At 40.9% G+C, this 248046-nt stretch overlaps 1 protein-coding gene and 1 long non-coding RNA gene across 3 annotated transcripts; one reads left to right on the forward strand and one right to left on the reverse strand.

Moving 5' to 3' along the window:
- The first annotated feature begins 2296 nt into the window (after positions 1–2296).
- On the forward strand, positions 2297–239742 carry thsd7aa (thrombospondin, type I, domain containing 7Aa). 2 transcript variants are annotated; one of them, XR_013969369.1, is made up of 28 exons: positions 2297–2741; positions 48219–49344; positions 51177–51425; positions 64600–64781; positions 83968–84123; positions 86956–87159; positions 93167–93361; positions 123081–123321; positions 125382–125497; positions 126657–126789; positions 135858–135961; positions 144416–144610; positions 144763–145029; positions 147527–147705; positions 148008–148141; positions 154751–154904; positions 158532–158673; positions 159468–159583; positions 159670–159787; positions 160624–160769; positions 162706–162880; positions 164702–164875; positions 165123–165218; positions 167711–167793; positions 173031–173244; positions 235401–235488; positions 236480–236853; positions 237610–239742. XR_013969369.1 is itself a non-coding variant. In XM_080863183.1 (27 exons), the coding sequence occupies exons 1-27, from the start codon at positions 2588–2590 to the stop codon at positions 237695–237697; spliced, it is 5229 nt and encodes a 1742-aa protein (XP_080719309.1). In that variant the 5' UTR covers positions 2298–2587; the 3' UTR covers positions 237698–239742. The 2 variants fall into 2 exon arrangements, 1 of the variants encoding a protein (XP_080719309.1); XM_080863183.1 differs by lacking the exon at positions 236480–236853 and having other exon boundaries at positions 2298–2741.
- On the reverse strand, positions 72835–74133 carry LOC308384651. The gene is made up of 3 exons (XR_013969370.1): positions 74119–74133; positions 73669–73789; positions 72835–73092 (listed from the first exon to the last, which is right to left on the reverse strand). It is a non-coding gene; the product is annotated as an uncharacterized lncRNA (long non-coding RNA).
- Positions 239743–248046: the final 8304 nt, after the last annotated feature.

Raw genomic sequence — 248046 nt, forward strand, 5'->3', positions numbered from 1 at the left:
ATTATGTGACTGTGTGTTGGCAAGCAAAAGAACCGGGAATGCCAATTTGTAGGGGATAGCCTTTGGCTTAGGTTGGAGTCCCCTTCCCTTCCCCCTTTTTTCTGTGTCTCTGCTGTCGACACAGACAGCCGGGACTCCTGGACTTTCTGCTACATCAAATGATGCAACTATGGTGTTGAAGTAAGCCACTTAGCCTCTTTTATGACATTAGGCTTGAAGACCCACTTATGGTTCAGCCTGGAGGAGGTTTGTTGAGTTGGTGGAAGAAAGTGTTGATCCACTTCTAAGACAAAAAATCGATCTATACAACGGTAAATCTAAATTAAAGGAAATTTATACTGTGGTGTGCTTCATAGCATCTGCTTTCTCCTTGGTAGGAGAAACCTGTCAGCACCACAGGTCCAGTTGGGCACTCAATATTTCTGAATAATCTTCCTGTAGCATCTTTGTATATAACTGTTGGATCAGACATGTGGGAATGCTAATGAAACAGGCAAAAATTAACATTCCCTTTTGGGAATGTTAAGTCCCAAATTAACATTGTTAATGTTGTTTTGGGAATTCCCAAAAGGAAAATGCTAATTGTTCAAGGAACTGTCCTTCACCTCCCTTATTTATGCAAATTCAGTAAACTCCAGGCTCAGATCAGATTTTTACAACAGAAAAACAAAGTGCTGTTTTTCATCAATATGAGCTTGTAAACTGTTATTAAGCAGGTATTGTGAAAACTAGAAACAGTTTGCTGAGCTTCTTAACTTAAATGATCATAGAAGGCAGCTAATCAATCATCTGTACAAATTACTTCTTCAGTCCTGGAAACAAACAATGCTGAAACATTCTTTGTAGTTGTGTCGTTGTGCGTACAGCAGCTCACAGCAGAGTCTTTTCAGCTAAATCAGACATTTCTTAGGACGTTTCCTGCTCAGCCATCTCTAATTTGCATAAAAACACATTATAGTCCAGATTTCACATATAATGATTGCTGTGAAATTTTTAATTCATATACTTATGCATATATGTTACAAAAGAAGCATGTGGAATCCTTTTAACATGCCATTTATTTTTCATGCTGGATTAAGCAAATATGATCGGTCCTCCTTGGTGTGTGCTTGGCTCCTGCGAACACTGTCCCCAATCTCTAAAGTTCTGTTGGTGATGGGCCTACAGCAGGGTGGGCCCTTTTTTCCTTTACTTTAGTTTTTTAAAATGTGCGTATGTGTCCTTAACCTTTCTTTCAACACCTATTTACCTGTAAAATAAGCTGGTGCAAGATGTTCATTATTAATATTTGCTTTATTTAATCAAAAAGTAGAAAATCAGGGATGAAATTACAGATTGTTCCTCAGTCTTTTTAGTTTTTAGTATCAACTCAACAAAAGAAGCAGATTAAATACTAACCATCAGTCGATATTACACCTTGAGTTTCAGTCTGAAATGACCACAGTCTTGATACTTTTGGTTTCTGGTGAAGAACGTCCAACACATACCATGGAAACGTTGATCCTCCAAACAGAGCAAGGCACCTGTGCAAACAAAATCCATATCACTGCAGAAGCTGCATGTCAGTTATCAAAGCTGAATAGAAGTCATAAAAAGTACTCTGATGATCAGCCATCCTGGAGCTTATATATCCCTATCCTGCACCACAGCACTGGAATTGCCATTCAGATTTTCCCAGATCCCAATCCACTAGATGTGCCAGGACAAGCCCACCTGGAAATCTGCAATGCTTCAAGAGTTATGAGCTGGTTTGCCAGTTAGTGGGGAATTTGACCAAAACTGGACAGGTGGTTTGAATATTTTGGCTGACTGGTGTATATAACAATATTATCTACATACCTGTCAGTCTGCCCCAGGGCAGCTGTGGCTACAACCCTAGCTGCCTCCACCAGTGTGTGAATGGGTGGATGACTGGGTGTGTAAAGCGCTTTGGGGTCCCTAGGCGGGACTAGTAACAGCGCTATACAAATACAGGCCATTTACCATTTACCATTTACATACCCTTCTTTTGACACATCCATCCATGGTCATTTTTATTGTAATAAAAAGTTAAAATACAATAATGCTTTAATAGGAAAACTGCTGCTGCTTACTTGTTTATTTCACCAACAAACACATCTCCACATTCTTGATTCAGCTACCTAGAACTTCTCTCAGGTCTTTGTAAAACAGCATGAGAGATGAGTGAGCAGGGCGGGTGGACAGGATGTGTGTGTAAATGTGTGCATAAACTGCTTGTGTGTGTAAGAGAGAATGAGACAGGCAGAGAAAGAGCCGAGAGAAAGGGAGGCGCTACATTACCCGGCATACAGCAGCAGGAGCAGGCTGGGCTTAGGGATCTATTGTTCCCTGTTTTATTACTGCAAGAGCTCATTCGCACTCATTAAGTAGCCAGGGGAATAAGAGAAACCCAGAGGGAGAGGAGAGCGTGAGGAAACCTCACCCTCGCTTGCTCAGGATTACTTCTTGGATGCGGTGGCGTGGACAAAGCAGAAAATTCACTTGAGTGCCGCTCTCTACCTTGTGGCCAGGCTCACATTTTCCTCTCGATTGCATTGGGAACAGCAGTATTTGCCGTGCGGTGGCCATGGGGACGGCCGGCAGAGGTATCAGGATCCAAGAGGTCTTGAAAGGAGCCCCACTCCTCTCTCTCTGGACGTTAGCGCTGCTGTTTTTATCCATGTGGGAACTGGATGCACAAACTGCAGTGGAAACTCGACCCATGTACATCTGGCGAACAGGTACAGTCCATCCTCTCTGCTCGTTCAGTCCTGGTCCCTGAGACACTGAGTGACTGGATGGATGTTCTAACCTTACACTCTCGCTGAAATATTCATATGCAAATGTTTGTGTACATAACACAGTACATAAGGGGAAATGAAAAGGGTGAACATGCTCTTTTTTGTTTCTTTCACTTTTTATGATTGGATCAATATATCTCATAAATTAATATTTTTTTTAAACCAAAAGTTTATTTTCTCATGGTCTTTTTGTGGTTAATGCACTGGAGCCATCTTGCTACACTAGAGTTTGATAACATATTTGCTGCAGTCCCTGAAGTGAATGGGGGTTTTGCCCCCGTTTGGGGGGTGGAGATGTGCATTGTGCTCCAGTCTTTTTGGCAGAGCACTCCCCCAGACAGAGACAGCTGGAACACTTTGATTGCCTTATGCTGCTATTGGACTCATTTATCACATTTTGAGATGTGTGCAATTGATAAGAAATTGTGTGTGTAGCAAAGCTGCATATGTTGCTATGTTTCTGAGTGGGGAAAAATGGAAGCTAGCTGCGAAGGAAGCGACACAAACACAAATAGTAATTGACTATTGATGCAGGTGTTTTTGGTATCTGCTGATGACTTGTGAGTACAGCAGCTTTACAGTCTAAACACAATACAAGGATCCTCACTGCTGCTGTTTAGGGTGGTGCCTCTCACCATCCAAGGTTCATTCACTCTGTGAGAGCAGCACATGGCCAGAAGGACACAAGGGAGAAAGAGGGGAGGAGGATAGAGGAGGAGTGATGAAAGCAGAAATTGGGGGTGGAACTGTGTTGACCCATTGAGACAAAGGTGCCCTTTAGGGGCAGCTGGAGATGAATGTTCTCTTTCTCTACTGTCTAATTTCTCTTTCTCTGGATCAATGTCCTGGTTTCACTGGGATTCTGCAACCGCTGTACCACCAGTGACTGATCAATGAACATAACCCGGCAGTAAAGCTCAGCCTGCATGAGATCAACTATGGCTTTTGATGAAGTCTAAAATATGATCTGCAATCATTTGTTTATGAAGAATAGCATGTGCAGCGTAGTAATCATCCATGGGGTTGAAATAAAAATATTTCCGAAAAAATCTTTTAAAGAATGTTCTGCAATGTTTGCGTCCCCTAATTGGTTAAGATTCCCAGATGTGTATTCGGGACACCAGGAAAAACATTCACAATAAATTATTCCTTTTTTCTTTATACCAGCATCTGTGTAACATCTATTGCTGTAAAGTTTCTTTTCATTTTTATGTGGAAAATGATGGTAGCAGGTTGATGGTACATGTGCTTTCACCTGTTTTGTTTACTTTTTCTTTTGTTTGGTGAGTTTCCTCCTTAGTAGAAGTGAGACACCAGTATTGCTTAATGGTTTTTCTTTTAGAGCTGGTTTTATGCTATTTCACACTTGGACTACTTTCATTTAACGATTACCCTCATTTTACTTTCTGATTAGTTGGATTTATGCATCGAAATCGTCGTCTCTTTAATGGAAAAGCTTCTTTTGTTGCTCCTGACCTGCTCAGGTAATTTTGCTCTCAGACTGGCCTCTATTTATAATAATTTAGAATACTGATTTTGTTGTGAACATTATCCGTTTTTTAACACAGTATAGGATATAAAATAATTTTAACCAGGTCTGACTTCACAAGATAACACTAGACGTGATTGTGTGCACTTTAAAAAATTATTTCCTTCAAACTGAGACTTTGTTTCCTTTCCCCTTCAATCTTCGGGCAGCGGTTTACTCCAGTATAAAAACACAACAAGATAACACACAAATAGGTCACACTCACTATACGTTCTCATCAAAGATCATTTATTTATTCCTGTCATAGCTGTTGTTTACAAGCTTCATTGTTCACACCATGTGCAAAGGAATGGAAATCCTTTTGTATTATGTGCTGTACCTCCCACTGTGTTAAAGCAGCGGATGAGATTAAGGGCAGAGAAACCAGAGCAGATTGGCCAGACAAAGTTAACCTAGATACGGTATAGACATGTTTGTGTGGCGTCTCTCTTCTTGGCCTAAGTGTGTCTGTGCTTGGCACTTGGGTGCAGCTCTTGTCACCCTGACAGAACAATGGCAGCAGTGTAGAAAAAAACAGTCAGTGTTTTTGTGCATGCTGGGGTGTTACTGCCTAATCGGGTTCTTGTATGATATTAATAAATTCTCATTTCATCATTTTATTATTTTTACATTTATTCCATGTTGTCAGATTAGGAAGTATCAAAACCCTTGGCAGTCCTGATCCTTTCCCACAATAAATAAAGCTGCCTGCTGAGATCTCAGGAAAAGAGTTATTTTGAGTGTCAAATTCTGTATGAACAAATGTCCTGGTCACTTATAGGCAGGGTTTTAATAGTTTTGCAATTTTCATTAGTATTTATTTTTATTTAGTTTTGACTTCAGATTTTCAATTTTGTATCAGGTTTTTATTAGTTTTTACCTTTTGTTTGCTAGTTTAGTTTTTATTTTTTTTAAACCCTTAGTTTCAGTTATAGTTTTCGTCGTGTTTGCAACAATGAAGTGTAACAAAATCCCAGTTTCATCATATCAGTCATGCTCTTCTGCTTATCCTTGGGTATGTTGCTCTTCCAGCTACCATACCCTGCACCCTGGACAGGTCTCCAGTCTGTCGCAGGGCTAACACGCAGAGACAGACAACTCACATCCCCACCTATGGGAATAAATAAATAAATGAGGGCAGATGAACAACCATTGATAGCAGGCAACTATAAGATATATATCTTGGCCCCAATGAGACTATTACCTCTTGCAGCTCCGGGTGAATTGCTAAACTTTTTGAAGGCAAAAAGTTGTGTAGATATCCCAGTCTCAATAAACATATTCACCAACGCTTCCTCTCGCTTGTGATGTTCCTGCGAACGGACCAACCAGCAGCCATCGGCTCGCTGTTGGAAGCACTGCATTAATGGTTTTTGTGGAGTTGTCTCGGGATGCATCACACGGGTTAGCTTCTGTTTCTGGGGATGAGGCTTGGGCGTGCTCCCTTACCTTCTCAAGCTAAACTAGGTTAGCCTTCTTGTGTGAGCTTTTCAAAGGTTCCCTTTAGAAATGTTCCGCATAATTTGTCTCTTTCCACTACAAGACACTTGCTTTATCTAAAACGCAATCATATTCAGAGTAATATGAAATTGGACTCTGGCGATTTCTCCCGACTTTTGCTGACGTGATTCTGCGCATGGACGGAGCAGCGACACAGACGACTCGACTAACGTACTGCCCCCTGCTGGCACAATGAGACACAGCAAGAAAAAACCTGGAAACTACACTTCACTTTCACCCGACGCTATTGAAAACTAAACACATTTTCGCTATAAATCCAGTTAATTTTAGTTAGTTTTGTGAACGCTCATTACAGTTTTAGTTAGTTTTCCTTTTCCTTTTTTTTGCAAAGTCTTGTTTTTATTTTTATTTCCGTTAACGAAAATGTTTTTTCACTTCTAGTTTTCGTTAACGATAATAACCTTGGTGATAGGGAAAGGAATCGATCCCTCTTCTGCTACAATCAGCTGATTTCAATGTGTGCCAGAGGAGGAGGTTACAGTCTACAGCATGGATATTATTTTACAATGGATGGGTACTATTTTATATAATTTTATATTGCTTTCTCCTGGGAGTAATTAAGTAACATACACGTCTAATGCATGAGGTTTTTTTTTTTTACAAGCTAACATTTATTAGAAGAGCTTGTTTTTGACAGACTTCACCTAACCATGCAGCCTGCCTTAAGTCTGAACTGAAAAATGAAGAGATTCAATTCAATTCAATTCAATTTTATTTATATAGCGCCAAATCACAACATAAGTCGCCTCAAGGCGCTTCATAGATACAGAGAAAAACCCAACAATCATATGACCCCCTATGAGCAAGCACTTTGGCAACAGTGGGAAGGAAAAACTCCCTTTTAACAGGAAGAAACCTCCGGCAGAACCAGGCTCAGGGAGGGGCGGCCATCTGCTGCGACCGGTTGGGGTGAGAGAAGGAAGACAGGATAAAAGACATGCTGTGGAAGAGAGACAGAGGTTAATAACAGATATGATTCAATGCAGAGAGGTCTGTTAATACATAGTGAGTGAGAAAGGTGACTGGAAAGGAAAAACTCAATGCATCATGGGAATCCCCTGGCAGCCTACGTCTATTGCAGCATAACTAAGGGAGGATTCAGGATCACCTGGTCCAGCCCTAACTATATGCTTTAGCAAAAAGGAAAGTTTTAAGCGTAATCTTGAAAGTAGAGATAGTGTCTGTCTCCTAAATCCAAACTGGAAGCTGGTTCCACAGAAGAGGGGCCTGAAAACTGAAGGCTCTGCCTCCCATTCTACTTTTAAATACTCTAGGAACAACAAGTAGGCCTGCAGAGCGAGAGCGAAGTGCTCTAATAGGGTGATATGGTACTACAAGGTCATTAAGATAAGATGGGGCCTGATTATTTAAGACCTTGTATGTGAGGAGCAGGATTTTGAATTCTGGATTTAACAGGAAGCCAAAACAGGAGAAATCTGCTCTCTCTTTCTAGTCCCTGTCAGGACTCTTGCTGCAGCATTTTGGATTAGCTGAAGGCTTTTCAGGGAGTTTTTAGGACTTCCTGATAATAATGAATTACAGTCGTCCAGCCTGGAAGTAATAAATGCATGAACTAGTTTTTCAGCGTCACTCTGAGACAGGATATTTCTAACTTTAGAGATGTTGCGCAAATGGAAGAAAGCAGTCTTACATATTTGTTTAATATGTGCATTGAAGGACATGTCCTGGTCAAAAATGACTCCAAGGTTCCTCACAGTGTTACTGGAGGCCAAGGTAATGCCATCCAGAGTAAGAATCTGGTTAGATACCATATTTCTAAGCTTTTCAGGGCCGAGTACAATAACCTCATTTTTATCTGAATTAAGAAGCAGAAAGTTAGCGGCCATCCAGGTCTTTATGTCTTTAAGACATTCCTGCAGTTTAACTAATTGGTGTGTGTTATCTGGCTTCATGGACAAATAGAGCTGGGTGTCATCTGCATAGCAGTGTAAATGTATGCTATGTCTTCTAATGATGCTGCCTAAGGGAAGCATGTATAATGTAAACAGAATTGGTCCTAGCACTGAACCCTGTGGAACTCCATAATTAACCTCAGTGTGTGAAGAGGACTCTCCATTTACATGCACAAACTGGAGTCTATTAGATAGATATGATACAAACCACTGCAGTGCAGTACCTGTAATACCTACAGCATGTTCTAATCGCTCTAATAGGATATTATGGTCGACAGTATCGAACGCTGCACTGAGGTCTAGCAGGACAAGCACAGAGATGAGTCCACTGTCAGAGGCCATAAGAAGATCATTTGTAACCTTCACTAAAGCTGTTTCTGTGCTGTGATGAGCTCTGAAACCTGACTGAAACTCTTCAAATAAACCATTCCTCTGCAGATGATCTGTTAGCTGTTTGACAACTACTCTTTCAAGGATGTTTGATATGAAAGGAAGGTTGGAGATTGGCCTATAATTAGCTAAGACTGCTGGGTCTAGAGATGGCTTTTTGAGTAAAGGTTTAACTACAGCCAGCTTGAAGGCCTGTGGTACATAGCTGATTATTAGAGATAGGTTGATCATATTTAAGATCGAAGCATTAATTAATGGCAGGACTTCTTTGAGCCGTTTTGTAGGAATGGGGTCTAAAAGACACGTTGATGGTTTGGAGGAAGTAATTATTGAAGTTAACTCAGAAAGATCAATTGGAGAAAAAGAGTCTAACTTAACATCAATGGTACTAAGAGTAGCTGTAGATAATATTACATCTGTGGGATGATTACTGGTAATTTTTTCTCTAATGATAAAAATTTTATTTGTGAAGAAGTTCATGAAGTCATTACTAGTTAACGTTAAAGGGATGGTTGGCTCAAAAGAGCTCTGACTTTTTGTCAGCCTGGCTACAGAGCTGAAGAGAAACCTGGGGTTGTTCAAGATGCAGCCCACTATTTTTGTCCATTGTGCAGATGGGTGGCTGAAATTTGCGACAGTACTAACGTGAAAGACATGGGTTCTCTGGCGACTGCAGCAATATGTTCAGAAGTGAACATGGAAATATTAATAAAGAATCTGTTAAATCATTCCCTGCAGGCCATTTTAAACCAGACCAAAAATGGACCATGAAACCAACAGATGAGTCATCAGCCTCCACATTACACCCATATGTATGGAATTTGGTGACAATGTGTAATTTGGCACAGTGTGGTGTCTTTTGGCAGATGACTAGATTTGTGTCTGGGCGTGTCTGGAGTATAGAATCCACAGACAGAAGGTTTGGGATCAGCTGGTCTTCCTCTTTAAATGTTATCTCCCTGTTTCCTCTCCAGTCAGTCACACAGCTAAAGACTTTCATTCATGACCACTGAGTGTCATCTTTTGTAGTTTTGAACAAGAAAAACATCTGACACTGTTTTGAAGTTGTTACATGGCACAAATAACTTCTAAACAAATTTCAGAGATTCACAGTTTATTTTCTATTTTGGGGGGAAATTATATAATCATATTGCTAAACCTTTCTGTTACCTTTGGAAAACAATAAGAAACCTAAAACAACACATTTAAGTACGGCCTTTCACATAGTTAAGTCTTACAAATACAAAAACAAACATAGTGGTCTGTACAAAGCATCTATGTTTAATCATTTTGATAAATTTTCAGACACTGCAGCAGCTCCTGGCAGTCCTGAAAACCAGTTACTGGTGCTTTATATGTCTGCGCTGCACTTACTCATCTGTTTAAAGCAACCTTTGAGGCATAAACACAACTGCCAGTGTAAGTGATGCAGTTGTGTGCTGCTTGGTCCACTGTGGAACAACAAAGGTTTCTGTAGAGCTGCACAAATCAGAGCAATGAATGATGGAATTTGATGGGGCAGGTCATCTTGTCCAGACTCAGTAAGCTTCAGAAAGAAGCAATAAATGAAGGTTATTTAATGCTGTAAAGGTCACACACAGAGAATAACACTGTGTTGTGGCATCGTTCGCATGCAGCTCTGTTCAAGCTCTTTGCTGCAGATGCTCATCTCTATGTGGCACACAAAAGAGAGAAGAGGCTTCACCTCGAGTCACATGGCTTGCTTATTGTTCTTCTTCACCCCCACAAAATCAATCCCCCAACCTCAGCCCTCACCCTCTCTCAAGGTGACCTTTAACCTACAAGCTGAGAGGAGTCTTGAGAGCATAAACATTAAAAATGAGGCAGGAGTTGAAGCTGAAGCTGCTTCTACAGATCAAGTGTTTCTCTGGGTCAAGTGCTTCATTCAGCTATTTAGACTGGCCAGTTTCATGAAGCAGTTAAAAGATGACATAATTAATTATAATTAAGGAAGACGTACTAAAAATATTTTGAATGTCAGGGTACCAGTACTGGCATCATCATCATTAATATTATTGTTTAAAAAGATCAAAAAGATTTCAGTTTCCTGAGGAAATATAGCCTATTTATCCCTTTGTTATGTACAGTCTCTGTATTGGTCTTCCAGCTCAGTCTGATTTCAGTGTGGATGCTCAGGTATATATACTCCTCCACCAACACTGTGTCCCAGTACAGACTGGTTGTGTAGCTGTCCTGTTCCTTCAGATGTTGATCTCCATCTGTCTGATCGTCACCATCACATCGCGAAGCAGACAGTTTCTCACAGAACAATCCAGGAGCACTTCATCCTCTTTCTCCTACCTGTCACTTATGCATCCAATAATTGGACATAATTTACAGTAGTTTGAAAAACAGTTTGCCCTCTTCCTGGTTTCCTAGTGTTTTGCATATTTGTCACACATGTTTCAGATCATCACATTTTTTTAATGTTAGACAAAGATAGAGTTTTTAAATCCATTAGGGGAGAAATGCAATGCAAACCTACCTGGTCGTGTGGAAAAGTCATTGCTCCTCCTGTTAAATCATGAATTAACTGTGATTAACCACAGTTTTCGAAAAACTGACTTCAGTTTCACTAATCACACTCAGGCCTGATTACTGGAAGGCCTGTCAGGAAGTCAGGAAATCACTTAAATAGCACCTGTCTGACAAAGGGGAGCAGATCTCAAAAAGCAACACCTCATGCCACGACCTGAAGAAACACCTGAAAACAAAGTCATTGGAAAGGGTTACAAAGCCATTCTAAGGCTTTGGGACTCCAGTGAACCACAGTGAGAGCCATTATACACAGATGGAGAAAACTTGGAGTAATTTTGGTAGGTTGGTCACTCCTAGGAAGCTTCACCAGAGCTCCACGAGCACATCGAAGACTCAGGAGGTCACAAAATAACCATTAAAGAAGGAGGAAACCACTGCAGACCAAAAAGAACACAAAGGCTTGTCTCAGATTTCCAAAAACATCTTGATCAAGACTTTTGGGAAAATATTCTGTAGACCAAAGCTGAACTTTTTGCAAAGCGTGAGTCCTATTACTTCTGTCATAAAACAAACACAGCATTTCAGAAAACGAACATCATACCAACAGTACATAACGGTGGTGTGATGGCCTGGGGCTATTTTGCTGTCACAGGACCTTATAGGACTTGCTGTGGTAAATGGAACCATGACATTCTGAAGGATGTCGGTCCATCACTACGTGACCGCAAGCTGAAGCACACTTGGGTTATGAAGCTGGATGATGATCCAAAACACAGCAGTCTACCTCTGAATGGCTTAAGAAAAACAGAATGAAGATTGGAGTGGCCTAGTCTGAATCTGGGCATCACCTTGAAAAGGTGGTTCATGCTCAAAAACCCTCCAGTGTGTCTAAATTATAGCAATTCTGCAAAGAAGAGTGGCTCCAGTGTTAGGTTTTTCCCTTTAATAATAAACACTTTCATTTAGAAACTGCATGTTGTGTTTTCTCATGTTATCGTTGTTTAATATTAACATTTGTTTGTTGATGTGAATCATTTAAGTGTGACAAACATACAAGAAAATAGGAAATCAGGAACAGGACCACACAACACAACTTTGTAGTTTATGCCTTTGTGCAGTGCTGAAAAGAAACCTGAGGGCATTCCTGCTTTCCTCTTTCTTTAACAAATAGGAAAATGTTCCAGCTTTAAAGACCTTTTTCTTCCAGGAAAGACAAAGGGTTTCTAAATATGGAAACATTTCCTCTCCAGCAAATGTGTTATCTGCTTTAAGACGTGTTTGTGAGTAATACCAGAAAGTCACTCTTTGATTTGTTGCTTTCTTTTTCAGAGGAGCTACAGTAGCCATAGTCATACAGCTCAAGTTATGATAATGCACTCTGTGCGAGTAGATGACTGAAGAAAAACGTAGTGGAATCATCCAAGCTTAGTTACAGCACTTTTTAAAAGACTTTTGCATTTATAGATGTACTGCAATAGTTTTTCCCAAGGCTGTGTATTCCATGACTGTAATCTGAACTGGACGATTTCCAGGAAATATTATTAATTGTCAAGTTTTTGTTTTATGTCAGGACAAGACCAAGACTGAAATACTGAGATGGCTTTACATTTACATTTCAACAAATGCAAAAACACTCAGTCTGCTCATTGCCCAGATGTATCTGGGGTGAGAGCAACTAAAGTAAATACAGGACGAAGGTCATTTATGTTCATTTCACAGCCAGTTGCCAGCCTGTACAGACCTTTGCACATCTATAGTACCTTGCTGCATTGAGAATACAGCAGAAATTTGTAGCTCAAACTTGTAACGCACACCTGGTAGTTGGTGGGATCACAGTCGGATCATGTTCCGACTGTGTCGGAACATGGTGTCGGAGAGGCGGATGCTGTCCAAGATAAAGACAATGTTGGATAACACCTCCCACCCACTCCATGACATGTTGGTCAGTCACAGGAGCTCGTTCAGTGAGAGACTGAGATTACCGAAAAGCACCACTGAACGACACAGGAAATCATTCCTGCCTGTGGCCATCTCCCTGTACAACGCATCCACTTAACACACTGTTTGCTGCTACAGCTACACATGTTTCTTTTCCAAATATTTATTTATAAGTGACTTATGTATGTATGTATGTATATATATGTATATATTGTACTATTCTTAGTTAGCGTATTGTCTGTCTTGTCTTAATGTTGGTTTAAAATGGAGCACTGTAACAAAAAATAATTTCCCCCAGGGATCAATAAAGTATTCTGATTCTGATTCTGATTCACACCATAAACAAACCAGTCTGGAGTTCATTTTGAACCGTACCTCGACCATGTCCTCCAAAGGGTCTCGGGGTCACACCCCAGTGTGTTTACCCTGTTCGTACCTGCAACAAGGAGGAAAATGAACCAGAGTTCAATTTAAACGGACTAAAAACTGCAGATGTGAGAACATCCTTAAAAATCACCCAATATATCAACTTAATCTGAAGTGAACTCAGAGTCAGATAAATATTCTGTATTTTTCAGTGACAATGTAAAAGGCGTTCTGTCCTCCTTGGTCTCTGACTAAGCTTATAATCAGGGGTGTGTTAGGTGAAGCCTTCCTTAGTTCTGGTGCAACAGGCTTAGGCTGCTGTACGTTACACTGATCAAAAATGGTTTAATAACTCAAGACAAACTTGAGTTAACAGTAACATGAATGCCATCTCTCCCAATATGATCAGTTTGTTCCCAGAAAATTTGTAGTACTATAATGTAGTACTATAATTACAATACAGTTACAGTTTTGTTGTTACTTGTATAACAAAGGTTGTTCTGTTATCTGCACGCTGGGTGAATTGAAAAGGAACAAAACACATAAACATGCTTTCTCAAGTGTGCTACAATCAGCTGATTTCATTCATGTGCTAAAGGAGAAAAATGGTGGCGTAGTCCACGGCTTTTCATGAGAGGAGATATGAACAATAAACCAGGCAACTGCCACCAGGACACAAACAAGCATCTCTACAGAGAATATGCTAACACAAAGCTGCCTGCGAACCCAGAGTGTTGTTCAAACTGAGTGTATAAGATAAGATAAGATAAGATAAGATAACCTTTATTAGTCCCACACGTGGGAAATTTGTTTTGTCACAGCAGGAAGTGGACAGTGCAAAAGTTATGACGCAAAAATTAGAATACAATAAGAATAAATACAGTACACAGCTGTACAGAATAGAATAAAATAATATACTATATACAGTAGAATAAAATAGAATAAAAATATACAATAAGATAAAAATAGAATACGAATGCTATATACAACTGAGTAAAAATACAACGATGCCAGAAAAGATTATTGCACTTAGTGTTATTGCACATGTGTGGATGTGTGTGTTTGTTCAGTTAAAGTCTTTGTTGTGGAGTCTGACAGCAGTGGGGAGGAAAGACCTCTCCGTCCCACACCGTGGGTGCCGCAGTCTCCCACTGAAGGAGCTGCTCAGTGCTGTCACAGTCTGCTGCATGGGGTGGGAGACGTTGTCCAACAGGGATGACAGCTTAGCCGCCATTCTCCTGTCACTCACCACCTCCACTGGGTCCAGAGGGCATCCTAGAACAGAGCTGGCCCTTCGGATCACCCTGTTCAGTCTCTTCCTGTCCCCAGCAGAGATGCTGCCGCCCCAGCAGACCACACCATAAAAGATAGCAGAAGCCACCACAGAGTCATAGAAGGTCTTCAGGAGTGGGCCCTCCACTCCAAACGACCTGAGTCTCCGCAGCAGGTACAGCCTGCTCTGCCCTTTCCTGTAGAGGGCGTCTGAGTTATGAGTCCAGTCCAGTCTGTTGTTCAGATGAACACCAAGGTACCTGTAGCTGTCCACAGCCTCAATGTCCATACCCTGGATGTTCAGTGGTTGCAGTGGAGAATGTATAAAGACCCCAGCAGCCACAGTTTGGTCTTGAACATGTAGCAAACTCAGTGAAAAGCAGTCAGGCTTGTAGCGTTGCATCCTCCATTCGTACAGTGCTGTGAAAAAGTGATTTATTAGGTTTTTGCACATTTGTCACAGAGAAACACCTACCCAAACCTGCCTGGCCCTATTTAAAAATTATAATTGCCTTCTACACTTAATAACTGATTTGTTTCAGCACAACTACAGTCAACTGTCTCCAATACCTGGCAGTGAGTCTTTCACATCACTGTGTAGCAATTTTATCAACTCTTCTTTGCAGAATTGTGTCTACATGTGTTTCTATTGTATATGTAAACGTTTCTGGGCTTGCTTTCAGCCTTGCTTTGTGTTGTCGGCTTTGTGTTCACTAGTTGTTGTTTGACTGTGTTTCAGGACATTTATTAAGTGATGCAAAAGTAGCAAGTAATCTGTAATACATACCCAATGCAGTTTATGAAGCTCAGGAGGAAGGAATGATGCCATGCAGCTGTGTATGTTATCACAGCTAAGAAAAAAAAACTAGTGTGTTACCAAATTGGGATAATCCATTAGATGATTTACCACATGCTTGTTTGTCGGGCTATGCTTCCTCCCTAAAGTCACCAAGTGTGGCGTCCCAGCTTCTTGAGAAAACCTCTACCTGGTTAGTGGCAGCTGAACACTGCAAAAACTCAAAACTGTGCAATCTTGAACCAAGTATATTTGTGTTATTTGTCAAAATAATCTCATCACTCTTAAAATAAGACAAAATCAGCTACAGAGTAACATTTCAGTAAGATATAGGAACTTGTTTTTAGACTGATCATTTCCACTTTCCATTTTTTCATTTAATACAAGATAGTTTTGGTTGGAATAAGTGAAAAAAAAATCTGCCAATGGAACAAAAGAGTGTGTGTCTCTGGCTTTTAGTGTTTCTAAAAAAATAAAATAACAAGAGGTCACTTGGTGGTCTCCACTTGTGTTTGTATCTTAGGAACTCATTTAGTAGGTATGCCTGGGTCCCAGTGACGTCCCCAAGACACTGAGCATAAGAGTCATTTGTAAAAAAGATATTGGTATCATCCACAAATCATATGAATCTCAGTATGTCTAAGACTACATATGGTGTTTATATATCATTTGAATAACTTTGGACCGAGCAAAGTTTTTAGATCTTGTGTCAGCAGAGTGTCAGCTGAAGGTGAATACTAATAGAGGTGGGCCTTTAGAAGATGCCAGGTGATGAAAAGCTCTTTACGCTTCTTAGGCCAATCTGCTGGCATGCTCCCATTGCTTACCAGGAGGTAACAGGTTTAGCTGCGAGCAGGAACACATTGCTAATCTCTAGGATGTGCAAGTTTGCCTTCAGTGCTTTGTGTCAGAGAAGCTCCATGAGACAGGCAGTTTTGTGTATTTGAATTCAAACCATTACCTCTTCCCAACCCAATATTGCAATTTCATTAGCTAAAAATTATCTAACTAGTATTTCTCTACAAGTATTTGTTTGTTTCAGTACTTCAGTGTTTTTTTCTGTCAATGCTGTTTGTAAACAGGAACTGAGTTTTGGCTTCAGCAGGTCCTGTATGTCTGCTGCAGTGAATCCATCCATTCTTTGTTTAAAGAAAGATTTGACCACGACCGCTGATTAGATTTAGGGTATGTTCACAGTCACCAGAAGGAGCCACGTCTGCTGCTGGGAAGCCTAACAAGTCTTATATGGCTCAACATTTTCAGCATTTACTACATTTTCATTTAGAATTGATGGTTAAGAAAGCACAAGAATTATAAGAGCATCCGTTAAATAAATTTGCTGACTTTATGACCCACACAGATGATTTTTAGATTTTGATGTTGCTGATTGTGAATTTGATGAACCCTGTGGTCTCATCATCCAGTCTTTCTAAAGACACCCATGAGAAAATCAGTTAGTTACTCCGTACACTGTAATCCATTCATCAGCCAAACTCACATGTATATTTTGTCCTCTTTTCTGTCTGTTAAAGAAGAAAATTGTAATTGCAATTGTATCTCCAAATATCTGATGCATCAGTTCACTAATTGTTCCCCAGAACACATTTAGTCTTTGTCATTTCCAGAACACGTGTGTGGCCAGCGTTATGGAGCCCACACTCTCTCCAGCATTTCCGTGTTTCTTTATCCGTTTGCTTTTAAATCTTTATGTGATCATGTATCGCACCACGTTTTTCCAGGTAAACTCCTGGATTCTCCAAGTGGTGGTTGTATGACGTGCTATGCACATATTTTATCCCAGGTTTTATTCTCTAATTCAGGGTTGTCCAAACTACGGCTCGCGAGCCAACTGCAGCCCGCCAACCGTTTTTAATTGGCCCGTTCTAAAAATATAACAGACTGTAGTTCACACACAACATTTGTGCTTAACTGTATTGTACTTCTTAGCTGTCAAGCAAGCAATCAAAGAAAACACTGGCTCATGCCCACCAGAAATAACAGAATCAAAGAGATGCAAGATTGCAAGTGATCGCAGAATTGCAGAAAATTTTAAAGTAGGTGGAAAATGAATATTTTTTCATGGAAACCCAGAGAAAGTGTTTGTTTGATTTGCCATTATGCAAATCACAGCCTGCTAACCCAGCAAACAATTTTTTTCCAAAGAGCAGCCAAAGCTGTATGTGTGCATGAAAGCAGTCCAGGCAAAGCTGCGTCTCTTCAAGTCACAACTGTGCACCTTCAGTGGCGCGCATGTCTCCATGCTGACCAAAATCAAATGTGAATTCCTGAATATCAAGCTCTTTGTCATCCTGTAGGGTCCACCTGGATTTCCTTCCTGTAGTAGTCTCTTGACTGTATAGGATATGTACAGGAGTCATAACTTTCCCTTAATATCTTTATTTTTGCAATGAATCCAAATTTTTTCAATGTTTTGAAATTGACAAGTTACCCAATCAAATGCCTTTTAAGCATCAATGCTCAGGTTTTCTCTTTGGCACAGTAATGTTACCATGAGCTTGGTGGCCTTTTATATAGCCCGTCTGGTCTTCATCTATTTCTGATACCAGTGTGTTTATTTTTTTCAGAAATGATCAACGTATATATTTTATAGTTTATATTTAACATGGAGATTGCACAAACTACAAGCCAATCTTCCTTTTTTGGTTTTGGTATTCCTGTGATTATCGCTTCTTACCATGATGGTGACATCTTATTTTTTTGAGTCCAATTGAAAGTGGCGTGAAGTACTGATATGAATTCTTCATTAAATAATTTGTACTATTGTTTACTATTCACTACCAATTGATTTTTCTGTTTTAAATTTTATAGCTTTGTTAATTTCTGATGTATTTCATCTTAGGAAGTTCCACTGATGGCAGAGCCAGTTGCTCTAAAAAGCCATTCATTGTATTATCTTTCTCCGCTGGTGGTTGTCTATAGAGGTGGTTATAGTAATGATGAAATGTCTTTTTTCTGTTTATTTGAGTGTGGGTCTTTAATTTTCTGTGCAGTGTTTCTCTCCTGCTTTTTCTTTATTCATCTTGGTAGATGTTTTGTTTATTCTGGGCCCATTTCATAGGAACGCCTCTTTAGAAATAGATGCTTCTTTTCCACCTCTTCAAGTAGAATATCTTTTTTTTTTCTTTTCAGTTTCTTTAACCTGGCTGTGGTCTGTCTGATCGTTGATGTTTTTAATTTTGTCCATCTATAAATTGATTTTATTTGCCAATTTTATTTATTTGTTTAATATCTTGTTGTTGTTTTTTCAGGAGTCATTGTTTTCAGTTTTCCATGATTAACTGCCCTCAGCACATTATCATTAACTGTGAAACATTTGTGCCTGCTGGAATCAACTCGCTGAAACTAGCTGAAAATTGAAGTATTACATGTAAATCTTTTAAGCCCCAAGATGTTTTACAAGTATTATATGGACATAAATTACAGTTACTGCTCTTAGTTAAGAGTGATGTGCAAGGATGTAAGACTTCTATAACTTCTCAGCATCCTTAGAGAGAAGACAGAAAAGAAATTTTACAAATCTTAAAATGAGGTTCTTGCTTATCACAACTGTGCAAAAAGTAAGAACCTAAAGCTTTTTTAAATGAAGAACAATATAAATGATTAAACAAAGACACTTGTACACATGTTTGCACATTAACAAAGCACACACCACTTATTCTCATGTTGACTCATACATGGTGATCCCCAACCTTACGGTCACAAAACCTCGGAGCTCTTAAAAGGTTCTGCTTCTAAGATGTGTTACTGCCACAGTTCCTTAAAGCAGCTGTTATTCCCTCCTCATAATCTTCATGCTGTCACATTCCTACCTTGTGTCAGGTTATTTGTTCTTGAACTAGGGAGAGCATTGTGTCTGCAGGTCTGCTAGGAACCCCCAGCCTATTGACTCGACTGCATTCTGTGTGTGTTTATGTGTCTGGATAATAGCTAATATATTTATTCCACAAAACAATCTGGTCTGCATGCTGCGCTGTCGTGCTGAGACACACACACAAACACACATGTTCACATTGTTGTCTCCGTGATTCAGTCTGGCTCTACATACTGTCTGAAAAAATTGTTTAACACTCTGCCAGTGCGGAAAGTGGAAAGAACATAAATGTCACAGGTTGCTCCACCTACTTATTATCTATGATTTTTTTCTCAGGCTTGTATGCCGAATAACAAGAAGGCCCTGATCACATGACCTCAGGGACTGCTAGGGACATAGGACTGTAAAAGTTCAATCATGTAGGCTGGTGCTTGTCCATGAAGAGCTCTAAAGGTCAGAACCAGAATCTTAAAATGGACTCGATGGGGAGCCAAAGCAGCTGAATTAGCAACAGTGTCACATGAGAGTACTTAGATGATTACTGAAAGATTTTAAGATGGATTTTAAAAGCTACAGGGGGCACACAAGAGACTGAAACTGGGAACTCTTTGGGAAACTGTTTTGATTCCCTACAAACAAACTGTCTCATGGGATCTTAATGAAGACTGAACTTTAACTTTAACTGTGCTTTGTTCTAAAAGAACAACCCTGAGCTACCCTTTATCACTGTGCTTTTACAATAAATGTTTAGGAAAGACTCTAATCTATCGTATTAAGCATTATAGCATTGTTAAGAGTTATACAGCATGCTGGTATGTGGTGTCCACACGGCAGCTTTTTTTTGTTGCAAAGTTGTATTTTTTGAAATTGCTGTTTCGTTAAGTTTCGGCACCAAAGCACTAAAATAATGTTAACTGTGTATATTAGGACACATATTAGAAAAGGTTGTTTTTGAGGATAATTGAAAATAAAAACCTCCCTAATGCAGGGATGAAAGTTTCTTGGTTATGAGCCAAGATCATGTTTGTGTGTGTGTGTGTGTGTGTGTGTGTGTTTGACTCCTCCCACCAGATGTTGTGGGTGTGGCCTTTTCTTTTTCTTCCCTGCCTGGGGTTAGCAGACACCTGTCTCTATGAAGACACACCCATGCAGAGTGCTTGGCTTGAATTGATTGCTGCTCCCGTTTGAATAATTGGATGGACAGCAGCCTTTTAACCACCAGAGTTGAAAAGTTTATTAGTGAGTAGTGTGAGTAAATTTGTGTGTCTGTGATTATGAGATCTGGTCAAGATCATTGTAAATATTTTTGTAAATTAGAGAGCTCGTATTCTTTCACTGCAGCAGCCTTGTAGGAGTGACAGGGTTAGAAAAAAATGTGTTTTGTTTTAATGTGTATTTTGTGCAGGGCAGATTAGGGACCTTTAGAGATCTTGTGTTTGTTATTTTGGCATAGCCCAGACTTTTTTGGCTCTTTCTTGGGTGGAGGTAGAGTGGGGAGGTGCATTTCTTGTTATGCTGAGGTTACATCCAGGCCTGGGGGTTTCAAATCTTGCCATGATCTGTACAAACCCAACCCCCTTTTTTGTTGCTACACAGTGAGCACACTTCATTTCCATTCGTAATGTCCATCATGTGCTGCAGAATATTTCAGTATACAGACAGGTTTTAGAGAATCATGCTGCTGAGAGAGCAGAAAGTTTTCCATTGTGAGCGCATCATGATTATTAAAACCTAACAGCCATTCGACCTTGTTGCTACTTGCAATGAGCTATTACACAGTACAACAAACAACAAAAAGGGAGGCGGCTAAAGGAACTTGTAGGAGCTGCTTTAATCCCCTGTTCAGACAGAGTTTTTCTCCCAGAGGTCCAGTACAATGGAAACAAACAGCAGCGGCTCTGAAGATGTCCTTACAGGACATTCACTGAATAACAGCTGTTGTTAATGTTCATGGACAAACAGAACTGCACTGATGCAGCTATTATTGCACAGATATTACCCACAGCTGTTCCTGATCTGGTTCCTTTTGTTTTATTTTCACTGATAACTTCACAAATTCCCTAAATGTCAGACATGGATACAATGTGAAAAATTGAAAAGATCAATGTTATTGCCATGATTGCTCAGTCGCTTTCTTATTGAAGAATCATGAACGTTGACCTTAACTGAGTTGTTAAATGTTGTTCTGGGTACTTCTGTGATGAGTCATCGATGAGTAACATGAAAAATTCTGGTAGGCCAGCTAATCCTTGGCAGGCGCACCATTATTCGGGTTTTTCTCCGTTTGTAAAAAACGTCTCAGTATGTTAGCTGGAGTCCTGAATTTTAGAAATGATGATTGAGTTCCTTTAGATCACAGCATATGTTGAATGAAGAGGACTGGCAGTCATCAGGTCTGGGTGTAGCTATAGAAATGAAACTCAACGTTCCAGAAAATCACAGTTAATTCATGATTTAACAAGGGGGGCAATTACTTTTTCACATAGGGCCAGGTAGGTTTGGATAGCTTTTTAAAACTTTTTCACTTTCAATCAATGAAATAATCACATTTTGCATTTACTCGTGTTATCATTGTCTAAGATTAAAACTTGGAATTGTGACAAATTTGCAAATAAAACTAAGAAATCAGGAAGGAGAAAATACCTTTTCACAGCACTGCAGTACCTCATATAGATATAAACACAGTGATTTAGTTTAACATGTTGCAAAGCTACCCCTTCTCTAAGTGAATACTGCTGCATAACAGTTTAATGTTAAAAGGTAAAAGAAGGTAGTTTTTCAAAATATAACATCTGAAGCTCTGCGTCGTCATGTTTTAACACATCCCGACACATCTGAACGTTCCTCTGAGGCTGTATCATTAAGGCTGATTCTCCACAGCAGAAATTGGCAGACCTGCTTCACATGGCGCCCCTAACATTTGTTAGGAATAGAAAAGGATAAATGTAGAAATGATGACAGTCCATAAACCTTAAAATTTCAAACACACGCTGTTACATGATGAGATAAGAGATGGAAATAAAAACAACCCAGTAAATTACGTGCTTAAGTTTTTAAGCTACGTTCACGTTGGCTTCATTTCTCAGACCTTTTCTGTAGAGTCTGTCGCATCATAAGCAGCATTTGTCCATCCTACATATCCTATGCATATTGTGTTTTCCTCTGTCCTGCTTAGAATGTCCCATGCTTCCACCCCCAAACTCCATTGGGAGCACTTATGGGCATTGCGGGTAATTTCAAGCCACCGGTATAATTAAATTCAGTGCTGAAAATCGAGTTGGGGTTGTGGTGATGAAATAAATGTGCAGTCTCAGGGTACTAACCACAGGGAGAGCCTACTGTGTGACTACAGAATGCTGGGTTTCCTCCAGCCAAGTTAATATCCAAGCTACTCAGGCATGAAAAGCAATATTAGCCAATTAACTATTGTTCTTTATTGCTGCTTCCACAATGGGGTATGAAATAAATGGCGTATCAAAGGCTGAACCATGGAGCAAGTTGTTGTAGTATTTTTTAAATATTGGTGTTAACAAATAGCAAAAATTAATTAAAATAATTAAAATGGTGGTTCTGAGGCAGTCTTTGTGGTTATTTTACACCATTTATTTTAAACTTTAAACCCCTGGACTGTCTGCTGAAGTCCATCGAGCAGGTTGGGGAGGAGAGGATGTTTTCTAAGCTAACATCCAACATCCATCTGTCTTCGTTTCATATTTTATTTTCCCTTGCTGTAAGAGCTCCGTAACACCGAAGTTTCTCATCCATGGGATAATAAAGGTTTATTCTATTCTATTCTATTCTATTCATTGAAAAATAAAAGCTGCACTTCAGCTTTAAAATAAAGTGCTTATGTTACGTAAAAAACAAGCAAATCAAGAAATGTGTTTAACTATTTGATACATAAAAAAATTATTTAATTGTTGATAAATTCATTCATACATGAGCATCTTTTTTAACAGACAAAATTGTTTCCCTATTTAATGTATTTAGACAAAGCTATAGATAAAACAGTGTTGTATCATATGCTCGGCCTGCTCTCTGGTTGTGCCTTTGACATGGAAAATGTGCATGATCTTTGCTAATGTTTGGATATGTGTTTATCACCCATCTAAACATTGTAAATGCTATGTTTTCATTCAGATCATTGTAAGGGGACGATATGAGATGATGCATCATTCATGTTCATCATGTTTTGAGGAGTCTTTGGAAACTGGCCTATCCTGTCATCATAGCATGAGGATGTGCTGCATGTGTTACAGGACGGCAGCAGACTGGAGAAAACCTTTGTTCAATCATGTAATTCAGCGGCCCCAACAATGTTGGTCAAGTTACTTGAAAAAAGTCATTTTTTACTAATTACTGATTACTTCTCCAAGAATGTAATTGTGATGCTTTACTGATTACTTATTTTCAAAAGTAATTAGTTACTTTATTACTTAGTATCTTAGTTACTTTCAAAAACATGATAAACAACCTGAATAAGTAATAAAGCAGCAGACCTTTCAGCCCAGTTCTGTTTTTTCTGCATAATCCATCATATAAAATTTAATTAAATGAAAAAGTCTCTTTTTAAAACGTGCTTGATTAGTTTTAATATTTCAACTTTATGCACATTGCATCAAGCAAAAATTAAATTGTTTGCAACAATTATATGCAAGTTGTCTTCCCACGCAGAGTGTACAGCAGACGCTAATGTTTTTGTCACTTTTTATGGATTAAAACCTAAAGTAATATAAGTACGTCTACGCTTTAAACACTGCACGGTCCTACTCTCTGCCACACTCCATATTATACATTGTTGACCTTCACACGTCTGTTGCTGCCACGGACGTTGCGTGTGCTTACATCATTGTCATGAGACACTCACAAAATCACAGTTTAGTAATGCAGTAACGCAGCATGCTTATGGAAAAGTAACAGTAATCTAATTACTTTTTTGCAATAGTAATCCCTTACATTACTTGTTAATAATAATAATGTATATTGTATTGATCCCCGTGGGGAAATTACTCTCTCTGCATTTGACCCATTCACTCAGTGAAGCAGCGGGCAGCCACTAAGCAGGTGCACTGGGGAGTAGTTTCTAGGGATGGTACCTTGCTCAGTGGTACCTCAGGGGAACCGTTCAGTCGATTCGAACCCTGACCTTCCGGTCATGGGGCGCCCACTCTACCTACTGCCCTAAAAACACAAATCAAAGTTTGTCTTTGTTCAGGTCATATAATGGTCCATTCCAGTGATGATGGTGCAGTAAAAGCAGTAATAGTGGTATAAGTAATACTATGTAAAAATGTTTTTTTTGATTATCAGAGTGTGATAATCAATATCACACTTTTTTATTTTGAAAAAACACTTATCTTAGTCACGTGATATGGTATTTTAAAAATGATCCCCACAAGCTTCCAAAAATGAGTAAAAGAACAAAGATCTTTGAAGAACTTCTCTGGAAAGGGCAAAAGGCCCAATGAGAAGGCAGAACTAGAGCCTACGGCTTTCAAGAAGAAGAGTCCTACTTGAATTGTGCCAAAAAAGTGGATTCTGTTCATCTGGACGTTGCAATTTCAGTAGGAGAAATGTTTCATCACTCATCCAAGTGACTTCTTCAGTGACTATAGAAGTCACATGCATCAAGATACTTTATGCATGGGTTTATCACTGCATGTGATTGTCACACACCATGCGCGCTATGCATAATATGTGCCAACAGGCTAGTAAATTGGCCTGTGATGCCTCCAAAACTGCTTCGGCACATGGAGACCAAGCACCCTGGATTACAAGACAAGTCTTTGGAGTTTTCTGAAAAGAGAAAATGTGAAAATGAATTAGTTACAGCCACCACATCAAGAAAATGAGCATCATACCTAGTGGCTAACTTCATGACTAAGGTGAAGAAACCTTTCAGTACCAGTGAGGAACCGATCCTGCTTGCCGGTAGGGACATTTGCTGTGAACTGTAACTGATGTTACAGTTAAAAAGTTAGCACAGTTTCCTATTTTAACTGACACTGACACTAATAGAGGATCTAGAGGACACAGAGGATTAACAAGTCATCGTTGCACACAATTCAGGTAGATACTGATACTGACAACAAGGCAATACTGCTTGTTTCTGTGCTGTATCAGGAGGATGTGCACGAAGAAAAGATATGTGCACTGTCACTGCAAGTAACACCACAGTCTCCAAATCATTACATATCAGGAAAACAGAATTGGTCTTTTGTGTCCGCATATGCACCAAGGGAGCTGATTGGACAGATTTCTGTTGTTTGGGTTTGCAGAGAAATGATCTAAACTTGCATGTGCTCATGCAATTTTGTGAGGAGATGGACGCCGAGCAAAACTGCCTTCTCTGACATGCAGAAGTAAGATGGCTATCTAAAGGCAGATTATCAGCCAGGAGTGTTGACTTATGACAGCATATTTGCATATTTCAGTGACTCGAAATGGGTCACAAAACTCACTTACTTGTGCAACATATTGAGTCTGCTTATTGAACACAATGTACCACTTCAGAAGAAAATGACAACTGTCTTCAAGTTGGCAGATAAAGTAACTGGATTCAAAGCCAAACTAGAGTTATGGGGACACTGAGTGAAGAGATATTTGGCATGTTTCAAATATTAGCAGGAGTTTGGGAAGAAATTGTGCCTGTCAAAATGATCCGGGCTTGTGCATTATCACTTGTCTCTACTTTTAAGAGTTTGAGTGGTACTTCCCAATCACAGAAGACCCCCGAACGTGAAAAGTGAACAACCTGACCATGCTCCAAGAAAGGCAACAGCTGGAGATGGAAAATGATGGTAGTCTTTAAAGTGTGTTTCAGACACCAACTCTGCTGGTGTTTGGATCAAGATCAAGCAGAATATCCAGAAATTGCCAAAAAAAGCCCAGAATACCTTGCTTCCATTTCCAACATCCTGTCTTTGTGAACTGGGATTTTCTGCCAGCGACCATAACCAAATTATAGAGTACACTGGACATGAGTAACGCACTTCAGGTGTCATTGTCAGATGGGAGCGGCTCATTGCAGGGAAACAAGATCGTGTGGTAGTTAGAAAGTGAAACGCTAAAAGTTTTATGCTGTCCCAACAATGTGTTTTTGTAAATAATTATTATTATTTTAAATATATGTGTTCAGTCCGAGTCACACACAGGCCTCAAAATAAGAAGATTTCACGATCCGTGTATTTATAACATTGCACTGCAGTTTTCACTGTGGAGACAATGCTGTAAATGTTTTAATTGGTTTTCCTCGAGCTGTTTAGACAAAACAGTTCAGTTATACAGCTGCAGCGAGTAGAATCATTTCCTCTTTGTTAAGACGCGAGGTTCACATATGGCAACATTGTAAATAAATAAATAAATAAAAGGGTAACAAAACAGAGAGCAACACATTCTTGGTGTGACTTGACTTAGCCTGATTTTAGTGACACGACTATTTCTCCAAATATTTATTTATCTTGTAAACTGTACAGATTCTAATCACTGGTGATTACACTGCAGTGAGCTTATCTGGGAGTAGCACGATCAGTATGGATTAAGATGAGCACTTCTCCATCCTTGGCTTTTTACACCAGTTCTTTGGGAGTCCCTGGGTGAGGTTGCTATACGTATTTCCAACATGTTACCTAGAACTATTATTAGCATATTAGCACATGTGTATATATGAGTGTGTGTGTGTGTGTGTATTTGCACTTAGTGAACTAAACTGATTTAAATATAAAGGAATACACACTGTCAATAACTACCCAGCTACACAAGGTTCAAAATAAATGCAATAAAAAGAACCTTGTGTGCTTGGTACTCTCAAAACAACATGTAGGTGTCCACAGGAATGAAAAAACATTTATAACTTCATCGATCACTGTTTACCATGGGCTAAGCTCAACCATTCATATCATCTCACATCTCTCCATAAACTGCAGTTAGTTCAAAATACAGCTGCTCGTATAAAATTAGAACACGTGTTCTTAAACAGCTCGCTTTCACTTCACCTCAGTGTCAGTTTCAAGATCCTGCTTCTTGCTTTCAAAGTGTTTCATAACCTCGCTCCTCCATATTTATCTGATCTTCTCCAAACATACTCACCCCCTCGTACACTCCTCTCTTCTTCAGCTTCCCAAGTACCGTGGGACTCAGAGCCGTTAGTTGTTCTGCCTCGAGACTTTAGAATGCACTTCCACCAGATCTACAAACTCTGGCTCTACTTTTATATCGCATCTTAAAACCCATAATTGCAAACCCTTCGTCATGAAAGTTTTTATACTTTCATACATGTTTTTTATTTTTCATTTACTTTATGCTTTTATTTTGCTGTACTAATGTAAGGTGACCCTGAAGGTCTTTAAAGGCACCTATAAATAAATGTATTGTTAACAGAACAGTAGTCAACTACATTTATTATTATTGGCTGATTGTCTACCACAATGGAACATGTTTAGTCCTAATAAATTTTAAATGGAGTTTAGTGTGTGATCATTTTGAATTGGAACCATTCTGAGTGGGTGCTGGCATATGCTCTGTAAAACTGCTCCAAATCCATCTGGACCTGGGGCTTTGTTATTTGGAAAATGCTGTAGGACTTCATGGAATTCACACATTGAAACAGATGAATGGAGAGGACGACAACTTTTTACATTTTAGTAGATTTAAATTGTTAATACATCCCTTAATAGCAGCATCAGATGGATGAATCTGTGACGACTATAAAACTTCATAAAAGTCTTTCAAAGATTTAATATTTGTTGTGGATTACGAGAAATGTTCCCAGTCAAATCTTTAGTAGACTAAATAGTTTTTCTTTCTTTATACAGCAATGAATTTTCTAGATTTATTTCCACATTCAGAGTTCTCCAAACACAGCCAATACAAGATTGTGTCTTCTTAATTTAAGTCCAATTTTAGTTTTCTGAGGATGGTAATTATACGTTCTTGTTGCGAGGCAGCAAAGGCAGCATCTAATTATTAATTTTTTTTGTTGTACTAAGTGATTTTTCTTTATCTTTCAGTAAGATATATTGTTCTCCTAATTGATTGTGTGACTTTTTGTCAGAGAAATAACAACTGGTGCATGATCACATAACCATCATGATGTGAATGTGAGTGCTGTACTGGCAAAAACAAAATGCCTGAGAGCATCGCAAAGACAAGAAACTTTCAGGTTTGTTAAAAGATGTCTGTAGACTGCAAATGTTGTCATATGCATGTAATATTCATAAATCCACATTTTGAATAGATAAAAAAATAATAGATAAATTATAGTGTTGTGTGTGTGTACAGATGGTTTGAACATATATATGAGTCTGACAGATAATACCTGCCTATAACTAATTTAACTGATTAGCAAATTTTAGCCTAATTTCTCTGGAACAAAGTTTCCATGTGACAAATCTCAGTGTGGTCATGTTTAGCTAACTGGTGGAGTGCTGTTAGATGTGCACATGTATGTGTCTGTGCTGTATGTTTGTGTAGTAAATCCCAGCATTGAAGGTAGAACAAGCATAATTCTGAGTGCAAAGACAAGAGAAAAGAGGTGAAAAGTGACATAAGTGAAACAAAACAGTGCAGCCATCAAAGAATAACTTAAAATCATAACAACAGCGAGGCAAAAAAACAAACAAAAAAAACACCAAACATAATATGCTTTTAAATCAGTGAAAAAGGAAAATAAAAAGGAAAGCGTCACAAAGGGCTTTGTGTGGATATAGATAACCTGACACAAGATCAGGACAGCCATGGAGTCATGATAGAGCTGTTGATGTACAAATTATCAGCTGTGAAGTAACGAGTAAAGTAAGGGATTACTATTGCAAAATCGGTAATTAGATTACCGTTACTTTCCCGTAGGAACGCTGCGTTACTGCGTTACTAAAACCGTGATTTTTTGCGAGAATGTCTCATGACAGTGACGTAAGCGAGTGCGCCGTTGGTGACAACAGCTGTGTGCAGATCAACAATGGATCACATATCGAGTGGGAGAGAGTATGAGCGTGCAGCGTTTAAAGCGTGGAAGTACTGACCTTACTTTGAGTTTGATTCCATAAAAAGTGACAAAAACATTAGTGTCCACTGTGCGTGGGAAGAAAACTTCTTTTTACAGAGAAAAAAACCCCTAAACTTCCGATCAAGTGCCGAGTAGCTACGACGTAATGGGAAACTCACAGAGAAACTCGTGGATTCTTCCACTGACCGCAGCACACCTGCACCAGGGTAAACCTCTGCCTACCCTGCTCCTGCTTTACAGGTGAAAATAGCACATAAAATATTTTATTTTATGTGCTGGAATGTGTAGAAAATAGGTTTAAATGTTAAACTAATTTCTTCCAGTCAGAGAATGTTGCATATAATTAAATTTTTGCTTGATGCATAAAGTTAAAAGATTAAAACTAATAAAACAAGTTTTAAAAAGAGACTTTTCCATTTGATTACATTTTGTATGATGGATTATGCAGAAAAAGTAGAATTGGGCTGAAAGATCTATCACTTTATCACCTCTTCAGGTTGTAAATCGTGTTTTTAAAAAGTAACTAAGTAACTAAGTAATTAATTACTTTTGAAAATAAGTAATCACTAAAGTAACAGGATTACTTTTTGGGGGAAGTAATCAGTAATTAGTTACTGATTACTTTTTTCAAGTAACTAACCAACACTGGTGATGACAGCTCGGGAGTCTCCTTGGATGAAATTCTTCTGGATCAGAAACAAGACTTTCTGTTGCTCCAGGAAAATTGAATTTTCACGCTGAAGTAGACTTGCAGCCAAGACCGCCTAATCCGAGACCGAGACCAAGTCGAGACAAGACCAAGTCGAGACAAAAAAAGTCTTTAAACTGCAGCCAGATGCTGCTTCATTTGCGGGTCTCAGGCATATTCATGTGTTTACTGTCTCACTCACTCACTGAGAGGACAGACGCACGCTCCACTTGACTGTCGCGTCTCTCACCCTCTCTGTTTTTCACATAAATATATTATCCTATATCCTCACATGTGATTGGCCACAATATGGAGGGATTGAAGCATAGCTGAGCCACTGAGAGCTGAGCAGCCAAAGGAAATTAAGTGAAAGATTAATAGGCTCTGTTTTGAGTTTTGTTCAAAAAAGAATGACTTCATATAGGAAAAAAACATATATCACATATGCAGGACACCTTAAACTATTTTTTTAATTAAGCAGCAAGGCAGAACAAAGTCAAGGCTGTATCAAGACACAGGGACTAAACCCAGATTCAACCAGACCCAGAACTGATCCGGAATTAAAACAGGACTACAACAGTTCAAAATCAGGACTATTTAGGACTTAACCAAAACAGAACCACAATCAGAACTAAATGATAGCAGCACTAAAAATCATCATAGACCTGCACTACACTTATTTTTTAATTCTACCAAAGTACAATATTTAGATTCAGAAACATTTATATAATTATTTTGCCTTGTTGTGCAAACAAGCCTGCAGAACTTAATAAATACAGAATTTGAAAAGTAACAAATGGTATCTAAAAGATACACTATAGGTAATAGATACATGTTCTGATGAGTTTTGGCAAACAACCATTTGACTAACATGTGTGTCTCACCTGCTCTTCTTCATCTCTGTTCTGTCCTCATTCTCTCTCTCCCTCTCTCTCGCCCTCTCTCTCTCTCTCTGTGCTGACAATCAAGCCAAACACCAACATCATCAAATATACAGTTGAAACCACATATTTACTCTTCAGATAAAAACACAAACACTTTTTTAATTGTAACATCAAATCAGACTAAATGTTTATTTTTTTAGATTGATAAATATAAAAACATATTTGTTAACTTTAAGAGTAAAGAGAGAAACTATCTGTATTTCTTAATTGCAAATGGCACCAAATTGTATTCAAACTGAGCCACACTTATGGAGCTCCACAGTTCTTTTCCTGGTGTTTTGGTTGACATCTCTTGATGTTCCCATGTCACAGAAACAGGCTCTGTGTTTTGCCTTATATGCATCCACAGCTGTGCCACCAGTTTACTCACATGGACTCTACTAACCTATCAGAAGCTTCTTCAGCTCAGAATGGAATCGTCTGGAGTTTTCTTATTAATTAACAATAAACTTAGTGTATATGTACTCCTACATTTGATGAAAGTGATTAAAATAGACAGCTCCCTCTTTTTATTCTGACATTTAATTAATTCAAAAGATATTTCAATATTTATTTATCTAAAATAAAACAAGTTTACTCTAAACTGATGTTTAACAGTAAAAAAAAAAGTTTTTATGTTTTCTCCATAAAGTGTAAATATCTGGTTTCAGCTGTGAATATCCTGCTGTGTACTGAAATCCCTCTTGTTTTGCATAGAAATATACTGAACAATATACAAAGCATAATATATAAAATAACATCTACCTGAGTTTTTTCTTTGTAAGAAGCCCATTACGTCCATTGTTGTGTTCATCAGTACACAACTGAAACTGGTTTAGAGAGTTTGTTTAGCCGTGGAGGGAAACAACTGAAAATATGAAATGTAAGCTAAGAATCAGCATTGCTGTTCGGCTTTTTATTTATCCATTTGTTGATTCACTCGAAGAGCAAGTAACGCAACCAAGTGATCAGTTTGATATCAATCTTTTGTGATTCACCGTCATATTTACATTATTAGTTCAGTACGAATGATTTGCTTTGGTACCTGGTCAAACTTAAGCTCTCCTCTGTCTGCAGGAAACTCGCAGGCAGCAGCTTCTCGCTCACATGGGTGCTGTGCTCAGTCGCCCAGTGCCTGAGCTCGGATCATACCAAAATTAGGGGGAATTTACGACGGTGCACTCTGTGCTTCGTGTGTTGTTTTTGTTTTATACAGTTGTCAGTTAGGCATCTAACTAACAAATTACACTCCAAAAGACCCCGGACTTCTGAAAAAAGGACCTGGGCTTAAGCCCAGTAAGCCACCCCCCCCACCCCCCACCCCCACTCCCGAACACTATGTCAATTTGACAATTTGACCAAGACCGAGACCAAGACCGAGACCAAGACCACGTAAAAGTGGTCTCCTCGAGACCAAGACCGGTCTCGAGACATCCAACTCTACGCTGAGGTCCATTCACTCGTCATCAGTTCTTTTTTCTAATGCATTAAATAAATATTACAAGCAGTTAGCAGTTAGGAAATAATCCTGAAGTGTTCTGTACATCCAAATTCCTGCTCATATGGAGAAATAGCTCATATCATATCAAATCTGCAGCTCAGTTCAAATAAATCCACAATATTGCATCCAAGCTATAAGATGAAATCTGTGTGTTCCTGAAAGCTTTTCAGTGTGGTAACTCTTTGCATGAAGGCCAGTGGAAAATAGATTTGCACTCTGTGACTTAATATAGTTCTTCAAATGGAAGAAAACCAGATCAATCATCAGAGAGGGTGACGGTAGCCAAGTTAATGTGTTAAAGCAGCTGAGCCTAGAAATCATCTGTGGGGTGCACATATCAACCCTCCTGGCATACTGAGCTCCTCACTGGCAACATGAAGCTAAATATATCACAGCGAGTCTGTGGTGGGCTAATCAACACCTCCTCCACTCGTCCATCAACCTCCACACCCCTCCATCTTCCTACCCTCATTTCTTCATTGCTCCCTTGCATGCCACTGGACCCCATCTGTTCTACTTACTGCCTGAGCAGGAGGTGGTGGAGAAGAGGCCAGGGGTCCCTGGTTTACTTCCTCAGACCACCTTTGGTATTTCTTTTGCACTATCTTTTACATACCTCACAGCAATAGTTAACTAATGGATTTTAAATATCACATTAATATATTAATATACATATTTGACAATGTGTCACATTTACACTAAAATGAACCAAATTAATGACAGCATCTTTGTATATTTACGAGTTGGATGATATGGCACAGAAACACACGGTGAGGCGAGCTTAAATATTACTTGGTTTGGTCTTTATTTCTTTCAGCTGCATTCACATCAAACTCTTCAGTGCTTCACTCTAAGAAATAAAATGTTGTATTTACTTAATCAAGTTATGGCAACCAGTACCACAAAACTCAGTTGTTTCAATGGGGAAAGTAATTAATTGCAATTATATGCAATTAATTGTTTGATATTTTAAGTAAATCTAACTAAGCTTTGTTAATTAAATGCTGAAGAAAAGAGTTAAATTACATTAACTTTACATCTACTGACAACAGATTCAATTAACTTGACATGATTAAGTTTAGCTTGCTAAAGCTAAATGATGATTATTGATAGTCAAAGGTTATGTTAACTGTAGACTGTAGCTGAACTGTTTAAGTCACTTTAATACATCTGACTTTATTAAACTTTAGAAAATTGACAAAACAAAGCATTTGACAAATTCTTCATTGTGCATTGAACTGGGACTATCATGAATTTATGATAAAAACATGCACAAAAATATACTGGTAGTTAATACATACAGTGGGGCAAAAAAGTATTTAGTCAGCCACCGATTGTGCAAGTTCCCCCACTTAAAATGATGACAGAGGTCAGTAATTTGCACCAGAGGTACACTTCAACTGTGAGAGACAGAATGTGAAAAAAAAATCCATGAATTCACATGGTAGGATTTGTAAAGAATTTATTGGTAAATCAGGGTGGAAAATAAGTATTTGGTCACCTCAAACAAGGAAAATCTCTGGCTCTCACAGACCTGTAACGTCTTCTGTAAGAAGCTTTTCTGTCCCCCACTCGTTATCTGTATGAATGGCACCTGTTTGAACTCATCATCTGTATAAAAGACACCTGTCCACAGCCTCAAACAGTCAGACTGCAAACTCCGCCATGGCCAAGACCAAAGAGCTTTCGAAGGACACCAGGAAAAGTATTGTAGACCTGCACCAGACTGGGAAGAGTGAATCTACAATAGGCAAGCAGCTTGGTGTGAAAAAATCAACTGTGGGAGCAATCATCAGAAAATGGAAGACATACAAGACCACTGATAATCTCCCACGCAAGATCTCATCCCGTGGGGTCAAAATGATCATGAGAACGGTGAGCAAAGATCCCAGAACCACACGGGGGGACCTGGTGAATGACCTGCAGAGAGCTGGGACCAAAGTAACAAAGGTCACCATCAGTAACACACTACAACGGCAGGGAATCAAATCCCGCAGTGCCAGACGTGTTCCGCTGCTGAAGCCAGTGCATGTCCAGGCCCGTCTGAAGTTTGCCAGAGAGCACATGGATGATACAGCAGAGGATTGGGAGAATGTCATGTGGTCAGATGAAACCAAAGTAGAACTTTTTGGTATAAACTCAACTCGTCGTGTTTGGAGGAAGAAGAATACTGAGTTGCATCCCAAGAACACCATACCTACTGTGAAGCATGGGGGTGGAAACATCATGCTATGGGGCTGTTTTTCTGCCAAGGGGACAGGACGACTGATCCGTGTTAAGGACAGAATGAATGGGGCCATGTATCGTGAGATTTTGAGCCAAAACCTCCTTCCATCAGTGAGAACTTTGAAGATGAAACGAGGCTGGGTCTTCCAACATGACAATGATCCAAAACACACCGCCCGGGCAACAAATTACTGACCTCTGTCATCATATTAAGTGGGGGAACTTGCACAATCGGTGGCTGACTAAATACTTTTTTGCCTCACTGTACAATGTGTACTGATTAAAATAAGAAAAAAGTATATATTTACAAAAACTGAATATGTAGCCCAAAATATTGCAAGTGAAGAAAAATAAAGATGAATAAAAATTAAAAGGTTTTTTATTAGTAAATGTCTCACTTTACTATTTTTTATCTGGTAATCAAGTTTTATCATTTTTAAAGGTTTTAGTCAAAAACCTAAATCAGTTTAAACCAGCACAACTGGTTTAGACATTTAATCTTCCTGTAAAAGAAAGATACTTAAGTTGTCATGAAATGTAAATATTTATCAAGAGGAAAAGCACAAAGTGGAGAGAATAAAGGTTTACGTAGTAAAGGTTTATGTACACACTGATTTTCAAGACAGATTTCATCTTGACTTGTCTGTGACATTAAATGAAAACCATATACAACGATTACAAAGAGGAACACATTTCTGACAAAACAATGTATTTATGACATTCTAATATGAATGAATGAATTAAATGGCACAAACTAACATTGTTATTTTACTTATCAAAAGGCTAATATGCAACTAAAACTATCAGGTTGTATTCTGCACAGTTGTTTCTGAGTTGCTTGCTTGTCTATTAAAGAAAGGATGCATGGTTTGACATGACATGTCTTAATAAAGCAGTCCCAGCCACCCCCCATCTCCTCCTTTGTCTAATCCCACCTCACCCCTCTGACATTTAAGAAATCTATCCAACCATATCCTACCCAACCCCCACAGCACCGCCACCATTGCTGCCACTGCTTTGTTCCCTGGCAGTAGGCAGAAGGACTGTTTTAGTATTGGACATCTGTCTACCCATCACCTATTTTTATGCAGCTTTAAAACATCCTCTATTATTTCCCCCACTTGGGTATTAAAAACTGTTTTAGTAATCTAGCACTTTCATATGTTATATGGTCAATATAATCCTTTTAATAGTATTTCATTATGTAAAAAGAGAACTGGTTTCACCCCGACATGAAAATTTTAGTAGCCTTGCCTCCACTTATGATTTGTAGTGACCATCTCATAACAAAGACAACTTCTCGTCACAGACATTTGGGAGCCTCTGCCTCCAGAAAACAAAGAGCAGCAGGGTAATGGCTCAAGGTGCTGATGACATTTCCCCTCTTGCCAAGTAGAGTGTCATAATCAGATAAGAAGAAGTGGATTGGTCTCTATGCTGAGTGCAAAGTTGATGATTCCAGCCTCTGTAGGTCTTGAACCACTCTCATCCTATTATTTTTCCTTTCACCACCCTATCCTTTCACCCCCAACCTCAGGGAGTGCATTTCCCATGTTACCCAGCCTAATTCAATCTTGTTTGCTTCTCCACTTTATAGCCCAGATTGAATAATGACTAATGGACAGATTTCACAAAAAGAGTCACCTGGCTATCTCCTCTATGCCATTTTTCTTCTCTCTCCACCCAGTCATCACATGTCTCTTGTACTTCCTCAGGACTACTTTTCTGACTCAGATGCCTTCTCAGATAATCTTCAGTGCCACCAGTTCCTCAGGAGTCTTGATAAGGCCATCTGCCACTGAGAACATCATTGTTGCTCAAATTTCCTGCTTAACCCTGAGATCAATCATCAAAACTGCTCTAGCAATTCCAGTCTCTCCCTTTTGTTCCAGATATACCTTTGTGAAACAATGTAAAGAACAGTAGTAGAAAAGTAGAAATTCTTAAAATGTTAAGGCTTGACAAGTTGTGTGATGGAGGAGGGCGAGGTTCTGGTGTTTGCTATCAGTGTGGTACACCAAACAGAAAGTGATTGTTTTCAGACAAGCTCACTTTCACAACAGTCATGGTTAGTTGGTATGTTAAGGGCAAGAAGGCTTACAGAGTTATGTTGCATTCCTGAATAAGGCTTCTAAGTTTCCACTCAGAATTTAAATATGGAACCCCCAACTCCAATTTCCCAGTTGAAAACTTGTGAACCCAGAGGTGGCACTGTAAAGAAACAGTAGTAAAAACTGTAAAACCTTTCATCTGTGCTGTTGTGTATTTGTGACTCATGTGTGTGTGTATGTTCACAGTCATCCAGGTCATGGTATTCTAAAGCCTCTTTTCCATTTGTACCTACTCAGAACAATTCGCCACGGCTCATTACGACTTGACTGGATTCGACTGATTTTCCATTACAATTGAGAACCAACTAATGTGCATGGTTTTCACGATAACAACGCATCCAAGTGTCCCGTGAAATACAATACAATATAATACAACTTTATTTATATAGCACATTTAAAAACCAACGGTATACCAAAGTGCTTCACAATAAAACAGCAAGTTAAAACATGAATAATATAAGACCATTAACAAAGTACTGAACAGGTCAATGGCACTAATTACACAAGAATAAAAGTGAATATCAAATCAAACTTGCTAAAAACACACAGGTTTAAAGTAGAAGAAGATATATATAGAAAGATAAAATTGGAATTGATTATAATATACCGGCGTTTACTAACTGGGAAAGAAAGATTAAATAAGTGAGTTTTTAATCGTGATTTAAATAATTGGATGGAGTCAGACGTGCAAAAACGGCAATGATGATCGACCCAGAAGGCAGACCGAAGAAATGGTGGATGGACAAAATTAAGGAGGACATTAAGACCATCAACGCATCACCTGAGGACGCCTTGGACAGAACCAAATGGAGAAACCTTTGCCGAAGAGCGGACCCTGCACCAGCGGGAACAACGCCAGGATGAAGAGAAGTCAGACGTGTGAATAGCAATGGGAATGTTGTTCCACAGGTTAGGTGCAACCAGGGCAAACGCACGGTCACCTCTGGTCTTGAGCCAAGATCTAGGCTGTACCAAGAGTAATTGGTTGGATAATCTGAGGGCTCTCCCAGGGGTGTATGGCAAGATAGCTAGGTGCTGTATTATTTATAATTTTGAAGGTAAGCAGCAATATTTTAAATTCGATGCGGTATTTGATGGGGAGCCAGTGCAAATCAGAAAGGACAGGGGTGATAGAGGCAAACCATCCGGTACCAGTCAAAAGGCGTGCCGCAGCATTTTGGACATGCTGTAATCTATGGAGAAGAACAGCATGGAGACCAAAGTAAAAGGAATTACAGTAATCTAATCTAGAGGTCACAAAGGCATGAATAAGCTTTTCAAGATCCTTATGTGGTACGCAATACTTAGCCTTCGAAATACGACGCAGTTAGTAGAAGCTAGATTTGACTACAGAGGTCACTTGTTTGTCAAATTTGAAGGAGCTGTCCAGCAGCACACCTAGATTACTAACAGTGTCAGAGAGAAAAGTGGCGAGGGATCCAAAGGTATCAACTAGTTGGCCCCGGGGGAAATGACTGTCAAACACCACAATTTCCAAAAGCACAGCACACACACACACACACACACACACACACACACACACACACACACACACACACACACACACACACACACACACACACACACACACACACACACACACACATATAAATACACAGACATATATAAATAAAATATACGAAGGGGATAGAGTAAATAGGAATAAAAATAAAAATACAAGTGAATTGCACATTTCAAGTATTGAGGTCTATTGCACCATTGACTATTTACAAAAGTATTGCACAAAGGTATTGCACTGTGAGGTGAAGAGGCACTACAGCTTAGTTGTCCCCCCTCCTTTCTCCTCCTGTTTCCCCTCCCTCTCCCCCACAGAGAGGAGTTAAACAGTTTGATGGCGTGTGGGACAAAGGAGTTTTTAAGTCTGTTAGTTCTTGTCTTGGGGAGAAGCAACCTGCCCAAAGTCTTTGACTTCTCTCATGCACTCTAGGAAGCAGTGCAGTGACAGAGCAACATTGTCAGTTAGCTGAAAGTAAATTTGGATATCATCAGCATAGCAATGGAATGAAATGTTGTATTTTTCAAAGATTAGGCCTAGAGGTAGCATATAGAGAGAGAACAACATTGGGCCCAACACAGAGCCTTGAGGCACGCCACAGCAGAAGGCTGCAGCAGAGGAAGAATAGGCACCCAGAATGACAGAGGAGGACCTGCTCGAAAGATAGGATTCAAACCAGTTAAGGGTGTCACCTCTAATGCATGTATGTTCTAACCTCGTTAGTAGAATATTATGGTCCACCATATCAAAGGCTGAGGACAAGTCCAGTAAGACTAAGACCGCAGAACTACCTGAATCGGCAATTAGGAGAAGATCATTAACGACTCTCAGCAGAGCTGTTTCAGTGCTTTGACGTGGTTTAAAGCCAGGCTGAAATGAATCCATCGTATCCAGATAGGCCTGGAGTTGTGAGAAAACTATCTCTCCAAGATTTTGGACAGGAATGGGATTTTGGAAATCGGCCTGTAGTTCACAAAGTCATTATGATCGAGGCTCCTTCTTTGAGAACAGGCTGCACTACAGCGTGTTTAAAGGCTGACGGAACATGGCCGGAAAGCAATTAAGAATTCATTAGAGTTAAGATACTAGGCCCAATTGCATCAAAACCATCCTTGATAATGCGTGATGGGAGAATATCATGTACAGAATTTGTATTTTTCAGTTGTTCAACTATTTGCTTAAGGGCAGTGAGTGACACCGGCTAGAACTAGGGATGGGTATTGATACGATTTTCACGATTCCGATTCCATTTTCGATTCTGTTTAACGATTCCATTCTTTATCGATTCTCTTATCGATTCTTATTTTTAAAAAAGGAGAACACTAAGGTCGATTAGCTTAGAACTTTGTTTTATATCTTCTCTTTGAACAAGATAGAAATTTAGGAGTAACATGGCCTTACAAACCCAACAGTGAGATCTTAAGAGATCCAGCCTACGGCTCTTCAATGGGGTGTCACAGGGTCCCCGGGAAAAAAATTGTAAATGTAAAATAATAAAATAAATATTCTTCTGTAGCAATAACAAAGTATAACATAAATTATTCAGTAGCAATTATACAAGAATATCCAGTAATGTCCCTGCCTACAATTAAACACATTCACTTACCGAAAATCATCTGCTGTGGCAAATGGGTTCAAGCCTTTGACCACAAACTGAGTCACTGCTCGGTGACATTCGTCTATCCTGGCCTGAAAGGAGATGCTACCGGCAGACTGCAGCGAGAACTGCCAGCATCTGAGCCAGACTCTGTCTCATCATGGTCACCTAAGTGCACAGGCAGGTTTTGTAATAAGGCAGATCGCGCTAACATAATATGCACTGTTAGTTGATTATTTACCTGCTGCATTACCGCTGCTGCTGGGTTGAGATTCACGAGTCTGGAGCGGAATTAAAAACACGACATTCCTTTAAGGTTATCGTGTGTTTTGTGAGCAAATGCTTTTGCATATTCGTAGTGTTTCCTCCCTTAAATGAAATATCTACTTTGCAAGTATTGCAAGTTGCCCTGTTGTCATCCGTTCTCGTAAAGTGTAACCAAACTTTTGAGCGTTTGAGCCGCTTAGGCGCCGTGTTTCCTGCCAGGTAAATGACGCTCCGCAATGTGGTGACGTCATTCGGATAGAGGAGCATGTAGATAGCAAAGAATCAGCAAAGTCATCAACTGTATGAGGTATGGGACAATCAGTAATAGTGGGTGCAGAATTAAGGAACACCACAGAAAAGTTAGCCACAGTTTCAGAATTAATTATGCACATAGGGCGTCGGAGGCTCTCAGGGTGCAGTTCTGTATTGCATAGATCAACATCAAAAACAACTGGGAAGTGATCAGAGATCCCAACATTGTCAATGTCTTAAATACAAATGTCCAGGCCATATGAAAAAAACAGATCAAGGGTATGGACTTTAAAGTGGGCTGGTTCATTTACCCACTGAACAAGGTTAAGAAAGTCAGTTAGAGCAAGAAAGTCTTTGGCTAATGGATCATCCTTACAACAGATATGAATATTAAAATCACCAGTCATATTTAAAAAGAACAGATCCTAATAGATCAGCAAAGTCCTGAATAAAAGCCTTGTTGTATTTCGGCAGTCGGTAGACCACAACACACAGAGCTTTAGAAGAATTGGCCAACTCCATTAATTGGACTTCAAAGCCAGGGTAGGTAGTGTAGGGGAGCTGCCGAATTTTATGGTTATTTTTTAAAAACGAGTCTAAGCCACCACCTCTGCCCGTAAGCCTAGGTGAGCTGAAGAAAGCACAGTCTGGCGGGACAAGCTCAGAGAAGGAGAAGGACTCACCAGGGTGAATACAAGTCTCCATCAGGAACAAAACGTCCAGCCCCGAGGCAAGGAAAAAGTCATTTAAAACAAAAGTCTTATTCACTAGCAACCTTACATTTAGTAGAGCCATCCGTGTCATGGGCGCCATGTCCCTACTCGTAGCGCGTCGCAAACGGCTTAGGTTGCTATGATGAACGCCACCTCTGGAAGACGTTATCCAGGTATGAATAGGCAGGCATGCCACTGGGAGGGCTGGGTAGACTTGCTGTCCGACGGAGCAGATCCACCGAAGGCTAAGCGATCTGGCAAGGAGGCAGTCATGGGAGGAAGAGGGAGGATGTAGAATATCCATGCTAGCATGTGGATTAGCCATAGCCTGTGCTTTAAGGTAACCATTAAGACAGATGCGAAAGCCACTCTGTTTGCCCCGCTTCCTATAGTGTTTCTTGTACACGATATGCTGGTGGAGGAGTCCGATCGTGACAGGGTGGCGTCTCCCAGAGTCCAGCATGGATCCGAACCATAGGAGTGAGAGAATCGAAGATTTGAAAGTGTTTGGTGGTCATAAGTAATTAGTGCATTGCCACCTAATGACCATATTACCAAAAGAATGAGGAGTACAATGCAAAAGTCAGAAAAGAGGAGTCGAAAGGAGAGGCGAAGACAGCTGAGCACAAAGGCGTCATCTTTGAATTTGACAGATGCGTCCCTGTTGACTTGAAATCATTAGTATGTGACACAAATGCTACAACAAAGGCAGATGTCGAGGCGACGATATACCTGCTGCGTGGTCTGTGGCTTTTCGTCAGACGCAGCTCCGGCGGCCTGCCACGCGTCCAATAGCGGCGACGCTGCTGCTCCGGCGGGCAGCCATGGGTCCGACAGCCACGGTGGGCGGTCACGTGTCCAGTGGCGGGGGCGTGGCGGCGGCGGCGTGGCAGCTGTGGCGGGCGACAATCAGGGGCGGATCTAGAGAAATTTTCTTAGGGTGCCAAAGAAATCAAATGGGATGGCAAAATCAAAGCCTTTTTTTTCCCAAACACATATGCAGGTGGTTACATATGGTTAAAATAATTCAAATGCAGTAAGTATACACTTTTTCATAGAAATATAGTCTATAACTTAATTATTGTCTGTAGCCCACATAATTACACACTTTAGTTACATAAAACATGTGAGTTTTGATCTAATGTACTGTATAGTCTGCATAATAAATAAATATGCAGCCCAATAAGTATAAAATCCAGAAAGCTACACAACATGGGGCGCTTCATTTACAAACACAAGTCTAACTTAAGTTTCACTGTTTTTTGTTAGAAAACAGTCACATTGTTACAGCTGAAATTACACAAAATGTCAGAAATCTGCACTGTCATGAACAAAAATTTAAACCTAGTTTTTCATGATTTGTTGGATTAACCCACTGAGGTCTGAAATACAACTGGCCATTTTTGACTCCTTTTAGTTGTATTTGTATGTGTTTATTTGTATTTCACCCTCAAATTGTTTCATTTTTTTTCCCCGTTGCCTTGTTTGGTATCTTTTCAGCTCAACTGAATTTAGTTGTTTTTTTTCACTCACATACTGCTTTAGTATTACTGATCTGAAATCACACAAATAACTTAAAATCCTATTAGTATTTCTTTACTGAAAAAAAAAACAGACATGTTGAGTAAATTTTTATAACTTGAAATGCAAATATAAAATGTACATTTTGTAAACATAAACAGCTATTTATCTAAAAATGCAGCCAATACACCTGACATTTTTTTTCATTTTCTACAACCATTTAAAAATATTACTAAAACTAAAATGAGAGAACAATCAGGTTTCGCAATAAGATGCCCCACAAATGATGCGTGCCAGTAAAAAAAAGTTTGTCCACCAAAAGACAGAGGAGAACAGCACAGGGACAAACCTGCAGGCCTGACAACAGGAGGTGTATCACTCTGCTGGTTTTCTACTTAGTGACAGTGTTTACATTGCAAATGTGCCTTTGTGGCATTCATTAGTGCCCTCACTGACACACAAAACAAAACAACAACTACACAACAGAACAACTACACAAGACAACACAACACACTAAACGTTACAAATCTCCCACAGCTAAAAACTCTCTCGCTCTCTCTCACTCGCTCGCTCGCTCTGTCTCGCTGCCGTTACCGTCACTCCCAAAACTCTCCCCTCTTCCTAAACAACCAAATCCCACGTGTTGAATTTTTTTTAATTGGTGGACATGGTACATTTTTCCACCGAAAGGAAACGTGGCTTTATTTCTTTCTTTACTGTTTTCACGCTGTCCTTAGAAAACGCTTAAAACACACACACACAAAAACGTGACGACAGTTTTTAGAAAAAAGCATGGCCAGTGTTGGGAAGGTTACTTTTAAAATGTATTCCATTACAGATTACATGCCCCAAAATGTATTCTGTAACGTATTCCGTTACGTTACTCAATGACAGTGAAGTATTCTGAATACTTTGGATTACTTAATATATTATCATGCTTTTTACAACAACGTGAATGTACTATTGCTGTGTGATTTATTACTGTTACTGAAGGTCCGCGACTCCGAACTGTAGTAAAGGGACCTCTGGCTAATACGGCGGGGTCCCTGTCGGCTCGTAGCCGAAAAATAGCTTTACTTTGTTGTGTTGGTCAACTTTTCTTGCGACAGACAGAGAGAGGCGTTGAAAGGCTGCTCCAATGGAACTTATTGTTTCGGAGGAAAACACGAACACGGTGTACAGTCGAGTCTTAATAGCTTACTTACAACTGGGCTCGTCAGGCACTCTTCTTGGCTGCAGTGGTTATTATTATATTTACATGCTTCCAGCTCCCGTTTTTCCTCGATGACAACTCGTACCTTTCCACTCCCCTTTTTCTCCCTCCTCGCGCTCACAGACCCATAACGTGTATGGCAGTCCATTCTCCCTGCAGCACTGACTACACTGCCCATGATGCTACATTCTTTAGAGCTATGCTTGTAGCATTCTGCCTGTTAGCTTAGCACAACAACAACAACAACAACAACAACAACGAAAAGGCGCTCTCTCACCCAGGAAACACACAGTCGCAGAGAGAGAGAGCGTCGCCCTGTAACCATGGAAACCGTAACGCTGCCGCCTGGAACAACAGAACGTAGCTGTCAAACAAACCCAAACAGTCCTGACCCGCGACAATATGAAACAGGAAAGTACCGCAGTGTAATCCATTTATTTCAACAAAGTAACTGTATTCTGAATACCACCTTTTTAAACGGTAACTGTAACGGAATACAGTTACTCATATTTTGTATTTTAAATACGTAACGGCGGTACATGTATTCCGTTACTCCCCAACACTGAGCATGGCTTATATATATTATCATAACTCTGGATTTACTGGCCTGTACTTAAAATGTAAAAACTTTGAAGTCCGAACTTTCAATGTGGGCTGAAATAGAGACTCAGCTGGCTGCAGCTTGTTGCTATGTCAGCTTACATCAGTCGTGTGATTTGGAGGTGCAGCGTGTCCGTGGACCACGGAGGGTTAATAACACTCACCTTCCTTCCATTTCCACAATGTCACATCCAACCACCTGTGTAAAAAGCGAAATTCCCATGGTGTTTTATATAGCATTTATATTCACTGTTGACTGTAACTGCGCTCAAACTGTTAATGCTATCTTATTTTAATAAACAACACAGTCATATGCAAAACTGGGGTGGCACTTGGGGTGGCAAGGGATCATTTTAGGGTGGCACTTGCCACCCATGCCACCCTTCTAGATCTGCCCCTGGCGACAATGTAGCACAACACACGATCCACCATGTGCTGGCCATGCAAGTTGTAGACATGGTGCCTGTGCTGCTGGACGTGGGCGGCGTGGAGGGCGCGCTGGACGTGAGTGGTGTGGAGGGCGCGCTGGATGTGGAGGTCCCTCCGGCACGCCGACCTCCAGCTCTGGCTGAGTGGGTCCCTCCAGTTCGCTGAGCTCCTCCGGCTGCGGCGCGGGGCTCCTCCGGCTCGCTGAGCTCATCCACGTGTGGTGCGGGCTCCTTCGGCTCACTGAGTTCATCCGGCTGCGGCGCGGGGCTCCTCCGGCTCGCTGAGCTCATCCACGTGTGGCGCGGACTCCTCCGGCTCGCTGAGCTCCTCCGGCTCGCTGAGCCCTTCCACTGGCGGCGCAGGCTGTGGCGGCGCAGGCTGTGGCGCAGGCTGTGGCGCAGGCTGTGGCGCAGGCTGTGGCGCAGGCTGTGGCGCAGGCTGTGGCGCAGGCTGTGGCTGATCCTGATCCAATACCAATACTCTGTACAAAAACGTAATGTTTAATTGTATTTTATAAAACAATATATAGTTGTATTATGTAATTGTAATAATATAGCTTCATAATGATTACAGGACATCACACTACTTGTTCTTGTTGCTTAATAATGCAGAATTATCATATAGAAATAAAAAAAACCCTGAAGTTGTGCGCTATTTGAGCATGTTGCCTGCCTGCAGCACTAAAGGACTCTGCGAGAGACGTCTGTCTCGCCCTAGCAGCACCTGTCCCTCTCCTCCTCTTCAGTTCGCCTCAACATAAGCTTATCATATTCTGTAATATGATTTACTCTGAGGTGTTCAACTCCTCACTGTCTTGCCACATGTATCGCAAACCGCATCTTGGCTGTTTGTGGAGGTAAAATACGTCCACACATGATTCAGTTTACGCTCAGTCATTGTCGTCAGTGCACACGCCAGGGACTGCGACACATTTATACAGCCGTATGACTATGAAAGGCGTAAGAGGAAGCAATTCCTTCCAATTTAGATGATCTGAATGATATAGTTTCTTTCCACTGTGTTCCTGTTAATGAAAAACTACAAATTCACCCCAAAATACTAAAATGTCGATATTTTAATATGAGAATCGATTCTAGAACATAAATTACCGGTATCAGAAGAATCGATATTTCAATATCGATCCGCACGCTGCTAACAATTAGAACTGTGTGTATTTGTCAGTGCATTATACCAGGGAGCACTTAGCTTTTAGATTGCTAATGTGGTTCTCCATAATGCTAACATTGATAATGAATGTTATTTTGATGGGCGCTTTTACAGTCAGCTCTTAAGGACTGGAATTGAATTGCCTCTACTGGAAAGGGTTATGAAAGGCTGACTGTGAAATGTCAAGTTCTTGGTTTTATGTTTATCTATTCTCTATAATCTATTCAATAGAAAAATAAAAAATATATATTATCTTTTTCAGAGAGTAGTTCTTACAAAGTAATCACAGCAAAAATATTTTTGTGGTCTAATTGTGCTCCATGCACAATTGTGCTCAACAAGATGTCATAAGCTTAATACACTAAGTGAATATGGGAGTAAAAACTCCAAAATTAGCTGATGAACAAAGTACAGAGGCTACGCTACCAAAATATCTACTGCTACTGTAAACTGAAATTAGTTTATGAGAAAGTCAAAGACAAAAAGTCAAAGGTATTAAACATCCATGTACCTGTTATCATTATATAGATTATTACCCACTTCCATGCTGCTCTTTACACTGAGGAGAATAAACAGTACATCAGTTTGGTCTTTCGCTGAATGCATGAAGCTGCATACAGAGTACATGATATTTTCTCTGACAGCAAAAACCCGATGGAAGATCAAAAGTCTCATATATATATATGGTAAATGGCCTGCATTTGTATAGCGCTTTTCTAGTCCCTAAGGACCCCAAAGCACTTTACATATCCAGTCATCCACCCATTCACACACACACACACTGGTGATGGCAGCTACATTGTAGCCACAGCCACCCTGGGGCGCACTGACAGAGGCGAGGCTGCCGGACACTGGCGCCACCGAGCCCTATGACCACCACCAGTAGGCAACAGGTGAAGTGTCTTGCCCAAGGACACAACGACCAAGACTGTCCAAGCCGGGGGTCGAACCGGCAACCTTCTGATTACAAGACAAACTCCAAACGAGTTGAGCCACGATCGCCCTATATGTATATATTTGTAATGTGTAACCTTCTTCGTGACTGAACATCATTATGTAAAAGTCCAGACTTTGAGCTTCATCTGGTGATAATGTGCAGTATTTGTACATAACAAAAAGCAAAGCTTGCTGTCACACTGTTCATGAAGTTCTAGTTTTGTCTGTTTTCTGAGTGGGCCTATAGTGGAGGTCTGAAGAGGATTTTCCTTCTGAGGAAGCTGATGGTGAAAATAAGAGTTCTGCTTGATCCCTGCGATGACCTTCAGTCCTCCTGATATTTCTGAAAGAACGTATGCCTTGGTGAACATATGCAACAGACACAAGACAGCTATGATGAAAGAAAGAGAAGAAGTCTGTCTTCTGGACCCATGAATCCAGCTTGTTGTTTCCCCCCAAAGTAAATGCAGCTGATCATAGAATTGTTGTTAAGTAAAAACAACAAATTAAACCTCTAGAAAAACTTCAACTGCTGTGTTTTTAAATTTAACATGCAGTTGAAAGTTTTTAGTTGAATGTTGAATGTTTTAGTTGTTTTTAGTTGAATGTCAAAGGCCTCCCTCTCTGTTTAAAACGAGGGTAACAAAAACTAAGGAATGACAAATTACTTAATTATTGGCAGCAACACAGGTGTGTAGGATGGCTAACAACAACACTATAACATAGTGCGTATGCTAGCGCCTAGCGCCTAGCGCCTAGCCTAGCTAACTCATCAACAATAGGAATTCAGAATGATGCTACATGTTGTATAGAGCAGCGGTTCCCCCCCCCCGGGCCGCGGGTCGTTTGGTCCCGGGCCGTGAGAGTTGAGCCTCGGGTGTGGAATTGATGGTTTTCAGGGTTTTTTATCATTAACTCGGTTTCCCTGGGTCTTTCCCGTGTTGTAGTTGTGTCTTATTTTAAAAGAAATATTCACGCGTTACCATAGTGACCAGAAAGCATTAAGGAGCAGAGAGGAGGGCGTTACTCTCAATATTGTTGGCGCATTTCAGGAGGACGCTGCTAATAAAGTTACACAATTACACACTGAATTTGCGTTTATTGTTATATCTACAAAATACCAGTTTTTGTCGTATCTTTTATTTTGTTGTATTTACCCGCCACACCTTAAACGCCGGTCTGTGAAAATACTGTCTGACATGAAACCGTCTGTGGAACAAAAAAGGTTGGGGACCGCTGGTATATATCTATAAGATGTTAACATGTATTCCTTTTGCAATGTATCATTGTGGTTGTATTTACCTTAGTTTAACAAGCCATTAGACACAGTAAAACCACCAGCAGAGATCGTTAAAAACAACCAGAGCAGTGAAGCTGTGTAAAAAGTGCAGGGGGAAGTTTGTGTGATCACATCCAGTGGGTGAGTGGGTGGCAGTATCTCATTTCAAAAATGTGACATGGTAGCCCCTATAACTGGAAAATTTTGAGGAAATGGAGCCATGTTGTGCGTTTTTATACAGTTGTTGCTCAGACCTAACTTATTAAAATGATTAGTATAGTGTTAGAACAAGAAAAACAAGGTTAAAATATGAAACTAAATGTATTAAGATACATGGCTAATGAAAACTGTGACTTTCCCTTTGCAAAAAGCACGACTGCTGATTCTTCTCTGACCTCTCTGTTTATGTACATTTCACAGGTCCATGGGGTCGTTGTATGGGAAGTGAATGTGGTCCTGGAGGCAGCCAGAGTAGAGCGGTATGGTGTGCTCATTCTGAAGGTTGGACCACCCTGCATACCAACTGTGACCAAGCAGAACGACCAGACAACCAGCAGAGCTGCTTCAGGGTGTGTGACTGGCACAAAGAGCTATATGACTGGCAGCTGGGTGCCTGGAACCAGTGTGTCCCAGTGATGCGCAGTGCAAGGGTGCAGCGTCCAACTACGTGCACTCAGGGAGAGGAAGGAATTCAGACCCGTGAGGTGGGATGTGTTCAAAAAGCAAAGGGGGAACCTGCAGAAGATGCAATCTGTGAATACTTTGAGCCCAAACCACGCCTAGAGCAGGCCTGTCTCATCCCATGTCCTCAGGACTGTGTGGTGTCTGAGTTTAGCCCATGGACTCCCTGTTCTAAAACCTGCGGGATAGGGTTACAGAACCGCATTCGCTTTGTCCTGGCTCCACCATTGTTTGGTGGGGCAGCCTGCCCAAATCTGACTGAATTTCAGACATGCCAGCTAGGTCCCTGTCAGGGAGAAGAGAGCCTTTACAGTCTCAGGGTGGGTCCCTGGGGCCCATGCACTGTTCCACTGCCAAGGCAAACCCGACAGGCAGACAAACCACCAAGAGAGAGTGAAAAACAACCCCGGGAAAGTGATAAACTTTCTAATGAGGGAGACAAACTCACCAAAGAGGGTGAAAAACCACCCAGAGGAGATGGCAAACAGACCAGAGAGGGTGAAAAACAGTTAAAAGAAAGAGACAAACAGCCCAAAGACGGCGAAAATCCACTTAAATCCAAAAGAAAACTGGGCAGGGGAAACAGGAATAGGAAATCAGACAGGCCATCGCTACTGGCTGATCGGCCGAAACGACAGAAAAAAGCGAAAAACAAAGAAAAAAGAGAGAAATTAAGAGAGAAAGTCCAAGAGAGGTTAAGGGAGAGGGGCAAAGCAAAAGATGCTGAGACCAGAGAACTCATCAAAAAGAAGAGAAACAAGAATCGTCAGAATCGCCCGGGAGGAAAGTTCTGGGACCTACAAACTGGTTTTCAGACCAGAGAAGTGACCTGTGTGCATAAGAGCGGGGCTGTCGAAGCTCTAAGGTAACCATGACTGAAATACAATAAAGAAAATAAACTGTTATCTGTGATGTCATGGTTCTATCCTTCATAGAGTATTGATATCATTTTCTTTGTCAGCATGTTAGCTTGTCTTCTTTTTTTAAAAATCATTTACAGACTGACAGCTATAGTTAAATCTTTGAGATCTGATATTTGAGCTTGTCTTAGAGTTGACAATTGTTATTCTATTCATTACTGGTTTTAAATTAAACTCAATGATAATTTCATTTTTTTAATAAAGATGAAAAATCACCCAAAAATGTGTTTTATAAATATTTTATCATGCCCCCATTAACAAGATTACTATCAGTTTTAATTGATGAAAACGTAACATAATTAATATACACAGCTTCCAAGCTCAATCAGTGTTTTTGTATTCATTCATTTTTTTTCTTTTAAAAACACAACTTGCATCCATCAAAAGCTGAGGCAGGAATAGGCTGATGTGGTTATAGCACACCATAAACCACAACCTGATTCACTGGCTGGCTGCAGGGATATCAGAGACACAGCTGACAAAGTTGTTGCTGTCAATGTTTAAGCAACTCAAAGATCATATAAGTTAAGTAGTACACACAACTGGTTAGTTTGTAGCTGCCTTGATAGGTTACTGTAGGTCGGTGCTGATGTTTTGGTATTTGAGAATGTTAACTCTGAATTAAACTAAGTGGTATTAAACGTATGAGCCACCCAATAACTGCCACATTTACCAAAATACAGTTGCTGATTTGTTTGTTTGTTGTTTTTAACTTAAAATATACAGTAAATAATTAAAAAGGCTAATAAGCCCAGGGTTTAAAATACTCAATGTCAGTCAATGTGGCAAACATAATTGTTAGCTTTGAGCATCTAACCACAGACTAGAGGACTGGGGGATATATACAGTGTTAACTTTGGATCTGAAATCTAAAATTTAGTAAATTCAGTAACTTTACACTTTACACATGAGCCATATAAACCTTAATAAGAAACAGGCCATTTAACATCTAAAGCCTCATATGGTCATAACCAAAACATGATGCAGAGGCTTGCAGGTCAATTGAGGCAAAATGAGAGTAAAATAAAACAATTAACACAGAAAAGCAAAGAAAGTGTGCGTGTTAAAATCTAAAACATACAGAAAAGAAGAAAAATGGAAGTGTTAGAGAACCTGAAAAAAGAGAAGCATCACATCATTATCGCAAATAATTTTCTTTTGAAAAAAGTAAAGCAAACGCAGTGATAAAAACAACAAGAGCAAAGCCATGGCCTGTGGAAGCAGCCACAGAAAATATAAATAAATGACTTGGATTCTTGGAACTTCAATATGCCGATTATCACATTAGCTGCCTCAGACAGAGAAAAGCCTTGGAGTGAACGAACGGTAACAACAGAAATGGCCACTGAAATGCAGCTCGGAGTTCTGATTCTGATTCGCACTGACTTCCTCTTTTCTTCTTTTCTTTATCTGCCAGCTTTCTGTGAACCCGAGGATATTGTGTTTATACTATAAATATGATCAGTGATGTTTCAGTGATGCAACTGTCATACTTAAATGTTGTGCTTTTGCTGCAGTCATTTTGCACACAGATAAAATATTGCATAATTATAAAGCATTCAAATATTTTTTCTTTACATCAAACCAAATTTTAGCACGTCATACAGCCTGTTCTTTTTAATAACTCTTATATTATGTCAGTTACAGTATTTCTGTTTTTCCTACAAAATATAAAAAATGTGGATCGATTGTGACTTTTGCACAGTTCTAAACATGTTTTATTACATTTAAGTGGTTACATCGAGTACATTGCTGTCTTTGTTTTCATGTTCTACAGCCTATGCTCTCAGGAGACTTTGCCAGTGACCTTCCAGGCTTGTGTGATAACCAAAGACTGTGATGTGACTGAATGGTCCAAATGGTCTGCTTGCACCAAGGAGTGCTATGACCCCACCAGTCCCAAGGCGGTGTGGACTCGCACTAGAAAAGTGACCCAGTTCCCTGTGGGTGGAGGAATAGATTGTCCAGAGTTGGAGGAGAAGGAGCCCTGCACCCCCCAGAGTGACGTGGTACCACCCTGCATTACGTAAGTACATGTGCTTAACTTAATGTACGATTTTCTTAAAGCAGCAGAAAATGACTCGTTATTATGAACTTCTAGACCATACCTCCCTGTGGTAGACAGAGAACAAGGCCAGGTTGTACCTCACGTCTTTCCCACCTCTTTTTCTGGGGTGGTACAGGGCGGAGTAATCTTCGTCCATCTCAGGCTTCAAAACACAAAACTCTATTTTTTTTTCTGTGTTATTGCTGAAAGAAAACACTTTCTGCATACTGACTCAGAAAAACAAAATCTGTCTTTACATGAGAAAGATCTAACACAATTAACTTGTGTCGTGTTCAGAATTTTTGGAAGGAACCTCAGGAGAAAGGTCTGTCTTTTAAAAAAGGATTTACCTTTCTTTTGGCAGTTGAAATTACAAGTTTACACAGCGCTGTGGACCTCCAGCATGTCTCACAACAAGGATGAACTTAAAGTGGGCTGTACAACATTATATAGTGAGACAAAAACATAGATTATAGCAGCTATCTTCCTCCTGCATGGACGTGGCAGTCTTGGTGTCTGCTGCGAAGCATCCTCGTATTTCCATGACCTCGTCTGGTATCTGCTCCATCGCCTGTAAGAGACAGAAAAGCCTTGATAATCTGATGTTATTATCCATTGTTCTTCTAGTGATTCAAAATTGGTTTAAAATATCATGTTCGGGACTCTCGGACCCAGAGACGTATTCTAATCATAATCTATGTGTGTAAGCGTGTTTGCAGTCATTTCCTACAATATATCAGTCCGGACATCACGCCGAACGAAGCTTTTGACCTTCAAAAGACTGAGTGCCAACTCTCATGAGCACATTTGCAATGTGTGTATGAAAATAATTATAACCGCTTATTTCAGTAAGAGAAATCAAACATCTTCAATCCCAACACTTGGTAGAGACATTGCCAGAGTCTGAAACACCAAACTCAGTTTTCATATGGACTGACTCAGAAACTGAGATCTCAGTGACAACTTTCATTATATCTGCCTGCTCAAAATCTTAAAAACCAGACAGAGAAACGGGTATTACTGCTAGAAAAAGACAGAAAATTCACAATTAACCAGCGCAGAAACAAAAAGCGTAAACATGAAACTCACTGGCTCAAAAACAGAAAACTCATGTTTATTTTTAGTGCCTGCGTCAGGACAAAACACAGGAATTAATTAGTTTTACTCACTGTGGTGGTGATGCCTCAAAACTGATAGCTGATGCAGGCAGAACAGCGGACCCTGGCTGGGGCCCACCGTCAGCAGATGCAGGTGGTGAAGTGGGCTCTAGGAGCATTGAGCGACTACAATGGGAACCTTGCTTCCTCCTGGAAGAAGGTGCTTGTGGGAAAAAGGTTAGGAACTAGGTCCAAGAGGTCAGACGATAGCTCATCTGAGATGATGATGGTCACTGGCAGTTGGTCTCAGTTCCGCCACCGAGAGCCAAGCTTCCTCAAACAGGAAGCAGGTTGTTGTGGCAGCAAAGAATTGGCATGTGGTGGTCGTCTGGTGAGTGGGTGGCTGGGGACAAGATTTGCCAGACCACCCTCATGACCAGATCCTCAGGCAGAGGAGGGGCAGCTGTTGAGCGAGACAGCTGGAGTGATGTGATCTGAGTGCAGGGCTACAACTGCAGCAATGAGGATGTGGAACTAGAGGTGAGACACTGGGGGTGTTGTTGTTATTGTTGTCGTGGGAGGATGGATTGTCGACAACAACAAATCCTTGAGCCAGCCAGGTACAATGTCTATTACAACGGTCCCCAACCCCCGGGCCTCGGACCGGTACCGGTCCGTGAGTCGTTTGGTACCGGGCCACGAGAGTTGAGGCTCAGGTGTGAAATGTCTGGTTTTCAGGGTTTTTATCGGTTTTCAGCGTTATTTCGTTATCGTTTTTATCGTTAACTCGGTTTTCCTGGGTCTTTTCACGTGTGTTATGAATAAATTTTCTTTTTTTCGGTACCGGTACTAGTTTTATTTTGTTGTATTCATCCGTGACACCTTAAAGGCCGGTCCATGAAAATATTGTCGGGCATAAACCGGTCCGTGGCGCAAAAAAAGGTTGGGGACCGCTGCTCTATTAGACTGAAGTTCTCTGTGGGTGTTTTCCAAATCCTCTTAACAACCACTGCCTCAAAGTATTTTGGGCTGAAGTCCACAAATATGCTCCTCAATTTCCAAATCTGCACGCTCCATGACTGGTCGCATCATTCATTCATAGTTAATGGTGAATGAGGACTGTGAAACAGTTTGCCCCCCCCCCCACACACACACACACACACGCACACACACAACAGCAGCCCCTCTCGCAATGTGTTGCTCGCGCTCTCAACATTTCTGCCTGTGCGCGCTCAACTCTTTCTCTACACCGTTATATTTGTGCCACAAAACCAGCCAATCACAGACTTGGATGCGAAAAAATCTGATTGGCTGTTCTGGTCTCCAATCAGCTCGAAATGACGAAATGCAATATCCCAGAATGCATTTTGTCCAAAGCTCAAACGAGGCAGTGGCGGAGGAACACAGAGTGACGGAGTTTGAAATATTACTCTGTCTGGGTCACAAAATAAACTTTTAAGATATTTTCATGCAAGAATGTTTCTGTGTAAACTTCAAATATCTGCTCGATTCATCAAGACATCACATATTTGCATAAGTGCTCTAGTGTTTTCGGAGATGCCTGTTACCCACCAGCTGACCGGGTGGTCACTCGGGTTAAACATAATATAAAAGGCTGAACTGACAAAAAATCACTGACTTCACCAGCAGGTATTATAGGAAAAACCATAAAGCCTTTGAACTAAAACAAACGCTGTTGTGACAGTGATGTACACTGTGTTGTTGGTATATATGTATGATTTGTATCACCTTCATGTTTCCCTCTCACCACATATCCAAACCGATATCATGAGCAGCAGCTTTTACAGCTGTGGCTCCAGCAAACATCAGCTGATCCTAGAAAGTAATATTAAATAAATTCTAGCAACAGCTTATCAAGCTTAAACGTGCTGCTGTTGTTTAGCGTGACATCCGCTGGTTTCCTGTTTCTGGCGCAAAGTGGGAGCTAAACAAACGAGAGAGACGATCAGCTGATCATTGATCAGTTTCATGATTGAAGTAGCAACAGGAGAGGGAGGGGGAGAGAATGAGAGAAGAAGAGGCAGCTGTGCAGCAAAGACAGAATAACTTCAGCTTTGTGTCTTTTTTTCATTCTCCGGGACGAATCGCGTTCCTTTTCCCCTCAATACAGATGTGTTGTAATTGGTCCAGCCCAGAGTTGATCATGACCAATTGGCTAATCCACCACCTTTCATTGTTTATACCGTTACAAAAACAAACAAACAAACAGAAAAATGAAAAATCACATCAGCCCACCGGGAAAATGTGCGGGATGCTCAATGGCCAGTCCAGCTGTGCGGTCAGCTGGTGGGTAACAGGCATCTCCGAAAACGTCAGAGCACTCATGCAAATATGTGATGTCTTGATAAATCGACCAGATATTTGAAGTTTACACAGAAACATTCTCACATGAAAAAATCTTAAAAGTTTATTTTGTGACCCAGACAGAGTAATATTTCAAACTCCGCCACTCTGTGTTCCTCTGCCACTGCCTCGTTTGAGTTTTGGACAAAATGCATTCTGGGATATTGCATTTCGTCACTTCGAGCTGATTGGAGACCAGAACAGCCAATCAGATTTTTACACATCCAAGTCTGTGATTGGCTGGTTTTGTGGCACAAATATAACGGTGTAGAGAAAGAGTTGAGCGCGCACAGGCAGAAATGTTGAGAGCGCGAGCAACACATTGCGAGCGAGCGCAAATGCAAAAACTGAGTGAGAGGGGCTGCTGTTGTGTGTGTGTGTGTGTGTGTGTGTGTGTGTGTGTGTGTGTGTGTGTGTATAATAGCAAACACTGAAATACAGTTTTTGCACGCAGGAATTAATTTTGTTCACTTAAATTTAGCTTTTCTTCACTCAAAATAAATTTCTCCTCAAAATGCAACACTTGCACCTGCAAAATTTTTTTTGCGTGCGCTCAGAATAGTGGCATAAAAATAACGCCATAGCTGGCCCCGCCTACTTTCTGTTTCCATCATGGCCATGTTGTGTGTTTAGCTGTGTATTGTGTGACCAAGTTTCTGCATCTAGAAGAGCTAGTTAGTTTTTTTCTGTATATACTGTAAATATTATAAAAACATTATGAATAATATTTTTATAATAGTTACAGTATATATTATAAAGTATACAGTAATATTTATAAAGCAAATAGACCTGGTAGCTGTAGGGGTGGGAAACCTTTTTCTTCAAAACCATTTCTCCCGTGTAGGGAGGGAGGTTACACGCCTGTATTTAATTTTCGGATTTTCAGTCTAGTAGGTTAGTTGTGTTTTCATTCTTGATTGTTCTGTTTGTTTTCTTGGCTGTGCCCACACTGATGATTTCTGCATCAAATGAAAAATAAACTATTCTGTTTTTGAGACTGCAAATCTCACTGTAGCACTAATCCTTCCATTTTCAAGCTGTGCTTGTTCCTCGCTACAGTGGTCCCTCGCTATAATGCGGTTCACCTTTCGCGGCCTCGCTGTTTTTTTGTGCCATTTTGCATGCTTTTTTTTTTTCAGCGCATCGTGGTCTGCGTCCTGATCAGCTGTAGACCACTGTCAATCAATCTCCTCCGTGCCGTGCCTCCTGTACAGTACAGCATGTGTTCAACTTGTAAAATTCACATAAATCTTCGATCCTAGCAGTCTGACTCTGAAGTGCTGCACTGTATGTTTGTAAGTTTTCTCCCCAACAAACACAACAATATCGATGAAATTTTTGCAGCGTCAAAGGCGCCTGCAGTAGCACCCAAAAGGCAGAGGAAGATGCTAACCATCGCACAAAAAGTTAGACTTCTGGACATGCTAAAGGAAGGTAGAAGTTAGCGTATTTTTTGGATTATAAGGCGCATTAAGTGAAACAAAACAGTCAGATAAATCAAACTTTATTCAACTGATTCTTCTTGCTTCCTCCACTTCCGTATCATTGATTCATTAATGTTGAATTCTCTGGCAGCTGCTCTGTTCTCATGTTCTGGACCTGAAAACAGGGTTTGATCTTTGGTTTTGTTCTATAATTCTGGACTTTTTTTTCTAACAAGGTTTGAACTTTGAGAGTTTAAACAAAACAGAAAAGTGTGAAAATGTTCATGCCTGTCTGAGAAAAGTGTATAAAGTGTGTAGTGAGGGGTTTCACAGCCTTAAAACATCTATAATAATTGTAAAAAATAAAGCTGGCTACGTCGCAGATTTCACTTATCGCAGGTTATTGTTAGAACATAACTCCCGCAATAAACGAGGGACCGCTGTATAGGATTGTCAGGGTGGCACAGGTTTTCAGGGGACTCCCTATCTGACTTGGTCCTGTTTAGATCACTCAGCTTTAGACACTGTCGATAGGAGTAGGATTAGTAACCCCACCACCAATTTGACTTTCTTGTACCACTCTACTGAAATGAACATAAATGATTAACTACTCTCAAAACAGTATTTCAGGGGGAATAACTCTGGGAGTTAGCCCTGTAAGACCCAACCCATCAAAAAATAGCCGGAAAATTCAGATTTTTTTGGAACTGAGATGTTTATTAACGCTTATGACAAAATCCACAAAATGTTTTTGCTATATCATGTTCGTCATGATATATTTGTTATATATTTTTTGTATTGCACTTGATACATTGGCCATTTTTGGCAACTTTTTGTTAACAACAATGTTAATTTTAGACAAAAAAGAATTTTGTCCATAACATTTTGAAATTATGGCAAGTATTCATCATGTTGATGAGATAGATGTCTCAGTATCAAATATGGTACAAAGGGTATTATAGGGTTAATATTAATTAACAGAGCACGCAAAAGTTACTATTCTTCTGCATGGCCTGGTGTGATCAAACAATCTTGAGCTACTTTAAAAATATCTAAATAGCTAAAAATTTCCATAAAGACATAATAAGATGAGGCATCTGGAATCTCATAAAGTTTGTTGCTGGTTAGTTGATTTGTCCTGTTAATATGACTGGTGCACATATGTCTGTCCAGTTAGGTGGTAATACTGAATTTATGTATTTATCTTTATCACAAAACCAAAAAACGACATCTAACAGCCATGTGCCATTGCCTACATCATAAACTTGCAAGCATTGTGCATGAGGTTTATTGTAGCACATTATAAATCTAAAGAGTCTTCCTCTTCTGCTCCATACAGGCTGACACAGTATTCTTGCGTCAGTGTGTTGACCCAGAAAAATACCACTGTTACATGTCTTAAAGATTCCACTCATGTTTGGGTTTTGGATGATATCAGCATCATCTTACTCTTATCACGGGTGTCATTTTTTTGTGATATTCTCAAGTTACTCCCCCTGGACCATGCAAAAAGGGAAAATTGTGTTTTTATCATGTAGACCACAGGTGGTATGGATTTTTTTATGTCATAGGACAAGTCTGTCCTTTAGAGAAGTAGGGGTTGCTAAGGTAACTGTGAAGTGATCTGATACATGTGGAAGATAGATTGTTGCATGGAGAAATGACGATAGTAGCACAACATGTCTGTGACTTCTCAGTAAGACCAACATCAGGTGGTTGAATGGTTCTGAGTGCACCTCACTGTATCCAGGGATGGTTTTTTTGCTCGTTAGCCTTTTCCTGAGCAACTATAAGCGAATTCAGACTGACCAAGGGTGAGCAGCTGCATCTGTTAACACAGGTGCCATCATGGCACTGCTGCCTGTTTTGCTACTTCATCTGCTTCACTGTTGCCTTTAGCTACCATGGTGTCAGTTTTCTGATATGCCGGGCATTTAATTGCTAGTACAACAGAGGGGAGTTGTGGAGCTTCTATTAATTGTGAGACAGCTTCCCCATGTGCTATTGGTGTTCCATCTGCGCGATGGAAGCCTCTCTGCTTTCAGTTGTTAGCGCTGACATGGCACATGGCACAAGCAAATTGGAGTAAACATTTAATCTTTTACCTGTAGCTATTTTACAGGCAGCTGTCAGGTTGTGGAGAGCACAGCTGATCAACCATTCATGCTTGTATGGTTGTGAAAGTCTCAACAGCAGAGTTTAGTTGAACAGCGGCATAACCAGCATAGTCAACCTTTTCATCCTGAAAACAGGAGTTGTCCACAAATAAAGTAAGATCAACAACTATTGTTTTTATTGTGCAAATCCTCATGTGCTTAAGCTTCTCAGTATGCTCTAACAATCATGTGAGTTGCTATCAGTTGGCAACATCATCCTGGTTGCAGGGTGCGCAGTGTTGCACCAGTGGTTCAGTTCTGGAACTTTGAGAATTGCCTTCATAGCCCGTACACCTTGGTTGGGTAGAAACAAATCTGGAGTAGTAAACTGGTGTGATGTATGAAGTATCACTGGGTAGCCAATTGTCAATAAAGATGCCTTTTTAAAAGCTGCAGCTGCAGCTGCCTGGTCCTGATAACTGGGTGGCAGGCCAGCTTCTATGTTGTCAAGTTTAGTGCAGTAATAAGCTCGAGGCTTCATACATGGGGGTGTCTCGCATGAGTACAGCATTTCAATTTCATTCAGTTTCATTTATATATTGGTTTAAAGTAATCAGTAGCCATTGCCCAGTGATGGGGTAGACTATATATCTTTCTTCAGTGCCTCAAAGACTCCTTCTGCACCTTCTGTCCATTGCAGCTTGGCTTTATTGTTGCTTCGACTTATTGTCCATATTATAGCTGATCTCGACTTATTGTCCATATTATAGCTGATCCACAGGCGGCTATATTCTGCCATTCACAGGAAAGAAAACACCTGGCCCATGGTTAACTGTTTGGGCGCTTTGGTCACAGCTTCTGTTTGGGAAGGAGCAATTAGCCTCCTTTCCAATCCAATCCAGTTTGATCTATATAGCACTTTAAAATGGCCAGCACAGGACCAAAGTGCTGTACAGAAAATAAGTCAAAACAGTAGAATAAAAGAAAACACCAAAAATAAATAAACAAACACATAATACATAAAAATTAAAACAGCCCTATATTAAAAAAGAAAACAAGATAAAACAGCAAAGAATAAACTAAAAACAACTAAAATAAAACTAAAAGCCCACATCTCACGTGGTGTCAAAGGCCAGGGTAAAGAAACAGGCAGGGAAGTGGCCTGTCTAATCTCTAAAGGGAGATTGGGAGCTGCTACAGCAAAAGCACGATCTCCTCTAAGTTTACGCCCAGTCCTGGGTACATTCAGGAGCAGCTGATCAGCTGACCTGAGAGAGCGGGTGGGTGTATAAGGCTGTAGCAGCTCAGAGAGATAAGATGGGCCTAGGCCACGGAGAGCTTTAAAAGCAAATAAAAGAATTTTAAATTGAATCCTAAAAGAAATGGGCAGCCAGTGAAGTGAAGCTAAAATAGGGGAAATGTGTCCTAATGGCTTTTTTTTGCCAGCTGCCTGAGCTGAAATAAGCTAGCTTTTTATCACTGCCTTAATCTGATTTTCAAACTTCAGATCACAGTCCACTTTGACCCCCAGGGTTGTGACAGCTAGTTTAACATACTGTGCCAAGGTATCTAAATACACATCGGGGGTCTCGGTGGGGCTACCAAAAACCATCGCCTCTGTTTTTCTATCATTGAATTTTAAAAAGTTAAGAGACATCCAAGCCTCAATGTCATCGAGACACTAAAGTAATGGCTGTGTAGAGTATGTGCCTTTTTTCTTTAAAGGGACATAGATCTGACAGTCATCAGCATCCTTTCCCCACAAAGTTGTCTACCAAGACACTTCTGTGTGTTTTTGTTGGCTGAATTGCAATTCAAACCTAGGTCAGGTGGTATAGGTGTACTACTGTCCAAAGAGAATTTGTGAATCAAGGTGCATGTTAGGGTGCCTGGGTCGTCGACCCAGTGTTTTGTGTTTTTGGGCTTTTGTTACGTTTTGTCATCCAGCAATCAATGCTGAGTTTTGGAGTGCACTTTTGCCTGCCGTGAGTCTGCACTTTGGGTCCTTTTCCTGCCTGCACACAGCCTTCACACGGCAGTGCAAGGGTAAATGAAAAAAGCTGAACACAAATCAATCACAGTATACAGCTGAGCATCAGAAACAACAGTGTGAAGCAGTGATTCATGATGCATTGATTGCTCTGAGGCAACGGACCAAACAATAGTCTTGGAGTCAGGATGTTGAATTGCTAAAAATTGTTGTATTGCAGAAACTTATGATTTATTAACACTTCAATAGAGGGCGGATACCTATTGCTTGCTGTAGAGTAATTTCCATGGTTGTCTTACTCACCAGGCTCTTGGCTGCCATCACAAACATTTATCAATATTCTAATGGTACCAATCACTGCTGCTGAAACATGAATTTGTTTATTTTCAGGTAGAATCCACTCAAGTACTTTCAGAGCAGATTCCCACATGGGACCTAGTTTATGTGACTCATTCAAGCACGGTATCACCAATGCATGATGGGTCTTCATCTAGTATTGATAATAGTAAGTTCAATTCATGTCATACCAGAGTCGATCTATTGTTTAACGGGATAGTCTCTCCTTCAATGACAATGCTAATTGTAACCCCAACATACATTATTTGCACTAAAATAGAATAGCCCTTTATTGTCATTGTATGTGTACAACAAAATTATGGGTGCTCCACGCCAAATGTTCAGGAATAAAATATAAATAGTAAGACACCAGGAATAAATAACAATGAGTTCTTCACTCTGTTGAAGTGTGGGATGAGAATGATTATACAGTTGGTGTTGTCCAGACTGCCTTAGTCCTGGTTGTTGGTCATGTTAACTCATACCTCATCTGCCTCAAGGACCTGTTGGATTAATGATGTGCTGAAGGTTGCAGCATTGCTACAGCTAGAGCTGGTGCTTGTGGTTTGCTTCTGGATCAGTGGTCACCAACAGCACCTTTCATCTTGTCTTTCTTTTGTTTGGTTAGTTTTCCCAGCTTTAGTTGTCTCAGTTTATTTGTCAAACATTTGTTCATTTTATTTGCTTGGTGTTTTTCCTAATCGTTAACATGATGGACAATATGATCTACAACCAACAGCCATGCCAGCTTATTCAGGCCTACCACATTTCCACTCACTTTTGCACTTCATGTAGCATGGCCTCCACTGTCATTACCTTAAACAGGGTTTCTGTTCCAAATACTGCCTGTTTCACCTTTGAATCTGCTTTGAAAGTTGTGAAGAAATTTGGAAAGATATTAATCATCTGTAATTTTTTCTCCCTTCACTCTGGAGGGGTCTACTCTTTCTGGATAAAATGTTCTCAGTACCTCCTACATGTCTGTGTGATGTCCTCCAAACCCTTCACTGTCTTTCCTTTGGCATAACTGTGGGAGCTTAGCCTTGGTAAACACATCTCCAGTAACGCGTTTACCTACCACATGCATTAACAGAACTTTGATGTCTCCAGCATTACTCCAGCACTGCTCTCCTCTAAAGCACTGATAAATTAATTTGCACCCTCAGTGAGGTCTGCCAGCTTATCTGCCAACCCTAGATTGCAGTAGGATCTTCTTTTGGGCCAGAAGAGTGATCAAAAGGACTTCCTTCTGGCACCAATGATTATTATTTTGATTCATTAATGGATCTTTAAAAGGATTCACTCTGTGATGAGAAAAGTCATTGGGAAAGTGAAGGATGTGTTTATGTAGTTGCTTTTCTTTTCGGAGAGAGTTTTCTTTCATGTTCCACTCAATGAGCCTTTGGACCCCCAGATCTGGTGAGGGATGCCACAGGGGCTGAATTTTGCTCCAGCTCTCTCATTTTGTATCCCCTCGACCACACTTTTTACATGTGCCAGAAATTTCTTCCAACATCTCTGGTTTATTAATTTCTCTAGCAAATAGGGTGTGTATGGTACACGTGCAGATCTATTCTATCTGGTTGTTTCTCAGCTTCCATTGTTTCTCTGATTTCATTTTCCAGTTGGTCAGCTCTGCCTGCTATTTGGTCAGCATTAATTTTTTCGCTCCTTGTGTACTCCATCCAGTCCTTCAATGCCGACAGCTCTTCAGCCACTCTGCTGTCACAAGATGCTTCTGTGCTCTTAACCAGGCTTTCCTCTCCTGTGACCAAGGAGCCAAACTTCCTGGAACATTTAGAATTATGGGGTCATTCACCTCTCTGACTATCAGAGGCTGTGTTAGTGTAGGAAAAGCTGTTCACATGCTGCTATTTACATCTTCATTCCAAAAACCTCTGGAATTCCCAAAAATGGATTTAACTCTAGGGCTGCTGTGAGTGTGGCTGATTACACAATCTGCTCGATTACTGCAGCTTGGCTTTGGTAAACACGTCTGCAGTGATGTGTTTACCAAAGCATCATCTTGATACTTCAATACTAAACCCAAAAATGTTCTCATTCCTTGAGTTTCTGTTTGTTTTGAGTTTATATTCAGGCAATGATTTCATCTTTACTGCTACTTCCCTTTTTTCTTTATAGATATCCCATTATTGTTTAATATGAGTTTACATAGTACAGTATTTAGCCTGTCTATTTTTTATTGCATTTATACCATATCCTGTTTAATTTGCCTTATTTATTTATTTATTTATTTATTTATTTATTTATTTATTTATTCATAACTTTATTATCAGTTTTGTCCTGATTACATTGTATCACCAATATATTATTCACCACTGCCCGTAGATTATAGATTGTTAATTTCAGCAATCACAGTCAGTGCTCCTATATAAACATTACTATCCCTAACAATGTCCACATTCAAGCATGCTCGGTCACATCTAATTTCTTGTTTTGCTTATACATGTGTGGTCTTAAGGTTTTTGCTTCTAGTTATACTTATTATTAACTCATGAATCACTTATAGTCGATTAGTCCACTGGAGGGCACCCTCATTGGTGCTTAGCAAGATTTTCTCTTTTACATTTTCTGTTTCTAGTCACACTTACTGGATCATTAATTGCTTAAGGCCTACATCTGTACTGCCATATGGGGTGGAGCATCATTTGATCCAAATGATCTCAGAATCAGCTCACTGTCACAAGCGATGGCGGGGACTCAAGCGCAGAGCAGAGTTCAGTTTTATTTACACAATCATCAGGTGCAGAATATATACAGTGGGGGAAATTCGGAGTTACTAGGGTCCAGGGGGAAAATCCGAGAAGGGGAAGCTCTCTCACACATGCTCTCTTCTTCACACATGTCCACACAGCGGGTAGGTTACGGGTCCAGGAAAACTACTCACAAGAGAGATCGGTTACGCAGAATCACAGATTTACACACGGAAACTTCACTGAGGCTAGAGGCTCACTAATGTGTCTCACACAATCATCCAGCGTTGAGACTGCGTCTCGGCCTTAAATGGCAGACACATAATGGCAGCCTGACGGGCAACAGGTGTGAGGGCCAAGGGCGGGAGCCCGCAGTGAGCTCCGCCCAGGCGGAGAGGCAAGAGAAAGGGAGAGTAAACAAAAACACATGTAGCCTTGCGGGGCCGGCTGCACAGGCACGGGGACCATGACACTCACTCCACTTTAGTTACAGTCATTCTCTTCCTTTCTGTCATTTTCAAAAATGTTTTCCTTTTTCTAATTACTTTTAAATCTCTCTGCTAGCACCTTTTTCTTTTCTTCTTTCCTTATTTAAAGGATTACCTTCACATAATACTCTAATCAACTCACACACCTATATAAATAATATACAGCAATTTTACTCTTATTGTACACTTCATTGAAAACTGTTGTGGTCTCTATGAGCCCCTTCATGATGCATGTTTACACATTTTTTTATAAACCATATATTTACTCGAAGTCATGTGCTAGTTTGATTTGATTCTATTCTGACCGTTGTTTCATGGTCAGAAACACTAAATTAATATGTCAGCAGTCGCTGCAGGAAGACAAGCAGCAACTTGTCAATGGCACAGAAGACCTGCTCAGCTCCTTAAAGCTGAAAGTATGTGTGATAGTCAGAAAATTAAGCCTATTATCAAGTAGGCTGTGCGACTCGCTGATTAATGGTCTCAATAGCTGTACTTCACCTTCACAGTTTGATAGTTTTTGCTTGTATCTGCATCTTTCTTAGAAAATAATGAGCAAAAATGTTGTTCCATGTTATCAGTTTATTTATTGATTCACAAAGGAGCTATACCTATATATTCTTCTTGTTGTCACACATCCGCAGGTACAGCTGGAAGACCACAGAATGGACAGAGTGCAAGGTGGACATGCTACTGAGCCAGCAGGACCGCCGACGTGGAAACCATACAGGAATGTGTGGAGGTGGTACTCAGACTCGGGAGGTGTACTGTGTGCAAGCCAGCACTGACACACCATCAAACCTTAGTCCTCTCAGGAGCAAAGAAGGTAATTTTTCTGTTTTATTAAACAAAAACACTCCTGAGAAGGTAAATGTTGTCATTGCATTGGTCTTTTTCAAAATTAACCTCCATCCGGTTTCATTGTCTGATTAAGGCTTGTTTCATTATATCTTAAAACCACTATCATCCTTACAAGAACTGATTTCAAAGGTAAGACAAGCAAACAGCAAAGGAACAGAATGAATGGAAAATATCTGTCTGAATGACAACACTGTGTATTACTTGAAGTGTTGCTTAGATTGAGAAAGCATTTTGTGTTGTAATTCTCATACTAATTTTTTATATATGCATGCTATTTCAACAGAGGTGGCATGCATAGTACAGACATTGTATAGTGCAGATACTTGTGTTAAGAAATACTCCAGTAAATCTTGAAGTACTGAATCAACTTCTTTACTCAAGTAAAAGTGAATACCATAGACATAAAGCAAGAAAGTAAAAAGTAGCTCAGTGAAGACAATTCTATCATCTATTTTCGTGCACAGGTAACTGGACCTTCTGCAAATATAATATTAGTGCATGACTAAATACTAGTTTTATTCAAACCTAAATTCTAATGGATGTACTTGAATCTGTTACCTAGGACACAAGCAGTAAAAGAGAATTAAAAAAAAAAAATACTATTTTCTGTTGCCTACATGGTAGAGTGGGACACACACCTGAACAGAACAATGAGGGGTTAAAGTGAGAGTCTGCAAGTGAGGGAACACAAAGATCTGCTGTAGTGGCTCAGCATGGGGAAAATATCAACAACTCACAATGATTTCTGACATGAACTCTGACAGATTTTCTTAGTGGACAAGCTGTGATCAACTGACCCGCTGCTCTTTGTGGATTTACACATCTGAACTCAACAAGATGGAATTAGATGCTTCTAAGCTTCTAATCTTGGCTGAGTTTCATTTCATACACTAATAGTATACTGTATATGTTCTTTATAATAAACAGTATAAAGGTAGGATAATGATTGAATTCACTGAATGAATCTAAGCATCATCATCTTAAATGTAAATTAATCTGTGCTACACTTGATGTAACCCAACAGTAGCCATAAGTACCACAGCCACAGTGTATCAGTGCACAACACAGTGCTTTACAGTAAAAAATCACCACATGTAAGCTAACCTGTTTATCCTGCAAAAAACTACCCAGAATGTAATACAACATTTGAATAACACAAAATTAGTATACTTACTTTTTGCAGGATGCTTCACATGACATTACATATAATTTTTAAATCTGCAGTGTTAGTAAGCAGCCCTTAAATTTAAATGTAACCTCTCTTCTTCCTGTCCTGTTTTGCCTTTTCTTAGATCTTTCACTATTTCTGAGTGAAGTTAGCTCTCCTTTGTTTTTGTCCCTGGAACTAAGTCAGGAACTTTAGCTAGTTTGTTTGTTTGCTGATGTTTGTTGAGCTAATTAGACATGTTGTAGAAAGGTTATTTAATGTAAAAACAATATTCCCTTTATGCTTATCCCTCTTAACCCTCTGGTTTGTTCAAAATCACTTTCAGCTTGTTCGTGGCCAAAAGTGGCCAACAGATTAGGTCTGTAATTTTTTATTATTTTTATGTTTTGTTTTGTTTTTGCCATTTTTTCTGCATAAGGCTTTTAAGTAACTTCAGTTCTTTTCATAAATATAAGATAATTATTACTTTTTAAATTTATAACCCTTTAAACACCAGTTTGTTTGTCCACTGCACTAGCCGGAAGACAACCTCAAATCTCGCAATTGTATATAATTGCATTGCTACTGAAATTTCTTGTATTATTTTTTTTGACTTGGTTTTTAAGATTAGCATCAGTGCTGTTCATCAAGACCAAAATTTCAATCAAATCCATAATTTTAACCCTTTAAATACCAGTTAAATCACATAATTTTAATGATTTACATAGGGATAAAAGCATAAAATCCCCATTTTTTTCTAAATAATACATGCAAACTGATTTCTTTTCTAACCATGGTGGAGGTTAGATGCATAGCAATAATTAAAAGTATCAATGAGTTTTATGCATCTTTGGGTTTTTTTTGCAGTGACAGAAAAACAAGAAAAATCCCTCTCAGCTTGTTCGTGGCCACCCCCTGTTTATGTTTACCAAATACTATAAAATTAATATATATTAAAACATTTTTCTACTTTCGTTGACTTGATTTTTTTAATTAGCACCACTCCTAGTCATGAAAACCAAACTATAATTCATATTCATATATTATACCCTTTGAATACCAGTCAGATTATGTATTATTACTACGCTTTTGCACCTTTTGCACCTTCTTCTCATTTTGATGGTGGGGTGTGGGTCACACTCTGGTTCAGACTACTGTATCTTGAGATCATTGGCAGAAGTGGCTGGGAATTAGGGACAAGGGTGTCTTGCAGTTGTTGAGGTCACAAGCATGTGTCCCAGCTCTCCCAGGATCACTCTTCATTTGTAGGTTGTAGAGCACTCCCCCACTTCAGTGAAGTTGTTTCCGGTGGGACAAAGACATCGTATCCCAAGACATCCAGGAGATTGGAGGAAAGAGCCATCAGCCATCAGTTAGTTTTCCTTCTACAACTCGAGGTGCCAGCATCCTCTCTAAGTTTAAGATAATAGTTTAAGATAAGTTATCCAAGCTGTATTTGTGCCTATTGTAGTCCAGGATTGCTTCTTGCTTCCAGGCTTCCTCTATTACCCATCACTAACTGCTGGTTCCCTGTGTGTTGTGGTCAAAAGAAGCGCATTCCTCTGTTGCTTTGGCATGTGGGATATCGCCGTGGTAGTTTTGGTGAAGCGAAAGACAGACAACAAAATCTTTCACTGTTGCAACTGGAGCTGGGGAGGAAGCTCTGGTTTGTTCCCCTGTGCCAGTTTTCATCTGAGGCAAGGCTGGACTGGGACAAAAAATCGGCCCGGGCATTTTGACTAGAGACCGGCCCACCAGGATAAAGATTGAAAATGTGACGTCATTCAGGGGTAAAACCGCAAAGGATTCTGGGAACTTGTGGCAAGAGGTACTAGCGCACGCAGGCTTTCAATTGAACTCAGTTACACAGCGATAAAAAGAAACCCAAAAAATGTCAAGAAGCTGTTGTATTATTAACTGCAATAGCCGGTCGCATGACAGCCACGGGAAGCCGACGGGTAAAGAGATCGCTTTTTTTATCGGATTACGTCGTTGAAGAGAAATTTTGTAAGCCATGTTTCCGAAGTAAGAGCCGACGGATGGTCTGGATATACCAAATATAACGTCTCAGAACACTCCAGCTCACATGTTAGTCTGCTCCAAGCATTCCCACAAAGGTCAGAGTTTTGCAGTAGTTAATGCATCATTTTTCTTAACATAATTGGTGATATAGGTTACAAGCAAGTCTGGCGCTGAACAGAAATTGTCGCGCTATGCTCCTTTGTTTACTGTGCATAAATAGTGAATTGTCCTGACACAATATTGCGTTTCGCTTCTGTTATTACCATGGTACACTGACAAAAACGATTTGTGAGACTGGTAAACTTACCTTTGTTCGTACCATGGTCTTTCGTTCCACACGGTGCATTTCAAGGTCCTGTACCCATCCGTCGGTAAACTGTACCTGGGCTTGTTGCAGTGACCTGAAGTTACTAAACTTCATGAGTGTATGCACTCACTCCAAGAACCGTATAATTATAAATCTGAGCGTGGTGAAAGTTGGGCAGCACGCTAATGTATTTTGTCCCTCTGTGTGCTCGTAAGGGTCTGACCCTCCTTTGATTTTTTCCTCGTATCTTTTCTTTGTCTTTTCGTCGAGTCTGTCTTTGTACGGACCGGCATTGTTCTCCTTTTGTTTTGTACATTCCTTTTTTGTGCAGCAAAGAAAAAACAAGAAGGTATTGGAACCGGAGAATGAACGTTTTGCGGTGCTGCAAATGCTTGCATTTGATGCGGTACTTGGATTGTTTTGCCACGAGTTCCCAGCATGCAATGCGCGAAAATCACGTGATTGCTAAACAAGGGGGAGGGTGCATCCGGCCTCCTCGGCTGTAATTGGTCCAGCCCAGAGTCGATCATGACCAATTGGCCAATCCAACACCTTTCATTATATATACACTTCCTAAAAAACAAAAAAAATCCATCGGCCCATAAAACAAAAAATCGCCAGCGGCCCACCGGACAAATGCCCGATGGCCAGTCCAGCTATGATCTGAGGAGTTCCTCTGCCAATGTGACTGAAGTAAAGACGTTGTCCTCGGAGCTCCTCCGTCAGTTGGAGTCTGAACCCCATCCCTTTTTTACTTCCTGGGAACTTCCAGTGTTGTCATCCAACATGCTATACATTGCTTTATTCTGGTGTAGGCTTACATCTCCACTTCATCTACAATCCTCACACCTTCGCCTCCTGTGCAGGTTCGTAAGGGTGCACAGCAGCTAAAAGATCTCCTTTGTTTTAAAAAAGTCAAAAGTAGATCTCTGGCTGCTAATGCAGGAAACTGCATACAGGGTGAGCCCTGGTTTGATACCAGTGGGTACTGGATTGTAGAGCAGTCTCTCTTCAGTGGTGGGACCCACATGGTTTTCCTTTCATGAGGGATCCACTCAGTCACCGGCTCCTCGGTCTCAGAAAATGCTCCTATGTTCTTTTCCATCAGTTGCTCAGCCTCCACCTCCATGCCCCCCAACCCCAATCCTCCCCCAAAGAAGAGGATTCAGGCACTGGCTAGTACTCATCATCAGTGGTAATGTGGTCAGCAGGCACGTGCAGAGGGGGGGGGGGGGGCGGCTAGAGGGGCTTGAGCACCCGCCCCTTTCCTGATGTGTGCCCAAAGTGCCCTTTTGTTGAGGCAACTTTTTTTTTTAAAAAGAAAAAATTTTAATGTGTGTGTGTGGGTGCGGAGTCCTGTCTGTGCCCCTCAACAATAATATTTAACTATTAATCATAGTTTTGCTAAATAAAAGGATCTGGCTTGCATCAGTCAAATGATCACATTTAACCAATGATCGCCCTTGACGGCAGAACGCGCTGGTTACGAGCCGGGAACGAGCTCACAAAGAGCACGCGCATTTTTTGCCGTCCGGAGCTGCAGGAGAAACACAAGTTAACTCAGAGACACAGACTGATGCGACACAACCAGTAAGTAGGTGCACAGCGTACACTGAAGTGTGTAGCACACAGGAGTATTAGCTTATTACGTACACGTTGGTAAGCTGTCTTGTTGCAACTGACGAACTGAAACAAACGAGCGTGCTGTGTGTGCAACAGCGCGACAAACATTACCTGTCCTTTTATTAACTGCACAAGTAGTGCTGGTCATAGCTGCTGGCTACCTGTGTAAGGCTGTCATGGGTCTGTAGCTCTGTCACCGTTTTAGTGAACATATTTAGTTTTAAAGTATTTAGAAACATATTTAGTTTTAAAGTATTTAGAAACATATTTAGCCTTAAAGTAAGTTTCCGGGCTTTTCCTGCCTTTCTGGAAGGATTATATTTCACTAAAAAACGATCTAATATGCATGTTCACAATTATGCATTATTATAATTATAATATATTAAAAACACACGCTGTATTTTAAAGAACATACATTAAGAAGCAGATTATATTAGATTTATATTTTGAATAAGACAAAATTTGGATTTTACAGCAGTAAAATGATTGTATCTCTAGTTTAAAAATGTAATAAGCTTTGCCCTGCACAGAGTGGATAGTGAAACAAATGGAATCATCATAAATACATTATTTCATATTTATTACTTCCCCCTCCTCATTGCTTTATTATTGTAGCTCTAGTAATAAATAATAATGTAAGGATTCTGGATCAGCACCATGATGCCCATAGTATATACAGTATTCTGAAGAAGGTCTAAAATGTCACTGTGTGTGCGTGCATGTGTGTGTTTTATTTAGATGGATTTTTTTTTTAAAGTATTACTCATGATATAACATTGTCCAGACGTGCCTGGTAAGGACATGAGGAGGAAACAGCAGGAGCTGTGTGAGGCTACTAAAGGCAGGGCTATAACATTTTTCTGTCATCATTTTATTATAGATTAAGTGCAAGAGTTGTTAGGTGTGGATAATTAGATTATAGTTTATTGCAATAGCAAGTTGTGCCTTGTTCTCAGATGGACAGCAAGTGGAGAGTGATATATGAAATGATGGGATGGAAGGAAGAAGAGAAGCAAAGAGTGATTCACAGGCAGAGCCTAAATTATTTCTCACAGTTTTTTGTTGCCTTATGGTTCCAAGCGCTGTCACCAATCTTTGCATTTTGTTATTATCTCATGACACTTGTTTAATCAGCTACCATCTCTCTGGACTTTTTAATGTCTACAGTCTCAGATCAACACAGCCCTGCCCTCCAGCACTATCAGCAGCAACCCCTCAACAGCTAAAACATTGGTTACGTTTGCTTTGCCTTGTTGCCCATATTAGATTCTTGATGAATGTGTGTTGTTGTTATTCAGCCTGGTTCAATGTGCCCCTTTTTAACTTTGAGCACCCGCCCCTTTAAACCTCTCTGCACGGCCCTGGTGGTCAGCTTCTTTGGAAATTGTCCTCTCATCTTCTGGAGAAGAAGTTTCTTCATCTTGGGCAGATGTGTTTTCTTCAAGGTCAGAGGACTGCTTGAAGAATAAATGATCTGGAAGCTGTTAGGCTTACTTACAGCAGTAGCACTGTCTGCACCTGCATAAACTCCAGGACACGTTTATAAACAGTTTTTGTTGTTGTTTGTGCTGCAGCTGCAGCTTTGAACTCTGCAAAATGTCCTGTGATCGGGTTTTGTTTTGTTTTGTTGAGTTAATATTTTGAGTATGGTATCTTTTTATGAAAAATACAAGAGTAAAAGTGCTTTTAACATGTGCTTCAAAGCTGAGTTTGACTGGGAACATCAAAGCTCAGCAGCCTGCATCCACAGAAATTCACTGCAGCCTATGTGTGTGAATGTGAGAGTGACTGACTAGTGGCATTGTAAAGCGCTTTGGGTGCCTTGAAAAGCGCTATATAAATCCAATCCATTATTATGTAATGTTTGATGTGTCATAATTTATTCCAGTCTATCTTGAAAATACATGTTTCAGAATCAGAATCAGAATACTTTATTAATCCCGAAGGAAATTAAGGATGTCATGCACAAACACAAACTATTAGATCCTTAAGATCAAACCTATGTCAAAATTGTTTCATTATTTTGGTCCATTGGAGTGTGGTAAGCCATCAAAGGCCGCTACTAGAAACGAGAATTATTACATGAAATCGCTTGCTTGGCCAAAAATGGGTAAATTATGTAATTTGGTAAAAAACATTAAAAAATACAATTTTCATGTGTTGAGTTTAGAATGAAAGCAATTTACCCTAAATTGTATGATTTAGTACTGTCAATAACAAGGAATCAAAAAAGGTGGTTATAATGGGTTTCAATTGGCCAAAAATGGCCACGATAGAGCCAAGAGGAACAATTTGGTGTATAGTGAATATTATTGACATTATTAAGGAGCTGATGTTGAAAATTAAAAAATCTGAAAAAAATACACACCTTTGGGAAGTTTCATTCCATTTGCATTAACAGAATGAAAATGGTCGAAAAAAGAAAAGTGAAGTGGCCACAAATGGCCAGGATAGAGCTGGTTAAGCTAGATGCTCACTACAACATACAGACACCTGCACCCATTCCCGGCCCACTTAAACTACTGAGTATAACGCTATAAATTATACCTTTGAACCTAAAGTAATGAGCCTGATTTGAAAATGTCAGGAGTACACAGCAAATCCAGCATGTCCAAATTAACACTGTCGGATTTGATTTCAACACTATTAAAGTGTCTATATGGGTCCACACCAGAGAGTGTTAATTTAACTGTTTTTGGAGAGTTGGTACGTTAACTCTGATTTAGTGTTAAACACCAAATCTGTCTGGAGTTGATAATTTAACACTTGGTGTTAAGAGTTTATATATTAACTCTCAAAGAGTATTTTAGTTTAACTACGTAAGAGTTATCTTCTAATTCATTCTAAAAAGCGGGAATTTTACTGTTCTGAACTTCTAGAAATTTCTTTTGGAAATAAACATTTACTAAAAAGACGCAATGGTTTTTGAAAAACATTTATTCTGAACTGTGCACCACAATTTCAAAACATTTTCTGAAAGATGTAACAGTATACATGTTCTCACTTTCATTAGAATTTTGTTTATCAAAAGGTCTGACATAGGTGAGCTGGTAAATGCAAATAACAGCATTCTCATCACTTATTTCTTCAATACAATATGCATGTCCTTCATTCATCCCTTTGTGGAACTTCAACGCACTTCTGCTCTCCCCCATATTCCATCTTCACAAGCATATCCTGTGTGGAGATTGAATAAAAATTAGTTGACACTAATTAATGGCACAAATAATCCAGTAAACAATTGTAGCACAGTAAAAAAAAGGAATCCTTTTTGAGCCATTACTTGTGTAAAGTATTTTCCCAAAAGACAAAGACACAGACAACAGGTAATACTGAACTAAATGTAAAACCTCAACCTTTTTCATTTTTACCTAAACTGTGTGCACAAAACTCTGGAGGGATCTATGCTAACGTAGAACCCAGTCAGGACGTCTGCTACTGCTGTTTGCTCGCTTTTTTATGGGCGATCGTTTTCAGGCTCCAAGTAGCACCATTATACCAACATTTCACATTCTAGACATTGTTTTAGGTGTATTTGACCAAAAGTTTGACTGAAAATTCACATGCAAGCTTTTTTTCAAGGCTGTGGTATTTGCCCGCAAACAATACCTTTCAGCTAGCTAAAACAGAATATTATGCTATCAGCGAGCAACATGGCTAATGCCTTTCACACAGCTTTGTCTCAACTCCAAAGAGCCACAGAAGTAAAAGCTCATAATAATAATTGAAACAATCTTTGAAAACATGACTTACCAAGCATGGCAAACAACTCAAATATGTAGAGCAAAATGTTCTGAAACGGCTTCACTTCAGCTTCGATTGGAGCCGTGCTGGGGGCGGAGTCTGTGAATTTACTCTGTTGGTGTCATAGCCCCTGTAGGAGTTCAGAGTTAAGAGGTCAAGAGTTAATGTTTCCATTGTAACACCTCCAGATTTGACAGAGAAACACTCATTTTTAACACTCGATTTTAACTACTATCATTTTACACCTCAGAGTTACATTAAAAGAATGTGACTCTGCTTAGAGTAAAATTAACTCTACTTTTGCAAGAAGACTATTAACACCAAAACATTTAACACTTTTGAATTTGCTGTATAGAAATACAGATATTTGTGTTGAAATGTGGGGGGTAAAAGTAAAAAGTAAAAAACAAGAAAAATAACTACTGAGATAAAGTACAGATAGCTGAATATTCTACTTACCTACAGTAACAAAGTATTTATACTTTGTCACTTTCCACCTCTGCAACGTATGTTGTTTTGAAACCAAGTTGTTGTTGGTCAAAGGCACGTGCCAGGTTTTCTGTACTCTGGTTTTAAGTAGTGGTCGGCGGATCGATCCAAATATTGATTGTATCGATACCAAGTCGTCATCACTATCGGATCGAGATAGCCTGATGAGATCGATTCTTTACTTTAAGTTCCGCTCTTGTTTGCAGTGCTGCAGATGAAAGACGAAACAGCCAGACTCACCGCTCCTGTGTCAGCGCAGAGCAGGCACACTTTGCCCCCCCCCTCCCCCCTCTTGTGTTCAGATGTTGCGCTGTCACGTGACGTGACGCTTTGGGGGCTTCTCAACAGGACTTGTTTGTTTTAATTTGTTTACCGGTTTACGTGCACTTTTTAATTTAAGATTTTTCTAAAAAATTGATAATACAGCATTTTCTATTTAATTATAAACTTTGTCCTAATTATGTCCTGGGATTTAACTATTTAATAATAAAAAAGGAAACATCACAAAAGACACTTAAGGTCATGAAAATTAATTGAGATTTAGCAATTCAATGACGCATCCACCTTATTTATAGAAAAGTATTGGTATCGGCGATGCAGTATCGCACACCACTAGTTTTAAGCATTTAATGGTGGCATTGTGGTTAGTGCTGTCACTTCTTATTAAGAGGGTTCCTGGTTCAAGCCCTGCTGTGTTCAGAGCACTCTGGCTTATTCCTCACAGTCCAAAAATATCAATGTTGGTTGTAAATAAGCCACGTATGTCAGGTGCTGTTTAAATGTTATAGTCTAAAGTGCTTTAAGAGGTCAGGAAGACTATAAAAGGGATTTCTAAATGTGTTTACAGTAAAACAAATTATCCATTAAAAGTCTAGTATTTGTTAATAATTCCTCAGCTTGTTTTCACGCAAATTCAAATTTCCAAAATTTCCAAATTCAGTCTGTAACAGCTACACAATGATAAGTAAGTAAAAGTAATTTTTTATTGATATAGCATCTTCCAAGATAAATATAAAAAGTGCTTCATAACAAAAACGCTAAAATGATTTTTAGCTGAGTGAGAGAGTTGCAGAGTTTCTGTCTAATATAGTTTTCAGCTTTGCATGCTGCACAGTGAGCAGGCTTTGAGCAGCCCTCAGGGACCTGCTTGCGACGTATGGATTAAAAGTACGTCTGTAAAAGTTCTTGATGCTTGGCTATGTTGAGCTCTAAAAGTAAAAAAAAGATTCTAAAGTGGACTTTGACGTTGACGGAAAGCTGGTGTAATTGAATTAGCAAGAGTGTAATGTGAAGACCTAGTGAGGGAGGTTTTTCTAATACAAATAAATAATGCATGTAGACATGATGAAGTAAATTCATCAATAACAATTTACAGTTCAGAATGTGACACAGTATTTGTGATAAATGCCAGATATTTAACACAAGTTTCTAAAGTGAAAGCTGCGCTAAAAGTTGCTAAGCTTTGTGTAGTGAATATGGCAAGACCGAGAGTTTGCATTACCTTAACTTTAGGTTCAAACAAGGACTTGTGTTTTCTCTCCATTAAACTGGAAAAATGGTTAGCCATCCAATGTTTAATAGAGTCCAATCACCTTTGCAAAATCTGTAGTTTAGATACATCTTGGGGCTTAGAAGAGATATACAAGTGGATATAATTTGCATGGCAGTTATTGCCTTCATATTCCACATCTTCCCGAGCTCCTCTCTCAGTCCTTGGTATTTCTCAAGCTTCTTGTGTTCCCTCTTCCTGATGTTGCTATCACTTGGTATAGCTACAGCTATCGTTATAGGCCTCTTCCTCTGCTTGTCCAGTTTCTTTGCATGTGTGTCCTGCCTGCTAGCATCTTGTACCCTGCTGGTATGTGCTGGAATCTTTCAGGGCATCTTCACACATCCTGCACCTCGAGTCTTGCCTGGTGTGGTAGATGGCAGCCTCTATCGATGTCGCATGCTCCTGTGCTGCCATATGCAGTGCACTGTGTTCAGCTTTGTCAAGCTATTGGTAGGAATTTTGATATGAGTCACTTCTGCTGTCTTCCAGTGGTATATGCCATACAGGGGCCTGTTCTTCCATGACCTCCTTGTCCCACTTCTTCCTTGGGTTTCTGCTGTCTGAGGTATTCACTAAGCACCTGATCAGTTGTGGCCATTTTCCTGATGTACTCATAGATGTTTGCTTTTTAATCCTGGACAGTGGTTCTGTCAATCACTAGTCCACAGTCTCCTTCCAACTTGGGGTTGTGGCGTTTCTAGCAGCCTCTTTCGTTGTACATGTACAATAAGTAAAGACAGTAAAGAGCTGTTCTGTTCATGGTTCCCATTTGCCTGTGCGATTCCAAGGTACTTGTATCTGTTCTCAGTGTTTGCCTCAGTTGCCTTCTCCCCTCAGTTCTGATTACCTTCCCTCTCTTTGTTACCATCCCTACTACAATGCTCCTGTCGGAATGAAATTCTGATGTCATTGCTGTAGATCCTAGTAGTGTGGATCAGTAAATCGATGTCTTGGTCACTACAGAGCACTGTTTTTAAAGAAAAAGGGCAGTACGGTGGTGCGGTGGTTAGCACTGTTGCCTCACAGCAAGAAGTTCCTGGGTTTGACTCCACCATTTGGCCGGGGCTTTTCTGTGTGCATGTTCATGTTCGTCTGGGTTTGGTCCGGTTACTCTGGCTTCCCACAGTAGAAAGGCTTGCAATTAGTTAAATAACATGCCTTAATGATTCTAAATTGCCCGTGAATGTGAGTGCGAATGGGTGTCTGTCTCTATGTGTCTGCGACAGAATGGTGATCTGTCCAGGGTCTGTCGCCCTATGACAGCTGGGATAGGCTCCAGCCCTGTTATGGATGTTATAAAACCAATCCTCTTCTTTGTATGCTCCTAACATTTAGGAACATGTTAAAATTAGGAATTTTTGCTTGTCTCATTTTAGTCCTTGTCATTCAAATCAATTACATTGAAACTATTGTCACTTCTTAAGGATTCGATGTGAAATAAGAGCTTTCCTTCCACAGACAACCCCCATCTCTGCCTTTTTGTAAAACTTTCTAACTGAATGCATTTGATGTGTTTTGTTCTTTGATTAAAATAATTATAGAACTTTCATCTGATTTTTAAATTACTGTTATAATCCCAGTCCTAAAAAGTAGAGAGTCCAGAGTACATTAATAAACCTGATGTTAAGACATCCAAAACTTTGTGACATCATGTTGAATTTATAATAAAGTGTAATTTAAAAATATGCAGAAGTCATTTTCACATGATGGCATGATCTAACAACTCAAAATAGGGCTGTTTAGTTTATCTGGTCTACAAAATTCAGCCCAAATAGTTGATAGGAGTTTCACACTTGATCCTATACAGTTTCATTTGCATGGTTGCAAGGTTGAAACTGGGTTTGGAAAACAACCCCCTGCAGGTACGAGCATTGGACTGAAAGTGTCTTTAAAACCAGCAAAGAACAACTCTGAAACACCTCCATCAAGCCTGGAGAGCAAATCGAAAAAGAAACAGCTTAAAACAAAAATATAGAATTAATAAAACTAAACTTTATTGAAAACCAAAAAAAACACATATTATGATTTAGTATTTCTATTAATTAGATCATGTACTGACCTGAGTATACTGATTAGTGCCAGTTGCACTCAGCCATTCATTAATATTGCTGGAAACATCAATGTACTTTTACAAATGGGATGAGAGGAGGGTCAAAAAAAAGAAAGGTGTGGCTCTACAGACACCCTTGTGAACTACAGACACCCATTACACAACATCCTCATGACCAGAGCCAGGGACACAGACGGGAAGAGAAATGTGCTAAACTTGACTTGGCTCAGTCCGGTGTTGCCTCGCCATGCAGGTTAAGACGAGGAGATCGAGAATATTCCAAAATTAACTGGGTTGGACAGAAGTGGGATACTGACAGTCAGTGAAACTGACCCTGAGGGGGAAGTGGATTAGAGTAAATGCAGTTTTGGTTGCTTGAACTAGACCACTGGCCTGGGAATAAAAAGCTTACTTTTAGTTCATTGAATTATGAATTATTTATTTTAAAAGTACCTGTTCTATTTTATTGTGTCTATTAATGTTCTATTAATTTCTTATTTATTTTACTCTTTCTGTGCACTTTGCAACTGTTTCTCTGTCAGAAGCCCTTAATAAATAATTTTTGATTATTAAGGTCCTGATCTGGTTAACTTAAGACATTTCCATCTCCAGGCATATGATTTATCAGAAGACCCTTCGATTCTTCTATTTCACAATGCTTATATAATTTTGTAATTTACACTTTAAAAATGGCAACAGTAAGGGCTACATTGGAACCTTGCAGTTCGACAGATAACAAGTCACTTAGAACGCAGCATTGTGGAGACAACAGGATGTGGCAAACCAACAGGGAAGATGCTGTAGCTGATCAGTGTCTTGACTGGGCTGCACTGCCAGGTTGCATTTAGGTGTTACATGTGTTTTCGGAATAGTGTATGCATCTAAAATCCCATTTGATACATTTTTATATTGAGTTTTTCCTTCTGTTGTGTGCTTAATTAATATTTTTATAATGCAGAAATTATACATTTGTATTTTTATAAAATATCATCTGCATAAAAAATGGCTTCATGGTCTATGGTGGCTGTTTGAATACATTTTTGATATTTTCATTTTGTCTGATTAAATCCTCTACTGGCTCTATGAAAAATGTAAAGAGCGAAGCAAAGAGAAGACATCCTTATCTAGTAACATTGTGGAGCGTGAGGATAAGATTAAAATGTGAGATTTATTGATAAGTAAAAGTTGTTTACCTTTAATAACATCAGTCTGGTCAGGATGAATTAGAATTGGTATGATTTTGTCTTGTCTAGATGCCTGAGCCTCATTTATAATTTTAATGTCTGTATTGATTTGAGAAAGCAGCTGACAGTCAGAGAGGCTGGCGTAATCTTTATTTGGTTTGGAAAGCAGGGTGATCATTGCTGTGTTCAAACTTGGTGAGACTGGTTTTAAAATCTGAGGTCATTCTTATGAGTAGTGGAGATGGAAATGAGCAGAAATGTTCGTAGAACTTCGCAGTGAAGCCATCAGGTAAAAATACTTTCATGTGTTTTTCTTTCTTTATTCATGTTTTCTCAGTTTGCATACAGTTTTTATTATTGCATTAAAACTTATGTTGTATTAGCAACTCAGTGACTCATTGAATGCTGTAAATTAGTGACTTTATCCATCTTAAGGTTTTGATTGGTTTAGTGGCTCCTTTTTAGAGATTTCTCTCAAAGAAAGAGAGGACCATATTACTGACTGGAATGTCTTAGGCTACGTTCACACTGCAGGCGAAAGCGCATCAAAATCAAATCCGATTTTTTTTGACCCCCTGCGACCCATCTATCCCATCATGGTCTGACAGTGTGAACGACACAAATCCGATATTTTCAAATCCGATCTGGGTCACTTTCGTATGTGGTGCTGAATCCGATACATATCTGGTGTTTTAGAAAGCGACTGCTGTTTGATGGTCAGGTCGCATTAAATCCGTCTTTTACGTCACCGACACAAGACAGACGCCAATTATCAGCGCCGGAGAAGCGCCGGAGAAGACATTGCGAACACTTCCTGGCCATCCAGTGTAGATGTCAGTGAAACTGTTGGGAAGACAACGTTACATTTTATTTGTACTGTACAATCTGTAGATTCTGACAGAAATCTGCAGCTATCCTTTGAAGCACCGCTCCTCTAAAACAGCAACAAGGATCATTATTAGGTTATTTACATTATTATGTAAATAACAAAATAACTTCAAGCAAAAATTGGGAAACGTAAAGTCCGAAGTCTTTATATTAAGGGCCATCTATCAAACAATGCTGTTTGTGCTGGGTCTAAACAGAGCGCGTTGTGTGTGACGCCTTCTTTTGCGCATGCGGGCCGCTTTGGGCATTCACACTAGAGCGCGTTTGCTGTCGCATTTTATTTGTAGTGTGAACAAGCAGACAAAAAAATCGGATTTGATCAAAAAATTGGAATTGAGCATTAAGACCTGCAGTGTGAACGTAGCCTCAGAGTCACTTTGTGTATCCTGATCCCACTTAATCCAGCTCCACCTGTCTATTTTGCTTAGCCTAATTTTTTCTGGTATGATTATTAGTATTTTGTTGCCAGAACACCCCAGTAAGACAAAAGAATCTGAAACCTTGCGATATTTTAAGATGGGTAAGTGAGCTCTATTGAGCACATGTTACACTGGTGGCCTCACACACCTCTCAACAGATGCTTAATTAAACTATGCTCTAATATTTGTTCCAAACTCTACCAAAACATTAAAAACAAACAGATTTTGTTGCTGACTAGTAAATTGCTTTTGACCACAGCAGTGATATAATTTCTTAGAGCTACTGTCATTGCAGAACTTGTGATTTTTAATTCGGATCTAATTGGCTGATAATTTAGCTGTTGTAATGTAAGAATTTGCTCTCTAAAGATGATCAGCAAACCCCAGTGGGACTGAGACCTTAATATCTCAGAATACTGAACATTATGATCAATGCAACACCTACAGGGCATGAAACTGTGGCATGCTATATATAATAGCTGTGTAACTCTGATGCAATGAATCCTCATCTGGAAAGGAACTGGCAATAAGGTTATTAGTCAGCTGGTGCATAGCAGCACAGAGCAGTGCCCTCTGGTGTTGGGAAGCACAGCACAAAGAAGAATGAGTCACAAAGAGTCAGAGCTCTGTTGTGCTTTTAACCTTCACTGGTAACGACTTCATCAGTTTCTTCACAAATAGAATTTTAACTGTTAGAAAAAACAATACTCATAACGGTCTCACAGAAATTACATTATGTACAGCTATTTTCAGTGTCATTGATACTGGGAGGTCTCCTTCCAAGTCTAGAGCGGGGCATCACTGAGCTGCTGGACAATCTAAGGTGCAACCTAGCAGTGTTGGGGTGGACCAAAAGATAATATCCCAGAAGGGTTTAGGTCAGAAGAGCATGGTGGCCTGTCAATGGTATTAATTCCTTATCCTCCAGGAACTGCCTGCATAGAGGCATTTGAGGTATTGTCATGCACCAGGAGGAATCTAGAACTGACTCCACTGGTGGAGCTCTGAGATTGCCCATCCTGTTCTTCCTTGCACAGAGAATCTCCTCCATGCTCTTGAGACTGTGCTGGCAGACATGGAGGGGCTGAACTTCCTGTGCAACCTTTGTAGAGTCCATGTATTGCCTGTGTCAGTATTGCCAAAAAAAAAAGAAGGAAAAAATAGAATAGAATAGAATAGAATAGAATAGAATAGCCATGTTATTGCACACGTACAGCAAAATTGTGGATTCACCTCACAAACTGTGGATGGAATACAAATATAAATAGTTGAACAGCAAGAATAAATTTCAGAGAAGAGTAGTATGTACAACAAGTGGAATACATACATCAGGAAGACGTCTATCCCAGGAGCCTATCCCAGCTAATAGGGCGAGAGGCAGGTCGCCGATCTGTAGCAGGGCCAACACAGACAACCCACATTCACACCTATGAACCTCTTTCTAAAAAAAATATTAATGTAGGGCAGATGAACATCCATTGATATCAGGTAACTATAAAAGATATATGGCAGAGTAACTTTGTAATTAAGATGAATTTAGTAGACACAATTACGATATCAGCCAATAAATGAGTGTAGGTAGATTTCTTCTACATATTCGTATGCATCAGACAAGTGGACTGGACTGGTTCTTATACAGCGCTTTTCTACTCTTCTGAGCACTCAAAGCGCCTTACACAACTTGTGCATTCACCCATTCGCACATTTTTCTAGGTGCTTTCTAGGTAACATTCACACACTCATACTCCGATGGATACATCAGAGAGCAATTTGGGGTTAGTATCTTGCTCAAGGATATTTGGCATGCAGACTGGAGGAAGCCAGGAATTGAACCACCAGCCTTCCGATCAGTAGATGACCCGCTCTACCACCTGAGCTACAGCCACCCCAACAAGTCAATATGCAACTCAAATGCTGCTGATTAATGCAATGGTTCAAATAAGTAAAAAGAAAACTGGGGCACCATCGGGAAAGGGGTCGGTGTTCAAGCCCCTTCCACCCCCACCCTCTGCACGTGTCTGGACAAATGTATGACAGACACACACATCATCGAAAACTAAACACATTTTCTATATAAATTCAGTTAATTTTGGTTAGTTTTGTGAAAGCTCATTCTAGTTTTAGTTAGTTTTCCTTTTTTTTTTTTTTTTTTACAAAGTCTCTTTTTTTTTTTCTACATCCATCATCCATCCAACAAAAATGCTTTTTTACTTCTAGTGTTTGTTATTTGGTTAGTTTTTGTTAACGATAACAACCTTGCATTGGACTAGGTCTAAGTAGAGTCCTTCTGTGAGTGGCCTGATCCAGGAGCAGGTGGAAGGGGGGATTTGAAGGAGGCCCAGTTTGGTGATGAGGATGTTTGGGATTGTGTTGCTGAACGCTAAGCTGTAGTCCACAGAGAGCATCCTCATCTCAAGATGGCTCAGTGCTCTGTGAAGGGTGATAGTAATGGCATCCTCTGTGGACTGATTTGCTTGTTCAGCAAACTGGTGGGGGTTGAACGAGGAGGGAGGCAGGCAGTCTCTGGTGTGCTGAGAAACACTTCATGACTACAGACATGAGAGCTATAGGTCTGTAGTCACTGAGGCTGTCTATTCCAGTATTTGGGGGATGGGAATGATGGTGCAGGCCCTCAGACAAGTAGGAACAGTGGCACGAGTCAGGGAGAGGTTGGACAGCCTGATGATGAAAACCCATGTCAGTGATCTCCTCCTGTAAAACAGGTGTAATCAGGAGGAATACGATTAGAAATGAGTATATCAGAGGTAAAGTTCAAACTGAGCAGTTTGGAGACAAAGAGAGGCAAAGATGGAATATCTTGGAATGAGAACAAAAAGATCCAAGAGGGAAAATTGTAGATTTACACAAGATGAGGAGGTTCGCCTTGACCTATTTCCAAACAGCTGCAGATTGCAAACTTAAAAAATCTTTTTGTTGATGTTGAATAACTGTTGAATGGCAGTCTATAAATCACATCAATAACTTAAGCCAGCCTAGATCTCAGCTTGAAGTACTTTTTGAACTTTCTAGCAAGAAAGAAAATTAGATGTGACAGGAGTGACTCAAACGGACAAACTCTTGCTCTGGGGCCCAGCTCTGTTTCACTCACCCAGAGCATCACAGGGCAGTGGTGGTTGTAACACTATGAGAAAGAAAATGACTGCTTTCTATCTTACCCGCTATTCCCAAAATATTAACAATAGAACCACCAGTAGTCCATGATAAAGTGACTGGATTGCTCATCCGCCAGCTTTTGCCACATTAGCACTCAAGGGCATGTCGTCTACTGCCTACCGAGCAACGCTATTAAAGGACACACCTTTGGCTAAGCAATTTGTATGTGCATGAGTTCTGCTGTGACACAACTATGATGACTCATCAGCCTGACGACCTTGCAGACAGCCATCTGCAGCTGATGGAGCAGAGGTCAACTGACAATCAGGACTCACTATGCCGTCTGTCATGTGTTGTAGAAGTCACATGACTGTGGGTATATGCGAAAATACATGGATTATCACCCTCAGCACCACTTACTGAACAGATAGCTGAGTACTTTCTAATCACTTTACAAGGCTTTGAGTGCTCAGGTAGAGTAGAAAAGCCTTATATAAGAACTATATAAGTCCATTTACCATTTTAATGAGCTAGTTTGTTTTTAAACTATGTCTTAAAGCCTTTTTGGCATAGATTAACACTGTGTCTTTGTGCTTGTCTGTGTCTCTATAGCACTGCGGCCAGTGGACAGTAAGCTTTGTCTGGGTATTCCTCCAAACACCACCCAACTCTGCCACATAAGCTGTCCTGTTGATTGTGAGGTATCTTCGTGGCGCACGTGGGGACCCTGCACGTATGAAAATTGTCAAGACCAGGTAGCCAAGAAAGGTAAGAGATACTGTTAGGGTTACAATAGTATATTGTGTCATAAAGTGACTAATCAAAGGAGTTCTGTAGGGTTTACTTTCCTGAAATCTCCCTTTAAAAATTGCATACCCCTTCATCTGCCCTACGGTTGTTATTGTGCCCCAATAAAACAAATAAGCCAACAAAATTTGCAGTGCATTGACTTTTACCCAGATTTACAATGTACAAAACATTCTACCTTCATATTCTGTAGTATTTTACTGTGTTTTTGATTGTGTATTGCAAATGTTAAACTTGATGTTGACAATAAAGTCAAAATCAATTACAGAAGCCATACAGTTGGAATGGGTCTCTGACTGCTGTCGTGGGGATGTTAGTCCATCAGTAGAGTTGACACAGTCACTGCTTCATCTCTAGTTATCCCTGGAACAGCAGTGTCCACCATGACTCTGCCTTAATGAAGAACATCAAATTAAAAGGATGACTAGAAATTGTTGAAATGGATCCTTCTGGCTTTGTTTACTTTTATCGTGTGTCACTGTCAGTCCATTCCCTCCCTTGAGATACTTTGTCAGACCTTTTTTGCAGCTGTCGTCCTGAGTATAACCTGTGCACTTCAGAAATTATCTGGCAACTTCAATTTGCAGTCAAGTCATCAATAAACATTAGTGAGTTGGTTTCACATGTCCATGCCATGTGGTAATTTTTGAATCATGAGGCGTTCCTTTCCTTATCTTTGCTTTTCTCTTCCTTCTTGTGATTCAATTTAATCTTGTTTTCATATGTTTTTATTTTTGTTTGGTTTGTTTGTTTTCAGAACTATTTTTTTCAGAACTGTTTTCTCTTAACATCTAATCTTGTGTTCTTGTTGTTGGGTTTTACCAGGGGTGCGAAATTTTACTGTAAAGCCAATGATTTTCCTTCATGAAGGCATTTCATTCAGAAAGGTGTGTCTTGATTGTAGATTTGAAAAATGACCTCATTAAGAGTGTTCTTAACCAAGGAAAGTATTTTGTGATCAGCCACTTTATTCGTCTCCTGTGTCCTTCCAATGTCACTGAGCTGGATAAAGAATACATCAAATTGCTGACTTGGCCACTCCTAAAGTATTTTCTATCTCTCTCATAGGTTTATTTCAATTTTTCATAAATGACTTGCATCAAGATCTCTTTGGACCTCATGTTGACATTTCCAGTGAACAGCCACTAAATAGTTCAACACTTGAATTGAACTTCAGGTCATTTGTGACTGACTAAATGACTGAATAAAGAAACTGCTTTTCAGTCAGTTTTGAATGTTGGACGTCTGAAAATATGGGACTATGTATAAAAGTGCATCTAAGGAATTTTGTTAAACCTTTTAAAACTGAAAGTCTTCACTGCACACACATCTTTTCCCAGTAAAATCTACCGGGGTACAGTACAGTGTCAAAACAGTAAAAAAAAAAGTGTCAGATTTATATCAAAGTAAGTGTTCAACAGCAAACTGAGCACTTGTTTTCTATGTCACATTTCACTTTCTGAATTCCACAAGAGGGAGGTTGCCATCATGTTTTACTATATAGACAGCCTATGACATCCTTGACCAAGTCCCAAGCTATGTGTCCTCAATTTATGCAGTCAGCAGTGTTCAAGAATAAGACATGTGACCTGGATAAAACTGCAGTGCTATCATCTTAATTAATGTTAATTAGCCACAGCTGACTGAATTTAGTAGATGACAGTTGCCTTTTCAAAATGTGAAATGGTTTTAGGACACAATGAATAATGCAAAATTAAAAATAAACAGAGCCAAAATCTTCATGTCAAAACAAAGATTCATAACCTATCACATAGCCTTCACTCCTGCCTTTCAGTTATTGCATCCATGATACACTCTGCAGATAGCAAGTCAGTGATGACTGAGAGTATAGCATTCAGTCCTCATCTTCGTTTATACAACCCTAATCCCCACCTCAACTCTTGCCGATCAAAAAATTTCCCAAATTAATTTTTCTCTTCAGGCATTAGTCATGTGCAACATATAACAGACAATCAATGCAGGACTACATAAACTGCAAGTGTGCAAAAATTGCAAAAGAAACAGAACAATACAGGCACAAGACAGCGCAGACACAAACATGCAATAGAAAAGCGCAACAATGACAGTAGGTTGTGCAGAAAGTAACTTGATATATGAAGGTGTGTGTGTGTGTGTTAGTCCAGTGTGTTCAGGAGTCTGGCGGCTTGGGCGAAGAAACTGTTTCGCGGTCTGGCAGTGAGCGCCTGGTACCTGCCAGAAGGCAGCAGATTGAAGCTTGTGTGTGAGGGGTTTTCCACAATGCTGGTGGCTTTGTGGAAGTAGCGGGTGTGATGGATATATGCATTGCATTATTCATCATGCAAAGTTCTTTGAATCTTTGTTAATTTAACTCCTAATCCATCCAATTTTATTTATAAAACACTTTAAAATACCAGGCACAGGACAAAAGTGCCGTACAGAGAATAGGTCAAAAACAATAGAATAACAGAAAACAGCAAATATAAATAAATAAAACACACAATACATAAAAATTAAAACAGCCCTATATTAAAAAAACAAGATAAAACCGCATAGAATCAACTAAAAACAACGAAAATAAAACTAAAAATCTCTAAAGGGAGACCGTTCCACAGTTTTGGAGCTGCTCCAGCAAAAGCATGATCTCAGTCACTTGTGCTACATGTAACAATGGACTGTTAAAAGCAATATTTCAATAAAAAACATCTGGTGAAAAAATATGCTACAGTTGTACACAAGCTTACACACAGGGGTAGCCATGGTTTATTAGTTTGAGATCATGTAGCTCATTAGATTTCTGTTGTTCCCCCAAAGGCTTTAAATTGAGGAAGAGGAGAATCATCAATGAACCAACAGGTGGGACAGGAAACTGCCCCCACCTGGTGGAGGCCATACCATGTGAAGACCCGAGCTGCTACGACTGGCTGGTGGTTAAACTGGAGGACTGTATCCCAGATAATGAGGAGAAGTGTGGACCAGGAATCCAGATCCCTCAGGTCCAGTGTGTCAATAGTGACGGTGAGTATATGTGAACATATTTATCCTAGTCCGAGGTTTAGGAGTAGCTGGTCTCTGAAGTGCTTGGAGATTGCCTTTAAGTTTTGGTTCCAAGCAAAAGCTACTGTGGTGTTTTGACACTTTCCATAAATTATCTATCACTCTGCTAGCAAAACATCCCCAGGGTACTATCTTCATACTGTAGAAAACTCAAAACACTGATGATTTTCTGTAGTCAGGTCTCTCTGAGTAGACAGAAGATAATGTTTACAGAAGGTGTAATTCACACAGAGTCACGTGACAATTATGCTTAAAATTGTCTACTTTAAAAATACTTTATGTAATTTTGGCACACTATGTGCCATCACCACAGAAACAGTGCCAGTGGAAAGTCAGGGGCATTTCTCCACTGTCACTGAGTTTTCCTGTTGCCCTCTGTGCAGGTATGGATGACAGGTGACCTGCGGTCCCACTCGCACTGGCTTTATCACACAGTTGTCTTTCAGTTGGCACTGACATTTCACACTAGGCATGTCACACAGATAGAAGCACAATAAGGAGTAAGATGTGAGCATGAGTGAATTTTATCTTGATAATGGAAAATTGGACAGTGGCTTATAAATTTGTTGATAGACATCCACTCATCATGATGCACGTGCCTTTAAAGCTGCTGTGAAAGCTCGCCTAAGGGTGGGTGATAATGTGTTATGTACATCATACTTTAGGAGGCTGTGTGGCACCTGTGCTGGGATGTTTCTTACACCTTTTAGGATGATTATTTATTTCTAAGTAGTCCATCGATGATTTTATCGTAGTCTGCCGTCCCATTCACATCTCTGTGTGTTTTTCACAATCAAAAGATAGCATCATTTTAGAAATGCATATGTTTAAAGTAAAAGTCTCAGTGGTTTAGAATTGTTTGGCAATGAGACACACTACATCGATGATGTAAATGAATCATTTTTTTAGGTTGTAGTCAGTGTGATGTAGGTCAGTCTTTTCACTTTGACTGATGCAGAGATTCTTGTCCTCTATCCTGGTTAATCTCAATATGCTCCTTGCCCAACACTGTATTTACTGTATTTAATGTAGATTTCCCTATTGTTTGTGCTGTTATGACCAATTTCATCATGTTCTAGTGTGAGTGTATAGCTACTTTGCCTCAGGGATTTTCCTCTCACTTACACAGACATAAGGATTCAATGATTCAAGGAGCTTTCTTGTCATTTGCATCACATGTTTACATGAGGTGAACAAAATTATGTACACACGGTCCCGGAGCGAAAAGAAAAAAGAAAGAGAATAACGAAGAAACAGAATTATTTTTTCAAAAGTAATAAATAAATAGTTTGGGGGGGGGGGGGTTAAGAAAACAGAATAACAAGTAATAAAATAATACGATAAATAGAGTGCAACAACCTGAGTACCAGTATGGAGTCTGGATATAGAATGTAGGTATAACTACTTTAGCAGCAAAAGGCCTTGATGACCAGCAGTGATAAAGTGATGGTGTCAGTAAGTGTCAGTAGTGGTTAAGGTGCTGCAATATCAGTTTTTCTCCATTTATGCATTGAGAAGTCTCACAGCTTCTGGAATTAAGCTGCTTCTCAGTCTGGTAGTTTTGCAGTTTTGCATTTTATGCTCGTCAGCTTCTTGCCTGAGGAGGCAGAATCTTGGGATTCTGAGTTTGTGGTCTATTGTTGTTGTAGTCGAACTGTGTCATGGTCCTGGGTTGTTAGACCCAGTGTTTTGTGTTTATTATCGGTGGCATCTTATGTTTCGGGTTAATTCTTGTTTTCTTAGTTCTTCGGGTTTTGGTTCTGGTGTTTAGTGTTTTATTGTTCCTACCTGTGTTCTTCTCCCCTGTGCTCTGTTCATGTCCCGGAGTTTGTGGTGCAAAACAGTTTGTGAGTTTCCTGTTTTACTTTGAAGGTCTGTGTCTCGTTATGCCATTAGTTTCAGCTGTCTCCACCCCTGCGTGTCATTTCCTCATTACCTGGTGTGTATTTATAGTGTGTGTTTGCCTCTGTTTGTCCTTGCACTGTCTGTGTAACTTGGTGAATATCTGTGTCTCTCTGCGCTTCATTCTCCACTCCTCATCCCCTATGTCACCTCCTTATGTTTTTTCCTGCATGTTGTTCTGTGAGTTATGGTTTCGGGTTTTGTTTGTTACTAGTTAAATACAAAATGCTGTTTCTAAAAGAAGGTGTTTATTATTAAGGGGATGACATGACCCTGTGTGAAAAAGGGATTGCCCCTAAATCTAATTTCATTACCTGGGCCCATGTCCTGTATGTTTTAGGTTTGACAGTGTTTTTAGTAGATAAAGGTGAATGGCTTAAACATGAATTGAGCTCTGGTTTGGGGAAGGCCTCGGAGGGGACTGATAGCAGCTCCTACAGATAAGAACCAGAAGGGGTGTGTTTGTAGGCATGGTCCCGAACCTGAAATACAGATATTTTATCTCCAAAACTGGTTTGGCCACCCTTAGCAGCAACAACTCCAGTCAAGATTTGCAATAACTGGCAATGAATCTTTTACAGCGCTGTGGATGAATTCTGTCCCACTCGTCTTTGCAGAATTGGTGTAATTCAGCCATGTTGGAGGGTTGAGCATGAATCGCTCATCCCAGAGCATCTCAGTCAGATTCAGGTCAGGACTTTGACTAAGTCACTCCTGAGTCTTCATTTTGTTTTTCTTTAGCCATTCAGAGGTGGACTTGCAGGTGTGTTTTGGATCAGAACCCAAGTGTGCTTCAGCTTGTAGTCACAAACACATGGCTGGACATTCTCTTTCCATAGACAGTAGAAGTTATGGTTCCATTACCACAGAAAGTGTACCAGGCAGTGAAACAGCCTCAGACCATCACATTATCACCACCATATTTTACTGTTGGTATGATGCTCCGTTTCTGAAATGCTGTGTTGCTTTTACACCAGATGTAACGGGACACGAACCTTTCAAAAAGTTTGATTTTTGTCTCATCAGTCCAAAGAGTATTTTCCCAAAAGACTTAGGGATTGTCAAGATCTTTTCTAGCAAAACTGAGACGAGCCTTTTTGTTCTTTTTACTCAGCAGTGTTTTTCGTCTTGGAACTCGCCATGCAGGCTGTTGATGCCCAGTCTCTTTCTTATGGTGGAGTTATGAACACTGACCTTAACTGAGGCAAGTGAGGCTTGCAGTCCTTTGGATGTTGTTCTGTGGTCTTTTGTGACCTCTTGAATGAGTCATCGCTACTCTCTTGGGCTAAATTTGATCGGCCGGCAATTCCAGGGAAAGTTCGCCACTTTTGCCATGACTCTCCTCTGTGGTTCTCTGGAGTCTTACAGCTTTAGAACATAGCATTACAATCTTTTAAACACACACATAGAGAAAGAGATAGTATAAACAGAGCAAGTTGCTGTAGAACAAAACAAATTTAAAAGTCAAAACTGTAGAATTAAAGGGTGGATGGACAAGCAGAAGAAGAAGGCCTTCGTGTCCTGCACAGCCAATACTGGCTAACTCTGGAGGCTGTGGCTGGGGCCTGACCGCCCTCAGCCTTGAAACTGGAATGGATGTAGTGTGCTTAGTCTCTGCTCATGTTCAATCTCTAGTGGATAGGGAATCACTCTCTGGCTTGGGCCCAGTGTTGGCTTATCCAGGCAGCCCTTGTCCTAGCCATAGGAATTGGGTGCGGTCCCGATGTTGACTGATCCAGGTGGAAAGACTGATGATGTGCTGGGTGGTGACTGCTGCTGTTGCAGTGTCAAGGCATTTGTGCCGAGCTGCTGCAGCGACAAGGCTTGGGTGTAGGACTGCCAGTGCTGCAACAATGACGATGGGCATCGACAAGGCCCACACTTCCACTTTAAGGACAGCACAGTCTCAGGCAGGTAGCTAGCAATCGCTGTGACAAGTGGGTGGCTTGCTGCCTGTGTGCTAAACCCACCAACTCTAATTATAGGTGAGGAGTGGTGATGTGCACCAGGCAGTTGGGAGACATGGCGTACCCCACCACCACACTTTCCATTGGGGGACTTATGGTCAGGCGAGTCCCTCCGCAGAAACACTCATGCTATGTGATGAACTATTTGCCGCTCGTAAAATTCCTTGTCTGCTCGGTCCTTTATCTGGTTGTGTTATTCTGTTATGGCAGGGGTCCCCAATCCCAGTCCACGAGGGCCGGTGTCCCTGCAGGTCTTATGTGCACCCCTGATTATACACAGGCTGGAGATGAACCAGGGGAGGGAGAGGTGATGAGCTGTATGCCTCCTTGGTGTTGGCATACAATAAGTCCAATGTTTTATTGTCTCTGGTGTGGCAGGTGACGTACTGGGTGAAGGTGGGGAGAGTGGACGACAGGGAGATGTGATTTAAGCCTCCAGAGAGCAGGAAAAGGGCCTAAGGGTGCTGTGTTTGGAGTCTGCTGGTTACAGTGTGCAGGACCTCACAGGCTGCTGCAGCGTTAGCAGAGGGCGGGGCATGCACAGCTATCATAATGACGTGTGGAAACTCTCGCGGTAGATAGTACGATCTCATGCTAACCGCTAGCAGCTTAATAATAATAAATCATAATAATACATTTTATTTGGTCACCTTACAAAGAACAAAATTAATAAAAGGAGCAATAGTCATAAAATATATAAAATAAGTTAAAATGGCAAAACAGAGCTTGACAACAGATAAAATCAGCATTAAAGCGAATAAGCCAGTTTAAACAGATGTGTTTTGAGCTGTGTCTTAAATATGGAAAGGGAGTCAATATTTCTTATGGCTGGAGGAAGAGAGTTCCAGAGCCGAGGAGCAGAGCGACTGAAAGCTCTGTTCCCCATAGCAACAAGGCGTGAGGATGGAACAGTAAGATGAATAGCAGATGATGATCTGAGAGGGCGGGAAACAGTGAGCAGGTCACACAAATATGAAGGAGCAGATTTATGGATACACAAGTAAGATTTTAAAATTTATCCTGGCTTCTACGGGCAACCAGTGAAGCTGCTGAAGAACTGGGGTAATATGAGCTCTTAACGGAGTGCAAGTTATGACTTGAGCTGCAGAATTTTGAAGAAGTTGGAGTTTATGAAGGGACCTTTTAGGGAGACCAAATAGGAGGTCAGCTTAGCATCTCTTTGATAGATAAATGCCCAGCGTTACACCATCTATCGTTCACAAACACAGCCAGGCCCCCTCCTCTCTTCATACCACTCTCCGTTGTTCTGTTGGCCCGGATCAGATGGAATGTTTACGTGTGAGTCCGGAGTTAGCGCGGTTAGTCACGACTCTGTGAAGCACATCACGCTGCACTCCCTGTAGCTCCTCTGATGTCGGGTTAGAGCCGGCAGTTCATCCACTTTATTGGGGAGAGATCTCACTTTCCCCATAATACCCGATGGAATCACTGGCCGGTACCTCCTAACCTTACTGCGATGCTTGATCCCCGCCCGAGTGCCGCGTCTCTTCCTCCTCACCTCGCGGGGGATGTTGGCTCGCTCGGCGGTAGGCAGAACAGTGGAGACCCCGAGGGCTAACACCTCCACGCACTCTCCGGACACAGATGCCGTAAAAAATATGATAAAAAACACAATTGTCCATAAAATTCGGAGGTCGAATGTGGAGTAGTACAGTCCACAATATAAAAACAAGAACACGAAACAACAAAGAAAGAGAAAAAAGGACTCGGTCAGGCCGGAGCTACTAATACTGGCTGCCAGCTCGGAGTGGCGCCAGAAATTATCTATTGTTGCTGTTTATTTCAGTTTTTTAATTTAAGGCAATAAAACTGTGATGCAAAAGAATTTACAATGTTGGTCATTAGTTACATTAGTTACCACATTAGAAAGTGCAATTTTCCCTTTAGTCATTTTGGCAGTCCCACCAAGAAAAGCAACATTTCACACTCACAGCCTTTATTTTAAAGTGACTTTTTGAAGGAAATTTGATGTTGCTTTCTTAGCCCTGTTTAATTTAATGAATGTTATTATTATCTTTTAACTTTATAACACATTTTAAATTTGGCACAGTACCTTAATTCTCTTTGTATTCACCCAGGTGAACATGTGGATCGACAACTCTGCCAGGATGCCATCCTTCCTATGCCATTTATCTGCGAGGTGCCTTGCCCTAAGGACTGTGCCTTGAGCCCCTGGAGCTCCTGGTCTCTCTGCTCCCACACCTGCTCTGGAAAGAACACAGAGGGCAAACAGACCAGAACTCGTTCCATCCTCGCCTATAATGCAGGAGAAGGTAGGAACTGTATAAGGAGAGCAAAGCAGCATTGCAGCACTCATGAAGTTACAGTATAGGTAAAGGTAATTCTATTAAAAATGAATATGTGCCTCTCACCTGAGCTCCTCTGTGTACGCTGGGTCTTTCAGCAATGACATCAGCATATTTAATCAATGCAAATGTTTAACTTAATAGTACAGAAGTCCAATTTACACCTTTAAGAATACAGGGGTAGGTTGAAATTGGATGCTTAATGATAAGTCTTATTTTTACAGCATGTTTTTCATTTTCCATTAAGGACAAGAGAAAGCAATGTGAAATTTAACATTTGAACATAATTGAACGACATTTGAAAACGTTTAACCAAATCAACTTTAAACATAATCTAAATGTCAATCTAAATATCGCATCAAGTGAAAATCTTGATGGAGGCTTTTATTTTCAACATCAAGGATTATTGATGTAAAGTTGTAAAGGGTTATTCAGCAAATTTATTCACATATGCTTTTACCATTGTTTCTACAATAAGTTGTCTTATGGCACATATGCTTTGTGATCATAAATTTCTCAAGTATTCAGATCCATCATGTTTTGGGTTTATCAAGACTACGTATTCTGCCCACAACATCAGCAACAAGTCCAAGTTAAACTTGCAAACCACGTCTTTGTACAGACTGTATACACATAAAGTGCTCACTTACCTAGCATTATCATTATCATTATCATTAGCACATACGCACTATGTGTATATACACATACAGTGATGAAATATTGCGCAAATGTCATAGACGTACACATCTTTTGAAAACTATAAACCAGATTATGGTGCAGTTTGTTTCGTTAAAGTGACTGTATTTTAAATTTGTGTCTTTGCACGTACTTCCGTTTGGATAACAATTTTTCATTGACCATTAATCATCCCAAATCTCAGCTGCATGTCACTGGATATGGATGACATATGCATGGGCCAGATGCTGACTGGTTGACAAGTGGGTCAGAATAGGGAACGAAGCAACTGTGGAGTTTACCAGGAACAGAAGAAGAGAGAAAAAATACAGCATGAAAACCACGGATCACTTTTCATTGTTTTAAACACTCAGTTTTGTTGGTTAGCCCACTACCTTCCATCATATTCTGGGCACCTTCTGCTGGCTTTGTCTTGGCCGGTGATTGTTTTCAGACCCCTCCAGAATGTCCTTGCATTATTCCCTTAAGCCACTCCTCCAATTTTCTCTTGTAGGTGTCACTTCCTTTCTCTTTGTCTAGCACATTCACTGTTTTTGGCAGCTTGGGGATGGCCTGCCTGCCTCCATAGAGCCGTATTGCCACAGTGAGGCAGTGTTCAAAATATTTGGTACAGCGAGTCTGTGGGCCACTCTTTCGTGTGCTGCTGTTGGCCCATCGCCAGCTGCAGATAAGAGCGTTATAACTTACAAAGACCTGAAGTGAAAAAGAGTGTTAAAAACAATGAAAGTATCAACTGTCACTTCCTTCACTTTCCTTATTGCTGCCCACCTGTCAACCAGTCAGCATCTTCCAAGATGAAAATCTGACCCGAGGTGGCATTCCAGTAGAAATTCCTTCCTTTTGCCAGTCTCCTTTGCTTTTTGAGTCCAGAACGAATTAATTCACCCACTTCTCTGAGAAGCACAACACAGCAAAATCTCCAGTGTTAAATTAACACTAGAGAGTGTCTATATTGGTCCACACCTCTGAGTGTTAAATACAACACTGTTGAGTGTTAAAAATGGCTAACACTGAGCAGTGCTGATTTTCTAACACTGGAATATTTCTAACATTTTGAGTTATTTTCCAGTGTTAGAAAATCAGCACTGCTCAGTGTTAGCCATTGTTAATCTTCAAAACTGACTAGGTTACTTTTAAACATATAACACTGTCAAAAGTGTTAATTTAACACTCAACAGTGTTGTATTTAACACTCAGAGGTGTGGACCCATATAGACACTCTCCAGTGTTAATTTAACACTGGAGATTTTGCTGTGACGATGCGAAATACGTCTTGTGCGGACTGGTTAATGTTAGCTCTTCCATCTTATCGGACAGAGATCTTAGATTTCGCGTAATGACATATGATATGGAAGGTTTTCCCAAGACTTCACTCTAGCTCTGCAGCCTGTCTTTCTTCTCCTTACTTTCATGTGGAGCTCCAGAATATAAAACAGTAGTTACTGTGTCAATGGAGCCATTGCTGAATGGCTCCTTCCATAATCAGATTTGGGTAAGTGGAAATATAGCAAGTAAGCTACTGAAGCTTAAATGTTTTAATACATCAACTGCTGGAGATAAAAGGTTTTTAAGAATTCTCCTCAACCTCTGATGCTTGATATGGAAGGACCACATCAGTGCTGATCAGTTCAGCACTGGAGCACCAGATGTTAAAGTATGGTTCAGGATTCAGTTTAGGGATTTTGCAGCCTGCAGATGCAGCCTCTGCGAAGATTGAATCTGCAGTGTACCGTATTTCCTTTTTACAATGTGTTCCTCCACTACATGCTTCACTCTGATGGACTGAGATCACGTGTATTGCTGGAGCGATCTGAACTTCACCAAGTGATTTAAGTGGTACTTTCTGGGAGTCAACTCTAACACGGGATTTAGTGGGGTGGGTCTCAGTTAAATCAGGTAGTAACTTGGCTGTGGAAGGCAAAAGATTTGTGGATGACTCACTGATTTGGGCCATAATGTCCTTGAGAACATAATCCCTGCCAATTACCTTAGCTAGGTTTTTAAGTTTAGGGAGGATGGAATGGGTACTACTATATCAACTGCCTGTCTATGCAGTTTAGAGGTTTGCTCATCTACTAATATGATCCTATTAGTGGAGCGAAACCTTTTAAGAAAATCTGTAATTTCTCCCACTTTCTTATCATCTATAGCAATACCATTGATCATCACAGCATTAGAGATTTTAAATGGAGAGTTGTTGTTTTTTTTTCAACAATATCCAACTTTTCTTGAGACTAATCTTCATCAGAGGGTGCAGTTTAGAACTGTAACAAATGTAACTCCCCCAGACCCTTTATTTGGTTACAAAACTTTGGACCTGTGTTTAGCTTTGTTTAGGTGATAAAGCGTGTGAGATTGCAGGGAAATAGCTTGAGGCTATGTGTTTTAAACACTCACTTTGTCTGACAATACAGGAGTACAATGAACAAAAGGTTGCAGTTACTATGTTAGCAGAAAATGAAATCCACAGAGAAGTCTGACATGAATAATAGACTGCACCAACGATAAGTAGGGACGAATAAACAGACATCAGCCTTTGGCCATTTTGGATGATGAACCAAGAGAGAGCAACTTAAGTGTGTTTTAATCTCATGATTCATATAATACTGATTTTTAGGCTAATAGTTGGGCTAACACACTAGTGATGTGTCGGTCGCGAACGAAACGGCTCTTAGAGCCGGGTCTTTGACGTGAATGACGCGAAACAGCTCCTTATCGCTAGCTGTGTTTTTTTCCCCCCTTCTCTCACCCTCTCCCTCACACTTTTTTTCTGCATGCCAGCCTTGTGCTTTGCGCTGGGAAGAAGGGGGAGGGGCGGTAGTTAGATTTGCACAGGAACAGAGCGGGGAGGGAGTATGGGCAGAAATCTGTGCCATCAGAAACTGAATTTGAATAAGTTCAATTTGAATTTGAATTGCTCAGATTGAATCTGAATTGTAACTTGAATAAATGCTTTTGAAAACTGAATTTGAATTAGTCTAATTTGAAATTGAATTTATGGTTTGAAAATGATCATCACTAAATTGAAATTGAATTTTATATTTTGAAAATGAATTGATTTGCTTTGAAACTGCATTTTATCCTTTAAAAATTCAGCTCTCGAATAATTTCAGTTTCACTTCTCACCATTCAGTTTCAGTTCTAACATAGTAATGGAGCAGTATGTTTTTAAAAAAAAAAAAAAAATCTAATTAAGCATGCACTCAGTACCCTAAGAATTATTATGGTAGTTAAACACAGTGGTAGTTGTATATCATATTATATCATATATATATCATATTATATCACTTCAAACAGAGATGATCCAGTAATGCTGCACTAATGAATTAGACTAACTATTCACTTTAGCTAAAGTTATTAAGTTAGCTAAAGAGTTGGGATGCTGTGTAAGACATAAATAAAGCTAAAATACAAAGGTTTGGGCACCGTTTTGCATGTTTCCCTACTGTAGGGGTCTCTGCAAGCATACAGAGGGGGTACTCTGAGAGGGTACAAGATGACAACTTTGGAATTCTACTAGAAACAGTCGATCATATTTGTTTGTCAAAGCTGAATTCAGGGCAAACTACGCTAAATTAGCGTTTTTAGCTAGCAGCTACAATAAGCATAAAAGTTACCGTACGGCTATCATTAGTTAACATGACGCTTGTTCTTATACATGTAATACATTTATTACCAACCTGAGAGTTTATCCGCTGGTCATTCGACATGACGAATGACTTCTGAAGTCTTAATTCAGCTCAAGACGCTGTAGATTCCCGTCGGTAACACTTTCGGTCCGCTAGTAAAATGTAGTTCTATTAATCTGCGCTTGAACCGGAACCGGATGTAAGTTCCAAAAAACTGGATTTTGGAACTGAAATTGAATTGTAGAACTGAAACTGAATGGTGAGAAGTGAAACTGAAATTATTCGAGAGCTGAATTTTTAAAGGATAAAATGCAGTTTCAAAGCAAATCAATTCATTTTCAAAATATAAAATTCAATTTCAATTTAGTAATGATCATTTTCAAACCATAAATTCAATTTCAAATTAGACTAATTCAAATTCAGTTTTCAAAATCATTTATTCAAGTTACAATTCAGATTCAACCTGAGCGATTCAAATTCAAATTTAACTTATTCAAATTCAGTTTCTGATGGCACAGATTTCTGCCCATAAGGGAGAGACAGAGAAAGAGAGCCAGGGACAACAACGTCACATTAGAAAGGTATAGTAATCATGCACAACTATTTTCAGTTGCAGATGATAAAGGATTCAGAAAGTTTATTCATGCAGGCCCATATGACAGAGAATATGCATGTTCTTTTTGTTTTCATATTTTAATTTATATTTAATTGTGTTGTGATTTGCAGTGTTTTGTGTTGTTTCACTTTAAATGTGTTTCAAAGGAAAAAGCTGAAAATTTAAATAGTTAAAAGTTGAACCGTGAATAGTTGGTTTTTGTATTATATGATTTATTTATTACATTTTATGTGGAGTGAATAAATAAAAGTATATTTACGGTGGCCCCTAGAGACAAAGCATGTACAAACTCCAAAGCACGTAAAAACTGCAAAACACGTAAAAACTCCAAAACACGTAAAAACTCAGAAGCACATAAAAACTCAAAACACGTACAAAATACAACAGAAGTGCTCTAGGATGCTGGGTGCAGTGTTGAGCTTTGTTACCTAGTGGCTACACAAGCCAGGAAGTACCAACGACCGGATTTGGTGTGTGGTAGTAACAGGTAAATGAACATTTTTTTTAATTATTTGAATATAACAATCAGAATACTTTATTCATCCCGAGGGAAATTAGGGTTACAGCAGGCAGCACGCTAATGGCGCATGCGCACTTACAAAGGAACCTTCTGACCAACTTTACACAAACATCACATTGGGCAGACATGTCAGAAAGGTAGGCTGATAGGAAAAAACAACGAAAATACACTACATGAGGTAAGAGGAGGAGAAAAAAAACTCCACTCAGACTGAGCTCCTAGTGGGAGAACAGTTTGATAACAGAAAAAACACCTCAGCACAAAAGCACATGACTATCAATACACCATAGAAACACAAGACAAGCAACAGGGGCGGGTAAAGGGTAAGAGAGAGCCGGTGTAGACAGCGCATCCAGTCCTGCAGCATCTGTGCTGGTCCAGTTGACTGCTATCTTCCCCGGTAGGGCACAAGCATCGAAGGCGTTGGAAAGGGAGGGGGGATGAGTGAGTGCTTATCAGTGTAAGTGTGTGTGTCCATAGTTTAGCTGAGACAGTGTCCTTCGGCCTATCAGGCTAAGTAAACAGTCCTCCAGCCAATCCAGGTGTCCTTGCATGGGATGGGAAGAATAGCCGTAACACAGTCATTATCAGGGAGTGATTGTTCGGCTCCAGCCTTGGGCCTGCAGCTGGCGCCGTGATGGGGATCCGCAATGTTTATGTTGCTTTTGTTAATTTCCATGCGAGCAGCCCAGGAGAATTTTTCAGGCTGCTCTTTAACACTCGATCTCCCGTTGGAGAGTCACGAGCCTCTCCATGATGGTATCAAACTTCTGTTCCATGGTGTTATTGTTCTTTTGATTCTGAGACCTCACAACTGCAGTGATCCGTTCCACGATGTTTTCCAACTGTCGCTCAAAGGTCTCATTTTGAGCAGGCCTCTCTCTGATGTTTCCCCTCATACGCTCAATGGTGTTGTTTTGAGCCTTCACAGCAGCTGCAAGCGTCTCCAAGGTGTTGACCATATTACGTTCGTTGTGAGAGGTCGCGCCTCGTTCCATTTCGATTCCAGCGGGCAGCCTTGGGGGGGTTTGAACAGCCGGTTCCGCTCTCTTATTTCTCCGATAAACCAGGGCTAAGCCAACTCCGATCAGCATGAACCCTGTTATCATGGTTCCGAATAGATAGATATCTTCAGCGTCCTCGATCGACAGTCCCGCCAGGCACATGATCCTCCAGTTCTGCCACCCGTCCATCGTGTATCCGGCAGGGAAAGTCCCTCCAGGGCACTCAAACTCTCCCGAGCCCAGATTTCTCGTTGAGAAAAGGGTGTCAATAGCATTCAGAGACCAGTTGATCAAATCCATAATTCTCTTTTAGGTTTTAGAGAACGACAGTGGGAGGCTATTCCAGGGAAAGTAATGCACACAAGACAAGACAAGGACATAGAGGCTAAGCAGGGAAGATAAGGGTGAGGAGGAGAGGAGAAAAGTGCGACCGCCTTCGCTGAGAGCTAAAGAAGAAGAATATATATGAGTGCTTGTGTATAAATACACAAACAATACACATATGCTTTCAATTGTGTCATTTAAGTGATCTAGGTAGCTCTGTTTTGGAAGTTCAGTTCATGCTAGAAATGTGTTTTGGAGTTTGTACATGCTTTGTCTCTAGGGGCCACCGCATATATTTATATTAGAGATGGCACGATACCACTTTTTTATGTCCGATACCGATATCATAAATTTGGATATCTGCCGATACCGATATGAATCCGATATAGTGTTTTTTAATCAACAAAACTGTTTTTTAAATATCTTGCTGCATTTTGTATAAGTTCATACTCAAGTTTAAAACAACAACGACACTAAAGCTATTCTGTTATACCTGTATGCAAAAAAAAATATTTCATAGTTCAGCAATACTGATCAATCTAATAAACTTAAACCTACACCATCCTCCCTATTCTGGTATTTTAAAGAGTACTTAGCATAAATATTAAGCAACCTAACTAATAGGGTTCCAACTCCCAGCAACAACAAAAATAAATGAATAAAAAATAGGGAACCACCCCTCACGCTCCACCTCATGATGCTTAATCAACGTAATCAACCTTAATTTGATGCAGTGTGAAAAAAAATGCACAGAAATCAATTATTTTTCAAGAAATATTAAATAGATTCAACATCTTTCTTCAACAAAATTGCAGACTGCACAGATGGTACCTTCCCAAAGGAAAAAGTACTATAGCTTACTAGGGTATATATATTAGACTTAATAGTTACTATATACAGTAATTGACTTCTATTCATTTTACATCAAATTAAAACTTTGGGTGTCAGATAATTATTTATTAAAAGCTCGACATTTGAAATGAGAATAAGAAAGAAAAGTATGTCTTTGTGCCCCCTTTTCCCTGTTAATGCCCTATCGGCCCCCCTGGCTAAACTTTGCTACATCCGCCCCTGCACAGTTACCAGCGTCAGCTGTAGAAAAAGATCCACGAGTAGAAAGTAATATTAAATACATTCTAACAACAGCTGATCAAGCTTAAACGTGCTGCTGTTGTTCAGCCGCTGGTTTCCTCTTTCTGGTGCAAAGTGGGCCAAAAGCAAACTAGAGACACGGACTCGCGACAGAAAAGCCGATCAGCTGATCGTTAAGCAGTTTCATGATTGAAGTAGCAGCAGGAGAGGCAGTCGCTTGTTAAGCTTAAGGCAGGAATGCTTTACAAACATTCAGAGATGGACTTACACACTTGCTTTACTTCTCTCGGGATAACTTTGTCGGAGATGAAATGCCGGGTTGCTAGCGAAGCTCCACATGCTATCCAGACCACCGACAGGTCCCGCATGCCACAGCCGCTCTATCACGTGATGCATACTGCTCCGACGTGCTAACGTTCTGAGGTGAGTTACGGCGTGTTGCAAGTTTTGTGAGGTGCTTTCGTGATATTTAATGGATCGGATTACATTTTTTATTTTTCTCCGATATCCGATCCAGTAATTTAGGTCAGTATCGGACCGATACGTAATATCGGATCGGTCCATCTCTAATTTATATATAAACATATATAAATAAAACAACTTCTTTTTTTTACATTAGTAACTCCTTTATATTATTGTTAATAATAAATTAATTAAAGCAACAAAACAACCTGAAGAGCTGGTTCGGAGCCGAAAGAGCCGGTTCTCTAAAAAGAGCCGGAAATCCCATCACTACTGTGGGCCACATGTTTAGGAAGGCTTCTGATTTAATTAATGATTTAATTAATCTACGTAGTTTCTTCCAACTGAAGAAATGGCTTACGAAAGCAAAAGATGTTGGACAATTCTAGTAGAAACAAGAATTTTCCACTACTAGGGAGGGCCCCTATAGGCACGACACAGCCTGCCCTTCTCCCACCAACAGGGAATGCAAAGGATGGCAAATCCCAGCCTTCTCTTTGGAAGTCTATGGTACACGGGTGAAAAAATAACTGTCCACATGTAAACGCCAAAAATGAAGTCAAACGCTGTCAAGAACATGCCAAAGCAACAGGTGGCGATATAATCCACAATCTTTTTTTTAGAGCAGAAATGTCACAAGAATTTCCTCATTGCAAGGAGGACATAACCAAAGGCCATCATCACCACCAAGCTGAAGGCAAAAAGGGGGGAAATATAGGGCAAGCGGTGGACTGTCGTCGGAAAAGCGGTCATGGCAGATTGGTCCTACTGTACTGACCTGCCACCATACCATGGTGGGCACATCTCCACCCAACAGCATCATAACTGAGCCGCCAAGCAGCACACCTAACCCAGTCTCACCTTTGCAGGGAACAGGGCAGTTTTCCTTCACACGAGGACTTTTGGAGGATGATATTTGAAATAATCTGCATTATGCTGGGCAATAAATAAGTTATGTTGGAGGCTGTATTGGCTGCATCTGTACGTTTTATTTATCATTTGAATTTATTTTCATTATGCTTTATGTTAAAACGTTGAAAATATGTTTTGGTTTTTTGCTGAACTGTTGACGTGTTAAATGTTTTCCATTAGCTGTTACGCAGCTCCAATGTTTTATGTTTAAAACGGCAGTTAAGTGTAAGAGATCTTCCTTGTGACCTCACAAAACCTTCTTTTACCTACTTCTGAGAAGTTTTTGTGTTTTTTTAGAAAGGCAGTGTCAGGGGCTGGGTCTGTGACTCAGCATTTTGAGTTTATTTTGTATTTTGATTTCTTATTATGTTGGGAATATGTTAAGTTTTTGTGTTTATGTTATTGGTGAGTATTTAGTTGAGTTTCTTTCTAGGTTTTTGTTTCTTCTATAATTCCTGATTTATAAGTCTTTTCTTACCTTTTGTGTTAATATGTCATGTGTTTCTTGTCATGCTTGCGTGTCATGTCTACGGTTCTCAGTGTTTCCTATTTTATTTTGAAGAGCCGGATGTCTCCATGTTCAATGTGTTTTGTTTTACTTCCCCTGTGGCATCATTACCTTCATTTGTCTCAGCTGTGTCTCCCCAGGTGTTTCCACTTCCCTCATTACCCTTCTGTGTATTTAGTCTGTGTGGTTTCATTCAGTCTTGGTCAGGTTGTCTGTGTTACCTCCCACTATGTTACGTGAAGTCCCATGTAGTTCATAATTCCACTCAGGTTGTGTTCATGTTTCTTGTTCTCATTTTTCTTCATCACAGTTTCTCACACGTTCCTGGGCAGAATCATGTTCATGTCTGTTTTCATAGTTACCAAAGTTTTGTCTCAGTTATCATAGTTTAGTTTTCCCAGTTTAGGTTTTCTGCTAGTTTTCGCTCCTGTTTGCTTTGCCTTGTTTTTGTACTCTTGTGAAGGACTCTCTTTTTATTTAACCCAAGTTACATCTCCTTCAGTGTCTGCGATTGGGTCCTCCTTCTCACTCCCACACGGACAGGAAGCTAATTTTGTGTTACTTTTCAAGTGCCTTCATCATTGAAAATGCTAACAACTAAAAACAGCATTTTGGATTGTGTCTCACTTGCCTCTCTTGGAGTTTATTCAGTAAAGAAAGAAACAGAAAATTTTACATTAGTCTGAGTGACATGTTCAGGATCACGGTGCACAGATCGTGAAGTGTGTGTTACACAACTAACATGTAACATACATGCCCTGACACACAATTTCTGTAGTTAAGACAGTGTCCTACAATAGAACAGAAATCCTTTTTTATGGATCAAGGAATTTAGTAAGGAATCTCCTGGCCCTCCTACATACACCTTTTTTCAGGGTCAAATTCAAGCCCTTTTTAAGCATTTTCAAGGGCCATGTTCAAGCTTTTCCAGCACATTGCCACTGTCATAAATTACATATATATTAGGGGTGCAATGATACTTGTATCGGTATTGAACCGTTCGATACAGTGCTTTCGGTTCGGTACGCATATGTATCAAACAATACAAAATTTTTAATTTATTTTATCAACTTTTCTTCTGACGATGCTGTCTGTGTTGAGCGCTCAGTGGATCTGCGTTCGACTACTCCGCCTAGGCTGCACTGTCGAGCGCAGAGCCACTGAGTGCCGCGCAAGCTAGCGAGACAGACGTTAAGCTCGTTGCAACATGGCAAATTGAACCTCCCCCACCCTCATTCAGATCTGGCCTTTGGAACTATTTTGGTCTTCATGTGAATTATGACCCTGAAGGTAAGCGCGTCATGGACAAAAGTAAAACAGTATGTCGGATGTGCCACGCAATGCTCAATAACATTGGTGGGAACTAGTGCGTTAGAGCAGTTAGCTCGTTAACATGTTGACGCCATCCAGCCCCACGCACAGGGCGATCCGCGGTAACTCATTAACGGAGATTTGCCGTGTTGTGGCGTTAACGTCATTTCAGATTAACGCTGACAGCACTAGTGGGAACACAACGAATATGACTGAACATTTACTCCGACATCATTCTAGTGCAAAGACAAGTGGAAGCAGACAAAAACAACAAGCAAGCATGCTACAAACTTTATCCGAGTCATTTAGACAGCCGTTAGCACAGGATTCTCCTTATGGGGACCTGACATGTGTCATGGATCGGCTGTGTGGCAGGCGGGAGGAGGACCCAATCGCAAGATTCACAAACACGGGGATGAACTCAAAAGCAGCTTTATTGCTGACAGGCAGAACATAGGAAATACAGAACTCAACTAAACTGGGAATCAATAAACTAACACTTGTAGGGAGACACAGGGAATCCACACAGCAATGAGGGAGAACGCGACGCCGAACAGAGGGAGACGCAGACAGAAATACACAGAGGGTTAACGAGGAAAGTGGGAACACACGGGGAACACAGCTGACACAGATAACCATAACGAGACAGGGTGGGGTGAACATAACACTGACGGGAGACGGGCAGAGTCAAACAGGAAGTACACAGAGGTTCAGACAGGAGGAGAGAGCACGGTGAGAACACAGACATAACAGGCTGGGGAAAACATGGAATAAAACACGAAAGGGGACAAGGGCTCATGAATACATAGAGGGGCACACAGGGGGTGAGAGTCACAAAGGGAAAGCACACAGGGAACAACATAACAGGGCAACTCAGGAAACAGAACCTAAACAGGGAACTGAATACAAAAATACGAGAACTAAGAATACTGGGCCAACACGGCCCAGGACCATGACAACATGTTTAATATGCTGCTGAGAATATAGCCCAGAAGAAGCGTATAGTATAGCTTTTATTTTGGAAAGAGCCATTTCTCTGTAATAAACTCTCTTTTCCAAAGATGAGTGATTCCTCAATCAGATATATTTCTTTCTTTTTTTATTACTTTGTTGTTTCAGCAACATTATTTTAAAAACTGTACTTTTGAGTTAAAATATATATTTATAATTTTAATAAATGACAAATTAAAAAGGCATGAACATTTTTTTTGTATCTAAAAAATATCAAACCAAAGTATCGAACTGAACTGAACCGTGAATTGTGTGTATCATTGCACCCCTAATATTTATACAAAAACATACATACGCAGAATGATTTCACTTTTTTTGTAATCGCACAAAAAGACGGTATTATGCTAAATGTCATTTGGCAAATAACTTAACAATAAAAATGAGAAATATAATAGAATTTGTCTTTCAGGTAGGCATTGAATTAAAGTATAAAAAAAAATAAAAAAAAGTTAATACAAAACAACCCAGAACAGTGCAAAAACAGATGGGGGAACTCTGGTAGGGGTAAAACTGCATCATATATAAATGCATATTTGCTTCACATTACCTCAGTAAGACCATGTGCAAAATCATCTTAGACTGACTTAAATGTCCCCCCCCCCTTTTTTTTTGTTGTTGCTAAAAACAGAAAAAAGTACCACACAAAATACTACAAAAGCAAAATGATGCATTATATGCATATAGTGTATAAACTGAGAAAAGGCATAGAAGCACATTTCACCAACAAATCTAAATGTGCAAATGAATGAATCAACCTGTCAGATCTGTTGAGAAAAATAACCCACAAAACAAGAAAACTGCACCAAATCCATCAAAATAATAAGGCCAAATAGGACAGGGCCTATGAAGGAGTGTCTTTCAGTTCCTTGAGTTTGTCAGTTGACTGTTTCTCCAGAACCTCCAGACTTTTTTCCTTTTCTTTTGCAGCTCTTTGAAGCCCATTGGACTTTCAGATAAAGCACAATTTTCCCTCTGACTCAGCTTTTTCTGCATTCTGATCAGCAGGCTTTAGGAGAACCCACACATCCTTCTCCATTCTCTTCTTTTTGGCTTTTATCTCTGTTATCTCCTCCATTAGTCCTTTGGTCTGCTTTGCTTTCTGTTCATGTTACCTTAGAAATCGTTGGTCCTCAAGATACATGGGATACTTCTGCCTGGCTGCAGCTGCAGAGAGCAGTAGCTCTTTTGTGTAGACTACATTGCGCAAACCTCCAACATGGTCAATAACGATCTGCTGAGCAATCAGTGAATGCTCTTTAAGGTTCTTAACCATTCCCTCGTTAGTCAGTCAGTCAGGGTGCTTGCTAATCAGTGCTTTTGCAGTTTTAGAGATGCTAAAAGTCAAAGTCATTAAATCATTTTCACTAATGTGTTCCAGCTGTTTCTCAAAGTCTCAAATTCTGTTAATTGAAAGTCAGCGTCAGCAGCATCAGAATCACTGTCCTCAGGCGGAACAGCCACAACGTCCTCATGCTGAATAAACCGATTAGTCTGAAGTTCCTCAAATATATTGTAATGACCTGGCTGGGGTCTTTAGCCAGATGCATTCTGCGTATTGTGTTGTCTGTGTTTTCTATCGTTCTGCTAGTTCCTATGTGTTTGATTCGCATGTTGTGTTAGTGTTATGTTAATGTAAGCCATAGTGAAGTTGATGTGTGTTCTGTGGAGTGGGTTGAATTGGCATGGTTGGCTGACACCGCGACTCTATGTGGTGGGAGCGGGATAGGGGTTCGGTGTCAGCAGCGTTACGTTGTTGTAGAAAAAGATGGTAAATAAACGACTGGTGTGAACCACTACTGTCTCCTGCTGGATCATTTGGGGATTATCAGTCTGCTGCTGAGACGCTCGGGGTCGTGCGGTGTATGAGGCATGAGCGCTCTCCATCCGTTGCGAAGTTTAGCGATAGCCGCTAGCGCCCCGCTAGCCGTTTAGCTAATGAGCAGTTTAGCCAGTTTAGCTCCACTAACACACGATCGTTACAATTGGTGTCAGAAGTGGGATTCATGAGTGTCTAGCAGACACTATGGAGCCGACCATAGGCGAATTAGAGCGTATAATCCGAGACAACTGCTCGCTTCTGGAAAGCATGGCTGCCGAGACCCAGCGGAGAAGACCCAAGCTGGGGCGGCCAGAGGGCCACAGCGCGCCCCGGAACAGCCACCCCCTGCTCTCCCAGCGACGGGAGAGGATTCCTGGGGCCGCATCACAGCTTCCTGGCAGGACGGCTGCTAAGCTACAGCACTACACTGGGGCGACGCAGCTGGAGCCGTACCTGGCCCAAGTCACGCTGGCTGCCACTCACAACGGATGGGGTTCTGCTGGACCTGCCCCCAGAGGAGCAGCGCGACCTCCACGGCGCTCGGCAGACGGTTTGGACAGAGATCATCAGCCGAACAGAGCAGGGAGGAGCTGGCTTGCCGACGCGAGGGAGAGAGCCTGGGGTCCTTTGCTGCGGACGTCCGCCTCTATGCCCGACGGGGCTATCCGACATTCCCAGGAGCGGCACGGGAGGAGCTGGGTCTCCACGCCTTCCTGAGGGGCCTCACACCGGAGAGGCTGCGACAGCATGTCCGGCTGTCATCCCCCCGAGACCTGGAGGAGGCATTGAGGGAGGCTGAGCGGGCTGAGGAGGTGCTGCGGGGCGAGCCAGTGACCCGACGATCGGCCAGGATGGTCGAGCAAGAGATGAGCGTCCCAGTCGGATGAGGAGGAGGAGGCCAGACGAGCCCAATCAGAGGCAGTTCCCCGTCGGAGGCGCCAGACAGACTGCTGTTATCGGTGCAGGGAACCCGGTCACCTTGCCCGGAGCTGTCCCGCACCTAGTCCTCGGAACCAAGTGACATCACCAATGGGAAATGGCCACGGGGTGGGACAGTGAGGGAACCCTCACCCAAATCAGTAAACCCTCTCCGTGACACTCATCCCGTGGTGGGCCGCTGTGGGTCCGCCCGTGGACTGTACCTGGACTGTATAATTGATGGACGGTCTTGCCGGGCCCTGGTGGACACGGGGTCCACCATCTGCTTGCTGCGGAGGGGGGTGCTTCCGGAGACGGGCGGCTCATTGCCAAAAGACTGGACCCCTACTCACACAGCGTTGCACACTGTCACAGGAGAATAGACTGTGATGCCGGGGAAAAAGACTCTGCAGGTGGTGGTGGGAACGAACAGTGTGAACCACGAGTTCTGGCTTGCCGACATAACAGACGAGTGCATTGTTGGACTGGACTTGCTGGCCCACTGGGGGGCACGGGTCGATGTGCCGGGAGTTGCCATCCACCTTGGTTCTGAGACCGTGCAGCTCCAAGTGGGCCGCGGTAGCCAGGGACAGACCCCCACCCCACCAGCACCCCCAAAGCCCTCGCGCCCCATAGCCCCATGCCATAGCCAGGGGCCGAGGGCGGCCAGGGTGCGGAAGAGGACCCAGGGGGTGAACGTAAGCAGGGCCAACATCCCGCAGCCAGAGTCGCCGCCTAGCTCGGCAGTCTCCCCGTCACCTGAGACTGTCGCGGCAGTAGAGGAGCTTGGGCGGCGGAGTGGGGTGCACCTCAGTGCGACACAGCAGCGGCAGCTGCAGAGCCACTTGGCAGAGTTTATGGACACTTTTGCCGCCAGGGAAGAGGACTGCACAAGGACGGGCCTGGTGCAGCACACTATAGACACTGGAGCAGCTGTTCCAATCCGGCTGCGGCCCCACCACCTGCCCCTCGCCAAACGCCAAGCTGCCGAGGGACTGATAAAAGAGATGGCAGCTAATGGCGTCATTGAACCCTCGGATAGTCCATGGGCCGCACCTGTGGTTATGATGCGGAAGAAAACAGGGGGGTGGCGCCCTTGTGTGGACTACAGGCGTTTGAACGCGGTCACCCGCAAGGACTCTTACCCGTTACCTCGCATCGATGACGCACTGGATTACATCGCTGGGTCCAGTTGGTTCAGCTTGCTAGACCTCCGCAGTGGGTACTGGCAGGTGGAGCTCGCTGCCGAGGCACGGCCCAAGACTGCATTCACCATAGGGCAAGGACTGTGGCAGTTTAAGGTGATGCCTTTTGGACTATGCAATGAACCAGCCACGTTTGAAAGGTTAATGGAAAGGGTCCTCAAAGACATTCCCCGTGCCCGCTGCATGGTCTATTTGGATGACTTGCTGACTCATGCTAAGGACTTTGAACAGGCCGTGGCTAACCTACGAGAGGTTCTGACTGCCATCCGCGGGGCCGGACTAAAGCTGAAACCGGCCAAGTGCAACCTTCTTGCTCGCCAGGTGAAGTTCCTGGGACATGTGGTGAGCGAAAAGGGGGTGGCTACTGACCCCGAGAAGGTGGTTGCTGTGGGGGACTGGCCCCCCCCATCGAACGTCGCTGAGCTACGAAGCTTCCTGGAGCTGGCCTCCTATTATAGGAGGTTTGTAAAAGACTTTGCCACCGTCGCCAGCCCCCTGCATCAGTTGACAAACAAGGGTCAGCGGTTTGCTTGGACGGAGGACTGTGCAACGGCTTTTGAGCAGCTGAAAACTGCCCTTGTGACTGCCCCGGTCTTGGCGTATCCTGACCCCAGCCAGCCTTTCCTTTTGGACACTGACGCCAGCAACGTGGGGGTTGGAGCGGTGCTCTCCCAGAGGGGAGAGGCTGAGGAGCGAGTGGTGGCATACTACAGCTGCAGCCTCAGCCGGGCCAAGAGGAATTACTGTGTTACCCGGCGTGAGCTGTTGGCTGTGGTCCTGGCGGTTCGTTATTTCCGACCTTACCTCCTGGGCACTAAGTTCCTGCTCAGGACGGACCACGCCAGCCTAACCTGGATGCTGAACTTTCGCCAGCCGGAGGGTCAGGTGGCCCGGTGGCTGGAAATACTACAAGAGTACGACTTTGAGGCCCAGCACCGACCAGGACGGCAGCACGCCAACGCTGACGCCCTGTCCAGGCGTCCCTGTTCTGCGGATGAGTGCCGGTACTGCAGGCGCCTGGAGGAGCTGGACCGGGGTCCGACATCGGCAGCAGCGGAACCTGAGGGTGTGGATGAGGGGCAGGAACCTTTCACCGCAGCGGAGCTACAGCAGCACCAGGTGAGCGATCCAGCGCTGGGGATGGTGAAGGACTGGATGGAGGCAGGGACACGGCCAGACTGGTCCGCCGCGTCTTCGCAGGGGCCCGAGACCAAGTCGCTGTACTCCCAGTGGAACAGCCTGGAGCTCCATGGCGGTGTAATCTACCGGCGGTGGCGAGCGCCAGACGGGGGAGGCAACATACTCCAGCTCCTGGTTCCCCGGGCCTTGCGGCCTGAGGTCTTCCGCTGGGTTCATGGGGCTGCAGGTACCGGCCATTTTGGGAATGGCAAGCCGGTGCGACGGCTGAGACCGAGGTTCTACTGGCCGGGTTGTCGTCAGGACGTGGAGATCCATGTCCACTGCTGTGACGACTGCACGGCGCAGAAAGGTCCCAGCCAGCGCTCCCATGCCCCATTGCAGCAATACCTAGTTGGGGCGCCAATGGAGCGGATCGGAGTGGACATCCTCGGTCCCTTCCCTGTTACTGATGCCGGCAACCGGTATGTCCTGGTCGCGATGGATTATTTCTCAAAGTGGCCAGAGGCGTATGCGGTGCCGGATCAGAGTGCGGTGACGACGGCGCGGACTCTGGTGGATGAGATGTTCACGCGGTTTGGTGTACCGGAGGAGCTCCATAGCGACCAAGGGAGGAATTTTGAGAGCCAGGTGCTGGGAGAAGTGTGTCGGAGGCTGGGGGTGAGAAAAACGAGGACCACCCCCCTCCATCCTCAGAGCGATGGTCTGGTTGAGCGGTTCAACCGCACGCTGGCCACCCAGCTGGCCATCCTGACCAGCCAACATCAGAGGGACTGGGACCAACACCTGCCCCTTGTTTTGTGGGCGTATCGAACAGCAGTGCAGGAGTCAAGTCAGTGTACTTCTTCAGCGTTGATGTTCGGAAGGGAGCTCCGAACCCCGGTGGACTTGGTTTTCGGGGCGCCCCCTGAGCCGGAGATTGCTGGTGGACCAGAGATGGACTACTTCCGGCGGCTCAGGGAGCGGTTGCACACGGTGCATCAACTGGCAAGACGGACGTTGGAGGGAGCCGGGGCCCGCCAGAAACGGGCGTATGATACCCGTGCGCACGGTCCTATGCTGGGGGCCGGAGATCGGGTCTGGGTGTTCTGCCCCCAGAGGAAGCGGGGGCTGACCCCCAAGCTCATGAGCCACTGGCAAGGCCCGGGCGAGATCCTGGAACAGCTATCGGAGGTGGTCTTCAGAGTCCGGATGCCGGGACGGGGAAGGCGGGTGGTGCTACACAAGGACCGGCTGGCGCCATACCATCCGCTTGCCCCCAACCCACAGGCTGGTGTGCAGCCTGGGGACTCCTTGCCCCCTACGCCCGGCCCGAATGGGGGCGCCATGGATTCCCAGTCAAGGCCGAAGCGTACTCGACGCCGGCCCGGACATTTGCAGGACTACAGAGTGGACAGTTAAGGTTGTGGGGACACTAAACCTTTTTGGGAGGGGGCTGTGTAATGACCTGGCTGGGGTTGTTAGCCAGATGCATTCTGGGTATTGTGTTGTCTGTGTTTTCTATCGTTCTGCTAGTTCCTATGTGTTTGATTCGCATGTTGTGTTAGTGTTATGTTAATGTAAGCCACAGTGAAGTTGGTGTGTTCTGTGGAGTGGGTTGAATTGGCATGGTTGGCTGACACCGCGACTCTATGTGGTGGGAGCGGGATAGGGGTTCGGTGTCAGCAGCGTTACGTTGTTGTAGAAAAAGATGGTAAATAAACGACTGGTGTGAACCACTACTGCCTCCTGCTGGATCATTTGGGGATTATCAGTCTGCTGCTGAGACGCTCGGGGTCGTGCGGTGTATGAGGCACGAGCGCTCTCCATCCATTGCGAAGTTTAGCGATAGCCGCTAGCGCCCCGCTAGCCGTTTAGCTAGTGAGCAGTTTAGCCAGTTTAGCTCCACTAACCCACGGTCGTTACAAAATATTTTCTGAAACAATCTCAGGTTTGAATTTCATCTTATTGTCAAGCTGATGCTCTTTGTTTTCGTGTGCATTAAAGGTTAGTATCTCTACTAGTGAAGATTGTGTCGTTTCCACAACACTGCTCTCCTCCCACGGTCCCTAGAGATGTTGAAAGGAATGACTTAGTCGAAGGCTCTAGAGGTCCCTATATACGCACGTAAACTTGTGTCAAAAAGTTCACCAAACTGATACGCACAGAATGTTTGCCTTCATCATGCAGTTGAAATTAGTGCATGCTGTTGGCTTCGTTTGTGCTGTAGTGATGGGATTTCCAGATCTTTTTAGAGAGCCGGCTCTTTCAGCTCCCAACCGGCTCTTCAGGTTGTTTTGTTGCTTTAACTAATTTATTATCAACAACAATATAAAATTATGCACAAAAAGAATGACTAATGTCAAAAAAACGTGGTTTTATTTATATATTTTTAAATATAAATATATGCGGTGGCCCCTAGAGACAAAGCACGTACAAACTCCAAAACACATTTCTAGCGTTAACTGAACTTCCAAAACAGAGCTACCTAGATCACTTAAATTACACAATTGAAAGCATATGTGTATTGTTTGTGTATGTATACACAAGCACTTATATATATATATAAACACCCAGCACGCCCCTGCGGGCGGTTTTTATCCTTCAAGCTCGGGTCCTCTACCAGAGGCCTGGGAGCTTGAGGGTCCTGCACAGTATCTTAGCTGTTCCCAGGACTGCGCTCTTCTGGACAGAGATCTCCGATGTTGTTCCCGGGATCTGCTGGAGCCACTCGCCTAGCTTGGGAGTCACCGCACCTAGTGCTCCGATTACCACGAGGACCACTGTTACCTTCACCCTCCACATCCTCTCGAGCTCTTCTCTGAGCCCTTGGTATTTCTCCAGCTTCTCATGTTCCTTCTTCCTGATATGGCTGTCATTCGGAACCGCTACATCGATCACTACGGCCGTCTTCTTCTGTTTGTCAACCACCACTATGTCCGGTTGGTTAGCCACCACCATTTTGTCTGTCTGTATCTGGAAGTCCCACAGGATCTTAGCTCGGTCATTCTCCACCACCCTTGGGGGCATCTCCCATTTTGACCTTGGGACTTCCAGGTTATACTCGGCACAGATGTTCCTGTACACTATGCCGGCCACTTGGTTATGGCGTTCCATGTATGCCTTGCCTGCTAGCATCTTGCACCCTGCTGTTATGTGCTGGATTGTCTCTGGGGCATCTTTACACAGCCTGCACCTGGGGTCTTGCCTGGTGTGATAGACCCCAGCCTCTATGGATCTTGTACTCAGAGCTTGTTCTTGTGCTGCCATGATTAGTGCCTCTGTGCTGTCTTTCAGTCCAGCTTTGTCCAGCCACTGGTAGGATTTCTGGATATCAGCCACCTCCTCTATCTGCCGGTGGTACATACCATGCAGGGGCCTGTCCTTCCATGATGGTTCCTCGTCTCCCTCCTCTTTCTTGGGTTTCTGCTGCCTGAGGTATTCACTGAGCACTCGGTCAGTTGGGGCCATCTTCCCAATGTATTCTTGGATGTTCGTTGTCTCATCCTGGACTGTGGTGCTGACACTCACCAGTACCCGGCCCTCTTCCTTCCGCTTAGCGTACAGCCTCAGGATGCTGGACTTGGGGTGAAACCCTCCATGCATGGTAAGGAGCTTTCTTGTCTTTATGTCAGTGGCTTCTATCTCCTCCTTTGGCCAGCCTATTACCCCAGCAGGGTACCTGATCACGGGCAGGGCGTACGTGTTGATGGCCCGGATCTTGTTCTTACCATTCAGGTGACTCCTCAGGACTTGCCTGACCCTCTGCAGGTACTTGGTGGTTGCAGCTTTTCTACCGGCCTCTTCATGGTTCCCATTCGCCTGCGGGATCCCCAGGTACTTGTAACTGTCCTCTATGTCTGCAATGTTGCCTTCTGGTAGTTCAATCCCCTCAGTTCTGACTACCTTCCCTCTCTTTGTTACCATCTGACTACACTTCTCCAGTCCGAACGACATTCCAATGTCATTGCTGTATAGCCTGGTAGTGTGGATCAGTGAATCGATGTCTCGTTCACTCTTGGCATACAGCTTGATGTCATCCATGTACAGGAGGTGGCTGACAACTGCTCCGTTCCGTGGTCGGTATCCGTAGCCAGTCTTGTTAATGATCTCACTGAGGGGGTTCAGGCCTATGCAGAACAGCAGTGGGGACAGAGCATCTCCTTGGTAGATCCTGCACTTGATGGTGACTTGTGCTATGGGCTTGGAGTTGGCCTCTCGTGTTGTACGCCACATCCCCATTGAGTTCCTGATGAAGGCTCTTAGGGTCCCATTGATCTTGTACAATTCTAGGCATTCCAGTATCCAGCTGTGGGGCATTGAGTCATAGGCCTTCTTGTAATCAATCCAGGCAGTGCACAGGTTGGTCAGTCTGGTCTTGCAGTCTCGGCTGACTGTTCTGTCTACCAGTAGCTGGTGTTTGCGCCTCTGGTATTCTTGCCAATTCCTTTCTGTGTCCCGCTCATGTATTGACCCATGTGCCTGTTCATCTTAGCCGATATGATGCCTGACAGGAGCTTCCATGTAGTACTGAGGCAGGTTATTGGTCGGTAGTTGGAGGGGACCGGTCCCTTCTTGCGGTCCTTGGGGATCAGGACCGTCCGACCTTCGGTTAGCCATTCCGGGTGTTTCTCGTTAACTAAATGAACCAGCTGCTGTGAACCATATATATACAGTGTGTGTGTGTATATATATATATATATCTATATATATATATATATATATCTATATATAGCAGCTGGATAGCGTAGTGGTTAAACTACACGCCTTTGGAACAGAGGATCGCAAGTTCGATTCCTGCCTGGGGCGTCTGTATCCAGTAAGGGTCCTAAGGCTAGACCCCCTATGCTAAGCAAGCCTACCGCAGACATGAGCGAGACAGATAAATATGAAGGCATGCCGGCTCGGACGTCGCCCGGATCAACAAGGTCCGCGTCAGGTGTTGAGGAACCAGGGCACCCTGACGAAAAGTGGGCTACTGGAACAAGAAGGCATCGGTGGGCAAGGGACGAAAACAGGGCGTTGTTGGAATGCTACTACGCAAGTAACCCCGGCGGAAGGGGCTACATGAATAGGATGAGGGACCTATGGATTCTTCGATACCCAACATCCACAATGACGGCGAAACAACGAATACCAACGGCTCAGAGAAGAGCTCGAGAGGATGTGGAGGGTGAAGGTAACGGTGGTCCCCGTGGTAATCGGAGCACTAGGTGCGGTGACTCCCAAGCTAGGCGAGTGGCTCCAGCAGATCCCGGGAATAACATCGGAGATCTCTGTCCAGAAGAGCGCAGTCCTGGGAACAGCTAAGATACTGCGCAGGACCCTCAAGCTCCCAGGCCTCTGGTAGAGGACCCGAGCTTGAAGGATAAACCGCCCGCAGGGGCGTGCTGGGTGTTTTTTTTTTATATATATATATATACACATATATATTAGGGATGCAACGATACACAAAATTCACGGTTCGGTTCGGTTCGATACTTTGGTGTCACGGTTCGATATTTTTTCGATACAAAAAAAATGTTCATGCCTTTTTAATTTGTCATTTATTAAAATTATAAATATATATTTTAACTCAAAAGTACAGTTTTTAAATTTAACCCTAACCCTTGTGCGTGTTTTTTATTTTGACAGCGAATGCGCACCTGCGGACCACTTATGTGCAGCCCTGGTTATTTAGCTCGTCATATTGCAGCCACAGAAATTATTTTGTCCATGAAACCATAAAGCTGCACTTTCTTTTTGCCTTATAGTTTGGAAAAGAGAGTTTATTACAGAGAAATGTCTCTTTCCAAAATAAAAGCTATACTATCCGCTTCTTCTGGGCTATATTCTCAGCAGCATATTAAACATATAAGGAGAATCATGTGCTAACAGCTGTCTAAATGACTCGGCTAAAGTTAGTAGCATGCTTGCTTGTTTTTTTTCTGCTTCCACTTGTCTTTGCACTAGGATGATGTCGGCGTAAATGTGCAGTCATATTCGTTGTGTTCCCACTAGTGCTTTCAGGTTAATCTCGTTGAAATGACCTTAACGCCACAACACGGCAAATCTCCGTTAACGAGCTATCGCCGATCGCCCCGTGCATGGGGCTAGACGGCCAACACGTTAACGAGCTAACTGTGCTAACACACTAGTTCCCACCCATGTAATTGAGCATTGCATGGCACATCCAACATACTGTTTTACTTTAGTGCATGACTCGCTTACCTTCAGGGTCATACGTCACATGAAAACCAAAATAATTCCAAACGCCAGATCTGAATGAGGGTGTGGGAGGTCCATGTTGCAAGGAGAGCTTAACTTCTGTCTCGCTAGCTTGCCCTGCGCTCTTCCTTCTGACGATGCTGTCTGTGTTGAGCGCTTAGTGAATCTGCGTTCGACTACTCCGCCTAGGCTGCACTGTCGAGCCTAGGCGGAGTAGTCGAACGCAGATTCACTGAGCTCTCAACACAGACAGCATCGTCAGAAGGAAAGTTGATAAAATAAATTAAAAATTTTGTATTGTTCGATACATATGCGTACCGAACCGAAAGCACTGTATCGAACGGTTCAATATCGATACGAATATCGTTGCACCCCTAATATATATATATATATTAGTGCTGTCAATAGATTAAAAAAAATTAACTAACTAATCTCACAATTTTCTGTTATTAATTGCGATTAATCTCAATTACTTTATTAATAGCCTGGCTCCAATTACATTTTTTTATTCTTTATATTTTAAGTAATTATCGTTGTTCACCGAAGTCCAGTGGTCTCCGGTGAGAGCGACATTCCTTACTTGCACAAGCTTGCTGGACTGCTGAGCCCTCTGGTCCCCATACAAAGTGTGCAGTCTCGACACAATGGTTCCTCTCGAGGGCAGATTGTAACACTCATCTCCTGATGCAGCACGAATGACTTCTCTCAGTCCATCATCTTCTACTATGCTAACTGGTTGGCAGTTTTTAGCTATCCAAACAACCAAGGAATTGGTTACCTTTTCTCTCACATTTTTTGTTATTCGTCCACAAGCACCATACTCCTGAAGCGTAATAATAATAATAATAATAATAATAATACATTTTATTTAAATAGCGCCTTTCAAAGCACCCAAGGACACTGTACAACAGATAAAAACTGGAAATATACACAATGATAAAAATAGAAGATAAAAGTTAAAACATACAGAAATTTAAGAATAGGCAATTTTAAACAGATGAGTTTTGAGGGTGGACTTAAAAAGAGAGTAGACTGGCGAGGTCCCGTAGAGGTGGATTCAGTTGGGTGTTTTGCTCTCAGGTGATACGCCAGTGATGAACTGCTTCTGTGGTACTTGAATTCAGCGTTGCAAATTGTGCATCTTACTCTCGTTTTGTCCAACAAGCCATCAGGCAACTTCTTAAAGAGAAACTTTCCACCCAAAAGTCCGCCCTCGTCCATGCTTGCGTGTGTTAGCTAGTGTTAGCTAGATAGTAGCATGGTGTCACTTCTTCTTCTTCTTCTAATCATTTCTGTCAGGCCAAACGCCAGCATAGCACACTGTTGCCCCCTCCTCCAGAGGTGCTCATGAATTTAAAGGTCTTAGATTACAGGAAATTAATAAAAAAACAAAATCAGCGTTAAATTTTTTTAATGCATTAAACATTTTGCGTTGATCTTAACAATTAACGCGATAATTTTGACAGCACTAATATATATATATATATATATATATATATATATATATATATATATATATATATATATATAAACACCCAGCACGCCCCTGCGGGCGGTTTATCCTTCAAGCTCGGGTCCTCTACCAGAGGCCTGGGAGCTTGAGGGTCCTGCGCAGTATCTTAGCTGTTCCCAGGACTGCGCTCTTCTGGACAGAGATCTCCGATGTTGTTCCCGGGATCTGCTGGAGCCACTCGCCTAGCTTGGGAGTCACCGCACCTAGTGCTCCGATTACCACGGGGACCACCGTTACCTTCACCCTCCACATCCTCTCGAGCTCTTCTCTGAGCCCTTGGTATTTCTCCAGCTTCTCGTGTTCCTTCTTCCTGATATTGCTGACATTTGGAACCGCTACATCGATCACTACGGCCGTCTTCTTCTGTTTATCTACCACCACTATGTCCGGTTGGTTAGCCACCACCATTTTGTCCGTCTGTATCTGGAAGTCCCACAGGATCTTAGCTCGGTCATTCTCCACCACCCTTGGGGGCATCTCCCATTTTGACCTCGGGACTTCCAGGTTATACTCGGCACAGATGTTCCTGTACACTATGCCGGCCACATATATATATATAGCTGGAGAAATACCAAGGGCTCAGAGAAGAGCTCGAGAGGATGTGGAGGGTGAAGGTAATGGTGGTCCCCGTGGTAATCGGAGCACTAGGTGCGGTGACTCCCAAGCTAGGCGAGTGGCTCCAGCAGATCCCGGGAACAACATCAGAGATCTCTGTCCAGAAGAGCGCAGTCCTGGGAACAGCTAAGATAGCTAAGATACTGCGCAGGACCCTCAAGCTCCCAGGCCTCTGGTAGAGGACCCGAGCTTGAAGGATAAACCGCCCGCAGGGGCGTGCTGGGTGTTTTTTTTTTTTCTTTTTTTTATATATATATATTCAGATAATTTAAAAAAATGTTCATTTACCTGTTACTACCACACACCAAATCCGATCATTGGTACTTCCTGGCTTGTGTAGCCACGAGGTAACAAAAGCTCTGCGCCCTAGCATCCTGGTGTCACGGTCCCCCAGTTCAAACGTCCAACCACTGCCATGGTGGGAACAACAGTTCTTGCGGCCGACCCAGTGGACCGCAAGCAGGCAAAACCCGCTACGGGTCAGGCAGTGGTGGGAAAACAGTTCGGGCGGCCTACCTCCAACCCCATGATGGAAGCGGAACGCTTCAGGCGGCATGCCACGGATCCGGTGGCGGCGGCGCTGCTCCTCCGGCGGCCTGCCACGGGTCCGGTGGCGGCGGAACGGTTCTGGTGGCCTGCCACGGGTCCGATGGCAACGTCGCTGCTCCGGTGAGCAACAGCGAGGCGTGGCACATGGTCGCTGACGTGGACGCACTGGACGTGGATGGCGTGGAGGCCGCGCTAGACGTGGAGGTCCCTCTGGTTCGCTGACCTCCGGCTGAGCGGGCCCCTCCTCGGCTGGCAGCGAGAGCCCCTCCTCGGCTGGCAGCGCCGGTTGTTCCTTCCGCTCGCCGAGCTCCTCTGCTGGTGGTTCGCTGAGCTCCTCCGGCTCGCTGAGCTCCTCCGGCTCGGGCATGCTGAGCTCCTCCGGCTCGCTGAGCTCCACAGCTGGCGACGCGGGCTCCTCCCGCTCGCTGAGCTCCTGCTCGGGCATGCTGAGCTCCTGCTCGGGCATGCTGAGCTCCTGCTCGGGCATGCTGAGCTCCTCCGGCTCGCTGAGCTCCTCCGGCTCGCTGAGCTCCTCCGGCTCGCTGAGCTCCTCCGGCTCGCTGAGCTCCTCCGGCTCGGGCATGCTGAGCTCCACAGCTGGCGACGCGGGCTCCTCCCGCTCGCTGAGCTCCCGCTCGGGCATGCTGAGCTCCTCCGGCTCGCTGAGCTCCACAGCTGGCGACGCGGGCTCCTCCCGCTCGCTGAGCTCCCGCTCGGGCATGCTGAGCTCCTCCGGCTCGCTGAGCTCCACAGCTGGCGACGCGGGTATAGATGGTCGTTGATCCGGAGGTGAAGATGGCGATGCGGAAGGTGCAGGTGGCGAAGATGACGGTCGAGCGGGTGATGTGGATGGTGAAGTCGAGAGTTCTGCGGTCGCTGCAGTCTGATGGGACGCTGGTGGAGAAGTAGCTGCAAAGGGCGGAGGTGATAATGGTGCGGCAGCTACTCGTGGTAGACTGGACAGCGATGTAGAAACAACAGGCAGGTGACATAATGGCAGGGTAGTTCCAGCAGGCATATCAGCCTCCAACTGAGGATGAAGACGAGAGGCTGACTGGACTGGCTGTGCTACGGCTACAGGCTGGGCAGCTGGCTGTGCTACGGCTACAGGCTGGGCAGCTGGCTGTGCTACGAGGTTAGCTTTCACACAGTCCCGTGAATAAACAGATGAGGTGAATGAAGATGAATTGTCCATATGACTCACCACAGCCGGTTGTTGGAAAGTTTTAGAGTCTGACTGCGGTGAGGCACGCCGGCGGTGCAAGCGTCGCTTCTTTAACGATGCCGGGGCCAGCGTATCAGGCTGAGGTTCCACCAGCCGGCCGGACAGGAGAGCAGCTGTGTGATTTTGAGCTGCCGGTCCTTGGTCTGCTGACTCAGCAGGTGCCGCAGAGGTGAGTGGAGATGTGGTGAGGTGCAGAGGGCGTGTGAAACGTTTCCCCCGCAATGGAGGGTCCAACAAGCGAGCTGCAAGCTATCAGCCTATGAAAAAAGAAATAGGCAGCAAGGGCTCCCAGGGAGGTTGCCATATCCTCCTCGCCCGGACAGCCCAAACCAAACAGCTCAAAACAGGAACTTTCCCTCAGCGTGGTTATAATCGAAATTAGTCTCTTAATGTCCAAAAAGCTCACAGATGAGGTGATTGATGATAAGAAGGAATCAAAAAATACGACCTGTAAGTGTCTCTGATGTGGATCTGCCGCCTGGATAATGCTCCGACAGTATTTCCAGAGCTGGGCGAGCAATTCCTCCTGTGAGACGGTCCTTGAGTCCGCTGGGCCCATAATGGCTGGATCGTTCTGTCACGGTCTCGCTGGCAGACCGTGGGGATGTGGGGAAAGGAGGACCCAAAATGCAGGACTCTACAGTGCAACAGTGTTTATTTACAGTGGTGACAATCCGAACAACAATAAATCCCCCCGTGCGATCCCAACTCCCGTTCCGTGTCTTCTCCTTTATCCCGTGCTCCGTGCTCTGTCTCCGTTCCCTGTGTACTCTCCGTGTGCTGCCTCCTGGTCGCCACAATTCCTCCTGAGGAAACACGTATACCAAAGGCAGCCGTGAGTACAAAACCTAACAGTAGACTTGCACTAACCTTGCACAATACACTTAAGACTGACGGGAAGTCACTCAACGATCCAGCGTCGAGGAGCTCTCAGCCACACTGTTTTGAAGCTCCTCTGACGAGGCTTGATCGGCGCCAGGTGTGTGTGGATTCCTGGGTGGGACCGGTCAGCTGGCAGGGCCACACCCACCAGGCCTAAAAGTGCCTGCCACGACCGCACCCTCACATACACAAGCACACACCCCTAAACACCTGACAGTACACCAACACGGAAAAACAGGACAGCAGACACAACCATAATAACAACAACCACAATAATGATAATAATAATAATAATAATAATAATAATAATAATAATAATAATAATAATAATAATAATAATAATAACTACAATAGTAGTCCACACTGCTCACGGACCCCGAATCCCTGGAACTGGGTCCGTGACACCTGGAGCACTTCTGTTTTGTTTTGGAGTTTGTACTGTGCCTCAGCAGAGCAACAAATATCATCATAGACAGTTCCCATCCTGTTTTTAACTTGTTCAGCCTGCTTCCATCAGGGAAGTGCTACAGGTGCCCCCAAAGCCATAACCACCCTTAACTCGTACACACACACCAATAACACAGTCCCACACAGCCATTTTCCCATTTCCCTTTATAAACCACCACTGTGCAATAATAAATTCTATGCGCAATAACCCAAACTGTATATACAAAACAAACTATTTATTTACCTATTTACTTTTTTCTTCTTACACCAGATTGTATATTTGTACATTTTTATACATTTTATATATGTAGCGCAGCAGAACTGTGCCCCCCCAACCCTCCCCCCCTACATGTTTGCACTGAGTTGGAGATGCTCTGTATCTTATTTAACAAATGTCTATTCTAAATAATAAAGGTTGAGTTTAAGGATAAAGTGACTGAAATGAACCCAGAACTGAACTGTGTATTTTTGCATTGTATTATATCCTAGGAGGCATTGTGTAACTCAATACTAAAAAATAACATGGTAGTTGATGTTGTCACTAAGTAGCTCTACAGTATAGTGGATTACACATTTGCCTAAGTAGTGAACAAACCTTGGTGGCTGTGTCAGGAAGCTGTAAACCTGCCGTAGTGACCACTTGTGAGCAAGGAAGTAGTTTGTTAATGTTGTGAATAGTTCCCTTCATCAGGGCAAGAGCACTGAATCACAAACAGTTTGTTGCACTTTTGGAGGAGCGTAAGACTGAACATGCTAACACAGGATGCTACACAGGTGTCAGGTGCTCAGCTGGGACAAAGTGCTGAAAAGAGTGTCACTGCAGTTTGTTTGTTAGTCCTTTTTGACTTGACCTTCATAAGTGAACAAACATAAACAAAAACTAGTTAGAGATCCTCTCTCACAATTGGTCCACTGTCCTTTGCATTTCCACCTCAGACACTGAATTTGAATGTTGATAAATAGTAATAACATTTTTGCATTTTTATTACAATTCCAATTTCATTTTGTTTTCAATTTCATAACCCTCACTCCTGTGTCCTGGTCATTTGTTAGCACTAATACTACCCCACTGACAACTGTGCTACAATTTTCGATTGCTTCTCAGGTGGAGTCCAGTGTCCAAACATCAGTGCTCTGCAGGAGGTGAGAAGGTGCAATGACCATCCCTGTACTGTCTACCACTGGCAAACTGGTCCATGGGGACAATGCATCGAGGACTCTTTCATTCCATCAACCAACACATCTGTGGGCCGTACTCGTGGAGATGATGTCTCCTGTTCTGTGGGGATGCAAACCCGCAAAGTCATTTGTGTCCGGGTGAATGTGGGCCAGGTTCCTCCCAAAAAGTAAGAAAACCTAATCAGCATATTTTGGCATATGACCGAATACTCTATTGCACGTCTTGTGAAGTTGAAAGGGCATGAAATTGTCCCAGTTCATTACCAGTACAAAAACTGAACAAAAATATCTATCCATGTAAAATTATTCTGGGACTTTTTCACCTTCTCTCTTATTTTTATGTTTTGACTGTCTGTTCTGTCACTTGTGATAACATTGTATGCACACATCAATGCAACTGGATTGTGTGAACTGATATTTTAAATAAATATGCTTTTCTGATTTATCTCCAGATGAAATGGATAGATGAGTCTGGCTAAATTGTTCAACATGTAAAACAAACAATGTCAGACAATGTTTAAAGATAGATGTGAGGGCGGGGTTCGCCGGTGTGTTTGTGAACAGGACCCAAAAGCAGACGCTGAGAGAGGAACTGCACGTTTTCAACAAAAAATGAGCCTTTATTATGGCTGATTGTCATGAACAAAAACTAGGAAAGGCGAACAGGGCAAGTGCGAACTGAAAAACATAAACTGGAAAACTACAAAAACTGTGACGAGACTGATGACTGACGAGACTTGGAGGAAAACCAGATGACGTGACAACGAACAAAGGAAGACAGGACTTAAATACACAGGAGGTGATCAGGGGAAGCTCAATGCAGTGGTGATGGGATTCATAATTAACTCGTTTGGTGCTCACAAACGTCTTTTGACGAAATGTCAGGGAACTTGACAAGAATTGGAAGCACCTAAAAATAATGTGACCCTTCTTATTATAATATTGCGCCAATCTGATTGCACTTGATGCAGTTTTTATTGCATCATCCTGGTAGTCAGTGGAGCTTGAAAAGAACAGGACTTCAAGTTTCCTGAAGACATTTTACCTCTCAATTTGCAAAAAATAAATAATAAAGACTCAACAGCACTAAGTCCTGTTGCTTTTAAATCTGTTTTCACCTGTTTAGCAGGAGTGGAGCAGGTGGAGGTTTGCCTGGTGCCGCAGCAGTCATGTCAGTGGGCGGGATCCGGGGGTTTCTCTGTGAATGTCACGTTCCCGTGGCAGCGTGCTTGGTGCTCGCTCAGATTTGAAATTTAATTTTTCACTGTAGAAAGAGGTTTTCTTCCCACACAGAGTGTACAGCCAACGCTAATGTTTTTGTCACTTTTTAAAACTCAAAGTAGTGTGAGTACTTCCAAGCTTTAAACGCTGCATGGTCGTACTCTCTCCTGCACTCCATATTATCCATTGTTGATCTGTTGCTGCCACGAACGTCGCACACTTGTATGTCATTGTCATGAGACACTCTCACAAACAAAAACACCGTTTAGTAACGTGGCAACGAGGCATGCTTATGGGAAAGTAAATAATCTAACTACTTTTTTCAATAGCAATCCCTTACTTTACTCGTTACTTGCAAAAAGTAATCGGATCACGCGTTACTGCCCAGTTTGCAATAAGAAATATTTCTGTTCTATCTTCCAATGTACACATACACAAAAAACTCAGCAAGGCTTTAGCTGTCATTTGAGAAAGCATCACGCCAAAAACATCAGTTTAGACTTGAGAAACAGAAGTTTTGATTCTTAGAGAGCACAGTGGAGTAAGAAGTATCATCAGAATAAGACTGGTAGAGGTAAGAAGCAAAAGATTTTAAGCACTGCCTCCATAAGACTAAAGTGAACTTTACTGATGAGGCCCAAAGTCATGATTTCATCCTGTTGAATGTTTGTGAACTGAAGACCGAGGTCCGTGCCGAAGACGATCAAATCTGGAGGAGATTCGTCAAAGAAGAATGAGCTGGGATTGCTCTGGAGACATGTGTGAGACTTCTGCAGGATGTTATCCAGCAAAAAACGATACGCAATTAACTGTTATCATCAAGGGGGAAATTTTTACATTTGTCATGTTATTCCACAAATTTTATTAATATTTTAAGTAGACATTTTAGAAACATGTTATAAAACGTCATGGAATTTGTTTTTACAGTGCAGTGTGTTCACTGCGGCTCTATCAGATTTTCAAGGGTACTCTGTGTGTGTGTGACATGTCAGTGATGTACTTTCAGGTGTCCGGAGAGTGTTCGTCCAGACACTGTCAGGCCATGTTTGCTGCCATGCAAGAGAGACTGTATTGTCACCCCATACAGTGATTGGAGCCCCTGTCCATCAACATGTCAGACAGGTAGACTCAATGCACACATTAATGCTTCTAACAATGTTAGAAAGGCCACAAACAGCTAGAATGTGCGTGTGTAAAGCAGGCACCCCAATAATAAAGCAGAAAATATGCAAATCATTATTTTAGCTGTAGCAGATAAATAATAGCAGCAGCCTCTTCACTGAAAAGGAATATCAGATATCCCAGTTCTCTTGTGAATGTTGTGACATGTTTAATAAATGCCATGGAAATGCAGTGTTTCCAACAAAGGTTCCCAGGGTTAGATCCCCAAGGATGTTACCTAGTGGAGATGGCAAGCAATGTGGGAGAAGACGTTTGACGGTCCAGTTATTGTTGTTTTTGTTCTTTTTAAGCTAAGGTATGATGAAAAAGGATTATATAGCAATAGTGAGGGCTATTTCGGTGAAGGCTGACACTTCTGATGTAGCAGCTGCTTGAATTCAATTCAGTTCAGTTTTATTTATAAAGCATCAAATCACAACATCAGTCCCCTCAAGGTGCTTTATATTGAAGAGTCTTTACTTTATATTGCAAGGTAAAGACTCTACAATATAAAGGAACACGTTTCCATGTAAATATGGAAAACCAGAAGCCAAACAAATGAGTCACTCTATTTCATTCAATCTGCACACAATTACAATTTCATCTCTCTTATACAAGCTTTAATAGAGTGAATGTTCCAGAGACATCTTTGTTGTTTGTTACATTCTCAGATCCTTTGGTCACGTTGAAGTGTGCATTAGGCTTATAAGATGCTTACTTTTAGAAGTAATAGTCCAGCTGCAATGCATCCCCAAACCATTTTCATCCTTAATAAATTATCCAAACTCAATCACTGGAAGCTTTAACCTGATATAGTAATCCTGATAGAAGTGGACTTCCTGTAAAGTCAATTATCTCTAACTGTCAGGTTGTATTGGATACCATAGAGCAGATAATGGAGATGACATTTGAGATTTCACTCAATTATATTAGCCTCTCCTTGAAATGCTGTCTTCTTGTACAGGGTGAGGAATTACATAAGTATGCTAGGTAGGCTAATAATATATATTCTCAGAGGACACCAAATACATCCTATCTTTAAAAAACAGCTTTAAAGATTCAGGGCATATTGGTAACTTCAGTTTAAAGGATCAGTGTGTTCTCTTGTGGCTTCCCCTAGGCGGTAACACTAAAAAGAAGCAATACAGGAAACGGCTCATCATCCAGTTGCCAGCTAACGGAGGACAGGACTGCCCTGAGGTACTGACCCAGGAAAGAGATTGTGAGACTCCCTCTGTCTGTGAGGGATACAGGTATGGGTCCTGTTCAATAAATACGCATTCATGCATGAATTTAAATGCTATTAATATAGTTTAAATCATTGTACACCACTCAGACACAAAAATATAAGGAATACTTTTTAGATCAGAGAATAGCATCAAGTCAGTTAAACATCTGGGATGTTGATTTGGTAACTGCATTAAAGGGGCAACAATGAGAAACCCCCAAACAGGAATGGTTTTACACGTGGAGGACATTGACATTTTTTCCATCCTCATCATTTCTGTGTTTTTTCACTCAGTGTCAGAAGAGAACCACTTTTGTATCAGTACTAATGTTGTGTTGAAATGTGTGTGAAAAAGCCATTCTTAACATGAACAACCAAAATGAACATGGCTCAGGAAAAGGCAGACGACTACTGTGTCTGGTTGGGGGTGAGCGGAGGGAGACGAGACAAAGGACTCATTGTGAAAATCCAGACTACATATTACAAATATTTATTAATTAAAGAAAAGGGTTTGCAAAGAAGAAATGCATCTTGAGCTGGTTCTACGGTAAGCTGAAGGCTCTGCCTCCTGTTTTGCTTTTAAATATCCCAGGAACCACAAGCGAGCCTGTGGGCTGCGAGAAAAGTGCTCTATTGGGGTGATATGGTACTATGAGTTCATAAAGATAGGATGGGGCCTGATTATTTGAGACCTTTAGTCCCCGTCAGCACACTCGCTGCATCGTTTTGGATCAACTGAAGGCTTTCCAGGGAGTTTTGTCACGGTCTGGCTGGCAGACCGTGGGGATGTGGGGAAAGGAGGACCCAAAACGCAGACTCTGCGATGCAAACAGTGCTCTTTATTTACAGTGAAAAACTGTAAACACAATAACTCCCCGTTGCTCCCTTGAACCCCGTGTGCGTGCTTCCCTCCGACGTCTGTGCTCGTGCTCGTGCTCCCCGCTGTTGTGTTTCCGCACACCCCGTGCGTGCTGCCTTTCTGGACCACTCTTCCTCCTGCAGGGAAACCATAGAGGCAGCCGTCAACACTAACCCTCGGCGGGCATATACGAACAACACAGACATATGCTGACACACTAACTTGGTACGATAACTCAATGATCCCGCGTCGGTGGGAGCTCCAAGACTCTCCTAAGTAGCTCCCCCGACGAGCCCTGATCAGCGGCAGGTGTGTGGCTTCGGGTGTGGCCAGTCCCTCCGCAGGGCCACACCCCTCAGGCCTGCAGGTGGCCGAGCTCCATCCTCCAGGCACACCCGCAGACATACACACCCATACCTCGCCTAAACATATGAGTGGGACACAGACTAACACAGCACAGAGAAACACACATATGTACACGCACAGAGAAGGAGAAACGACACCAAAAATACATAATAATAATAATACGCAGGTCCATGACTGCCCAGGGATCCTGGGTCGCCCAGTCCCAGGACCCTGACAGTACCCCCCCTCTAAGGGTCGGCTCCCGACGACCCAAAAACACAAACCAAAAACAGTACAACCAACCCAGGGCGGGCGGCGGGAGGTCCAGGACGGAGGGCAGAACCAAAACAAGCAAAAACCCCCAAAGAAAACAACCCCCCCAAGGTCACAGTCCCAGAGTCCGACCGCGCATCCCGCAGCAGAGCAACAAAAAGAAAAAACGCCACAAAACAGTCTCAGGCGGCCCATCAACATAACAAAAGAGTTCAGGGGGCCTACCTCGAGCCCAACGGCGGCGACGTAGCAGCTCCGGCGGACGGCCCCGGGTCCGGCAGCAGCAGCAAAACAGTTCAGGGGGCCTGCCACGGGTCCGGTGGCAGCGGCGCTGCTCCTCCGGCGGCCTGCCACGGGTCCGGTGGCGGCGGAACGGTTCTGGTGGCCTGCCACGGGTCCGGTGGCAGCGGCGCTGCTCCTCCGGCGGCCTGCCACGGGTCCGGTGGCGGCGGAACGGTTCTGGCGGCCTGCCACGGGTCCGGTGGCGACGACGCTGCTCCTCCGGCGGCCTGCCACGGGTCCGGTGGCGGCGGAACGGTTCTGGTGGCCTGCCACGGGTCCGGTGGCGGCGGCGCTGCTCCTCCGGCGGCCAGGCCCATGACGCGCCGATCGCTGACGTGGACGCACCGGACGTAGATGGCGAGGAGGCCGCGCTAGACGTGGAGGTCCCTCCGGTCCGCTGATCTCCGGCTGCTGGCAGCGAGAGCTCCTCCTCGGCTGCTGGCAGCGAGAGCTCCTCCTCGGCTGCTGGCAGCGCCGGTTGTTCCTTCCGCTCGCCGAGCTCCTCTGCTGGTGGTTCGCTGAGCAGCTCCGGCTCGCTGAGCTGCTCCGGCTCGCTGAGCTGCTCCTGCTCCGGCTCGCTGAGCTCCTGCTCGGGCATGCTGAGCTCCTGCTCGGGCATGCTGAGCTCCTCCGGCTCGCTGAGCTCCTCCGGCTCACTGAGCTCCTCCGGCTCGCTGAGCTCCGGCTCCCGCTCGAGCGCGAGCTCCTCCGGCTCGCCGGGCTTCTCGGCTGGCAGCGCGAGCTCCTCCTTGGCTGGCAGCGCGAGCTCCTCCCGTTCGCTGAGCACCCACTGGGGCCCGCAGAGCTCCCACTCGGGCAAGGCAGGTGCGGGTGGTGAGGTAGCGGCCAGTGAAGCAGACGGCTGAGGGGCGACTGCAGGCGGATGAGTCGACGGCTGCGCTTCAGCCACAGATGGATGATCCGGAGGCGACGATGGTGTGGCAGCCACTCCCGGTAGACTGGACAGCGATGCAGGGACAGATGGGTGAAATGATGGCAGAGGTGGTCCGGCCGGCATATCGACCTCCAACTGAGGATGAAGGTGAGAGGCTGACAGGACTGAAGACTGAGCCACCAGCTGGGCAGCAGGCTGAGGTGAGGGTGAAATGGCTACTATGAAGGGTGGAGAGGATGAAAATGTTACAGCTGGCCCAACAAATTCCAGGGGTCCAGAGGCAACTGAGACCTCCAGTTCGGTCTCTGGGGAAGCCCTGGGGAGAACCTCCGTCTCCATGCGGCCAGACTGAGCCAAAAAGTCATTTGGGTCTGTAGGCTCGGAACTCCCTAGCTCCCAGCTTACAGTCTCAGAGGGAATATTTGCTGGGTCTTTGGAGGTACAGCAAACAGTTTCTATTTTTATGTTTACAGAAAGGGAATTTATAACACCGGCAGAGTCCATTTTACTCACTGTGGCATCCAGAGCCGCTGGTCCTGAGTCTTCGACCAGCACAGGAGTGAGTGTGGATGTGGTTGAACGCTGCTTGCGAGGACGCCTTCTCCTCCGTGAAGGCGGGGCCGGGTGTACGGAAACAGTCCTCTGCTGTTCATCTGGGTTGTGATTTTCAATGACATGATTAATAGACACAAACGAGTCTGGTTTACTCACTGCGGTGATGAGCGCTGTTGGTCCGTTGCCAGCTGACTGGGCTGAAACCGCAGGAGTGGGTTGAGGCGTAATGGGATGATGGTAGAGAGTGCAGCATGCCTTCCGTAACGGCGGATCAAACGATTGTGCCGCGAGCACCGACGGGAAAGCCCTCCGCCGACGCGTGAAAAACCAAGCGGCTAGAGTCTCTAGGAGAGCAGCCGAACTGTCCATGCTCGGACCACCCAAGCCAAATAGTTCAAAACTCGAGCTCTCCCTTAAACTAGCGACCAGGTGCCTAAGTTTGTTAATGTCCAGAATGTTCGTGGTGAAGGTAGTGGATGAGAGATAATTGTCAAAGAACACTACCTGTATATGTCTCTTGGTTGGGTCTACAGCCTGGATTACGCTCCGGCAGTAATCCCATAGCTGCGTGAGCGATCTCTCCTCCGTGGCAACTCCTGAGTTTGCTGGGTCCATGGTGGTTGGCGGGATCATTCTGTCACGGTCTGGCTGGCAGACCGTGGGGATGTGGGGAAAGGAGGACCCAAAACGCAGACTCTGCGATGCAAACAGTGCTCTTTATTTACAGTGAAAAACTGTAAACACAATAACTCCCCGTTGCTCCCTTGAACCCCGTGTGCGTGCTTCCCTCCGACGTCTGTGCTCGTGCTCGTGCTCCCCGCTGTTGTGTTTCCGCACACCCCGTGCGTGCTGCCTTTCTGGACCACTCTTCCTCCTGCAGGGAAACCATAGAGGCAGCCGTCAACACTAACCCTCGGCGGGCATATACGAACAACACAGACATATGCTGACACACTAACTTGGTACGATAACTCAATGATCCCGCATCGGTGGGAGCTCCAAGACTCTCCTAAGTAGCTCCCCCGACGAGCCCTGATCAGCGGCAGGTGTGTGGCTTCGGGTGTGGCCAGTCCCTCCGCAGGGCCACACCCCTCAGGCCTGCAGGTGGCCGAGCTCCATCCTCCAGGCACACCCGCAGACATACACACCCATACCTCGCCTAAACATATGAGTGGGACACAGACTAACACAGCACAGAGAAACACACATATGTACACGCACAGAGAAGGAGAAACGACACCAAAAATACATAATAATAATACGCAGGTCCATGACTGCCCAGGGATCCTGGGTCGCCCAGTCCCAGGACCCTGACAAGTTTTTAGGAAATCCTGATAATAATAATAAAACGATAAATGCATGAACTATTTTTTCAGTATAACTCTGAGAAAAGATGATTCTAATTTTACAGATACTCTGCAACGACGAGTGCAATATCTCCAAAATTAGAATCTAAAATTAGAAACACTCCAGCATAAGATAAGCATTTTTATTGTCAGTGTTGCAGAAGCAATGAATAATAGTGTAGCAGCATAAAGCCAAAATATTATTTACATTATATAAATATAATGTCAGAATCGACTCCAGCATCCCTTACAGTGCTGCAGAAGGTCAAGGTAATGCCAGCAAGTGTCTGTCATTTTTATGATCCAGTGCAAAAACCTAGAGGCCATCCAGGTCTTTATATCTTTAAGACATTCCTACAGTTTAACTATATTATGAACACAGGGATAACACACACATATTAATTAAAATGTCTCACACATGTCTCAGCCTCCACCACTCTCAGCACTGGAGCCCCCCAGGGGTGTGTTCTGAGCCCCCTGCTGTACTCTCTGTACACATATGACTGTGTGGCCACTACCAGCTCCACCACCATCATTAAGTTTGCTGACGACACCGTCGTGATGGGCCTGATCTCTGACAACAACGAGACGGCCTACCTGAAGGAGATTAGGAATCTGGAGAACTGGTGCCAGAGGAACAACCTCCTTCTAAACGTCAGTAAGACAAAGGAGCTGATAGTGGACTTCAGCACTAAGCAGGAGAGGAACTACCAGACCCCCGTCATCAACGAGTGCCCAGTGGAGAGAGTGGACAGCTTCAAATACCTCGGAGTTCACATCACGACCAGGAAGGCTAGGCAGCGCCTGTATCACCTACGACAACTGAGGAAGTTCAGGGTCTCTCCAAAGATCCTCAGGATTTTCTATACAGGTGCTGTGGAGATCGTGGTTTGGGAACAGCTGTGTGAAGGACCAAAAAGCTCTCCAGAGAGTGATCCGTACAGCAGAACGCTGCTGCAGGATTGCTCTCCCCCCGCTTCAGGACACCTACACCAGGAGATGCCGGACTAGAGCAGCGCAGATACTGAAGGACCCGTCCCATCCTGGCAACAAACTGTTCCAACTTCTGCAATCTGGTAGAAGGTTCAGCATCATCCGGGCAAGGACAGAGAGACTCAAGAGGAGCTTCTATCCCCAAGCCATCCGTGCCCTAAACACACACACCCGCCCTCTCACATCATCTATAATTGACTGAGTCAGGACTTCCAGACACTAAACCAAGGCACAATGTACATTTCAATTCCTTTAATTTTAAATATGTTTATATTGTCTATCCTGTAAAATAGTCAGATGTCTATTCATATTAATGTACAGAATTCACCTGCTTGCTGCTACTACTGCACATTCACCCAATGTATATACTAGAGATGGCACGATACCACTTTTTTATGTCCGATACCGATACCGATATCATAAATTTGGATATCTGCCGATACCGATATGAATCCGATATAGTGTTTTTTTAATCAACAAAACTGTTTTTTTTAAATATCTTGCTGCATTTTGTATAAGTTCATACTCAAGTTTAAAACAACAACTACACTAAAGCTATTCTGTTACACCTGTATGCAAAAAAAAATATTTCATAGTTCAGCAATACTGATCAATCTAATAAACTTAAACCTACACCATCCTCCCTATTCTGGTATTTTAAAGAGTACTTAGCGTAAATATTAAGCAACCCAACTAATAGGGTTCCAACTCCCAGCAACAACAAAAATAAATAAATAAAAAATAGGGAACCACCCCTCACGCTCCACCTCATGATGCTTAATCGACGTAATCAACCTTAATTTGATGCAGTGTGAAAAAAAAATGCACAGAAATCAATTATTTTTCAAGAAATATTAAATAGATTCAACATCTTTCTTCAACAAAATTGCAGACTGCACAGATGGTACCTTCCCAAAGGAAAAAGTACTATAGCTTACTAGGGTATATATATTAGACTTAATAGTCACTATATACAGTAATTGACTTCTATTCATTTTACATCAAATTAAAACTTTGGGTGTCAGATAATTATTTATTAAAAGCTTGACATTTTAAATGAGAATAAGAAAGAAAAGTATGTCTTTGTGCCCCCTTTTCCCTGTTAATGCCCTATCGGCCCCCCTGGCTAAACTTTGCTACATCCGCCCCTGCACAGTTACCAGCGTCAGCTACATAGAAAAAGATCCTCGAGTAGAAAGTAATATTAAATAAATTCTAACAACAGCTGATCAAGCTTAAACGTGCTGCTGTTGTTCAGCCGCTGGTTTCCTCTTTCTGGTGCAAAGTGGGCCAAAAGCAAACAAGAGAGACGGACTCGCAACAGAAAAGCCGATCAGCTGATCATTAAGCAGTTTCATGATTGAAGTAGCAGCAAGAGGAGGCAGTCGCTCCATATATCGCTCGTTAAGCTTAAGGCAGGAATGCTTTACAAACATTCAGAGATGGACTTACACACTTGCTTTACTTCTCTCGGGGATAACTTTGTCGGAGATGAAATGCCGGGTTGCTAGGGAAGCTCCACATGCTATCCAGACCACCGACAGGTCCCGCATGCCACAGCCGCTCTATCACGTGATGCATACTGCTCCGACGTGCTAACGTTCTGAGGCGAGTTACGGCGTGTTGCAAGTTTTGTGAGGTGCTTTCGTGATATTTAATGGATCGGATTACATGTTTTATTTTTCTCCGATATCCGATCCAGTAATTTAGGTCAGTATCGGACCGATACCGATACGTAATATCGGATCGGTCCATCTCTAGTATATACTACATATATATATATATATATATATAATGTTTTTCCTCTACACCCCCCCCCCCCAAGTTTTTTGCACATGTCGAGGAGCGTGTCAGGCTACATTTCACTGTGTGTTATACTTGTATAACTATGCATGTGACAAATAAAGAACCTTGACCTTGACCACGCAGGACCTGTCATGGTCCTGTCACATCAACACCGTGGTGAAAAAGGCTCGTCAGCGTCTCTACCACCTCAGACGCTTGAGAGACTTCCGACTGCCCTCCAAGGTGCTCAGGAACTTTTACTCGTGCACCATAGAGAGCATCCTGACGGGAAACATCTTAACCTGGTTCGGAAACAGCACCATGCAGGACAGACGAGCTCTACAGAGGGTTGTGCGGTCAGCTGAGCGCACCATCCGCTCCGAGCTCCCTGACCTGCACTCAATCTACAGCAGGCAGTGCTGGACCAAGGCCAGGAAGATCGCGAAGGACCTCAGCCATCCCAACAACAGACTGTTCTCTCTGTTGAGGTCAGGAAAGCGATTCCGCTCCCTGAAGACCAACACAGAGAGACTGAGGAGGAGCTTCTTCCCGCAGGCGATACGGTCTCTCAATCACACCACCACACAGTACTGACCCACACATACAGTTCTTACACACACACTGGACATTCTGGACATTGTTTTCACTTCATCACTTAAATCACTTTAAGCATATTTGCACTGCACAAGACATAATGTGGATTGCACAACACTGGTCACTATATTCTTCATTTCCAGTTAATACTTGTACAGCTGCTGTTATTGTGTGTATATTTATTTATATTTATATTTCTTCATACATTCTTATATAGTTTTATACTGTGTATTGTGTATTTTGTTGTACAGTTATTTTATTTTCAACTTTAATTTATATATTTTATCTTATTCTTTCCCAGTTAAATTTACCCTTCATTCTAATTTGTGTTGTACAGTTGTTTCATTTTTAACCTTAATTTTTTATATTTTATTCCTTCCTAGTTAAATTTACACTGTATAATTTTTCATATTTATTTTCTATCTTATTCATAGCCTTTTCCTTTTGTTTTCTTTAGGTCACGAGCAGTTGTCTAAGCATTTCACTGCATATCGTACTGTGTATGACTGTGTACCTGACAAATAAAATTTGAATTTGAATTTGATTTGATTTAAAAGGTGATTATCGTCTGCAAAGCAATGAAAATATATGCTGTGCCTTTGAATGATATTGCACAATCACAGAAATTAATCCACTGTCAGAGGCTACAAGAAGATGATTTGACCTTCACTAAAGCTGTTTCTGTACAGTTATGAATTCTGAATGAAACGCTTCAAATAAACTGTTCCTCTGCAGGTGAGCAGTTAACTGGTTTCATACTATTCTTTTATGAAAGTTTGAGATGAAAGGAAAGTTGGAGATTGGTGCAGCTAAGCCACCCGATGGCTTTTTAAGTCATGGATTAATTACTGCCACCGTAAAGGCTCGTGGTATGTAGCACATTAATATAGAAAGATTAATCATATTAATCTGATAACATGTATTATCTGATAATACAATATATTTAAAGCCAGTCTAATAAAGTTTGTTAATCCTAACTTCATGGTTATAATAAACAAGCTCCTTCACAAGTTAAAAAAAAAGTGGGGGGACTTTTTTCACTCAGTACCTGCCAAAAACTAATATGCAGTGCTGAATATGATGTTTTCTTGTGATGGCCAAATATGAACAAAGTAGACCAGTTCAATTTTCATTCAAGACTTCTCTTATAATGTGTTTTTTGACAGATGGAAAACTCATAAGTGGCGAAGATGTCAATTGGTTCCATGGTCTGTTCGTGAGGGCAGTCCTGGGAATCAAGAGCTCTGTGGGCTAGGTCTCCAGGTTCGAGGTGAGGACAATCTCACACACACACACACACACACACACACACACACACACACACACACACACACACACACACACACACACACACACACACACAGAGTAACGCGGTAAGGGACCAGAGTGCCTGACTGCAGCTTCACAGATAATGAGCTAATCAGGAGTGTTTAGACTATGGAGCCTGAGTGTGTGAATAAAACACAGGAAAAAGAAATAGAGCTCGATATATACATTTATATATACATATATATATACTATATATATTACTAAGTGTTTTATCCTATTGTAAAGTGTCCTTGGGTGACTTGAAAGGCGCTCATAAATAAAATTTATTATTATTATTATTATTAAACACCCAGCACGCCCCTGCGGGCGGTTTATCCTTCAAGCTCGGGTCCTCTACCAGAGGCCTGGGAGCTTGAGGGTCCTGCAGTATCTTAGCTGTTCCCAGGACTGCGCTCTTCTGGACAGAGATCTCCGACGTTGTTCCTGGGATCTGCTGGAGCCACTCGCCTAGCTTGGGAGTCACCGCACCTAGTGCTCCGATTACCACGGGGACCACCGTTACCTTCACCCTCCACATCCTCTCGAGCTCTTCTCTGAGCCCTTGGTATTTCTCCAGCTTCTCGTGTTCCTTCTTCCTGATATTGCTGTCATTCGGAACCGCTACATCGATCACTACGGCCGTCTTCTTCTGTTTGTCTACCACCACTATGTCCGGTTGGTTAGCCACCACCATTTTGTCCGTCTGTATCTGGAAGTCCCACAGGATCTTAGCTCGGTCATTCTCCACCACCCTTGGGGGCATCTCCCATTTTGACCTCGGGACTTCCAGGCACAGATGTTCCTGTACACTATGCCGGCCACTTGGTTATGGCGTTCCATGTATGCCTTGCCTGCTAGCATCTTGCACCCTGCTGTTATGTGCTGGATTGTCTCTGGGGCATCTTTACACAGCCTGCACCTGGGGTCTTGCCTGGTGTGATAGACCCCAGCCTCTATGGATCTTGTGCTCAGAGCTTGTTCTTGTGCTGCCATGATTAGTGCCTCTGTGCTGTCTTTCAGTCCAGCTTTGTCCAGCCACTGGTAGGATTTCTGGATATCAGCCACCTCCTCTATCTGCCGGTGGTACATACCGTGCAGGGGCCTGTCCTTCCATGATGGTTCCTCGTCTCCCTCCTCTTTCTTGGGTTTCTGCTGCCTGAGGTATTCACTGAGCACTCGGTCAGTTGGGGCCATCTTCCCAATGTATTCTTGGATGTTCGTTGTCTCATCCTGGACTGTGGTGCTGACACTCACCAGTACCCGGCCCCCTTCCTTCCGCTTAGCGTACAGCCTCAGGGTGCTGGACTTGGGGTGAAACCCTCCATGCATGGTAAGGAGCTTTCTTGTCTTTATGTCAGTGGCTTCTATCTCCTCCTTTGGCCAGCCTATTACCCCAGCAGGGTACCTGATCACGGGCAGGGCGTACGTGTTGATGGCCCGGATCTTGTTCTTACCATTCAGGTGACTCCTCAGGACTTGCCTGACCCTCTGCAGGTACTTGGTGGTTGCAGCCTTTCTAGCGGCCTCTTCATGGTTCCCATTTGCCTGCGGGATCCCTAGGTACTTGTAACTGTCCTCTATGTCTGCAATGTTGCCTTCTGGTAGTTCAATCCCCTCAGTTCTGACTACCTTCCCTCTCTTTGTTACCATCCGACTACACTTCTCCAGTCCGAACGACATTCCAATGTCATTGCTGTATAGCCTGGTAGTGTGGATCAGTGAATCGATGTCTCGTTCACTCTTGGCATACAGCTTGATGTCATCCATGTACAGGAGGTGTCTTATATATATATATATATATATATATATATATATATATATATATATATATATATTATGGTATTGAGGAATGTATACAGATGTACAACAAAATAAATATATGCATATATATCACACACAAAAATAATGGGCTGACCAGGGCTTTGATGGCGGGAGTATAACCTGACCTAAGCAAGGTCAAAAAACATAAATTATCATTCGATATTAAACTGAAACAGCGTTCTACTGTCATGATAAAACAAATAAATCCATAAATTACAAAGTCAAATCATTAATGCCATATTTCATACAATAACCAATAACCAAACAAATTACAACATCTAATTCTTATAATGATATTCATTCAAAATAATATAGAAAAACATTCACATGGGTCTCATCAAAGTAAAGTAAATTAGCAATAAAGCTAATAAACATTATCCAAGGTTAATTAAAGATTTACAAAACAGATTTAATTCTAGGTGTTGCGCAACAAGTTTCAATATTCTAAAATAAATTTAACGCAATTCAAAACTCCCATAGGCCATTTTGGCATTTAATCAGAGTAACAAAAGACATCCAAAACGAACAAAACTGAAATCAAATCACTCAACTCTTGAAACGTTAATTTAACATTCGGCCATAGTGGGAAAAAAACAAAAACAACAATATTCAATAAATGTAACCAGTAACTGCACTTAGTTGTCACCAGACTAGCGTTAGCTTACCGGTGTTTTAAATGCGCGACCGCGTTCCTCCGCCACTGCCTCGTTTGAGTTTAAATATAACGGTGTAGAGAAAGAGTTGAGCGCGCACAGGCAGAAATGTTAAGAGCGCGAGCAACACATTGCAAGCAAGCGCAAATGCAAAAACCGAGCGAGAGGTGCTGCTGTTGTGTGTGTGTGTGTGTGGATAATAGCAAACACTGAAATACATTTTTTGCAATTTTGTTCACTTTTCTTCGCTCAAAATACATTTCTTCTCAAAATGCAACTCGTGCACCTGCAATTTTTTTTTATGTGCGCTCAGAATAGTGGCACAAAAATAACACCATAGTAAATGGACTGATTCTTATATAGCGCTTTTCTACTCTCCTGGAGCACTCAAAGCACTTTATACAAGACTCCGCATTCACCCATGCACTGTTTTCTATGCCTTTCAGTGCTTTCTAATTAATTAACTAACATTCATACTTGATGGATGCATCGGAGAGTGAGTGGGGGTTAGTATCTTGCCCAAGGATTTTTGACATGCAGAGTGGGGGAGCCAGGGATCAAACCACCAACCTTCCAATCAGTAGATGGCCTGCTTTACCTCCTGAGCTACAGCCACCTCAAGTCTGGGTCATTTGCTCTGTCATCTCACCCCCCCAACATATATAATTAGCTTCACATAACAAATACTTTTCAAGATACTTGTTTTTCATTTGCAATTTGGTCCAGGCCTAAAGTCTGAGGCAATGTTTTAACATTTAACATTTTCATTGGCTTTTTTGTTTCTTTAAACAATCAAAGTGAATCACAATGTGTAATTTGAGACAGATCAAAAAAGTGTGCAACTATTGGGTAAATGAAATATGAAAAAATGTAGGCCATCCTCACCTGCCAGAGACAACTAGTGATAACTTCTGAATAGTATATAATATTAAACAGGTCACAATAAAATAATGTAAATTAAATCATGTAGAACTTTTTTTGCATGAAATTCTTTGGCACAAAAATTAAGAAAATAGTATTTTCATTAAACTTTTATTGTACTGTATTTTTCAGACCATAAGGCGCATCGGATTATAAGGCGCACTAAGCGAAACAAAACAGTCAAATAAGTCACACTTTACTCAACTCATTCTTCTTGCTTCCTCCACTTCCATACCATTGATTCATTAATGTTGAATTCTCTGGCTGCTGCTCTATTCCCATGTTGTTGCAGTATATTAATGACTAACCTCGTATTGTGGATGGATTATCTCAGTTGTTCTCCTGACTGAAGTTTGGTCTGTTTACAGCATCCTGCCATGCAATTGCATTTGTCCCTAACCATTGGGAACCCTCATGTTATCCAGTGGAAAAAAGTTAGCATTCATCCTCCAGTTTAACTGTGTTTATGCTATGCTAACATAGCTGTGTCGCTAGCCAACATATAGCACATCATTATATACCAGCTAGCCCAACTTCAGTAACCCTGCAAACGTCACTGCTGTTTAGTTTTCTGTCTTCATTTATATTGGAAGTGATAGCAGAGCTGTACGTTTGAATTTTTTCAGAAATCTCTCAGTCAAACATGCTATATCATGTTTAGGTGGAAGCTAGGGAGCGAACGTCCTGCTAACTTCTAATTCCGTTAAATTTAATAAATTCTGTTTTCATGGATGCCTAGATGTTAAACTTAATTGTTACACCTGGTAAAGCAGCAATGATGATCATTTTATTAAAGATGAAAGAATTTAGACAGTTTTTAACTCTCAGTGATGCTGCAGTGTTCGTTTGACTTTGGGACCTGAAGAGACGGAGTTTAGGACCCAGATTACTCCGCGAGGCTCCTGATCACTGTAGCCATTATGCTCTGAAAATCCATCAAGTGGTGCGGCTTCTTAGCTTACCAAAGTCGTATTAAAACATTTTTTGACAGATTTTTAAGTGCTGTGTACCACATAAAATCAGTTCGAGATCAGTAAGCACAACCAGAATTCATACATAAGGTGCACTGTTGATTTTTGAGGAAATTAAAGGATTTTAAGTGTGCCTTAGAGTGTGGAAAGTACGGTAGTTAGTAATTATCATTTTATAGTAGTGTGTATTCAAATATGGGAATTTTTAAGAGAGCTTGAATTTTTTTTTGTATTTTAGCCAATACTTAGAATCTTTTCTAAATTCCTTTTGATGAAAACAGAAGTGATGTAAGACAAGTAATAATTTCAGGCTTTTGTCTTTAATAGTTTTTGTCCCATTCATGTTCCAATATTGTCTCCGATTTCAATATGCCTGAAAATGAGTGGATAGACCATTTTTCTAAAAACATATATCTTGAAAAGTATTTGATATATGAAGCAAAAAATTCTCAGCAATAATAATTTGTCTCCAGACTTGGACAATCACATTTTTAAACAAATTGAATATGGCTAAGTAGAAAATATTCTAAAACAAATGCTGATTTGACCCAGGTCTCAGAAATAAACAATATGTTCATATTTAACATAATAATTTCATTTTTTCACCATGTGGAGATTCCAGAATTGTATTCTGTTTGGACACTTTACCAGTGTTTGGGATTTTCTGCTACAACTTGTCACATTTACTTGATCCAAGTTGAGTGAAAGATGGCATTATCTTAATTTTTGTGACTATTTTTTATGTTCAAAAAATATTCTACATGCTTTATTTGGCAGTATTGTTAAATTCAACTATATACCATTAAAAAGTGTCACTCGTGTGTGTGTGTGAAGTGTTTTATTAGGGTGTGCTCAACATTCACTTTGCACAAGGGCTTTCATTTATTTTTCAGATTTTAATTATTAGGCATGTTTTAATATATCTGTCCAAAGAAAACTTTCAGGCTGTTATCTTTAATAGATGTTGTAATATTCACGTTCAAACATTGCCTCAGATTTCAATGTGTGAAAAAATGGTCAAAGTAGGTCGGCAGGCAGTTTCACAAAAAATTATGTGCTGGACAGTATTTGATATATGAAGCCAAAATCTTGCAGCACCGGGCGATCGTGGCTCAAGAGTTGGGAGTTCGCCTTGTAATCGGAAGGTTGCCGGTTCGAGCCCCGGCTTGGACAGTCTCGGTTGTTGTGTCCCTGAGCAAGACACTTCACCCGTTGCCTACTGGTGGTGGTTAGAGGGCCCGGTGGCGCCAGTGTCCGGCAGCCTCGCCTCTGTCAGTGCGCCCCAGGGTGGCTGTGGCTACAATGTAGCTTGCTATCGCCAGTGTGTGAATGTGTGTGTGTGAATGGGTGGATGACTGGATATGTAAAGCGCTTTGGGGTCCTTAGGGACTAGTAAAGCGCTATATAAATACAGGCCATTTACCATTCTGTGTCCAGACTTTGTACCATAACATTTTTTTGCAAATTGGAAATGGTCACGCAGAAGGCCTGTGCTCATTTGAGATCCCTCTGTAACTTGTTATAATGGATGATGGTCAAAAGGTTCTAACACGTGAATGATGCAGTGAATAACGTTCAGGTTAGTTGATGTTTTCACTCAGGAGTGTGCCTCCTTTCAGCCCATCACAACAGCTGCACCATCATTTGCAAAGTCAGCAAACCTTGCTCATATTTTTTTTCAGAGACAGTCTTCATAACTGCATGTTGTGGCAGACAGCAGAGCTGTTCCATGACTGCAATTTAACAAGCTGAAAGAAGAAGCTGCAGAACTCACTTTTGTAGGGAATTCTGTGGTCAGTGATCAGGCAAGTGTTTGACACACAGTAGGAATAGTTATAGTATTTATTATGAGTCTCCTAATGCTCTGAATCCAGTTCTTTCTCATTCATTTAGTTGATTGTAGTTTTTCAGAAACAATGGTCATTAGTGGCTTACTGGAATATTGAAATGGAAATCGGATCTGGTGTCAGTGGCAGTGTCATCTGTCACTGGTGACGAGTTCTAATTATGAAAGTCAGTTTCCGATTTTAATTTTGTTGTAGACTGTTTTAAGATGCAAATCTTTTAAATCCCCACTGGAGACAAAAATAATAATTTAGTGGGGGAGGAGTGGATGGGCATGTAGACACTGATAAATGGAATCACAAAATAACATGTCATGGTCAGGGAAATGTTAAACATATATAAGCAAATGTTTAGCAATAATTAATCACTTCACTGGATTAATAATTAAATGTGTGAGCTCTCCTCTCTTGTCGCTGGTGGCAGGCACTAAAAAAGGAAAAAAAGAGTTCATCCACCTGATTACCTCCACCTAAGCCTCAGCCTCCTTGGCACTGCCCCTCAGACACCACACCCCTGCCACAAGGCCATTGCCAGTTTCCGGTTATCTTCACCCCGATCCTTGGGAGGTACCTGTAATGGTATACTCTGGCTCTCTTCCACAGCGTGTCTTTTGTCCTGTCTCCCCAACCAGTCATGGTAGATGGCCCCGCCCCTCCCTGAGCCTGGTTCTGCTGGAGGTTTCTTCCTGTTAAAAGGGAGTTTTTCCTTCCCACTGTTGCCAAAGTATTTGCTCATAGTGGGTCATATGATTGTTGGGTTTTTCTCTGTATGTATTATTTTATTGTAGGACTGTGCCTTGATGCAAATGATGTTGTGATTTGAGGCTGTATAAATAAAACTGAACTGAATTTAATTAAATTGATTAGTACAATACTACCCTTTTACTGTGCACCCTTTCACTTACATAAGGCATAACCACGTTGTGGATATTAAACAGAAGTAAACAGAGATAACCTTAAATAGGGACAATTTGAAAAAAAAAAGTTCTGCTATCAAATCATGCCCATCTTTATTTTTCTGTGACAGCTGGAAAGATAGTATATTGGGGTAGGTTTAAAAAGATTTTAGTTTGAATAAAACGATATTATTTCATAAAATCCTGAATCGATTTTTAAATATAAATGTATTTTGCCAGAAATGCCAGAATCTCAGGTTAAAGCTCACAAAACTGTGTCAACAACCACCAAACAGCTAAAACAGCAAATGATTAAAGAGCAGGTAAACGGATTCTGCACAAAGATGTAAACACAAAGCGTGGATCGTTCTCCCGACGGCACGTACACAGAAATGCCATCAGGTGCTGAAAGCAGACGTCTCATAGATTCTGAAGCTGCAGGTTTCATCACTCTGACCAAAATTCACTGAACCAGCAGCAAACGAAGATCCAAACTACGCTTCACGTTTGAGAAACATTGTCATAAATTACCTCTGACTTTGGCTTGTACTTCCTGCACAGCTCTCTCTCAGTGTACTCAGCGACCAGTTTACCATCAAAATTTCTGTTTTCTGCATTATTTGCTTGCTTCTTACACACCGGTCTACCGTTTTGTACAGCACCGTCGCCCGCAGTTTCTTGGTTGTTGTGGGGGGTTTTTTCAAAAATGACCTTGGACAAGAAAAGCCTCATTTCTGCTGTTCAGTACTGAAAAAAACTTTACAAATGATGCTAAATTGCAAAATGCTTAGCTGTGTCTCTAATCAGACCTCTATAACTTTGCTCTGCTTCACTTCAGCAGCATCAGGTAATGTTCATATGTTGATATTGTTCATGGTTTTCTTCCCTTTTTCTATCTACTGAAGATTATCTGCTATAAAACGCCAGGCTAGGAAAGTCTTCTTCATGTTGTTCTGAGTTTTATCCTCACTTACTTTGACACAGAGGCCTCTGATGTGATGCTCACACCTCTGATGAAGTCTCACAAGTGTCAGCGTTGTTTTTACACATAGATATAAAAACATGGACATATACTGATAAATGATCAGAATTATAATATTTCTGACTGACTGAGTCAAAATTGAACTGAATCTAATCAGTTACAGAAATCGAAATTGATACCCAACCCTGATAGTCTATATAGTACTCTAAATCTGATAATCAAATCCATTAGTGATTAGTTCACATTATCGGTTATACAAATGGTGTGCTATTACAAAAACAAAAGTCCATTTTTGCAGAACTCCATTCCTTTTTTTCCCCTTCTTTAGCTGTTTCATGCCGAAAGCAGGATGGTGGACAAGCAGACATTGAAGCTTGTCTTAAGTTTGCTAGCTCCATGCCATCTCTCACCCAACCCTGTCAGGTGCCCTGCCAGGAAGACTGTCAACTCAGCAGCTGGTCCAAGTTTTCTTCCTGTACAGCAGATTGTGTGGGTGTCAGAACCCGCAAAAGGATGCTAGTAGGTGAGTCGCCGACTTCCAGAAACTTTAGTGTTAGTTCAGCAGATGTAAAAACATATTGTTACTTTTCTGTGTGTGAAGGTCACCACATTGAACCCTTCACTAGTGGAAAATTCTTATAGATGATAACCGTTTATCTTTTGCTGTTTCTGCAGGGAGAAGTAGAAAGCATGACCAGTGTAAAAACAACCAGCTGTATCCCCTAAGTGAGACCCAGTACTGCCCATGTAATAAATACAATGCCCAGCCTGTAGGCAACTGGTCGGACTGTATCCTATCCGAGGGTGGTCGCATGGAGGGTCAGCTTGGCATGAAGATACAAGGTGACATCAAAGAGTGTGGCCAAGGGTACCGCTACCAAGCCATGGTGTGCTATGACCAAGACAACAGGATAGTGGAGACTTCTCGATGCAACAGCCACGGTGAGTTTTCTGTGACTGAATAACTAAATCTGATCCCAAGGCGTCACATTAACACCGTTCCCCGCAGAGCAGGGGTCTCAAACTTAAATGAGCTGTGGGCCACTGCTAACACTGTCATCTCTTTGGAGTGCCACTTTAGTGTTCAAGTAGTACAAAAAACTAACCAAACAAACAAGAAAACACCCACAAATATTTCTGAAAATGTAGATTTTTTTTAATTTCAAATATTATATAACAAGACAAAACTGCAAATGTGAACACAGTTTTTTTCCCTCCCTCTTAACAAACTGAAGCCTTTCATTGAACTACCAAATAAACACATTGGCCAGACACGTAACAGCACTTCTGCTATCATTTTATTGGTATTTAACAAAATAAAATGACAACTGAATGCTACTATCCACCTGTGCCTTAGAAATATGTGCAAAACATCACTGAATTGAAATGGATTTCACAGCTCTGGGGAAGAAGCTGTGTCTCAGTCTGGTATGTTCGTATAACGCTTTCCAGAAGGAAGCAGTATAAACAGTCCATTGCCAGTGTCAGTGGGGTCTGCAGCAATATGTCTGTCCCTTTCTTGGATCTGTCCAGCATACACTGAGTCCAGATGTGGAAGTGGACTTCCCACAATCCCTTGTGCTGTTTTCACCTCTGCTGCCGTCTCTACTTGACAGGGTTACAGCTAAATGTTAGCTGCAAGATATATATGTTTGCATCTGCTGATTATTCTAAAGACAATGTGATTAAGTGTTCAATCAGTGAAACTGTGTAAATTGTCTTGGTTGTCATATAGACAGCCTATGTTACTGATTTGCATGCTTATGTGACCTCTGTGTAGTGTCTTCTCTGGTCTGCATTCACAACAAAAAGGCAACAGGTTAGAATGCTTTCATTTATTGTCATGGGCAGTCAGCGTAAAGACCTCGCAGGAATCCTCCATTATTCTGAGGATTACATTTACACTTGCAGTGTGATCATATAGTGGTAAAATTATATAAACGAAATAGAAGAGCCTCAACACAATTAATCTGCATCTTAAATTTCCCAAATGAAAGGAACACAGAAATATATTTCAGACCTGTACATAAAACAATGAGTATTCTCTAAACAGTGTGGCACAGTCACATTCCTGCATTCACAACAAAAAGGCAACCAGTTAGGATGCTTTCATTTATTGTCGTGGGCAGTCAGCGTAAAGACCTAAATGGAAAAGCAACAACAGCGTTAGCTAACTATGCTCCCGTTTTTTTTTTCTTCCCAATAAAGAAATCTCACATAAATGTGCATCAATTCAACATAAGGACTGGAGAAATTACCCACAACAAATGATGTTTAAACAACAAAAATAATCGGGTCAGATTGTATTACTGTTACAACCTGCGATATGATTTTTCTTCCCCACGACATTTGCGCATTCCTTACTTTGCAGGAATCCTCCATTATTCTGAGGATTACCCAGAATCCCTTGCCCTTTGTGAATGTTGCAGGGTGACCTTTACAACAGTAAGTGGTGCCAATGTCCCATTTAGCGGGATTTAACTTCAACTCTATTTGACTATGTTACACTTACCTCACACAGTACTCTGCAATGAGAGTACTAACCGGTACCAGAAAGAGAAAGAAAGACTATATGTCTCCCATATTGGCTCCTATTCTTTAAATCCAGAGTAAATTTTAAAATGCTTCTCTCCAAATAGAAGGTCTTGAATAATCAGGCCAAGACCTCAAAGTGGCATATCACCCTAATAGAGCACTTAGTTTGAAATGGAGAGACCATACCTTATTGGAAAAGATAGAGAAAAGTAACCATCACAACACAACTTCACTACAACCTCGAAAGTACCTTGTTCTGACTTTATTAGATAGTGAAGTGAAGCAGGCAGCCAAAGCCATACGGCAAATGGCCACCTGCTCATCCCGGTGAGCTAAGCCACCACTATGAAAATACTATGTTTAACCTAAGTTTTTGCACACACATTTAAACGCGTGCATAGAGAAGCTGTCGATTTACCAATCAATCTACGTTTCTTCCTCACCCATGGTCACAAAAGAATAGGCTTTAAATATACAAGTGACGGATTAGTTTCCTTGAAAAAAAAATCAAGTTAAGGCGATTCGGTCATCTGACCAGGATGACTCCTGGATCACTTCCAGTTGAGGTGTTTCAGACATGTCTTACCAGGAGGAGTCCCTGCTCATTAGTCCATCAGATGGATGGACCATTTTTCACAAACATATATCTTGAAAATGATTGGATATGTGAAACAAAAATTTTACAGCAATTTAATATGTCCAAACTTTGGACCATAAGATTTTTGTGCAAACCAGAGATGGTCGAGCAGAAGGCCCACAATAATTTGAGACTGAATGACCTGTATGTCAAATAATAAAAACAGACCATTAAAATCTATTTTGCCATACACCTTCCTAAAACTGTGTACAGCCAAGATGCTGTCAAATATCTTGCTCTACTTTTTTGTTATGTGACTGGTTACAGGGTATATCGAGGAAGCCTGCATCATTCCTTGTCCATCTGACTGCAAACTAAGTGAGTGGTCCAACTGGTCTCGCTGTAGCAAATCATGTGGCAGTGGGGTCAAAGTTCGCTCTAAATGGCTCCGAGAAAAACCATACAATGGTGGCAGACCTTGCCCTAAATTGGACCATGTCAACCAGGTGAGAGAGGGCTCACTTAAAGTGTTATATTCTAGCTTTATACCTATTTTTTTGGATAATAACTTAAACAATGCTGTTTTCTGTGGTTTCCTTGTCTTCTTTTACAAATGGATTCCACTTACAGGCTCAAGTAAGTAGGCTGCTGCTTTTTGTAATTATTTCATAAAGTTAGTTTTGGTATTTAGTTTTATTATAATGTATGATTTTCAAACTTAAGCAAAACTGAGTGGAAGGATTTAAATTTCCTCTTTGACATCATGCATCTGTGCCTGTAGGGTAACTGGTGTTTTTATGTGCATCAGGTCTATGAGGTGGTGCCTTGCCTCAGTGACTGTGGGCAGTATGTGTGGGTGGCAGAGCCTTGGAGTGTGTGGAAAGTCAGCAATGTGGACCTGAATGACAACTGTGGTGAAGGTGTTCAAACCCGAAACGTCAAGTAAGATGAACAGATTCATGTGTCAGTGTCTCTGAGCTTTAAACAGGTGATATTCTTCCTTTTGGAGGAAAAACAGAGCTGAGTGTTTGCTTGTGCTGAATTGTTAAAAAGTGATCAAAAATTAAAATAGTAGTGCATGATGTTATAACCAATATATACACTATATTGCCAAAAGTATTCACTGACCCGTCCAAATCATTGAATAGAATAGAAATATCCTTTGTTGTCCCTCTTTGGGGAAATTCAGGTGTTCCATCAGCAAAGTGACAGGCAGATGGAGCATGCAGATTCACACAAAAGTAACGAAAGTAAAAAAAAAGAAGAAAAGAAATAAGAGACTGTGAGGGCAAATTTACAACATCCAAAAAAAAAGATTACCATACAGTTAGTAAAAATAGCATACTCAAATTCAAAGAAATGTGAAAGTGAGTAAGATAATCCTTTTAAAAATATACAAAAAGTGCTATATATTTGTGCTTTAAAAAACCTGACAAACTGTTTACAGAAAATGGGAAATGTGTACAAATAACAGCAGGGATGTGAACAACCCTTGTTGGGAACAATCACTGCTCCCAACAACGTTGTTAAGTGATGACGTGACGAATCCTACTTCCGGGCCTAAAGTAGTCTGTGTTTAATATGGCTTTTGTGTTGTTAACATGTTTAATGTTATGTATTTTCTTCTATTTAATCTCAAAAAGCTCCTAAAACAGTCAGTGATCACTGTTGACCTCCCTCGGCTTTTATTACCGCTAATCATTTATTTAAGCTCAGTTTTTAAAACCTTAGGATGTAACTACAGCCCAGCCCATGCAGCAGTATATGAATGACTAACCTCGTATTGTGGATGGATTATCTCAGTTGTTCTCCTGGCTGAAGTTTGGTCCTTTTACAGCATCCTGCCATGCGATTACATTTGTTCCTGACCACCGAGAACACTCACGTTAACTTTTATCCAGTGGGAAAAAAAGTTAGCTTGTTTATATTATGCTAACATAGCTGTGTCGCTAGCGGTCACGTAGCACATCATTATATACCAGCTAGCCAAACTTCAGTAACCCTACAAACGTCACTGCTGTTTAGTTTTCTGTCTTCATTTATGTTGGAAGTGATAACAGAGCTGTACATTTGAATTTGTTTCCAAAACCCCGCAGTCAGGACATGCTATATTGTATTTAGATAGAAGCTAGCGAGCTAACTTCCTGCTAACTTCTAACTCCGTTAAATGTCATAAATTCTGTTTTCATGGATGCCTGGATGTTAAACTCAATTGTTACACCTGGTAGAGCAGAACGCTGATCATTTTATTAAAGATGAAAGACTTTAGACAGTTTTTCAACTCTCAGTAATGCCATAGTGATCGTTTGATATATGGACCTGCAGCGGAGTTTAGGCCCAGACACGGCTAGTGACGTCAGACTTAATGACCGGATTATGTTTGTTGGGAGCAGTGATGCTCATAAAGCTGTAAACATGGTAACATGAGACGGTGTTGTAACATTGTAAACATTGTACATGAAAGTTGTATTCGATCAGATTGTCTGATTATCTTAGCAGCAATGTGATGGCTGAGGGATAAAAGCTTTTCCTGTCATGAATCGCTGTGCGGCAGGCAGGAGTTGGACCCAAAATGCAGGACTCACAGACTCGGGGAGGTGAACTCAAAACAGCTTTATTTGCTGGTAGAACAAACATACAAAACTAGACTAAACTGGGAAACCATAAACTAAGAACTCACAGGGAGACACAGGGAGATCCACACACACAGCATGAGGGACGACACGACACTGACTCAGAGAAACACAGGGTTTAAATTCACTGGGAAGTAACGAGGGGAATGAGACACAGGAGGGCACAGCTGGGAGAAATCAGGACTGACGAGACAAGCAAAGCAGGACGCATTCACATGAGACACGGACCATCAAAGTAAAACAGGAAGTATCACACAGAGACGCGAACTTGACACAGTGGAGACAGCAACTAAGAAATACAGAGACATAAACCATAAGGCAGAGGTCTAAGAACCAAAATACACAGGGAAATACTCAGCTGGGAACACAAGAGACTAGACTAGAGAGAGTAACAAAAAACCAACCATGAGAACATAATGCACAATGCAGAGTGACAGAAAACAAGAAACTCAAACATGCAAAGACACACAATTACACAGAACAGAGGGGACACAGAGAGACATGAAGGGCAAGGGATCAAAACTAGAAGCCATAGAATAAATCACACACAAGTACAATAATACAAAAATCACAAAGAACTAAAAACGCTGGGTCAGGAGACCCAGGACCGTGACAGTACCCCCCCCCCTCAAGGGCTGGCTCCAGACAGCCCAAACACAGAAAAACAAAACCAAACAGAAAACAACCCAGGGCGGGCGGCGGGGGCCCAGGACGGAGGGCTCGGAACAGAAAACAAAAGAAGAGCACAGCAAACACCGGAGCCCAAGAAAACAACCCAAACACAGAGCAGTTCAGGGGGCCGGCCGTGCGCAAGGCAACGGCGGCGACGTGGAAACAGTTCAGGAGGCCGGCCGTGCGCAAGGCAACGGCGGCGACGTGGAAACAGTTCAGGAGGCCGGCCGTGCGCAAGGCAACGGCGGCGGCGAAGGAGACAACGGAGCAGTTCAGGAGGCCGACCGCGCGGAAGGCAGCGGCGGCTCTCCAGTGTTAGGCGTGCTGGCCATGGCCCGGTGGGCACAGGACCAGTCGAGGCAGGACCAGGCGACGACGGGGCCGGACCAGGCGACGACGGGGCTGCAGCAAGCCAAACAGAAGCCAAAGACGAAGCTGGGCCAGACGAGGACGAAGACTCTGAGGCCGGGCCAGACGAGGACGAAGACTCTGAGGCCGGGCCAGACGAGGACGAAGACTCTGAGGCCGGGCCAGGCGGAGCCGCAGAGGCTGAGGCTGGACCAGGCGGAGCCGCAGAGGCTGAGACCGGACCAGGCGGAACTGCAGAGGCCGAGACCGGACCAGGCGGAACTGCAGAGGCCGAGACCGGACCAGGCGTAGCAGAAGCACAGGCAGAGGCTGGCCCAGGCGTAGCAGAAGCACAGGCAGATGCAGCCGGACCAGGCGATGACGAGGCGGTCGCAGGTGACGGCTGGACAGGCTCCTCGGGCCCTCCAGCTGATGCGGCGTGAGGCTGAACGGGCCCCTCGGACCCTCCAGCTGACGAGGCGTGAGGCTGAACGGGCCCCTCGGACCCTCCAGCTGACGAGGCGGGAGGCTGAACGGGCCCCTCGGACCCTCCAGCGGAGACGGGAGGCTGAACGGGCCCCTCGGACCCTCCAGCGGAGACGGGAGGCTGAACGGGCCCCTCGGACCCTCCAGCGGAGGCTAAAACAAAGCCAACAGGCATGAAGTCCTCTGGCGGACATGAGGACAACTGGCGCTGCACTGAGCACTGACTCTGCCCAGGCAATGCGAACATGGTGCAGTTCTTAGGGGGCTGCTTAAACTTCAGGGGTCCAGAATCAGCTGGGGACTGAGACCTAGCCTCTGGGGAAGCCCTGGAGTGGCCAACTGTGCCAACGGCGGCTAAACCATGAAAAGTACCCTGAGTAGAAATCAAGTTACCTCTCTGCATGGAGTGAATGAGCAAAACTGGCGACACAGGAGACTGAGCAGAGAGAGGCTGCTGGGCAGCTAACTGAGCTACTGGAGACACGGGTGAGAGTGGGAGCTGAGCTACTGGAGACACGGGTGAGAGTGGGAGCTGAGCTACTGGCGACACGGGTGAGAGTGGGAGCTGAGCTACTGGCGACACGGGTGAGAGTGGGAGCTGAGCTACTGATGGTGGTGAAGTAGATAACTGCACGGGAGACTGAACTGAGGGCGTCTGCACTGGCACAGGGGACTGAACTGATGTCTGTTGTAACGGAGGTGGTGAGAGCGGAGTAGGCAGGGGAGTTGATGACTTCACAGGAGAATGAACCAGAGGTGAGTGCACAGGAGACTGAGCTAGAGGTGGTAGTGATAGTTGAGGGGAAAGTGGAGCTGGTGATTGAGTGGATGACTGTGCTAAGGGATGCTGCACTGGGGACACTGGAGACTGCACTGGGGACACTGGAGACTGCACTGGGGACACTGGAGACTGCACTGGGGAAAGCAGGGCTGCAGGAGGCTGCACTGGGGACACTGGAGACTGCACTGGGGATTGCAGTGATGGTTGTAGTGGAGGTGTGACGGGTGGAGGAGTGGCTGAAGTGGCTGCGGGTCGGGCGGCTAGTGGCTCAGCTATAGAGCATATTAACGGCAGGGCTATGGGTTGAATGTCTGACTGAGTAGCAGCCCGAATGGCTGGGTGTAGTGATGGTGGTGGTGGAAGGGAAACAGGTGGTAGTGTGGATGACGGAACTAAGGGCGACTGAGTGGCAGACCGAACTGATGACTGAAGCGATGGTAGAGGTGAAAATGGAGCGTGTGGTGGAGTTAATGGCTGTGCTAGCGGGGACACAGGAGATGGAGCTAGCGCTTCTGGCTGGGCAGCCAAGTGAAAAAACACAGCCCCGGAATAAACAGTCCCAAAGTCAGGAAACTCTTGATTGTCCCTTCCACTCACCACAGCTGGCAACTCAGACGTCTCGGGGTCTGGCTGTGGCGGTGGGTGTCGGCGGCGTGAATGCCGTTTTCTTCGGGAAGCCGGAGGTGCGGTGATGGAGGAAACTGGCAACGACGGAGAGATCACGGCCGGCTCCTCATCCTCCGACCACATTGCTGCGAGAAAAGCAGCGGGTGAGTGACAGTCAGAGTGGAGGGTGGATGGAGAGGAGTCCAGTGGCAGCGGCGTGGAAACGTTTCCCGATTGTGGCGGTCGCTGTTGCGGTATGACGAGCTCGCGAGCTTGTACTGTCTCCTTGGCTTTCTGCAGATTGGACAGTAGGCCCGAAAATCCTGAGAGCTCGCGAAGATGGGGATTCCCCTTGAGAATTGCCTCGATGGCGTTTATCCCAATGGACATTGCTTTAATGTCCGAGGCATGGGAAACTCGCTCCCACAGGCTGAAGATGCGGGCCAAATCGCTTTCCCGGGAGGAGCCTGCTGGGTCCATGTCTGGTCGCGTCGTACTGTCATGAATCGCTGTGCGGCAGGCAGGAGTTGGACCCAAAATGCAGGACTCACAGACTCGGGGAGGTGAACTCAAAACACAGCTTTATTTGCTGGTAGAACAAACATACAAAACTAGACTAAACTGGGAAACCATAAACTAAGCACTCACAGGGAGACACAGGGAGATCCACACACAGCATGAGGGACGACGCGACACTGACTCAGAGAAACACAGGGTTTAAATACACTGGGAAGTAACGAGGGGAATGAGACACAGAAGGAGGGCACAGCTGGGAGAAATCAGGACTGACGAGACAAGCAAAGCAGGACGCATTCACATGAGACACGGACCATCAAAGTAAAACAGGAAGTATCACACAGAGACGCAAACTTGACACAGTGGAGACAGCAACTAAGAAATACAGAGACATAAACCATAAGGCAGAGGTCTAAGAACCAAAATACACAGGGAAATACTCAGCTGGGAACACAAGAGACTAGACTAGAGAGAGTAACAAAAAACCAACCATGAGAACATAATGCACAATGCAGAGTGACAGAAAACAAGAATCTCAAACATGCAAAGACACACAATTACACAGAACAGAGGGGACACAGAGAGACATGAAGGGCAAGGGATCAAAACTAGAAGCCATAGAATAAATCACACACAAGTACAATAATACAAAAATCACAAAGAACTAAAAACGCTGGGTCAGGAGACCCAGGACCGTGACATTTCCTAAGTCTGTCTTTATGGATCTTAATCATCTGGCTAAAAGTAGACTTTGAAACAGGTCATGATCAGGGAGTGATGGGTGTTGAGGGATTTTCTTAATGTTCCTGAGTGTGGGAGTTGTGCAGTTCTTTAAATGAGGGGAGTGGACAGCTCACTATCCGCTGGGCGACCCGTATAACCCTGCAGTGGTTTCTCTTCTGTGCTACTGTGCAGCTGGAGAAGGATACCAGGATACTTTCTACTGTGCAGTGATAGTAGGACACAAACAGTTTCTCAGGGATGTTATTCTTTCTGAGAACCCTCAGAAAGTAGAGTCTCTTGTGGGCTTTCTTCACTACCTCAGCGGTGTGCGTTCCCTTGATCGGGTCTGGCCTGATCATTTCACACATAATGTGCTGATGGAATTTAGAAAGCACAGATTTTAAATCCACATGATTAAAATCCCCAGTGGGGACTGGCCTTCATGTCCATTATCAGTGTCTGACCTCACAAATGTGCTTCTTGAAGAGTAGTCAAAAATCCCCATCATATGGAAAGTCTTCCCAGAAGAGTTGAAGCTGTTATAGCTTAGAGGATGGGTCGACATCATGTTAAACCATTTTCATTAAAAAATATATTTTTGGCAATATAGAGTACATCTGGTTTAATATCCAGATATTTAGCTTTACAAAGACTTTACAAAGACCACATGTATTCATGTTTATTAACAGCTTTCTTTCAAGAAGACTGTAAAAATAGGCTCAAATATTCGAGTGTTGTTGAAGGAATGCTGTGAAACTAACTTTTGCTTCAACTTTTTGTGACCAGGTGCATGCTGAACACTATAGACGGGCCCTCTGAACAGGTGGAGGACTATTTGTGTGACCCAGAGGAAATGCCTTTAGGGGCCCGCAAGAGCCACCTGCCCTGCCCGGAAGACTGTGTGTTGTCAGACTGGGGAGCTTGGAGCCCATGTCCACTGGTAAGGATGGAATGAAGTTGCCAGTCTTTTTTTTTCTTTCTAAATCTTACATTGTTTCTGACATGTTGCCTTTATTATATAGTGGATAGTTGAAACCAGAGTTAAAGTAGTGGTTCTGAATTCAGAGATCTAGTGAAGGTAATAGTAATAGAGGAACCCCGCCTGTGTCAACTAAACCCGCTCTTCGTGCTAAAAAGGCACTCTGTGAATAAGTACATATGTTTGTTGATGGGTAAATGTGTCTTGTGGTGTAAAGGCAGTTTAAGAAAGATAAGTATGCTGCATAAAGGGAATTCTAATTTCCCATATGTGTAAATAGATTGGACCCAGCAACTTCAGAGTTTTAAGACTTCTCAGCCAATCAGATTGTCTCGTATTTCTTTATGGCTATTGTGTAATGAAGTTAAAAACCATTACACTGGATACAGTAGTGATATAGTTTAAAGCCTTCCCCTGCTTTGTAGCATCATTTTCAGATTCTCAGTGAGTTATTTTAACTACCAGATGAAAGTCAACGATTATTGACCCAAATTGTTTATAATCTAACAAGTTACTAGAATTAACTGATGAGACTGGTAATACAAATGTTCCCAAACTTTGCACAAAAATGAAAAAGAAATTTAAATGAAAAATAACTGGATTAACTCTCTTATTTCTAAGTCATCATAGGTGGTAATCTTAACCCTATATTTTGAACAAGGACAAAATTTCACTCATTATTACAGTCCATAATGGGATATATAGTATGTAGCTCCAATTAATTTACCAATAGGAGAGAAGATGAAAATCTGGCAGCCAATGGTGGGAAAAAGTAAAAGCGCAGCACCAACATGAGGAGCTAAACAAGGTGGAAATTAAGATGCTTCTAAACCAGCCGAGACATATGTTCTCACCAGCATGTCCTGGGTTAGAATAGGGTTTGCTTCCAGCTGGACGTGTCCAGCACATCTCACCTAGATGATGCTCAAAAGGTCAGATGCACGAAGGACCTGAATTGGCTCCTTTTGATAAGGAGCATGACCAAGCTCTAACCCTACTTCTATAGGAGAGCCAAGACACCCTTCAGAGGAAGCTAATGTCAACTGTTTGTATTTGTGATCTCATTTTTTAGTCACTACCCAGAGCTTGTGGTCATAGGTGAGGGTAGGAAAATATATTGCCCAGTAAATCAAAAACTTCTCTTTCATACTCAATGCTCATGCTACAGCAGCAGCATTACTGCATATGTTGCACAAATCCATCTGTCAGTCTCCTTCATCATTTTCCCTCTTTAGTGAATAAGACTCTGAGACAAACTGATGTATTTGGGGCAATGATTCAGCCCCACCCCAGGGTAGACACTTTAACTTTTCCCAGATGAAAACAGGATTCAGACTTGGAGTTGCTAATTCTTATCTCAGCCAATTTATACAAATAACTGCATGATGACGCCAACAGAAGCAGCTCACATCTCCACCCAAAAGTCCAAGAAATGCATGATATGATTACAGAATCAATCATTAGCCTGCAACCAAGTGTGTCCTAGTGCCAAATGCACTTATGAAAACTCTCATGCTTATTATAGACAACCTGTGAACAACAAAGAAGTCCAGTTACAGCGGGCCGCTCAGGTTTAGGTCAGGTAGGATGTGTCTGTGAAAGTTCTGAGTCATCCAGGTCGTCGTAGTCTAAGGAGCTTGGAAAGAAAAGCGTCCGGACTTCTTTAAGTTACTTGAAGACGTTTCACCTCTCATCCGAGAAGCTTCTTCAGTTCTAAGGTCAAATGGTGGAGAGTCCCAGATTTAAACCCAGTGGGAGTTTCCCCCCAAAGAGGGACAAAAGACCCCCTGATGATCCTCTAATCACATGAGCCAAGGTGGGAAAACGGGTGTGGGTCACAATCAGCCCCGGTTTTGGGTGAGCTCATTGTGAAACCTGGCCGCACCTTATCATGTGATTTCGAAATCACATGGTAGGGTGGGGCATGGTTTCACAATGAGCTCATCCTTTAAGTTCAAGCAACTTAAAGAAGTCCAGATGCTTTTCTTTCCGAGCTCCTTAGACGTCAGGTAGGATGTTGCTCCCGATCACACTCCACCAGCCTTCACTGTCATTGCTCACATGAATGCTGAGGTCCCCAAGGACAACAAATCTGGGGGACCTTCCAGCTATCAGCCAGGCACTCCCAGAAGGCTGTGTACTCTGAGCTGATGCTTGGGGCACAGGGAAAAACAACAGTGAGGACCTGTTCTCTTACCCCAAGGTGCATGGAAACATCCAGCTGAGAAAACTACCAGCAAAGAGAAGTATACCTACCCTAGTTCACTACTTCTTACTGAATGCAACTCCAAAGTGGAATAAAGATTAGCCCGTCTCCAGGATACTGCATCCAGAATTGAGCTGTGTGTTGAGCTGAGCCGAAATATATCTAGCTGGTATTGCTCAGTGTCACATATTTGTTTGTATGTTAATTAATTCAATTCACTTTTATTTATATACTGCTAACAACAATCGTGTCAACACACTTTATATAGTGAGACCCTTCATTATTTAAGAGAGAACCGCAATGACCAATCGCCAAGTGCTTACTCTATGTGCAAGCACTTGGCGATTGGTGGGAAGTAAGCGCTCCTTTTCAACAGGAGCTCTCTGTCAGGACCAGACTCATGGAGGGGCAGTAATCTGCAGTGACCAACTGAGGGTCAAGGGAAAAGAAGGGACAAAAGGTGAGGACAGATAGACCGCTAATAACAAACAGGACAAGACAGTTAACAATGTGCAAAAGTGCCATATAAACAAGTCAGGACTGAAAAGAAGAAAGAATGAAAGTCCAACACCAATCTAGACTTAGAGCAACATAACAAAGGGATTTTTGTTATGTTGCTCTTATTTACAAACAATCTAAACCTTTTAAAAAAACAACAACAACAGAAAAAAATTAGTCCACAGAAGAGGGACTGGATAGTTAAACCTTGTAGTTCCCATTCTACTTTTGGAAACTCAAGAAACCATAGGTACCATAGGTATGGTAGGAGAATGTGACTGTGGACAGTTGTCTGTCTCTATGCGTACCGCACCTCTTGTGTTAATGTAGCTGGGATAGGATTCACATTTGGAAAAATGTGAATAGATTTTCCTGTGTGCCAGTTAAAATGATCATTTTCTCAGTTCTCTGTTGCCAAAACTTGGATTAACTGTGAAATAAAAACAATATTCTGATTGCCGAGGGTTAGAATTAGAGTTGGGATTATCACTGATAATGACTTTGACTTCTGAAGGTGAATATATGAATTAGGCCTGAACATTCAGGACTTCGTGTGTGAAAAAAACAAGCTTAGCTTCTGTTCTGGTTTTGGACTTTTTCTTGATCTCTTTGGCACAATTGTGACAGCAGAAAAGTAATTCTTACTACTGTTAATACAGTTCTCAAATCAGGAACACATTTCACCAATACAAACTGCTAGTGTTTCAATGCAAGATATGATGCACTTCTCACTTGAATCTCACATCTCATCAAAAGAGTTCAAATTTCAGTCAAATTACTTCTGTCTGTCTATCTCCAACATAGAAAAATCAAAAGCCTTTATGTTCCACACTTTTAATGTGTGCTTATGTAAAACAGTCAGAACCTTTCCCTCTGCTTTTCAGCCATGTAGTGAGAACAGCACCCGGGAGAGGAGTGCTTACCCGCTCCGACAGCCAGGAGAAAAGAAGGAGTGTCCACCGACTGAAGAGACAGAGCCATGCAAACTCAACAGGAACTGCTTTCACTACACCTACAACATCACTGGTCAGCATTAACCTGTTCAGATTTGTTTCCAAAGAAGTTGGGATATTATGTATGTTAATAAAAACAATGAATGCAAATCAATTAAATTCTGTACTTAGAGCAGGGGTCTCAAACTCCAGGCCTCGAGGGCTGGTGTCCTGCAGGTTTTAGATGTGTCCTTGATCAAACACAGCTGATTTAAATGGCCAAATGACTTCCTCAACATGTCTTGAAGTTCTCCAGAGGACTGGTAATGAACTAATCACTTGATCCAGGGTGATATCTAAACCTGTAGGACACCAGCCCTCGAGGCCTGGAGTTCAAGACCCCTGATTTAAAGACACAGCGTAGTGCAGTGTTTAGCACTGCAAATTCAAAGCAAGCACATCCTGGGTTTAAGCTGTTCAGTGCCCTTCTGTTTAAAGTTACCGTTTCACTGTGTGCCTGCGTGAGCTTTTTCCATGTACTGTATGTTTAAATCCTCATAGGTGTCAATGTGAGCATGAATGATTGTCTTTTTGTGTTGGCTTTGCAAAAGACTTGCGATCCTTCACTGAGTGTACATCCAGCATGCACGGATTAATTAAAGGAAGGAAAACAGAATGTCGGTTGTTTAAACTGAAACTTTGGCCCGGTCATTAAAAAGTATTTTATGGGTCAGAAATAAACAACTTGGGGTTAGTGCCCTTCCCAGGCATACAGACTGAAGCAGCCAGAGATTGAACCACCAACCTTCAGACTGTAGATGACCTACTCTCCTACCTCCTGAGCTACAGCCACCCCTGTTATGCTGACCTTTTACTGTGTCTCTTCAGAATGGAGTACCTGTCAGCTCAGTGACAAAGCAGTGTGTGGAAATGGATTCAAAACCCGCATGCTGGACTGTGTGCGTAGTGATGGTAAATCTGTAGACCTCGTCTTCTGCAAAGAGGTGAGATGTTTGGTACTGCTTGCCTTTTAAACCTTTGTAAATGGTTCTGTTTGAGTTCATGGATTACTAATGATATTTCTTTGCAGCTTGGTCTGGAGAGAAAGTGGCAAATGAATGCATCCTGTGTTGTGGAGTGTCCTGTTAATTGCCAGCTGTCTGACTGGTCACCATGGTCTGGCTGTAGTCACACATGTGGACTGGCAGGTAAACAAATCCAGGGAAGAATTGGAATTAACCAGTTACATTTTTCGCAGTAGTGTTTTGCTACTATGTGCTAATGTTTGAGTCCAACAGTCTCTAATCATATATGTTTCCTTTTAAGTTTTCTGTACTTTATCTGCACTGCACTGTGTTATTTTACAGATAGAAACTGTTCACAGCTCAGCTGCTCTAACAGGAATGATGAACACTGGAATAAAAGTGAATGTGGGAATTACAAACCTTTACTTCATGTAGATTGTCCAAATGCTTTACAAATGTTCTCTTAGCTTGGACTTGCTGGTTATAGTGCAGGAGGTTTCCCCACCTGGTGACTCCATTGTCCTACTTCATCACATGACAGTGAGACCTGGAGTGGTTTGGGAGGAACAGCCTGCCTCGAGTGGTTCAGATTACTGGATTTTTGTGCAGTTTGTGACAGAGGAATGTTCATGTGCACATGGCACTAGTACGCCCTGGGTAAATGATTGATTCTGGAAATAGTTTTTTTGAGAGTTTTTGAGAAGCTAAGCATTTAACAGATCAGCATCTAGTAGTTAGTTAGATCAAAAGGCAGGGTAGGATGGTATATCAGTATAGTACCAATTGCCTTCCTAGTGAAGTTAAATAAATCTGTAAATTCCTCAAAAAAGCTGCCTTTGAGTTTGGTCCTGCCCGAGAGTGCTACACTTTGGGTCCTGTCCTTCCTTGCCTCATACAGCGTTACATGACATTACATAGCAAAGGAAGAGGTCTTTATGTTTCGAGTAATTAATGTTATCCTATTCTTTTTTACCCAACCATTAATATTTGAATTTATTCATTTATCTGCTTTTTGGCAGGCAAACTGTGGAGAAGACGGACAGTGATCCAAGCTCCGCAGGGTGATGGGAGGCCATGTCCATCCCAAATGGAACAGTGGAAGCCCTGCCTGGTGAAGCCCTGCTACAGGTGGAGATACAGCGCCTGGTCTGAGTGCAAATCTGAGGTCAATTAGCCTTCCTCTTCTTCTTCAACATATTTACCAGAATAGTGAAACACTGTATTTAATTTTCACTAGTCACTAATTTTACTAGCGTAAAAAATATTATATAAAACCATTAAAGTCATATTAAACCATCCTGACATACTCACCTAGATGAGGAGGGATAGTCCAAAATGAAGGTGTCTCACAAGATGCTGTCATCAGACTTTCCAGAAGACTGACTTTAACCAACATTGTTGTGACGTTTGCCATTTCACTATTTAGTAAACCCTAAAAGACACGCTGTGACTCTCTTCCACAGCATGTCTTTATCCTGTCTTCCTTCTCTCACCATAACCGGTCGCAGCAGATGGCCCCGCCCCTCCCTGAGCCTAGTTCTGTCGGAGGTTTCTTCCTGTTAAAAGGGAGTTTTTCCTTCCCACTGTCGCCACGGTCTACCTTACAATATGAAGCGCCTTGAGGCGACTGTTGTTGTGATTTGGTGCTGTATAAATAAAAGTGAATTGAATTGAAAATTTATACTTAGTATTCATAAGAACTTTATAAATGAAAAATGGGACAATTAACATGACAAATGTCTTGACCAGTGTTGGTCAAGTTACTTAAAAAAAGTAATCAGTAACTAATTACTGATTACTTCCCCAAAAAAGTAATCCCGTTACTTTACTGATTACTTATTTTCAAAAGTAATTAATTACTTAGTTACTTAGTTACTTTTTAAAAACACGATTTACAACCTGAATAGGTGATAAAGCGATAGATCTTTCAGCCCAATTCTACTTTTTCTGCATAATCCATCATACAAAATGTAATCAAATGGAAAAGTCTCTTTTTTTTTAACTTGTTTTATTAGTTTTAATCTTTTAACTTTATGCATCAAGCAAAAATTTAATTATCTGCAACATTCTCTGACTTGAATAAATTAGTTTAACATTTAAACCTATTTTCTGCACATTCCAGCACATAAAATAAAAATATTTTTTGTGTTTACACTCAGTCTTTCAAATAGATGCAAGTAAAACACAGCAGAAAATAAATAAAGTCAAAGACTCAGCGGTCCTGTTGCTCTATTTTCACCTGTAAAGCAGCAGTGGTGTAGGCGGAGGTTTACCCTGGTGCAGGTGGTCAGTTGAAGAATCCGCGAGTTTCTCTGTGAATTTCCCATTACGTCGTAGCTACTCGGTGCTTGCTTGGAAGTTTAGGGGTTTTGTTCGCTGTAAAAAGAAGTTTTCTTCCCACGCACAGCGGACACTAATGTTTTTGTCACTTTTTATGGAATCAAACTCAAAGTAAGGTCAGTACTTCCACGCTCATACTCTCTCCTGCACTCGATATATGATGCACTGTTGATCTGCACACAGCTGTTGTCACGAACGGCGCACTTGCTTATGTCACTGTCGTGAGACATTCTCGCAAAAAAATCACGGTTTTAGTAACGCAGTAACGCAGCGTTCCTACGGGAAAGTAACGGTAATCTAATTACCTTTTTTGCAATAGTAATCCCTTACTTTACTCGTTACTTGAAAAAAGTAACGAGTAACGCGTTACTGCCCATCTCTGGTCTTGACTAATTATTATTATTATTATTATTATTATTATTATTATTATTATTATTATTATTATTATATGCCTCTCCTTTTAAATTGCCATGTTAACCTGAAGGATATCATTATTATTATTATTGTTATTATTGTTATAATAGTTTAATATTTAACTCATTTCCAACAGCAGGTGACCAGTAGTACCAGTACCAGTAGTTTGTTACTATATTTAGAATTAATTTTTAAACTTACCAAGGACTAACACAAATGGTTTAAAATCATTTTAAGGCCTAGTAGCTGAATGTGATTAAAGCTACCAGCAAGCTGACTGTACTACAGAAGTTAAATGTAGATTGAATTGTATCCATATTTAGTAATTCTGTTTGCTTTTCCATTAGGGAGCGAGGTGTGGAGAAGGTCTGAGATTCAGGAATGTGTCGTGCTTTGTGTCAGACGGTTCAGGTCGACAGGATGGTAGTGCGGTGGACGATGAACTGTGTGGAGATCTGGAGCCCTCAGTAGAAGGAAACACACAAATAGTTCTGCAGGAACCCTGTACTGTACCCTGTCCAGGTAGGTTGTTGTTGAATCCACCAGCCTCTTTGTTAATAAAGAGCAGTCACTTGCTGAGGTAACAGTAACTTGTCTGTTACTATTGGACCCAAACCCAAGACTATTCACACAAGTATTACAGTTAATGTGCTTCACTATTAAATACACTGACTAAATTGTTGATATTGAAAGAAATTCTGCTGTGCTGGTTTTAAATATTTCATCATCTGATGGATTCTGACTTTTGTATGTAAATAAGGAGCCTTGCTTACACACAATAGTTAATCACAGAATTCCACAGGGTTCTGTGCTAGGACGTTTTCACATTATACATCACCCCCAGATAATGTCATATCCAGTTAAATTCCTCTGCATAGTTTGGATAGTTTTGACCTTCAGTTCTATCTTGACGTTGTCCTTCAGGATATGACTTTAAATTAGCATATATATAAATACTATAACAGGAAACATTGTCTCAGAATGATTGTAAAAAATGTCCACTTGTTACTTCTTGGGAGGATGACTTCAATTATTTATCAGAATGTTCTAAACGCCTTTATTTGAGCTCTCTTTTCCTGTCAGTTCTAGTGCTGTTACTTAATGCTAATCATTGAATCTTTCTCTGCCATGAGCCGCAGAGTTTAGTGCAAAGTAAGAGATGATATTCAGCTGCAGGTGATTTACCAACATAGATCCCTTGAAGGACTAAAATGAACCAGAAATGCCTGATTGACAAGTTTATTTTTACAGTGGGTAAATGTCTCACTTTTCTAGCATCTGCTCTATAATCTCTGCAATGTGTCATGGTCTGTGTGCGGGCAGGCAGAAAAGAACCCAATCACAGACTCCAAAACCCAAAGACAAAAGCTGAACTTAAACAGCTTTATTGCTGTGCACAAACTGAACTGAACTGGGAATACAAAAACTAAACTAGTAGGCAGGCAGACGGAACACACAGCGAGGGAGGATGGTGAGCAGACGTTAACGATGCGACACTGACACAGAGAAACACAGGCCTTAAATACACACTGGGATAACAAGGGCATGAGACACAGAAGGAGAGCACAGCTGGGACTAATCAAAGCTGACTAGACAAGGGGAAGCAAAACCAGACACACTACACACAGGACAGAGACTATCAAAGTAAAACAGGAAAAACAACACCAGGTATGCACAGACACGAGCTTGACACAAGACCTCAGACATAGCAACAGGGAGGGAACACACGGGCAGACAGAGGAAGCACAGAACCAAAACATGAAGAACTCAAAGTCTAAACCCAAATACATAATCAGAATAAACCAGAACATAGTATGATAATAATGATAAACACAAAACGCTGGGTCAAATGACCCAGGACCCTGACACAATGCCTCCTCGACACACGATGACTTCCACTATATCAAGCAGGAAAAATGAGACCAGCTGTTTTGATTTCTTTAGTAAATCAGTTTGCAAACTTGATTTAAAGATTCTCCTGGAAGGAACCCCCAGAAATAGGTATAAATATTTAATAACCACTGTATAGTGCCTTTCTAAACATTATGGATGGCTACCATAATGCTCATTTTAAAGAATGTATAATGTGTAAGATTTGTGTGCCATTTCATTCACGTTTTATTTTCCTTTAACTAGCTTAATATTACATTTTAACAGCACATGATATAATCTCCCAAAGCCATGAATAGGCTGTGGATATGCACTTATCACTTAAAATTTAACACTTAAAACTTTAATTATGGATTCTTAATTGTGGACACTGTGTTTATCACTAACTTAGTTTTTACATCATACAGTGATGTTGCATTTTGGTTTGCTGATTAACTGATTTCTGTTCTGTAGGAGAGTGCTACTTGACAGACTGGACTGTTTGGAGTTCATGCCAGCTAAGCTGCATAAATGGAGCTGACCTGGGCTTCGGTTCAGTCCAAGTTCGATCCAGAGCCGTGGTGGCCCAGGATCCAGAGAACCTGCTGCAGTGTCCAGAACAAGAGCTTGAAGCACGACCGTGTACAGGTCACAATAGTCCCGGTCAAAGGATGTTTTTTAATGTGAACTGCAATTAATTCAGACATTTAAGCACTGATATAGTTTTGCCCCTTTTCCTGTTTTTTTTCTTACACTAAGAAATGTAAGTGTAAGCTACACAAAAAATAAAAGTGGTGAAAAGGACCGACAATATTCATATAATTTATATAATTTAATTTTAAATTAAAAAAACTTTTTTTTTAAACAAAAACATCTGATTATATCCTTTCTGTAGACGGTGAATGTTTTGATTACAAGTGGAAATCTGGACCGTGGAGAGGCTCGTCTCGGCACGTCTGGTGTGAGCGTTCAGATGGTCTCAATGTCACAGGTAATAAGAACGTGTTTACTGAGTGAACAAATGAACTAAATGAGCTACAGTCTGCCTGTCAGTTCTTTTTTCTTTTCCCAATTCAGTGCCTGTTCTTTAAAACCCTCGATTTACTGAATGCTCAAATTGCCATTGTAGACCAGTTTACAGCCTGATCTCAGACAGAGCAGATGTAAATGTGAGTGTGTGCATGAGTTGCCGCAATAAATCTTTGACATGGGGATTTGCTCTGTGATTAGCAGGGTGACAATGTGCATAAGCTTTCCTAAAACAGTCTTCCCCACAAGCATTACTGGAAAGAGAATTTGAGATCCAGATAACAGATGTGTTTCAATCCCCAGCAGTGCCACGGTGATGATTGAAGCCTGCTGTCCATCACCATCAGCACTTTGCATCCACTTCTTTTCCAAATAGCCAATTCATTCATATTTTTGTATACATGAAGAAATATCAGTAGATCTGATGCTCCAGATGCTGTGCTGGCCCTTGCATCTGTGATTGGCACAATGCACATTGTTATTCCCTTTTCATAGATTTTTGCTTGTAAGCAGTGGCATTCCTTTCATGAATATTAATATTGATTTCTCCTCCAGAGCCCACAACCTAATAAATATTCAGTAGCCTTGCTGGATCCCCATGCTTTTGCAGACTTGCATTTTTTCTGTCAGTGTCAGTTGCACACTGTCTACATCATTCCCATTACTTTATTCTAAGCATCATTAGACCATTGCTGACAGCTGTGTCCGCAAGCCTCCCCAGGCACTGCCTTTGAACCCACTGGACTACACCCCTCCCCTGCAGCTGAGCCGCAAAGCCACATTCCATTGGCACACAGCCCCATTACCCAACTCATGGCCTACTCACGGGCATTTTAACATAACATTCAGGGGTGGCTGTAGCTCAGGTGGTAGAGCAGGCTACCTATTAAATGGGAACCAGATGACGATTGGTGGTTCAATCCTCATCTGCTCCAGTCTGTATGCCAAATATCCTTAGGCAAGATACTCACCCCAAGACGCTCTCGGTGCATCCATCAGAATATGACTGTGTGTGAATGTAAGATAGAAGCCCTTACATAGAAAGACCACTGAGAAAAGTGCTTGTGTGAATGGGTGAATAAGGCAAGTTGTGCAAAATGTTTTGAGTGATCAGTGTAGAAAAGTACTATGTAAGAATCAGTCCATTCAATGGCTGCTGTTTTGTCTATCTGGGGTGCACCTGCCTGCCTCCCAGTTGGTACCCCATATACTGTACCTCCTTTCATCTGACCACACACTTCCCGCTGCATATGCTCTGCCCAGGTGTCACTGTGGATGATAACATATACAGATAGGTGGCAGCCTGTGTAGTGTGCAGACACAGCACCTGCTGGAAAGTGGCCGAAGCGCCAGCAAGCTGAAAGGAAGGATGACCAGTTGGTACAACCCATACGGAGTGGAAAAGGCCGTTTTCTCCTTGTACTCTGGAGAAAAGGGAATCTGCCAGTAACCTTTGGTCAAATCCATCAAAAATCCATAGACCCATCTTTCTTCAGCCAATTCCCTCTGAACTCTTTACGTTTTGTGTTCAGGTAACCCGTAGAGCTGTGAAACCAGCACCACCCCAGGGTTAGTCTCAAAGTGGTGTTCAATGAGAGCGGTGCAACTGGGCAGGGGAGACAACAGACACACAACATCTGCTCTCTGGGCCAATGTTAGAAGGTGGTCACAAGGAGAGAGGTGGGAATGGTTGAAGTTGGCACCTCCGACCCCAACTCATCTCTATCCTTTACCAATCTAACAGGAGAAATGGATTCTCCCTCTCTCCATGCTTTAAGGAGGTGGTTAATTTGTGTGACCCCTGTACGACCACAACACTTCATAGTCAACACGCCCCACTTGCCACTGAGGTCCAGGACATACTGAATTACTGAATATGGAGGGTGCTGGGAGGCCACCTCGCTGCAGCTTCCCAGAGCCTCTGAGTTTAGTCAAAGGGGCGATCACACGCTTTCATCTGGCTCTCCAAGGAACTGGCAGCGGTGATCTTTAGAGGACAGGCCCAGATGATCCAAAATCACAGACGTGCTTAAACTTGCCTTGCGATGCTGGGAGCAGCTACAGAGCCCACTCTTCCACTGGCACACCTTGGCTGCAGCTCCGAAGATATCCACAAAGGATCATGCGACAGGTGTGACAAATCACTTCGGGAATTTGGTCAACACTGTGACAGGATTTGTGCTGCTGGGAAACCCGACACAACCTGAGAGGTTCTTGGTTTATTGCAAATAACTTATACTTGACAAGGAAGGTGGAAGGCTATGAAAACAACGCAAGAGACTATACAAAGTAAACCCTAAGTAGATTACAAAGACAAATAAACAGAAACTCAAATGAAGAACTAAGGCTCAAGATATTAAAAAAAGATATATAACTCAGTATAAACAATAAGCAAAAAAAGAACCAAACAGAACATCAAACCTCTGGTTTGACCTTTTGAACTTTACTCCACAGGTGGATGCCTTACAACAGCCAAACCAAAGGCAGACCGATCGTGTAACCCACCATGCACCAAGCCACAGTCCCTGTGCACAGAGGTGAGTATATGATGAAGTCAGTTCATTCATTTTTCTTACATCTGTGGTCAGATCCAATCTTCAGCTTCCACTGTGCCACTGAGTAACTGTCCAGGTGGATTTGAGACCTATCTAATAGAGCGATTTTAGCTCCATTGCCAGGCTCTACATGCGTGTGAACAGCTCATTAAACCCTTCATGCTAGAAAATAAAACTTCCACCTGCTTTTTGAATATAAGATTCAAATCATACATCATTTGAAAAATGAAATGCTTATGCTTACAAATATTAAATTCAGTGTAGATGACAATCATTACAGCATGAGCAGTTTCTCATTCTGATATAGTTGGAGACAAGCAGAAAACTAGCCTGCTGTTTGCTTCATAGTTGTATTATATTAGAACACATCATTATTGCTTCTTACTTCTACAAGTAAGCCTGCAATCCAAGAGCAAAGCTCTCTATTGGGATGATATGAGGTCTTTAAGATAAGATGTTTATGATTATTAAGGACCTTGAATATGAAGAATTAAATTTGATTCTGGGTTTAACAGGGAGAACTGAAGAGAATCCAATTTGGGGGAAATAAGGACTCTCTCTATATTACCTGTCAGTACTCTTGCTGCAGCAACTCAAAGCTTTTCAGGCAGCTTTTAGAACAACATGATAATAATCAATTGCAGTAGCCCAGCCCAGAAGTAATAAATGACTGAAGTAGTTTTTCACCATCACTCTGAGACAGGAGGTTTCTTATTTTCGAGATATTGAGACATTTGATAAGAGAAGCTGTTAACAAATTGTGAAACTTGCAATGGCATCATGATATGTGACTAAACCTTACATGACTTAGACTTTTGAGTTGTGAATGGCTGCTGTTTTATTTCTGTTTTTTTAAACCTTTAGAAATGTGATTGTTTGAGGTTATTCATGTTATTCAGTAGTTCAGGTCAGTAGGTCATGCTTCTACAGTACATCTTATTAATTACTCATGCAGGGAGCATTTTTATCCCAAAGGAAGAGATTCTTATTTACCAGATGTCCATGTGATTGGCTTCGAAAACATTTGTCATGCTTAGCTCTTGATGGCAGGCTATTGGTTTTGAGACTAAAGGGTGGGCCATTTATATGGATACACCGTAATAACATGGGAATGGTTGGTGATATAAAGTCCTGTTTGTGGCACATTAGTATGTGTGAGGGGGCAAACTCCTCAAGATGGGTGGTGACCATGGTGGCCATTTAGAAGTCGGCCATCTTGGATACAACTTTTGTTTTTTCAATAGGAAGAGGGCCATGTGACACATCAAACTTATTGGTAATGTCACAAGAAAAACAATGGTGTGCTTGGTTTCAACGTAACTTTATTCTGTCATGAGTTATTTACAAGTTTCTCACCACTTATAAAATGTGTTCAATGTGCTGCCCATTGTGTTGGATTGTCAATGCAACCCTCTTCTCCCACTCTTCACACACTGATAGCAACACCGCAGGAGAAATGCCAGCACAGGCATCCAGTATCTGTAGTTTCAGGTGCTGCACATCTCGTATCTTCACACCATAGAAAATTGCCTTCAGATGACCCCAAAGATAAAAGTCTAAGGGGGTCAGATCGGTAGACCTTGGGGGCCATTCAACTGGCCCACGAAGACCAATCCACTTTCCAGGAAACTGTTCATCTAGGAATGCTCGGACCTGGCACCCATAATGTGGTGGTGCACCATCTTGCTGGAAAAACTCAGGGAACGTGCCAGCTTCAGTGCATAAAGAGGGAAACACATCATCATGTAGCAATTTCAAATATCCAGTGGCCTTGAGGTTTCCATTGATGAAGAATGGACCCACTATTGTTGTTCCCCATATACCACACCAAACCATCACTTTGTTGTTCCAACAGTCTTGGAGGGATCCATCCGATGTGGGTTAGTGTCAGACCAATAGCGATGGTTTTGTTTGTTAACTTCACCATTCACATAAAAGTTTGCCTCATCACTGAACAAAATCTTCTGCGTGAACTGAGGGTCCTGTTCCAATTTTTGTTTTGCCCATTCTGCAAATTCTGTGCGCCGATCTGGGTCATCCTCGTTGAGATGCTGCAGTAGCTGGAGTTTGTAAGGGTGCCATTTGTGAGTAGCTAATATCCGCTGAAGGGATGTTCAACTAATGCCACTCTCCAGTGACATGCGGCAAGTGCTACGCTGTGGGCTCTTGCTGAATGAAGCTAGGACAGCCACTGATGTTTCTTCATTAGTGACAGTTTTCTTGCGTCCACATTTTGGCAAATCCAACACTGAACCAGTTTCACGAAACTTAGCAAGCAGTTTGCTAACTGTAGCATGGGAGATGGGTGGTCTCGTAGGGGGTCTGGCATTGAAATCTTCTGCAATGACCCGGTTACTGCGTTCACCAGATATCAACACGATTTCGATCCGCTCCTCACGTGTTAACCTCTTCGACATGTCAATGGCTGTGAACAAAGAGAAACTTGTAAATAACTCATGAAAGAATAAAGTTACATTGAAACCAAGCACACCATTGTTTTTCTTGTGACATTACCAATAAGTTTGATGTGTCACATGGCCCTCTTCCTATTGAAAAAACAAAAGTTGTATCCAAGATGGCCGACTTCTAAATGGCCACCATGGTCACCACCCATCTTGAGGAGTTTGCCCCCTCACATATACTAATGTGCCACAAACAGGACTTTAATATCACCAACCATTCCCATGTTATTACGGTGTATCCATATAAATGGCCCACCCTGGAGATTGTTACTCAGAGAGTGAAGGCCTTTAAGTGCTTTCCTCAGACTGTTTTCATGCTGTAATATCAGATTGAATTAATAACTGCCAATGCTTTCAGTTCTTTAATTGGCAGTGAAGAATCTGCAGTCCAGCAAAATTCTGAAAAGAATGATACCTGACTTAAAGCATGTTTATTCATATGTGTAATTCATTTTGCAGTTTTTCTTGATCACTTTGAGTAGTTCTCAAATGTGGAACACATTTTCCCCACACACATTTCCCATTGTTCTTGTACGCACTGCTGTGTCTACATATTTTTTAATTAGTTTTGATGCATTTCTCAACTGAATTTCACAACTCATCAAAAAAGTTTGTACTTTGGTCAGTCAGAACTACATATCTCTCACTTACCTTAATATTGTTCAGTGTTGCATTAATATTTTCAGTCAATTTAATTCAAACCTTTTCTTCAGTATGTATGAAAGAGTCAGGCCAGTCACACACTGATAGTGAAATTGCCCTTCAACAGAAAACAAACACAAAAACATGTTCTCAGAAGAGGTGTAGTTCAAACAAATAGAAATACGTGTTCACAGACGTGTGTCATAGGTGCATCTCATGTCATGTCATGGATACACTTTCATTATAAGAACATACAGTTAAAAGCACTGCTGAACTTGGTGTTTACAGTTACAGTCTATGAAGAGCATTCTGACTGACGTCCCTGGGAGCTGTAAGTGGTATGGTTAAGTGTTTTGAGAATTTTGAGAAATCAAAATTGGAGTTCAAAGGGCTGGGTTGAAATTTGGCACTTGGTGCATTGGTTTTTCAGCATTTTCAACTTTTCATTTTCAGAAATTTTCAATGATGAAAAACACATTCAAGCTCTCTATGGAGTTTGGAAAGAAAAGCGACAGGACTTTTTAAAGTTTCTTGAAAACCTTTCACTTTTCATCTGAGAAGCTTCTTCAGTTCTAAGAGCAAATGGTGGAGAGTCCCAGATTTTTAAGCCCTATTGAGAGTGCCCCTTAAGAGGGTCGTTGACCCGCTATTGATCATCTGCCTAATCACATGAGCCAAGGTATGAAAACGGATGTGGGTCACTATCAGCCAAGTGGTTCAGGACTGTCTAATAGTGACCCACACCCTTTCTGTGAATAACTGCAACCAAATCAGTTTTAGACCAGCTTCAAATCTAGAAACACTTCTGCCAGAAATTGAGGTCATCTCAACCCATATTTCAAGTTTTATGTAAAAGACTTGGATGTTATTTTGTTCTCTTGTCAACAATAACGCCTATACTATACAGTCTCCCACTGTCTCTGTTAACATATTTTCACATGATGCTAAATTCTGCATCAACTCTGCTGACTGGTGCTAAAAATATGAGCATATCCCTCCAGTCATGGCTTAGCTGCACTGGCTTCCTGTCCATTTTAGAATTTAGTTTAAGCTTTAATAATGGCCCTTAATAGACAAGCCCTAGCTTATATTACCAGTCTTACTCATTGACATTCAGTTCCCAGGACTTTCAGTCCACTGGCAAAGATCTCTTAGCCCTTTCCCACTAGTACCTACTCGGCTCAGCTTTACTTGGTTTTGAGGGTTTTCCATTAGGTGACAGTACTTTGTACTACGTACTTTTTTAGGACCTACTCGATCAGGTTCCAAACTATCTAAATTGATCTGATCAACAGACTGACTGGTCAGTCAGTGGCATCACTTGAGGCATTAGAACGACTCCTTCACAAAAATCAAAATTTGAAACCTGGCAACATGGGAACTGGCTGCACAAAAATCAGCACCGTGTCCAGGAATGAAGTCCAGACACTTACCAGCAGCAGCACGTATACAATGGCCTCAGTGCCCTGGATTGTGTGTTGTTTTTGTCCCATGCAAGTGACATCACAGGATTTTTGGCTGCATTGCTATAACAACCCCATGCACGTTAGGTGGTTGTTATACTCTTACTCAATTGTAATTAAAAATGACGTAGACTGAGTCGAGTCGAGTCAGTTTGAGCTAAGTAGGTACTAGTGGAAAAGAGGCATGACATGTCCTCAAACAAGGCAACAAAGCCGTTGCAGTCGCTCTGCGACAGTTGTAGAAGCAGTTACTGCTTGACATCAGGCAGTGTTCTTATTACATGTTTATCAGGAAGACTTAACTTCTCTAAAACAGACTCCAAAACAACTCAAGTTAATCTGGGGATTTTCAAAAACTCATAGTTTATCAACTTTACATGTAATGCAATGAATTGGTCAGATACCAAAACCAAACCATAAAAAGGAAAAAGAAAATATAGAAAGCAGCAGAAAAAGTTGATTGATTGGTATCTGCTGTGAATAAACACCACAAAGCCGTCTTTTCTCCCTTTTTAAAGCAGTTTGAAAATAATTTGACTTCCAGAAACTTTTATTCCTTGTGTTACCTATGGCACATCTCTGCTGCTCAGAGTTTCGTTTACATAGTTTCATATAACAGATTGCATTATGAAATTTCTCTTTCCTGTTTCAGGCGGGTGTGTGCGGCTGTGAAGATGGCTACACTGAAGTGATGACATCTGATGGCTTGCTGGACCAGTGCACTGTCATTCCAGTGCTAGAGATCCCCACTACAGGTGACAACAAGGCTGACGTTAAGACGATCCGAGGCTTCAACCCCACTCAACCTGCAGCCAGCTCACCAGGCAGGGCAGGACGCACCTGGTTCCTGCAGCCCTTTGGTCCAGGTAACAGAGCCATCTCTGTCAGGTCTATAAGAAATGAGAATATATTTAAACAAGAAGCCCATTATGTGAATGCAATGTTTAATCTCAGAAATGGTAAAATGATTTCTGTAATTTATTTATAATCTTTTATTACAGACTTTGTACTATTGTGAACCTTGAGGCTACATTAGGATTTTTTTTTTAAACACTGAAAAATTTGGACAAATTCCAAATATTATCTTATGTTATATTCTGCTGCCCCCTGCTGATCAGATGAGGAACCGACTATAGCAGAAACCTAAGCACTGGTAGGATCAAATCAGAAGCTTCCACAGAAATATTCATTCATTCGTTTCTTTTAATGTAATTTATTGTTTCCAAAGAGGACATTTGTTCTGGACTCCAACAGGACAAGCATTACAACAACCACCACTACAAACCATTTAGAGTTATTCAGAGCATTAATCGAGCAAGTTACAAATGAATTCTTAAACCTTTTAAATTTTCAAATCTTCTGTCAGAAAGTAACAGCTCATATTGCAAGTACAGGATATGACTTAGATTGCACAAAATTCCTGTGGCTTGCTGTAATGCACACTGTTCTGATAAGGGCTGTGGGCTTTCTGGACTATAATTTTCATGGCTGCCTGCACCAATTTTAACAGCCTCCATTTTACTGAGAAATTTCCAGACCACGCTATTATTTTGTGTCTAATTATACTTATACGTGCTTAAAACAGGAAACACAAAAATGCTCAGACAGAAGCATGACTTTTTGAGAGAGCCCACCCAGCCAACATGAAAACCAACATAGTTATACAACCATTTTTAAAACATTTGTGAAAAAAGAATTTTTTACCATTTAATAATAGAGCTGTGTGTCCTCTGTTTTAGCTTCTGAAAAAGGCTGGATAGTATTAAAAGCAGAGCTAAAATCAATAAAAAACGCAGCCAAGCATAAGCTGTGGGGTCTTCAGGGGGTTTTAAAACCAAGTGCATCATGCTGTTTCTAGGATCAACTGTGTTTTGAGGCTCCAAGCTGGTGTCAGCTTAGGGCAGACATAATCAGTCATTTGGTGAACAATGTCCCCTCTAATTTTTCACGTGTGTGAGCGAACACACAAACTCCCTGAGCGTCCCTTGGACCACTGTGAGCAACAGCAGACGTGTGCACTGTGGTCACGCCAGCATCCAATCCATCCAAGTCACATGTTTATTAAAGTAATCAAATTACAGCATTTATGTTAGACTACTTTTAATTAACTGCTTTAGCCCACTTACAATGAAAATAAATAAAAAATCTTGTTCATGACCTGTGTAGCATGTTAACACTATTGGAAGGAAAAATAACTTCAACTCCAATTTTGAAAACACAACTTTCTTTATTTATTATTTATTATAAAGCTCTGACTTGTATTATGAGTCTGAGTCTGTGGTCTGGGAGAGAGTCTGTAACTCTGTCTGCAAAATACAGTAAATAATGACCAATGTTGGGTAACTAATTATATAGTTACTTCTTCAAAAAAGTAACTGAGTTTTGCAAACAACAAAGTTTTTTGCAGCTGTTTACCTAAAAATGCAGCCAAGGCGTTTTTTAAATAAACATTTCAAACTATTTACAGAACAATCAGCTGTTCTGCATCAAATCTGATGCCACACAAATTATTTGTGTCACTCCAAAAAATAATTTCTGTCCACTATGAGATGAAGGAGAACAACAGCCTGATACCTGCAGGCCTGACAGCAGCAGATGTGTCACTGCTGTAACACCTGTAACACTCAGCAGTCGCCTCGTTGTTCTGACACACAACAAAACTATTGACTACACTACACACTAACTACACACTAACTACACAAGATTTGCGCTAAATGTGCAAATCTCTCACATCTGAAACACGCCGTCACTCCTAAAACTTCCCCCGTCCTAAACAACTAAATGCCATGTTGCCATATCATTTTTTGATTGGTCCACATGGTACATTTGTCCACCAATAGGAAAGGGTGGGATTTTTTTGGTTTTGTTTTTGCTCACAGGTGGAGAGTGCTTTGAAGCGTTTTCCTTATAAAACGCCATTTTCTTCCTGCAGTAAATATAAACAACGACAGTATTCAGGAAGAAAACCAAACATTGCAGATATTTTATCATAACTCTGGTTTTACGTGGCCGATCAACACAATTTAAAAACTGGTATAAAGTCCACACTTTGTCCGTCAGTTGTTCCGTCTGTCCTGCTCACGTCTCCAATGGTTGTACACGTTGTCATTAACGTGGCTTCACTCCACATCAGCCACTTTGCTAAAACACCGGTGTCGCACATGAGGACGCTGTCATAGCCTGTCAGCGACGTTGATTAGCTGCGTATACAAGAATGTGAATCGCATCATTGGCTGGACTTTGGGATAAGTTGGCATCGTTCGGGGTCCAAGGAACCTACACACAGAAGCGAGTGTTAACACTACACTGAACAATCACAAAAGCAAACTTAGACTTAGCCAGGGCTTTCCAAACTCGGGGCATTCAACGTTCCAGCGATGAGCAGATGCGTCGGCCAAAAGCGGGAGCCCAGTAATGAGTTCTGCCCAGGCAGACAGAGGAGAGCGAGCGACATGGAAAACAACAAAAACAACACTGTGGGCCAATGTGAGCCAGCTGGCGAGACAGGGGGACCAACATTATATACATTATATTCTTAGTTAACAAACTTAACAAACCTGTTTTGTTTTTTTTTGCTTTTGTCTGGAATGCGCTAACTCGGGAGCAGTGTTGGCCAAATTACTTGAAAAAAGTAATCAGTACCTAATTACTGATTACTTCCCTCAAAAAGTAATCCCGTTAATTTACTGATTACTTATTTTCAAAACTAATTAGTTACTTAGTTACTTTTTAAAAACATGATTTACAACCTGAATTGGTGATCTTTCTGCCCAATTCTACTTTTTCTGCATAATCCATCATATAAAATGCATCAAGCAAACATTAAATTATTTGCACCATTCTCTGACTGGAAGAAATTTGTTTAACATTTAAACCTATTTTCTGCACATTCCAGCACTTAAAATAAAAACATTTTTTGTGTTTACACTCACTCTTTCAAATAAATGCAAGTGAAACACAGAAAATAAATAAAGTCAAAGACTCAGCGGTCCTGTTGCTCTATTTTCACCTGTAAAGCAGGAGTGGGGTAGGCGGAGGTTTACCCTGGTGCAGGTGTTCCGCGGTCAGTTGAAGAATCCGCGAGTTTCTCTGTGAGTTTCCCATTACGTCGTAGCTACTCGGTGCTTGCTTGGAAGTTTAGGGGTTTTTTTCGCTGTAAAAAGAAGTTTTCTTCCCACGCACAGCGGACACTAATGTTTTTGTCACTTTTTATGGAATCAAACTCAAAGTAAGGTCAGTACTTCCACGCTTTAAACGCTGCACGCTCATACTCTCTCCTGCACTCGATATATGATCCATTCTTGATCTGCACACAGCTGTTGTCACGAACGTGGCACTCGCTTACATCATTGTCATGAGACACTCACAAAAAAATCACGGTTTTAGTAATGCAGTAACGCAGCATGCTTACGGGAAAGTAACGGTAATCTAATTACCTCATCACATCCATGATGGCGGCGCGTGAACAACGCGAGGCTCAGTGTCTCTCCAGAATCTGCTATTTAGCAGTTTTTTATCTACTTTTAACCGGATTATTCGTCCAGAATTGCTGTGCGTTCCTGACCTACAGCAGACAAGAGCTTCTGGACATCTGGACTCATAACTCCAACAGTTTTATCGCCGATCTCCGACTCATCCCAGAGATCTCCAGAACACCGGAGGCTGCCCACTCTACCCGGCCGGGCGGAAGTGCACGCAGACGGCGCCGAGATCGTAAACAAAGGCGAGGTAGGCGCGGAGGGCTACGGGCTAAGCTAAAGCTAACACCACACCGGCTGCCTTTACCCAGTATTTTCCTCGCCAATGTCCGTTCTCTGGCAAACAAAATGGATGAGATACGGCTCTCCATCACTAACAACAGACGGATTATGGACTCAAATGTCATGTTTTTCACCGAAACATGGTTGAACAACAGCTGCCCGGACAATGCTATCGAGTTAGCAGGACGCCACACACACCGAGCCGACAGGCTAGCAGATGACTCCGGCAAGACCAGAGGTGGAGGTTTGTGCATTTATATTAACAATGCTTGGTGCATGAACCCCACTACTACTGAGAGTCACTGCTCACCTAATGCGGAGTTTTTAATGGTCAAATGCAGACCTTATTATCTCCCCAGAGAACTCACTTCGATCATACTCACTGCCGTGTATATACCCCCCGACGCTAATGCTAGGTTGGCCATGAAAGAACTTTCTGCAGCCATTAACAAACACCAGAATAAACACCCCGAGGCTGCTTTTATTGTTGCTGGCGACTTCAACCACACCAACTTAAAGACAGTCCTCCCCAGATTCCACCAACATGTCTCCTGCCACACCAGAGGAGACAAGACTTTAGACCATGTGTATTCCAACCTGGCTGGAGCCTACAAAGCCACACCCCTCCCCCACATTGGACAATCGGACCATCTCTCCCTGTTCCTTACACCTAGGTATTCACCACTCATCCAACGTGTGAAACCTGCTGTGAGGACAATTAAAGTGTGGCCAGAGGGGACAGACGCAGTGCTCCAGGACAGATTTAAAAACACAGACTGGAATATGTTCACCCACACAGACCTGGACCAGTACGCCTCATCTGTACTGGATTACATCTCCGAAACCACAGACAGTGTCACCACCCAGAAACGGATCACCATGTACCCCAACCAGAAGCCTTGGATGAACCAGAATGTTCGTCTCCTCCTGAAGGCCCGCAACACCGCCATTAGGTCAGGAGATGCACACGCCTACAGTACAGCCAGGGCTAATCTAAAGAAGGGCATCAAAAAAGACAAACACCATTACAAAAAGAAGGTAGAAGAACACTTCTCCAACTCCAACCCCCGACGCATGTGGCAAGGACTCCAGACCATTACAGACTACAGGACCACCAAACCCTCCCCCGCATCCTCTGATGTCTCCTTCCTCTTTTTTTTTTTTTTTTTTTTTTTTTTTTTTTTGGCCTGTCCCGTTTGGCTCTTTTGCCATCAGAATTGTTGTCTAAAGGCAAAGAAAGATGCCCAACGGATTTACTTTACCAAACTGACCATCCCAGCCTTGCCGTAATGGTCCATTTGATTCACCTTTTATTGTTTATTTTATTTTCACTTACTGAATACGGGACAGACTTGACTGGGGGAAAGAAGGGGAGAAAGAAAGAGGGAAAGAGAAACAGCTGAGAAGAGGGACGGGGGAGAAGGGCAAAAGACAAAAACCAACAGAACGGGCAGAGAAAAAAAAATGCATATATCAATCACCTGGATCACCTGCTGAGAAAGAAAAAAGAAAGCAAGCAGAAGAGAACAAGAGTAATAGAATAAACAACATCACAATGATATATGGGAATATGACAGTAAATACTAAATGTTAAACATTATTGTGCAGCACATAAGATCAACAGAACACAGTGTGCTTTGAGGTAGGAGCCAAAAAGGGTGTAGTTTGTGTGTGTGATCACCCGTGTGTACACCTGTGAGCATGGACGCGCTTGTTTTTTGTTTTTTAAAAGGTTCCTTCATGTAATAATCTGCTAGAGGGTGTGGGGGGGCCACAGCCCCGTCCTCCAGGGCGTGAAGCAGGTGTGGAGGAGATCAAAACTCCAGACATCCAGAGGCCCCCAGAACACAAGAGACCAAGGAAGACCAACAGAGGGGCAGCTGCGCCACTGTCCCGGAAAGAGCTGAGGAGAGTCCCAGATGAGGGCTCACTCAGCAGCCGCGGAGCAGAAGCCAGGGGGAGTTGCAGTGACGCGCCCGTGAGCTCCGCCGGCAGCCAGCTGCGCCTGAGTGACCGAGCCCCAGGCCGAGAGGCCGGGGGCACCCCACCTCCGAAGTGGCCCGAGCGAGCCCCAGGCTCCAGGCCCCGATAAGCGGCCGCCAAGGAGTGAGCCGGTGTGTACCTGGACGCCCATCCCCGGACACAAAGAACCACCAACGCACCGATGTCTGAGGGGGTCCGCCACTGGCAGGGGAAGTGGTGGTAGGGGGAGATAGGCCTCCAAACCTTGGAGGGCCTGAGATGTCCCCAGAGAGGTGGCGCCTGACACCCAACCTGACATATAGACACAGACATACAGGCACACACAGATACAAACATCCATTCCTACCCTCATGCTCTCATATGCACTTACTCCACACTCAACCAACGTGGAGACAGACATAAAGAGACGTTGTACACACGATCACACTCCCCAAGCGTACTCTACAAACCGGGTCTAGGTACCCCCGCCCCTGGAGGGGGGAACTGCACCCAGACCCAGGTGGTGTTTCCCTTTTCCCTGCGGTGGGGAGAGGCAGACCGCCCCGACTCCGCAGCAGCAGGAAGGCTCCACACTCCAGACCGCAGTCGGACGGCCAACTCCTCCTCCTAGTCCTAGCCCCCCTGCTCCAGCAGGTCGCAGAGAATGGGGGTGAGAGAAGACTCCAAACCTCCCTCCACCCGCTCATTGTAATGTTGATGCATGTGTGTTCTAAGGTGCATTTAAAACCCAGGAGGGCTTGGAGCTACCTGCCAGAGAGCAGCAGGTAAGCGCATGGTCCCTCCTGCTAGCCCTCAATGTCTACGTGTATTTAAAATTGAGAGGTGGGCAACGATGCCAGGGGTGGGGTGTACACCCTGATGGTACTTTGGACTCCGTGTATTGTGCCCACCCCCAAGATCCTATATGTATGTGTAATGAGAGTGTGAGTAATGTGAATGTCTAAGTTGTGGGATAAAATTGAGGCAGAGGCAGCCAGAAGGGGACAGAGGGGGGGGGGGGGGGGGGGGGGGGGGTAGCCTCCTCTGCACCCTGGTGACATATCCCTACTCCAAGGCCCTGCATGTGTGGGTGGTTGTGGTGAAGCGGGAAGAGGGAGGCAGCTGGAGATGGGGAGGGAAGGAAGGGAGGGGCAAGTGACCCCTCCCTGGGGCCAGCTCCCCCGCTGACCCCAGTAGGCACCCCCATACTCCGCGACCCGCCAGGGAAAGGGGGCCCAGGCCCATCCAGACCGGGCCCAGTGCAGCAGCGCCGCCCGGCCCCACAGAGCCCGGGACAGTCCACCCAACCCCACCACAGAGAAAACTGCACCCACCCCACCATCCACTCATCTTCCAGACTACATAAGACAATAAACACCCAGGCTGAGATCTTCCTCCACCTCTCCTGTATCTCCCCCTCCTGCAGAGGGAGCTCCTGAGGAGAGGAAAGCTCCTGCAAGATGTGACAATCTCCCCCACCAGTTGAAGAGCCCCCCAGGTGGCTCGACGCACCGGCGGCACCCTGCTCCAGGGCTGGGCCCCCATGCACCCACCCGCCCACAACCCCGGCAACACACCAACCAGGACCCAAGCCCCCGAGGCCCGGTCCGGGTCCCAGCCCAGAGACGGAGCGCCCCCAGAACCTCACGCCCATCCCGGACCCACCCAGGGGCAGCCAGGCTACCAGGTCAGTAACCCACGTCCGTCAGCACAGACCCTCCCCTAGCCCCGCTGCACGCAGCCGCGAGGAAACAGTCACCTGAGAGCCAACAGAGCCCCTAACCGGACATGACCGCTACCCCGGGTTGAGCCCCCCAAGGAAGATGCCTCCGGGGAACCCCCCGACGCCCTAAGCCTGTCCCTACCCCCACACCAATCACAACAGTGAAGGCGGGACCAAACTATGACCCCCCACCCCCACTAGGTGATGGAGCTGATCAAAGGAGCCCAGAGCAATTGATCTGATGTGGTGGCAGAGGCTGTATCAAGACTAATGTAATCTAATAGATAATTTCTATATTGGTTAGAATTAAGATTATTTTTATTTTTCCAGTTCATGAGGACTGTTTTCTTGGCTATGCATAAGGCAGTGAAAACCATATGGGCGATATTCTTTTCTGAAGTGACATTATCTAAGCTGCCCAACAAACACACTAAGGGGGAAGTTGGAATGTTACATTTCAGACACTTCGATAAGTCTTCACATATCTCGCGCCAAAACTTCTGAACTGGTGGACAGAACCAAAGAGCGTGGATATAATTGTCCGGTGAATTGGTTTGGCAGTGTGAGCAGTTGTTGGTAGACGAAAAGCCCATCTTGAACATCCGATGACCTGTATAGTGCACTCTATGTAATATTTTGTATTGAATTAATTGAAGACTGGGATTTCTAATTAGATGAAAGGTTTTTAAGCAAATCTGAGACCAGAAGTTTAGGTCTAAGTTAACTGATAAATCCGCTTCCCATTTTGCAATAGGAAGTGATATTGATTCATCTGTTTTAGAAAGCATTCTGTATATTTTGGATAGTAATTTGGGGGGTTTAAGAGTAAGAAATTGAACCACACTTGGTGGTGTTTGTAGTTCAACTTGACCCGGTTTAAATTTCTTTTTTACTATGGATTTAATTTGTTGATATTCTAAAAATCTTTTCTTGTTGATCCCATATTGTGTAACTAGTCCGTCAAATGAAATAAATTCTGTTCCTTCTAGTATATGTTCTAAATATTTTATTCCTTTATCACTCCAATCTGAAAAGTTTATCATATTATTGTTTTGTAATATGTCAGGGTTGTTCCAGATAGGTGTACGTTTGCATGGGATTAATGAAGACGCCGTCAATTTTAGAAACTCCCACCATGCTGTCAGAGAAGAGCTGATGTTGATGCTTTTAAAGCATTCATGTCGTTGGATGTTTGAGCTGATAAATGGTAGGTCTGAGATCTCTAGATTATTGCAGAGTGCTTGTTCTACATCTAGCCAAGGTTCATCTAAGAGGGTGTGTTTTAGCCATCCTGAGATAAACTGAAGCCTGTTGGCTAAGAAGTAGTGCTGAAAGTTAGGCAGTTCTAGTCCTCCTTTATCCTTGGTCTTTTGTAGTGTTTTTAAGCTTATACGTGGGGGTTTATTTTTCCAAAGGAATTTGGACATACATGAATCTAGAGATCTGAACCAATCTTGTGGCGGTTTAGTTGGGATCATTGAGAATAAATAATTTATTTTTGGTAAAACCATCATTTTTATAGCGGCAACCCTTCCCATGAGTGATATGGGTAGACATTTCCATCTAGCCAGATCATCTTCTACCTTCTTTAAAAGTGGGATATGGTTTAATTTAGTTAGATCTGCAAGCTTGGGAGAAACATTAATACCTAAATATTTTATATTTCCCGATTGCAGTGGTGTAGAAGAGGAATTATGGAAGGAGCAATTAATCGGTAGGACTGTAGATTTTGACCAGTTAATTGAGTAATCTGATATTCTTGCAAAAGAGTTTATCAATTCAATCACCCCAGAGATATTGGTTTGTGAATTTTGGAGAAAGAGTAACACATCATCCGCATAAAGGCTGATTTTATGTTCCACGTTCTTGCATTTTATGCCCTTAATTACTGAATTCTGTCTAATTGCTGCTGCTAGTGGTTCAATAAAAATTGCAAATAGTGAAGGGGAGAGTGGGCATCCCTGCCTGGTGCCCCTCAAGAGACAGAAGCTGGAGGATGTCTGGTCATTTGTTCTAACACAAGCTGTTGGGGAATTATATAATATTTTTAACCAGTTTATGAAAGAGGATCCAAAACCAAATTTGTGTAAAGTTGCAAATAGAAATTTCCAGTTAACTCTGTCAAATGCTTTTTCTGCGTCTAAAGAGAATATTGTAGTTTCTAGGTTTTTACTGTATGAGTAGTCTATCAAATTAAGTAATCTACGTGTATTTGTTGATGAGTGCCTACCTTTTATGAAACCAGTTTGGTCAGGATGAATTAAGAGGGGGGTTATTTTCTCCAGTCTCTTTGAGAGAGCTTTGCAGATTATTTTAAGGTCTACATTTATAAGGGATATTGGACGATAGCTTGAGGGATATACAGGGTCTTTGCCTGGTTTTAGCAGGAGATTAATGTTTGCAGAATTCATATTTGATGGAAGTCTGCCCTTTTCTTTAATTTCCAACAACGTTCTGTAGAAAACTGGTGCTAGAATCGACCAGAATTCTTTGTAGAATTCTGCAGGAAAGCCATCTGGACCTGGAGCCTTATTATTGTGCATACTTATCAGGGCTTCCTGGAGTTCACCTGGTGTCAGTGGTGAATCCAGTGCCATTGCTTGAGTGTCCAATAATTTTGGAAGAGTTATGTTGTCCAAAAACTGATCAATTTCTTTTTTAGATGGGTTTATTTGTGGTGAATACAACGTTTTATAGAAATCCCTGAAAATGTTGTTTATTTGTATCGGTTCATATAATGTGTTCCCAGATGAATCTTGAACAGCACATATAGTTGTTTTTTCTTTATTTATTTTTAGCTGGTTTGCTAGACATTGACCGGATTTATTACCATGTTCATAATTTTGTAGGCGTAGTCTTTGTACTAAGAATTTTGTTTTTTTATCAATTATCTCATTTAATTCTAGTTTTGTTTTGCGTATTTTGTTCAATGTTTCCTGATCTTGGTGGGACGCGTAGGCTTCTTCTAGTGATTTGATGTTTTTTTCTAATTCCTGATGTCTCCTTCCTCAACGAGCTCAACAACTTTTATGCTCGTTTTGAGCGAGGGAACCCCACAACCACAACCAAAGCAGACGTGACGCCAGACCACCAACCTCTGACTCTCTCCCCCACCGATGTAGGAGCGGTGCTGAGCAGGATCAATGTCCACAAGGCTGCAGGTCCCGATGGCATCCCCGTGCGTGTTCTCAGAGCGTGTTCTGAGGAGCTTGCAGGAGTGCTGACAGACATATTCAACCTGTCCTTGGCCCACGCTGTGGTACCGGCCTGCTTCAAATCCACCTCCATCGTCCCGATACCCAAAAACTCCAACCCATCTTGCCTCAATGACTACCGCCCAGTAGCACTCACCCCCATCATCACTAAGTGCTTAGAGCAGCTGGTCCTAGCACACTTCAAATCCTGTCTCCCCCCCACCCTGGACCCCCACCAATTCGCATACCGCCAGAACAGGAGCACAGAGGATTCAGTCTCCATCGCACTGCACTCTGTCCTCTCACACCTGGACAACAACAACACCTACGCCAGAATGCTGTTTATAGACTTCAGTTCAGCATTCAATACAATCCACCCCTCACAACTCATCAGGAAACTGACAGACCTGGGCATCAGTTCCCTCATCTGCAAATGGTTACTGGACTTCCTGACCAACCGCCCCCAACATGTCCGGCTGGATAACCGCTGCTCATCTACCATCACAATGAACACCGGTGTACCACAAGGCTGTGTGATGAGCCCTTTCCTCTACTCCCTCTTCACCCACGACTGCAGACCTGCTGATGGTTCCAACACCATCATTAAGTTTGCAGATGACACCACGGTGATTGGCCTCATCAGTGACAACGATGAGGCCGCCTACAGGGAGGAGGTGGATCGTCTGGCTGAGTGGTGCGACACAAACAACCTGCTGCTTAACACCGAGAAGACCAAGGAGCTCATCGTGGACTACAGGAGGAATGCTGACCCACATCCACCCATCCACATTAAGGGGACGGCTGTGGAGCGTGTGAGCAGCTTCAAGTTCCTGGGAGTCCACATCTCCGAGGATCTCACCTGGACGACCAACTGCTCCAAGCTGGTCAAGAAGGCTCACCAGCGCCTCTTCTTCTTGAGGACTCTGAGGAAGAACCACCTGTCCTCAGACATCCTGGTGAACTTCTATCGCTGCACCATCGAGAGCATCCTGACCAACTGTATAACAGTCTGGTACGGGAACTGCTCTGCCTCGGACCGGAAGGCGTTGCAGAGGGTCGTGAAAACTGCCCAGCGCATCGCCGGAGCACCACTTCCTGCCATAAAAGACATCTACAGGAAGCGGTGTCTAAAAAGGGCTGGGAAAATCATCAGAGACCCCAGTCACCCATCACATGGACTCTTCACCCTCCTGCCCTCTGGGAGGCGCTACAGGAGCCTCCGGACTAAGACCACCAGGTACCGGAACAGCTTCTTCCCCACAGCTGTCAGGCTCCTGAACTCTGCCTCCTGACATCTGACCCACGTTAACTCATGGACTGAACATACACACACACACACAATGGACAACTGTACCCTCAAACACACAATAATAACATGGAGTGAACCACCACTCACAACCACTAGCACTTTATATAGCCTCTGTAGAAATTATCCACACCCTCACTTACCTTAACTGCACTACTGTATAGCCCTGTGTAAACAATCATTCTGTACATACGATAATTTTTAACCCTACAACTGTTTACAACTTGCATAGTTCCCATTTCTGTATAGCTGTATATCTCAGATTCCTGTAAAGTTATTTATTTCATATTCTGTATAGTTTTTCATATTTATATCCTGTCCATATCCTGTACATAGCTTGTACTCACTACAGCCTGTACATACTTATAGTTATAGAATATTCACAACATACTTCATACCGTGTACATTATAACATAATAGACCCATTTCTGTAATATACTTACATATCTATATTATTGCTAATATATATTGTAATATATCTATATCACTAAGCACTTCTGGATGGATGCAAACTGCATTTCGTTGCCCTGTACCTGTGCATGTGCAATGACAATAAAGTTGAATTCTATTCTATTCTATTCTATTTTTTGCAATAGTAATCCCTGACTTTATGCGTTACTTGAAAAAAGTAATCGGATTACAGTACTGCCCATCTCTGCTCGGGAGTGACCTCAGGTATCTGGAACACGGCATTATTACCTTTTACATTAAATGGTTTGATTTGACCTGATGAAGAGGTTGTAAAGTCCGGTTTATGCTAATGGGTGTCAATACAACCATGCAAATTATTATTGGACTAAAACATCTGTGATGAAAAATAACAAGCCAACATTTTCCTTCTGTTAACACCGAGCAAGCTTCGTGTTAACGCTTTCAGCACAGCCAGGATTTCTCTGTTATCTGGATTCACTTACCCTAACACTGCCGATCAGAGGCCTGTACTACGAAGCGGGATTTTGGGTTATCCAGGTCACATCAGGGTTAACCCATGCTGCACACCTAACCTGCTCTGGAGCAGGTTAAGATCCAGATTACAGATCAAAAGTGTCATTCTGGTGGAACCAGCTCCTCAATAAAGGAAGTCTGGATGAGCTCACTGTTTAACCTCTGATCCTATGAGTATTACCCAGCAGGCACTGCAGAGTTCAGATGAAGCCGATCTGTGAGACTCAGCCAGCACTAACTGCGTCTGTTATCCAGGTGGCTACCCTGCCTCCTCTGATAAAATCTGGGAACCCGAGTAGCATTAAAGGTCCGATACCGGCCGCACCAGTGCTCCTGCTCTGCTGTCACAGACACTAGTCTTTTGGCTGAATGAACGCTGGCGCATCTGGCTGCCGCTGCTCACCGATTTATTCTCGCTGTTATTTGTTTTTATTTTGTTTTAAAGTTATTGATGACAACTTGACTGAAGTATTTTAAGCGTATTTAAAGCACAATCCTGTTTTGACTTGCTTTTGCAATATTTGCGGGTTTTTACTGCTCGCACTCCAGCTGCCTGCTCGGTCTTTTACCCTCATGGCCTTTTCCAACTGTCTACATTCAGCGGCAGCCCTGATCAAGATGTGGATCCACAGGGTGTCTGTGTGATCCGTGCTCACCTGGGTTGTTTTTTCCATCGCTCGTCACCCAGCGACAGCTCTACTTCAGTACTCTGAACTTCTGCAACTCCGCTTCCTAACTCTCTACCTGTGGCGCTTTACTTTCTTAATTGCCCCTTGGGGATAAATTAAGCCTTTCTGATTCTGATTTAACTCTATCCAGACATCGCTTTCAAGCCCCGCCACACGTACATTCACCGAGGGCTTCAGCGAAACTTCAATACCAATGACACTAACTCAATAGTGTCCAGTCCATCTGGTCCAAAACTCGTCGTCATCCCCGGAAAACTGACCGGACTGTTGACCACAATGTGCTGGCACACCTTGTTAGGTCGGCTAAGCCTGGCATCGTAATTCCAGCATCAACTTCTGTCTTTTAAACATTCGCTCTTACCGGTAAGGGACATCTTGTCCAGGATCTCCTCTCTTGGACTTTCTTTGCTTGACTGAAACGTGGAAACAGCCTAATGATTTTATTTCACTTAATGACTCTACTCCATCTGAATTTGTTTACATCTGTCAATCTCGCAACTCTGGGAGGGGCGGCGGCCTCGTGATAATTCACCACAAGCACTGGAAAGTTCTCCCTGTCTCTTCCCCACCCTTCCACTCATTTGAATACATCGCAGTACAGCTCCTTGTATATACTCCCACCACCTAAGCCAAATAAGGAATTTTTAAATGACTTTGCTGCTGAAGGCTTTTCAGGGAGTTTTTAGGACATCCTGATAATAATGAATTGCAGTCGTCCAGCCTGGAAGTAATAAATGCATGAACTAGTTTTTCAGCGTCACTCTGAGACAGGATATTTCTAACTTTAGAGATGTATGAGGTATACAAGTAAAACACAGAGGTGGTGGTGTGAGCTTTCTTTTCTTTTCTTTTCTGTCATTATTCACATTGTAATTGGAGTGGTTATTCTGCCGGAGCTGACCGAGGGTGAGCTATGTTGGCAAAAGATAGGGGAAGTAATAATAAAATAAAAAAAAAGAAGAAGAAAAGGAATAGAATGAGAGAGAGAGAAAAAAGGGAGGGCTGATAACCCAATATTAGGTTTAGAGGGCTTCTTTGCAGATAACCCTAGATAAACTTTTTCATTTAATAAAGGAAGTCATAATTTAACTAGAAAGTGCATTTTCTGAAGAAACTGCAGTGTGAATGCTTGAATCTGAATGTATGCATTGAAATGAAATAATTACTGAATTTAAGTTAAAAATTTTGAATGAGATAAAAAAAAACAAAACGAATTTAACCTGTAAACAAAAGTGCTGAACTGCTAAAAGCTGAAGGTTACACAGAAGAAGAAGTTGGAAAAAAGCTGAAAATGTTTTAATTGTAAATTAGAAAAACCTAAGAAATGAGAAAAGAACATTTAGAGTCAGAAAACATCTGAAAGAATATTAAAAGGTCATATTCTTTGAATCACTGAATGACTAAAATGTGATCCCTCCACTTGGACCCACACAGTTTAAAAAGTTTACATCTCTGAGCTTTGAAAGACAAGATGTTGGAAAAAGAACAACGATGGCGACGTTTTGAGGGTAAAATGATGGCTTTAACACTGTGGACACAGCAGCAGTTGAAAGAGAAGTGTTTAAGATTAATTTTGGCAGAGTGGCAGAGAGAGCTCGTTAAGCAGGCAGGTGTGAGCCTGGTTGCTATAGTGACCGCACCCAATGGCTCCATACACACGGACACAGACATGCACCTCACTTTTGCTGCTTAAAATGAACAGAAAAGTCAGGCCGAAACAAATCGTTCCCAAATGAAAAGTAAAAGTCGTATTGACAAAATTCTTTCACTGTGAGCGACAGCAATGTCTAGTCTACCAAATTCTCAGTTTTCATGTCTGTGGAGTTTATTATATGGACGTGGTGACAGTGGAAATACACCATGCTCTTCTGATTTTCAAACCAACCTTCTGAGCCATTTTAACATTAGAGTCTATGGAAGAGTTGGAGGGAGGAGGCTGTGCATTGGTGACATTTATGAAAGAACCATAACACCTAGTACAATAGTAAACACATTGGATGAAAGAGGACAGCCATGGCTACGTTTTGAGGGTAAAATCATACCTGTAGAGCAAACGCTGCGGACACAGCAGCAGTTTTAAAAAAGATTTTAAGATTATTTTTTTTGCTCCTCTCACTCTAGAAGTTGAGCTGCCTCACTCTAGCCCCAACATTCCGTCCCATACACACCCATTATAAACTCTGAAACGGGTGAAAAAACATCATGAAACTTAAACTGGAACTGAAGAAAAAGTATAATAGATATTGAAAAGATAAATACAAGTTGAATAGTTGAATGTCTTGTCTTCGTTTTAAAGTTTGAATGGTGGCTCTATGTGAACGTATGTTGAAGTAGTAAGAGTTTAAAAATGAGTAAGTTGAATGAGAATTTGAAGGGTCTCCCCATTGAAATACATGGGAAATTTTTGTTGAATAAAGTTGAATAAAATTAAAAATATAAATGTTAAAAATGAGAAAAATACAAGCAATCATGTCCAAAAGAATAGGAATCTAATGGTGTTTGAATGGTTTTTCTAAGTTGAACGGTTTTGAAGGAGTAGGCTTTCAAAAAACGTACGGAATAGATAATAATAAAATGGAACTAGAAAGTGCATTTTCTGAAGAAACTGCAGTGTGAATGCTTGAATCTGAATGTATGCATTGAAATGAAATAATTACTGAATTTAAGTTAAAAATTTTGAATGAGATAAAAAAAAAACCCCGAATTTAACCTGAAAACAAAAGTGCTGAACTGCTAAAAGCTGAAGGTTACACAGAAGAAGAAGTTGGAAAAAAGCTGAAAATGTTTTAATTGTAAATTAGAAAAACCTAAGAAATGAGAAAAGAACATTTAGAGTCAGAAAACATCTGAAAGAATATTAAAAGGTCATATTCTTTGAATCACTGAATGACTAAAATGTGATCCCTCCACTTGGACCCACACAGTTTAAAAAGTTTACATCTCTGAGCTTTGAAAGACAAGATGTTGGAAAAAGAACAACGATGGCGACGTTTTGAGGGTAAAATGATGGCTTTAACACTGTGGACACAGCAGCAGTTGAAAGAGAAGTGTTTAAGATTAATTTTGGCAGAGTGGCAGAGAGAGCTCGTTAAGCAGGCAGGTGTGAGCCTGGTTGCTATAGTGACCGCACCCAATGGCTCCATACACACGGACACAGACATGCACCTCACTTTTGCTGCTTAAAATGAACAGAAAAGTCAGGCCGAAACAAATCGTTCCCAAATGAAAAGTAAAAGTCGTATTGACAAAATTCTTTCACTGTGAGCGACAGCAATGTCTAGTCTACCAAATTCTCAGTTTTCATGTCTGTGGAGTTTATTATATGGACGTGGTGACAGTGGAAAGACACCATGCTCTTCTGATTTTCAAACCAACCTTCTGAGCCATTTTAACATTAGAGTCTATGGAAGAGTTGGAGGGAGGAGGCTGTGCATTGGTGACATTTATGAAAGAACCATAACACCTAGTACAATAGTAAACACATTGGATGAAAGAGGACAGCCATGGCTACGTTTTGAGGGTAAAATCATACCTGTAGAGCAAACGCTGCGGACACAGCAGCAGTTTTAAAAAAGATTTTAAGATTATTTTTTTTGCTCCTCTCACTCTAGCAGTTGAGCTGCCTCACTCTAGCCCCAACATTCCGTCCCATACACACCCATTATAAACTCTGAAACGGGTGAAAAAACATCATGAAACTTAAACTGGAACTGAAGAAAAAGTATAATAGATATTGAAAAGATAAATGCAAGTTGAATAGTTGAATGTCTTGTCTTCGTTTTAAAGTTTGAATGGTGGCTCTATGTCAATGTATGTGGAAGTAGTAAGAGTTTAAAAATGAGTAAGTTGAATGAGGATTTGAAGGGTCTCCCCATTGAAATACATTATAAATTTTTGTTGAATAAAGTTGAATAAAACTAGAAAAATTTGCATTTCCTGCGAAAATGCAGTGTGGATGCTTAAAGCTGAAGCTGTATGCAAAAAGTAGCTGAAAAAGCTGAAAAGTTGCAGAAATTGTAAAAACTTTGCAGAAGCAAAAGAAGTTTGCTAAAATGGAATAACTTAGCAGAACTGCAATATCTTAGAGGAAACATAATACTTGGCAGAGATACAATAGCATAGCAGAATTTAGCAGAAATATTGTAACTTACCAGAAACATGATAACTTCTCAAAAATACAAGAATTTAGGAGAAATAGTATAAGATAACAGAAAGAATATATTTAGCCAAAAATACTTAAACATTGCAGAAACACTATGATTTAGAAAAATAGTACAACAGAGCAGAAATATTGTGATTTACCAGAGACACTGTGATGAACTATGAATATTGTAATTTTAAATTAAGACTATGTTTTAGCACAAATATTATAATTTGGCAGACATACTAAATTTAGCAGAAATACTATATTAAGCACAAATCCTATGAAAAGCAGAAATAATATGATTAAGCATAAATACTACATTTAGCAGAAATACTATATTAAGCACAAATCTTATAAAATAGCAGAAATAGTATGATTTAGCACAATAGTAATAAGTTAAACAGAAAAATTGGAAAAGCAAAATGGACAGCTGAAAAAATGCTGAACATGCTGAGGGTCCCTCAAATATACTTGTTAAATGACAAAAATCTGAAAAAAAATTTATGACAGCCACACAATTACAAATATGTACACATGAGGAAACACACATGCACAGAGAGACACACACACAAGATCCAATTCAGTCAACCAGTCTAACTATATTCAATTTAAATCCTACAATGACATGCTGCCAAATAAGGGCAGGGTCCTCTCTCTCTCCCACTAACACACACACACACACACACACACACACACACACACACACACACACACACACACACACACACACACACACAGAGGGAGAGAGCTGCCGAATTTAAATCCACCAATCAGAGTGGCTGTTTACGTTTTCCCGCCAAAACATGTGCATCTTTTTACACACGCAGCACAGAGAGGCACAGGATTATTGCAGCCTATTTCTCATAGTGAGGACTCCCCACAAACAAATGACCATAATTTCCTAACCGTAGGGGCTAGAGCGGTCATTCTTACACCGTTTTGTTCAGAAGAGATGGGGGAATCTTCCAGTGTTAACAATTTATCATTAAAATGTGAATTTTTAGAGATATACGACATGGATGACTTGTTGACTTAGAAGCCACGAATTCCCCAATATGCAAATTTGAATGCCTGAGGCCACATATATGATTGGCTGCCTGGGAAGCCGTGCAGGCCCTGATTTGTGGATTTGAATTCCTCAGCCCTCAGATATGATTGGCTGGCTTAGAAGCCATGAAGGCCCCAATATGCAAATTTGAATGCCTCAGGACACATATATGATTGGCTGGGAAACCGTGCAGGCCCTGATTTGAAAATTTGAATGTCTAAGTCCTCACAGAGGATTGGCTGCCTGGGGACCTGGCAGAAATATATAGAAATACTATGATTAAGCATAAATACTACATTTAGTAGAAATACTATGTTTTAGCACAAATAGTATAAAAAGCAGAAATACTGTAATTTAGCAGAAATACTATATTAGGCACAAATCTTATAAAATAGCAGAAATAGTATTATTTAGCACAATAGTAATAAGTTAAACAGAAAAATTGGAAAAGCAAAATGGACAGCTGAAAAAATGCTGAACATGCTGAGGGTCCCTCAAATATACTTGTTAAATGAAAAAATCAGCAAAAAAATGCACAGGGAGAGAGAAGTAAGTTTCTAGGTCAGCCTGGGAGCTGCTGAATTTGAATCCACCAATCAGAGAGCCTGTGTACTTTTTCCCGCCAAAACATGTGCCTCTTTTTACACACGCAGCACAGAGAGGCACAGGATTATTGCAGCCTATTTCTCATAGTGATGACTCCCCTCAAACAAATGACCATAATTTCCTAACCGTAGGGGCTAGAGCCGTCATTCTTACACCGTTTTGTTCAGAAGAGATGGGGGAATCTTCCAGTGTTTACAATTTATCATTAAAATATGAATTATTAAAGATATTTGACTTGTAATGCACCATAACTGAGTAGAGCGAAGCAAAAACTGCCTTGACTTGCCCTCAAACAACGCTTTCTAACTCTAAATCTATTTGGAGTATCGATATCATTCTTTCACCGTAAGAGACAGCAGGCTTTGGTGAACAATCATGGAAATTTTCAGGTCTCTGTGGAAATCCAACAAAAAGTTATGACGAGAGAAAAAAGTGGTTCATTTCCACAGTTTGAAATCTGAAGAAATCTGAGCGAAGGACGAATTTCCTACCCTCAAACAAGTCCAACTCATTTCAGAACGGTAATAGGTGAGAAAGAAATTCTTGAATTGTGAGTGTCAGGAGTGTCTGAAGATATACCGGGACAAGCCTCATGTCTTAACTTTGCTTTGTTAAGGAGATATGACGATTCGAATATGCCTCTCATTACAGAAATCCAGCGATGATTTTGAACAAGCTCTCCATTGACTTTCTATGCAGAGTTTTGAGACCTTGTGTTGGTCTGAGGAGATTTGCCAAAATTCTATAAATCCCACAACAATGATAGTGACATTTTCTGAAAGCCAGCAAAAATACCTACGTTTTGATGTATAATTTGTGGAAGTTGAGTGAAAATTGAGGAAGTAGCAAACAGTTGTTCGGACATGAAGAGAAGGCTGCAAAAGCTTCAGTGTCACACTGGAAGCCAAGAGCATAGCAACCATAACAACGCATGTATTTTGTGAAAAATCACAATTTTGCAACTCAAAACTTTAAGAGGCATAAAAGTAAAACGGTAAAATATTTGAAAAAGCTGAAACATACATGAATAGCCCAATAATTTGTGAACATTTTAAAGTTTGAATGGTTGTTCTAGGTGAAAATTTGAGGAAGAAGTTAAGTTTCAAAAACAAGCAAAATTTAGCAGAATTGCTGAAGTTTCCCATTAATTTCAATGGGACAAATTAAAGGAAAAAAGTGGAATATTTTAAAAAGTATAATAGTTAAAAATACCAAAAGATATAGCCGGAAAGAGCAAAAATAGCAGAATAGTTTAAAATTTGAATGGTGAAAATCGGCTGAAAATTGTGGAAGTAGTTCTACGGCGAAAAGTGTACGGAAACACCCGGAATAATAATAATAATAAAGAATAAAGAGAAACAGGAACTCAATAGTGTGGATGCTTAAAGCATCCACACAATAATAATAATAAAGAATAAAGAGAAACAGGAACTGTATAGTGTGGATGCTTAAAGCATCCACACAATAAAGAATAAAGAGAAACAGGAACTCAATAGTGTGGATGCTTAAAGCATCCACACAATAATAATAAAAATAAAGAATAAAGAGAAACAGGAACTCAATAGTGTGGATGCTTAAAGCATCCACACAATTAAAAATATAAATGTTAAAAATATGAAAAATGGAAGCAGTGTTGTCCAAAAGAATAGGAATCTAACGGTGTTGGAATGGTTTTTCTAAGTTGAACGGTTTTGAAGGAGTAGGATTACAAAAAACGTACGGAATACAGAATAAAATATAACTAGAAAAATTTGCATTTCCTGCGAAAATGCAGTGTGGATGCTTAAAGCTGAAGCTGCATGCAAAAAGTAGCTGAAAAAGCTGAAAAGTTGCAGAAATTGTAAAAACTTTGCAGAAGCAAAAGAACTTTGCTAAAATGGAATAACTTAGCAGAACTGCAATATCTTAGAGGAAACATAATACTTGGCAGAAATACAATAGCATAGCAGAACTTTGCAGAAATATTGTAACTTACCAGAAACATGATAACTTCTCAAAAATACAAGAACTTAGGAGATATAGTATAAGATAACAGAAAGAATATATTTAGCCAAAAATACTTAAACATTACAGAAACACTATGATTTAGAAAAATAGTACAACATAGCAGAAATACTGTGATTTACCAGAGACACTGTGATGAACTATGAATATTGTAATTTTAAATTAATACTATGTTTTAGCACAAATACTATAATTTGACAGAAATACTATCATTTGGCAGAAATACTATGATACAGGAGAAGTACTGAGATGTAGTAAAAGTACTTTGATTTAACAGAAATACAATTATGGAGGAGTAATACTTTAAAATGGGAGAAATATTGATACACACACACACATACACAGAGCCTAAAGGGAAGAGTATTTGTGCCATGGAGTGTTAACAAGAATGTGAGGTCCATATTAGAAAAGCTCGTAAAATCACAAAAGTTTGCAGAATTGTAATAAATGATGAATATGAATTACTGGTCTGTGACAGTGTATTAATTTGTAGGGAAAAAAAATGTTGACCAAGGTGGAATCGAACCGGCGACCTTTGGCTTGCAGACCCGTGTCATTACCAACTGCGCCACTGGGAAAAAGAGCAGCCACTTGGAAAAACAGGGTGATGAGCAGTCAGAATTAGATCGAGGTGAGAGGCGAAAAACGCAGTTTTTTGGAGTTACAAAACGTTGTGTAACTCAAACACTAGGTGGACTAGAAGCATAATCCTTGTACTGGGTGAATCAGCGGACTTTGGTGTACTTTGACTGCGATTTTCATTGCTCTATGTACATCCGTCGCTGAGATATGACGAGAGAGGAAACAAAAGACCTCAGACATGATTGGCTGGCTGGGAAGCCGTGCAGGCCCTGATATGTGATATGAGTCTGAGTCCTCACAGAGGATTGGCTGCCTGGCAGAAATATATAGAAATAGTATGATTAAGCATAAATACTACATTTAGCAGAAATAGTATGATTAAGCACAAATCCTATAAAAAGCAGAAATAGTATATTAAGCACAAATCCTATAAGAAGCAGAAATAGTATATTAAGCACAAATCCTATTAAAAGCAGAAATAGTATATTAAGCACAAATCTTATAAAATAGCAGACATAGTATGAATTAGCAGAATAGTAATACGTTAAACAGAAAAATTGGAAAAGCAAAATGGACAGCTGAAAAAATGCTGAACATGCTGAGGGTCACTTAAATATACTTGTTAAATGAAAAAAATCAGCAAAAAAATATATATAACAGCCACACAATCAGAAATATGTACACATAAGGAAGCACACATGCACAGAGAGACACACACACAAGATCCAATTCAGTCAACCAGTCTAAATATATTGAATTTGAATCTTAGAATGAGATCATCCCATTAAAAGCCTCTCTCTCTCTCTCTCACACACACACACACACACACACACACACACACACACACACACACACACACACACACACACACACACACAGGGAGAGAGAAGTAAGTTTCTAGGTCAGCCTGGGAGCTGCTGAATTTGAATCCACCAATCAGAGTGGCTGTTTATGTTTTCCCGCCAAAACAGGTGCATCTTTTTACACACGCGGCACAGAGAGGCACAGGATTATTGCAGTCTATTTCTCATAGTGAGGACTCCCCTCAAACAAATGACCATAATTTCCTAACTGTAGGGGCTAGAGCGGTCATTCTTACACCGTTTTGATCAGAAGAGATGGGGGAATCTTCAAGTGTTGACAATTTATCATGAAAATGTGAATTTTTAGAGATATATGACATGGATGACTTGTTGACTTAGAAGCCACGAATTCCCCAATATGCAAATTTGAATGCCTGAGACCACATATGTGATTGGCTGGGAAGCCGTGCAGGCCCTGATTTGAAAATTTGAATGTCTCAGTCCTCACAGAGGATTGGCTGCCTGGGGACCTGGCAGAAATATATAGAAATAGTATGATTAAGCATAAATCCTATAAAAAGCAGAAATAGTATATTAAGCACAAATCCTATAAAAAGCAGAAATAGTATATTAAGCACAAATCCTATAAAAAGCATAACTAGTATATTAAGCAGAAATCTTATGAAATAGCAGAAATAGTATGATTTAGCACAATAGTAATAACTTAAACAGAAAAATTGGAAAAGCAAAATGGACAGCTGAAAAAATGCTGAACATGCTGAAGGTCCCTCAACTATACTTGTTAAATGAAAAAAATCAGCAAAAAAATCTAAAACAGCCACACAATCACAAATATGTACACATAAGGAAACACACATGCACAGAGAGACACACACACAAGATCAAATTCAGTCACCCAGTCTAAATATATTGAATTTGAATCTTACAATGAGATCATCCCATTAAAAGGCTTTCTCTCTCTCTCTCTCTCTCTCTCTCTCCCTGTCACACACAGACACACACACACACACACACAGGGAGAGAGAAGTAAGTTTCTAGGTCAGCCTGGGAGCTGCTGAATTTGAATCCACCAATCAGAGAGGCTGTGCACTTTTCCCCACCAAAACGGGTGCTTCTGTTTACACACGCAGCACAGAGAGAGACACTGGATTATTGCAGTCTATTTCTCATAGTGACGACTCCCCTCAAACAAATGACCATAATTTCCTAACCGTAGGGGCTAGAACGGTCATTCTTACACCGTTTTGTTCAGAAGAGATGGGGGAATCTTCCAGTGTTGACAATTTATCATTAAAATATGAATTATTAAAGATATTTGACTTGTAATGCACCATAACTGAGTAGAGCGAAGCAAAAACTGCCTTGACTTGCCCTCAAACAACGCTTTCTAACTCGAAATCTATTTGGAGTATCGATATCATTCTTTCACCGTAAGAGACAGCAGGCTTTGGTGAACAATCATGGAAATTTTCAGGTCTCTGTGGAAATCCAACAAAAAGTTATGATGAGAGAAAAAAGTGGTTCATTTCCACAGTTTGAAATCTGAAGAAATCTGAGCGAAGGACGAATTTCCTACCCTCAAACAAGTCCAACTCATTTCAGAACGGTAATAGGTGAGACAGAAATTCTTGAATTGTGAGCGTCAAGGGTGTCTGAAGATATTCGGGGACAAGCCTCATGTCTTAACTTTGCTTCGTTAAGGAGATATGACGATTCGAATATGCCTCTCATTACAGAAATCCAGCGGTGATTTTGAACAAGCTCTCCATTCACTTTATATGGAGAGTTTTCTGACCTTGTGTTAGTCTGAGGAGATTTGCAAAAATTCTATAAATCCCACAACAATGATGGTGACATTTTCTGAAAGCCAGCAAAAATACCTACGTTTTGATGTATAATTTGTGGAGGTTGAGTGAAAATTGAGCAAGTAGCAGGAAGTTGTTCGGACATGAAGTGAAAATTGCAAAACCTTCAGTGGCACACTGGAAGCCAAGAGCATAGCAACCATAACAACACATGTATTTTGTGAAAAATCACAATTTTGCAACTCAAAACTTTAAGAGGCATAAAAGTAAAACAGTAAAACATTTGAAAAAGCTGAATCATACCTGAATAGCCCAATAATTTGTGAACATTTTAAAGTTTGAATGGTTGTTCTAGGTGAAAATATGAGGAAGTAGTTAAGTTTCAAAAACAAGCAAATTTTAGCAGAATTGCTGAAGTTTCCCATTCATTTCAATGGGACAAATTAAAGGAAAAAAGTGGAATATTTTAAAAAGTATAATAGTTAAAAATAGCAAAAATCATAGCAGGAATTAGCAAAAATAGCTGAATAGTTTAAAATTTGAACGGTGAAAATCGGCTGAAAATTGTGGAAGTAGTTTAACGGCGAAAAGTGTACGGAAGCAACTAGAATAACTAGAAAAATTTGCATTTCCTGCGAAAATGCAGTGTGGATGCTTAAAGCTGAAGCTGTATGCAAAAAGTAGCTGAAAAAGCTGAAAAGTTGCAGAAATTGTAAAAACTTTGCAGAAGCAAAAGAAGTTTGCTAAAATGGAATAACTTAGCAGAACTGCAATATCTTAGAGGAAACATAATACTTGGCAGAGATACAATAGCATAGCAGAATTTAGCAGAAATATTGTAACTTACCAGAAACATGATAACTTCTCAAAAATACAAGAATTTAGGAGAAATAGTATAAGATAACAGAAAGAATATATTTAGCCAAAAATACTTAAACATTACAGAAACACTATGATTTAGAAAAATAGTACAACAGAGCAGAAATATTGTGATTTACCAGAGACACTGTGATGAACTATGAATATTGTAATTTTAAATTAAGACTATGTTTTAGCACAAATATTATAATTTGGCAGAAATACTATAATTTAGCAGAAATACTATATTAAGCACAAATCCTATAAAAAGCAGAAATGGTATGATTAAGCATAAATACTACATTTAGTAGAAATACTTTGTTTTAGCACAAATCCCATAAAAAGCAGAAATACTGTATTATGATTTAGTAGAAAAACTATAATTAATCAGAAATACTAAATTTAGCAGAAATACTATATTAAGCACAAATCCTATGAAAAGCAGAAATAATATGATTAAGCATAAATACTACATTTAGCAGAAATACTATATTAAGCACAAATCCTATAAAAGCAGAAATAGTATATTAAGCACAAATCTTATAAAATAGCAGAAATAGTATGATTTAGCACAATAGTAATAAGTTAAACAGAAAAATTGGAAAAGCAAAATGGACAGCTGAAAAAATGCTGAACATGCTGAGGGTCCCTCAAATATACTTGTTAAATGACAAAAATCTGCAAAAAAATTTATGACAGCCACACAATTACAAATATGTACACATGAGGAAACACACATGCACAGAGAGACACACACACAAGATCCAATTCAGTCAACCAGTCTAACTATATTCAATTTAAATCCTACAATGACATGCTGCCAAATAAGGGCAGGGTCCTCTCTCTCCCACTAAACACACACACACACACACACACACACACACACACACACACACACACACACACACACACACACACAGGGAGAGAGAAGTAAGTTTCTAGTTCAGCCTGGGAGCTGCTGAATTTGAATCCACCAATCAGAGAGCCTGTGCACTTTTTCCCGCCAAAACAGGTGCTTCTGTTTACACACGCAGCACAGAGAGGCACAGGATTATTGCAGTCTATTTCTCATAGTGACGACTCCCCTCAAACAAATGACCATAATTTCCTAACCGTAGGGGCTAGAAGGGTCATTCTTACACCGTTTTGTTCAGAAGAGATGGGGGAATCTTCAAGTGTTGACAATTTATCATTAAAATATGAATTTTTAGAGATATATGACATGGATGACTTGTTCACTTAGAAGCCATGAATTCCCCAATATGCAAATTTGAATGCCTGGAGCCCACATACATGATTGGCTGGCTGGGAAGCTGTGCAGGCCCTGATTTGTGGATTTGAATTCCTCAGCCCTCAGATATGATTGGCTGGCTTAGAAGCCATGAAGGCCCCAATATGCAAATTTGTATTCCTCAGACCACATATATGATTGGCTGGGAAACCGTGCAGGCCCTGATTTGAAAATTTGAATGTCTCAGTCCTCACAGAGGATTGGCTGCCTGGGGACCTGGCAGAAATATATAGAAATACTATGATTAAGCATAAATACTACATTTAGTAGAAATACTATGTTTTAGCACAAATACTATAAAAAGCAGAAATACTATAATTTAGCAGAAATACTATATTAAGCACAAATCCTATAAAAAGCAGAAATACTATATTAGGCACAAATCCTATAAAAAGCAGAAATACTATATTTAGCAGAAATACTATGTTTTAGCACAAATACTATAAAAAGCAGAAATACTATAATTTAGCAGAAATACTATATTAAGCACAAATCCTATAAAAAGCAGAAATACTATATTAGGCACAAATCCTATAAAAAGCAGAAATACTATATTAAGCACAAATCCTATAAAAAGCAGAAATACTATATTAAGCACAAATCCTATAAAAAGCAGAAATACTATATTTAGCAGAAATACTATATTAGGCACAAATCCTATGAAAAGCAAAAATAGTATGATTTAGCAGAATAGTAATAACTTACAAAATTACAAATATGGAGGCATATTGAAACACAAATGCACAGAGGGACACACAAACACAGGCTCTAATCCAGTCAACCAGTCTAACTATATTCAATTTAAATCCTACAATGACATGCTGCCAAATAAGGGCACGGTCCTCTCTTTCCCACTAAACACACACACACACACACACACACACACACACACACACACACACACACACACACACACACACACAGAGGGAGAGAGCTGCTGAATTTAAATCCACCAATCAGAGTGGCTGTTTACGTTTTCCCGCCAAAACGGGTGCATCTTTTTACACACGCAGCAAGGAGAGGCACAGGATTATTGCAGTCTATTTCTCATAGTGACGACTCCCCTCAAACAAATGACCATAATTTCCTAACCGTAGGGGCTAGAACGGTCATTCTTACACCGTTTTGTTCAGAAGAGATGGGGGAATCTTCCAGTGTTAACAATTTATCATTAAAATATGAATTATTAAAGATATTTGACTTCAAATGCACCATAACTGAGTAGAGCCAAGCAAAAACTGCCTTGACTTGCCCTCAAACAACGCTTTGTAACTCGAAATCTATTTGGAGTATCGATATCATTCTTTCACCGTAAGAGACAGCAGGCTTTGGTGAACAGTCATGGAAATTTTCAGGTCTCTGTGGAAATCCAAAAAAAAGTTATGACGAGAGAAAAAAGTGGTTCATTTCCAGGGTTTGAAATCTGAAGAAATCTGAGCGAAGGACAAATTTCCTACCCTCAAACAAGTCCAACTCATTTCAGAACGGTAATACGTGAGAAAGAAATTCTTGAATTGTGAGCGTCAGGGGTGTCTGAAGATATTCGGGGACAAGCCTCATGTCTTAAAGTCGCTTCGTTAAGGAGATATGACGATTCGAATATGCCTCTCATTACAGAAATCCAGCGATGATTTTGAACAAGCTCTCCATTGACTTTATATGGAGAGTTTTGAGACCTTGTGTTGGTCTGAGGAGATTTGCCAAAATTCTATAAATCCCACAACAATGATGGTGACATTTTCTGAAAGCCAGCAAAAATACCTACGTTTTGATGTATAATTTGTGGAAGTTGAGTGAAAATTGAGCAAGTAGCAAGAAGTTGTTCGGACATGAAGTGAAAATTACAAAACCTTCAGTGACACACTGGAAGCCAAGAGCATAGCAACCATAACAACGCATGTATTTTGTGAAAAATCATAATTTTGCAACTCAAAACTTTAAGAGGCATAAAAGTAAAACGGTAAAAGATTTGAAAAAGCTGATTTATACCTGAATAGCCCAATAATTTGAGAACATTTTAAAGTTTGAATGGTTGTTCTAGGTGAAAATATGAGGAAGTAGTTAAGTTTCAAAAACAAGCAAATTTTAGCAGAATTGCTGAAGTTTCCCATTCATTTCAATGGGACAAATTAAAGGAAAAAAGTGGAATATTTTAAAAAGTATAATAGTTAAAAATACCAAAAGATATAGCAGGAATTAGCAAAAATAGCTGAATAGTTTAAAGTTTGAACGGTGAAAATAGCACAAAAATTGTGGAAGTAGTTAAACGGCGAAAAGTGTACGGAAGTCCTAAGAATAATAATAATAAAGAATAAAGAGAAACAGGAACTCTATAGTGTGGATGCTTAAAGCATCCACACAACTAGAAAAATTTGCATTTCCTGCGAAAATGCAGTGTGGATGCTTAAAGCTGAAGCTGTATGCAAAAAGTAGCTGAAAAAGCTGAAAAGTTGCAGAAATTGTAAAAACTTTGCAGAAGCAAAAGAAGTTTGCTAAAATGGAATAACTTAGCAGAACTGCAATATCTTAGAGGAAACATAATACTTGGCAGAAATACAATAGCATAGCAGAACTTTGCAGAAATATTGTAACTTACCAGAAACATGATAACTTCTCAAAAATACAAGAATTTAGGAGAAATAGTATAAGATAACAGAAAGAATATATTTAGCCAAAAATACTTAAACATTACAGAAACACTATGATTTAGAAAAATAGTACAACAGAGCAGAAATACTGTGATTTACCAGAGACACTGTGATGAACTATGAATATTGTAATTTTAAATTAAGACTATGTTTTAGCACAAATACTATAATTTGACAGAAATACTATCATTTGGCAGAAATACTATGTTTCAGCACAAATACTCTGGTTTAGCACAAATATTATAACATAGCAGAAATACAATTATATAGCAGAAATGCTATATTTAGAAAGAAAAATATAATATAGTAGAAATAGTATGATTTAGCAGAAATACTGTATTTAGCACAAGTACCAAAAAGTAGCAGAAATACTATGATTTAGCAGAAATACTATGATAGAGCAGAAGTACTGAGATATAGTAAAAGTACTTTGATTTAACAGAAATACAATTATGGAGGAGTAATACTTTAAAATGGGAGAAATATTGATACACACACACACACACATACACAGAGCCTAAAGGGAAGAGTATTTGTGCCATGGAGTGTTAACAAGAATGTGAGGTCCATATTAGAAAAGCTGGTAAAATCATAAAAGTTTGCAGAATTGTAATAAATGATGAATATGAATTATTGGTCTGTGACAGTGTATTAATTTGTAGGGAAAATAATGTTGACCAAGCTGGAATCGAACCGGCGACCTTTGGTTTGCAGACCCGTGTCATTACCAACTGCGCCACTGGGAAAGAGAGCAGCCATTTGGAAAAACAGGGTGATGAGCAGTCAGAATTAGATCGCGGTGAGAGGCGAAAAACGCCGTTTTTTGGAGTTACAAAACGTTGTGTAACTCAAACACTAGGTGGACTAGAAGCATTATCCCTGTACTGGGTGAATCAGCGGACTTTGGTGTACTTTGACTGCGATTTTCATTGCTCTATGTACATCCGTCGCTGAGATATGACGAGAGAGGAAACGGAAGACCTCAGACATGATTGGCTGCTTGGGAAGCCGTGCAGGCCCTGATATGTGATATGAGTCTGAGTCCTCACAGAGGATTGGCTGCCTGGCAGAAATATATAGAAATAGTATGATTAAGCATAAATACTACATTTAGCAGACATAGTATGATTAAGCACAAATCCTATAAAAAGCAGAAATAGTATATTAAGCACAAATCCTATTAAAAGCAGAAATACTATATTAAGCACAAATCCTATAAAAAGCAGAAATAGTATATTAAGCACAAATCCTATTAAAAGCAGAAATAGTATATTAAGCACAAATCTTATAAAATAGCAGAAATAGTATGATTTAGCACAATAGTAATACGTTAAACAGAAAAATTGGAAAAGCAAAATGGACATGTGAAAAAATGCTGAACATGCTGAGGGTCCCTCAAATATACTTGTTAAATGAAAAAAATCAGCAAAAAAAATACATAACAGCCACACAATCAGAAATATGTACACATAAGGAAACACACATGCACAGAGAGACACACACACAAGATCCAATTCAGTCAACCAGTCTAAATATATTGAATTTGAATCTTAGAATGAGATCATCCCATTAAAAGCTTTTCTCTCTCTCTCTCTCTCTCTCACACACACACACACACACACACACACACACACACACACACACACACACACACACACACACACACACAGGGATAGAGAAGTGAGTTTCTAGGTCAGCCTGGGAGCTGCTGAATTTGAATCCACCAATCAGAGAGCCTGTGCACTTTTCCCCTCCAAAACAGGTGCTTCTGTTTACACACGCAGCACAGAGACACAGGATTATTGCAGTCTATTTCTCATAATGACGACTCACCTCAAACAAATGACCATAATTTCCTAACCGTAGGGGCTAGAACAGTCATTCTTACACGGTTTTGTTCAGAAGAGATGGGGGAATCTTCAAGTGTTGACAATTTATTATTAAAATATGAATTTTTAGAGATATATGACATGGATGACTTGTTGACTTAGAAGCCACGAATTCCCCAATATGCAAATTTGAATGCCTGAGGCCACATATATGATTGGCTGGCTGGGAAGCCGTGCAGGCCCTGATTTGTGGATTTGAATTCCTCAGCCCTCAGATATGATTGGCTGGCTTAGAAGCCATGAAGGCCCCAATATGCAAATTTGAATGCCTCAGGACACTTATATGATTGGCTGGGAAACCGTGCAGGCCCTGATTTGAAAATTTGAATGTCTCAGTCCTCACAGAGGATTGGCTGCCTGGGGACCTGGCAGAAATATATAGAAATACTATGATTAAGCATAAATACTACATTTAGTAGAAATACTATGTTTTAGCACAAATACTATAAAAAGCAGAAATACTATAATTTAGCAGAAATACCATATTAAGCACAAATCATATAAAAAGCAGAAATACTATATTAAGCACAAATTCTATAAAAAGCAGAAATACTATATTAAGCACAAATCCTATTAAAAGCAGAAATACTATATTAAGCACAAATCTTATGAAATAGCAGAAACAGTATGATTTAGCACAATAGTAATAAGTTAAACAGAAAAATTGGAAAAGCAAAATGGACAGCTGAAAAAATGCTGAACATGCTGAGGGTTCCTCAAATATACTTGTTAAATGAAAAAATCAGCAAAAAAATGCACAGGGAGAGAGAAGTAAGTTTCTAGGTCAGCCTGGGAGCTGCTGAATTTGAATCCACCAATCAGAGAGCCTGTGTACTTTTTCCCGCCAAAACAGGTGCATCTTTTTACACACGCAGCAGAGAGAGGCACAGGATTATTGCAGCCTATTTCTCATAGTGAGGACTCCCCTCAAACAAATGACCATAATTTCCTAACCGTAGGGGCTAGAGCGGTCATTCTTACACCGTTTTGTTCAGAAGAGATGGGGGAATCTTCCAGTGTTAACAATTTATCATTAAAATGTGAATTTTTAGAGATATACGACATGGATGACTTGTTGACTTAGAAGCCACGAATTCCCCCAATATGCAAATTTGAATGCCTGAGGCCACATATATGATTGGCTGCCTGGGAAGCCGTGCAGGCCCTGATTTGTGGATTTGAATTCCTCAGCCCTCAGATATGATTGGCTGGCTTAGAAGCCATGAAGGCCCCAATATGCAAATTTGAATGCCTCAGGACACATATATGATTGGCTGGGAAACCGTGCAGGCCCTGATTTGAAAATTTGAATGTCTAAGTCCTCACAGAGGATTGGCTGCCTGGGGACCTGGCAGAAATATATAGAAATAGTATGATTAAGCATAAATACTACATTTAGTAGAAATACTATGTTTTAGCACAAATACTATAAAAAGCAGAAATACTATAATTTAGCAGAAATACTATATTAAGCACAAATCCTATAAAAAGCAGAAATACTATATTAAGCACAAATTCTATAAAAAGCAGAAATACTATATTAAGCACAAATTCTATAAAAAGCAGAAATACTATATTAGGCACAAATCCCATAAAAAGCAGAAATAGGATGATTAAGCATAAATACTACATTTAGTAGAAATACTATGTTTTAGCACAAATAGTATAAAAAGCATAAATACTACATTTAGCAGAAATACTATATTAGGCACAAATCTTATAAAATAGCAGAAATAGTATGATTTAGCACAATAGTAATAAGTTAAACAGAAAAATTGGAAAAGCAAAATGGACAGCTGAAAAAATGCTGAACATGCTGAGGGTCCCTCAAATATACTTGTTAAATGAAAAAATCAGCAAAAAAATGCACAGGGAGAGAGAAGTAAGTTTCTAGGTCAGCCTGGGAGCTGCTGAATTTGAATCCACCAATCAGAGAGCCTGTGTACTTTTTCCCGCCAAAACATGTGCCTCTTTTTACACACGCAGCACAGAGAGGCACAGGATTATTGCAGCCTATTTCTCATAGTGATGACTCCCCTCAAACAAATGACCATAATTTCCAAACCGTAGGGGCTAGAGCGGTCATTCTTACACCGTTTTGTTCAGAAGAGATGGGGGAATCTTCCAGTGTTTACAATTTATCATTAAAATATGAATTATTAAAGATATTAGACTTCTAATGCACCATAACTGAGCAGAGCGAAGCAAAAACTGCCTTGACTTGCCCTCAAACAACGCTTTGTAACTCGAAATCTATTTGGAGTATCGATATCATTCTTTCACCGTAAGAGACAGCAGGCTTTGGTGAACAGTCATAGAAATTTTCAGGTCTCTGTGGAAATCCAACAAAAAGTTATGACGAGAGAAAAAAGTGGTTCATTTCCACAGTTTGAAATCTGAAGAAATCTGAGCGAAGGACAAATTTCCTACCCTCAAACAAGTCCAACTCATTTCAGAACGGTAATAGTTGAGAAAGAAATTCTTGAATTGTGAGCGTCAGGAGTGTCTGAAGATATACGGGGACAAGCCTCATGTCTTAACTTTGCTTCATTAAGGAGATATGACGATTCGAATATGCCTCTCATTACAGAAATGCAGCGATGATTTTGAACAAGCTCTCCATTCACTTTATATGGAGAGTTTTCTGACATTGTGTTGGTCTGAGGAGATTTGCAAAAATTCTATAAATCCCACAACAATGATAGTGACATTTTCTGAAAGCCAGCAAAAATACCTACGTTTTGATATATAATTTGTGGAAGTTGAGTGAAAATTGAGCAAGTAGCAAACAGTTGTTCGGACATGAAGAGAAGACTGCAAACGCTTCAGTGGCACACTGGAAGCCAAGAGCATAGCAACCATAACAACGCATGTATTTTGTGAAAAATCACAATTTTGCAACTCAAAACTTTAAGAGGCATAAAAGTAAAACAGTAAAACATTTGAAAAAGCTGAATCATACCTGAATAGCCCAATAATTTGTGAACATTTTAAAATTTGAATGGTTGTTCTAGGTGAAAGTATGAGGAAGTAGTTAAGTTTCAAAAACAAGCAAAATTTAGCAGAATTGCAGAAGTTTCCCATTCATTTCAATGGGACAAATTAAAGGAAAAAAGCTTAATATTTTAAAAAGTATAATAGTTAAAAATAGCAAAAGTCATAGCAGGAATTAGCAAAAATAGCAGAATAGTTTAAAATTTGAACGGTGAAAATCGGCTGAAAATTGTGGAAGTAGTTTAACGGCGAAAAGTGTACGGAAGCAACTAGAACTAGAAAAATTTGCATTTCCTGCGAAAATGCAGTGTGGATGCTTAAAGCTGAAGCTGTATGCAAAAAGTAGCTGAAAAAGCTGAAAAGTTGCAGAAATTGTAAAAACTTTGCAGAAGCAAAAGAAGTTTGCTAAAATGGAATAACTTAGCAGAACTGCAATATCTTAGAGGAAACATAATACTTGGCAGAGATACAATAGCATAGCAGAATTTAGCAGAAATATTGTAACTTACCAGAAACATGATAACTTCTCAAAAATACAAGAATTTAGGAGAAATAGTATAAGATAACAGAAAGAATATATTTAGCCAAAAATACTTAAACATTACAGAAACACTATGATTTAGAAAAATAGTACAACAGAGCAGAAATATTGTGATTTACCAGAGACACTGTGATGAACTATGAATATTGTAATTTTAAATTAAGACTATGTTTTAGCACAAATATTATAATTTGGCAGAAATACTATAATTTAGCAGAAATACTATAAAAGCAGAAATACTATAATTTAGCAGAAATACTATATTAAGCACAAACCCTATAAAAAGCAGAAATACTGTACTATGATTTGGTAGAAAAAACTATAATTAATCAGAAATACTATATTTGGCAGAAATACGGTATTTGGCACAAATCTTATAAAATAGCAGAAATAGTATGATTTAGCACAATAGTAAGAACTTAAACAGAAAAATTGGAAAAGCAAAAATGGACAGCTGAAAAAATGATGAACATGCTGAAGGTCCCTCAACTATACTTGTTAAATGAAAAAAATCAGCAAAAAAATCTATAACAGCCACACAATCACAAATATGTACACATAAGAAAACACACATGCACAGAGAGACACACACACAAGATCCAATTCAGTCAACCAGTCTAAATATATTGAATTTGAATCTTAGAATGAGATCATCCCATTAAAAGCCTTTCTCTCTCTCTCTCTCTCTCTCTCTGTCACACACACACACACACACACAGGGAGAGAAAAGTGAGTTTCTAGGTCAGCCTGGGAGCTGCTGAATTTGAATCCACCAATCAGAGAGCCTGTGCACTCTTTCCCTCCAAAACAGGTGCATCCTTTTTACACACGCAGCACAGAGAGACACAGGATCATTGCAGTCTATTTCTCATAATGACGACTCCCCTCAAACAAATGACCATAATTTCCTAACCGTAGGAGCTAGAACGGTCATTCTTACACCGTTTTGTTCAGAAGAGATGGGGGAATCTTCAAGTGTTGACAATTTATCATTAAAATATGAATTTTTAGAGATATATGACACGGATGACTTGTTGACTTAGAAGCCACGAATTCCCCAATATGCAAATTTGAATACCTGGAGCCCACATACATGATTGGCTGGCTGGGAAGCTGTGCAGGCCCTGATTTGTGGATTTGAATTCCTCAGCCCTCAGATATGATTGGCTGGCTTAGAAGCCATGAAGTCCCCAATATGCAAATTTGAATGCCTCAGGACACATATATGATTGGCTGGGAAACCGTGCAGGACCTGATTTGAAAATTTGAATGTCTAAGTCCTCACAGAGGATTGGCTGCCTGGGGACCAGGCAGAAATATATAGAAATACTATGATTAAGCATAAATACTACATTTAGTAGAAATACTATGTTTTAGCACAAATCCTATAAAAAGCAGAAATACCATATTAAGCACAAATCATATAAAAAGCAGAAATACTATATTAAGCACAAATTCTATAAAAAGCAGAAATACTATATTAAGCACAAATCCTATTAAAAGCAGAAATACTATATTAAGCACAAATCTTATGAAATAGCAGAAACAGTATGATTTAGCACAATAGTAATAAGTTAAACAGAAAAATTGGAAAAGCAAAATGGACAGCTGAAAAAATGCTGAACATGCTGAGGGTCCCTCAAATATACTTGTTAAATGAAAAAATCAGCATAAAAATGCACAGGGAGAGAGAAGTAAGTTTCTAGGTCAGCCTGGGAGCTGCTGAATTTGAATCCACCAATCAGAGAGCCTGTGTACTTTTTCCCGCCAAAACAGGTGCATCTTTTTACACACGCAGCAGAGAGAGGCACAGGATTATTGCAGCCTATTTCTCATAGTGAGGACTCCCCTCAAACAAATGACCATAATTTCCTAACCGTAGGGGCTAGAGCGGTCATTCTTACACCGTTTTGTTCAGAAGAGATGGGGGAATCTTCCAGTGTTAACAATTTATCATTAAAATGTGAATTGTTAGAGATATACGACATGGATGACTTGTTGACTTAGAAGCCACGAATTCCCCCAATATGCAAATTTGAATGCCTGAGGCCACATATATGATTGGCTGCCTGGGAAGCCGTGCAGGCCCTGATTTGTGGATTTGAATTCCTCAGCCCTCAGATATGATTGGCTGGCTTAGAAGCCATGAAGGCCCCAATATGCAAATTTGAATGCCTCAGGACACATATATGATTGGCTGGCTGGGAAGCTGTGCAGGCCCTGATTTGTGGATTTGAATTCCTCAGCCCTCAGATATGATTGGCTGGCTTAGAAGCCATGAAGTCCCCAATATGCAAATTTGAATGCCTCAGGACACATATATGATTGGCTGGGAAACCGTGCAGGACCTGATTTGAAAATTTGAATGTCTAAGTCCTCACAGAGGATTGGCTGCCTGGGGACCAGGCAGAAATATATAGAAATACTATGATTAAGCATAAATACTACATTTAGTAGAAATACTATGTTTTAGCACAAATCCTATAAAAAGCAGAAATACTATAATTTAGCAGAAATACCATATTAAGCACAAATCATATAAAAAGCAGAAATACTATATTAAGCACAAATTCTATAAAAAGCAGAAATACTATATTAAGCACAAATCCTATTAAAAGCAGAAATACTATATTAAGCACAAATCTTATGAAATAGCAGAAACAGTATGATTTAGCACAATAGTAATAAGTTAAACAGAAAAATTGGAAAAGCAAAATGGACAGCTGAAAAAATGCTGAACATGCTGAGGGTCCCTCAAATATACTTGTTAAATGAAAAAATCAGCATAAAAATGCACAGGGAGAGAGAAGTAAGTTTCTAGGTCAGCCTGGGAGCTGCTGAATTTGAATCCACCAATCAGAGAGCCTGTGTACTTTTTCCCGCCAAAACAGGTGCATCTTTTTACACACGCAGCACAGAGAGACACAGGATCATTGCAGTCTATTTCTCATAATGACGACTCCCCTCAAACAAATGACCATAATTTCCTAACCGTAGGAGCTAGAACGGTCATTCTTACACCGTTTTGTTCAGAAGAGATGGGGGAATCTTCAAGTGTTGACAATTTATCATTAAAATATGAATTTTTAGAGATATATGACACGGATGACTTGTTGACTTAGAAGCCACGAATTCCCCAATATGCAAATTTGAATACCTGGAGCCCACATATATGATTGGCTGCCTGGGAAGCCGTGCAGGCCCTGATTTGTGGATTTGAATTCCTCAGCCCTCAGATATGATTGGCTGGCTTAGAAGCCATGAAGGCCCCAATATGCAAATTTGAATGCCTCAGGACACATATATGATTGGCTGGCTGGGAAGCTGTGCAGGCCCTGATTTGTGGATTTGAATTCCTCAGCCCTCAGATATGATTGGCTGGCTTAGAAGCCATGAAGTCCCCAATATGCAAATTTGAATGCCTCAGGACACATATATGATTGGCTGGGAAACCGTGCAGGACCTGATTTGAAAATTTGAATGTCTAAGTCCTCACAGAGGATTGGCTGCCTGGGGACCAGGCAGAAATATATAGAAATACTATGATTAAGCATAAATACTACATTTAGTAGAAATACTATGTTTTAGCACAAATCCTATAAAAAGCAGAAATACTATAATTTAGCAGAAATACTATATTAAGCACAAATCTTATAAAATAGCAGAAATAGTATTATTTAGCACAATAGTAATAAGTTAAACAGAAAAATTGGAAAAGCAAAATGGACAGCTGAAAAAATGCTGAACATGCTGAGGGTCCCTCAAATATACTTGTTAAATGAAAAAATCAGCAAAAAAATGCACAGGGAGAGAGAAGTAAGTTTCTAGGTCAGCCTGGGAGCTGCTGAATTTGAATCCACCAATCAGAGAGCCTGTGTACTTTTTCCCGCCAAAACATGTGCCTCTTTTTACACACGCAGCACAGAGAGGCACAGGATTATTGCAGCCTATTTCTCATAGTGAGGACTCCCCTCAAACAAATGACCATAATTTCCAAACCGTAGGGGCTAGAGCGGTCATTCTTACACCGTTTTGTTCAGAAGAGATGGGGGAATCTTCCAGTGTTTACAATTTATCATTAAAATATGAATTATTAAAGATATTTGACTTGTAATGCACCATAACTGAGTAGAGCGAAGCAAAAACTGCCTTGACTTGCCCTCAAACAACGCTTTGTAACTCGAAATCTATTTGGAGTATCGATATCATTCTTTCACCGTAAGAGACAGCAGGCTTTGGTGAACAATCATGGAAATTTTCAGGTCTCTGTGGAAATCCAACAAAAAGTTATGACGAGAGAAAAAAGTGGTTCATTTCCACAGTTTGAAATCTGAAGAAATCTGAGCGAAGGACGAATTTCCTACCCTCAAACAAGTCCAACTCATTTCAGAACGGTAATAGGTGAGAAAGAAATTCTTGAATTGTGAGCGTCAGGGGTGTCTGAAGATATTCGGGGACAAGCCTCATGTCTTAACTTTGCTTCGTTAAGGAGATATGACGATTCGAATATGCCTCTCATTACAGAAATCCAGCGGTGATTTTGAACAAGCTCTCCATTGACTTTATATGGAGAGTTTTCTGACCTTGTGTTAGTCTGAGGAGATTTGCAAAAATTCTATAAATCCCACAACAATGATGGTGACATTTTCTGAAAGCCAGCAAAAATACCTACGTTTTGATGTATAATTTGTGGAAGTTGAGTGAAAATTGAGCAAGTAGCAGGAAGTTGTTCGGACATGAAGAGAAAATTGCAAAACCTTCAGTGGCACACTGGAAGCCAAGAGCATAGCAACCATAACAACACATGTATTTTGTGAAAAATCACAATTTTGCAACTCAAAACTTTAAGAGGCATAAAAGTAAAACAGTAAAAGATTTGAAAAAGCTGAATCATACCTGAATAGCCCAATAATTTGTGAACATTTTAAAGTTTGAATGGTTGTTCTAGGTGAAAATATGAGGAAGTAGTTAAGTTTCAAAAACAAGCAAATTTTAGCAGAATTGCTGAAGTTTCCCATTCATTTCAATGGGACAAATTAAAGGAAAAAAGTGGAATATTTTAAAAAGTATAATAGTTAAAAATAGCAAAAATCATAGTAGGAATTAGCAAAAATAGCTGAATAGTTTAAAATTTGAACGGTGAAAATCGGCTGAAAATTGTGGAAGTAGTTTAACGGCGAAAAGTGTACGGAAGCAACTAGAATAATAACTAGAAAAATTTGCATTTCCTGCGAAAATGCAGTGTGGATGCTTAAAGCTGAAGCTGTATGCAAAAAGTAGCTGAAAAAGCTGAAAAGTTGCAGAAATTGTAAAAACTTTGCAGAAGCAAAAGAAGTTTGCTAAAATGGAATAACTTAGCAGAACTGCAATATCTTAGAGGAAACATAATACTTGGCAGAAATACAATAGCATAGCAGAATTTAGCAGAAATATTGTAACTTACCAGAAACATGATAACTTCTCAAAAATACAAGAATTTAGGAGAAATAGTATAAGATAACAGAAAGAATATATTTAGCCAAAAATACTTAAACATTACAGAAACACTATGATTTAGAAAAATAGTACAACAGAGCAGAAATATTGTGATTTACCAGAGACACTGTGATGAACTATGAATATTGTAATTTTAAATTAAGACTATGTTTTAGCACAAATATTATAATTTGGCAGAAATACTATAATTTAGCAGAAATACTATATTAAGCACAAATCCTATAAAAAGCAGACATGGTATGATTAAGCATAAATACTACATTTAGTAGAAATACTTTGTTTTAGCACAAATCCCATAAAAAGCAGAAATACTGTACTATGATTTAGTAGAAAAACTATAATTAATCAGAAATACTAAATTTAGCAGAAATACTATATTAAGCACAAATCCTATGAAAAGCAGAAATAGTATGATTAAGCATAAATACTACATTTAGCAGAAATACTATATTAAGCACAAATCTTATAAAAAGCAGAAATACTATATTAAGCACAAATCCTATAAAAAGCAGAAATACTATGATTAAGCATAAATACTACATTTAGTAGAAATACTATATTAAGCACAAATCTTATAAAAAGCAGAAATACTATATTAAGCACAAATCCTATAAAAGCAGAAATAGTATATTAAGCACAAATCTTATAAAATAGCAGAAATAGTATGATTTAGCACAATAGTAATAAGTTAAACAGAAAAATCGGAAAAGCAAAATGGACAGCTGAAAAAATGCTGAACATGCTGAGGTTCCCTCAAATATACTTGTTAAATGACAAAAATCTGCAAAAAAATTTATGACAGCCACACAATTATAAATATGTACACATGAGGAAACACACATGCACAGAGAGACACACACACAAGATCCAATTCAGTCAACCAGTCTAAATATATTGAATTTGAATCTTACAATGAGATCATCCCATTAAAAGGCTTTCTCTCTCTCTCTCTCTCTCTCTCTCTGTCACACACACACACACACACACACACACACACAAACACACACAAACACAAAGAGGGAGAGAGCTGCTGAATTTGAATCCACCAATCAGAGTGGCTGTGTACTTTTTCCCGCCAAAACAGGTGCTTCTGTTTACACACGCAGCACAGAGAGACACAGGATTATTGCAGTCTATTTCTCATAGTGACGACTCCCCTCAAACAAATGACCATAATTCCCTAACTGTAGGGGCTAGAGCGGTCATTCTTACACCGTTTTGTTCAGAAGTGATTGGGGAATCTTCAAGTGTTGACAATTTATCATTAAAATATGAATTTTTAGAGATATATGACATGGATGACTTATTGACTTAGAAGCCACGAATTCCCCAATATGCAAATTTGAATGGCTGAGGCCACATATATGATTGGCTGGCTGGGAAGCCGTGCAGGCCCTGATTTGTGGATTTGAATTCCTCAGCCCTGATATGATTGGCTGGCTTAGAAGCCATGAAGGCCCCAATATGCAAATTTGAATGCCTCAGGACACATATATGATTGGCTGGGAAGCCGTGCAGGCCCTGATTTGAAAATTTGAATGCCTCAGTCCTCACAGAGGATTGGCTGCCTGGGGACCTGGCAGAAATATATAGAAATACTATGATTAAGCATAAATACTACATTTAGTAGAAATACTATGTTTTAGCACAAATCCTATAAAAAGCAGAAATACTATAATTTAGCAGAAATACTATATTAAGCACAAATCCTATAAAAAGCAGAAATACTATATTAGGCACAAATCCTATAAAAAGCAGAAATCGTATGATTAAGCATAAGTACTACATTTAGTAGAAATACTATGTTTTAGCACAAATAGTATAAAAAGCAGAAATACTATAATTTAGCAGAAATACTATATTAAGCACAAATCCTATAAAAAGCAGAAATACTATATTAGGCACAAATCCTATAAAAAGCAGAAATAGTATGATTAAGCATAAATACTACATTTAGTAGAAATACTATGTTTTAGCACAAATAGTATAAAAAGCAGAAATACTATAATTTAGCAGAATAGTAATAACTTACAAAATGACAAATATGGAGGCATATTGAAACACAAATGCACAGAGGGACACACAAACACAGGCTCTAATCCAGTCAACCAGTCTAACTATATTCAATTTAAATCCTACAATGACATGCTGCCAAATAAGGGCAGGGTCCTCTCTCTCCCACTAAACACACACACACACACACACACACACACACACACACACACACACACACACACACACACAGAGGGAGAGAGCTGCCGAATTTAAATCCACCAATCAGAGTGGCTGTTTACGTTTTCCCGCCAAAACAGGTGCATCTTTTTACACACGCAGCACAGAGAGGCACAGGATTATTGCAGCCTATTTCTCATAGTGAGGACTCCCCTCAAACAAATGACCATAATTTCCTAACCGTAGGGGCTAGAGCCGTCATTCTTACACCGTTTTGTTCAGAAGAGATGGGGGAATCTTCCAGTGTTAACAATTTATCATTAAAATATGAATTATTAAAGATATTTGACTTGTAATGCACCATAACTGAGTAGAGCGAAGCAAAAACTGCCTTGACTTGCCCTCAAACAACGCTTTGTGACTTGAAATCTATTTGGAGTATCGATATCATTCTTTCACCGTAAGAGACAGCAGGCTTTGGTGACCAATCATGGAAATTTTCAGGTCTCTGTGGAAATCCAACAAAAAGTTATGACGAGAGAAAAAAGTGGTTCATTTCCACAGTTTGAAATCTGAAGAAATCTGAGCGAAGGACGAATTTCCTACCCTCAAACAAGTCCAACTCATTTCAGAACGGTAATAGGTGAGAAAGAAATTCTTGAATTGTGAGCGTCAGGGGTGTCTGAAGATATTCGGGGACAAGCCTCATGTCTTAACTTTGCTTCGTTAAGGAGATATGACGATTCGAATATGCCTCTCATTACAGAAATGCAGCGGTGATTTTGAACAAACTCTCCATTGACTTTATATGGAGAGTTTTCTGACATTGTGTTGGTCTGAGGAGATTTGCGAAAGTTCTATGAATACCACAACAATGATAGTGACATTTTCTGAAAGCCAGCAAAAATACCTACGTTTTGATGTATAATGTGTGGAAGTTGAGTGAAAATTGAGCAAGTAGCAAACAGTTGTTCGGACATGAAGAGAAGACTGCAAAAGCTTCAGTGGCACACTGGAAGCCAAGAGCATAGCAACCATAACAACGCATGTATTTTGTGAAAAATCACAATTTTGCAACTCAAAACTTTAAGAGGCATAAAAGTAAAACAGTAAAAGATTTGAAAAAGCTGAATCATACCTGAATAGCCCAATAATTTGTGAACATTTTAAAGTTTGAATGGTTGTTCTAGGTGAAAATATGAGGAAGTAGTTAAGTTTCAAAAACAAGCAAATTTTAGCAGAATTGCAGAAGTTTCCCATTCATTTCAATGGGACAAATTAAAGGAAAAAAGTGGAATATTTTAAAAAGTATAATAGTTAAAAATAGCAAAAGTCATAGCCGGCATTAGCAAAAATAGCTGAATAGTTTAAAGTTTGAACGGTGAAAATAGCACAAAAATTGTGGAAGTAGTTCCACGGCGAAAAGTGTACGGAAGTCCTAAGAATAATAAAGAATAAAGAGAAACAGGAACTCAATAGTGTGGATGCTTAAGCATCCACACAACTAGAAAAATTTGCATTTCCTGCGAAAATGCAGTGTGGATGCTTAAAGCTGAAGCTGTATGCAAAAAGTAGCTGAAAAAGCTGAAAAGTTGCAGAAATTGTAAAAACTTTGCAGAAGCAAAAGAAGTTTGCTAAAATGGAATAACTTAGCAGAACTGCAATATCTTAGAGGAAACATAATACTTGGCAGAAATACAATAGCATAGCAGAATTTAGCAGAAATATTGTAACTTACCAGAAACATGATAACTTCTCAAAAATACAAGAATTTAGGAGAAATAGTATAAGATAACAGAAAGAATATATTTAGCCAAAAATACTTAAACATTACAGAAACACTATGATTTAGAAAAATAGTACAACAGAGCAGAAATATTGTGATTTACCAGAGACACTGTGATGAACTATGAATATTGTAATTTTAAATTGAGACTATGTTTTAGCACAAATATTATAATTTGGCAGAAATACTATAATTTAGCAGAAATACTATATTAAGCACAAATCCTATAAAAAGCAGAAATGGTATGATTAAGCACAAATACTACATTTAGTAGAAATACTTTGTTTTAGCACAAATCCCATAAAAAGCAGAAATACTGTACTATGATTTAGTAGAAAAACTATAATTAATCAGAAATACTAAATTTAGCAGAAATACTATATTAAGCACAAATCCTATGAAAAGCAGAAATAGTATGATTAAGCATAAATACTACATTTAGCAGAAATACTATATTAAGCACAAATCTTATAAAAAGCATAAATACTATATTAAGCACAAATCCTATAAAAAGCAGAAATACTATGATTAAGCATAAATACTACATTTAGTAGAAATACTATATTAAGCACAAATCTTATAAAAAGCAGAAATACTATATTAAGCACAAATCCTATAAAAGCAGAAATAGTATATTAAGCACAAATCTTATGAAATAGCAGAAACAGTATGATTTAGCACAATAGTAATAAGTTAAACAGAAAAATTGGAAAAGCAAAATGGACAGCTGAAAAAATGCTGAACATGCTGAGGGTCCCTCAAATATACTTGTTAAATGAAAAAATCAGCATAAAAATGCACAGGGAGAGAGAAGTAAGTTTCTAGGTCAGCCTGGGAGCTGCTGAATTTGAATCCACCAATCAGAGAGCCTGTGTACTTTTTCCCGCCAAAACAGGTGCATCTTTTTACACACGCAGCAGAGAGAGGCACAGGATTATTGCAGCCTATTTCTCATAGTGACGACTCCCCTCAAACAAATGACCATAATTTCCTAACCGTAGGGGCTAGAGCGGTCATTCTTACACCGTTTTGTTCAGAAGAGATGGGGGAATCTTCCAGTGTTAACAATTTATCATTAAAATGTGAATTTTTAGAGATATACGACATGGATGACTTGTTGACTTAGAAGCCACGAATTCCCCCAATATGCAAATTTGAATGCCTGAGGCCACATATATGATTGGCTGGCTGGGAAGCCGTGCAGGCCCTGATTTGTGGATTTGAATTCCTCAGCCCTCAGATATGATTGGCTGGCTTAGAAGCCATGAAGGCCCCAATATGCAAATTTGAATGCCTCAGGACACATATATGATTGGCTGGGAAAAAGTGCAGGCCCTGATTTGAAAATTTGAATGTCTAAGTCCTCACAGAGGATTGGCTGCCTGGGGACCTGGCAGAAATATATAGAAATACTATGATTAAGCATAAATACTACATTTAGTAGAAATACTATGTTTTAGCACAAATACTATAAAAAGCAGAAATACTATAATTTAGCAGAAATACTATATTAAGCACAAATCCTATAAAAAGCAGAAATACTATATTAAGCACAAATTCTATAAAAAGCAGAAATACTATATTAAGCACAAATTCTATAAAAAGCAGAAATACTATATTAAGCACAAATACTATTAAAAGCAGAAATACTATATTAAGCACAAATCTTATGAAATAGCAGAAACAGTATGATTTAGCACAATAGTAATAAGTTAAACAGAAAAATTAGAAAAGCAAAATGGACAGCTGAAAAAATGCTGAACATGCTGAGGGTCCCTCAAATATACTTGTTAAATGAAAAAATCAGCAAAAAAATGCACAGGGAGAGAGAAGTAAGTTTCTAGGTCAGCCTGGGAGCTGCTGAATTTGAATCCACCAATCAGAGAGCCTGTGTACTTTTTCCCGCCAAAACAGGTGCATCTTTTTACACACGCAGCAGAGAGAGGCACAGGATTATTGCAGCCTATTTCTCATAGTGAGGACTCCCCTCAAACAAATGACCATAATTTCCAAACCGTAGGGGCTAGAACGGTCATTCTTACACCGTTTTGTTCAGAAGAGATGGGGGAATCTTCCAGTGTTAACAATTTATCATTAAAATGTGAATTTTTAGAGATATACGACATGGATGACTTGTTGACTTAGAAGCCACGAATTCCCCCAATATGCAAATTTGAATGCCTGAGGCCACATATATGATTGGCTGCCTGGGAAGCCGTGCAGGCCCTGATTTGTGGATTTGAATTCCTCAGCCCTCAGATATGATTGGCTGGCTTAGAAGCCATGAAGGCCCCAATATGCAAATTTGAATGCCTCAGGACACATATATGATTGGCTGGGAAACCGTGCAGGCCCTGATTTGAAAATTTGAATGTCTAAGTCCTCACAGAGGATTGGCTGCCTGGGGACCTGGCAGAAATATATAGAAATACTATGATTAAGCATAAATACTACATTTAGTAGAAATACTATGTTTTAGCACAAATACTATAAAAAGCAGAAATACTATAATTTAGCAGAAATACTATATTAAGCACAAATCCTATAAAAAGCAGAAATAGTATGATTAAGCATAAATACTACATTTAGTAGAAATACTATGTTTTAGCACAAATCCTATAAAAAGCAGAAATACTATAATTTAGCAGAAATACCATATTAAGCACAAATCATATAAAAAGCAGAAATACTATATTAAGCACAAATTCTATAAAAAGCAGAAATACTATATTAAGCACAAATACTATTAAAAGCAGAAATACTATATTAAGCACAAATCTTATGAAATAGCAGAAACAGTATGATTTAGCACAATAGTAATAAGTTAAACAGAAAAATTGGAAAAGCAAAATGGACAGCTGAAAAAATGCTGAACATGCTGAGGGTCCCTCAAATATACTTGTTAAATGAAAAAATCAGCATAAAAATGCACAGGGAGAGAGAAGTAAGTTTCTAGGTCAGCCTGGGAGCTGCTGAATTTGAATCCACCAATCAGAGAGCCTGTGTACTTTTTCCCGCCAAAACAGGTGCATCTTTTTACACACGCAGCAGCACAGAGAGGCACAGGATTATTGCAGCCTATTTCTCATAGTGAGGACTCCCCTCAAACAAATGACCATAATTTCCTAACCGTAGGGGCTAGAGCGGTCATTCTTACACCGTTTTGTTCAGAAGAGATGGGGGAATCTTCCAGTGTTAACTATTTATCATTAAAATGTGAATTTTTAGAGATATACGACATGGATGACTTGTTGACTTAGAAGCCACGAATTCCCCCAATATGCAAATTTGAATGCCTGAGGCCACATATATGATTGGCTGGCTGGGAAGCCGTGCAGGCCCTGATTTGTGGATTTGAATTCCTCAGCCCTCAGATATGATTGGCTGGCTTAGAAGCCATGAAGGCCCCAATATGCAAATTTGAATGCCTCAGGACACATATATGATTGGCTGGGAAACCGTGCAGGCCCTGATTTGAAAATTTGAATGTCTAAGTCCTCACAGAGGATTGGCTGCCTGGGGACCTGGCAGAAATATATAGAAATACTATGATTAAGCATAAATACTACATTTAGTAGAAATACTATGTTTTAGCACAAATACTATAAAAAGCAGAAATACTATATTAAGCACAAATCCTATAAAAAGCAGAAATACTATATTAAGCACAAATTCTATAAAAAGCAGAAATACTATATTAAGCACAAATTCTATAAAAAGCAGAAATACTATATTAAGCACAAATACTATTAAAAGCAGAAATACTATATTAAGCACAAATCTTATAAAATAGCAGAAACAGTATGATTTAGCACAATAGTAATAAGTTAAACAGAAAAATTGGAAAAGCAAAATGGACAGCTGAAAAAATGCTGAACATGCTGAGGGTCCCTCAAATATACTTGTTAAATGAAAAAATCAGCAAAAAAATGCACAGGGAGAGAGAAGTAAGTTTCTAGGTCAGCCTGGGAGCTGCTGAATTTGAATCCACCAATCAGAGAGCCTGTGTACTTTTTCCCGCCAAAACATGTGCCTCTTTTTACACACGCAGCACAGAGAGGCACAGGATTATTGCAGCCTATTTCTCATAGTGAGGACTCCCCTCAAACAAATGACCATAATTTCCAAACCGTAGGGGCTAGAGCGGTCATTCTTACACCGTTTTGTTCAGAAGAGATGGGGGAATCTTCCAGTGTTTACAATTTATCATTAAAATATGAATTATTAAAGATATTTGACTTCTAATGCACCATAACTGAGTAGAGCGAAGCAAAAACTGCCTTGACTTGCCCTCAAACAACGCTTTGTAACTCGAAATCTATTTGGAGTATCGATATCATTCTTTCACCGTAAGAGACAGCAGGCTTTGGTGAACAATCATGGAAATTTTCAGGTCTCTGTGGAAATCCAACAAAAAGTTATGACGAGAGAAAAAAGTGGTTCATTTCCACAGTTTGAAATCTGAAGAAATCTGAGCGAAGGACGAATTTCCTACCCTCAAACAAGTCCAACTCATTTCAGAACGGTAATAGGTGAGAAAGAAATTCTTGAATTGTGAGCGTCAGGGGTGTCTGAAGATATTCGGGGACAAGCCTCATGTCTTAACTTTGCTTCGTTAAGGAGATATGACGATTCGAATATGCCTCTCATTACAGAAATCCAGCGGTGATTTTGAACAAGCTCTCCATTCACTTTATATGGAGAGTTTTCTGACATTGTGTTGGTCTGAGGAGATTTGCGAAAATTCTATAAATCCCACAACAATGATAGTGACATTTCCTGAAAGCCAGCAAAAATACCTACGTTTTGATGTATAATTTGTGGAAGTTGAGTGAAAATTGAGCAAGTAGCAGGAAGTTGTTCGGACATGAAGTGAAAATTGCAAAACCTTCAGTGGCACACTGGAAGCCAAGAGCATAGCAACCATAACAACACATGTATTTTGTGAAAAATCACAATTTTGCAACTCAAAACTTTAAGAGGCATAAAAGTAAAACAGTAAAACATTTGAAAAAGCTGAATCATACCTGAATAGCCCAATAATTTGTGAACATTTTAAAATTTGAATGGTTGTTCTAGGTGAAAGTATGAGGAAGTAGTTAAGTTTCAAAAACAAGCAAAATTTAGCAGAATTGCAGAAGTTTCCCATTCATTTCAATGGGACAAATTAAAGGAAAAAAGCTTAATATTTTAAAAAGTATAATAGCAAAAAATAGCAAAAGTCATAGCAGGAATTAGCAAAAATAGCAGAATAGTTTAAAATTTGAACGGTGAAAATCGGCTGAAAATTGTGGAAGTAGTTTAACGGCGAAAAGTGTACGGAAGCAACTAGAATAATAATAAAGAATAAAGAGAAACAGGAACTCAATAGTGTGGATGCTTAAAGCATCCACACAATAATAACTAGAAAAATTTGCATTTCCTGCGAAAATGCAGTGTGGATGCTTAAAGCTGAAGCTGTATGCAAAAAGTAGCTGAAAAAGCTGAAAAGTTGCAGAAATTGTAAAAACTTTGCAGAAGCAAAAGAAGTTTGCTAAAATGGAATAACTTAGCAGAACTGCAATATCTTAGAGGAAACATAATACTTGGCAGAAATACAATAGCATAGCAGAATTTAGCAGAAATATTGTAACTTACCAGAAACATGATAACTTCTCAAAAATACAAGAATTTAGGAGAAATAGTATAAGATAACAGAAAGAATATATTTAGCCAAAAATACTTAAACATTACAGAAACACTATGATTTAGAAAAATAGTACAACAGAGCAGAAATATTGTGATTTACCAGAGACACTGTGATGAACTATGAATATTGTAATTTTAAATTGAGACTATGTTTTAGCACAAATATTATAATTTGGCAGAAATACTATAATTTAGCAGAAATACTATATTAAGCACAAATCCTATAAAAAGCAGAAATGGTATGATTAAGCACAAATACTACATTTAGTAGAAATACTTTGTTTTAGCACAAATCCCATAAAAAGCAGAAATACTGTACTATGATTTAGTAGAAAAACTATAATTAATCAGAAATACTAAATTTAGCAGAAATACTATATTAAGCACAAATACTATGAAAAGCAGAAATAGTATGATTAAGCATAAATACTACATTTAGCAGAAATACTATATTAAGCACAAATCCTATAAAAGCAGAAATAGTATATTAAGCACAAATCTTATAAAATAGCAGAAACAGTATGATTTAGCACAATAGTAATAAGTTAAACAGAAAAATTGGAAAAGCAAAATGGACAGCTGAAAAAATGCTGAACATGCTGAGGGTCCCTCAAATATACTTGTTAAATGACAAAAATCTGCAAAAAAATTTATTACAGCCACACAATCACAAATATGTACACATGAGGAAACACACATGCACAGAGAGACCCACACACAAGATCCAATTCAGTCAACCAGTCTAAATATATTGAATTTAAATCTTAGAATGAGATCATCCCATTAAAAGCCTTTCTCTCTCTCTCTCTCTCTCTCTCTCTCTCTCTCTCTCTCTCTCTGTCACACGTCACACACACACACACACACACACACACACACACACACACACAGGGAGAGAGAAGTAAGTTTCTAGGTCAGCCTGGGAGCTGCTGAATTTGAATCCACCAATCAGAGAGGCTGTTTATGTTTTCCCGCCAAAACAGGTGCATCTGTTTACACACGCAGCAGCACAGAGAGACACAGGATTTTTGCAGTCTATTTCTCATAGTGACGACTCCCCTCAAACAAATGACCGTAATTTCCTAACCGTAGGGGCTAGAACGGTCATTCTTACACCGTTTTGTTCAGAAGAGATGGGGGAATCTTCAAGTGTTGACAATTTAATATTAAAATATGAATTTTTAGAGATATATGACATGGATGACTTGTTGACTTAGAAGCCACGAATTCCCCAATATGCAAATTTGAATGCCTGAGACCACATATGTGATTGGCTGGCTGGGAAGCCGTGCAGGCCCTGATTTGTGGATTTGAATTCCTCAGCCCTCAGATATGATTGGCTGGCTTAGAAGCCACGAAGGCCCCAATATGCAAATTTGAATGCCTCAGGACACTTATTTGATTGGCTGGGAAACTGTGCAGGCCCTGATTTGAAAATTTGAATTTCTCAGTCCTCACAGAGGATTGGCTGCCTGGGGACCTGGCAGATATATATATATAGAAATACTATGATTAAGCATAAATACTACATTTAGTAGAAATACTATGTTTTAGCACAAATACTATAAAAAGCAGAAATACTATAATTTAGCAGAAATACTATATTAAGCACAAATCCTATAAAAAGCAGAAATACTATATTAGGTACAAATCCTATAAAAAGCAGAAATACTATATCAGGCACAAATCCTATAAAAAGCAGAAATACTATATTAGGCACAAATAGTATAAAAAGCAGAAATACTATAATTTAGCAGAAATACTATGTTTGGCACAAATCCTATAAAAATAATAAATACTATAATTTAGCAGAAATACTATATTAGGCACAAATCTTATGAAAAGCAGAAATAGTATGATTTAGCAGAAATACTGTATTTAGCACAAGTACCGAAAAGTACCAGAAATACTATGATTTAGCAGAATAGTAATAACTTACAAAATTACAAATATGGAGGCATATTGAAACACAAATGCACAGAGGGACACACAAACACAGGCTCTAATCCAGTCAACCAGTCTAACTATATTCAATTTAAATCCTACAATGACATGCTGCCAAATAAGGGCAGGGTCCTCTCTCTCCCACTAAACACACACACACACACACACACACACACACACACACAGAGGGAGAGAGCTGCCGAATTTAAATCCACCAATCAGAGTGGCTGTTTACGTTTTCCCGCCAAAACAGGTGCATCTTTTTACACACGCAGCAGCACAGAGAGGCACAGGATTATTGCAGCCTATTTCTCATAGTGAGGACTCCCCTCAAACAAATGACCATAATTTCCTAACCGTAGGGGCTAGAGCGGTCATTCTTACACTGTTTTGTTCAGAAGAGATGGGGGAATCTTCCAGTGTTAACAATTTATCATTAAAATGTGAATTGTTAGAGATATATGACATGGATGACTTGTTGACTTAGAAGCCACGAATTCCCCAATATGCAAATATGAATGCCTGAGACCACATATATGATTGGCTGGCTGGGAAGCCGTGCAGGCCCTGATTTGTGGATTTGAATTCCTCAGCCCTCAGATATGATTGGCTGGCTTAGAAGCCATGAAGGCCCCAATATGTAAATTTGAATGCCTCAGGACACATATATGATTGGCTGGGAAGCCGTGCAGGACCTGATTTGAAAATTTGAATTTCTCAGTCCTCACAGAGGATTGGCTGCCTGGGGACCTGGCAGAAATATATAGAAATACTATGATTAAGCATAAATACTACATTTAGTAGAAATACTATGTTTTAGCACAAATACTATAAAAAGCAGAAATACTATAATTTAGCAGAAATACTATATTAAGCACAAATCCTATAAAAAGCAGAAATAGGATGATTAAGCATAAACACTACATTTAGTAGAAATACTATGTTTGAGCAAAAATCCTATAAAAAGCAGAAATACTATATTAGGCACAAATCCCATAAAAAGCAGAAATAGTATGATTAAGCATAAATACTACATTTAGTAGAAATACTATGTTTTAGCACAAATAGTATAAAAAGCAGAAATATTGTAATTTAGCAGAAATACTATATTAGGCACAAATCTTATAAAATAGCAGAAATAGTATTATTTAGCACAATAGTAATAAGTTAAACAGAAAAATTGGAAAAGCAAAATGGACAGCTGAAAAAATGCTGAACATGCTGAGGGTCCCTCAAATATACTTGTTAAATGAAAAAATCAGCAAAAAAATGCACAGGGAGAGAGAAGTAAGTTTCTAGGTCAGCCTGGGAGCTGCTGAATTTGAATCCACCAATCAGAGAGCCTGTGTACTTTTTCCCGCCAAAACATGTGCCTCTTTTTACACACGCAGCAAAGAGAGGCACAGGATTATTGCAGCCTATTTCTCATAGTGAGGACTCCCCTCAAACAAATGACCATAATTTCCAAACCGTAGGGGCTAGAGCGGTCATTCTTACACCGTTTTGTTCAGAAGAGATGGGGGAATCTTCCAGTGTTTACAATTTATCATTAAAATATGAATTATTAAAGATATTTGACTTGTAATGCACCATAACTGAGTAGAGCGAAGCAAAAACTGCCTTGACTTGCCCTCAAACAACGCTTTGTGACTTGAAATCTATTTGGAGTATCGATATCATTCTTTCACCGTAAGAGACAGCAGGCTTTGGTGAACAATCATGGAAATTTTCAGGTCTCTGTGGAAATCCAACAAAAAGTTATGACGAGAGAAAAAAGTGGTTCATTTCCACAGTTTGAAATCTGAAGAAATCTGAGCGAAGGACGAATTTCCTACCCTCAAACAAGTCCAACTCATTTCAGAACGGTAATAGGTGAGAAAGAAATTCTTGAATTGTGAGCGTCAGGGGTGTCTGAAGATATTCGGGGACAAGCCTCATGTCTTAACTTTGCTTCGTTAAGGAGATATGACGATTCGAATATGCCTCTCATTACAGAAATCCAGCGGTGATTTTGAACAAGCTCTCCATTCACTTTATATGGAGAGTTTTCTGACCTTGTGTTAGTCTGAGGAGATTTGCAAAAATTCTATAAATCCCACAACAATGATGGTGACATTTTCTGAAAGCCAGCAAAAATACCTACGTTTTGATGTATAATTTGTGGAAGTTGAGTGAAAATTGAGCAAGTAGCAGGAAGTTGTTCGGACATGAAGTGAAAATTGCAAAACCTTCAGTGGCACACTGGAAGCCAAGAGCATAGCAACCATAACAACACATGTATTTTGTGAAAAATCACAATTTTGCAACTCAAAACTTTAAGAGGCATAAAAGTAAAACAGTAAAAGATTTGAAAAAGCTGAATCATACCTGAATAGCCCAATAATTTGTGAACATTTTAAAGTTTGAATGGTTGTTCTAGGTGAAAATATGAGGAAGTAGTTAAGTTTCAAAAACAAGCAAATTTTAGCAGAATTGCTGAAGTTTCCCATTCATTTCAATGGGACAAATTAAAGGAAAAAAGTGGAATATTTTAAAAAGTATAATAGTTAAAAATAGCAAAAATCATAGCAGGAAAGAGCAAAAATAGCTGAATAGTTTAAAATTTGAATGGTGAAAATCGGCTGAAAATTGTGGAAGTAGTTTAACGGCGAAAAGTGTACGGAAACACCCGGAATAATAATAATAAAGAATAAAGAGAAACAGGAACTCTATAGTGTGGATGCTTAAAGCATCCACACAATAATAAAGAATAAAGAGAAACAGGAACTCAATAGTGTGGATGCTTAAGCATCCACACAATAATAATAATAATAAAGAATAAAGAGAAACAGGAACTCAATAGTGTGGATGCTTAAAGCATCCACACAATAATAAAGAATAAAGAGAAACAGGAACTCAATAGTGTGGATGCTTAAGCATCCACACAATAATAATAATAAAGAATAAAGAGAAACAGGAACTCAATAGTGTGGATGCTTAAGCATCCACACAATAAAGAATAAAGAGAAACAGGAACTCAATAGTGTGGATGCTTAAGCATCCACACAACTAGAAAAATTTGCATTTCCTGCGAAAATGCTGTGTGGATGCCTTAACGCTGAAGATGTCTGCTGAAAAAAGCTGAAAAAGTTGAAAAAAAAAAACAAAAAACATTGCCCTGAGCAGGATTCGAACCTGGCCCTTCTGGTCTAAAGGCGGCAATTCACCTCACTGCACCAAACTCATTCACACAAAGAAGAGGTGGAGAGAGTGACAATTGTGGTGAAATTAGCAGAAGCTGCTTAGAATTGTGCTGATAAGAGGTGAAAAAGCTAAACATTTGGCAGAAAAGAGGTGAATCAGAAGAATTTCTGCTGAAAAGAGGCAAAGAAGCAAAAAGATGAGCTGAAAAGAGGTGTAGAAGCAGAAGTACTTGCTGAAGATGGCTGTATGTGTAATGACACACTGGAGAGCAGTGACACACAAGAAAGCAGAGCGCATGCAAGCAGGGAACATGTGTAGCAACTGTCACAGGTAGGATTCAAACCTCTGCCACCGGGTCTCACGGCAGATGCCCTACCCTCTGAGCCAAATGAGTTCTGGTCACAAGCAAAGATATGATGAGAGGGACAATGTGCACTGTGGAGCAGAAGCTCAAATTAGCAGAAAAGAGGTGAAGAGGAAGAACTTTGTTGTGAAATGAGGTAAAGAAACTGAAATTTGTGCTTAAAACAAGTGAAAAAGCTGAACTCTGAAATCCTGCTAAAACAGCAGAAGAGGCTGACATTTTTCAGCTACTCATTGAGCCAAACTGGTTCTCACGTAACTGAAAAAAGGTGGAAAAGCTTACAATTCTAATGAAAACAGCAGAAGAGGCTGAGATTTGTGCTGATAAGAGGTGAAAATGCTGAACCAATCAGAGGTACTGCTTCTGTCTGCTTCATCAGGCTGTGTACTTGTATGTATTTCTGCCATAGACTGTTAACAAGAATGTGAGGTCCATATTAGAAAAGCTGCTAAAATCATAAAACTTTGCAGAATTGTAATAAATTATCAATATGAATTACCGGTCTGTGATAGTGTATAAATTTGTACTCAAAAACTAGGTGGGATAGAAACATAATTCTTGCACTGGGTGAATCAGCGGACTTTGGTGTACTTTGACTACGATTTACATAGCTCTTTGTATCTCCGTCGCGGAGACATGACGAGAGAAGAAATGGCTTAATTTTCGGAGTTTGAAAAATGAGAGGAGGACAGATTTCCACCCCTCAAACATGTTTTTGCAGAAACACTGTAATTTCGCTTAAATAGTATGAAATAGCAGTAATACTATGATTTGGCAGAAATACTACTTTTTAGCACAAATACTATTGTACAGAATGGTGTACGTCAGTTTAATGCTGGGTGGTGCTGCAATAGTAACTATCCTCGGTCAGAAGGAGAGGCTGACATCCAGGGATTAGATTACCACAGGTGGAGTTTATTGGCGGTCAGATGGATGGTACAGGGAGGCATGGCATACAGTAGGAGGATGTGGAGAGGTGATATGGTGTGGTTTCTATGATTAAGAACACTGGCAACAAATTCCTCCACTACAAATCAGTCTGATACCACTTCTTACAGAGTTCACGTTTACTAAGGCACTACCCAAAAGGCGCCACAAGAGGGCACTCCAACACAAGAGATGACCTATTTACACTGTAAACACCCCCTACTTAGCCACTACATACTACAGTGATATTACAGTATACAAATTCACACAAATACTATGATTTGGCAGAAATACTATGACTTAGTAGTAATACTATAACATAACAGTTCAATGTTCTTGCACAAATACCACAATATGGCAGAAATACTATGTTTTAGCATAAATACTGTGATTTGGTATAAATACTACGATTTGGCACACATTCTATATTCCGCAGATACACTATAACATAACAGATATTCTACGACTTAGTAGTAATACTATAACATAACAGAATTATTAATTGGGCACAAATACCACAATTTGGCAAAAATACTATGATTGGGTACAAATACTATGATTTGGCAATAATACTGCATTTTAACACAACTACTGAGATTTGATTGAAATACTATGATTTTGAAGAAATACTATTACTCCATACAAATACGATGCTTTGGGACAAATACTATGTTTGGGTTCCAATACTATGATGTGCAACAAATACTATGATTTGGCACAAGTACTATGATTTAGTACAAATACTATGATTTGGCAGAAATACTATGCCTTAGTAGTAATACTATAACATAAGAGATATACTATGGTTTTGCAGACAAACCAAGTTTTCTGCACAAATACCATGATTTGGAACAAATGCTATGATTTAGCAGAAATACTAAGATTGGGTACAAATACTATGATTTGGCAATAATACTGCGTTTTAACAACAACTACTGAGATTTGATTGAAATACTATGACTCCATACAAATACGATGCTTTGGCACAAATACTATGATTTGGCAGAAATACTATGACTTAGTAGTAATACTATAACATAACAGATTTCCTAAAAAAAACTATGAAATTGCAGTAATTCTATGACTTGGCAGAGATACTACGTTTTAGTACAAATACTATAACAACGCAGAAATACTATGACTTAGTAGTAATACTATAACATAACAGTTCAATGTTCTTGCACAAATGCCACAATATGGCAGAAATACTATGTTTTAGCACAAATACTGTGATTTGGTATAAATACTACGATTTGGCACAAATACTATATTCCGCAGATACACTATAACATAACAGATATTCTACAACTTAGTAGTAATACTATAACATAACAGAATTATTAATTGGGCACAAATACCACAATTTGGCAAAAATACTATGATTTGGCACAAATACAATGACATGGCAAAAATACTATGATTGGGTACAAATACTATGATTTGGCAATAATACTGCATTTTAACACAACTACTGAGATTTGATTGAAATACTATGATTTTGAAGAAATACTATTACTCCATACAAATACGATGCTTTGGGACAAATACTATGTTTTGGTTCCAATACTATGATGTGCAACAAATACTATGATTTGGCACAAGTACTATGATTTAGTACAAATACTATGATTTGGCAGAAATACTATGCCTTAGTAGTAATACTATAACATAAGGGATATACTATGGTTTTGCAGACATACTATGTTTTTGCACAAATACCATGATTTGGCACAAATGCTATGATTTAGCAGAAATACTATGAATGGGTACAAATACTATGATTTTGCAATAATACTGCGTTTTAACAACAACTACTGAGATTTGATTGAAATACTATGATTTAGAAGAAATACTATGACTCCATACAAATACGATGCTTTGGCACAAATACTATGATTTGGCACAAGTACTATCATTTAGTACAAATAATGTGATTGGGCAGAAGTACTATGTTTCAGTACAAATACTATGATTTGGCAGGAATACTCTGATTTAGCAGAAATACTATGTTTTAACATAAATACTATCTTTTGGCAGAAATTCCTGCTAAAAAGGACTATTTCTGCTTTTTAGCAGAAATACTGTAATTTGGCATAAATACTATAATTTGGTATAAATACTGTGATTTGGCACATATAATATATTCAGCACATATACTATAACATAACAGAAATATTATGATTTGGCCCCAAAACCATGATTTTGCACAAATACCATGATTTGGCAAATATACTATGATTTTTCAAAAAATACTATGATTTAGCAGAAGTACTAAGATGTAGTAGAAGTACTTTGCTTTAGCAAAAATACTATGATTGAGGAGTAATACCTAAACATAGGAGAAATATTGATACACAGACACACATACACAGACAGTAAAGGGAACAGGAGCTGTTGAGAGTCTGGGCTTGGTATATGTAGGTCAGTTAAATTAGCTGCACCTGCTGTAGTCAGCCCTTACACACGCAGACACAGAGAGAGGTGTGAGTTTTCTTCAGTGTATTTCTGACATTCAGGATTCCCCTCGAACAAATGGCCATAATTTCCTAACCGTAGAGGCTAGAACGGTCATTCAGACATTGTTTTGTTCAGAAGAGATGGGGGAATCTTCAGGTCTTCATAATTCAGAGATAAAATATAAATTATTAAAGATATATGACTTGTAATACACTGTAACTGAGTAGAGGCGAAGCAAAAACTGCCTTGACTTGCTCTCAAACAACCTTTGGTAACTCTAAATCTATATGGAGCATCAAAATCATTCTTTCACCGTAAGAAACAGCAGGCTTTGGTGAACAATCATGGAAATTTTCAGGGCTCTGTGGAAATCCATCAAAAAGATATGATGAGAGAAAAAAGTGACTCATTTCCAGAATTTGAAATCTGATGAAATCTGAGCGAGGGACAAATTTCCTACCCTCAAACAAGTCTAACTCATCTCAGAACGGTAATAGGTGAGAAAATAATTCTTGAATTGTGAGCATCAGGAGTGTCTGAAGATATACCGGGACAAGCCTCATGTCTTAACTTCGCTTCGTTAAGGAGATATGACAATTTGAAAATGCCTCTCATTAGAGAAATCCAGCGGTTATTTTGAACAAACTCTCCATTGAGTTTATATGGAGAGTTTTCTGACTTTGTGTTACTCTGAGGAGATTTGCAAAATAACTATGAGTCCCACAACAATGATGGTGACATTTTCTGAAAGCCAGCAAAAATACCTACGTTTTGGTGTATAATCTGTGGGGCTTGAGTGGAAATTGAGTGAGTAGCAAGAAGTTGTTTGGACATGAAGAGAAAATTCAAACAGTTTCACTGTCCCCTCTGAGTTAATTGCATAGCAACCATAGCAACGCATGTATTTTCTGAAAAATCACAATTTTGCAACTGAAGACTTAAAGAGAGATAAGATGAAAACAGTAGAAGATCTGAAAAAGCTGAATCATACAGGAATAGCCCAATCATTTGAGAACGTTTTAAAGTTTGAATGGAGTTTCTAGGTGAAAGTATGAGGCAGTAGTTAAGTTTCAAAGACAAGAAAGTTTTAGCAGAATTGTGGAAGTTTCCCATTCATTTCAATGGGACAAATTAAAGGAAAAAAGTGTAATATTTTAAAAAGTATAATAGTAATAAACACCAAAAGTCATAGCCGGCATAAGCAGAAAGAGCAGAACAGTTTAGAGTTTGAACGGTGAAAATAGCACAAAAATTGTGGAAGTAGATCCACGGCGAAAAGTGTACGGAAACACCCGGAATAATAAAGAATAAAGAGAAACAGGAACTCAATAGTGTGGATGCCTATTAAGGCCTATTAAGGCATCCACACAATAATAAAGAATAAAGAGAAACAGGAACTCAATAGTATGGATGCTTAAAGCATCCACAAAATAATAATAACTAGAAAGTGCATTTTCTGAAGAAACTGCAGTGTGAATGCTTGAATCTGAATGTATGCACTGAAATGAATTAATTGCTGAATTTTGAGTTAAAAATTTTGAATGAGATAAAAAAAAAAAAAACAACCTGAATTTAACCTGAAAACAACAGTGCTGAACTGCTAAAAGCTGAAGGTTACACAGAAGAAGAAGTTGGAAAAAAGCTGAAAATGTTTTAATTGTAAATTAGAAAAACCTAAGAAATGAGAAAAGAACATTTAGAGTCAGAAAACATCTGAAAGAATATTAAAAGGTCATATTCTTTGAATCACTGAATGACTAAAATGTGATCCCTCCACTTGGACCCACACAGTTTAAAAAGTTTACATCTCTGAGCTTTGAAAGACAAGATGTTGGAAAAAGAACAACGATGGCGACGTTTTGAGGGTAAAATGATGGCTTTAACACTGTGGACACAGCAGCAGTTGAAAGAGAAGTGTTTAAGATGAATCTTGGCAGAGTGAGAGAGAGAGCTCGTTAAGCAGGCAGGTGTGAGCCTGGTTGCTATAGTGACCGCACCCAAGGGCTCCATACACACGGACACAGACATGCACCTCACTTTTGCTGCTTAAAATGAACAGAAAAGTCAGGCCGAAACAAATCGCTCCCAAATGAAAAGTAAAAGTCGTATTGACAAAATTCTTTCACCGTGAGCGACAGCAATGTCTAGTCTACCTAATTCTCAGTTTTCATGCCTGTGGAGCTTATTATATGGACGTGGTGACAGTGGAAAGACACCATGCTCTTCTGATTTTCAAACGAACCTTCTGAGCCATTTTAACATTAGAGTCTATGGAAGAGTTGGAGGGAGGAGGCTGTGCATTGGTGGCATTTATGAAAGAACCATAACACCTAGTACAATAGTAAACACATTGGATGAAAGAGGACAGCGATGGCTACGTTTTGAGGGTAAAATCATACCTGTAGAGCAAACGCTGTGGACACAGCAGCAGTTTTAAAAAAGATTTTAAGATTAATTTTTTTGCTCCTCTCACTCTAGCAGTTGAGCTGTCTCACTCTAGCCCCAACATTCCGTCCCATACACACCCATTATAAACTCTGATACGGGTGAAAAAACATCATGAAACTTAAACTGGAACTGAAGAAAAAGTATAATAGATATTGAAAAGATAAATACAAGTTGAATAATTGAATGTCTTGTCTTCGTTTTAAAGTTTGAATGGTGGCTCTATGTCAATGTATGTGGAAGTAGTAAGAGTTTAAAAATGAGTAAGTTGAATGAGGATTTGAAGGGTCTCCCCATTGAAATACATGGGAAATTTTGGGAAATTTTTGTTGAATAAAGTTGAATAAAATTAAAAATATAAATGTTAAAAATGAGAAAAATAGAAGCAGTCATGTCCAAAAGAAGAGGAATCTAATGGTGTTTGAATGGTTTTTCTAAGTTGAACGGTTTTGAAGGAGTAGGAGTACAAAAAACGTACGGAATACAGAATAAAATAGAATAAAGATTAGAAGAACAATACTGTGAATGCTTTTCAAGCATTCACACTAATAATAATAAAGATTACAACAACAATACTGTGAATGCTTTTCAAGCATTCACACTAATAAAGATTACAACAACAATACTGTGAATGCTTTTCAAGCATTCACACTAATAACTGCATTTTGTATTTACTCGGGTCACCTTTGTCTAAATAAAACTGTCCAATCGTAAGTGCTGACCATTGCTGTCTATGTGTCTCTGCAGATGGGAAGCTGAAAACCTGGGTGTATGGAGTAGCAGCAGGAGCATTTGTGCTGCTTGTCTTTATAATCTCCATGACATACTTAGCATGGTAAAGTAACACATCTGAAATATGTTCTGACTTCATCATCAATTTGATTTTTTTCCCTCATGATGTCAATAATGTACATTAAGTGATGTGATGGAGATCACCATGAAAGAAAGTCAAATTAAAATGTAGTTCACTAATTAGCAATTAGTGATTTTGTACTGTGTCTCATAAAGTTTAGGACTAAATGAAATAGAATCCTAAAAAATCAAAGTGGGACGAGTCACAGGGAGTCAAATCCGTAGCGGGTGAGCATTTTCAGTGTACTGTGAGTGTGCACTGTCATGATGAAGCACCCATCTGCTATTGCAGATTGGATGTTGCAAAAGAATCTGAACATCCTGCAACAATCTTACAACTTTTTTGATTATTTTTGATGTTGGGAATGTCACACATTGGCCAGTTTGGCGACCATAAGGACGAGTCAGTAAGGATTTTTCTTTTTTAAATAATGGCTCTGACATCATGTTCACTGATCAGATAGCAATTTGTTTTTAACAACCAATTGTCTACATGATCACTGAGCCATACTAAGCTCAAAAGTCAGAGTCCGATCTATTGGTAAATGGTAAATGGCCTGTATTTGTATAGCACTTTACTTAGTCCCTATGGACCCCAAAGCGCTTTACACTACATTCACACACTGTTGACGACAAGCTACATTGTAGCCACAGCTGCCCTGGGGCGCACTGACAGAGGCGAGTCAGTGCGCCTATTAAATCAACGACACGTCAACAGACTTCTTAGATTTCGGTTTTCATGTAGAATGAAGTGTAACGCCTGTCTTCCATCTTGCATTGTCTATTTAAAGGCCATATTATGAAAAAAAAGCATCATCCAATAAAATGACATGGGATCTGACCTCCATCACAACACTGCTCACAATTATTTCTTCATTTGTTTTTGTTTTTCATTTTTCTGTTTCCCTTATCATTTGTTCCTTCTTGTCTTGTCTTGTCCCTTTTTTCTTTCTACCCTCTCACACTCTATTTAGTTGTTGTGGTTGTTGCCTTTGCTGCAAGTCAAGCTCCAAGTCCCCCTCAGACAGGATTTATTGGATGGAGCAAAACAGCTGCACTTATACCTGTCCTGCCTGCCAGAAACTAGAGCAAGAGGAGTTAAAGTGGTGCAACAAACAGCAACCGCAGCTGCAGGAAAAGCAACAGCAATATGAGGCACAGCTCTCAAAGCCTCCATCATCACAACAACATCCAGAGCTACAGCACTCACTGCCACACCCAGCTCCATTTGAAACTCTTATCACGTAGTCAAGGCCTTACTTAACTCCTTTTATTCTCTACGACATGTGACATGTTCCCAAACATCCAGATTGCTTGTTCAATCATTTCAGTGGATCACCTACTAGAGGTGAGAAAACCAAAAAGCTGCTGATTTGACAGCAAAAAGTTGAAAAGTTGACCTTGTGGTGAAAATATTGAATCATATTTGTACAAGTTTATTAGTTGAATTAAGTCTTGGTTAAACAATTTCAATTCAGTTCACTTCAGTTTTATTAATATAGCAACAATTCAAAACAACACTCGCCTCGAGGTGCTTTATATTGCAAGGTAAAGACCCCAACAATCAGACCATTTGGTATGAGCATGCACTTGACCACAGTGGGAAGGAAAAACTCCCTTTCAATATGAAGAAACCTCTGGAAATGTAGAATTTCAACTTCTCTCATATTGCAGAGCAAATGCAATATCACCGTTTTTGCACATTTTAATGTTTATTTTAAGTTAATATTACCAGGACTGTAACCAAAGTTTAGAAAATAGTGATGTGGTAATGTATCAATGTGTAGCACCTGTGCTCAGTGACCAGTGGAAAACGCTAAACGTTGTCCCAGAGTTATAATAACTCTGAAGCCAATTTTGAAAACTATAAAGGACTTTATTTTGTACAGCTCTCCTCTTTAGCAACAGTGTATAAATGAGGAGGGACAGCTGAAGACTGATGGATAAACTTCCAAAGACAGTGATGTTGTTTTTAGGGCAGATATGACAGAAACACAGAATCATGTCTCGTATGTAACAGGTTGGTCATGAGTGGAAGTTACTGTCAGGTGGCTGCTATCAGATTGTCTTACTGTTCCTCACCTGTTCTTTGTTTGTTCTGTAGCAAAAAGCCAAAGAAGCCACAGAGACGCCAGATGAACAACAGACTGAAGCCTTTGACTCTGGCTTACGATGGAGATGCAGACATGTAGAAGTCTTCCTGCTCAACGTACAAACATTTGTCTTCTTTCAGAACTTACGGCATCGCCGTGGAAACCCTTTGATATCAGCGCCAATGCTGAGACTCGTTCACATGCAAAAGAAGAACCTCAAAGATCAAGACTGACCACATTCATTAGCAGCCTAGTTTTCCCCATCTGTTTTTAAATGTTCATTTTGGCATTTATTTCACAAGAGCCTTCATGGATTCTTTGTTTCCTGCTGAAAGTCCTCCTTTGCTTCTTTGCCATCTACCACTGCCCAAAATATTCAAACAACAGTCACTGAATAGTGTCTCCGCAGAACAAATACTTCTGTGAAAATCATTCCCTCATTTTTTTCACTGCTCAGTGACATTGCCTTGATATCACTTGTTCTGTGTCAAATGAACATTCGGAGGCCTGAGTGTCATTATGGCTTCGGTGCATCTCACAAGAAACAATATGACGAGGAGACAAAAAGGAGCTTAATAAATCCCAGAGACAGCATCACTTCTGCCTGCCTGTCCCTTCTCCATTTTTCAGGGATAATTTTGCACTATATTAGTGCAGCATGATATGTACTTAGGTCTAGGTATGCCTGTCTCAATACAGATGTTGTAGAAATGTACAGAAGAAGGCTTTTTGCAAACGAAAACTCACCAATGTTTGTAATTATTTTTCTTCTATTGCCTCTTTTTACATGATTTGATGGGACTTTGTGTAAATAGGATTTTTTTAATGTGGTCTCAACTTTATCTTTCTATTATGTCTAGCTAAATGTTCCAAACTCTGCCAGTTAATCTCTGACATTTTTTTTACTAATTGTAACAAACTTTTTAATTTCAATTTAATTTATATAGTGCCAAATCACAACTTCAAGGCGCTTTATATTATAAGATAAAGACCCTACAATCAAACCAACCCCCTTTGAACAAGCACTTGTTGACAGTGGGGAGGAAAAACTCCCTTTTAACAGGAATAAACCTCTGACAGAACAGGCTCAGGGAGGGGCGGCCAAATTTCAGAACCAGTTGGGGGTTGTGTGATTTTATCTTTGTAAATACGTAACATACATCAAAATCTTCTGTGGAAAATTCAAACATCATGAAAGCCTTTAGATTATTACATGGAAAGAACAAAGAAAAAGTCTAAAAAAACTAAACATGGAAGATAAGTTCATCATCAAATTGTTTCTTTCATCCCCAAGAACTCTCAGTTGAGTCCATCTAAGAAATATTATATTTAACACCAAATTTTTGACTTTAGCGCTGTTTGTTTGTTTGTTTGTTTTTAATTCATTATTGAAAATAATGGCTTTACCAGTGGCTACTAACTTTGGACCACTTGTTATTTACTTACGATCAGCTACAAGTGTACATCTTTAAGCTTGGTTCTGCACCAGTTATGTGGTGAATTTGGGAATCTCTCAGCCTGGCTTTTTTCTGATATGTAGCTTAAAAATATTATTTATCCTCAAAAATAATTTATTGGAATTTTTTTTCTGTGGTTCTTCTCTTAAAGTCTTCTGTATACCTTTGATTTTTGACTCATTTTGAATTTGACCTCTGCCAGCCGATATTGCCTCTCCAGTGTAATGTTCATTGTCCATCAGTTTATGGAGTCTTCAGCAATGTTGAAAACTAATTGGTCTTTCAGCCCTTGAACTTTCTGTATCAGAGGATGATGTCAGAACCTTTCCAGCTTTTCTATTGTTTTCAAAGACTTTAGGAAGAATAATTGTGTAGAAATGTTTAAAAGTGAAAATGGCTGAAGTAAGCTGAAGGTCCAGTCACTCAGAATGGATAGTGTTGTATTTATTAGTACTGAGACATTGCCGGAAAATGGCAGTTTAATATTCTGTGGAGTTTGTTGGTAGTAAATCAGTGGAATGTTTAATTTATATTTCTTGGAAAATGATTTGTAAATAAAATTCTTTTTAAAAAAAAGAAAAGAAAAGAAACAAACTTGGAAGTGTGAATGTGGGTGCGCTAAACATGATAAGCTTGTGACAAATAAGTCAAGTTTTCCTACTGTTTGTTTGTATGTATTTGAGTAATTGCTGATAATAAACAATGGAAATATTATTCTAATTCTTTTAATAACATATTAAATCATGCAAATTGCAGTACAGGTATTCACACAAGGTTCAAATAAGTTGGTCTTTGGTTTAGGGCTTTACCTGACAGTCATTACAAATATAAGTCTGTAGATAACTGGAATTAAGTAATGTAGCACACAGAATAACTGAATCATCATTGTTGACTTTTTTCTTTTTCTTTATAATTATCAAGAGGGGAAAAAACCTCACTGTCCCCAACCAGCTTCTCTTCTGGGCAGATGCCAAAGATTTCAGAGTCCATCAGGAGAGACAATCTCTTATGTGTGTCCTAGGTCTGTACCTGCTTTCTCCCGCTTGAACATGCTGGAAACACCTCACCTCAGAGCCGTCCAGGAGGCATTCTAGTCAGACGCCATCACCACCACCTAAACTGTTGCTTCCGATGTGGAGGAGTAGTAGCTCTATTCTCAAATCTACTCAAGTTCCTCAACCCATCTCTAAGGGAGTGGTCAGACTCTTGGGAGGAAGCTCTTATCTGCTGCTTGATTTCATTCCTTTTTTTTTTTTAAGAACTATAGCTTGTGGTCATAGGTGCTTTACCACAAAAGATTATCAGCCCTTTTGTCATTCTCAGTCACAAAAGGACTCAGTAGATCTAAGGTTAGGTGACAGTCAGGAGTCCTTATTATTTTCCAGTCTGAAGTACTTCACTCTTTAAAGCACAGATTTTTTAAAGCACTGACATGTGTTATCCTGCTGCTGAATCCTTCTCTACAAAGTTGGAAACCTGAGGTTGGAGCATGTCGATGAAGGGTGAAGTCTGAGTACTACCATGCCCCCACCACAACAAAAGAAAAGCACCAATTTAATGTATTTGACAAAGAGTAACATAAGAGTAACATAATTCAATTCAAATCAGGCAAATGGGAACCATGAAGAGGCCGCTAGGAAAGCTGCAACCACCAAGTACCTGCAGAGGGTCAGGCAAGTCCTGAGAAGTTGGCTGAATGGTAAGAACAAGATCCGGGCTATCAACACCTACACCTGCCCGTGATCAGGTACCCTGTTAGGATAATAAATTGGCCAAAGGAGGAGATGGAAGCCACTGACATCAAGACAAGGAAGCTCCTTACCATGAATGGAGGGTTTCAACCCAAGTCCAGCACCCTGAGGCTGTATGCTAACCAGAAGGAAGGAGGCCGGGGACTGGTGAGTGTGAGCACCATGGTCCAGGATGAGACAACGAACATCCCCGAATACATCAGGAAGAAACTGACAGTGTGCTCAGTGAATACCTCCGGCAGCAGAAACCCAAGAAAGAGGAGGAACCATCATGGAAGGACAGGCCCCTGCACGCTATGTACCACCGGCAGATAGAGGAGGTGGCTAACATCCAGAAATCCTACCAGTGGCTGGACAAAGCTGGACTGAAAGACAGCACAGAGGCACTAATCATGGCAGAACAGGAACGAGCTCTGAGCACAAGATCCATAGAGGCTGGGGTCTATCACACGAGCCAAGACCCCAGGTGCAGGCTGTGTAGAGATCTCTGTTCCGAAGAGCAGTGTCCTAGGAACAACTAAGATACTGTGCAGGACCCTCAAGCTCCCAGACCTCTGGTAGAGGACCCGAGCTTGAAGGATAGACTGCCGAGAGGCGAATTACATATATATATATATGATGTGTAATTCGCCTCTCGGAATTTTCAACTCCACAACTTTATTAGTGCAAAAAAAACCATCAATGTATTTTCACTTAAACAAGCAGCTGTTTTTTATGTGTTATATAAAAGTTATATAAACATGTAACTGTGCAAATGCAAATTCTTTGCTGACAGTTTAACCAAAAGGCATTTCCAGTGGAAACTGGCCGACACATCCTCAGCATAACCATGTATAATATCCACAAAACTTAAAAAGAGGTTATACACACACAATACGGTAACAGTATGTTGAAGCACAGTACGTATCACTCCGCGAGGCTCCGCCTACGATAGCCGTAATGCTCCGACAATCCATCAAGCGGTGCGGCTTCGTAGCTCAGCAAAGTCGTACTGAAACATTCGACAGATTTTCGAGCGCCGTGCACATAAAATCGATTCCAGGTCAGTAAACACAACCAGAGTTCATACATAAGGCACACGGGATTATAAGGGGCTCTGTCGACTTTCAGAAAAATCAAAGTATTGATTTTAAGTGTGCCGTATTTTCCAAACAACACGGTAATAACGACGGCCCGCTAGCATGCGCTACCAAAAATAGTGCTTTGTTGTGTATCTGAAGGACGAAAGCTAAACCAGTTCCACACCAGTGAAGCTGCAGCATTTTTACAAACCAGTTCTGGTTCATGGTTTCATTCAACGATCCGCTTTCGCACTTCTTGTTTCTTGAAGATTAATCCCGTCCAGAAATGTGAAAGATCTCCTAAAAAAACACAGACAGTGGCTCCAGTGTACACTTTTCATTGTTCTTAACACTGGGTTACACTTCAGCTCCTGGTATGTTATAACTTTGCCTGCAGAAAGATCTGTTGCTACAACTGGTCTTGGTTGTGCTGTTGTTCGTCTATCAGCCAGATGCAGAGAAGAGCAGAGAGGTCATCCCTGGACTGCCAGTAAAAACCAAATGTGCTGCCTCTACTAGTCCATAAATTCTGGGATTGCAGGACAGCATTGTCGTGAAGAAACCTGTTACAAATGCATTTTAATAAAGTTTATTTTTAACATTACTTGCAGTGTATGTTCATAATAGAGTTGATACACTCCTTATTAGTTGCAAGTATTTAACTCCATGATGTGAAGGAGGGTGCTGAAGGTAGACTGGTTCACACTGACACTAACATAGAGCATAAGCAAGGAGAGGCTGCCTTAGGAATGTGTTGGGGTTATGGGAGGATGGCGTTCCTGCACTGGCGATAGCGCAGCAAGGCACAGAAACTTCAAGGTGTCGGGTTAAGGTTGACACCAACCTAGAGGAAGCATGTCTGTAACAACTGCAGTAGTAGGGAGCAGTTGTTTTTCTGCTCTTTTCAGGGAGATGCCCGACTGGAGGAGAAGAAACGCGAGCCGGACACCGGACTCACTGTGCACAGTTTGGTGTTATAATTGATTGAAAATGTGAATGAAATAAAAATGTTCGGTGTGATAATAGATTACAAACTGATACTAATTTGAAAAAAATGTTTCTATAATGCATAAAGTTGAATATCTGTCTAACCAAAGTGCTCATAGATCATTGTATTATTCTGTGGTCCGGCCACCTCTCAGTTATTGTGCTGAGTTATGAAACACATATGATATCAATTAAAATCCTTAACAACTTTGAGCAAAGAGCAGTCAAGACAGTTTGCTGATGTGATCTCTTCTGCATCGTTACTGGTTGACTTAATCAATTAATTACTAAAATCATCGAGAGAAAACTTGATGAGAAAACATTGTAGTCAATCTTTTAATTATTATTACACTTTAGTGCAGTAATAACCGATTTCACCAGCAGATGTCAGTAAAAGATCGCTTAAAGTACGCAGACTGCCCAGTTAGACCTGGATTTTGGTTTGGTGCTGCCTATTAATTCCTGACTGAAGACATGCAGCGGTACAAGCCTCAAATACAACATTCAGTTAAAACTGAAAATTAGTTTTATTGCTCTTTTGAGAAGCTGGATGACCTTTGGAGCCGTCTGAACCTTATTAAGTCTCTAGCTGACATGGCTCATAGCTTGCGCTTGTACTCCTGCTTCACTAAAAGACAAAGGAGGAGCAGTTAGCTGGAGAGGGATAGGTCAGTGTACATTAACCTCTGCCGTGAAAAAATGTTGCTGAAAACATTCAAACTGGAATCACATTGTGTGGTCAGTCATTCTGTCTGGGCTTAGAATGCTGCAGACTTGTGGCTTGTGCTGATATTTTCACTGCACACTGCTTTGTGTTGCAGAGGGATCTTGAAGGCAGTGATTCTGTCCTAATGCAGGAAGGTGCGTAGACAATTACATCTAATTTTCTAATTGTTTTACTCTGCCACTGATTACTTTTTTGTCCTCTGCTGTTGAAGGAATGTCATTTCTTTTATTGTTAGAGCCTCTGATTATGATTGGATGCTGGGAAGTAAAAAGAGACATAATGCATGGTTTTGGTCCCCTCATTTAATCAGCACTTCACATAACAATGTCTCTGTCTTCCAATTATATTCCCTCAGCCAAGAAAAGGATATCCTACAGCCTGCCCTGATCAATTAAGTCATTTCGTAAAATCTACTTCAAACAGTGATTTTGCTGTAACTACAGAGACATTAAAATTTGGTAAAAAGATTTCCATCATTCTTTATTTCAAATTTCTCCAAAGTCCAAAGATAGATAAATAAATAAATAAATACATACATACATACATACATACATAAAGCACTGCCTCAGCCAGGAAAGCTGTCTGTTATGAGAAGGTTTTAAATTAGGCAGTACAGTGATCTGCAAAAGAGCAAAATCACAGAAAAGTTCTCATCTTGTGCTGTGAATCATATAAATCTGCCACTGCAAATATCAGGAAACAGTTTTTGCAGCACCAGATGGTGATGAAGAGTGACTTTGCGAACTTGGTGATCTCAGAAATCATGTCAGAATGCACACAACTCGCCAATGTTTACCAAACTCATGTTTGTTGAAAAAAATGGCAAAAATGGTCATGCATCCAGACACTTCATTTGGGTATTAAGTGGTAAGTCAAATACTCTAGCTGGAAGATTCGTTTGACAGTGAAATTTCAACTGGAGCAGCAGCGGCAGGCTTTCTAAATGGTTTTCATTTGAGACTGATCATGGGTGGATTTACTCTAGTTGCAAAGTAAAATAACTGCTAAATCTACTGTAAACATTGCCCCCAAAAATCATCCTGTATGTTACAGTGTTCTAAAAATCCCTCAAATCTCAGAAATAACCTTGAAGAGAAAGTCTTGTCCAAAAAGTGACCAAAACTGTAAAGAAAAAGTAAAGTTGTGAAAAACCTGAATTATACTTTGAACTATTCTTTGAGAAGCTTATTGCAGACCCTTTTTGGGTTTATGGCAGCAAACCATAAAGAAGGAAGCCATGTACAGAAGTTAAGTCCTTAAAGTTTTTATCAGACGCAACTTTCAAATCTCTGTGTGGCTTTTACTTGAAGCCGTATTCATACCCTCTAATAAACCTACTTGCTCAAAGCTGAAGCTGGCAGTCATTCTAACTGTGATGAGGAAGCGATTGATGTGTAGCAGCTGCATCCTGTGACCAGCACTCTGCTCAGCCATTTGTCTCTGTCAGCTCCCCCTCAGCCCGCCCACCCCTAACATCATCTTGAAAAGCACTGGCAGCCCGAGCCTGACTGCAGACCGCCAGGCCTTTTGTCGCCACACATGGTGTGAAGTGCCCACCCCCACCCTTGCCCACCCAGCACCCCCACAGCCTGCCCTTTTGGTCAAGCCCAGTTTGATTCCTATCCCTTGCTCCAAATGTGGAATGACACTAGAGACGGCAGCTGGTTGGACAAACCTGCTGCCACTGCATCATGGCCATGCCTGAGGGCCCAAAGCAACATCTGCCCTCACAATCGGCGGTGGAGCCGAGCCAGCCGAACATATTCATGCCACCGGACGCCAGCATCACTCAGCTGGGCAATCATCCTCTTCCTCTCTCTTGTCTTTATCTGTTGCTCCTCCTCTTTGTAGCTCAATGATAAGCTATTAGGAAGAAGCTACCCTATAATTTCCCCCCAGCATTGAATGGGCGCCTAAAGGTGTGCTTTGAAAATTAGTGATTTGACCTACTGATTATGCACTGTCAATGAAAGATGGCTTGGTACTGGAAAGAGGAAGGAGTGCAGGTGGTTGATTGAGAAGTAAGAAATGTAGTCTTTCTTCCATTTTGTACGGGTTGGCAGCCTATGGACGTGTCCACATATCTCCTGTGAATGGTTCTCATTCTGTGACAGTGGCACAACTCAGCAGCTGAGCTTTAACTCTCTCTGCTTCACTGATGCTGTATAGTGCCCTTGAAAGGCGATGGGACTCGTAATTTCTCACTAACTATCCATGTTGGTGAATGTGAACACCTTCTGAAACATTTCCAAATGCACAAAATAGCTTCTCCACACAAATTCATCTTTTATTTATTTATTAATTTGTTTCTGCAGCAAGGTCAAGCCACCCTTAGCTGACTCTGTGGCTGTCATCTAAATGAGAAGCAGTCTTCTCATTCCTTGCCAGCCTCCTCATATTTTCAGGATTGGGCCATGAAATGAAAGACACACTTTACAGCCAGCGTTGACTGTAGCAACCTATGACAATAAATGTTTTGTTTCCCTGCACTAAAATGTGACACTTAAGGGCTCTACTCAGACCTTAATATGTGATGAGCTGCATTGGTTTGTACACTTGTGGAGGCTATACAGATAAGTTGCCACTGGACATCATTCAACATAAATTCAAAGCTAACGTATGTGGATTATTTTTGTTATTTGATTATGTCATTTTCCAATTATAACCCTTATAGTATTTGTTTGTTTGTTTTGTTTATAGAAAACATTTGGAGGAGAAAATTCCAAATATTCCCTTAACTGACTTTCATTTTGTGGCCTTTTTAAATCGACTAAATTATTTGAACTCCATCTACATTTGATTATTTTCTCTGATTGAAATACATCCTGTTTTATTGGCCACTGGCCAAAATTTTGACTGACCTGACACACAACTAATAGTTAAAGAGGGAAACGATACACTGGTTTAAAAAATGTCCAAAATATGGTGATTAAAGCTGCGAATTTTTTCACTTAAATGAACTCGAGTCTTCAATGTGGAAACATAATGCTTGCAGGATGTATACATCCAGTTTCTACTGTTTCGTTGATGAAACAGCCAAAGAAAAATCTACCAACGTAACATGAATACAACATCGAGCTGAACGAATGAGGCAAAAAGCTCAATTTTGAATGTTTCACCTAAGTGTAAAATTGTGTCTGAATAACTAATAGACAGGGAAACTACAAACGTGCACCATTATAAACGAAACATTAAAAAAAAAGAAAAATGAAATAGGAATTCAGCATATAAAAATAAGTGGTACTCACACATTGATCAAGCACAGCAATGCACTTCTGTCGAATCACATATTTATAGAATGTTCCCGTCCTGGAATTTCCATGTAAGGCAATTATACCATGGTTAAGGAAAGGGAAAGATCTCAGTTACAGTCCTCATGGCAACCTTTTTAATTATGAATCTAACTATACGTTTGTATACCCAGCAGAGACATTTTTTTTAAATTTACTGCATATCCAATAATATATGGATATTTTAAACAAATTAAACATAATAATTTTAAATGGAAAATCCTGATGTATAGAACTGCAAATATAACATTTTTACTTTGGGTTTCACTGCAAAGGTCCCGGTTCAACTTCAGCAAATTTGTCCTACTGAAAAATAGTATTTTTTTCTATGAAACATTTGATCAACAAGGGGGGAATGTGGATTTTACCTTGAAATGTGAGCCCTTTGCCTTACTGTAGACCAGAATGCATTTCATTCCAGACACAATGGAAGTCAGATGGCCCTCGTGATTTATCGTCACCTTCACTACCACTGGATGCCATGCTGGTCCTGTGAAGGCTATCTGGACCATTCAGAGCAGGATCCCATCAGCCCCACTGTCTGAGTTATGGTGACACTTCCAGACCACTGCAATGTTGTAGCAATGAGCCTGCTGGGGATTTATTAAAGCGCAACCCCCCGCCCCCACCCGCCTTTTTCTTTTCTGCTCACCTCCCTGCCCCGTCTGTTCACTGCCAGAAAGGATCCTATCTGTCTATCCACAAACCAGAAACACATGCTCAGCATCTAAGCAGGCTTCAGTCACCTTGACTCGCTTCTGCTAGCAGATACACAGAATGACATACAGAAACACGTAAACACACAGCCATGTTTAGGAGGAACTGTCCTTTGGGTGAGTGGCACTGGGATAGCGTGTTTATTCGAGTTTCATTTTGCTTTGGTTTTCTGCAAAAGTTTATTTTCATTGAATCTTTTACCTGCGATATGCTCAAACAGATTTAAAAAATCGTACAGTTTTAATTGTGATTTATTTGGAAGACTTTGGGTAATGTTAAGAATACTAATAAACTGATGCATCCCTAAGGAATAATAATAATAAAAATAGCAGATTATTCAAAAAATACAAGTGTATTCATTTGTATTAGTAATATTACAGAAGAAGCTGTAATGTAAATGTAAACTTTAGCTATAAAATGTGTTAAACTAGATTTTATACAGTGAAAATCTGAAGCCT

This window comes from Rhamphochromis sp. 'chilingali', assembly GCF_963969265.1.
Source record: "Rhamphochromis sp. 'chilingali' genome assembly, chromosome: 17".
Classification (NCBI taxonomy): Eukaryota; Metazoa; Chordata; class Actinopteri; order Cichliformes; family Cichlidae; genus Rhamphochromis; species Rhamphochromis sp. 'chilingali'.

Excerpts from the sequence above, each read along its gene's own strand:
- thsd7aa (XM_080863183.1), top strand. The coding sequence starts at position 2,588 with ATGGGGACGGCCGGCAGAGGTATCAGGATCCAAGAGGTCTTGAAAGGA. Across the intron at positions 84,124-86,955 it reads AGACCAGGTAGCCAAGAAAG|GCTTTAAATTGAGGAAGAGG; the intron begins GTAAGAGATACT and ends GTTCCCCCAAAG. Across the intron at positions 235,489-237,609 it reads TCCATGACATACTTAGCATG|CAAAAAGCCAAAGAAGCCAC; the intron begins GTAAAGTAACAC and ends TTTGTTCTGTAG.